We start from the raw sequence: 246,649 nt of genomic DNA, 5'->3' as shown, positions 1-246,649 counted from the left end.
AGGTAAAATCTCCCCACAAAAGCAAGAAAAAAAAGTGTCCACAATACACAAACAAATTTTTATTGAAAGTAGTGACTCCCATGGGAGCCAAGAGCCGCTTCTGCCATAATAGGAATAGGAAAAGGGAGAGCAAAAAAAAGGGCTCAGGATGTGTACCAATTTCAATAAGCCGCTTCGTCTTAATGCAAAGCAAGCGACTTAAATGCATGTTTGCGCCATTATTGATGACCTTAGACAGCCCCCCTGCCAACTTCCAGGCCAACCTCAGGCTCAAAATCCCCCTTTCCACATACAAGGATCTAGTAGGCCACATAAAAAACGCAACATGTTTCGTTTGCGGCTTGCTTACGCGTTTCTTAGGGCTCAAGACAAGGGCTGAGGGTGCACAAGGGTGTGAAACTAGCGCGTCGAATTGGCGAAGGGTGCAGGCCACGTGGCCAACAACAACCACAACGAGAACAACTACAACGCACCACATGAAGAGATACACAAAAGAGGGCAAAGAAAATAATAAACATAAAAAGCAAATCCTTAAGGTGCAGTGGGCTATTTTTTCTGTTCAGCACCCGCAAGAAAGTGCCAAGCAGGGGGGGATTGGAAGTGTGGGTGTCGTAGTTGATGACTTCATGTCCCCAAGGTGTGCAGCAAGTAGCGAGCAGCTGGAAGAAGCAGAAGCAGGCGGAAGGCGAAAGGCAGAAGGCAGTGCAACGGCCTTACTTACAATTTTACCCACTAACAGACATCGTCTGCATTTTTATGGCTTGCAGTGTGCGCCGGCTTTATGGCCTTTTAAAAAATATTAAATTTAAATTTTATTTATGCCAAGTGTAAGCAACCCTCTCGATATTACGACGATGTTTTACAGCTTGATTTTATGCAATAGTAATAGTCATAGAATGTTACTGCATTTGATTTGGTTTTGCCCATTCAAGTATTTTTATTGAATTCCAATTATGGTTGCCTTAAAGTGATGTTTGGATATAGTAAACTAATTACGGCAATGGATTTTAACAATAATTTTTACTATATGTTATTAAAATAAACACTAATCAGTTAAAAAGTTGTTAATGCATCATTGACATAAAATGATAAATTAGTAGGATAACAGAAACGTAGATGTTTGCTTCTGGCTTTGAAAAATTAATTTTTAAACAGCTTTTTTCACCTATTTTAATCACTCTATGTGCATTTTTAGTTTTCGAAATACAAACTGTATAAATAAATAAACACGCCTCACAAAAAGTGTCTAATTTGAACGATCATTATTATTGGATGTTCAGAAAGAAATGTTCAGTTACCAACATTTTCCCTTTTGACTTTTCTAGGATCATTTATATTAGGTCTTATCGTAGTTAGAATGATGATAATTAAGTCATTAGATCAATCAGCCAAGACAAACATTTTATATGCATATGTGTAATTCTCTATAGACAATTGTCGCGTATTATTATTTACAATAGAAAAATATATAATATGAAGTAATTTTAAATATAAATACAGAATATTCATATAGCTCTGGATTAACACTATATTTAGAGCCAAAATTGATTTTATTAACTTTTTCTGTTTTATGATAAAATAGAAAATGCATATCTTAAATCAGAAAAAAATATCATCAAATTAAATCTTTGCTCAAATTAAGAACTATTTAATAACCCATCTGTCGCACTTGAAATGGTCGATAAACAACGAATATCGAATTTAACCATTTATTCATAACTATCCTATTAAAGCATTTAATGTTCGTTCATCAAGAATATGTAATGAATCCTTAAAAATCAAATGATAGCACTACTTATCCATGCTTAATAAAAGGTATTTTCTAGCCTGATTTTTAGATATATGGCGGAGTCAAAAATAAATGTTCTTTATCGAAAATAAAATGAATCTCAATCATTACCAAGAACTAACTCGATTAATTGGCATCAACAAAATATGCTGTCAGAAATAAACAAATAAAAAAAAAAAATTGAAAACTTTAAACATTTTCTATGTAATAAATGAAATACATTTTGCGCCTTTCGGATAGGCAACGTTTATTTTGTTGCCAAGAGCAGCGAATATCCGAACCAGTTAGAATAGTCTGAAGAAACATGCTCATGTGTGTGTGTGTGTGCGTGTGTGTGTGTGAGTCTCTAATGTAACATATGCTTGAGTGGTTATCTATTTGAAATTCTTTACGCACTTTGCCAATTTGCACTGAGAGAGCATCCCCCCCTCACCCCCTCTCCCTTCCCCCTCTCAGTGGTCTTCACTCTTTTGGCTTTGGTGATTCCCCCTTGAGGCATTTGGTTTGTGCGGCTTCTGTTGTTGTTGCTGTTATTGTTTTTCTAACCAAACCAAAATCTCTGAGCGCATTTGTTGCTGAAGGCTGCTGGCGTTCCATGTTGTTTGTTCTTTTTTGCGTTTGCCTTGTTTTCGTTTGCTTACAATAAAATCAAAGATTGCGTCTGGGATTTTGTTTTCGCAAACCTTAAAAGAAAACCAAGTCAAATAAGCGCTGCCAGCATTGGCCAGTCGCAGTCGCAGTCACAGCCGCAGCCGCAGTCAAAAGTAGCGGTCTCCAAGACCCAGTTTCAGTCTCAAACCCAGTGGGAGATCAAATGGGGTGGATGGGAGAATGGGAGGCTTAAGGCCGTGCTCCAAATAATAACTTATTGATTTCGATTGCACGGCAAAGCGTAACTTTAAATTAAAGCAGCATCAAATATGTATGAGCTGTACTGCGACTTTGTCGCCGCATTTTTACTGCTGGCATTTTTTCCAATTAGCCACAAGATTCGCCAAATCCCAATTCCGGCCAAAAGAGCTTCGTAAAGCAGCACACACAAATAATTACATTGCCATCCACAGAGAAAAGGAGAGAGAGAAGAGGAAGGGGAAGAGGAAAAACACACACGACAAACCGCAATAACAATGCAAGAAGCCAAAAGAGTAACAGCCAAAAAAGAAATATATAGAACTTCCATTTAAGGATTAGTCTGTGGCCAAGTTTTGTTGTAACTGAAAAGAGCTTTAAATGTTTCAAGTTTTCTCTCAACTTCAAGTCCTCAATATCGTGCCAATCAATCCATTTACAGAGCCTTGGCTATAAGTAAATTAAAGTCTAGTTTTCTTATTAGCTTCTTTGGCTTAGAAGATGGTTACAAGACCTTCGTTGGCTGCTTTGAAATTTGCCAAGCAAATCCGTCTGTAATTGAGCTCGAGAGTCACAGCTGTTTCAAGGATTTAACAATGCGACAATGATGAGCCACTGAGCCACATCGAGCGATTTGCAGGACACGCTGCAGGACACTGCTGGCTGGTTGTTTAGGACGCCAATTTGAATTAATAAGTTTATTATTTTCTAGCTGCTCGTCGGATTTGTTGCGGATTTGTATTTTATGTTATTTAATTTGCCAAACACAATACGCGGCCTAAGGCTAAGGCGGCCTATTGAGCTGCTTTTATACCCGGTAGTCCCGAAGGTATTATGCTTATTATTCGACTTATTTGTGGCAACAGAATATGTGTTTGTGTAGAAAGCAACTTTATGCAGAAAAATCATATACGTACTATGTTTATATACTTGAACCAACAGACTTTAGATTCTGTTCCCATTTTTCATTCATTTGGCTTATGTAAAAGTTCGATTATAATAATAATTTAATAGTTAATCATAACAAAATTACAGATGATTAAAATAATGACAATTATGGTAGAAATAATATATGAAGAAATAAAAAATAAAATAAAGAACAAAAAGAACTACAAAATTTGTCAATTTAATTTTATTAATTTAAACAAAAAAATTATATAAGCAGCATATTGATTTGATTTTGGTTTGATTTACAAAATAAATGTTAATTTTTTGTATCATAACTGAATATTTTTTTGATAAGCGCCATAGTTTAAAAAGCATTAGCAGGATGAATATAAAGAAATAACCATCATGCAAATTCTCTTAATATATTGTTAAACTTCTTTAGTTCCTGTATAGATAATAAAAAGTAGTTACACATTTTATAATCAATACCTGGTCTTAATATAAAATTTTTAACAATTTTTGAACGCAAATTGCGCTTTTCTTTTGAACCCAATTTTTATTTTAACAAAAGTGAAAAAAAAAAACCAAAAAGAATGGTGTTGCTATTTTTTCTATAGCTTACTATAATAATTGGAATTATTTTTATTGTATATTGAAAAATAGGAAAATACAATGTCTTAAAAGATTTGTTGTTCATATTAAATGGTTGACTTTGTTTTATTTTATTTGAGAATATTATATATTTTGTGGTACTGATAGGATAGCATAATAAAGTAACAGAGAAAATCTGTATTTAGTTAGCTTTGTTCCACATGTTACAGAGTTGGTATGGGAAATAAGAGAATAAAAACAAAATTATATAAACACGGTCAAAGGTAAGTATGAGAAGTTTAATCCTTTAAAATTCTTCAAGATATGGACACAAGAAAAAATGCCATCACAATGATCAACTCCATTGATTAATTAAGAAATATGAAGTCATAATAGCACCCAATTTTTGTGGTTGCATTATTTTTCATTCATTTTAAACCACAAATTCACTACCATCTTAATCATTGATGATTTTGCTTAGTTTCTTATTCACATTCATTTATGTGTACTCTAAAAATGAATAACGGGTATTTCACAGTCGAAAATACTTGACTGTAGTTTTGCGACTCGTTTTCCTTGGGTCGAAGGACTCGCAGGACTTGCAGGACTCGCAGGAGGTCTCAGCTGTTGGTCTGCGCACTGTGGCTCAAAGTCTCATTTAGTTTTCCCTCGGCTTTGCCATCCATTTGCCATTTCCCAACAATGAAATCTGCTCCCAAAAGTTTTTTTTTTGTTTTTCGTTTTTTATTTTTATTTCAGTTTATTTTTGCATTTAGTGTACTTAGGATTTCTGTTACAATGTTGTTTTTGTTTGTTTTTGTTATTTTTAGCTGCAATTTCGCTTAAGCTACATATTTGTTTTTCTTTTCGTGTGTTTTTTTGTTCTTTTCTTAGCTTTTGTTTGCCTTCGTTACTTAAACTTCTTTTATTTTGTTTTTTTGTCATTTTCAATGCGCTTTAATTTCTTTTTCTTTAACATGATTGTGCTCAACGTTTTGTTTTTCAATTTGTTTTCTCGTTTTTAATTATATTTGGAAAATAATTAATTAATATAAATTGCCATAAATTGAATTCGTTGCAGGTGAAAATGTGTTTTTGTTGTTGTTGTCTTGACAATTTCTCTTGTTTATAATTGAAGTATGTGTATCGTGATTATTAATTAAATGTACGTAATGTAATTATAATTTTAATTGCATTTAACTCTACGATGCAAAATCAGCATTTATGATTGGAATAAACTATGAAACAATTTTTTAATGTTTCAACTATATCGATTGCACAATCAAATTATTCTAAATGCATTTTGATTACATTCAATTGGAAAAGAATTAAAGATTAAGTTTCGGCCTGCCGAACTTTAACTAATTATTCAAATTGAGTTTAATTAAATATATATATTTTGAATATTTGCGAGAATATTTTATTTATTTGATTTTTGTTTTTTCTTTTCTTTTTTTTTGTTGCAGTGGCGAAACCTCGTTAAAGCTTATTGATAAGAAACACAAGATAAGATCGCAAGATGATTGAAATGAATCGCGGAAAAGGCACAGGAAAAGGTTTTTCACATCAATACAAACACAAACAGAAAAAGGATACTATAGCAAACCAAAGTTCAAGTTAATAATGTCATTTGATATGCGTCTAATTGACTTTGTTGTTTGATTCAAAGTTGAAGCTGTCTGATTTTTGAATTCTTAGCGTATCTCAGATATTTCGCTATTTCGATTATCTGGTTCACTTCTCTCTATTAGCTTAGGCAGTTCTAGAAGCATTTTTGTTGTTGCATCAATTGAAATCTAAATATGTCAATTATTGTCAAAATTATACGCAGGTTTTCTAGATCCGTTCCTTACCTCAAATGTGACCCATCAAAATTAAATTTTGAGTTGGAATTGATAGAGTTTTGTTGACAAAGGGGGCTTGCATAGAGCTACGCTTATGAGTATATTTATCGATACCTGTATATATGTATATATAGACTTCTTTATATACATTTAAAGCAAAAATTATCAGATAGAGAGAGCATTCAGGTGGAGGAGCGATAGGTACACACATATGTCAATGATTAAATTTTAGATTCTATTTCATAGAATATGCGTCGAGTACTTCTAATTTTTCTTACGTTTATTTCATATACCATTCAATATATTATTTTTGATATCAACTGTAGTCCGTAGTGAATTGTATTTACATTTATTTTATTGAATAATGCTGAGGGCAAACCTTAAGCTATTGACTCGATATTGAACCTAAAGCTAAGCTAACACTAAGCATCTCTCCTGTGTTTGACCCAAAAAAGTTCTTAAACTATAGACATACGACATACGATATTATAAAGTGCATTGTGCCCAAATCGAAGACGTAATTAGTTCAATTTTGATTCAATTCTCATCTTATTTATATAAGAATCTTTTAGCTAAGTGCAGCTTTTAGTGCCATAATATTTATTCGATTTGATTTAGTGTTTTTCTTCGTGTTCTCAAAGCTTTTTCATATTTTTCTATACCTCTTCGATTAGGGCATTTCAACGGCAACGAGCCGCAGTTTATACATAAATCATTAAATTTTAAATGCATTATATTGAAATGCATAAAATTCGCATCGTGCTTGCCATATATGTATGTATGTATGTATGTAATATAATATTCGATATAAATTTTAAATGTGTGCTAAAATCGCGTGTAGATTCTGCCTGCTGTCTTTCTTTACTTTAGCCTTTGTCTTTAATCTGTTCTAATTCAGCTGTAGCTTTGTTTTTTTCTGTTTTTTCTGTTTTTTGGATTGTTTGCAATTCCAATTTTAACTTCAATACATCAGCGTTTGGGTGCTGGGCTTAAAACCCAAGTTCTTGCGTTGTAAAAACAAATGGATCTCCCGGAAATTGGGTCGACTTGACTCGTTGCGTTGCCAGCATTCGCACATCAGATCGTAAATCTCCCGTGGACAGTTGACTGGCATTGGCAATAGTTCCTGCCACACAAGAGAAGAAATATTAGAAATATTTGGGTTGATTTGTTTAGTTGACTTTCAACTTACATGCATTTTGTCATCCTGATAGATATGCCCGATATTTTCAATAACATTCGCGTCCGACATGTGCTCATAGGGCTGCTCTCGAGCGAATGTTAAAATCTCCCAAAGGGCAACGGCAAAGGACCAAACATCTGATTTTGTGCTGAATTTCGCCTGCAATTAAATGTTTTATTAATGTATATGGAAATATCTTGCAAAATCAACAAACTAGAAATAGCAAAAAAAAGAAATATTCGAGGAGAATATGAATGAACATATTTTGTGCCTTTGGCTTTGTTGTATTTAGCTTGGCTTTTGGTTTAAGAATTTGTGCGGTTGTTGAGCCACAAAAGCCATTCATGTGCACATGGATCCTTTAAGGCAACTTTTGCGCTTTTTAATATGCCATATATATACATATACATACATATATCCGAAACAGCATTTAGCATATCTCAACTCTTGCCCTTTGCCCTTTCTACTCGGCTGCTGCTGTTGCTGCCGTTCATTTGGCCCCGAGGCAATGGCAAAACTCTAAAAGCAGCTTGTACTCGGCACTGTCTAAAACACACACAAACAACCTCGGTAACAACCTCAGCAACAACTGTAGCAACAACAACAACAACAACAGCAACAACAACAACACAACTAACAACTGGAATCGGAGCAACAACTGGCACCATATCTAGTGCGATATGCGTGGGCTTATCCATGACTTTTATCCTTGCTATTTCGAGGCAAAACTTCATGCATGTCCTTTTGACTGCGTGCCTGTTTTCTGCTCTCCTCTCCTCTCAGTCTCCCTCTCTCTCTCTGTCTGCACCCAAACCCCTTTTTCATGTAGTTAATTAATTTATTTAGTGCGGTTTTTCGCTCGGGGATTTACAAAATATTCTTCTCCTTCTCCTTCTCTTTCTCCTTCTCCGTCTCGTTCTCTCGGTCTATGTTTCTATTTTTTTTTTTGTTTCGTTCGCTTGCATAGTATATTTTTATTTTTTACTTTTAATTTGTCTGTATTTTGTTGTTGTTGCTTTGTTTCATTCTTTCTGTCGGGGTTCGTTTGTTTGCTCGGTAATAAAAATCGCGCTCTATGCCATTTTCAGCGTAAATTGAAGTGCTCGCTTCGCATTTTTGATGAGAGTTGCTTGGGCTCGGTTAGGTTAGGAGCGGGAGTTAATGGACTTCAACTAACCGTAAGTTAATTGGATGACTACATGCTAGAGGCACAGCATGCAACTTCTAATCTATTTTATAATTTCTGAATCTGAAATGTGTTTCTTTTTATGCGTTTATATATTGTTTATGCTTTTGTTAAAGCTTTACAGATTTTTTAGAAAGTTTTCAATTGGGAATTAACTTTAATCTTAATTTAACATTTTTAATTTATTGAAATATTTAAAGAAACTAATATAAACAAGTAAGAAAGCTACAGTCGAGTATGCTCGACTGTGAGATACCCGCTACCCATTTTAAATAAAAACAGTATTATTCTCAAAATATACCGAAAATGATACAAAAATTCCTGAAGATATACCAAATGGTATATTTGGTATAGCGGTATAATACCACACTCAAAATATACCAGATGCTGTACAATATACTAGATTGTCCGCCAAAGCAACTAAGACCCCTAGTAAGTAGGCATTTTTGCCCATCCTTTTATAATATCCCTCTACCTTATGGGTAGTGGGTATAAAAAAACAAGCAAGGGATACCTTTGAGAGTTCGACTTTAAGATACACGCTATCCATATTTAATGAAGTCAAACCTTTGCGGTATTATTCTTAAAATATACGAAAGCCATATACCAATAAAAATTTAAACTATACCGAAGGCAATATTTGGTATATCAATATATTATTATATTATTCGTATATATAGTATATATAGTACAAAATATACCAGATTGTCAACCAATGCAATAAAAACCAAAACCCCCTTTAATAAATTTTACAATTTTTATCTGATCTGGTATTAGCTTTAAAATGAATCTTACTATTCGATTTTCATTGGATTTTTGTACTAACTTATTTTTAAACTAAACATTATATTACTTTTTTGAATCGTTGTGCATTTCAAAATGTTTTCATTAAAGTTGTTAGTTTGTGGCAAATATTTTTACGTGGCAGTTTTTTAGAATCAAGAATTAGTTAGAATTAAGAATTTGAGAGCTAAGCATCACTCATACGACTAGTTGTGCACTTCATAATAATTCAATTTCTGCTAGCTCTCTAAGAACTAAAATGACATCATATTTTACATTAACAAACTCTCTTTATTTTGCAAATTCTTGCATTTATTTTTCTGTTTCTTGCTCATTTACATTCAAATGTTAATAATTATGCATTTGAAGCTTGCAATTCGTTTTAAAACAGCGAATCGCAATCATCTCGAGTAAAGTATGAATATCTCCTTTTTTTATTCAAATTATTAGAACTCTTTGCTTATTCGAGCTATCCTAATGGACTTATCTTAGCGCAACGCATCGCATAGCATCGTGCAATGACTTGAAGACCGGAAAAGGTAACTGACATAAATCGCCAGCTTAAAGAGGCAGCAGAAAAAGCAAATTAAAAATAATTAACACAATTACAACTCATTTTGCTGTCAAGCTGCCCCAAGCATTGACTAAACACCTCCCCCGCTCTCCGCTCTCTGCTTTCTGGCTTTCTTCGAAGGCAACACAAGAAGTATTGTGTGTTGCAAGCGCGCGAAGAAGCGAGGGACAAAGCATAGAGGGGAAGGCGGAGGTGGCAAACAGACAGAGGGAAAAAGTGAACACTGTTCATTAATTTATAATTATAAACTTGTGCTTGAGCGCACAATTCATGCAGCAGGTAAAAGACTGCAGCAATTATGAGTGTACGACTGGCAAATACTCTGTAAAGGGAAGAGGAAGTTAAAGGATTGCTTCTGAATTTTCTTGGTATTATGTTAGTATCTAATAAACTTTAGATGCAGTGTATATGATCAATATATATGTAAAGGAATAGTGAATTGAAAACTTATGTAGTTTAAGTTGTTTCCTTACTAATTTTAAAACAACTCTCTTTGACTGGCAAATACTCAAATATGTGAAGAGGAAGTGAATTGATTGTCTTTAGAAATATTTTTGTTAATTTTTATTTATGTAACTTATTCAAATTTAGTTTCATGAAGCTAAGAATGCAACAGACAAAACTGTATGACTGATAAATTCCCTGTGATGAGAAGAAAGAGTGAGTTGAGAGCCTTTGCAATTTCATTTGTTTTCTTTCATCAGTTTAACTTATTTAACTTTATACGGAAAGCCTTTGAAATATAACGTGAGATGGGATCCATTTCTTTTCTTTTACTTACTTAACCTATTTAACTTATTACAACGTTGCAAACTTACCAGCAGCACGCTCTCCCAGGCCATCCAACGAATGGGCATCGGCTGGGTTTGTCGGCCCGTGGTTCCCTCCAACTGGCAATAGTCCGACATGTAGGCCGAACGGTTTATCACAGTGCCAATTGAACAGACCTTGACGCTCAGCTCGGGTCCAATGATGCAACTTCTGCAATGATAAAATGTGGGAGAGAGAAAGAAGTTTGAGATTAAGCTGAGACTTTAGAGAGTGAGAGAGAGGAATACAGAGCGAGAGTTTGGCATCAAAAATCTGTGGCAGCATTGAAAATTCAATTAAAAATACCAGAAATTAAATAAACAAACACATCCGCAGGCCAAAAAGGCAGCCCAGACAGCGACAAGGGAAGCGAGTCAGCTGCCTCAGCTCAGCTCAGTTCAACTGCAGCTTCTGCTTTGGCATCAGTCAGGATATGCTCCTTGCTGACACGAGTTGATTGCTTCGTCGTCCCAATCCCCTTTACATATACCTCATTCCCGTTCCCGTTCCCATTCCCAGTTCCATTACCATTCTCTCTCCCCTTCCCCTTCCCAATCCCATTCCCATTCTCATTCTCATTCTCTCACTCTCAAGCTTGTCGTCGCATGCATTTCAAATGAGCGTCGCTGTCAAACAAACCCCCTCGACATTTTGCCCCATTGCCAGTTGTGCTACACTTCAAGGGGTTGCATGCTTCATGTGTTGCTTGCCTGCTTCTCATGTGGTTGTTGTTCTCGTTGCTGTTGCTTTTGTTGCTCTTGTCATTCAAGAAGGTATTTGCAACTTGATCAAGAGGTTTGCCACAGTTAAGCCTAATGGCTGTGGCAAATACATAATTTATTTGCTTCGATTTGATCCTTAATTAAGGTGTTCCACAGTTCTACAATTATAATTAGGGTTGTATTTTTAGGGGACGTGAACAATCATTAATGCATTGTATAATAATAATAATATAATGCTATGCTTTCTTCAATAACATCTAAAATTACTTTTACATTTTTACATTTTAACATTAATTTATTATTTGGTCTACAGCTATTATATTTCATTTTGTTTCTTCTACCATATATCTGAATCTAATTTCGCAATTGTATTTTTTATGGCGTAAACACTAATTTCTGGTAAGATATAATTTATTATATTCTCTGCAGTTATAACAATTCTTTTTTTTTTATTAATATCTGAAAACTCCTTTGAAATTGTATTTTAGTTACTCTTATTAGTTTATTAATTTCTCTAGTAATTATAATTTATTACCTTCTTCATTAAATACTTAACTTCCCACCTTACTCTAAATAATCTATTATAAGCTCCTCCCAATGTTTTTATTTTTTCATTAAACTGTTTAAGTAAAAAAGGTTCAAATTAACCTGTTAACTTGTTATAAAATAAAATGTGTATACAATTTTCTGAAAATAAATAAAAACTCTCTAAAAAATATATTTTTAATTACCGCAAACACTTAAAAATTTTTGATAAAGAAAAAGTTTTTATTTTATTATATTTACATATCATAATTATTTTACTTCTGAGTCGATTACCTTAGAAGCTAGCACTCCCTTCTTTTAATTTTTATATTATTTTGTATAATTATTAAAAATGTATAATATATAATAATAATAATAATAATAATATTTTACTTTTCTTCGGAGCTCTAAATTGGACTTTCAAATTGTATTTCAGGTTGTCACAAACACACTTTAATGACTGACGTAGCCGCTGCGTTAAAAAGGGTATCCGTTATTCATTATTTTGTTAATAGTTATTGTATTTTTGTTGCTGCAGGGCTTTGCCGGTGCAAAACAGATTTAACATTACGTTTGAAAGCTGGCAAGTGGTCAGTCAGTCCACTGACTACTGAGTACTGAGCAGCGAGTGCGACCCCGAGGGCAGCACCAGCAAACAGCAAGCTTTATATTTTTGTATTATTGTTTCAGTCGTAACCCCAACTCTGGACAAAAAGAAACCGGAAGCAGCGAGATGACTCTGAGGCGGTACAACAAAAACGAAGGATGCGTCAGATGAGGAGAGGAGGGAGAGATCAACAAACGTTGAAGCATGACTGAGAATGACAATATAAGCGGAATGGCAAGCCAGAAATGGGATTGGGATTGGGATTGGAAATGGGGGCGACAGCCTCGGGTGCTGCATACTGCATACTGAGGTGAAGATGCTGGCGGGGTAGGGAGTGGAAGGTGGTGTAGTAAATGAAACCATGAAATGGTAAACACAATCAACATTTGATATTGGGCAAAGCGGAGTGTGCCAAAGTTAAGTAAATACGACGACAGTCTGCAGTTTATGACTGATGACAGCCAACTCCAAACTCGTACCTGCTGCAAGAATTGAGAACTCAAAAAATGGTTGACGAATGCGGAAGGAAAGAAAAAAAGTGGGAAAAGAAATCTAGAAATGATTTTTAATGAACGATGTGGGAGAGCAAAAAAATGTTAAGAAAATATGCGAGTAATAAATTCATAATCAAAGTGGTTAAAATGATAAATTGTGCAAATCTTGAAGCTAGTTTCACTCGTGACTATCGAACATCTGGCACATCTTCAGCAAATTCATTAACGGAAATGCAATCATGTATGCAAAGGGCCCAGGCAAGCGAACCATGTGCTAAATCCCTGGCAAATACGACTAACCAAATGACTGACTGACGAAGGGCCAGCGGGCAATATAATATGAACTCTGTCCCCCACTCTCTGTACATGGAATATTGCCAGCAAATATCCAAAGTTGGAACGGGCATTGCTACGGGTATTACACATAAGCAGACAGGTCTGACGTGCATAATTTCCTGTTGTTCGCCAGCCTCTTAATATCATTGAAAAAGGATATGAAGTGCTGTCATATTACAAATAAAATTTCTGCCTCAAGAGCTCCCATCTCTACTCCTCCTTCTCCACCCACTCGACTTTCGATTGCTCGACATGTAATGCGTTTAGTCCCGCAAATCTCAACCCGAAGAGCCACCCTCTACTTTTTGGCGGACAGTTTCTGATTTCGTGCGTTATAGATTTCGATTTTGAAGACGCACAACAATTGAATTTGAGTTGAGTGAAAGGTTTAATTTTCGGCTGACATGCGATTGTATATGTATGATGACATGGCATTCGGGGGAGGGGTGGGGGGCAAGCTCAGCACACAAATACGAGTATAGTAGACACATGACGCAGTTGCAACATGGATCGAGTGTCGCTTGTTGAGTGAGTAGTTAAGTAGGCTTGTCTAGGCAGTTTACGAATGGGCTAGGATTACCATTTCTATGCTCTTGACATCCATTGACAGCGACACTGACACGTGTCGAGCTTTTCGTCGAGGGTTCAAACAGTGTAATATACTTTGTATATATGCTCTTTGGCCTCATCTTTATTTCCTCCTCTTACTCTCTCTCTTAGCAATCATATCTGTTGGCTGTCTTCAAATTGGCCAATTGATACTCGTATCGCTATTACATTAGCCACCGACTTTAAACCAGATTGTGCTAACTAGATTGTGGCAACTCGATCGATTCAAATACTTCCATTAGCTTCAAAAAGAGGAAAAAGAAAAACCGCACTATTAACCCAATTAATTTGGCAAACACACAAAAACAAACTCACACAAAATTCGACCATAAATTCGGTTAAGAAAAATATTCCGTAAAATAAAACTCTGCCATGTGCTGGAACTGTGCGAGTGTGTTTGTGAGTGTGTGTGTGTGTGTGTGTGTGTGTGTGTGTGTGTGTGTGTGTGTGGACTGGGCCAGAACCAACGTCAATTAAAATGCGCTATAAAAATTTGTAAGCTGACCAACAAATTAAAGCAGCCAAATGGCGGACGCTCCGCCCAAAACAAAAATAACAACATACTAAAAAAAAAAGACAGAAAAATATGTTTGGCAACAGTAACCCAAAAAATACTCTACCAACTGCAGGACAGCTTGAAATGTTTCTTCGAAACATAAATTTGACTTTAACATCTATAAAAAGTTTTAAGGTTAAATTTAGATTTTACAATTAACATTATATACTATATATTTTATTAGGGAAATTTATAGAACACAAAATACTTCAACTCAGATTATATGTTTGTCCAGAAATTAAAGAAATCGCAATTGATTAGTTGAATCTTTAAGAAAGTAATTTAATTTTGTATTATAAAGTAATTTTAATATTTAAGTGAAACATAGTGCTATGGTTGGTAATAAAATTCAATGCGTAAGTACAAAACATAAAAAAACATTTCTTATATGTAGATTTGTAAAACGACAAAAATTTGATGTCCAACACTTGCTTTAAAAAGGCAAAGCTTCTAAAAAATATTCAGTATTTTATTAGCATTTCAGTATTACTTTAGTATTTTAATTTAGCAATAAATACCATTACAAAACATTATTTTCGCGATTTTACTGAATGCGTTTAATTTTTCAAAATATTTATTTAGCTTATTGATTTATCTTTAATTTTTTTTTTAATTTTTAAGGTATGTTTATTTTATAATAAATAATTCTTATTTTTTTTAGTATTTTTGATACGTTTAAACCTCTAAATACTAATTTTAAATGCTTTTTTATATTTCAGTATAAAGAATATTTATTTAGCCTTTTGCTTTATATTTCATTTCATAATTTTCTGTTTATTTTATAACAAATATATATATGGTATATTTTTATTAGTATTTTTATACGTATAAACCTCTAAATACTAATTTTAAATGCTTATTTATATGTCATTATAAAGAATATTTATTTAGCCTTTTGATTTATATTTCATTTCATTATTTTAATTTTAAGGTATGTTTATTTTATAATAAATATATATATATATTTTTAGTATTTTTTATATGTACGTATAAACCTCTAAATACTAATTTGAAATGCTTATTTATATTTCATTATAAAGTGTGTTTGTTTTATGTTTTCGTGTACTTCAACACATTTTATATTACCCAATTTAGTTAGTATATTTAGTATTTTGATAATAAAAGAGCAGACAATGGAGGATGGAGTCGTCGTTAGTTTTGGCCTTTGTTCTGCGCAACTTTCACTAACAAGTTGTGTGCCAGAAACATCAGCAACAGCGCCAACAACAACAACAGCAACAACTACAATAAATGCAACAATAACAACAACTAACGTTGTTCCAGTTTTTGATGCTGTTTTTTTTTAGCTGGCAATTACAAGGATATTAGGTTAACACAAATGCACAACAAAATGTCCTTGGATTTGCGACAAAAACAGAGATAACCAGAGAGAGATACAAAACAGAGAAAATAACAACAGCGAGCGACAGAGCGAGTTAGAGAGACAGAGAGAGAGAGAGAGAGAGCGAAAAAAAGTGGAATAAGAAAAATGAGTACAAAACGCAATAACAATAAATTGCATGCGACTTGCGGCGCACTTTTAAAATGTGTCAGAAAAACATATAGTTATGGGTTTTTAGTTGCCCAGAGTCTGAGCTCAGTTCACACCCAACACACTCCACACAGTAGACAGCCAAGAACTAAGAGCCAACATTTAACACCCAACAACACCAACAACCAACACATTCCTAATGCCATCGCGTATCCACACGACGCGACGGCGGGCAAAATAAATAAAATGCCAGCCAACAACAGCAGAGGAAGCAGCAGCAGCAGCAGCGGCAAGGACAAATAAACGACTTTGGGATTTGCTTTGGCGTGGGACGCGCGGACGAGGAAAGCGTCTTGGCACTTGGTTATAAATTAGAAGCATGTGCCCAGTGGCCAGCCAACTGGGCCTCAAATGTCCAAAAGAACGAAAGTATTGTATATGGCGGCTTTGGCTTAAAGCGAGTTAATTAAAGTCCTTCGCGCCGCTCTTTATCCCTTCGCCACCAGGCCACCAGGCCAAATAAAAATGATGGCCATTAAAAACACGCCATGGACATTAAGTGCATCAACTCGAGTGCTGGAACTGGACTCAACTCAACTCGACTCAATTCAACTGAACTGGTCAGTTGTCTTTTGTCTGTCAGTCGAATGTCTGTCGCAGTTCAATAAACTAAGAAAACAAACAATTAAACTCAAGTCTGATGAGCCATACGAGGTCAAAGGGTGTCTTAAAATCATCCCCCAATCACATCAAATCGCCCCAAGGCGAATGAAAGAGCTGCCTCAAATCGATTCTATATATTCAGTCATGGCAACGGGCCACTTAAAGAGGTCATATGATATGTCAAAGAGTATTTCTAATCAAATGATATTTTCGTATTCGACGTGAGACAAAAAAAATAACACAAGCTCATATTACTTAGGTGAGATTTCAATTCAGCTTCCAAGTTTTCCTTTAACTTTTCTTTAATATCAGTTATGCGAGCAGAGAAAACACCTAGAAGAAAATTCTTAAACTTGAAAAAGACATTTATCCATAACATTTAAAACAAATAACGATAAATTGAATTCAATTGAAAAATAATTAAATAATTGATCACTAAATTTAACATTTTGAATTTAAAAAGCTTTAATTGTTTTAAAAATTTGGTAAGTCTTTCAATAAAATATATTCTTGCAAGTGATGAACAATAAAATTCATTTAATAATTGACAAACATAAATGAACCATTGATTGTCTATTGTCATTTAGACATAGGAATGAAAAAGGTTTCGTTTTTATATTTGAATATCAATGTGACCAATATACATTTTAAAATCATTGTTTAAAGAGATTAAATTCTTAGAACATAAACATTAGATCATCAAATTATTTAAATAGAGCTTTAAAATATTTTGTTAACTAAGTTCTCGATTGTTTCAACATAATCAAAAAACTTCCATTACATGTCTACATTTACTTTTATTATTAAGTACACAGTTCATTTGAATACATTCATTACAAGAGAATGAATAAGAAAGAACCTAAAACTCAAACCGAATTATTGAAATGATCCCTTGACACATTTTCTTAATGCGTTGTTCGACATTATAAACATTGAAAACAGAAAGGTTAATTTTTTATAAAGTTGTCTATGTTAATAGCATTGTTGAATGAATTAGAAAATCGTGAAACACAATTCGAACAAGTTATTGAAATGATCCTTTGACACAGTTTATCAATTTGCTGCCCGACAATTTTGTTGTAAGTGTGTGAAACAAAGCCACAAAAGCAACTACAATCAGTTTGCAAAACAAAAGGACAGCATCCTATATACTACATACATATATAGTATATGTAGTTCTAGTCGTGACCCAACAATCCTCGATATCAATGCCAATACACGAAGCGACAAACGGCAAGCGGCAAACGCTGGACATTACTGGACCATTACTGGTCACTCTCATTGTGTCCCGTTCCGTATATTGTCAAAGGACATCATCAACATAATAGACATGCTATAGCCACAAAAACGGATGTTGAATTGCGCACAAAAAAAAGAAGGAAAATAAGCGTCGAAGGCGAATCGAAACGAAACCAAACCAAAACGGAGCTATGAGAAGGAAATACATGGTTGCGGCGAAACGAGCTTATAAGCTTATGAAGGACCGGGACAGGATTTGATATTTGGTACTGGGACACACACAGGACGCAGGACACACTGGGTCTGACTTGGCTTTCCACTCAATTGAAACGCTTGAATGAATGAACCCATGAATGAAGGACTTCTGCGAAATAACTACAACTACAACGTACAGCTCATGAGCTGAACTGAACTCAACTGGACTGAGCTTTTTTTTTTATCACTCAGACAACATCAGCATCGGTCGAGGGTCCTGGTCCTTATGCTGTGTAAGTGTGTGTGTGTGCCAACAACTATTATCATTTGCCCTGAATTCGCACACACACACAGACACAACAAGTGTAGTTATTGGTGGACCGAGACCCAAAGACACACATACAGGAATAAGTACAGTGGAGGAACCTTTTGCTATACGAGTATTGACTGACCACCACACACTCACACTCACACTCGCAGTGAAAAAGATGAGCTAGGAAGCCAATGGAGCAACCAGCTACAAGCACATAATAGGCCATTTGGACAGCACTTGAGGGTCAAGCCATAATGTATGCTAATGATAACGATGGAGAGACCTCGGCCTCAGCCTCAGTCTCGTTTCTATGTAGCCCCAAAGCATCGATGTCAAAGGTTATGACAAGGCGGCCTCATTTCGCATTTATGATTTTTGCCATTCATGATTGATTTTCTGCACTCATAATTCAGATTTAAGTTTTTCTTTTATGGCTCGAGGTCAACTCTGAAAACACACACGTGCCACTCGGCTGACAAACTGCGGTTACTTCGTCATTTCAGTTTGGATGCAGCAAATCGAATTTGCATGCACTCTAAAGCGATTACTGCGACATGCAATTGGCCTTAAACTGTGACTCGTTATATCGTGCTAAAGTTATATGAATCTTTTAGAAAAATCGTTGTTTGTGTCATGAATATTTGAAGTAAAGTTATGTCATTACTAAACTTAATGTCAAGTAATAGGAAGATTATTAATATTTATTTAGTGCAGTAAAATTTGATTTATTACAAATGTGATTTACATAATTTAGAAACTTTAGATTGTAGAAGTGTAATATTTCATTTATATTCTTTCATTATATTTAGTATTACAAATTCGATTAGTTTGCCCTATTTCACAAGCGTCGATCACACTATTATCGATGTCATTTTTATTACTTTATTATCAATTTCTCAATTTCTGCCTTTCGATACTTACTTATGTTAAGTGTTGCGTAGTACTTAATAGTTACTTCCCTTAAGTGTTGAGCATTGTGTTGTGATAGTTTCATAGCTTAAGTGTTGTAAAATGTATAAGGATTAACGAATACTAAAAGCAGCTACTCTACAAAATTTTCTTTTACATTTTTTTTTTTAACAATTTCTAGCATTTATTTTTAGAATTAGAATTCATTCGACAATTTTGTAATTTGTAACACTTCCTCACTATTGAATTTGTAGAATTTCCAACGATTTGTTTCCTTTAATCTTCTATAAGCGGATCAGCAGCTCAGGTAGCTGTGGTATTGAAGCCAATTGAAATGGAGGGCTATTTGGCATCATTTACACGGAAATTGGCTGGCTTTTAACCTATTTGCATGCAGTTGACATATGGCCATTAATTAAAACATCAACACCATGCCCCCAAACACATTGCAACAGCAACATCAGCGGCAACATCAGCAACAGCAGCGACAAGTCAAGTACAAACAGCAGCAAAACATCGCCTGGAGACTTGCGCAACAATTTCACATGTCAACGCATGCAAAAATTTGTAGGGTAAAAAGGTGGACAGGAGGAGGTGGCGAGGGGAAGGAGAAAAAGTGACTGCTGCCGTGTGAAATGTGATCAGGTGGAAGCAAATGGTTGCCATTGCCAATAAAGGTCAACTGGGGCGGTTTGAGTCTGTCAAGGGGAAGCAGGAGGAGGCGGGAGATGTGAATGCATTTAACCCTTGACAGCGCGACGCGTGCAAATAAAATGAAATGAAGTTCGAGCTGAAGCTGGAGCTGGCGATGTCGTTGGCTGCTGTTGATGCTCGGAACTCGGGAGCTGCTTGTGACGTTGTCATGGCAGACTCTGGAGGATGGTGACTGGTGACTACGACTGCGAGAGTCAGGCAGGAAATAATGTGCAGCCAGGCGGAAGTAGTTGCTATATTCCAACGAATTGATTGACTTTAAATGCAACTAGAGGGCCGCTGAAAGCTGCTACTACGATGCTGCTGCTGTTGCAGCTGCCCCATAAATGCAATGGCACAAGTTGTCAGCAAAATTCAAAAGATTTTATTTGACTTTGGGATTGAGCATGGATGAAATTGCCAATTACTATTAAAAGTTCGTTAGAAATCGAATACATTTTGCACAACTTTGTTTGATTTTATCTGCTTAATTTTAACTTTGCGTAAAGTTCGTCTCCTGACTTGATTTTATTTCTTGTTTCTCTATTAGCATGTTGGTGAAATTAGCTTTGATCCGTATATACATTTCTACTTTACTTTAACTTTAAATTGTTGCACGCTGCTTAAAGGCCACGCCCTGTTTTTTTGTTAGTGGCACGCCTCTTTGTTGCTTCATTAGTGCGGCGCAGCGAGTCGTTTTGAATGATGTGTCCGTGGTTCTTAACTGAAACTCTGCAGCCAACTTGCTTTAATTTGCATTTATGCAAATCGCCTGCATTTGAGGGCTTTCACTTTAACTACTTTCACTGCAGTGTTTCGAGTTGAGTTCGGGTTAGAATGAGGTTGAGGTAAGGTCTGGTCTGGTCTGCTGCGTTTAAGTTGGAATGGATTTACCTTCAAGGGGGCATAAAACTGACTAACTGCCGTAACTCTAGTTCCAGTTCTGAGCAGAGTTGCACTTGGCAACATTTTATGCTTAATTTATGCGCATTTTTCTAGTATTTTTTATTTGCATTTCTGCGCTTTTTTTTCTTTTACTTCTTTTTTTTTTTTTGACTGGAAATTTATTGCATTTTGTTTGCTCGCTTCAATCCGTGCGAGGGCATAACAATTTTCATTTTCAAATTTAGTGACTTTCACTTTTGCCCACCTTCCAGAAAAACAATAGCAAGTTTCGCATGTTCTTCAGCAATTTTTTCTTCTTGTTGTAGTTGTAGTTGTAGTTGTTGTTGCCATTGTGGCAAACTGATTTTTAATTAAAATTTCGCCAGGTCTGAGTTTTTGTTGCTGTGGTCTGAGGACGACGCCGTTTTAATGTTGATTTTATGCAAATGACAATTGATTGAAAATGGCTCTCTGTGTGTGTGTGTGTGAGTTAGTGTCTGTGTGTTTGTGTTGATTGAAGGCATATTAAAATAAATGAAGGCAGGCAACATAATGGCTATAATATGCCATAAACAATTACCATTTAATAAATTATTGCATGTAAATATGCAGACATCGATTGGAATGGTTTAAATACATGTTGTACTCGTACATTCATACGACGTATTATTATTATTATTATTATTATGGCATATATACAAAGCCGAATGAATATATATATGTATTTTTCATATTTATAGTTTTGCATTTATAAACAATTATCTCGCTTACAAAAAGCAAACACAAACGCACGCAGTGCGCGACAAAAATTTAAGATAATAAATTTAAGCAGAGGCATTTTGGATATTTTTAAAGAGGGGATTCACATCAAGAAATACTTTTTTCATAGTTTGTACAGACAAATTCAGTGGCCAGTATAGTTATGTATTTATAAATATTTACAAAATATAATAAAAAGTGATTTGTATAGAAGGAGTAACTATAAAAAATATAAAATCAACAATTTTTTAGTGCTTATAATATATTTCTACCTCTGATTTCTGCTTATTCGTTAATTGGGATTCTTCCATTATATTAAACAATAAAATCATATAATATATAATAATAAAATTTCTAGTTCGTTATAAGTGTTCAATGATTTTAAAATGAAATGTGTAATTTTATAGTTTAAATATTTAGTAGTAATGTGTTTTTAAAATCGTGTTTTCATTTATAAATATTTGTTTGGCATCACAAAAAAAATAAAATGTTATTTTTTCTTCAGTAAGAAGGAGCAGATAAAATAAAATACAAAAACCAAAAAATTGTTATTGTATTTTATTAATAATATACAAATTTTTCTCTTATTATAATTCTAATTCTTTAATTTTAACCAATATGGAAATCACATAAACAGCTTTTGACTATTATATTTTTTTTAAATACTTTAAAAAAGTGAGTAATTTTTATGTTAAAGCAGACAAATTTAAGATTTTCAAGAGATTTTGTTTTTTTTTTTTAAATATTATTTAAATATTTTTTAAAAGAGTGAAATTTAATTTTAATAAATATAAATTACAATTACTTATGCATTTTATTAAAATGCATATAAAAGACTTTATAATAAAATAAATATTATTCTATGATTGTTAAATTCAACAATTTAGGTAAAAATTGTAATCAATTCAAGTCGAAATAATTGTAACTCATTACAACTATTGTTGCAATGATTTATTTTGTAGTCCCTGTCAGAATACGCCTCTGCATGTAAACGTCATTAATCTTTGTCATTGTTTGATTAAATCAATTAAATTTACCAATACAATCGCACTCACCTACACTTACCTTTACAGACACAGAGATATATAGACATATATATGTACATATGTACTTATAATTATGCTTGGCCATAATTGCGTTGGTCATTTAAACACAAATCCCATGAAATTCTGCCCCTTTCCACTAGATGTCAGGCAACATTTGGCTCTCAACGCTTTTTGTCAATTGCAAATCGATTCAATTGAAATTTCAAGCTGCTGCCATTGTTGTTATTGCTGCTGTTGTTGTTGTTGTGGTGTCGCCTAGCAGCCTTTGAATTGAATTTCCCTGTCATTGATTTGCAATTATTACTAAGAGCCAGTCTAAACCAAACCAAAGCGAACCGAACCGAACCCAACTGTTTAGCTAATCTGTACAAATCTAACGCACAGCTGACCATGAGCCATAGTTTGTGGCAGTGACTACGGTAGCTATGGAACTGCCTCCTCCATCACTCTCTTCCCCTGCATGGACTCAGCTAAGGTTGGGGAGAAGGTTTAACTTGTCGCGCGACATGAAACGATTAAGGCAGAAATGCTTTTAGCCATGCCATTGGCTTCTGGCTTTAGCCGCTGCTCCTGCTCTGAGGTGTTTGCCGGGTTGGTCATTATGCAGGGGTTGCGGGGCTACGTTGGCTACGTGGGGGGGTTTCACCATCGTCAGCCCCGTTCTGCATTTATACACGCACACACACATACACATATTATATCGTGTGATTGATCACAATTTTCGAAAGTAATTAGAGGAGCATGTGGCCAGCGAGCGCTGCAGCGTGAGGCACACGACAGCACCCAAAATACACATACACTTACATACATAGGGAAAAGCATTAGACGTAATTACTCTGTAAATAATTCGATGCGTTCAATAACCAAAAGTGCCAGCCACAAGCTGGCCAATGCCGAAAAGGCTTTAATAGCCAATGAAGCCGTTGACTTTTATGCACTAAAGACAACACGAAAGAAGGGAGTTGTAGGATTTTTTTTAATGCAAATTCGAGTAAGTCATCAATTTGTAATTTAAATTGACATTGTCAAATCTAATTGCAAGATAACCTTTTTGGTAATATATGAGGCAAGCTGTAAGGCAGCTTTAGACTTATGTATACTTCTGAGTATAGAAATTGTATTTCAATATTTAAGCTTAATTACTACTTCACCAAAATATCTTTACATTTTTATACCAATTGGGTAGAAAAAATTTATGGCGGTCAGAAAAAATTTGAGAGTTTTTTTAAGGAAATTTTTTTTAATGAGACAAATGCCTACTATAAAGGCCTTGGCTAGTTTGGCCGACAATCTGGTATATTTTGTACTCTATGGTATATTTAAAATGTATTAATAGGTAGGTAGGTAGGGTAGGACCGGCTTGCCCCTGTTAGGGACGACAATCTAATCATATATCTATGTATATAAAAAAAAAGCGAGTGGAATATTTTTGCATTTTTGCGGTATATTATTTTGGTATATTTTAAGAATAATACCGCACTGTTTTACTATTACACTATTAATTGTAATAAAATTATTGATGCCACCATTTTGTTCTTCAATGTCAATTACTTCTCAAACTGTCTTCAATATTTCTATCCTTCAAAATTCCATGATAGTATAATAGCATTTAAGTCTTTTATTTGGTGTTTATCCAATACAAATTTAATACTAAATCATACAAAATGAAATTTTGATGAAATTATTGCAGCTGCCAATTAATTTTGTCTTCACTGCACTTTTCAAAACGAAAGCTCATTTTCTATTTTACAAAATGATCTTCACAATGCTCATAAATTCAAGCAAATATTAATTTCAGAACTATGTCCAATTCATATTTGAAATAATTTCTCGCTTGCATTAATTGCAATTGAATTATCTATACTACTATTTTGAGGCTTAGAGGTAAGCAGCTCTACTTATGAATTGTCGAGAAATAGTGTCATAACAACAAACACAACGACAATCAATTGCAAGTGTGAGTGATTAATTTAATTGCTGGCTCGATTTCAATATAGCTTTATAATTTCGTATATTGTTGCCATAAATCAAGTTACGTTTTAGTCTGTGGCATCCACACAATTATATGTAAGTATTCATTATGAGCTAGACACAAACATGAGCACACTCGCATACACATTAAAATGCTGCATTAAATTTAATTAACCTTGCAAATGTGCTCGGATCTGTGTGCAACCCTCTTGACACGTTGCCATCGTCGACGTCTGTCAAGTAATCAGTTTTCTTTACGTATAGTAGACGGTAATTTCGATGGTTAATGCCTCTGAGGCAACCCCTCTGAGGCAATCGCAATGTCTGCCATTACAAACCACACACACACACACACACAGCCATAGAGAGAAGTCACAGCTGAGAGCTGGAGAAGATTGCTCTCTGGCATCGTAGCAACGTTGTCGGCTTGGCCTTTGGGTGCGAATAATGACAGCAAACATATGCATGGGCGGCGGCAAAACAATAAGCAGTCCAAACTTAACGACAACTAAATCCAATTATAAGCACACAGAGCGCAACAGGAGCACCCAACACACACACACACACACACCATAACACAACATAACATAGTTGGGCCACTGCAGTAGTCCAAAAACTCGATTCTCCATCCCCATAACCCAAAAAGCACACCATGGAACACGTGTGCGCAACGAATTTTCCACACAGAGATCAAGTCTTGTGCTTATGCTTCTGTCTGGTGGTTGCTACAGGGGTGCGGGTGGGGAATGTCGAAGGGGGAAGGGGACGCAGAGAGACTTCGCTTTGCCTTTGAATGCGGTTTTGAGCTGCGTTGCATTGCATCCCGCTGCGTGTGTTGCATAAAGGTTTACTTTTCATTTATGCGTCCAGACAAAAGGAACAACCCTTACAAGTGCACTGCACAAAAGAAGAGCGTGTCCGTCTCGCTGTATTTGAATGCGACTGTGTGTGTGTGTGTGTGTGTGTGTCCTCCCATTCTCCCCCGCGACGAAAAATTGTAATTAAACTTAATCCGCTCAATTTGAAACGCACGCCAAGCCGAAAGTGACGCTCTCAATATGCTGCTTTTGCTCTGCTTCGCATGCTGTACACATACCCTGTAATTCTATAGAGTAGAGCATGCTCAACTATCAAAAACCTAATAGCCTCCGTTTTCTAAAAGTCATGAAATTTAAAGGTATCGTGATAGTTCCTCTTTATGTCGATTTCACTTATTGGCCACATTTCACTTAGTAACAAAACTCATTTAGCGGCACACTTTCTTGCTTAACGGTCACACAAAAAAACTAGAACTAAAAGCAATTAATATAGAAAACACCTAAGTTGTAGTTTGCTTTAGTTAATGAATTTTCGTTTAACAGCCAACACTTTAACTGTAGTTCAGGCCGTTAAGCAAATTAAAAGTAATATGAGCATAACAAAATTTTTAGCAGCGTTCACTTAGTGGCATACTTTCTCGCTTAGTAATAAAGTAAGAAGTAAAAAAGTATGGAAAATACTTTCTCTGTTACTTGCTGATGGTTTACTATATGATTTTCCATTTAACAGTCAATATTTTTCATTGTCGGTTCTGGCAGTTATGCGAGAAAAAATAACAAGATAAATAAGAAAGATCACTTAGGGGTATCACTTTCTTGCCTAACGTCCGAACACAATTAAATTCTTATTGGAATACTCAATACCGATGACAAAAGTTATTGATATACTTAATGCCGTTGCATTTAACAGCCACTTATTTTAGTTTCAAGTACAGACAGCTAAAGGGGATAAATACTCATTTCAACTATTATACTTTACAGGGTATTTGAGCTTCGAGCGCATTGACGTTTGGTGATTTTGCTTAATTTTAATTAAAAGTGTCAGAAAAAGGATTCGGAATTTGGGAATCCCTGCACTCTCCCAGAATGCGTTCATGTGTTAAAAAATGTGCATAAATTATTGAATTAGTGCGTTTGCAACAAATTTTTTGTTCGCCATCTCTCTCCCAGTCTCTCTCTCTCACTCTCGCGCTGACACTTTTGCGCTTTCTGTCAATCTCCCTTTCTCTGTCTCGCTCTGCATTTCATTGGCTTTCTTTTGCGAGCCAATTTTTATGGTGTGCGTTATTAATATAAAATTTTAAAGCATAAATTAAGGCGCCAGTGCCACACTTGCTTGTAATTTATGCATGACGTTGACTTTGGTTTGGTTCAGTTTGGTTTGGCTTTCATTTATTTATTTATAACACTCGATGACGACTGCCAAAGGGCTGCGGCAATTAGTTCCAAGCTCCTTGGGGATGTTTTAATTATCGTATTGTATATTGTTTTTTTTTTTTTGTTCATTCCGTTTTTTTTCTGTTATTCCATTATTGTGTTTGCTGCCTGCTTCGCTGTGCACTGCTCAGCGATTTATGCGTCCGATTTAATAATGCAAATTAATTCAAGCGAGTCGTTGGTGTTTTTTTTTTCTCTTCGTTTTTTTCTCTGTTTTTCTATGGGGTTATCATTTTGGGCGGCATATTTTGCGTCTTTTGTTATTGTTGGGTTAGGTTTATGGCAGCAATTTGATTTATATTTCTGAGGTGGGCGATGGGTCGGACTGCCGAATTGATTTATGTAAGCGATGGCAGAGGCAGCAGGCAGTAGGCACAACACGCTGCCTGTGGCATAATGACAATCATTAAAGGGCTCTCACAAGGGGCGGACCATCAAATTACGCAAATGTCTATAAATTGAGCTTTAAATAATAAACGAGTATTTGGGAATAGTAAAATTGACAGCTTATGCTAGTTAGCAGCTGCTGATTTTAAAGCAATATAAATTTATATTAAATATTAAATATAAAAAAGAGAGGAAATGTATTATTTCCTATCTTTCAATGTTTGCACTGCGTAAAGTTCGCATTTTATTATTCTCTCTTTTTCTTTGCATCTTTTGCTAATGCGTTTAGTTTAGCGTAAAGCTAATTTCAATATTAACTTGCAGTTAAACTTGCAAATTTACAGGCACTTAGTTGCTTTGCTTATCTCTCAACATTTTTATTGGTCTTTATAAATATTGCAAATGTGTTACGAATCGCCACAACAAGCAAACAAACAATCCGAGAGTGAGTCGGACAAACAGTGTAAATGTTTCTTGGTCCTGCAGTGCTCAGTGCTCAGTGCTCAGTCCTCAGTTTTCAATTGCCTGGTCGTGCACTTTACACGTTCCGCAAGAACAACAAGAACAAAAACAACAACAACAATAATAAACTGTGTGCGGCATTGTCGTAAGTCTGTGTTGCAAGTTCCCTCCGGCCAGACATTCCTATGGATCTGGCTTTGCCTTGGCACAAGTGTTTTGTAGTTTTGCAGTGATTTCATTAAAATTTTACTGTCATAGTAAAAGTTTTATTATGAGCCTGGGACTCGTTGTTGTTGTTGTTCGAGTTGTTTTACCTAGTTGTTGTTGTTGCTGTTGCTGTTTGCAAACGTGAGCCAGAAAAACAATTCCCGACACATGCCAAAAATAATACAAACACAGAACTGAAAGAGGCTCGGACTGAAACTGCGACGACGACTGCAAAAGCGACTGGAACAGAGACACTGTCAAAAGTCAGCCAAGCTTGCTCAGTTTGTTGTTGTTGCTGTCCAGACTACACGCATTACGCCTAGGCATGCATATGCAACAAGCTGCAGCAAAAGCAGCTGTGTGGCAGAAGAGGAGCAAGAAAAAAAAAGTGCGATGCACTGGGGCTCGTCTTTGTTTTTTTTTTATTTCTTTTGCTTTCAGTCCAACACCTCGCTCTTTCTCTCGCACTCTATCTCTCTCCTTCACGGAGTTTATGTTGCCTGCTTTTAGGCTAATGTGCTCATTTTATGCAAGCGTCTTTCCTCTTCCCTCCACAAAGTGCGAGAGGAGACGAAGCGAGCGCAGTAAAGTATGCAATGAGATTTTTATGCGCCACTCGCAACTTTTCATTGTTTGTTGCTGTTGTTATCGTTGGTGTTGTTGCTGTTGTTGCTTTTGTGGCGCGCTGGCAAATGCAACAGCTTGTGTTTATAATTGAAATAATTGCAGAAAGCAGACATAATTATATAGTTATTCCTCATGGTTGTTGTTCTTCTCGTTGTCGTCGTTGCCCACATTCTCTTTTAATTTATTTTTTTGTTGGGTTTTTTCTTTTTTTTCGCTCATCGTCATCATTGTCGTGCTTGGATGCGACTATGCATCAGCCTTTGGGGCTGTAAGTTTATATTGTGACGTTCTCATGTGCTATAATTCTCTCGACTTGAGTCTCGGGCATATTAGCTATGAACAAACCAGAACTAGAGCGTAACAGATTACTTTAATTTAGTGGAATAGAATTGTTAAACTTATTGGAAAGGTTTCTTTCGCGTTCATTTTTGTTGTGATATTAAAGTAAAGCAAGAATTTAATTATAAACATTTATAAATATAAAAGTTATCGCCTGGTAAATACATTTTTATTCATTCTATTTTAGTATTATAGTATTTATTTAGTATTTTAGTGTTTATTTATAAATATTATTTTTTTCCTTTTTCTTAAATAAAGATTCTGCCTTGTCTTTCTAAATAAATACTAACATAATTGCAAAAGAAATTAGAATTTTTTTTAAATTGTTGATTTAAACTTTCTTTTTTATGCGATGATTCAAATGCATTTTAACAAAATGAGGTACTTAAAAAATACTGTTGAATAAAAGATTCAATTTCAAGAAATTCCAATTTATATTTACACGCTCTTCAAGCTCTTTAGGGCATCTTAAGGCTGCACAACGCTTTCATCAATCGCAAGTACGTACGTCGACAGCGCACTTTGAGGTTTTGCCTTTTTAATTGCACAACATGTATTAGATCAAAAGCTCGGCTCATTTCCAAGCAATTACTTTAAGGCCTCGTCATGTTGTCGACTTAATCGCTAAGCCGCCTTTGGGTAGGCATTAGCCGCAACAATTTCGGGGCAGTTTGTGCCTAATAATCAACCCTTTTGCAGCTAAGCAAATATGCTTGCTGGCTGCGTTGCGTTGCCTAAATGCAAGCTCCACAGCTCCATAGTCCAGGTAGCCGTGGAGAAGAGTCTTTTGGCCAAAGACAAGTTGCCGGCAGACAACGAGGAGATAAACTTCAAAAAGCGCCTTGTAAAGCGGCTTAAAACTTCTTCAGGCGAAACGGTGCTTGGCACAAAGCGGAGGAGAAGGAGGAGGCACTTGCCCAAACGAAACTCTATGACAACATTGACAAAGGCAAACGGCAACGGGAAAGCGGAGGGGGAGGAAGAAAACTAGGGAGAAGTACTATAAGCAGAAATTAAGCATTACCATGGAGGCGCCTTCAATGTGAGATGATTGATTGAGCTTTTAGTTAAATTGCGCAAGCGGCCAGCCAAAGCGCATAGAAGTACAAGCATCTTAGTGAAAAGTTTCCCCACCAGTTCACTAGGATAGGGTAGAGGGGATAAGGGGGGTGCTTCTAAACTGTAAAGTCGTTGGCAAAGCAACTGCTTCGGGCTTATGTCTGGAATGTGCCGAAAATTATTTGCACATCAGCTGCTTTGGGACTTCATTTTCCATACCATTTGGCAGATAACTTGCAACATACAACACACTACTACTTGCCACTTGCCACTCGCGACTCATCGCCATCGTCTGGGCAGTCGTATTATATATTCAGTTATTAGCAAGATAATCCAGATTAGCTGTGCATAGTCATGATTGTTGTGTCAATTTTACACAGATCACAGTGATTAGTTGCGCTGCAAAACTAATTCGTAATTAGCGGGGTTCGTAAGCTGGAAATCTGCGGCTTTATTTTATAAAAGTGTAACCAATTACAAATGTATAAATAATGAATAATTTCAATAAAATATTTCCAGGTACCTCTCTGCAATAATCATTGCCGCATACTCCTTTTTAAGTTGGAAAACATTTTCATAAAAAATGAATACAAATTAATGAAGGAATCAGAAATGTAGAATCCAACATCCTACTTGTGTGAGACGCACTCCTTAAGACTTCTATTCGATCCAACTGTGTATTGAATGAAAGACAATGCGGTTATCAAAACAGTTAATAGATAGTCGAATGCAAACTCTCGATCACAGTTGATTTGGAATATGATGATATTCTGAAGTGGATCCACTTTCTGGTGCACAATCAACGAAGTACAGTACTACAATTTAAACATTTGTTTTAGTCATCATCTCATCACAATTTGAGACTCTAACTCACCTCATTGTGCAGCCCTTTAAGTTTATAATCATGATGATTGGCTTTTCGAAAATAAATAATATTCACGATGACAATTTGTTGCTGGAGTGTCAATTCTTCGTTGCGTAAACGATCTGTGCATAGGCCAAGAATTAACACATTCAAAAGTGGCACAAGCATAGGACCCAGACAACCATCAGCAATAATATATATTTTATCTTCGATATCATTGTCAGCATAGACTATGCATTCCAACAACAGTTCCATGTTGAAGATGCAAGTGAATATTCCCAGATAAATTGCAGATGGCAACCAAGCGATTTCCTTATTAACACTTTTGTGTAGCTTACAAATCCTCAAATGGAGTTTAAAGAGCCACAGGAGACGTTGATGGTAAAATCGTGATATAAAATGTTCATGCTCATGATGTTCAATGAACGATTGTAGAAAGAAGCCAAAATTGCGATACCAGTTGATCAAGATTAATTGATAAATAAAATAACCAAATTCACAATACTCAAGCAGCACCCAATACAGAAAGTTGGGCCACAAAAAGTAGGGTTTATACCACAATGATTCAAGTAGAACATAAGTCATGTATACTTTGCATAGGTAAACTCCCAATAGGCTTATTTCACAGTGATATATCAAACCAAACTTTTTCTGTATAGTCCGTGTAATGTAGATAATTTCGTTGAGTAATCGCTTTAAAATTCCTCGATCATCTTGACAATGCAGAAACATTAAAATGCGGCGAAGTACATTGAAGGCAATGGCTTCCATTGCCAAGCTGATTATAAAGTCCTGTCCGTCCGAGTTCTGTACAATAAATACATGTATCCAGATCACAAAGAAGAAGACGATATAATCGAAGATGTGTCGCAGGAATAAGCAACATTTGGCAGTCACAATTAGCTTCGAGATTATTTTATGATATTCGGTTTGTTCCACGCGATGAGTTTGCGGATTGTAGCGCAGTTTAGAAAAATGGCAGCACTTGGAAATCCCATAGATTATCAAGAAACTTAATTGAAAAATCCAACGATAAACTGCCTGACTAGGTCCACTGCGGAGCAAACTTATATCCGCTGTGTTCCACATGACGAATATCGAGTGACTAAGTACTAAGAATATTCTTATAGTCGAGTTGCGAGTGTGGTTATTAATAATTGTGAGTGTATATTAATTGGAAACAACTAAGGTAATTGCCACAAAATGTGACAAAATTATAGTGAATTTCATGGACACGCATTTAAAACAATTTTGTTAATGTAAATTTATCGGAAAACTATTTATCTTTACAGAAAAACCTCCACTAATATGTTGAAGAACTGTTAAAGATTAAATCTTTGTATCGTAGTAAGAATAATATAGTTTATCAATCAAAATATTGCAAAATTCCATTTTACTTTTGAAGAGAAAAAACTTATTGAATTGCCAAAACATATGAAATTAAATTTAATTGAACCCTTCTGTTAAATGAATAACAGGCGAATCAATTCACATTTATGATTGCAATTTGCTGTTGCCGAGTGAACTTTTCGCTAGAAGCAAAACTTTGCTTCAAGTCAGAAATAATAGACATACTTAAAGCGGGCCAAACATTTATCTTGTGGTAGACCACAGTGCCACCAAAACTCGCATCACGTCAAGAATTCGAATTGCTAGCTAATGTTTGCTTTGAGTTTCATGTGTAGCAGCTGTCAGAAGTAATGGAAAGTTTTGTTTGCTCAACGCACGCATGGTGTTTTGAGGTTAACGATATTGGTTCATCAACTTATTTGAATATGTTGTAGACAAATCTATTAGTGCAATGCACCAAGAAAAAACAAAAGAACAACAACAAAATCCAGACATTGGCATTTAATTCCCCGCGCAACAACTTCATCAACTGCCACATAATCCAGAAAAATTTTCAGCACTTAAATTTGGACATGACCCGAAAGTTTTTCTCATTTTTTTTTTGTTTTGGTTGCCATTCCCGTTGCCGTTGCCTACTTCGGGGCTGCTAATCCCTAAACTGTCGCAAAACTTTGGGTAGCTACTGTGAAAGAGGAGCAGAGAATGAGAAAAAAGGCCAACAAAAGTTTTGCAACAGATAAAAGTAGAAAGTTTGTGTAGAAAACAAGAGAACAAAAAAGGAAAGCCAGGCGAAAATTACAAACATTTTCAATTATCAAGCCAAACAAGGACGTTGACGTATTGTCTGGGGCTCTCATTATACCATTACCATCATATACTTACAGCCTGATTATTGTTTATTAAGTTAAAATGCCGCCTGCCACCTTGATAAATGATTCCAGCGCCAACGCTCGCCTTTTGTTTTGCTCTGCAACTGTACCATCTCGACATGTCCATCAAAAATGGCGACCGCTGCTCACCTGGTGTCACTTTTCCAAAGGGTTCACCTCCCCCTCTCCTCTCCTTATCCACCGTTTCCATTTAAACAATGAACTATGGTCTGCCTAAGCTGAAAGGGTCGTTCATTTCTCAAAATTTCTTTAGTTTCTTCTAACTTGTTTTTTTATTTTGTTGTTCTTGTGCAGTATTTTTTGGTATCATATTTTTCAAGTGTCACTGTCAACGTGTCTTATGAAAGGCTTTTGTTTGATTGAAAGCAATTAGAGGAGAACTGCGCAGTGAATTTTAGGCAACATTATACAAACATTCGGCATTCTCTTTGTGCTCCTACATCGCCCCTTCCACCCCACGGAAAATTCTCGAGGGACTTTAAATTAATTAATCACATTAAATGCTTTGCGGGTTGGCCGCCTCGGCAAAAACGTAGAAACCATTGGGCCCAGCTAAATTGTCAAAGTAAACTATTAAGATCAAAGATAAGAAGCAAAAATAATGATGCTAAATGTTGGCACAATTATGCCTCGCTGCCCCCCCCTTAATGGATGGATATATACATACATAAGTAGCGGGTGCTGTCTAAGTCTATTCCGCAAAGGAAACATTTCAATTAATTAAATATACTCGCATAATGTTTGGCGCATGTATGCTGATGATGTTATGATGTTTTTGCAGAGCGAGGTGTGCTTCAAAGCTTTATTTGAGATGTTTCCAGAAAATCCAAAGTCAAAAGTTTCACAAAATAACAATTTGAATTTAACTGTATAAAATATTAAGCATATATTTTAATAATTTGAATTTGACTTTTACGCATATAAAGGAAATATTTAAATAAAATGAAAAGTATTTCTTTCTTTTTTAAATACATATTGTTGTGAACTTTACAGACGAACCATTTGATTTAATTTGGCTTTTCTTCAAATCAGCCTTTCTTATGCCTAACTAAATCAGTGAACTCGTGCAGAATTTTGAGTTGTAAGCCCAAAAAAATGAAAAACAAAATGAATTCAAAACTTTCACTTCCATTGACTTGGATCTTGAGGAAATGGAAAGAGTTAAAAGATGTATTGTGCCACAAAAAGAAAGTCCATTCGAGTGTTAATAAAGTTGAACACAACGTTGTTCTTGTATTTTTCTTTATATACCTATTTTTGGTTTCTCTCAAGGATGAGTTATCAGTGCTTCCAATTCAGCCTTGATTTGATTTCGAATGAGCAAAGAACGGCAAAGGGAATAAGGAATAAGGAATAAGGGAAGAGAATGGCGCTTTTATCTGAAGCCATTGGCCATTACCTTCAGCCTTGTCTTCAATTAGCGATAATAAAATAAATGATACGAATGAGTTTTTCACATTTAACTTTTTGACAGCTTGATGCGGGTACGCTGTTCCAGCCAATTGTTAATTGACAGTAGGATTGGCCTCAGGACAACCAGGCAGGCCGACAGTCAGGACATTCAGGACAGCGAGGACAGACAATTCAGGCCAGGTCGATGGTTGGCTCTGAGTTTATGTCGCTTACTTTTTGTTTTTATTTAATGGCTTCGCTTGTTTTTAAAAACCGCAATCCCAAAACTGTCAAATTGACAGAAAAACGCATCAAGAGTAGACAACAAATACAGAAAATAAAACGTTGCTAGCCAAGTTAATTGTAAGCATGGTAAAAATTTGTTGTCCAACCAAACAAAAGGCAAGCGACACTGTCACAAAAAGTTTTTGTTTCTAATTATCTTAATAGAAAAATTATATATTTGTTAAGTGACTTTGATATTTAATTTCAAAATGGTTTATTTTAAATATACAAAATTAATATTATCGTTAATTAATTTGACAATAAAAATGCTACATTTATATAAAATATTTTTAAATAATAAGTGATTTTCTAATACAGAAAAAATTCCTTTCTTAACACAAAAGTAATTATTTTCGAAATATATTTCAACAAATGAGAACACAAATTTGAGAGGTCACGAATTTTAAATAATTTCTACTTTCAGCTTAAAACTCATTGCTTTTAAATATTTATAATTGTACGAGCAATACTTTATGCTTTTGCTCCACTGTGCATGCTCGTACTGAAAATGAAAACTAAACACAATTAAAACTAACGAACCTGGCAAAATTTACACAAAATAAATTTCGTTTTAAATGTTATGAGGCTCATATTGAGCGCCAGCGGGTGTATGTGTGTGTGTGTGAAGGGGTTAAGTACGCATGTGTGAGCGTGTGTGTGTGAGGGAAGGTCATTTGTTGAGTTGAGCTGATGCTGTTGCTGCATTTTCCTGTTGGTTCTAGTTGATTTAATTAAATGCATTTGAATGCAAATGCCTGGAAATGCGTAGAGTCGGCACTCGAAAGCATCCACATATGTGGTTTACATGTTGCAACATAAATGTTTTAATATATGTGAGTGTAAAAGTGTGTGTGTGTGTGCTACCAACTGAACACACACACACACATGCACTGCTATCATATCTCATTCCATTCAAATCCATCGTATGCTAACCAATCCCAAAGTATACAGTTAGTTGTAACTAAAACAAAAACGGAAATGTTGAGCTTATGCTGCTGACAGCGCCCTTTGGTGTTATTTTATGGCAAAATATATATTAAGCCAAAACGAGAAGCCGAGAGCGAAAGCAGGACAAAGTGATGTGCCACATTTTCATAATACACAATCTCTGCTGTGCGTAGGTCTAGTCTATATACTGCCTGATCCATACACACACACATAGAGACTCATACACACACTCGCTGCGGGCCACATTTAATCAAAAACTGCAGACATCAACGGCAAAACGCAGCTGTAGCCTCAAGCCGAGCTTTAAAGTTAAATATCTATTTATTTTTTTTGGCTTTTAGCTTGGCTGACATGTTGTTTTATCTTAGCTGACATTAAAAGCCAATTTTTATATCCTGTAGTGTTGCAAAATTATGTGTTGGGTATATAAAATGGACGAAGAATTTAATCTTCGATAATATTTATAAACTAACAAGTAAATACAAAATACTAACAAGTAAGAAAGCTGCAGTCAAGTGTACTTGACCCATTTAGAATAGAGTCACAATAGTAAGGTATTATTATAAAAATATACCAAATTAATATATCGAAAAAATATTTAATTATACCAAAACTATATAATGGTATATTAATGTATTGTTACTTTATGTTACAAAATACCATAGCGTACAAAATATATCAAAATATATAAACTAAAGAAGCTGACTAACTAAAAATTAAATAATCCTTAATATTTGATGTGTGTTATTTATCGAATAATATAAAAGAATAAAGTAAAGCTAATAGCGTCTTAAGAACTCTTAATTAATTAATTTATCAATTGTAATATTACAACACGCTTTGCTTTAATGAGCTGAATATGCCTTGCTCTATAGTTAAATTGTACTTTTGCAGAAGTAGAGAGATCATGTCATAACTTATCTTACAGCTGACACTATTATTAGTTGGAGCAGCCATAAGAATACAATCAAAATTTGATTGAATTTTGAGTAATTTATATATGCGAGTAGCTAATGAAGAGTGCTCATGGCCGAGCTCTCATCCATCTATTGTATATATCTAGTGCAGCAGAATACTTCATCATCTCATGGCCAGGCAGCCTGGCATAACTAATTGAATACATAATTTACAATTAAGTACGTAAGCTACTTTAATATTTATGTCTGTAAATGTGCAGAGACACACGCATACAGAGTCATGGCCCTCTCAGTCTCGCCTGCCCCCCGCCACGCCCCTTTTTGTGTGGGTCGTCCATTATCGACCATCACTTGTGCCAACTGCAATAAATGTCAATTATTCATGAATTTTCAATAACTTTAGCCAAGGCAAAATAGAAAAGTTTTCTGCTCGTCGTCTGAGCTTGAAAAACTTTTTAATAATATGTAAATATAGCCAGCAGCGAAACAGAGAGATTGTCAGTTCGCGAAAGCGACAGAGAGAAAGAGAGAGTCGGAGAGAGCTAGAGAGAGTGGAAGAAAAAGCGACACAATGAGAGTGAGATGGATGAACAGGCGTTAACTAAGAAGCACATAAAATGTAATGCCAAAGAATATGAAAAGAGAATTTACTTGAGCGGCAAAAAGTACATAGTGAGACAGAGCGAAGGCGGGAGGGGGGTTATAGGGGAGGGGAGGTAAACAGACGACAAGGCAAACAAGAACGTGCTCTCAAGCATAGTTATAATGGTGAATAATTAACAGTTATTAATAATGACAAAAGCAGCTGGCACCGAAAGGCAGCTCACAAATCTGTAGCATACTTTTTCGGGCGACGCTCGCTCGTAATTTTTGGGCAGCAGCAGCTAAAGCAGCAGCAGCAGCATTTGTTCGCTTTTTGATTTAAAATTCACCGCCAATAATAATAAAAATAAATCATTTCGAACAGCATAGAACAAAGGGAATGGCAACGGGAAACGAAAACGAGCACGACATCGTCCAGCAAATTACGTATACGCACTGTACAAAGTCCTGTGTTCCCCTCCGCACCGCATAAACTTTGTTTGCCGCGTGCGGTACAAACTTTTTTGACTCTTGCTTAATAATTTGTTATAATTTATGAGCGTCAAGCGCCAGTTCTCTCTCTGTTTGCTCTCGTTCTATATTTGGCTTTATTATTGGATTTTCTTAGCCAGACCCATGTCCACAGACAATTTAAACTTTATGCCAAAACGTTTTTGAATGCTTAATTAGTTCTGGCGAAACGCAACGGACGCACATGAAGTCTGTCTTTGATTGCTCACTGAGTAGAGTTCGCTTTCGCATTTTGCATTTCTTTGGCCACTTCGGGTTGTGGGCGACAAATTAGAAAACATATTTCACCTAATTGACATTATTATAGCATTTAATGCCCGGTTCCAGTGCATTAATTGTTTGCCCAAGTTTATCGAAATGTTAATGAAAACTGCAAACGATTTTCCAGCTGATAACCCACAATTGAGCAAACAGTAGTTAGAGCTGCTGAATTTGATTTCTTTGTTTGTTAATCAATGTTAATTAATAGTCATCGCACTGGTTAATTTATTTGCATTTAATATTCAAATGATTTAAAAGCCGTAATTCATTTTATGAACACCGTGTTCCTGGCATCTTCGGAATCCCATTCATCCACAGCCCAGCCCAGCCCAGCCCATCGAGTCTAATACCATTTACCAGTGTGAGCTTAGTCAGGCATAACAAAGCGCCAATGGGGCACCAGTTCCCATTCTTCAACATGCCGCAAAACGTTTCAGTCGATGCCTGAGATCCAAAACCTTTCACCTTTTTAGGAAAGGCGCTGGCAACAACTGCGCCCACATTAAACTCAATAAAATAAATGTGCAGCCATAAATAACATAAAGTGCGTCAGTTACACACACCCACCCACACACACACACATACATACAATGAGAGACAGCTTCCCCCATCTTGCATCGTTCTCGGGTACAACTTCATATCAGCGGCTGGGCCCAAAAGAACAGACTATGCAAAATCGACAAGTGCCACAATTTTTTATGCAAAATAATCCTTTGCTGGGGCCCCATTGATGAATTATAGCAAATTAATTTTACACTAAAAAGCGACAAAGCTAGGTACAATGACACGCCCACAAGTACAGCGTCGTCGCCTCAGTCTCTGCCTCAGCCTGTTATCAGAGCATTTGCATGGCTGAAGTCTGAAGTTGCCTAGGCAAACAGTTTAACCATATCAAATTCAAATTCGCATAAATTTTTTGGGCTACGGCTGGGGAAATGTACAAAAATCGATTCCCAACAGGAAGTACAAGAGCTGCTCCATTTTTTTCCTTCTACTTTTTTGGGGGCGCAGCTCAGATGAGTTGTGGGCCCGCGACAAAGAGTGAGAGGCAGAGAGGGAGAGAGAGAGAGGAAAACAAACTGAAACCAAAGTCAAATCGATTATTTTTTTTATCGCCTGCAGGGAAGAGGTTTGCTTCAACGCAACACGTTTGCTCGGGGGTTGTAAAAATAAATTTAAATGTACCAGCAAAATGTATCAAAAATTGAATATTTCGCACAGTCTCTTAGTCGTAGTCTTCTCTTTCTCTCTGTGTGTAAATGTGTGTGTGTGCGTCTGGTAAAGCTAAAATGTCAAACTGGTACGTGACTGTTGCATGTTTGAACTGTTGCTCCCATCGAGCGTAAATCTATGAAAAGTTTAGCAGGGCTAGTTCGTGATAATTTACGAAATGTGATGCGACACTGAATGATTGAAAAAATTGAATTTAAATCGAACGTCAAAAGTATAGCAATTTAAACTCAAAAAGGTTTTCAAAGGTTATCTATAAATGGTCATAAATCATGGTGAAATATTATGACATCTTTGTAAAGTATTTATCAAGCGAATTATCGAAATAAGAACTCGAAATTTTCCTCTTTATATTTGTATATTTTGTTTCTTAGATTCTTTGATATCGCTGAGTAAATCTGTTTAAGTAGAAAATATTTTAATTGAATTGGTTTTTTTTTAATGACCTGTTCTCTACTCTTTCTTCTCTTCATTTTGTAATTAAGTGTTTAATCAACTTAATAAATAGAATAAGTAAGCTTTAACATACAAATTTAATTCAATAATTGTAGTTATTATAAGTTCTCTGTTCTCTGTTTATTGTAGTTTTATTTTATAAGTTTCCTTTGCTTCATTAGCATTAACAAGATCATGGATTTATCCAACGGCTGCTGCTATTTGCGTGTCTTGCATTCAACCATTTCTTTGGTTAGTGAAATGGAGTATTGCAGAAAAGATATTGCTGTTAAAATGACAGTCAAGAAGTAGCCGAAAGCAAACTCTCTATCACAGGAAATGCCGAGTATTATTAAATTGTCAAGAGGCTCCAATTTCTGATGCACAATCAACGAAGTATGCTAAAAGAAATTACGAAATAGAATCTCTCCAGAAATATATTTTATTTACTGCAAACTCACCTCGTTGTCAAGCTGTTGTTTGAGTGAAAAGGACTTTCTCACATAGGTCACATTGATAATGACAATTTGCTGTTGCAGTGACAATTCTTCGCTGCGCATGCGATCTGTGCACAAGCCAAGAATTAATACATTCAAAAGTGGCACAAGCGCAGGACCGAGACAACCATCGGCAATGATGTAGATTTTATCCTCGATATCTCCCTGGGCATAGGCCATGCACTCGAGCAGAAGTTCCATGTTGGCTATGCTTGTGAATATGGCCAAAAAGTTGGCTGTAGGCAGCCAGCCTATCTTTTCGCTAATACACTTGTGCAGCTTTTTGACACGCAAATGCAATTTGAAGAGCTGCAATAAGCGACGATGATAATCCCGGGAAATAACATTTTGCCGGGCATGATGCTCGATGAAAGATTGGAAGAAGAAGGCAAAGTTGCGATACCAATTGAGTAGAATCAATTGGTAGCTGAAGTAAGCAAAGATGCAGTACTCCAAGAGCGACCAGTAAAAGAAGTTAACCCAAAGGAAATAATGTTTATGCCACATTGCATCTAGCAGTATAAAAACCAAATAAAGCTTCAACATGTAGAGGGCCAAAAGCCCGATTTCACCTTCATAAATCATGCCAAAATTATTATGAATGTTACTAGAGATGCTGATGATCTCGTTGACAATTTGTTTAATTATCATTCGATCCTCTCGGCAGTGCAAAAATATCAAAGCACGACGAAGAACATACACAGTTAGGCAATCGACTAATAAGTGGATTAAAAACTCTTGGCCAGCTGCTTCATCGACTTGAAATAATTCGATATAAACGTAAAATCCGTAGACCAGATAACTTGCACATTGTCGCAATAGTAAACAGCATTTGATTGCCAACACTAATTTGCCAATTATTTTATGATATTGCACCTGTTCCAGTCGCTTGTTTTGTGCATTGTAACGCAACTTGAGAAAATGACAGCAACGTGAAATTCCATAGAGCAGCCAAGCGATGGACCAGAAAAAACGACGATGAAACTTTTGATTCGAGCTACTGCGCAACAATCTGATGTCCTCTGTGTTCCACATGACTATGAAAGCCCGTTGATGTTGATGACAATGATGATAATGATGTGGTAGAGTCGAGTTTAATCGAGTTTTCGTTATTTATGTGCTGGCCATTAACCAGCGAATTAATCGAAATGACCAAAGCAATTGCTATACAATCTTCTCAATGATGAAGGAGACAAAATGTGTGGCATAAAGTTAATAATGTGGGACAAAATTATAGATAATAGCTACTTCAATAATAATATGTATTTAGCTAAATGACAACATCAGAAATACCTGAATATATTCTGTATTTTCATAGATGTAACAGAGGTGGAGGCTAGTCGATAGACTATCGATTGCTATCGGTTGGCAAAAGCAAGTGGATACGCACTAAGCTATCGGTATCAGTTGTCAAAAACAGATAGATAGTTAGATAGCAGGCAGCAGCATTATATTATTAAATCTCCCACATATTAAATAATCAATCTACAATCAATATTACATAAATTCAATTCAGTTCACCCGTTCGCCTCGAATCTTGTTACTCACTTTAAGCGGAAAATATTTCAATTTGTGCAAAAAGGAAAAATGCTTCAAATTACATAGACTGTTTGCCTCAAAATACCCGAAAAATAAAGTGAAAAGTCAAAAAGCAAGTGAACCGCATCCGCAGACAAACATTTCTCGCTAGGAGAAAGTTCAATGCTCCACAACGAGAGGCAAAACACAAACACACAGACAGACAGACCCAGAGAGCGAGAGAGAGAGAGAGAGGAGCATCAGAGCCGTGTAAAATACTTCGTAGTGCCATTCCCATTTCCCCAGTGGGAAATGTGAGTGCCGGAAAATGCAACTCTGCCGCTGTTGCAGCGTATAAAAAGCGCGCTGAGCCGTTGCCTAGACAACAACAACAATAACAGCAACAGCAACAATATGGTCACACATACAGATATAATCCCAAAAACCCACCCGAAGCACCCCGATCCAATTCGTGCTAAGCCTCCTGCCTCATTACGTGTGTGTATATATATAAAAAATACATTCGTTTTCACAAGTATGAATGCACTCATTCTATGTTATGCTATTCATATTCATATTCACATTCACATATGAAAAATGCTCCTTAAAATGCTCGCGTTTCAATGAAATGAAAAACCTTAATGAATCCGCAAGCCGAGCATACTTCATGCCACAAAAGGTTTACAACTCCAGTCTGATTGTCTGTTAGTTGACATTTTAATACCCTATAGCGAAAGGTTTTCTATGAATTGCTTACTATACAAATTACAGGGTATTTTGCAGTCTTCCAGTCTGCTTGTTGATAGCACTTCTTGTTATTTATGTATCAATTACGGGGCATTTGCTTCGCTTCGCCTCGCTTATGCTGAGGGTCTGTCAAAGTGCATGGAAAGTTTTTTGGGAAGTTGCATTTTGAAAATTTGCCACACTGACAGCTGTTTGGAGTCCCGCGAAACGACGGCGACACTGCAGAAGGGGGGGAAGAGAGTGAGAGAGTTTGAGAGTGAGAGATATTGCATTCATCACACCCTAAGCGCATTTGGGCCGGCAACATGCGCAACCCCCTTTTGGAAACAGTTTTGATACGATGCAGAGCCAAAGACTTAAGCTTTGCATGCGACGACGACGCCATCCACCCACTAAATGAATTACGCGGGTTGCGCAAAAAGGGTTTGAGGGTTAGGTAAGGGAAAAGCAATGAATTTATGGCAAGGGAGGTGAGGTGGGGACCGTGCTTAAATGCTCTTCAATGCGTCGAGTCCTACACCCATTTGTCATGGCATTTATTCAGTTTCAGATTCTCTTTCATTCTTACCGCAGTCGCCTGCATTGTAACATTTTTGCAATTATAACTCGCTTTCTCCTCCCTCCCCGCCATCCCCTTAAATTGGGGTTGTCGCAGTCGCAGTCGCAACTTCGTCAGGCTTCACTGTGTCTGTTTCTGAGAGCTTCTGCTGTAAGCGTTTCTCAAGTGCTTTGAATAGACAATGGTCTTTTAAGTAACAATGGAGCCACATTGCGACGTTGCCAAATTGTCGAAAGTAGGCTAATAACAGCGGGTAGAGTGACGAGAATGAGAATATTCAGGGACTGTACTTTCAGAAGACGCACATTAAAGATGGCAAATTACAAAAAAATACACATTTTGTAAGTTAAAGCAAGAAAATGTAAAATGTTGACTAATATAATAATTTAAATGAGTTGGAAATCAATTTAGTTGAATTTGAATAAAGAAAAATCAATTTATTAATTATTTTAGAATAGAGAAAGTAGAAAAGAAATATTTGTCCATTCAATAATAACGAGAAAAGAATTATTGTTTTTAAACAAACAATCTTTTGATTGAATTTGAATAAAGAGAACGATTAAGAATGTTACAGTCGAGTATGCTCGACTGTTTGATACCCGCTACTGATTTTGAACAAAAGTAACACGAGACGGTATTTTTCTTAAAATACACCAAATTATTGTACTGCAAGGATACTAAAATATACCAAGGTGAAATAGTGATATATAATATTTAAAATGTACCATAAAAAATAAACAATACAAATGAATAACTTATTTTAAGCATATATACTATGCAAAATGAAATTCCAATTTAATTTAATTAAAGTTTTCTTCGACAAAAATAAGTGTATTTATGTTTATGTTAGAGATCTTGCAGCTATGCCAAAGGTTTGTGTTTCTTCTTGCGTTGCTTGCGTTTTTCTTGAGTTAATTTGCTGCAAGTACATAAACATCAGAAATCTGCTGTGCAATAAAGACTAACGTGTTCAAGGCAAGCATGGGTGGAGGAAGCTTTAAGGCTAATTTCAAATCAAGTCATGACCTTCATTATCCCCAGCACAGCAGCCACGTCAAAAGACAGCCAATATTTTATATAAAATTTGTGGAAAAATAGCTGCAAGCTATTTGTAGAAAATCAACACACACACACGTAGACGCACACAGACACACGTACACACACATGCACACGTGCGCGGATACACAGACATAAACCAACGTAAACAGGAATTTGATAAAATTTAGCAGAAAATGGAGATGCGGAAAAAAGAAACGATATGGTTTATTAAATATTTTGAGCCTGTGGCAATGTGAAAAGCAAACACACATGCCAGCAGAGCAGAATAGAGTAAGTATATATCGACCACCGGGTGTCACATGGCGTATGAGTAATTGAATTTAAAGTGCTGCAACATTTGGTAGGGCAGAAATAAAAAACGAGGGAAAATTTCGAAAACGCTGCTAATGACTCTGCGGCTACTGTGTATCGAGTTGAAATCTGCCGCCACTTGAGACTGTCTAAGAGGCAAGACGAGTCAAAGGCGAGTGCTACTCGCCTTGAAATTCATCAAGCACTTCATAGATCAATGACAAAACGCTTCATTTTTTTAGCGGTCGTTATCTTCGGGCTGCAATTGCCTCAAGGGGCCAGCAATGTCAGCATCATACCCAGTCTCCGACTCCGACTCCAAATCCAAATCATCATCCAGATAATTGTACTTCGCCACTGGCACTGCATCCAAGTAGATGGTTATCTTATAGAGTATCCATGCCAATAAAGCCATAATCCAGCCACAAACTGCGCCAAAGGCAATGCAAGTCGCTGCCTTTATCAACAGTCCATAATCGGTCTGCAGATGATTATGGAATATGGTCAGCTTATAGAAATACTCCTGAAAGTCCATAGTAATTGTTGAGCAGTTTTCGTTTTGAACTTTGAAATTTGTTTTATATTATGTTCTTCGGAAATAAACACAAACTGAATTTGATATATCGAAAATTGACACTTTCATCTAGATTGTAGTGAGTTCACTTTATGTCAAACTCGTTATTACAAAAATATATTTGAAACTATAAACATTGCCAAAAAATGATGTTCAATCCTATTGAGATATTTTGCTATTACGTAGCGCAACCTATCGTTGACTTCTTGGCCTATTTATTACATGATGTGCACTACTTGGCTTTTATTGTGGCAGTCGCCATGATCGGAATACTTCTTGGCCTCGTTATGGGAGTTCTATCACTTATTTGCATTAAATTACAGGGCGAGGATCAGCCAGTTAAGAAACTTGAAGCTAAACCTCCACAAGAAGATCAATTTGTAGATTCCAAGCCAAAGCATGATTAAGAAGATTTTAACTTAAGGAATGGAAACCAATATTGTAAAGATAAGAGTTGTATTTGGCTTGAAAAATTTAGGTTTCGACAATTTAACCTTTATGTTGTTGATATGCCAAATTATAATAGTTATTTACTAAAATATACATTTGGGAGCATTATATAATACTTAGATTATGTGGTGCTTAATATCCTCAAAATATAGTCTATAAAATTGAATAAAATAAATTTGAAGAACTGATTCATAGAAAATGTTACATCGGAAATATTAATAAACATTTTCTATTTTTTTCTATTAATTAAAATTAAATTTGAAGAAATAAAAAATTATGGGATGGAACTCACATGAATACAATTTTGCATTTTTATTTATTGAAAAATAGTAGAATGGACTATTTTTTTTTAATGAAATCAATATTATAGATTTCAAGAAGCACACAAGTTGTTCTTTCTTTATTATGATACCTAACATTTTTAAAACAATATTTAAATAAATAATAATTTTTACAACAGGATTTAATGTAAACTTTTGGATATCTCAGAAGTCTGGCATACTTGCCTTACTTACTTATTTATTTCATTTTTATTCTTTATGTTTTAGTCATCATGTTGTGTCTTGGCTGTGCTGTATATTCCCTTTGGCGTTGGAATTGTAGTAGCCAAATGTACTCAAATTATTCACTAAGCACATTTTAATTTCCCCCAGGAAACGACGGCTAAGCAGGCAGTCGAATGAACGACCAAACCAAGGAAAACAGCCCACAAACACACAAAACTAAATTCAAGCAAAAATTTTCGGCGCTCTGCGCGTGTTCACCCAAAGGATGTCATTTTGCCAAAACGCAAAATATTTGCCAAAAAAATGAAAAAAAGAGAACCACGATGAAGGGAAAAGAAGGGCAAGCGAAACACGGAGGATAAAAGCCGGGTCAAAGGACAACGTCTAAGTGGCATGCAGTTGGCCCATGGCATAAAGACAATTTAAGGAGCGAGCAGAGCAGTTCATAAACAGGGCGCTCGATGAAATGAAAAACGACGGCTAAAGAAACCAAAAACCAAGCGAAATAAAATTTATTTTACTAACAAAATTGCGTGACACGAGGCGGGAATGGAGGAAGTAGACGCCTCTAAATGGCAGTCAGCCAGGCAGCCAGCCAGCCAACCAATGGCATCCACAAGTATATTAAAATGTTGCCGTCTTCTTAGTAAGACATCCGCTGAGAGAAAGTCGTAGTAGATAGTCGTAGTGAACGAGTCTTTCTTTCTTTTCCACTGCTGATGGTCTGAGTATAAAGGAAATGATTGGTTTTGGGCGACATTTTCATCGTCGTTGTTGTCTTCGCCGTCGTCTGGCCCAGCGAAGCAACAAATAGCCTGGTTCTTTCCAAATTGTTGCAAAAACAACGAATGGCTAAAGTTTTAGCGACTCCACAAACTTGCCACTGCAATGCAAAAAAGCAAGTCAACAACAACAGCAGCAGCAGCAGGAGCAGCAGCAGGAGCAGCAACAACCGGTTACAGTTACAGCTACAGTGGGGAAAATTAAGTTTCTGCGCCGTTGCGTAGGCAAAGGAAAGGACACCAAAGTTGTCGTCAGCGTTGTCGTTGCCTCTAGACGCGGTCAAATTAAAAGCGCATTGCAAACAGAGTAAGAGTGGTTTCCTTACGAGCTGAAAGACTGTGAAGTTACCCTGGAACTAATCGAACTACATATTCTAGAAGGTGTTAACAATCATTGTCTTTCAATAAATCGATATTTGATTAACGAATTATGGAAAACTTTCAGATGAGTGCATTTTTCTTTATGAATCTATCAATTCTGGAGTCTTTTCAATTTCTTCACAATTATTTATCGAAATCTCTTAAAAACTTTTTTATTTGATGCACATTTGTTTATGATTTTATCAATCGTGGCATTTCGTTAATTTCTTTATAATTATTTTGTAATTTTTGGATATTTCTAAGTAGTTTTATAATTGGTGAAATGCTCTAATATTTGGTTGCATAAATATTTATTTAAGAGTTGATCCATTCCATGAGCTTTTCAATTTATGTTCAACCATTTTTAAATTTTCCGACATTTCTAATAAACTAATATTTATTTGTTTTTTCATCTATTTACTTTTGTATTTATTTATATGGAATATTTATCATTTCTATTAAATTACCTACTAGTGATAAATGCCTTCGATATTGTTCTTAGTCACAAACAACTGATGCGTAACTCCGCACTTCTGCAGGGCATCAAAAGAAACGCAGTGCTTTTCGCAGCACTAATGCAAAGCGGCGTCGACGCATTGGCGACGACTGAAGCGTTTGCTTTTTTATTGCATACTTTCAGGCCGCAGGTGCACGGGTCGTATGCGGGTTACATTGGCTAGGCCGTGCAAGGTGCTTCTGCGACTGTTTGTGCACCTTTGCCTGGTCGACTGTTTGCTATTTGCTCTATTTGTTGACATCGTCTATAGTCGTTGTCGATGCGATGTCGTCAATGTTGCCAACTTGACGGTTTTTATTGCTTTTCCCATTCCCTTATCTTTGTGCGCTGCCATACACTGCGTATGCGTGTTTTTCCATTTTATATTTATATGTCTTTGCATTAATTTTCAAATATTTTCATCGTTGCCTTCGTCGGCGTCGTTTGTTGCCCTTTGTGTACTTGTGCTTTTGACTCGGCTATGGCAAATTTATTTATAGGTTTCGATAGGCATCTCTTTGTTGTTCCCCTTTGTCGGCTGTAATTGTTCCTATTGTTGTTGTGACGTGCAAATGCAGAGGGGTTGCTTGGAGCTCTAAAAGGCTTTTGTGGCCGTGTTTGTCTGTGAAACATCCATTAAGTTACAGTCACAGTTACTGGAACCAATTCGGTTTAATAGCAAAAGCTGTGTCTTATGTTGACACAGCTTTACTTTATGCATAAAACTTACTCTAAAGCAATCGTTTTTTTCGTTGTAATGTATAGCAAATAAATGTGTGGTTATCTAAATTACATTTGCGGTAGATTATGATATATAGTACATTATAGTCGGGGAAACTTGATACTTTAACTGCTGATCATTATCGTACTTTACTGCCATGATTAGTTTACTTTCTTTTTTTTTTGTGTTTAGAAAACATTTTTTGATTCTTATTTAAAGAAAAGATTGAAAAGATTACTGCTAATCGATGAGAATTCAAACTGATAAACATAGGAACAGATAAGTTGAAGTGAAGTCTAATTAAAGATTACTATAAATATATATACTGCAAGAATTGTGAAGACAGCTGGTTAAAATATATTCTAGGTTATTTTATGGAAAATAAAAATATATAGATTGTTTTTGCAGATAACAAAATTTCAATTAATATATCTATTTTGTTTGGTACAGCTTAATTAGAATTATAAATTTAGAATATAGATATTTTCAGGATATAGATAAAATATTTGAAATTCTGGCATTTAAGCTCAGATTTACTTAAAATAGCTTTCTCTATGATAGAATTTAGTTACTGATTATTTTACTATTAAAGTTATTTAAATTGCATTCAATTGCATAAATTTCAAAGTGATAATAGCTTGGAGTATTGCGAGACCTTTCCAATTACGTACAGTTCGATGCTTAACTACTTATCATATATTAAGAGCATTATAGTCTGTCTTTTTTGCCATGCTATCATCAATTTCTTCGCTCTTTCCCTTTTGCGTTGAATGCAAAATTGACAGTCAGTCAACAGAAACGTAGCCATTGTCGCCGCATCGCTGCCAGTGCCAACGCAATCCATCACAATCGCAAAGCCAACGCGACCAGACAGCGACTCACACACACACACACACACACACACACTCACTCGTTCACTGAATCAAACTCACACATACATAAACCCATACAGACATATAGAGTCATTCAGTCAGTCAGTCAGGCTGTCATTCAGCAATAATACCACAAACCGAAAATGCCTCAACTTCAGTGCAACCCGGCGACGATCTCCGCTATGGATAGACACAGCGAGAGAGAGAGAGAGAGATAGTGGCAGAGCGCGAGAGAGAGAGGGAGGCCCCAAAAGCCCAGAGCCCAGAGAACTCTAGAGCACAGACGAGGGATACGGAATGGCAGCCCCAGACGTCGGCTTACCCAACCACATTTGTCATTTAAGCTCAACCAAATGTAATATGAAAATCGGCATGAGTGAAAATGTCAACGTGCATTGTGGCAACCAAAAGGATTGGGCATTGGGTGGTGCATTGCCCATAGGTGTTTTGGGTAGGAGGGTGGTTGGGTTGGCTTGCAATGGTTTCTGCTGCTTCTGCTGCTGCTGCTGCTGTTGGTTTCACAGCCTCGTCGCAATGTTGTGGAATTTCCTGTCAAGCTAATTTCCTTTGGGTGCAACGTTGGTTGACTGCCTGACTCTCTCTCTCCCTGTCTCTCTCTCTCTCTCTTGGGCTGGCTGCTTGGTGAGTTGAGTTGGTTTTGCTGTTTGGTTGGCAGCTCGTTGAATCAATTCACCTGCATGCATAAAATATTTTCGTTGAAAAAATATTCAAACATTGCATATTTTATAGTTTATTGACTGCTCTCTCCCTCTCTCTCTCTTTCCGTCTCTCTCCCACTCTGACTCTGTTGTTTTATTGTGTTGCTGTTTTTGCTACTGCAACAACTTTTCAACTTGTCAACGGGGCGGACTTTGTTGTTCTTCGCTGCCCTTTCGGCAATTTACGTTGCGCAGTTGACATAAAATGAGCGTCATACATACACACATAATTACATGTATGTATATGCATATAGCTGCTCCCAGTAGTATACACGCCTCTCTCCCGCCTCTCGACCATCTTTTCTGTGTTTCACTTGCTATTTACCACCTTGACTTGTTTGCCAATTGCAGCAGCAGCAACTGAAACAGCAGCGTTTTTCAGCGTTACGTGTCGCTACATTTGGGAATTGTTTTGTGTGTTGTGCACATCCATAAAAATATGTGTTCACACACACATTCGTCTGCTTATACACACATCTCTCACATACATACATAATAGGGTCATGTGAGCGTATCGTGCGGGTGCAATTTACATGCACTGCGTTTCTGGAATGTGTTATTAAAATTTATGTGCGAAAAAGGTGTCGAAATGCGGGCCGGCAACAACATGGACACGGGGACCCGAATTCAAAATACCGAATACCAAATCCCGAGACCCCAAAACGTCAGTAGGAAAAAAACAAAAAAACACAAAAAAAAAAACACAACGGTGAACAGCAACACGGCCAATGAAATGTTTTTACCACATACATTTCATTCTTTCACTCCGCGTTTTATTCAGTTCTGCAAACAAAATGTTGAATATGTTTTCCAACGAATCGGTCATAAAAAAATATGCCGGAAATCAGTTTTGAAGGGTGACAATATTTGTAAAATATTGCTTGACTATTTATAACTGATCTTGTGTGCTGCCTATTTACCAACTTTATCAGAACTAAAAAATATATTTAAAAAAATTAAATCCAATTAAAATTGTAATATTACAACCAACAGAAATTTTGCCATAAAATCTATAGGTTTCATTATATATGAAATAAATAATTATTTGCATAAAAACTAATATGATTTAAATTAAAATTCATTCTGAATAGTACAACAATAAATAAAATAATTTCATAATTTCTATTTCTTTTTATTTAATATATTTGTACTCAAAACTTAAAAAAATGTTGTAATTTCCCTTCAAAATTATTCGAAAATAAATTACTTTTTCTGAACTATATTTAAATATTGAATCAATCGAAAAACTATCTACAACAAATGACTATTTTATTAGATACGTAACGTAATTTTAATATATAAATGTACTTGAGCAAATAATTGCCAGATGTAATTACGTTTAATATTAAGTGTACGGTAAAGCGTTATTTGGCCACGCCACGCAAAGCGAGTAGTGAATAAATACGCCTGCCGCTCAAGTCAAAGTCAAATATTGTGCATACGAAGCGTTGTACAAGGCTTCTGGTCATGCAAAGTGTGCGAAATACCAAGGCTATTCCCATAGCTGTGCCTCTGAGGGGAAATTGTTAATTTCGTGGCGTGTGCTGACTTCACTTACGTATGTTTGTTGTTGGCAGTTTTCGTCATTTAAGACTAATCATACCTTCAGCATTGTGATTTGCGATAGTCGCGTATTTCGATATTAATATACAGTATATATTTGTAGGGCCATGAGCCAAGGGCTTTCAGCTTATCTAATATTCTGCTTGTTGTTGCAGCATCTGCACGCTGAAGCGTTTTGCCCCTCGACTCATTTCGTGTTTGTTTTTTGCAGCATTTGAGAGGCACCTCGGGGGTTGCGGCTATTTGCGTGTCTGCAATTTGTTTGTTAGCTGCCCTGCTGCACTTTCGAGCCATTTTTCGAGTGGCGTAATTAAGAAAGCAAAAAGCGAAAGCTTAAGGGGCAGCAAGTAAGCCAAGGAGACGACACTTGAGCCAAGTCAAACAGAAAACTGAAAGCTCGAAAACTGAGTTTTGAATACAGTAACAAAAAAGATATGATTAGCTGACAGATTTAAAGACGCAGACTTGAAATGTGGTAAACTCTCTCCCTCTCACTCTCTTTGGTAATGCAACTTTGCTTATCAGCCAAACAGCAGCAGGCAGAAATTTGCTGTTGCTGCTGCTCTATTTTGGGCAAAAGTTAAACTTGGTTTAGCAAACTTACACATAACGTGAGAGTGTGTGTGTGTGTATGTGCGATTTACACCTGCTGCATATTGTTGACGTGCCACATCAGTTGGCTGTTTTGAAATTATAAACCTTGTTGAAACCCGAGTGGTCGTCGTCGCAGAGCTCTCAGTTGGCAGCTGAATCTATCTCTATCTCTCTCAGCAAGTTGGCTGTTAGTTTTTAGCAAAGCTGTCAGTGTCAAAGTGACTGTCAACATGCCATTCAAAATGAAAATTAATAACAATATGCAAACAGCAGCAGCAGTAGCAGTTGTCGCCACGCCCCCACATAGATGGGGGCAGCATGTGTCGTTGGTGTGTATTTATAGAAGTATACCGAGGTAGATAAAGATAGATACGAACTGCATGCAACCTGACCACATTCAGGTGCAGCTTTTTTGTGGCATTAGTTTTCGGATAGCTGGCAGTTTTAGTTTCTAATGCAAACTTGTCAAGTTCAACAATCGATGGCACGATGCCACAACTTCATTTCCACAAATCGTAATGGAAACTGTCGGTCGCTATCTCGCCACTCTGTGGTTGCAATGCTTTCATTTCGAAAAGAACTTAATTATACCCTGTGGACATTGGAAATAGCCAAACGAGGTATGCAATTAGACAAGTTGTTCGACAGAACAATATATAATTATTATTAAAATCTAAATATATTTTTCCTTTTTTCCTTATAAATAAAAAAGTAAGGAAGCTATAGCCGAGCGTGGTCGATTGTGAGATAACCGCAACCCATTTTCAATTAAAGCAAAACAATGCGGTATTATTTTAAAAATATACCATATATGTATATACATACATAGAAAATACTAAAATATAACGAAGATTTCATTTGGTATATACATATATAATATTATGTGGTGCGGAATCATTCTAAAAATATACCAAGTGAGTATACCAAAAATATTTAAATATACCGAATATACTGATATAATATTACGTGGTGCGGTGTTATTCTAAAAATATACCATATCTGTATATACCTAGAAGATTTCATTTGGTATGTATACAATATTACGTGGTGCGGTATCATTCTAAAAATATATCAAGTGAGTATACCAAAAATACTAAAATATACCAAAGACTTTATTTGGTATATTGATATAATATTACGTGATGTGGCATGATTTTTAAAAATATACCAAATGAATGATGTTGATCAAAAATACATATATTTTATAACGTAGGCGGTATTAAAATGCTGCAATTAATAATTTTAATTGTCTAAATGAACAGCTTAAAATAAATATATTTTAATTCAGTTTAATAATCTCCAGTAAAGACCGTTTTCAATTTTAAGTTCAAGCTTTCAAACTCAAGCATTCTCAGCTAATGTTTTCTTTTAGAATTAATTGCATTAGCTTGATATCTCTGGTGCTGATCCGTTTTTTAATTTTCTAAACGTTTCAGCTGCAAACCATTGAGAATTGACCTTGCTATCTAGCTTGGCGCACATTGCAGAGGTTTTGCGCCACTTGCAATCCAATTGAACCCGCCGCGACCTATGACAACATTCTACACACAATCTGCAACAAAATCGAAGTGCCAAGAAGAAATCAGCGCAAAAAAAGTAAAGAAAAGCGATGTGTTTGAACACACAAAATGTGCTTGGTTTGCACAAAACGTAGCTGCGACAACTGTTCAACTAATTTCGAATTAAACTCAACGATGCCGAGAGAACGAGGACATTTCCAGTCACAGCCTCAGTCGCCTCTCTCCTCGTCTCTGATGTCCTTCCAAAAAGGACTATCACGAACAATTTTTCAGCATTTAAACACTCAAGTGCCAAGCTAATAAACGATATTAGTGCCAAAGCTCATTTCAACAAATATTGTCAGTATAGTCTCAGCACTGTGTGTGTGTGTGAGAGAGAGAGAGAGAGAGTTGCTTCAGTTGCTTCGGTTGCCACTGTTGCTTCTGCCACAGTTACTGCTGATGTTGCTGCTTCCACGGCTGCTGCTACTGCTTGCTGCTTGCTGCTGGTGTGCAAACATTTTCCAAACAGTTACCAAATAAAAATGATTAGGAACGTGACTAAGAGTGCGAAAAATGTTATTTACTTAGCTGATGTGCGCTATGGGGCCCAGACACAACGACTATGCCAACGACAGCGATGGGTTATGCACACACACACACACACACACACACACACACACACACACACACACACACACACACACACATGTGAACACACACACGTACACAACGACACCGCACACTCAATTGCATATACCGTCAGTCGTGTGTGTGAGTGGGAGAATGACAAAAGTTTGCTGCATTGCGGCTGCCAACATGATGGAATGGGGCACAACTTTTTAGACACATAGTGAAATGACATGCCGGCGAAGTACCCTATAGACATCTACATTTAGAATGCAAATCTAGGCTACGAATATTAAATACATAATTCATTTCTTAATCAAGGTAAATAAGCAAAGTAATTATAAATGTATTTTTGAAGTTTATACCATTCAACAAAATTGCAGTTAACCGATAACTTATTATAATACAATTTTGTATTTATTTATTTATTTTATATACTTAGTTTATATATCAATAAATTGAAGTAAATTGAATTATTTATTAATAAGCAGAGTGCATGATTTCATTTTAATTTAAAGTCTACTCTAAAAATGTGCATTAGGCTCATAAAAAATTTATTAACAAATAAATTTGCGAAATAATCAAAGCTTGATTGGGTTTTTTGCTAATACATATTGTTCTGGCAATTTTGTAGTAATTAAATAATTTCTTTAAAAATTTGCTAATTAATAATAAAATGAGATTTGGTGAACTAAACTTTTAGAGTCCTCCATTAAAATGTATTTTTTATTAAAATGTTTAATTGAATATTATTCGTTTAAATATACATTTATACATTTAATTTCTAATTTTAATCATTTGTTGATCTTATTATTTTATATGAGTATTTTATGAATGAATAGTTTTAGTCTGAAGCATATTTAGTTGACAAACCTCATTTTTGCCCTTACAGGGTATATTAAGAAGTTGGTTAAGTTGCGCAGACTGCACAGCTTTTGGGTGTTGAAAAAATACTTGAAAATTACATGAAAACTACGCACAGCAATGGCAATAAATGACAACATTGCCCAAGCACGCCCCTTTTTATACGCCCTCAACACTGAACACTCAACACTCGGCGCAAAATTTCATATCTTTTTGGGGGGCTTTCATCCAAGTGATAGCGTTTGTTTGTCTGTGTGTGTGTGTGTGTGTGCGAGAAGTTCGTTTCGTTTTTTCTTTTTTTTCATCATCTTTTGCAGCACTTGGAAACTATTTTTAAACAATTTCTGGGTGCACGCAGTGGCACGCCCCTTTCCACATGACGCCCAACACTTGGCCAGAAGGGAAATGGCGCTGATAAGAGTTTTGCAAGCAGCGGGAAAAAGCGGAAAAAATGCGTCGTTATACAATATGCGCCCGTCGAGAGGGTCGCAAAAGGAAATGGATGGGTGCCACTACAAATGTACTTTGTTGTTGTCCCTCACTGTGTGTGTGTGCGTGTGTGTGTGTGTGCGTGTGCATCAGTGTGCGTGTGTATAAATTTCTGCATATTTGCACAGTGTAAACTTTCAGCCAGCAGAAAGTGGGAATTGTAAGGAGAGAGGGGGAGAGATGGGAAAATACACACAGGGCACATTGTTTTTGCTGCTGTGCTCTCTTTCTGTCTTTCGCTCAAAAGTAGGCAAAACTATTTAAAAGGCCGAAACTGAAATACATTGCACTTTTTGGCCAAGGATTCTGCTTGCAACAGCAGCTGCTCTTCATTTATTTTTTTTTTTTTTTTCATTTTCGTTTTCATATCCTGTGGTTCTCTCAACTTCCTTCACATGCATTCTCGCCCTCGGCTTGTTGGCAGGAAATGTTGATAAAAGTGCTGCCATAACGACAATACCAATGGAGTTTCATTTAAATCATTTATAGTTGCTGCGAAGTATCCTGCGACCGCAGCCAATGATACTACAAAGTAAATTGGCTAATTGATTCGAATGGTAAGATGGTACAAGTCGTAAGTATATAAAGATAACAATGTTTAAGATAGTAACGAGGGTGCTCGACTGTGAGATAAAAGCAAGACATAGCGGTATTTCTTTAATAATATACCATCACGGTATACAAAAAATATATTAAAATATACTGAATGCTATGTTTGGTATATATTTTAAAATATACTAGATTGCCGACCAAAGCAAAGAGGCCGGACAATATACCAAATTTGTATACCACAAACTGCTAAAATATTCCGGAGACTACATTTGGTATACTGATGTACTATTACGTTTAAAATACTACTATCGTTTTTCAAATATACCAGATTGTTAACCAAGGCAACGAAAACCTGACAACATTATCTTCTGTTCGGAAATGACTTATTCTGCCGTTTACATACATTTGAAGGAGGCACAAAGTTATAACAACAATATTAAAATATACCGCAGACGTTATTTGGTATACTGATATCATATTACGTGTTGCGGTATTATTCTAAAAATACCATATCTGTATATACCTAGAAGATTTCATTTGGTGTGTATACAATATTACGTGGTGCGGTATTATTCTAAAATATACCAAGTGAGTATACCAAAAATGCTAAAATATACCGAAAACTTTTTTTGGTATATTGATATAATATTACGTGATGTGGCATGATTTTTAAAAATATACCAAATGAATACACCGAAAATACTAACATATACCGAAAACTTTCTTTAGTAAATCGGAATGTTATTAATTTTAAGCAAACTTTATCTGCGTGCAACAATTGCAAGTGGTGTTAAAAGCAAGTACAGCTCTTTAGTGTCTTTTAGATCTAGGTGTTCTAACGAACAGATAAACGGACGGACATGTATATATACCCTCTCGTCTGTTGACGTTGATTAAAAATACATATATTTTATAACGTAGGCGGTATTAAAATGCTGCAATTAATATTTTTAATTGTCTAAATTAACAGCTTAAAATAAATATATTTTAATTCAGTTTAATAATCTCCAGTAAAGACCGTTTTCAATTTTAAGTTCAAGCTTTCAAACTCAAGCATTCTCAGCTAATGTTTTCTTTTAGAATTAATTGCATTAGCTTGATATCTCTGGTGCTGATCCGTTTTTAATTTTCTAAACGTTTCAGCTGCAAACCATTGAGAATTGACCTTGCTATCTAGCTTGGCGCACATTGCAGAGGTTTTGCGCCACTTGCAATCCAATTGAACCCGCCGCGACCTATGACAACATTCTACACACAATCTGCAACAAAATCGAAGTGCCAAGAAGAAATCAGCGCAAAAAAAGTAAAGAAAAGCGATGTGTTTGAACACACAAAATGTGCTTGGTTTGCACAAAACGTAGCTGCGACAACTGTTCAACTAATTTCGAATTAAACTCAACGATGCCGAGAGAACGAGGACATTTCCAGTCACAGCCTCAGTCGCCTCTCTCCTCGTCTCTGATGTCCTTCCAAAAAGGACTATCACGAACAATTTTTCAGCATTTAAACACTCAAGTGCCAAGCTAATAAACGATATTAGTGCCAAAGCTCATTTCAACAAATATTGTCAGTATAGTCTCAGCACTGTGTGTGTGTAAGAGAGAGAGAGAGAGAGAGAGTTGCTTCGGTTGCCACTGTTGCTTCTGCCACAGTTACTGCTGATGTTGCTGCTTCCACGGCTGCTGCTACTGCTTGCTGCTTGCTGCTGGTGTGCAAACATTTTCCAAACAGTTACCAAATAAAAATGATTAGGAACGTGACTAAGAGTGCGAAAAATGTTATTTACTTAGCTGATGTGCGCTATGGGGCCCAGACACAACGACTATGCCAACGACAGCGATGGGTTATGCACACACACACACACACACACACACACACACACACACACACACACACACACACACATGTGAACACACACACGTACACAACGACACCGCACACTCAATTGCATATACCGTCAGTCGTGTGTGTGAGTGGGAGAATGACAAAAGTTTGCTGCATTGCGGCTGCCAACATGATGGAATGGGGCACAACTTTTTAGACACATAGTGAAATGACATGCCGGCGAAGTACCCTATAGACATCTACATTTAGAATGCAAATCTAGGCTACGAATATTAAATACATAATTCATTTCTTAATCAAGGTAAATAAGCAAAGTAATTATAAATGTATTTTTGAAGTTTATACCATTCAACAAAATTGCAGTTAACCGATAACTTATTATAATACAATTTTGTATTTATTTATTTATTTTATATACTTAGTTTATATATCAATAAATTGAAGTAAATTGAATTATTTATTAATAAGCAGAGTGCATGATTTCATTTTAATTTAAAGTCTACTCTAAAAATGTGCATTAGGCTCATAAAAAATTTATTAACAAATAAATTTGCGAAATAATCAAAGCTTGATTGGGTTTTTTTGCTAATACATATTGTTCTGGCAATTTTTGTAGTAATTAAATAATTTCTTTAAAAATTTGCTAATTAATAATAAAATGAGATTTGGTGAACTAAACTTTTTAGAGTCCTCCATTAAAATGTATTTTTTTATTAAAATGTTTAATTCAATATTATTCGTTTAAATATACATTTATAAATTTAATTTCTAATTTTAATCATTTGTTGATCTTAATTTTTTATATGAGTATTTTATGAATGAATAGTTTTTAGTCTGAAGCATATTTAGTTGACAAACCTCATTTTTGCCCTTACAGGGTATATTAAGAAGTTGGTTAAGTTGCGCAGACTGCACAGCTTTTGGGTGTTGAAAAAATACTTGAAAATTACATGAAAACTACGCACAGCAATGGCAATAAATGACAACATTGCCCAAGCACGCCCCTTTTTATACGCCCTCAACACTGAACACTCAACACTCGGCGCAAAATTTCATATCTTTTTGGGGGGCTTTCATCCAAGTGATAGCGTTTGTTTGTCTGTGTGTGTGTGTGTGTGTGCGAGAAGTTCGTTTCGTTTTTTTCTTTTTTTTTCATCATCTTTTGCAGCACTTGGAAACTATTTTTAAACAATTTCTGGGTGCACGCAGTGGCACGCCCCTTTCCACATGACGCCCAACACTTGGCCAGAAGGGAAATGGCGCTGATAAGAGTTTTGCAAGCAGCGGGAAAAAGCGGAAAAAATGCGTCGTTATACAATATGCGCCCGTCGAGAGGGTCGCAAAAGGAAATGGATGGGTGCCACTACAAATGTACTTTGTTGTTGTCCCTCACTGTGTGTGTGTGCGTGTGTGTGTGTGTGCGTGTGTATAAATTTCTGCATATTTGCACAGTGTAAACTTTCAGCCAGCAGAAAGTGGGAATTGTAAGGAGAGAGGGGGAGAGATGGGAAAATACACACAGGGCACATTGTTTTTGCTGCTGTGCTCTCTCTTTCTGTCTTTCGCTCAAAAGTAGGCAAAACTATTTAAAAGGCCGAAACTGAAATACATTGCACTTTTTGGCCAAGGATTCTGCTTGCAACAGCAGCTGCTCTTCATTTATTTTCATTTTTTTTTTTTTCGTTTTCGTTTTCATATCCTGTGGTTCTCTCAACTTCCTTCACATGCATTCTCGCCCTCGGCTTGTTGGCAGGAAATGTTGATAAAAGTGCTGCCATAACGACAATACCAATGGAGTTTCATTTAAATCATTTATAGTTGCTGCGAAGTATCCTGCGACCGCAGCCAATGATACTACAAAGTAAATTGGCTAATTGATTCGAATGGTAAGATGGTACAAGTCGTAAGTATATAAAGATAACAATGTTTAAGATAGTAACGATGCTGCTCGACTGTGAGATAAAAGCAAGACAGAGCGGTATTTATCTATTAATATACCAACACAGTATACAAAAAATATATTAAAATATACTGAATGCTATGTTTGGTATATATTTAAAAATATACTAGATTGCCGACCAAAGCAAAGAGGCCGGACAATATACCAAATTTGTATACCACAAACTGCTAAAATATTCCGGAGACTACATTTGGTATACTGATGTACTATTATGTTTAAAATACTACTACTATCGTTTTTCAAATATACCAGATTGTTAACCAAGGCAACGAAAACCTGACAACATTATCTTCTGGGTTCGGAAATGACTTATTCTGCCGTTTACATACATTTGCTGGAGACACAAAGTTATAAAACTTAAATTCATTCTTATTTAAATATATTTCCATTTAAAAAATATACAAATTTTATTGCACAAAGTTGTAGTTGAGCAAATTTTCTATCTGCCCAAGCACATTTTGCACTTACTTAATCACACTCTGTTGATACTTGTGTATGCAACACCTCGGAATGATTGATAAATCTGACTGTAGCCTTTAGACTGTTGGTCTTATAGAAAAGTGGTATTGTGGTCGAGAAGAAGCACTTAAATTATAAAATAAAAACCCGACATGAATCCTAATCCCGAGCAACATTGTGTGCAAAAAAAACAAGTCTGCAATCAATGATACGTAGACAGAACTCAGAAGGCTACTCTCTGCTGGCCAGACGACCAAACGAACCGCAGAAGCCGACAGGATTTTAGCATTTTGCCGACATCAACTAAATTTGAGGCTTAGCAAGAGTTTTTGGTTTTGAAGTACAAAAAAAAAACAACAACATTTTACAATATTTACAACAGCAATAAACTCATTTCCTATGTGCGGAGTCAAATACAAAAGCAAAGGCAAAAGCAAATGGCAATGGCAAATCCAAAGACAATTCCGACTTCCTGTTGACAAAACACATGTGAACTACAACTACAACTACAATAATAATAATAACAACAGCAGCAACAACAACAACAATAACTGTGTACACTTATATTTACTGAATTTCCTCTTTTGTGGCACTGGCTGAGAATTTTCTCAACGTCAGCTGTTTGCCATTGGAATCCGACCAGAAGTAAAATCCCAACCAACAGCACATTAGTTAAGTATAAAATTTTAATAGTGGTCGTGGGCATGGCTCTCCAGTTTCAGAGCCCCAACATTTGCCCAACAATTTGTATGCCTCCCAGTGTGCTGTGACAACTTGCAATAGCCACAGGCAGAGCGAAGGACGAAGGACGATGGACGAGGAGAGAAGGAGAAAGAGAAAGAGGTCGTCAGCAAATTTGTGCAAATTTGGCTTGTGGCCAGAACTACTTTACAGTTGTGCGGGCGACGGCTAAAACTGTTGTGAAATTTTAACTAATATCAGCTACAGCTACAGTGGAGTGATGGAGCGATGTTTGTGCAAAAGAATTTGCCAACTTTTGACTAGGAATTCTGTATGCCAAAAAACAATGCAACTTCGAATTGATGGCGGTATCGAGAGATTTAAAGTTTAACATTGCTCATCGATTAGATATATAATACATTTTAGAATTTGCTTACTTCATGATCAATATAAATACTTCTCAATAATATAAACTTATATTTTATAAGCATTAGTTTGTGTTAATTTCCCTGCTAGTTACTCTTATTAGCTAATCGCCTGTAGTAGTTGTAGTTACACTGTTGTTTCTTCCGTCTTTCGACTCTCTTGTCTCATTGTGCAAATATCACTCAGCTGTATTTTTTTCCATCACTTTGCCATTCAGTGCGGCTTTTTTGGCCAATATTTGCCAATGTTTTGTCAGTTTCTTGGCTCGTTGTCTGCTCGCTAGGTAAAATGCTAAATCAAACAATGCCAAGAATATATTCCATTCCATTCCATGCATGTCTCTCTATCTCTCTGGGTCTGTGTGTGTGTGTGTGCTGTGTGTATTTGTCCTCTGGTCCTTTGTTTGCCGGGCAAATGTAGCAGAAATCTTATTTAAGTGAATTCAGGCTGAAATCTTAGTTAATTTTTATGGCAAATATGTTAAGCTACCCGAAAAGAAGAGAGCAACATTTTCAGCTGCTTGTAAGTGCTTTTGCTTGATGCCTTTAGTGACAGCGCTCTAAGCCTTCGCTTCTCTTTCTGTCTCTGGCTTTGACACAATAATTGATGCTATAAATAACTCAAATCGTTAGCCAACGAGTGAGTTAGTGTGTCGACTATTAGTAAGAGAAATTCTATTTGAGTGTGGCTCGAATCAATTGCCTTGCAATTGTCTATTGCTTACAGTAAAAAAACAACGAATGAAAACACTAGTAGTATTTTGCGCTTATATTGTTGGTGCTGTAAAACTATAATGGAAACATCATAAATATGCCAATGTCTTGGGACCACGCCATGCATACGCAATATTTGTAGTTACATTGCGCATACGCCGCTTTGTCATGCCCAAAAAAATTTATAGCCAGCAATTCGAGCGAACTTCTGCGGAACACATGGCCACAACGAGGAGAAATAAATAGAAGAGGAAAATATAGATAACTCAGAAGACAGGTTGGACGTCATGGCCAATTGCTGTCAAATGATATGTTGCTTACCTATCGAACGAATTCCACTTTTTTTTTTTTATTATTATTGGATTGCATTGTTATGCAATGGAAGTCATTTGTGTGGCCAAAAAAAAATTCTTATTGGATTTCAAAGGCATTCAAGAAATATGGCCACGCCATGGCATGCCATGTTACATGTTCGGAAAAGTCTATTGATTTGTTATGACGACGACGTCTGCGATGACGACAACGACAACGGTAACGACGGAGCAAAGGGGCTGGCTGCTATAACAACAATGTCTATCATTCACTTATAGAAGCTAAAAGCAAAAAAATTCGCCCATAAACGACAGCAGAGTCGTCAAGTGTTGCCATGGCCATTGTCGTTGTCGCTGTCGCTGTCGTTCTCCTTGTTGACATTTTCATTAGCAAATTAATTTTAATTGATTACATTTTATGCGCAAATGTGCAGACAGCAGCGTTCCCAATATATTGAATTACAATTTTATTTATAACTTGGTCTCGCTTTCATTCTTTCTTACAGTTTGCCGCGTTGCCGCCAATTTGGCTGGGCAATAATGTGATATTATTAGTTGATTCCATTTTGGTGGGACACAACAAATTTCATTAAAGTAACCTGAGAATTGGGTAATGCACAAAATGTTGCAAAAAGCAATTTGCGCTCAGTTGACACCGAGGTAGTAGGCGATGGTGCCACAGGTGTTCGCATTGGCATCAAATATCAATGATTTCATTTACTTCATCCCAGAACGTGTTTATTTTTATACAATTCTCTCACGAATTTCTTCGCTGCGTCTCTCTGCAGCAAATTAAAGTACAAGTGATTTTCGAAACATCTTTTCTTGTCTCGATTGCCACTCAGCGACAAGTTGAAAAACCTTTTGAACACGCACCAAGAAAACCCAAAAGTACAAAACCCAGGAAAAAAAATGAAAAACAAAAATACTTCCCAGCATGTTAAGTTAAACTTCAATTTGCTGCAATGATGCGACAAAAATTCAAAAGAAAGACAGCACGAAGGGGGACGACAGGCGATGCTGGGTATTCTTATCTTTAGCACTTACCTTGTTGCCAGATCCCGATGTACGAAATTCATTTGCTCCAAATGCTTCATGCCCGATGCAATTTGTGTGGCAATGTACACTAAGCAGCCATAGCTACGAGTACAAGCAAGTCGGAGGAGTAGGAGGAGGAGAAGGCGGGCACGAAACGGATGCCAGCGGAGGATGCCAACGTCAAATGAGAATTTCAAAAGTTTTCGCGTGTGGCAAGGACGACAACGAGAATGAGAACGACGATGACGACGACGACGACGTCGACGATAGCAACAGTGGCAATGGCAACAAAGTTAACGAAGTTTTTACATCCGTTTGCGCATGTTGTTGGTGGTTGGTTCGGTGGTTGTTTCGTTCGTTTTGGGTGGATCGGCGTAATCATTGAACACGAGACCGGAAGTGTAGCGTCGGCAAATGGCGTCGGTACAGGAAGCACGATAAAAACGCACGCAAAAACGCAGCACAGGGCAAAAAGAAAAGAAAAGAGACACATCACATTAGATTGCTGTTCATTAAAGGGAACCAGAAAAAAACAAACAAGTCATCCACTTACCTTAGACTCTTGTTGGCCATCAGACCCGTGGTTTCAGCCACATGCTCCTGTAGAAATTGATTCAAATCCCCAAGACAATTTGAATAGTCCTGCACCATGCAAATGGGCTCATCCCGCAGACAGGCGCCCACCAAACGTGCCACATTCGGATCATTGAGACGCGCCAGCTGCTTGGCCTTGCTGCGAAATTCCTTTCGAAGATGATCACTGGCGCCGGGTCGCAACGTAGCCACAGCAACTAAAGTGGCACTAAAAGTATAGCATTGAGAAATATGGATTAAATGGAATACAACTTAATGCAAATTTAAGTATTATTTGCTTTGTTTGGGAGTGCTTATCTGCAGTAAAAATGTTTTTATATTCATATTCGAATCTTATAAGAATTACGCCAAATTACACATACTTATTTATTTATGTAAACATTTAAGTAAATTATAAAAATTGTATTACGTTTTCTGTCATTTTGATTGAAATTAAAATTTTATAATGATTTTGTTTATTTTGTTCACTTTACATATATTTTATTTAATTAAATTTTTATTGTATAAGTATTGAATGAAAGCTCTAATGGATATTGATGGAATGCAAATGTATATTCAAGTTTACAAGGTAAAATAGTTTCCAATTAATTTTACTTCATGTTTAAACATGTATTAAGATAGGAGTTGTAAAAAAATGTACATTTAATTAATATAAAATTTTGTTTTAGGTGTATTTAAACGAAAAGAAATTTCTTAAATTTAATTTGATAAAAAATTGAATACTTTTGTATTTTAGCAGATCAGTTATTGTCAAAAAGTTAATTCAGATGAGTTTGCAAAGATTTGAAAACGTTTAGATCAGTTTAAAATCATATCTTTTATCTTAAGGTATCAACTGGTATTCCTCTAATATACAAAATCTTTAAATCAAACAACTCCCACACCTATTTCCATGTTGCTATTGTGTTTTAGGTAGATGTAAAAGTGAACAATGTCAAAGATGAACTCAATACTTCACTTAAGCATTGACGGTTGATAAATGTGTTGTGAGTTGCTCTTGTTGCATGCTCACAAGTTGACCACAGATAACTGTACGTTGCCTAGCCACTTCTCCCGCTGTGCTGCCACTCGCAGCTGACCACACTAGCATTTCCAATCTATATCAATTGAATATATGCATATAGTATATGCATACGGCATATATGTATGTGGGATGCCCATGACAATTGCTCTCTAGCGCAAAAATCAATTAGAGCAGCTCAACAATGTGCTGGTCTCCTCTGGCGATGTCAATATATGAGTATATGTGAGAGTAGTCGCCCTTTTGCAATTTTGATACGTAACGTAACAATTCGATTTACCTGCTTGCTTTAATAGTTTTGCGGTTAGAAAGCCACAAAACGTATTACGTATACGTAATATTGCACTGCAGTGCTGCAGAAAAAGCAGCAGCAGTAGCAGCAGGCAGCCGACAAGGATGAACCCCCTAGGCAGCTGTATGCAAAATAATTAACATACACACTCACACACGCACACACTGTCCCACACACGCACACACACTCACACACATTCAGCAGATACATGAAATGCTCTAAGGGCTGCCGCTTCTGTGCTAAAACTTCAAGTGGCCAACACCAAACGAGGTCGACTGCCTCTTGTCTGCGTACGTGTGTGTGTGATTGTGTGTGTGTGTGTGTGTGTGAGGGGCGTGGCAGTCTGATAAAATATTAATAGACAGCTGGATAGACAGTTATCAGACAACAGATGGACTTTATTGTCCCAGACTACAGATGAAATTTATAATAGACACATGCAAGTTGAAAATCAAACAGCACACACTGAGTTACGCATACGCCATGTTGTCTTGCTGGGAAAAATGAGAACATTTTGCCGCAGCATACAAAATGTATCCACTGATGCCACTGACCACGCCCACAATTGCCCTTTACTCATATGGCACAAGTACTTGTATAATGTGCAATAAAAAGCTTCAATTAAATGGCAAAAATGAAATCAAAGGTAACTGCTCCACCTCTTGCTCCATGCTCCATGCGAGCACAATGCCAATTTTTTCAGTTCTCTCTCTCTCTCTCGCTCTTTCGCTGAGCTTGTCTCGTCTGTGTCTGCGACTGATTCCTGATGCCTTGGTTCCCTTTGGTTCTGGTTCTGGTTGCGGTACTGTTTCTGACTGTTGACGTTGCTGCTGATGCTGCTGCTGATGCTGATGCTTTGGCTGCCTTTTTGGTTAAAGTTTTCATAATGGAATTTCTGATAAGCTTTTTTTGTGGCCAGCATGTGCTTCTGTTGCCATTGTTGTTGCTGCTGCTGCTGATGTTGTTGTTGTTGTTACCGCAGACGTGGCATTATATGCCACAAGCCTGATACCTACAGCCTGCTACCTGCTACCTGCAACCTGCAACCAGGAAATCTGCAATCTACAACATGCAGCAGCAACATCTCACAGTCTCACTCGCTCATCGGGCTTCGCTTTGCTTTATGCCTTTTCATCTAACCATTTGATATCCTTCTTCAATCTTCCTCTCACTCCTTGTCTGCTTGTGTGTGTGTGCATTAAAGTATTGCGGTTTTTCTCATTGTCAACTATTGTTATACGAATTTTTGATTTTTCTTTTCATCTGCAAAATGTAAGCAACTAGCCCTTTCTTTATTTTTTTGTAAGCGGCAGTTTGTTGATATGTCAAAGCGAACATTTCATTTGATGACAACGTTTGAATGAATTGCTCAAGTAACAATTGATTTATGTCCACAAAATGTAACCTGTCTGAAAAAGTGAATCAATTTCGGGTTTGATAAGGCCAAGTTTTTGGCGAACTTGGTTTACAATATTAGCGCAACTCGTTGAAGTTAATCGGCTGTTGCTCCATCGAGCTAGAATAGCTCATTCAAACAATTAAGACAAGTACTACACTGTGAAGAGCTCTCGAATGCGGCTGCAGCTGTTTCAGCCAGGGAATAGTAGACCGCAGCTCGCAGTCCGTGTAGTCTGCAAGCCGAAATGCAGCTCATTTTTGTGTGTGTTTTGCCACGAATTTGAGTTTCATTTTCGCAACAGGCCTTGCAGCGCACAGACACAGATACAGATACACAGATACAGCTAGAAATAGGGCTGGGGGATACTTACTTCAGCACATTTGTTTCGCACAAATGCAGTTCACCAAATACGCCGGTGCCCAACTTCTCGACAATGACGAGGGACTGGCGCGGAAACTCCTGCACTTGGCAATTGGCCTGCTCCTCGTTGATGTCGGCGAAATTAGCGCTCATATCCAAATTGTAATGATGCGGTTTGCCGCCCGTTGGCGTGGGCGTGGTCGCTGCCGTGTTCGAGGAGCTCAAACTCAACGAGCCGCTGCTCTGTGAGCCCGCCGGCCCCATCACTGGCTTGCTGCAAATTGGTGTTGCTGCGTAATATTTCTCTGGTGGCGGTGGCACTGGCGGTGGCAGTGGCAGTGGTGCAACTGCTGCTGCAGCTGCCGATGCCGCAACAACTGGAACTGGAACTGCACCAACTCCACCCACTCCACCACCAACTCCAACTCCGACGATGGATGCATTAAGCGAACTGCGGGCGGTGCCAGAGCCAGAGGCATTCGGTAGCAGCTGCTGCATGTGAGGCACCGCATAGTCCTGGCAAACAATGTCCGGCACATCTGTGAGCGAGAAGCGATAGAGAAACAGAAACAGAATCAGAAACAGAAACAAAGTGAGGGAATGTGGATGAGGCGGGAGGGGGTTTCCAGTTCAGAGAGTGTTAATTTTTGACCATAAAACTGAGCTGCCAAAACAATAAACTTTTAAGCGCCATTTTACGTGCCAGCCAAAAGTTTTTGCGCCGGCAAACGAATTATACAAAAAGATGCCACAAAATTTTACGGATATACAAGTGAAATTTACACTCGACTACACAAGTCGTAAAGTTGTTAGTAAGAAACTGTTAGCAATTAAAACAATGAAACATCTTTCTTTCGCTCCCCCTTCAGGGCATTGCGTAATAATCTTGCTTAACACTAAATACAAAAATATAAAATAGGAAAAGGATTTTTATGGCTCGACTTTATAGTATTTTAAGCACAATTCTGCTATATATATGTATTTGAGTTTCTGGTTTTATCTTCCTATACAAATATTTTAAAGAATAAAAAAATATGTTTTATAGTATTTAAACACACTAAAACTATTTTTATTTTTTGTTCACTATTGTTATTCTATTTCTTTTTAAAATACCTTTAAATTTAAGATAAAATATTTAGAACATTATTTTAATAGCTCTGTTTTGTTGCTATAACAATTTTCCAGCTGCTTTGAAATATTTTCGTAGTCTTACTTCTTTTTTTTTAACCTTTTGCATGTGGGAAATGTAAAGTGCATATTTTGCATAAAGTGTGACCAGGTCTGTTTCATGTAATACCATCTCACTTGTGCGAACTGGACTTTGTTCTTTTGTCTCTCGCTTTCATTTGTCTTGTCCAGGACTTTTGTTGCCTTCAACTTCAAACTTTTCCCATTTAGTCAACTCTCATTGCAGTAGAGAGGAGGAGACTAAATGTTGGGAAAACAGAACCCCGGGCAAGACAAAATGGCGTGTGGCAAAAAACTAAATGAAATTAATTGCAACTTGGCGATGCTGTTGTCTCGTTCCCACTTGGGCTTGCAGACGGACAAGTTTTAATTTTATTGTTGTTGTAATAACATTATTTAGTTTGTGTGAGTGTGCGAGTGTGTGTGTGTGTGTGTATGTGTGTGGGGCTCATTGTCTGTCTATTCTCCTTGTGGGCCTCTGTCTTGACTGTCATTTTTGCATTCGTAGTGCCAAAAAGTAGTGAAAACATAAAATAACAGACAGTGCAAAAGAGACAGACATATGCAGCGACAGACAGACAGATCGAGGGAGAGAGAGAGAGAGAGAGATACAGACAACGAGAGACAGACAATTCAACGTTAATGACAAAACTTTTCGACGACTCTGTGAAATTCGTATGCAAGTTGTCTGTATATGCATTTGCATGTGTGCGTGTATGTGTGTGTGTAAGTATAGTGTATAGTATGTACACTATGTAAGTATAAATATGTATTTGAGCAATCAGTGTCTCAGTTTTGAAGTTGCCCTGAAGTTTTGTGGCCTTACGTTTTCAACTTGAGATTGCAGAAATGTTGAATGCGCTACTCCAATTAAAGCATTCACGAATTGTGCGGCCAAATGTGACATTGGATTTTAAGAGAAATATAATCTATGCCGCTTAACAAAATTTTAGTAAAATCGAATAAAATAAATGTAACTACATATATTTATTTATGTAAATATGTTTGTAAGTTCCCTGTAAGAAAACATAGTTTATGAAATTTTACTGTGCTGGGCTGTGTTTTTTAACATTCAGACTCCAACCAACTTAAATCATACGGAGAATATAAAAGAATTTAGCTAGAGGAATAACATCTGTATACAATATAGTTAAATAGATTATATTAGTTTCTCTTTAATTTAAATTGAAATAAAAAAAAATATGTATTTATTCGGGGAGAAGTTAAAGATTTCCATTTACACAAAAATAATCATGGATTAGGTGCATACTTAAATATAATGTCGATACAATATAAAGCTACCCTTTTCTACCCTTTTTAGAAATTTTGTAAAAAATAAAGTAAATAAGCGAACTGAAATGTATAATTTGTTCTTTTTTTTCTGAATAATTCTGAGTAGCTCAAGGTACTTTTTGATTTGCTTGGCGATAGTTAAAACTAATCATGTATTTTAAATTTTTGCATAATAAAAAATGCTCATCAAAAAACCAACAAAATATTATATTGATTGTAATAATTAAAATTGTTATTATGGAGCTGGTTCTCTTTAGTATAATTCTATAATAATTTTCATATGTTCACTTTCCCATAACTCCTTTACAGCTTTGTGTTCTTTAAGTATACCCATTTCTTGCTAGTTTAGCTACCCTTGAGTTCACTTTCATTGCACTATATAGTTGCGGCGATTACTCAGAACTATGGGTGCTATTGGACTGTCTCATGCATAGCTGGGAAAATTGCGACCTGCTTTTAAACGAGTTTCGTTCTTCGTCTTCGGCTTATTGCCATGTTTATTTGCATGCAATGTTATTAAGTGAGAAGTTTTTCGCAGGCATTGCAGTCAGTCAAGGAGGTAGGAGGATGGAGGGAGATTCGCTTCAGCATTGGCAGTGCAAATTGGCAGTTGACTTCAAAAATGGGATTTAATTTGAGTGTGGAGTGTGTGTTGTGACTGGAGAGTGGAGATTGGAGAGTGGCAGTCAGGTTTTGTGTGGCGTGGCAGAAGTTTTGCAGCCAGACCAAACGAAGTTTCAAGCACTCAATTTGAAGCGTGCGGTACGCGCGAGACTGTGACGAGTGACTGCGAATGAAACTGGTACTGGAGGAGTTCCATGGCCAAAGTTATAATTTATTTGAGCTAAATTAAATTATTATAGCAACGGACGGACAGACAAAGAGAGGAACAGCGGGTGGATTGGACTGGCGAAGAATCAAAATGTTGAGGGAGGGGAAAACGATGACAAATATTTGCTGCCCAGTTATAAAATGCACCCAAAGGCAACATCAGAAAACTTTTTGCCAAATGACTCGAGCGCATGAAAGGCGTGCCATAAACGCTCATGATGACAATCACAATGACGACAATAATGATGATGATAATGATGATGAAGACGAAGACGAGGATGATGACGACGATGACGATGGGCTAGGAATGTGTGCAAACAATGTGCTTGTCCTGCATGTTGTCGATTTTATGCGCTTCACTTTGCTTGGTCTCAGTCTTCTACACACTAAACACAGAGAAAGAGACAGAGACAACGACAGAGACAGAGTCAGACACAACGACAGAGACAGAGATGAAGCGAAAGAATGAGATAAAGGCAAGCAAAAAATGTGTAGCATGCCTTTAGGCGGCAAGCAGAAGACATTAGAATTCATTACAAATTACGTAGCTAAGCTCGTAACCCTTAACCAAGAGTCCAAGGGTCCATGTTCCATGCTCTGTGCTACATGCTACATGCTCCATGCTCCATGTTCCATGTGGCAATTAAACACTGCACATGTTACTCGAGCAATACATGAAACGAAAACCCTTGCGAGGAGAGTCCAACATTTAGTTACTCTGCTTGTCTGCAGCTAGAAGATAAGTTGGTTAATCTGCAACATTGTGTGGCTGTTAAGCAGCTTAAATTCGATTTTCAACTAATGTATAAGTTTGCTTTTCGATAATTGCTCTAGTTAAGCAGTAAACTAGCTTGATAGAAGCACAATTCACTGGACTTATTTGAATAGTTTATCTATATTACGTATACGTTGCGTATGCGTTATGTGTTGAACTAATAAATGGACTATAGAAACTGATACTTCGCATCTGCCGTTGCATAACGCATCACGTTGTTGGCATACTCGCTCAGCTCTGTCGGTCTTTGCTGACTAAGCAATTCAAAATTATGTCCTGCGGCGCGAACAACGCGCGCAGTTTCTTTTTTGGCCCCTCCGCTTTTTTTTTTTTTTTTTTGGCTTGCTGCTGCACCGCTGGCAAAGCGTCCATCAGACTGCGCTGCACTGGACTCGACTCGACTGGACTTTCATGTTGTGCGCTAAATTAAGCATTGCGTCGTACTCGCATTTCTCCTTTTTGTTTTTTTGTGTGCTGTAGAAACATTTGCATGTCCTGTCACAGCCAGGACGCAAAACATCAAACTCATCAGGAACGACACCAGCAGCTGCAGCAGCAGCGGGAACTGGAGCTGGAGACGTGGTTGAAGCAGCAGGAGCTGATGCTTGAATCATGCTGTGAGCACTGTTTATGGCCCCCAGCAACAACAACTACAACTACAATAACAGATTCTCCTCACTTTACTCCTTCTCTCTCTCTCTTCTGCGTGAACTCACCTGTGTAGTCCGGAGTTACATGCTGACGCTGCAGGTCATTCATGGAACAGGCACTGGCTGCGCTCGTGTACATGTTAACGTTGAAGGGCTCGTGGTAGAGACTGTTCTTGTCAATGGACGACTCATTGTCATCCATTGTTGTGACCACCTGAGGGCGAAAAGGTGACAAAAATGTGTTAACAAAAAATTGACGCCTAGTTTTTTGCCAGCATTGCCATTGCAACTGCAACTACAGCAACGGAGAACACAACACTACAGTTTTTAATCATGATTTCTGCATATGGAGCCGGGCACTGCGGAAAAGCCTTTGTGCGTTAGTGGTAGCTAGTTTTTCTCTCCATTTTTTTTTTTTGTGGGGTGAACTGACATGTATTTTGGGTGGCGACCATTGATCGGTGAGTGACCCACAGTTTATGTAGTTTTCATGTCAACCGGTTAGTGGCCCCAAAAAAAAAAAACAAAAAATGTGTAGCACTTGGTACCTTCAAGATTCCATTGGCAGGGCCATTGCCATTGAGTCGCTTATCAATGCCGCCGAGGGTGTCCGGATTGAAGTTGTGCTGAAATGCATCCAGCACATGGCCACGTCCGCGTGCGCGCTTATTGCGTGCTATTATCACGAGGATAATGGCAACCAGAAGCATGATAATCGTTGCCAGCGTTGTGATTATGGCGCCAACGAAATTTACTTCCTCTTCCGGATGGTCAATGGGTTTTGGAGAGATAACTGCAAAGTGAAAACAGAGAAAGAGAATAGATAAAGAGAGTGAGAGATAGAGCTACGAACTGACAGCAACTAAACAACTGATGCTGATGCTGTGGAAAAGAAGGAAAGCTAAGTAATTAATGAAAAACTTTTGCACTTTTTCAGCATTTTCTTCTGGTATAAGCTGGGCGCTTATTGTTTTGCCGGCAACACTCTATTGTGTTGTTAACTCATTGTTAATGATAGCAATGAAGTAATTAAAAAAAAACCCACTCACAGACTACAAATTAGTAAGATCCTGATTGAAGACTTATTGTTGTTGTGTTTAAATTAAAAACTAAAAATAACTCTGCATTCCAAATGCGGTAAATATTTAAGGCCATGGCGCCCACTCTCGATGCTAATTAAGCTGGGAGTTTTTGCTGTTGTGGGTGGGCAATTCATCAATCCATTCATCGACTCACCTTGCTTGGTCTGCTGACTTCGCTCCACGCCTCCGTTGCCAACAGTTCGGCCCACTTCATCGCGCTGCAACGGATATTCCGATGTGTTTGGCACGGAAACCCCATTCGAGGGCGGCACATTGAGCAGCTCCTCATCTGTGAAATTGCCTACGACGGGAACTGCAAAAGGAGCGAGAGACCGAGAAACTAGGTTAGCACTGGAAAAAAGAAGGCAGTAAAAAGTGTAGTAAAGTGCAGCATAGCTAGGCAACAACAAGAAGACTGAGGGGGGATTGGATGACAGCTGCCCGTCTTGATAAACCAGCCAAGCTAATGGCTCTCACATAGAGCAATTAGCAGAGAACGAGAGAGAATCGCGATTATTATGATAAATGAGCTGTTGCTGTTGCCGTTGCCGCTGCTGCTTCAGTTAATGTCAACGCTGATGGAGGAGGAACGCCCAGTTGAGTGCCAATTAGTGTTGCATACTTTTAGGTGTCGCCTCGCCCACAAAACAACAACTACAACAACAAGAACATGAGCTCAACTAGTATGGGCGCGTTGAAGCGTGTGCGTTGTTGACCTTTCACAGCCAGACAATAAACAGAAGCGCTGCAAATGCCATCATCCATCGCAGACAGTCGTCGATAACAAAACTGCCGATCCCCTCGCTTTTCGCATTTTGCTTTTTTTGCTTTTGGTTTTCCTTGTTTACCCAGCGGACTGGACGGGTAACTTTGTTTTGTTAGCTCATAGAGAATGGTTTGGTCCTGGTTATCCTGGTTGGCAGCACAAATTTCCAAATGCATTTCCGCCTCGAGCGTTTGTTGAACTTCTCGTTTGCTCGCTCGCTTGATATTTAAAAACAAAAACAGGGAAAAAACTGACGAGAACATTTTGCAGAAAATTTCGAAAAACAGCTGAAAAACCGTTGAGGGAAATGCAAATTTTTACAGCTCTTGGCATTGATTTTGAACTTGTTGTGCTGCTCCTGTTGTTGTTGCTGTTCTTGTTGTTGTTGTTGTTATTGTTGTTGTTACCGCCGCGTGTCGTCTATTTTCTTTGGCGTCAACTTTTTTGTTGGCACACAAAAGTTTTTTGTTTACTTTCGTGTGTTTGAATTTGCCATGCAAATAGCAACGGCAACAACGACAACAACATTTTCGCCATTCTGTCGTTTGGTTTGCCTCGCTTCTGGGTGTTGCTTGTGGCATAGAAGTTGGTCCGCCGCATCCAAAAGTAGCACTGTGAATTGGGACTGCGACGGCGACGGCAACAGCGACGGCGACTGCGACTTCACTCCCCCGTAAAAAGTCGCGTCATATGCTCCCCTGGAACACAACTAAACCAAATCTAAATGGAGAGTAGGAAAACGGAACCTCGAATATGCTAATTTGTTACGCTGGCTGAGAGAGAGACAAAATGTTAATGGCACCACTTGATGTCTAGCATATGGAGTGGGGGTTTGGCATTTGGAGAGTCGCTCTGAGATTGGCAATTGACACATGGATCGATGTGACAGCTGTATCTAAAGGATTTCCTAAGAAATTCGCATTGAGCATGGGATAATGTGTATTCAGGGAGTTGAAAAATGTATTAAAGTTGTTTCTATCTAAATTAGTTTGACATATCAATATTAATGTGGTTATTGCCTGGGAAAAAAATCAAAAGAAATTTGTTTGGGATTAAAATAAGAAAGAAAGCTACAGTAGACTGTGAGATAACTGTTACCCATTTTCATTAAAGGCAAAACAATGCTGTATTATTCATAAAATATACAAAAGTAATATACTAAAAAATACTGAAATATATAATTCGCTATATATATATATATATTTAAAATATACCAATATCCACCGAATACCATATTTGTATACCGATATACTATCACTTTCAAAATATACCATAGAGTTAAAATATACCAGATTGTCAGCCAAAGCAACTGAGACCTGGATGTAGCGGTCGTTGATTTCTATGACAATTGTTTCCTAATAATAATGATGTAAAAAAGTCAGCTTGGCGAAAGTAAGGTAAAGTATTTCACTTTACACCAAAGCTATTTAAAATAATAAAAGGGCAGAAAATACTTTAATTCCGGTGCTTAAATAAATATTTGTAAGTAGCTTAAAGTAATTCGATTTGCTTTGGTGATTTCAATGGCATGACTTCAACTGTAAGTGAGTTATGTTTAATTTCCAGCTGAGTAAATCGATTTTAACTTACGATGATTGTACAAGAATATGAATGTGTTTACTGCCAGCTTTATCTTAATCAGTTGCAATGCACGTGACCTCCATTAAGTTCTCATTGTTTGTCTGAAGTTTGCTTTCTTTTTTTCTGTGTTTGCTTCTCTGTGAAATCATTGATTGCATTATGCACTCGGCACTTTAATGCTTTCAATATCAATGCACTTTGGCTGGCACTTGAACTGAACTGAACCATTAAGCAAATTACGATGCGAATTCCGAATTCGGAATTTCAAAATGCGAAATGCGAAATGACGCACATTGTTGCAATTTGCAATCTGCCTTAACTAAGAGTGGTGAGAGGTGAAGGGGGAGGGGTGAAAAGGAGAGGAGAGGTGAGTAAGTAGTGTAGGAGGAGCTCAAGGCCAGAAGCACACTTCAATGGTGCAACAAATCAACTGCATCATATGCTCTGCATATGATGATGCAATTTCATGTAGCATCAACTGCGCATTACCATTCAGCATTCAACATCCAGCACCCAACATCCAACATCCAGCAATCCCACTCTCTGTTTATCCCTCATCCCTAGACACACACACACACACACACACACATAAACATTCCATATAAAAGCACTCTCAGATCTCGAATGGGAATACAAAACGATTTTCAATTAGAAAGGATTAAGCGAGGGAAATTGCTGAAGGATTTAAAGCGCAGCAAAGTTATTGAAATGAATTTGAATACTTGGCTGGCTCACTGACGGACTAGTTGAATAGAATGCATCGAAATCCAAATGGGGGGATAGAAACATGCAAAAATATATTGCAATGTTATTGATTTATAAAGCAAAGCACTTGCCAAGCTTAAATACGCTTCGGGCAAAAAGAAGAAATGCAGGAATAAAAAAGAGAAGCAAATCTGTAAGCAAAAAGAACTAAGACACATCCAATGGCAAATGGCAACAAAAGAGAATCGCAAATGAGGCAAGTCGATGATTGAATTCCCTTTTTCACAAAACTGCAACAAGAATAAATCCCAAACTAGCTGATTGAACTTTTCTTTTATTTTCTTAAAAAAAAAGGTTGCAGTGTTCGATCTTTTTGACAATAAGATTCTTAGCTGGCATTTATAATTTATATAATGGCGATTTCGTTGCAGTTTTTTAAGGACTCGAGTCGCAGGGTTAAATCCCATCGAATGTGTAGGGCATTCCGTGTTGCAAGTACTATAAAGTGACGCTTTATTATGCAACGTGTAAAACGAGGAAGCTGGAGACAGGAAAGCACGATGTTGCCGATGTTACCCATTGCCATTCCCCAGATATCTATCTCTGGCTCTCACTCTCGTTTCTCCCGCTCGCTCTCTCGAAGGGTAACCCTGAGGTTCTTCTTGGTTCTCGACTGGTTGCGCTCTGTGCTCATTGAGTTGCAAATTTCAAATGCACAAAAGTAATGCAACTCATTTAATTTTCACAATATCCTTGTGCTTTGCTGTTGCTGCTGCTACTACTGGTTGTAGTGAAGCATATGCCATGGCTGCTGTTTCCTTTCCCTAACATACTACAACTACGTACCCCACTTTTTCTGCGAGTGTGTGAGTGTGTGTGCTTCCGTTTCCCATACTTGTTACAATGCCTCCTCTCAGTGCCTTTCCCCGCTGTCTCGCTTTGTATCACTCTATGCACAATTGCACACAGCACAGAATATAGAGAAACAAAGCAGCTCCCCAGTTGCTTCCCCGAGCTGCTTTGCTTGCGATGTGAGTTAAGTAAAAATTGGTTCATAGTCTGACTCTCACTTGGTAATATATTTTGCACCATCGACACACACACACGCACACACATACATCCAAGAACACACACACATGCAGCAGCATCGAGCCCAGTTGAGAGTCGACGAGACGAGTTCAGTTGAGTCGAGCCGTTTGCCAAGGGTTTTAATGAAATGCGCAACGAATTTTTAGTGTCAGTGGAATTTTCAATTGCTCAAAGCTGTTGTTTTTGCATTTGTATTTGTATTTGCTCTTGTTGTTGCTGCTGCTGTTGCTGTTGCTGCTGCTGTTGCTGCTGTTGTGGCAGTTGCAGTTGCAGTTTATGTTTGCTGAGCCGCTGCCGTTAGGCGCACTGAGCTTTAGAGTTTTGCAGTTTTGTAGTTTGCTTGGCTAAATTATGTTTACTGTTTGGGTTATTCGTTTTACTTCAAACGACTCGTATGAGTATTTAACAGACTGCAGAAAATTCTCTTCTACCCAGTTCGAGTTGCAGTAAAATGAAAATTAAACAGTTGAACACAGGTAAATAAAGGTTTCACCTCTCTTCTTCTCTTCTATGTTTTTACTGCTGAAAACATAAAAGGTTAGACCTCAAAATAGTTGAGAGCAGAAAAGTGCCACAAATGCACAGATGTTTAAAATATTATTTGCCAAGCAGTATTTTCTTTCGATTTTGTGTTAGATGTTAGATGAAATTGGTTGCAAGCAAGAAATGTGTTTGCAGTAAGCAAAATACAAGAAGACATCAAATATTTAACTAATTTAAGTTTGCTCGAACTTTGCTTTTTTGCACAGCAAACAAATACCTTATGCTAACATCTAAATTTATTCAAAATAAATACTGTTGAAAAATAAATGTATGCAATGCTTTGAATAATTAATATTTCAAGCTGAATAAGAATTTTGAATCTATGTCTTCCTATATTTTTTCTAGCGAAAAAGAAAAATAAATTATTATTGAATTAAGAATTGGAATCTTTATTATTATAACTTTGCTTTAAAAATAATGATTTAATTTAATCAAAAAAATGTAATTAATTGATTATTGAATGTTAAGTTGAAATCTACTCTCTCTTCATTTAATAATGCAAATTTATTTGGTCTAAATAATTATGATGTTAAATGAGAATCTTTTCTCTTTCTATTCTTAAGATATCATTACAAATTAACTAATTTTTCAATCAATCTTATTGAGTGTTAAGTTAGAATCTTCTCTTCATCTCTTCTTGAATCTGTAAAAATTGGAATTTCAATATTTCCTTTTTTTGTATATTGTAATTAACGCTTTATTCTAAGTAATTAACCATGTACTATATATGTACATATGTGTAATATAATATGTATAACTTATTTTATAGATTTAGATTTATACTAACATTCTAACTACTATTTGTATGTATTCTTATAACAACTCAAAATAATACTAACAAACTTCTTCAAAACTATATACATATGTTATTTTTAAACTTAAAATACAATACTACCACTAATACAACACATGGCTACTTAACTCCAAAATGTATTTGTTCGCTCCTCAGTTACTAATAATATAGCACTCAAAATAGCTGCTTGCTGATTGTGTAACCTGTGCGCTTTATCGCTGCATTAAATGCGGTAACAACTCAGCACAAGCGGGCATAAAAAATTAATTTAAACTAAAAAACAACAGGGGCACATCAACTGTGAGAATTTCCCTTACAGCGCCACACACTGTCTCTCTCATATAGTTGACAACGAATGTATTCACATTTATTGCAAGTGGGGCAGCAGGTGGCCGCCGTCAAGAAGGAAGAAACCGAGCGAGCAGCAAGCAGCGAGTTAACCCTTTTCCTTTTCCTCTTCATTTTATTTTTTATTTTGTATCTTTGTGTTTTACTCTTTTTTGCTCTCTTGCAACTTTTACCTTTTGCGTGTTCGTGCTACATTTTTTAATAAAATAATTTTTGCAGTGTGTGAGTGTGAGTGTTTGGCCCAGCGGGCGTTGCAGTGTCAGTTGGAAATGTAGTTGGAGGCTGCAGCTGGGAGTGAGACTTTTTGAGTCGGAATCGGAGTTTGTGTCTCTGTGCTCTGTGCTGCTTCGCTCTCTGTCTCGCTTACCTGATATAAATGTAATCTCGCTGAGCATCATCCAGCGTGCGGCGAAATATAAATGCAACTGCAGATAACGCCCCAGGCGATGATGTAATTTGATTGTCACGTCGCGTGCATGATCCAGCACCTGGTCTGGCATATAGGAGAACTGCACTGGCTCCCCGTTGAACTGTCGTCCGCCAATGCTGAAGAAAACTTTGGCGTGCACAAACACCTGAAAGAGAGAAGCACAAGCACAAGCAAAAGCAGAGAAGAAGATGAGTAACAGTTACTGGACAATCCCCAAGCCCCAAGCCCCATCGCAAGAGCAAGAGTGTGTGACTGCGAACATGTTTATGTATCTGTGAGTGGCATAATAATTAAAGTAATCACATTTATTTTGTTTTTTACGCGCGAATTGTATTCTCATATTTGTTACCGACTGCTGACAGTATTTCTTTTTTTGGTCAAGCGAGACGCGCCACGGAAGTCTCGAAATAATAAAAAAAGGGAATACGAGTAACGTACGCGAAAGAAAATAATGTAAATAAAATAAACATTTACTTTTGGTCACCCATTGGCTACACTTTGTATTTTATTTTTTTTTTTTTTCGGGGCCAGCCGGATGTGTAAGTGTTGTCTTTTTCATTTCCCCTTCGCCAATTGCTGAGCTGAGCATGGCTAATGAGTTGTTGTTGACTTGTTGACTTGTCGTCGCCTTTGGCCATTTGTTTTGGAGGTGTTGTGTGGACTTTGTATGTTATGTGGCTAAATGCATTGAATACCAATAGAAAATAGAAAATAGATAAACCTACTATGCTTGTTCTTTGCTAATAAAATAAACAATCGGACTTGCCTTAATATCTTTTTAACACGTGTTGCGAATAAAGACTTAGTATTCCGCTTTGTAAAGCTGCCTTTTAATTGTGAATCAATTTATTTAATCAAATATATTTTTGAGTAAGTTTAATCAACTTTAAAATAAATTGGCTTTAATTGTATTTAGGAATTTATATACATATATTTTTATGTGATTTTATATGATTAAGCTAATTTGAAATATCAACCAATTTTAAATATATTTTAGTTAATATAAATAAATGTTGTGGGTTCCATTCTATTTTAAAGAAGTACGAAAGCTACAGTCGAGAGCGCTTGGCTGTGAGATACCCCCTACCCTTTTTCCATATAACTATATTCTGATAATAATCCGAAAAAATACTAATACTCGTATGTCTTGAAAAATATAGACTTAGTATATCCATAGAGTACATAAAATACCTGATTTTTGGCCAAAGCAAAAGTGCGTCCGGCTTCAAAACTACGCTTGCAATTTGATTTTTTTTTAAAATCTATCTTTTTAGTCTCGGAGATCATGGTGTTCATATGAACGGACAAACAGACAGACATGACTAAAATACATTATCTGTTAATACAAATTGTTAAGGAAATCTAATGCAAATCCAATTTGCTTCTATTAACTTCTATTAAGAGTAACTTGCTTCAATCGAAATCGCTTATTTATTTTGATAATTGTGTTTGTGTTTGCGCTTTAATTGAAGTCGAATTTCTGTTTAATTATGATTTTACATAATTTGCCCGAAAGTTCTTAGCAATTAGTCTCTGGCTGAGAGTTGGAATAATGCGCGTTCGCCGAAAACTATACGCCAAGTATACAAGTTGGTCCTAATCCCACCTGTCAAACTGTGTCTTCAACAAACTTTCTCAGTCCAGCGGCAGCAGCAGCAGCAGCTGCATGCAACGGCGGAAGTCAGCCACTTATGGAGACAAACAATCTGAAGAGACTAAGCTCCCCACACTAATTAATAGGACCACACGTAGACAGACAGACACGGCGACGACCTCAGACCCCCACGACAATGTCTTAATCGGGGTTATAAATCTGGGCACGCATTTTAAAGAGTACACAAGGGGCAGCCCCAGAGGGGGTGGGGGGTAGGGGAGGGAAACTCATTAGAAATGCTAAAGACAAAGTCAAACAAGCAGACGCTAACCGACAACACAAGAGCTCAAGGGGCTTATCGAACATCTGACATGTAATGACTTGGGACTTGGACTTGGTGTTGGACTTCGTTTGGTGTTGGTGTTGATGTTGGTGGCGGAGCTGGAGCATCAACTGGGCAGACAGGTGCGGTAAAAGGTGCAGCAACCACACGCGTGTCATAATTAAAACGCAATTAGCATAATTTTAGGCTTATCAATGCATCACAAATGGCATTTTGAGTATTTATGGCACGACTCCAGTAAACTGTCCAGTGCGTTTCCCAGAGCAGTGCCCAGTGCCCCATTCCCCACTCTCGCTCGTTCCTCTTTCCGAAAAAAAGTCCACACTAAGTAATTTTATGACTTATGGGGCATTCGGAATGGCGCTGGCCAAAGCCAAATGGTAATGAAAAATCATAAAAATGAGAATTATAGCGAGTGCAAGACGACGACAAACAACGTAGCCAACCACGACGACGACGATGTCGACGACATCGTTGATGCTGTGTAAATTATGGCAACCCATAAACCGAGTGGTCACCAGGTACCACATCGTAGTAGATATCCACCCAACCCAAGCACAAGCCGAAGGCAAAGAGTCGAGTTCAGTTCACGTCGAAATGGCGGCAACAAATCAAAGCCCAAGAAAATTTGTGGTAATTGAAATTTTATGTGCCGTTTGAAGCTGCTGCCAATTGGGTCTGCTTACTTTGTGGTTAATTACGTCAGCGGAATTGCGGTGAAATGCTTAAGACGATCAGAAAAACTGCGCTATCTAGAGTGGCATCACTAACTGAATCGGAGAAGCTGCATATAAAACTGAGCGAGCAGCCAAAATTTATACAAAAAGCCACATCATAAATTGGTGAGTAAACTGGGGAAATGGAAAATCATCATGAAAACTACTCAGCCATCTAGGAAGCGATAAGAAAGAAGTAAACATAATTGTTGAGTCGATACAGGCGGCAGGTAAAGAAAGAGTTTGAACTGAGTAAAGTAACAAAAAGTAAAATAAAATGTATTTGAGAATATGTGGTATAACATAATTAAAAGCGACTTTATGAAAACAAGTAAGAAAGCTATAATCGAGTTTGGTCGTCCTCTATGCATTTTCAAAACTATACCAGTATATTAAAAAACATTAAAAATATTTGTAAATATACCAGACATCTCAAAAATATACTGAATATATTAGAAATATACCTATTATATTTAAACATAACATTTTCGTAAGATGTAATAATAAGATAATATATATTTTAAATTTACTAAAAATATACCTTAGGCTCTAGCTTCAATATAGCGCGTGCTGATCGAATTTTCACGTCTTGCAGAATGTAAGTAGACGTCGCATCAAACAGACATACAGACAGACAGAATGTAATATATATTTTTTGAAGACCAAAGTTATAGTACCCTTCCAACCTAATTGTAGCGGGTATAAATACTTAAAAACTTAATTCAAACAAATTAAAATCGAAATGACATTTTTCGTTATATTAATAATATTTATTTAGTTCAAAATATATTTGACATCACGGATTAGCTAAGTACAATATTATATAATGACCTAGATATTTATTACATATTTAGCTTCAATCCATTATGTTCACATAATACTTTTGTCGGCAATGTCGCTTAGATACATTCAATAAACGCAAAAACATGTCGAACTTATCACCAATTAAAAGCTACATATTAAATGCATAATTATGGCATTCTAATGGCTACAAATGCAGCCTGTTATCTGGCCTAAACGAAATCGAGATTAATTTGACACAAATTTGACAAGCAGGAACAGGAACATGTACAAATATGGTGAAGTGTAGTGAAGTTATCAAGAGATAAGATCAAACAGGGCGCATATAAAAAATTATTAAACTGTCGAACGATACTCGAGGCTGTCAGCGAATGAAATTTACAAGAGATTTATGACACAACCACAGAACAAGAAATGCAATCGAATTTTTCAATTGAACATGCATTTTGTGCATTCAAGCTTTAATTAAAGATAGTGCTGCTGCTGTACCTTTCAAATACGAGAAAACAATTTTAGAGTTGTTATCAGTCAACAGGCTCATAGCTATCTCAATCAACTAGTTAACACATTGCCGCAACAAATTTGGGTCAATGGACTTGAAAATAGTCTCTGCTCAGTTCAGTTGTGTTCTGTGTAGTTCTGTTCTTTTCCGTTTTATGACCAGATTATGAAAGGGAATAGGGAGTGCGTTCCCTTCTCGGGGTAAACAAAAAAAAAAAAAAGGAACACAGTGCCCAATCATTATATGATTGTTGTACTGCGCTGCGTTGCACATTGTTTACTTTCGATAAAGAGCTCGACGAGAAAGGAAATTGACTATATAATGGCATGCCATATATACTCACTCAGATCGCTCGCTCGACTTTAAGTACATACATTTTCAAGTGCCACCTGAGTCAGTTTCGTATCAATTGTGGTTTGTTTAGGTTCGATTTCGTATTTGGTTTGTTTATAAAATTCGTTCGTTGTCGTTGTTTTTTTTTTTTGGTTCGTTCATTCGTTCTCGTTTGAATTTATTTTATTACTGCTGCACTGTGGTTGTTGTGGTTGTCGGAACTGTTTAGCATTTATTTGCTCAGTTTGCCGCCGCCAGTTTGTCTGGCTTGTAGCTTGTCTGCGCAGCCGACGAACGGGGGAATGTTGCAGGGGTATGACTATGGGTATGCGGTATGGGGCATGAGGCATGAGGCATGGGAATGGGATTGGGTATGGGTATGGGAATGAGAATGGGAAACGTACCTCATGCAGGCTGTTGATTTTTACGATTTCCAAACAAAAAGGCGCAAACGCACATTGTTTATACTTCATTTTGCTCTGTTGTTATATTTTATTTTTAATGTAGCATTTTATCTGTCCACAAACCAACAGACAGACTGGCAGGCAGACAGACAGACAGACAGTATCGAGACGTATCCACCGCATTTCGAATATTGGCAATAAAAATGTGATGAAATGCAGTTGCACTCGTAGCTTGCAGTTGACAGCTATTCGGTTTATGTTATGAATTTATTGACTCACCTGAACATCTTTCGAGAACATGTTATTCGTGTGAATTATGACAGCGCTGAAGTTTCGCACAGTCTCAAACTCAAATGTTATTTCCACAGGTCTTCCAAGTAGAGTATCATTGCGCCAGCCAATCCATTCGTAGCCTGATGAAAAGATATTAGCGTAGTTGGATAAAGAATATTTTATTTTATTTCATTTAAAGAAAATATGATGAGAAATATTGGAATCAATAAATAAATATTGCTATATGTATTAATAACAATTTAAGTAATCTTTGCGTTCTTAGTTTATAATAACCTATTTTTATTTTGATGGGATAATTAGGAAAAATACGTTTCAAGAATTATATTACGAGCTTTATGGCTAACGACATTATTTAAATTTATATTAATTATGAAATATGTCTAAAACATGATTATATTTGTGTATTTGTTGCTTTTCTCAATTATTATTTTAACAAAATTAAATACAAAACTTCATTATTAACTTTCCCCGCTTTTAATATATTTTAACCAAATTCAGTATTCTCTGATCAACATTTTCAACTAATTAAACTTGATTTAATTTACACTAAAATCTTAAACGAAATATAAGGTTGCCACTGCTTTAAAGATCTCTTTTTTTCATTTGGCGGAAGCTCGTTAACTAGATTCCACTCACTGTGTACAAAACTAGACTGCATGTTGATTTACTCAAAGCACAAGTACTGACTGTAATCTCCATAAGATATGCTATCCAACTAGTCTTAGTCGAGGCTAAGCTCAATTTTATGTGACATTTATGTGCGGCAACAACTTGTAAAGCAGCACAAAACAACTGCAATGCAATGCTCTTTGGACTGAAATACTTTATGTGGCTAATAACGGCTTTTGATCTCGACCGTTTGTTGTTCGCATTCTGTTTTTTACCTTTACCAAAGCCATTGATGTCCATGCGAAAGTTATCCTTGCCACGCTGTCTGTCCACCAGTTGTCCAAGACCGTTGACAAAGCGATCGGCTTGTTCTTGGCCATCGTAGGTCTTATCGGACAGATCGATTTCCATGCCACGCTGAACACCTTTTGGAATGCTGTAGGCGACAATGCCCTCTGCAAAGAATGAGAGAAGTCAGTTAAACGAGTTAGTGAAAGGCAAAATGTGGCATATGTGTATCAACAGCACAATTTAATATGCTACTTAGGCGATTTGTGGCATCATATTTTATAGTTTTCTTACCACTCGCTACTCTTAATTATAATCCTAGTTTATGGTCGCTGACTCATATTCGAATTGCCTCGGAGAAGTGCGCGATAAATTCAACTAAAAGCTGCAAATTAAAGTCAAACCTCTAATAATAAAACAATGACAGAGACTAACGAACTTTTTGCTTGAGGACATAAATCCAAAAGAAAGTCATCAAGCGAAGACGGAAGTGCATGTTAACACAATAAATTTGTTACTCTTTTAAAGGGTTTCGACTTTTCACTTTGGTATATTTTTGAAAATTGAGGAAATTATTAATAATGCTTGGGATGTAGATAAGCTAATGCAGCAACATGAACTTATTTAACTTTTAAGAAATATTTGCCAGAGTATCACGTCTTCCATTAGTTTACAAATTGTTCAACTTTCCAGTTTGGCTGCAGCTAAAAGATACTTTAGCTGTTTGCCAGCCGCAGGCAACGAACAAGTGCGACCATCACGCTGGGTGTGGAGTGGGGGGAGAGGGAGAGAATGTTGGCTATAATTCACGACTATGCTTGGACCACTTACCTTCCCAGGCACAGCCAACGATCTCGGCGCGCAGGCAGACGGTGCGATCGTATTGGCTGTAGGGATAGATGCGCACCTTGGACGCAAAGATGCTGGGCTGCAAAACGTTCTCCACCTCGCTGTAGGTGTTTATATTGCCGGGAAGTATCTGCAACGAAGCAACGAATACGAAAATAAAACGTTATTAATGCACCAGCTGTGTGTGGGTGGGGGAATTTGAGTGTTCGTTGTTGTATTTTGTTTTGTATTTTGGCCGAAAAAACAAAAGCGTTCAAATTGATTTTCTTTGGCTTGCACACAATAAATCGATGGAACGGCAAAAGGGGTTCGGTTCGGTACGGTTCGGTATATTGCATCTTTACTCTGCTTCGACAGCGCTAGGGACAGCGAGAGAGAGAGAGAGAAAGACACCTACGCAATTCTCGTTTCTCGCCATAATTCGCACGTAAATTGTTCAGCCTAAAGATGTAGATACATTTTGTATCTGTTTGTGGCCCGCGGTTAAATGCGATGCTTATCGCTGTCCCAGCCCCAGCCCCAGAGTCCGTGATTAATGTGTGAAGTAAGAGAGAGGTTTGGCATTGCGGCATTCTCGAATTCTCGAATTCTAGCATTCTCACCTCTTTGCCCTGTATGCTCTTCCAGCGCAGCCATTTCTCAAAGCCCGGCCTCCAATATTCCAGCACATAGGCCTCGGTATACTCCTGGCCCTGACCTTTGCCAAAGCGTCCCTGGGTGCGTATGGCGCTGACCAAATGCACCTGCAGCAGATCAATTTGCAGATACTCCTTCAGGCCCCGTGAGACCATGTGTTTCGGGCACCAAGCACCTCCGTTGTTGTCCACTTTGAGTCTGCAAATGAAGAACACATATTCAAAATGTTAATAACATATCAATTTTATTGATTAACTACATTTAAAATTTCTATTTATTGAAGTAGATTTAAGATAAATCTCGAGTCAAGCTATTTAACACTCTTATCATTCGTGAAAATTTGGTTATGAATAGATAAAAGTGCAGATGCTATGAAAGAAACCTTTTTATAAGGTAAAGCGAAGAAGCTGCAATCGGTTATTCGATACCTTGCAAGGCCTTGGTTGACAACCTGGTATAATTTGTATTCTATGGTATATTTGCAAAGTAAAAGTATATCGATTACAACCAAGCAATTATAGCCTATGTTTTATTTTAGTATTTTTTCGGAAAGTTAATTTGGCGTATTTCAAAATAACACCGTTGTTATTGAAAACTCATTCATTCAGCACATTTATATATTTTCCCTTTCATTGATAACTATTCTTTTGGATTATTTACATATATATATTTCATATATTTATTTCATAAATCATGAACTTTTTTTGTGTATATCTATAACTATCTTTTCTGTTGTATAATGAAGAAATATATAATTTAATTTAATTGGTAGCAAGGAAAAATATATGTAAATATATAAATAACATAATTATACTATTTCTATAAAGTCAATATTACGTTGCATATAGTTTTCTTTGTTTTTTCTATAAAAAAATTAACAAATTTAGCATTTTTTTTACTTGTTTTCTTTTATTGTTCATTTAAAATATATTAATTTTGCATGCCATGATACATATTTTATTAAGCTCATGTACATTTATATTTATCTTCAAATATTTGCATTTATTGCACTGCTTTATTTTATTTTTTCGCTTTACACTTGTTAAGTTTAATGACTAAATATTTATTGTAATTGATACAAGTGTCGCTTTGGTTTCTAGCAAACTTGACATTTATTTTTTTTGCAACGTTTATTATTAACAATATTGATCAATAATTAATCTGTATTGCATTGATTGACTCAATGCATGACTGCGCCCACTTGACTTGTAACGGCCCAATGCGTGTTTATTGTCAATTTGCCTTTCTTTTTTTTCTCCGGCCTTTTTTTTTTGGTAAATTGCTATTGATTTGATTTCCCTTTTTGCGATTGGCCACACATGCAATATGGTTAAGTTTTTTCCCCACTTATTCGCGTTGGCGTTAATTACTTAATGAAATTAATTTTTTACGTTTTACGTTTTATTCTGCTGTCGAATGTGTCTGTAATTGAGCTGCACTGCAGTCGAGTGCAATGGCTGCTTGTAATTAAATGTCGTTAACTGTGCGTCGACATCAATGAGAAGTATCAACAACAAACACACTGATTGCCAACTGTTTTCGCCCACACAAGGTGCAAATTATATGCAACACGAGTAATATAAAAACGACAATTATTAAATTAATATTATATAGAGCAGAAGGCAGCTACTATTTCATTAGTATTTCATTAGTTGCCGCAACTAAAAACTTGATTAATATGAACGCACAGATTTCACTAAAATATTATAATTACTTAACGTTTAACGTCATAATAAATCAAAATTAAATTTTTAATAAACACACATTTGAGTTGTCAAACTATTTGCGTTTGTTCAATTATTATTGACTAATTTGCATGTTCACTTTACTGCATAAGCAAATCAAACAGTGTGCGATTATTTATTTAATACAACTTTTTCATATGCGTGTCATGTCGTCAATTAAATAATTTTTCAATCTTTATTTTTTTTCTAGAGCCTAATTTATGAACTATTTGGCAAAACGTCGGAGGCATTTTGGCAGTTTTCACTTTCAGTTTCCTTCAACAAAAATAAAAAAGAAAACAAGCGAAAAATAACAAAGTTCGCCACATGCTGCGTTGTGCTGAATAAAACTTTTGGCTATGGGAAAATAGAAAACCAACTCAATTCAACTTAACTCAACTCAACTCGACTCAACTCGAAAACTCAAACGCCAACTTTTTCGCCAAAACTCAAAAAATGCAACTGCAATGCGACAATTTCTTTATGCTCAAGTGTGTGTGTGTGTGTTTGTGTGTGTGCGTGTAGCATACGTTATATGTTCATATTCATATTTTATCTAGTTTATAGTTGGTTTGTATTAGAATTGCAGAAGCCAGAAGCAGAGCAGGGAAAGTGGTTGTAAAGAGAGGGGAGCCAAGGGACCAAAGAGCAGTAAATCATGCAAGTTATTGACTCATGCAAAGTCATTTAAACAATTTGCACTGTTTGCCATGGACTACAGAATAAAGTCATAAATAGATAGAGACAGAGATAGTCATATACTCTTTCTCTCTTTATATATTCTGCCACCAGTTGGGGGAATTTGCCATAGCAAAACGTATTTACTTATGCAACATGTTGTTTGCATGCGCATTTTATTGTTGCCCCACTTTTGTGCTGTTGCAAATCTCTATTAAAAAAGTTTGCTGAAAGAAATTGTTTCGAATGCATCATTCTATTGTGTTTGCTCAGAGTGAAATGCAATAATCCACTTTAAGAATTATTGGCAAATAATTACTTTGTGTTTACTTTCAAGCTTATTATAAGTTCCATGACGATTCTTTACACATATTTGCTAATTTCATTATTCTATTATTTATGATAAACTATTCGTTATATAAAAGTAATCTCTTTGAAAAATTCTAAGATAATACTTTAATATTGTTTCCAGTATTTATTCGATTTATTTGAACCTTTTTTAGCTAGTGCCAATACAATAGTTATGTATATCTTTTAAAAAAATACGATTTTACCGGAAGATCAAAAATTCAATTAAAATGTGTATGAACTGTCAATCACTCAGACAATTGATGAATCTATCAGCTAAAGAAATTAATTGATGCGTTGAATAACTTTTATTCATCGAGGTCATTCTACTTTTTTACTCCACTCAATTGAATTTTATTTTCTTTTTTAACTTATTTATTGAATTCTGCATTTACTTTTATTTAATTGTGTTCAATTTCATTTTAACATTTCGATGTAACTTATTTATTTTACTGAATCATCATGTAACTTTTATTCGTAGAGGTTATTCCACATTTTTACTTATCTTAATTAAAGTAAATATTATTGTCATGAAAGAGTTGTGTGGACTAAATTTGAATTATTTTATTTAATTTATTAAATGTTTTCTATCTTATTTACTTTTATTTAATTTGTGTTTTACTTCATTATAACTTTTTTTAACCTTATTTATTTTAAAATTTCTTATTTGATTATACATTTTATGTAATGGATATGTGTTGAATTAATTATTACATTTCATTTTAAAATAGTTGTGTTTTATGTTGAATCTTTTTAATTTCTAGCGTATTTCATTCAATTAAATTTCCTTTATTTCGTTTGTGCTTGAGCACGCCCATTTATAAATCATTATTTTCCTCTTCTACAGTATTCTCTAACCATATATTATCTACATACGTTTAAATGCTGCTGTTTTGCCGTTGTGCCATTTTCTATTCTGCTCATCAGCAGTTTTTCATAATCACAACGCTCCCGACGGCAGTCTCAGCTAATCGACAATCTAATAAAAAACTTCAGCTGCTAATTAACTGCTGCAACAGTAGCAGCTTTGTTGTTGTTGTTGCTGTTGCTGTTGTTGTAACTCTGTAGCTGTAACATCAACAGCAACAGAAACATCAACATCAACACTGGCCGCAACAGCAGTTGCCTCGTTCTGTTGAAATTGCTACAAATTTTCCACATGGCAGATGCCACACAAACATATATGAACACTTTACGCTGATGCAGAGGGAAGGTGTGGATGGAGGGGAAGGGAGGCTGGAGAGGCAGCTTTAGGGTATTTCTACTGAAGTCAACTCGCACATATCCCGTCCTGACCTACATTATGCTCTGGCTTTGGTTCCTGGTCTGCTGCTTCATCTCTGAAGCATATACATTTTTTTCTGTGTGTGTCTGTGTGTGTGTAACTATCTGTGCCATATTTTTTTGCTGCCACTGTGCGCCATTTTTTCCGCTATTTACGTTAATCGCGGTTTACAACACGTCGAGACAGCAGGCCGAGGACCAAAAGGGAGCACAACTCATATGCAAAATAGGCAGAGGAAAGCCAGAGGCAACAGCTCGACTGCCTGCCTCGCCTTTTCTCCGTTTTCCCCTCTCCTTTCCTCAACCACTCATTCCCTCATGAGCCTTGAGGCTGCTTTTTTTTGCCAGGCTCTCGTTGTTGGTTTGCCTATTTGCAAGTGTATGGCGACTTTTCTACATTAATATCAATTCTGTTGTCATAAATCCAATGAGATGTGACCCGCTCTGCGACTTTGGGGACATGACATTTTTACTCTTTCTCTTATTTTCCGTTACCTGTCAACTGGATGCCATAACATTGTTATTCCACTTGCCAATTTATCGATTTTTATTTAAATTTTATATCTCGCATAATTGGTGTTTAACTTTTGTTAAAGTCTATTCAAATTTGTACTTCATAGCAAATGAAAAGAGCATCTCCCATTCGCTATGAATCATGTTTTCTTTTTTGCCTTCTCTCCATCATTTCGTGTCGCTCCGGTTACAGCCGTTTATAACCGCTAACATATGGGTCACCTGGGATGGCATTTTAGCATCATTTGCATGACAAGACTGCAAATGTTTTCTCAATGCGCATTCAAATTGGGCAAATAATGGGCGATGACATAAGGCAAAGAGGGGACTTTTAACGGGCGAAGTGAAGCAGTATTCGGTCATGCCGAATGCCTAAAAGCCTGCTCCACTTCTCTCGACTGTATAATGCCGGTCGTAAAGTGTGCTTCCTTGCTTCGGATGAGTCACCTATATATATTCGTTTTGGAATTGGAAGCATCATCAGCTTTACATTGCAATGCATCTTCAAGTCCGTTCATTAGCTTCGTTTTAAGCATTGCCACGATGAGAGGATGCTCTTGGTACCTTTGCCTATTCTCATTTAATACTAACGAGCCAGAGATACTCGGATACTTATATTGCTGCTTATAAAACACCCGAAACTTTTGCCCATGTTTTCACCAATTTATTGTGGCAGTGTAACCAAGTCTCCTCGCCATAAAAGTGCGCAATGCAAACGACTGCGAAATGTGCCAAGCGAAAATTTTATGTTGCCAAAAAGAAAAACAACTTCAAGTGATTGCGACTGCGAAATACCCAGCAAAAAAAGTAATTAGGAAGTATATATTGTCTCTATTTTAGCTTCAAATACTTTCATGTATTATCGTAAATTTAAAATATATTTTAAAATAAGTTTTCGTCATAAAAATAATAAAAATATACTAACAATAAGTATTTAAGTATTATATTTTCAATTATAAATAGTAACTGTTCTTAAGTAAATATTTAAAAAGAGTTGTGTAGCATGTTATTATTTAGACATTACTTTAAGCAAATGATTATTTAAAATACATTTAATATTCAAAACACTTCAACAAAGAAACAGGGTATGCAAATATTCTCACTTTTGCTTTGGTTCTTAAGTCTTTGCTGCTGAGGTTTCGTTTTATAGCAAATTGTTGCATTCTTCGTGGTGCTTTTGACACGCCGTCTGTGTGTGTGTGTGTGTGTTTGTGTGTGCTTCCTGTGTTGCATACTTTGGGGCGTTATGGTCAGTTGCAAGTAGCAGAAGAAGAGGCAGGAAATGGCACCTAGCACCACTTTTATTTAGGCAAAGCTACTAAAATATGCCATAAAAGCCTGCAGCTATCGCATAACTGCAGCGCACCAACACAACTTAGTGGACATAATGTTGCATTTGCAACACACACACACACACACACACATACACTCACATGCATATACAGGGAGAGATACAGTTAGTTGGCAGGCAAAGTCTAACTAGGTCTTGGGTTACTTTATGCGGCCAAGCTCTGCCTGGAACGGCTGTAAACGTGGCTGAAATTAGAGCCAACCAGCAGATACAAACACACACACACACACATACATACACACTAACACTCACACAAATACAAGTGCGAGTACATTTATGGGGTACTGGGTCCCGGACTGTGGCAAAGTTCTGCTCGTTTTTAATATAAATTCATGTCGCTTTCACTTGTGTGTTGTGGCCTTACACACATTTATTTAGATAATTATGAAAATATATGCATGAATATGTGGCAGCGTTATGTGGCACGTAGCAAGGGCTGCGATAGATACACAAACATATACGTTTATGCGAGTGGGAAAAGTGGGTGGCAGGATCAATGGCCAGTGCAAAAGAGCAGCTGCTGCTGTTGCTGTTGCTGTTGCTAGTGTAGTATTAAAATGTTAGCACATGTTGATAATATTGGAAAACTCGAGCCAACTTTTTCAATGCTGATAAATTAGAATATGTTATAAAGTATGATATAACTTTGTAAACATTACTCGAAACGGAGAACGAGTATTTAAGCTGTGGGAATCAGTTTTAAATTTAACATTTGAAATGCTTTACAGTAAAAGCGTGTATGAATTTAAAATTTACAAATTTCCATTTCTGTTTAAATTACAAGTAACTAATTAATGTGAATGGTATGTTTTTATACGTATGTAAATGAAGTAACAAATAATGTATCGAAATTTCATTATAATTTCTAGTTAAGTACTTGAATTAACTTAAACTTTCAAATATTGCAAGAAAAAACTTTAAATTTAACTAGGATTTATAAATTAAAATTGAAGTAATTCAGTTTTTATTAAAATATCAAGTAACAAACTAAAATAAATGGAACTAAATGTTATCTTATTTTTTTCCCTTTCGAATAAAAATCTTAAATCAAGTTTTATTTATTAATTTTTCTTTGTATGTTTAAATGTGGTTTAATGTGTGTTTTATTGAGTTGAATTTACGTACCCTTTTTGCACAAATATGTGATATGAGTAGGTGTAACAATAAGAGACAATTTAGATTTGATCTAATGAATTAAACGAAATACTTTGACGATTTATGAATTTAAACTCAAGTGCTCATTTAAATAATAAGTAACCAATGAAATAATTGTGATTAATATGTTATGTTTTCATACCCTTTAAAATGCAAAGGAAAACTAAAATCCTAATTTAAATTTTACAGAAAATCTTATTATATATAATGTGCGTTGAATTTGTAAACTAAAATTTTGCTGTCCAGTTTAAGAAATATTCAAGCATATTTCCAGTTGTCTTTAGCACCCGAATCCCACTTCATTATCGCACTATCATGCATATTTAAATGGCTCTTATTGTGTATTATGTATTGTGTGCTGTGCTTTGGTGTATAGCCTGCTAATTTGGCCATTTACTTCATTTGAATGCAGTGAATATTTGGGTCCATTATTTATTTAAATGCTCTTATACAATGCGTATCTAAATTTCAAGTCTTTTGCCTTATTTATTGTGCGTTTTGCTCTATGCAGAATCTAATTTGCATATGCTTTTTTGGCAAAATGGACTAGAAACCCCGTTTGTAGCTTAGGTGCCCAATTGGTTTGTTGTGCTAAGCACAATGCAAACTTCCCCAGAGTAAGTCGACCCTTTTTTTCTTCCAACTCTCTGCAAGAGATAGAAGACTTTGGCCCTAGGCTGATATGTGTATATACTATATACATATACATAACATATATCTATTCCGTTTCACTTTAGCATTTTTTTTTTGTGATTTTGATTTTGCTCTGAATTTACGTATCCTTTTTGCTGTGCATTGGGGCACAAATATGTGATATGAGAAGGTGTAGGAGTCTTTATCAAGTTTCGTTTGCAGCTTGTTTGCTAGATGTTTTCTTATTTTTAATGAGGTTGTCTAGATTTCTATTTGGGGCTAGCCCCCTTTAAGGATAGCTTGTAATGGGCGGGGTGGGGGGTAGAAAGGATTCCAAAAATATGCTACAGTTTATAGCGTAAAAAGTTAAGCTGATTTGCAGTGAATGAAGTTCGTTTGGTTGGCCAACTTAACTTCTGCCCTGTGCTGAACGGGGTTCGTTCGTTCGTTCGTTGGGTCCGAGACAAAACTTAAGCAGCTTACACGTTTGAGTATACTCATACTCATACTCATACTCGTGTATTCTCGCATTCGCATTCACAGTTGAGACGCACATATGTTTGAGTGGCCCTAACATGCTGGGGGGGCTTCTGCTTCTGCTTTTGCCTAATAAGTAGCACACAGCTTGACAGAAGAAGAAGAAGAAGGGTTTGACAATCCCATTGCTTTGCTTATGGCACGTGTGGCAAGTGGAAGAAAAACACAGGTGACGGTAAAATATTTGCGTTTTCAATTTCACATATCTGTGTGCAAGTTTGTCTTCTCTCTCTCTCGCTTTTCTTTCTCTTTTAGTTACCCTTTCCCAACACATATTTATTTTTCATTTAATTTCCAATTTTTCTTTCGTCGTTTTTAATGGCACTTGATGCAATTAAAATGCCAAGGCAACGGCTCAACTCCATCTCTCTCAAGCAATCTCCTCCTCCCTGCTTCTCCCTTCCCTTTCATCAGCCAGCGGCTTGTAAGCTACTAAAAATTATTTTTTACGATTGTCATAAAGACGTCGCCGCCAACGTTTTGTAAAGAGCACCTCTTACCTCTTCCTTTTTCCCTTTCATCCGTACCAAAACAATGGCTGAAGCTTTTGTTTCTATCGCTCAACACACACACATATACACACACCCACATATATACACAGCAGCCGGAGCAGCGCCATCTAGCGTCTGAAGGCATCAGTTCGTTGAGTTTTTAATTAAATTGTTGTTTTTTTGCTTTTTTTGCACGCTCGCTCTTTACCAAAATATTATGCTTAGCTTGAAGAGTTTGAGTTTGAGTTTGAATTTCAGAGTTTGAGCCAAGCCAAGTTAAGAATGCACAATGAATCCTTTAACGAATTCATTTTTAGCCCCAAAACGAGCGTCAGCTGCCTTTAATTGCCTGTTGCCACGTACCTACAGAGCCATTACAATGAATGGCACCCAAATAGATTGACATTGAATTGTTTTCCAAGTTGCCCCGCAAGCAATTTAAGTCTTAAAGAACCGCCATGCGAATTTAAAGTGATGGCGGAAAAATATTCAAGTCAACGAAGCATTTTCTCTTAAATTCGTTACGTCTTTAATAATATACAATAATTTTTATAAACTTTAGTTTATATTGACGACAAAAATCCTAAAATGAAAATATGGATAAAAGTATTGAAACTAAAAAAAATCTTGTATTATTAAAAAAATAAAATCAAATGAAAAGTAAGTCTATATGCCATAAGCTAAAATTTGAGTAAGCAAATTAAATAAAAATAAAATAAAATCAAATGTGATCTTTTGAAAGAAGAAGCAAATTTATCAAAATAAAAAAAACTATGGAATAAAATCAAAATGAAAAAATATAATAAATTACAAAATTTCCGATTCAAATTTAATTCAAATTAATCCTAATAATTTGCAACAAATAAATTAAAAATTTAGTTTTCTACAGACAAAGCAAAGCTTTATTTAAATTTAACAGATCCAACTTTATTTATATGATTTGTGAATACAGTAGAATATACTAAATCTGTAGTATAGTATTTTAATGGTTGCTCTTATCGATTCAATTATTACATAAAAGACTAAATTACTTTTCCTTTATATAATAATTTAAATGGTGTGTCTGTTTATTCCACAATATTAAAAGTGAATTGAACCTTCACTTACATATATTCGTGACTTAATCGATTCAACTTGCGCTGTAAAATTCATTTAAGTTTCAATCATTTTCATTTCTGCGGACTTCATTTCCCTGACAGACTTTCTCCTTTTGCGCAAATGGCAGTTGTCTGTCAGTCAGAATGAAATTTTCTTCCATCAGTTGTACTGTCAAGAATATCCAAATATGACAAAACCATTAAAACAAAAAGTCAGGCGCGACCTACTGAAGGCGTGTGACCTCAAAGAAGGCTCGAAGGAGGAAAAGGAGGGGAACTGCAAAGCCACAGCAGAGTGAAATCCGAATAGAACGGAACTGCGGAGGACACGTAGCAACAAAAGATGACTTTGTCACAGTTATTGCGCCTCGACAATAAAGACTTAAGAAAGCTGCAACAACAAACATGACGTGGCAAGGCAAAGGAAAAGCCAAAGCCGACTTGCAACTAGCTGAGCCGAGTGAGAGAGAGTGAAAGAAAAACAGCTGCCAAAAAGAAAAGTAAATGGAAAATGGAGAAATGGAAAAATGGAGAAATGGAAAATGACATGTTGGGGACAAGTTTCGCTTTAGTTTGCGATTGCGATTGCGTTTTCGTTTGCCCAACAGGCCGCAAGAATATAAAAGCATACAATCCAAAATGCCGGCAACACTTTAGAAGAAGCCAACCAAACAACAACCAAGAAGACAGAAGAAGCCAACGAGACAGTCACAGACATTGCATGAAAAACTGAGAATGGGAAACTGAGAAGGGGAGGGAGTGAAAATGAAAACTGCAAAAGAGTTTTTGCATTTTGTGTGCCATTGTGTCAAGTGGAAATTGTGCGAAGGCGACGCTGGCGAAAACCTAGAAAAATCGCAAACACGTCGCGCGATGCGATGCGATGACAACGGCAAAAGATGACAATAAATATGGTGGCTCTGCCTTCCTAGAAGGAACAAGCGAAAAAGAGAGAGAGAGCCAATGCAAGGAAAACAACAACAACAAGAATAACAACAGGAAAGTCAACGGCTTTAAGCTCAATAGAAAATATGGAAAAGCAAAATGGCGACAGCTGACTCAGAAGAAGAAGAAGAACGAGAGCGAGAGACGAGTTGAGGTAATGGCCATTAGCGTTTTATGGCACAGCCCAAGAAATCGATAAAAAGACGCACATGGCTTTTGTTGTTATCCTTGCAATACCCTCTACAAGTTGTAAATAATTAAAGGTAGTAAAACTTGCTGTTGGTGGTGTAAAAATACACGAAGAAATGCCTTTAAAATATTTATAAATATATTTATATTCTTTTCATTTCATTTGTATACAATTTCCACTCCACTGAAACAAGCAATGAATATAAAAGTTAGGCACCACTTTTTTTTTTAATACAGGGTATTTCACAGTCGCGACACCCCGCTTTAAGCACCCTGACTTGCTGTTCTTTATTGTGTTCGCCTCGCATGCAATTTGCGTTGTGCAAGGGTTAACGCCAGTTTCAGCCTCAGTTTCAGTCTCGCTCTCTCTGGCAGAGCTTTAGCCTCAGCTTGCGTTTTTGTTTTTACTGTAATCATAAAAGCATAACACAAAAGCCATTATGTGCCATGAGCCCAACCCAAGGCAAGGACTAGAAGATAAAACTAAGGCAGCCTTTAATATGTGTTCTACACGGACAGTTAACGAACAACGAGAATCGTATTCTACAGGCACAAATATGAAAGAGAAAGTAACCCATTGCATATGCATTTTGAAGGACCTACTTACTGAACCTTACAATGCAAATTTTGCAGATTAAAGTTAGCTTATCATTAGTTTGTAGAGGAAATATTAAGAAACTAGTTTCTGACATGTCTTTCAAGATTGTATTACACCCCATTCACTTAATGTTATCTAGTACCATATTTGTAGTTCAGCTAGTTACTTTGAAAAGTCTTTTCCTTTATTAAGAAAATCTTTTGAAAATAGCCATGAGCTCTTGTACATTCAGAAATTCTATTTTATTATATATATAACTGCTTTGTCGTCTCTGCTATTAGAAACACATGCAGTTTATAGTAGGATGCTTTCTAGAAATTGATAACTAATATATATATATTAATAAATATAAATATATATTAATATATATCATTTTAACTTAAAGTATGTTTTATGTTCTATTTACTATAGAAACAATTCCCACTAAATAAGAATCTTTTTATATGTTAAGACTGCATTCTTTGCTTTTTAGCTATTGTGATGATCTACCTTTGATAACCCATTAATATATAATAATAACTTTGTTTCACTTAATATAAGGCTGTGCCATACTTATATCTAAGGTAGTTGCAACTTCTCTCCCTCAATCTGAAACTCTTTCTTTTATATTCCGAAATTCTTCTCTATTATTTTATCTATAGTGTTGCTTTCTGAACTTTGTCGCTTCTGCTTTTAGAAATACCAACACGCAGTGAGCTGACTATATTTAGATGTTGTTTAGAGATTGACTTAACCTTGATAACCCATGCATCATCAGTTTCAGTCATAACACTATCTGCACTTCACAGTCCCACTTCAGCAAGTGCCTTGAGCAACTGTTGCCTATTCGCACGTATTTTCTAATCTTGCATTCTCCACACAACAACGCCTATTTAATCTACAGAGTACCGCTACAGCTGCCCAAATATTAACCGCCTCTTGTGGCATTTTTCTCGACCCGAAGCCCAACCCTAACGTCACTCTTGATTCAACAAAAATAGACAAGAAGCTGTAACTGTTTTGTTGTTTTTTTTTTCATTCGTTTTTCCTTCGCTTGCCCCAAAGTAGCAGTTGCAGTTGTCGCAGTGAAAACGTTTTGAGCAAATAGCCCAACTCTACAGCTATGCGTAGGCAAATAGCCAGCGATACAAGATACGAGATACCAGATCCAAGATCCGACTAGACCCAGCCCTCGCCAGTCGATTGAGTTGTACAGAGCTCAGGGGTCGGACTCGGTCGCATTGTTGTCGTCTACACATGCGCAGTCTTCATAGCCTTAGTCTTCTTGTTGGCCACTTGTCAACTTGTCTTCTGTTTGTTTGCCTTTCAATTACCGCAGCAAACATTTCCACGGTATTTGCTCTGGCTATCTACATTTACCATAACTAGCATTGCCAAAGGTTTAACTGCTGTCGCTTCAGCCGCTTCTGCTTTTGCTGCCGCTTCTCGTTACGCATGCGCGCCACACAATTTGCTGCCTGAAAGCGTCTCAATTGTCTGTTGACCTGTGGACGGGGTATAGATCAGGGACTGAGGAGGGGGAGTGGGGCAGACCTGACCGTTTAGCAGCTGATTCGCAATGCCATTTATTGGGATATTATAAAATATATCTTGGCAATTTTAAGAGAAAAGGAAATAAAATTATGAAATCCAGTGATTGTGGAATTGTCTAAGATTAAAAGACAATTTACGTAATAACATTAAATTGTAGTTAAGGGATCAGTACAATAATAATAGTAGCATATATATATATATTTGCTAGTCTGTCTAATTTCGTTGTTTTAGTAGCTAATTTCAGTGTTTGGCCTTAAAGAGTCATGGAACTTGGCATATACGTAAACAGCTACCAATTCGATATATGGGATGTTTTTCATATATATAATAATGCAAATTTATATTTTAGTTGGGTTCCTGTTTAGACATCAGCATTATCAAATTTTCTTTAAACATATTATCATTTAATGTGGAAGCTCTGTTGTTTCATGAAGAACATTCACTTTGCGAATACATTCTATGAACATCTATACAACAAATATGATTAACAATTTATATACCCGCTACCCATAAGGCTTTTAAAACTTAGTGCTTGTTGGAAATATATGTAAAAGGCAAAAGGAGATCCCTATAAAGTATATATATATTCTTGATCAGCTTCAACAGACTAGGCGATATATCCATGTGCGTTTGTTCGTCTATCTGTCTGTCTGTCTGTCTGACCGTATGAGCACCTAGATCTCAAAAACTATAAGAGATAGAGATATACATAACTTTTGTCCACTTTTCTATTTTCCACGCAGATACAATACTATCAAAACAATTGGGTTGCAATCGAATAAAAATTATAGAAATTATTCAACAAATACTTTTGTATGGTAAAAAACGCCTACTGTTATCGAGTCTTAGCTGCTTTGCTTGACATTCTGGTATCTTTAATATTCTTTAGTATAGTTTGAATATGGCACTATTGTAATATAAAATAATATAGTCTTTAGTATATTCTAGTATTACTGATTTGGTATATTTTAAGAGTGATACCGCATTGTTTTGTTCATAGTCAAAATGGGTAGCGGGTATCTTAAAGTCGAGCACACTAATTCTCTGGTTAAGTCACTTTTCTTCTTTACAGATGAATTCATTTGTATTTGTAATGCAATTCTGATGAATTTCTTGACTTAGCAATATTTCTAAAATATAAAATAAATTTTTCTTTTTGAACATTACGATTACTAAGTTCATCTTACACATATCCTTCTCATCTTCTATATCAATGATTATTATATCTTGTATATCTAAATTTTTTAACGTGAATTGGATTTCTTTTTAAAAATTATTATAACCAAATGCTTCTTATCTTCTTTACCAGTGATTTTTAGCTGTAATATAAATTCACTTTTTTTGCATTTCCAGGTAAGAGAGCTTTCATCTAATGCAGCACTCAGTTGACGTTGTAATTTTCTTGGAATTTTCCTGTACACACCCATACTTTGAGTCTACACAAGAGCTTGTCTACTCATCTCTATATTTGTACTCGAGTTTGTAAGAGCATAAGAATGTAAGCATCGGTATGCGAAGAAGCTGGCAGCTTGACAAAATTTTATAAGAAATAACCCAAGGTGTGCGTTTTTAATAAATGAAATTAATAAAACATGTTTTATGTGGAGACAGCATAGTTGCTGCATCGAGTTCCAAGTTCCAGGCTCCAAGTTTCCTTCAATTAAGTGGGAAGAAAATTGTTTTAAAATGGTAAAAGATGGCTATAAATTTTGTAAGAACCCAAATCAATGCCAAGGCAACATGAAATGAATGAAATAATGTGTGGCAATGAAGAAATTCAATAAAATGTTATAAATAATTCAATAAGCAAGCAAATTTATGTATTTGCCGGGTCATATTGGGGTAATCAATGTAAGAAAAATGCCAAACCGTTATCAAAGTTCGAATTGGTCGAGGCGTAGAGAGTAACATTAAATCATAAAAATTGACTCATTTGTAACATAAAAAGCACATTAACACATTACGCAGCGTGTGAACGTGAAGAGGAGTGCGAAGAGGGGGCGAAGTTTGATACTGCTGACAGCTGAAGCGAAACGAAACAGAACGAAATGAAACGAAACGAAAGCCAAGTCGAAAACGCTGGCAACGAAATCGAAATCCAATGCGCACAAGTGCCGCACAGAACTAGCAATAAGAGCAAAGCACAAGCAAAAAAGATACAGATACGCACACACACACACACACACACACACACACATAAGCGCACCCACACACACACACAGAGTGTGAGATACGGATACATGGTTCTACGCAGAGAGCAATCAATTCAAGCGTGGCAATGCGGAGATGGAGTAAAGCAAAACCAAATCAAACATTAATGCAATAAAATGGAAAACGCGTTAACAACAATTGCTTCAGTGGCCAAAAGCTGGCAGCTGGCTGAACATTTCCAGCCGTAATCAGCACGTGACGTGCCCTGCGCCTAAAAGTAGACTATGCTAAAAGCGAAAATCAATGCCACAGACAGACACTGCGACTCCACACGGGCAGACTGGCAACGATTAAGTGAGCGACAGCCACAGACAAACCAAGGAAAGCAGAAAAAAACACACACAGCTGAGTAACAATGGGAGAGAGCTGGGAGCTCAATTGGGAGTCTCCATTGGTTTAGGGCACAGGTTGATTGTGCTTGTTGTTGTAGCATAATGTGGCGTGGCAACGAGCCTGACTTTAACACAAGCCAAATGCACCGTCTAATGTGGCAATTAAGGGATGAAGTGGGGCACCCACCCACCCACTCTCTACCACTCCCTCCGCCCTCTACAAATGCGAATGTACTACGTAATGTGAGCTCTAAGCTCTTTCCAATTTGTGGAGCAGCCAGAGGCAGAGAGAGAGAGAGAGAGAGAGATAACCAGGCAAACAGCACTCAGATTCAGTTTCAGGTAGCCAACAATGGATATGATTCTGTGGCATTTTGACTAAATGTTTGCTTGGCTTAACAAATATAAAATGATGCATGCATTCACCATTCTGCAATGCTGCTAATTAACAATAAACCAGAAGCCGCAAGCCAATGGTTAACATTTGCAACAGAATACAATGACTGAAGTATGTTGTTTCAGTAACAATAGAACAGAGGAATTTGCAGAAAATAAGCCTAAATCGAACAATTTTCAAAAGTTGCATTAGATTGGAAATTCCTGACATAATTCGAAATTCGGCTTTCCTTTCAAAGTGAGTTGAGTGTATAATTAATTTATCGACATTGTGCAGCTATAGGAAAACAATGTTCGAAGGCCAAGCAAATCTCTGATATAGAATAAGAAACGAGGTCAGCAGCTAACCTTTAACTTTATCTTTTCGCACACATTTTGCAAGTTCGGTAATAGTCGACAATCGGCCAATAATTTGGCAGTTTATCAACTCGATATTGCGGCCAAAGAAAAAGCTGTCAGTCAGCGTCGCTCATACGCAGCGTTGCCCGAATCTGAGACTGTAACTGTTGCAGACATTATCTTGAGCCGACATTGACATTTGGTCGCATTCACAATCACATTCACATTCACATTGACTTTGACACTAGCCCATGGCATTAGGGGTTTCGACCCTGTCCCCAAACCTTCAATCAAGCAATCCCTCTCTCGATTTTGTTCCCCTCCCGACTTTGGCACTAACCACAAATCGAAGTTCTATTGATTGCAAAACGTTGTAAGTTTTCTGCAGAAAACAGAAAAGTTGTTCCTTGTGGTTTTTGGCTTTGGCTTTGGGTTTTTGTGCGTTGGCGCATATGAGTTGCAGCTTTCAGTTCTCATTGTCTCGAGCAACGCAGGACAATTTGCAATTGAAAATGCGTTGATTTTGATTCTATGCTGTCAATATAATGCGAAAAACAATGGGGATTCCATTTGGTGTTCCCCAAGCCAGCGAGCTATGGCATTCACAGTCGGTTCTGAGCTTGGGCCTGCCTTTGTTTCCAGTACATAAACCAAATGGGTCAATTGATTTCTGCTTATTGCATGCTAAGCTGCCATAAGATTTTACGTAGTTCACTTTTTTTTTTGGTGTGTTTCACAACCTTAGGGTGCCCCCCTTTTGGCTGTGTATTGGAAAAATGTTTGCAATTGTTTCCCCATTCACATTCTTACTCGCTGCTTCTGTTTCTGTTTCTCTCTTATGTTATGTGTATTTCCATCAGCTGCAGACGTGAAAAGTTTTTTCGGCCACTTTTTTTTTTGCTTTTGTTTCTTGGTTCGCTAATTTCTTTGGCATTTTTACTTTACGCTAGAATGAAGAAGTTTGCTTAATGGACTTATAAGTCATTTAACTTTATTAATCAGTGCCGCTTGAACGATGCCTAGCTAGTTTTTGGGTTCAAGGAACGACAATCTGCAATTGATTCGAGTTAAACTTTTGCCGAAGTCCGTTTACTTTTGATACTTTAGATTAGCATTTGATTCACTTTTTCAGGCACTTTAGAAAGCCACAAGTTCCATTTAAGTTCAATTGCCGACACAGTTTCATAACATGCGAAACATCCATAAGAAATTTGCTGTGTAGTATATTGAAACGTCCCTCGTCCATTTCTTAAATTGCTTCAATTATCAAGGCAACTGCCACAACAGGCGAAACATCAAAAGCAGTGAAATAAATTTATGTGCAGCCTACATTTAGGCAACCCGAACGTGAGTCAACCGTTCACAGCACCAGAGGGAGAGGGAGTCAGATAAATAGAAAGAGAGAGGGAGAGAGAGTGTAGGACTCAATCCCACGGCAGACTGTCGAAAATAACTCAACTGTCAAAAATTTATGCCAAACACATACGAGGCTGAAGCTCTCCAGAGCGTGAAACAGCGAGAAAATGTGCAAGTGAAATAGAAAGAAAAATAAAGAGAGCGAGAGAGAGAGAGAGGAAGCGAGGGAGTCAGAGTGAGTTTCATATTTTCATTAGAGGACATCCATCAAAATTCACGCATGAATATGGACTTTTCATGTTTCCGACACCAGGCGGCGTTCACATTGTCATTTCACAGCCAAGAAAAACGGCAAAAATAAATAAAAACCAAAGAACAACTCACACATCGAAAACCTTTTTGGGGTCTCCTACGGCTCGGCACAAATCAAGTGAATTTCTTCATTGGCTTTGACTTTGCCACGGCATGTGGCAAAGTGAAAAAAAAAATACAAGAACCAAAGTTTATTAGGTGGAAGCACCTGAAAATCATCGCGAAGGAGACGAGGTTGGTGAGTATGAAGAAGAAAACAACTAGAGCTCAAACTAAAATAGGCAAAGAGTTTCTGGTCACGTAAGGCTCATAAAGAATGCTTCAATGGCATCATTTGCAGTGTGGCAGCCTTTTGTTTTACTTGCTTATTTGCTGTTATTTTTTTTTTTTTTTTTTTTGTTTGGTGGCCAAAAACTAGGCTACGCTAATAAGTTGGCTTTCCATCCTTGGCAAGTGGCCCGAATGCAGACCGTAAATCGCAAATCGTGCAAAGTTGACTTTAAAAAGAGCCAAACACAAGAGCACAAGAACAAGAAACAACACACATAAAGAAATTGTTGCTTTAACCCCTTCAATAAGGCAACGACGCTTCCCATTTATCATTCGTTGAACGCGCCTCTCTCTGCGCTTCTCAAGATTCGCGTACCCTTGTTGCTCGCTTGTCCTGTCGCCTTGGCAACCTTTTCATTTGTAATAAAATTCATATGACTTTGGCGCATGTTTAACGTAAAACTGCCCGCATTCCTCCGCATGTGTCCCCCGTTCTCCAGACTTTTTGGGCATCATTAGGCCTGGGCACGCACATTCTGAAGTCAACTGAGTTCCGTCCCTTCGCCCACTTTATAGAGAGTGGGACCTGGAGCGGGATGCCACATGCAAAACGCCATGTGTGACATTTTTACTACCAAACATTTGTTAGCGCACCGTAGACTTTGCCTGCTGCCCCCCTTTCTTATTTGTTGTATTTTGTTGGTAGGGAACCTTGTAGTCAACACGTACCAAGGCACCATCAGCGTCATCCTCATCCACATCCACATCCACATTTGGGGTCTTGTTGTTGGCATCGTCGGCTGTCGACTGTCGGCTGTCGCTGGTCGTTTTTCTGTTGAGTTTGCATAATTTTATTGCTTTTCTTTTATTTTTATGCGCTTTGCTTTAGCTACGGATTCGCCGCCTCCCCAGCGACATTGACATTATAATCAATATTTTTGTTACTTCACTCATATACTTGTTTTGTATAGCGATTGCTTACGATTTTGTTGCCCGTCTGTGTGTAACTCATTAAATTAGTGGGGTTGACCTTCCCAAATAATTATATAGAGTGGGAGCGAGAGAACGTGCATCTCTGCATGCTTGACTTCAAATTATGGTAATTAAAGAATATATTAAAAATGACAGAGATAAGTCCATCATTCATATTTGATATATGTGATTGTTGTGCCTTCAATTACAACTATTATCACTTCCTTTTCTCCAGACATTATTTCTTAGGCTAAAAAGTAAAGTTTTTGCATTTTATAGTTTGTTTTGTATCCGACGAACTTTGACAAGTTATTTTCGCTTGACATTTGTGGGCTTGTTTTAGGGTTTGTTTTTTGTTTTGTAACGTCCATTTAGAATTGTTTGCGCAAATGATTTTAGTGCGTCGTAAAAATGTTTATTCTTATGTGAGGGGTTTATTACAGAACTTATATGCCGTGATCTCAGAGCTTTTGTTGGGTTGGGGATCAAAATGGGCATTTCGAAATAATTACCAGAGAATTTCCTTTTTTATTTCATTTGATGACCGCGAATTTGTCATTTCTGTGTGTGCGAGTCCACAAGATAAATCAGCAAATGTTTTTGGGCAAACTTCACAACAGCACAAATAAATGTCAGCAAAATATAAAGCGGTCATAAGTTGTATCATTATTCTACATAATTTACATACGACTGCGTATGTGTGTGAGTGTGAGTATTGTGCGTGTCTTTATGTGTGTGTGAATTTTAATTTATGTGATTTGAGTGTTTGCCTTGTTTCTGGCATAAATGACATAAAGGCATTTAAACACGCCATAAAATAATTCATAATCATTTTCATGTACACAGGAAACACAGCATTTTCCTTCTATCCTCTCCCCTCTCTAACCATGTCTCATCCTAGTCTGTCCCCTCCTGCTCATGCTTTTTCTCCTGCTCATCAATGTAACCATTTTTATGTGGCAGATTTTAATGCATGTTTGTTGTTTATCATTTCGAGTTTACACACATAACATGTGCTTTGGCTTTTGCTTATTTAAATCATGTATAACCCAAGGGTAAGTACTGCGAACAAAGCCACAAAGTTGCCTGATGTAATTGCAATTTTGTCGTTTGCTGACTAGATTATTATAAATAATAATTGCATTTAACAAAATGTTCTTTGCAGCTTCACTCACAGGTCAAAGTGATTTAAGTAATTGAAGATTATTCAATTTCATATTTATGTGGAGATTAAAGTTCGCAGCATTTTTGATTGCTTTGAATTATTTATGACATATTTTGATAGTACTCAATTGATTTTCACACTTTACGAACTAAAATTAATTATATCTCACCTGGCATGCTGAGGTCCCACATTACCCATATCGTGAGCTGAACTCGCCGTTATCTGAAAATCCGCAATGGCACCGGATTCCATGCCCAACGCCTGTTTGCAGGTGCCTGGAAAATACAAATGATATTATTTGGATGCGATTGAGCAATGATACTGTACAATCATTAATTATAGCTGGCTATTCCTATACTACATCTCTTTTGAACTCTCTCTCTATCTCTCCTCGCTCTCTAATTATATATGTTAATTAATTACATGATGCATTTTTGCCTGCAGCCGCGTTGCATAACGAGCGGAGAGCTAAAATTTCCAGGCCAACACGCCCACAGAATCTGGCAACTGACACTTGAAAAATGGCACCTAATTAAAATGAAATATGTGGAAATATTATACAAAATAACATAAGCATATGGTAAGTATAATTTCATAGCGGATGGGAGCGATGGAGAGCTTAATTCAGGAATCAAATTAAAACAAATCAAAAATGCTATGCAAGAGAATTTCTCACCTGTCAAGCGAGGGCATAAATTAATTAAGCGCAAAACAAAGCAAATCAAATTACAAACAGAGGGAAAGAAGATACAATCAGAGGCAGTCACAGACACTGACAGACTCAATTTTCCCTCGAATCTGTGACTGGGACAGGAGAATGCATGAAAAGCGCAATTATCATTTGGGCTCCACTTGTCGAATGGACGAACGAACGAATGGAGCAGCTGACGCTTCAAATGAAATTCCACTCAAGCGGCCGGCGGCCCCCAAGAGACCGCGAAAGGGTCATGAATAGGTCGTTGAGACGCCGTCATCAGCATCATCAACATCAGCATCCATTCTCTTAATGTTTCTCTCTCGCCCTCTCTTTCTTTCTCTTGGTCTCTCTCTGTTGCTCAACAGATGCTGCTGCCGTTGTTCTCGGCAGCTCCAACCAGGCAACACACAAATATCAACAATATTATCATTCAGTGAATAATTAGATGCAATCAGTCAACGCTTAAGCACCATAAGTCAAAGCCAGCTGAGCCAAGGCAGGAAACTACTCTACTAGACAAAGGTCAGGCTCTGCCTTTGACTCTGACTCTATTCTTTAAGCATCCATTCGTGCTTAACTCTAACCAGAGAGTGTTTTTCTCTCTCTCTCTCTCTCTCTCTCTCATCCCTATCTCAGCATCTGCAGTCATAGATACTTTTACATCTTGTCGCAGTTTCAGTTAACTTGCAACACTGTAAGCACAACTCTTAACTTTTCGTTGGTCTCAGTTTTTCTTTTTATTTTTTTACTTACTTCATGCACGTCTTGATGAATGGGCAATCAGTAAAGTTGATGGGAGAACACAGTTGGAATATTTTAACTTGAGCCACTTGCAACACTTTTAAATACATTTAAACTAAGAGCTTGCAGCTCTTTCATTTGCAATAAATTTATTTAGTTTTTTTATTTGAATGCTTACTGTTTGAAGTAAGCTCAAATATTTTCAGCTTATATATCACAACAAAACTAACAAAATAAATGTAATTTATATAATTCTATTCAATCTCCATCACAGATACTACAAAATCTGGTAACTGTTAAAAACGAATTAAAATAATTCAATTGCTTGCTTAAAAATGGAGAAAAACTTCGAGCTTGCAGATTTTTTCCTGCCTTTTCTTTTTATAGCTATAATTTTGAAGCTAGTACAGACAATATTAATTAAAGGTTTTATGGGCAAAATGGATTATAGTTGCTTTGGCTAACAATTTGGTATATTTTGCACTCTTTAAGAGTGTAACATTGTTTCAATATACCAAATATTACCTTTGGTATATTTAATTTGCTTTGCTTTCTTAAAAAATGTAGCTGTAGCTTTCTCACTTGTTTTTACTCTATTTTATAATTTACGAAGTATTCACGTAACATATAGTAACCGTTAATTACTAACTCTAGCAGATACTATATACTGCGAACACTTTTAAATACATTTATAAATAACTGTTGATAACTATTCAAACTTCTTGTACTTCCCCGGTTTCTGTCTTCACTCGCTACACTTTCCTGACCATCTCAGTGCACTCTCAAAACTCATTTAGCCAAAACGCAATTGCTTAATTATCTACAGACAGCAGAACTTTGCCCAGTGCTCGTAAATTGTTGTAATCATTCAAGACAAGACTTCCTCCCCGCTTCGCCTTGGAACCGCCTACCCGAAGAGTTGGTAATATTTACATTACTCTCTGACATATTGCTGCTCATAAATAATTTTTAATTATTGGAAATAAAGAAGAAAACAAAACTATGTGAAGAAAACTGTTGACTGTTGCTTAGTTTGCTCTCTGATCGATGATTGCCACGATGTTTTTCTAGCTTTTTCCCCAATATACTCTGTGGGTAATCAATTATGACACGAAGAGCTTAACCTCCGCTATCCTCAGATAAATGAAAAACTGATGATTATTTTGCAAGAGACACAGAGAGAGAGAGAGAGAGAGAGAGATGTTGAAACTATGCCAAATCAATTGGCAATTGGTTGGGAAATGGAGAAACGCTTTTATTTACAGCCATAAACAAAGAAAACGAAACGAGATGAGATGAGTTGAGTTGAGTTGCGTTGAGGACGCGGCATGTGGCAAAAAACTACGCGTATTTTGCGCAACTCTGATGGCAAAATGCAAAAACTACAAAGTGAAAAGTAAACAACGCGAGGCGCAAACAACAAACGCTGTTGTCGGTGTTGTTGTCGGTTGTTGGTAAAGTTTTGCACAAAATAAATTGCACAAAATTTAATTAACTGCACTTGAGTGCGTGGCTGGCTATGTCCGCTGCAGTGTTTTCCAACTCATGTGTTGGTTGTTGCTTTTGCTGTTGCGATAATCATAATTCAAAGTTCTTTGGGCAACAACAACAACAACAACAACAAACAAACACCGCGCAACTTTATGAAATTGAAAATTGCACAAATTTTACAGTTCAATAGGAGGTAAAGTGCTTCTGCATGCGATACAAAAGCGAGGGCTTTAGGGGGGTTAAGACTGGCTGCCTTTGTAATGTGCAAAATGTAAGCAAACATTTCAGATACACTTGAGATTGCACACGGGAAAGACAACGTTGTTGTGGAGAGATTTAGTCGAGAACTTAATTAGTATAGATCATTGAGCAATGTGTTGCCATGTTGCCAACTGCGGTATAATGAACTAATGAATTGCATACAAACCCACAGATAGACAGACAAGTAAATCATCAGCCAAATTATTGAATTGCTTTATCGATTTGAGTAGATGCTGCAATTATGCATTTTGTGTTATTATGTGATAATTTTGTGTACGTTATATGAACACGATTATTGCATTTTACTATTTGCAGCTTATAATGTTGAATGGCAAAATATTTGCTTTGTACGTAAACTTCATATTTTTGGTAAAAGTAAATATAAAATTACTAAGCGGAAATATTAATATTGAATCTAAAAAATATTGGTATTAGTTTAATTCAAATGAAAATAATTTTACATTTCAAAAATGTTTGTTAATGACAACAAGTTGTATTTAAATGGAAACATAATAATATTGATATGATAAAGCAGAAGTAAATAAAATATTGTCAAGGAATAGTTTTCATATACGTTCAAAATATCTGTTTGTTCTTAAAAGCAATTTGTTATCATTAAAAATTTGCATTACAAATATTTCCAAGTTTAAAAAATGTGTTCATTTGTAATAAAAGTGTGTCAAATAAATTTAATCGCAAATATTAATACATTTTTAAAATATTTTTTTAGAAACATTTAAAAGAGTGTGTATTTTAAGAAGTAAGTGAAATTAAAGAGAATGTTAAAACAAATATTACACATAAGCTACATACTATAATATTAAATGCAAAGGAAAACAAGTGAGTTTGTTGTAAACTTTGTATAAAATTAATAACGAATGTTGGCAGTGCATTTTGTAGTCGGCTTTGCTCGCTCAACAGAGCTTATGTTGCATTGTTTGAGTTGTGGAGCGGCTCAAAGAACGCGCCGAAAAGTTTTGAAGCAGGCAAAAGCCGCGTGGAAACCGCGCACAAACCGCGCGCGAAACGCGTTCAATGAGGCGTATCTGCTGCCAGCACTCATAAACAACGAAAGCAACAAGGCGTGCTTTATGAGCGCAAACCCCAACACCACCAACAACAACAACAGCAACAGCAATAACAAGAAAAACAACACCCAGAGTTGTAGAACTTTTGGCCATGCTTCGTTAGGGTTGAAAGTGAGCGAGAGATTTGTGTTAAACAATTTACGCACACGTTTTAATTGGGTTTCAGAAAGCAAAAGTATTCAACGGATACTGCAACGTATCGGACGGATGTTGCATCCATAAACAAAAGACTGCAATGCGCTGATTAATTGTTGGTTGTAAGTAGTCAGCCAAACAAATACAGAACGCACAACATCGAAAAGCGAAGCGAACACAAAAACGAGCTGTGGAAATGGAAATGAACGTGACAAACATCTAACACGCAACATTAAACATAGCAACGAGCAAAACATTAGATACAAATGTATCTGCGATATGTGCGAGTGTGTTCGTAATGCAAGCCAAGATATGGCTATAAATTAACATAATTTATAAGCAAAGTATCTTAAATGCATGTCACCACATTTCGAACATTCACTTTTACGCTCTATCGCAGCCAACATAAATCGCAGCCAGCCCCAAAGAGAAGACCACAACACATTCAGAGTCAAAGACGCAGACGAAGACGAAGTCGGCGAGGTAACAGGAAAGAAACTAAGGAAAATAAAACACAACTATAACCCGAAAAAAAGAAAAATAAAAACAAAAACAAAACATGTTCCATGTGTCGCGGTCTCCTTGTCTCTCTCCTAATCGTCGCCAAGTTATCAGGCCTTAATTTATCGACTGACCATGCGAAATGCTGCGACTCTTGTGCCCTGTTTTGTTGTGGGTGACTCCGTATCCCCCCTATTCCACTTATCCAACAGACCTCTGCTCCTTTTCTGGGCGCTAAGCTATTAATTGTTATTTAATTTTTTCCACACCGACATGGCTGTCAGTTGTCGATTCACTTCTTATCGCTGCTCTGCTATCGGAGTGCAGCTGCAGGTCTGCAAACTACAGCCAAGACTCTCCCTAGCCATGCTTAGCTGTCAAAATATTCATGTGTATCGCAAGATCTCTGTATAGCCAGGCAAAAATATATCGCAAAAAGCTTGTCGTGTTTATTTTAGCTAAGCAGCCACAGAAGCCACGCAACTAACTACAAGAGTTGCACTTCGGTTTGGTGGGAAATAAAATAAATCTACAGCCTAGAGCATTAAATATCACAGCTAAGAGTCTCAACTAAGTGACGAGAAGTTTCAGGTTTTTTTTATATTATAATATTATTTTTTTAGGTAAATTATAGTTATTAAATAATATTATATCTATTAAATAGTTTCAATAAGTGTTCAATAAAATTTTCTATTATTATTTGTAGTTCTTATTATTTAATTACTATTCCTTTTATAGAACGAATTACGAATTTCAGCTTTTAATGTAACTTTCCTTGCCTTTTCTCGTTTTTGTATATCAATTAAGCATTATTTGTTATGTGTTTAATATTTTTTTATGATAATTAATACATTTTTTATTCAATATTCTGTTTGAACTATAGTTTGAAATATACGCCTTTTTAATGAAGCTTTACAAATTTCTCTATTACCACTTTATTAACTTTATAAACTCTTAATTTTGTTGTGGTATTGATATCTTTATATATTTATTATACTATTTTTTATATTCTTATATATTTATTAACATTTAATTTAGGTAAATTAAGATTTTAGTTATAAATATTTATGTTTCCTCCTCTTAAAATAGGTAACTAATTAGTTTTGGAATTTATTAAAACTTTTCAGAAGTATAAACTCATTAATTGCTATTTTTATTTTAATATATAATGGCTGTCATTTAGCGCTTTATTGTTGCTACTTTTAATTTGCGAAAACATTTAAGAGTTTTATTCTTTTCGCTTTGGGACAAACTACCTATAAGATTGCATATTTTTGCCATAACTTCCGCTAAATGCCCCCACAAGTTGTTGCAAGTGCCACATTTTCGCCTGCAGTTATGCCGCTTGACTGTCGCCTCCCTGGTTGCCTCTCTCACCCTCTCCCTCTCCATCACCATCTCGCATTTTGCAGTTTAGTGTGCAGTTTAGTTTTGATTGCCACCGTCGCGCGCGTTGCACGTTGCACGTTGGTGGCTGCATTTTACACAGCGCATAAATATTACTGCATTGGCGTCTTGCAGTTAGTTGCCTCGCAGTAGTAGTAAAGTGGCTAGTGGGGCAAATTACATGGATTTCAGCATGCAGCATTCAACATTTGACTGCCTTGGCGTTTTGTTTATCGCATTTGGCCACTGTTTTAGGCCGTTATATCGCTGCCACACAGATGCCAAGATGCCAAGCGACAACGGACAACGGACAACCGACAAGCGACCAGCGACAACATCTAAAACCCAATCTATATCAGGTTTTTCTTTCTGTTTCTACTCGTATGTTGAAAGTGGGTTTATATTTGAAATTGCTGTTGTTGTTACTGTATTAAGAGATGCCGTCGTTGCGGCGTGTGTGGGATTTTCTTAGCCTGGCGATTATAAGTCACCCATCTGAGAGGCTAGAAAGTAAAAGTGCGCTTGGGTGTATTGTATATTGTGTAAATGGGCTATGAAGCTGGGGCTGGCCAAGCAATTAATTCGGAAATTGCTTTTAGAGAGTTTAGAGCACTCGAAATTGTCTGTTAGTTGGGTGCGTTTCCAAAGCGTTTTCAGTGCCACAAATTGTTGCACGAAGCGATTGAGTTCGACGGTTTACCAAATCAATTTGCATACGACAATTTGTACACTTGCTTAAATCCTATTAAATAGTCATAATTACAAATGTCTATTACATTATTTAAGAAGAAATTCGTTAAATATTTGTATTTTGACTGAAATATTTCAATATTTCTTTCCACAACTTTTTTGAACTCATCTATGAAGTGCTATATAAATTTGGTATATATTAAGAGTAATACTTTTTTTGCTTTTATTTAAAACGGGTAGCGAGCATCTGACAGTCGAGCACACTCGAGTGTAGCTTTCTTACTTTTTCGAACTCAGCTATAATTAAAATAAAAGTAATTGTATTTGGTTTAAAATAAATTTGTATTCTACTGTGCATTTACAAAATATAATTTCCTTGTGTATTCTTGTTGTTATTTGGGTATTAAATTCATTCCTCTTTACAATTTTATAAGCTCCTCATTAATTGAATTTTGTTTTCATTAAAATGCAATTTTAGTTTCCTATCTAACTACATAATCTTTTTCTAATTTGCATTTGCTTTGCAAAAAGTATTTTATGTCAATATGTTTATTGATTATCAATTAAGTAAAATGAATATTTTTAAACTGAGCATACATTTTTGAAACAAATTTGGTAATTGGCTTAAATTATATTATTTGCATTTATCAAATAAAAATTCGTTATGTCATCGAATTCTATTTAAAATATTAAATGATTTCGCTTTAACCTAATTGAATAAATTCAAAAACAAATTTGCCTAAATCAATCACTTTTAGTTTGTTATCATCGAATAGTCTATTTAGTATTTTGTATTCAGAGATAACCGTTTGTCTGACCTCGAACTCTCGAACTGTGTTAACGGCTGTTCATATTTCACAGAGGCAGTCAAAACGCCATGCATACAATAAGTTATCAATGCACCACTTTTCAACAGAGCACTCCATTTCAATGCCAATTTATACAGGCATTTAAAAAGGCAAAAAACAAGAGCGACGACAACGGCAACGGCATCTGTTTCGGGCAACGGCAACGGCAACGGCAACGCTTTAACATTATCAATTTAAATATAGATGCTATTTGTAAATGTGGAGGGGTAATTTTTTATTTGCTCGCCGCGAAGCAATTCGAAGCAACATTTCAACGCGCCTACGGTCAAAATGAAATATGTTGGACATGCAGATATTTACGCATTTAAATAAATACTCTGCTGCAGATACAGATACAGAAACAGATTCGTATTCGTATTCGTATTGGAATTCGGATTCGGAATCGTAATCGAGCAAAACCAGCCAATCGACAGACGAACGGCCAGACAGACAGACAACAAAACGACAGAGCGACAACATGATTTTCATTCAGCTTCATTCGTTTCCTGCTACTGACCTGGCCTGGTTATGCTCTTGACTGGGATATATTGGTTATGATATGAGGTTTGGCTGTATTGGAAAATGATATTAAAATACTAAACTATAAAATATAATACAATAAGGTTTATAGTTTAGTATTTTAATATACTATTATATTTTATATTATATACTATATACTATATACTATATACTATATACTATATACTATATATATATACTCTATACTATATACTATATACTATATATATATAGTCTATACTATATACTATATACTATATTATTTACTGAGTGTATCTCAATATTCGATAATCCTTTTATGCTTTTTGTCTTTGGGATTTGCAAACAAGTTGCTCGCTAACGAGCCAGAGGCCCACAACGAGATAATTTGTTATGCTCGGCAGCAAGAACAATGCGGGGTAAAGAAACAATTCCAGTCAGCCAGCCAGCCAGCCAGCTGTGATGGACGCGACCACACACGTGAGCTAAGGGAGCCATCGTCCAACAACTGGCAACCGAAGAAACCGTGGCAACTGAGGCAACTGAGGCAACCGCCAAACGGCAACTGGCAACCGCCAAGACGGAGCCAATCAGCAATGGTAATGAGCAGCGTCCAAGTTTAAGAGCAAGTCCAAGTCGATGTCCGAGTTGAAGATTGGAGGCAGACGCAATCTATCAAAAGCACCGCTGAGCTTTCGATTTGTGTGCGCTGGCCATCTCAGCACCTAGCTATGAGTAATACATATATCTGCCCCTTAATCTCCCTCCACTCACTCTCTATCTCTCTCTAGTTTAGGCCTAGTTCTTGGCTCATGTTTATTAATGACGTCGTCGTCGACGTCGTCGCATCCTGGCATTTTGCCTAAATTTCTGTAATTGGTTGTGGTTGAGTGCGTGACGGTTAGGATGTGGATATGGAAGCTTCTGCTTAGCAGTTATTAGTTACGGTTTGTGTTATTGGGATACTCTCGAGGACCAAGATATGTGTGTGTTTCGGTGTGTGTGTGTGTGTGTGTGTGTGTATAGATCGTGCCTCATTGCGCGCCCGTACCTTTGCGGTTGATTGATTTTCATGTTGATTGCCGAATGCAAATGCAAATTTGTGGACTCAGCCTCAAGTTATAGTCCACCCTCGACTATTTAGTGGCTGCAGCCCCGAACTGTTGCATCAGATGCATTGAAGCTGAACGAGCTCAGCTTTGAAATGGCTGGGGAGGGGGCAGAAGTGGGTGCTACCTTTTAGGGTCTCGAACCTGGGCTCTCTTGAGTTCTACATACACACATTTGGAAGTGCATTGAAGCATTATAAATAAGTACTCATGTGAATATCTGATATCATGTTCATGTCGTATACATTTATTTCATTTTTCGTTTTTCATTTTTTCATTTTTTTTGCTTTTTACTGATATTTTAAACCTTCCAACTAAGTAGAGCAAACAAATTCGATTCCGATTGGCTTTGTTACATATGCACAAAACATTTTCCATAATAATTCTTTGTACCTTTTTTTCCAGCAATTTTATTTATACATATACATATACATATATTTTTTGCCTTGTTGCGAGTGTGCTTACGAGTGTGTGTGTGTGTGTGTGTGTTATCGAAATAAAAATGCATAACTTTTATGTCATGGGAACTGAACATACGGTATTTTTGTTCAATGACCATGGGAGAAGGTAGGCTAACATGAAAAGGATCGCTTGGAAAAGCGGGAGAGGAGTGTGGGGGGTGGAACTGAAGTTGGCCAAAACAGTTAAATTGTTTATCAATGTGGAAGTTTCATGCGGTACATAAAAAATGCGCATATCTGAATGAATATTTAATGCACAAATGTGAAATAAATCGTTTTAGATTTCATTTGCAAAATTCGCACTCAATAGTAAAGCGTAATATTAGCCTGTACTTGATTTAATACAATTTAATATTATTAATTTAATGACAAGTGCAAAGGTAATTCAACACTTTGTAAGCATTTGCCACTCAATAGAAATGTTGGCAAAGATTACTTGCACTTTTGTTTACAATAAATTATATGAAATTTCAACCACTCTCGCTCTCTTTAATACTTTGTGCATGATTTTCAATATCGTTTTACTTGATAACTTACCAATTTCCAATGCTGTCATGCCTCCAGCTGGGCTCGCTGTGTTGCCAACAGCTGCTGTTGCTGATGTTGTTCCTCTGGTGGATTCGGTCAATAGAATCAGAGCCAATGTCAGCCAGTATAAAGTTTTATGGTTATTAACACGAATGCGGCAATAACTTTTTAAATAATTTCTTCTTGCCAAGTGCCAGCAGCTGTGATCGAGGTGATTTCCATGGCAATCAATAGACAAATATTGCTGATGTTGCCTACGCTTCGAATGGCCCGAATGCAATTGCCGTAATTTTATTGTAGGCATTTTGAGTTTTATTTCATTCACACGCATTTCGAAGGGAAATCATCCAAAAAATTCTGTTCTCACATTTTACATTTAGCGCCTGCAATGATAGAAGAATGCCAAAAAGGAGAATTGTTGATAAATTGAGCATAATTTGCAAGACATTTTTTAAATTTTCGCTACTTAATTGGCGTGGTTTAAAGCATGCCGAGAGTGTCAAAAGGGCTGTCAGGAGAGTCAGCAAAGTCAGCGCAGAGACAGACACACAAGACAGACAGTCAGTCAGTCAGTCAGCGAGGCAGGCACAGTTTGTGCTTCCTCTGTGCCCTCTAAATACATCATTGTCAGCAAATTAATGTGACGTGACCTTGCAAACTGTCGCGTTTTTTGTCACATGACAGCAAGTCATGTGGCAGTTGCCGCCAGTTGGCTGCCAGTTGATGGCAACGTTGCGCAGTTCCTCGATGCCACGATTTGCTGAGCACAGAGCCCAAGTGAAATTTATGTAAAATGTCAGACACACAGAGCGCCTAACACAATCCCCCTCCACCGCCGCCCATACCCCATACTCCTTCCTCCTTTTGCTCACTTTGCGACATGCCAAAACGTGTCAAAATACAAAAATATAAACAGCGCGAAAAACTGTACGAAAATGCCGCCCAGAGACAAGAAACGAGGCGGCTTTTTACTCAGCCGGAAATGCGACAACTACAACAAAAGCAACTAAAGGAGAGATTGCCCAAATTCAAGCTTGTCTCTGGATTTAAGCGGGTAGAATAAAGTTGGCCAAAAACTTTAAGCGATTTATAGTACAGAGTCAAAATGAAGCGTAAAAATAAACTGATTTAAGCTATGAATGTAAAATTGTTATATGGTAGTATTATTATTAACTTTGGCTCATATTATACAACAGATAATTACAAAAATAAAACAAAATAATAATAATGTTGATTGATTACCTATGTATGTATGTATATATAATATTTTGCATAAATGATTAAGTTAATAGAGATGAAAAAATTTATAAAAACTGTCTTTTATTTTGTATTTATATAAATGTTTGAGAATAGATGAAATTATACTTCACAATCTGGTATATTTTCTGCTTAATGGTACATTTACACCTTATTAGTATATTAATAAGCCAAACATAGCCATTGGTATATTTTGCCATATATATACTTTAAACCTAATAGTATGTCTATATGCCACATACATATAACCATCGGTATATTTCAGTAGTTCAATATACCAATGATTTGGTATATTTTTAATTATGAAGCCGCTATAATTTTGTTGTTGTTGAATGGTCGAGTCTTTCTTACTTGTATAAATTGCTTTAATTCTTTGATTACTAAGTTTATTGAAATGCAATGAATATAACTTTATATGAAATCTTTTAAAATATAACATAGCAACATAATGTGTAATATCTTTTGAAAGAGCGCGCATATTTTCATTTACTGTTGCCATCTGTATTTAAAGCACTTTTCAATTTCCATCACGATAGTTTCCATACTATACTCTATAATGTTCGCCATTTTGCAACGTCTATGCAGAAAGTGTCTCGCAAAAAGATCAAAAGCGAGCAAACACAAAGAAAATTTCACAGGCAGGCGGCAAATGCCGACGCGAATTCATTCGAGCAATTAATAAAATGCAAAAGAAAAGCAAAGTAACACAAAAAAAAAACAAGGAAAGGAAAAGAAAAAAACTAAAATGAAGAAAACTAAACGACAAACGTTGAGGCCGTTTTGTGGCTGATGCCAATGGGATCTCTCTGTGGAATGGTTATGGGGATGGGATCTCGCTGGTGTTCACAAGAAGATGGAGAGCGTGAGATGCAGCGACTGGGGACTGGGGAGTTTAGTGGAGTGGAGTGGAGTGGAGAGTGGAAAACTGGCGCCCACACTTCCTTTCATATGCGAAATGAAAAATTTTACGCCAACTTGACAGTGGAAGTGGCAGCAAAGTTGCAAATGTGCCTTGTTGTTGTCGCGCTCATTGTTGTAGTTGCTGTTGTCGCTGTTCGTATTGTTGTTGCTGTTGTTGTTGTTGTCGTCGGCGGCACAGTCCCAAATAAAAGGCATAAAATTTAGCAGCCGCCACTTGAACACTACGGAGAGTCGCATAGTTTTTATGGCCATGGGTCGGCCTTTTAATGCGCTCCGCTCCAAGTAAACCCCCCGCTTTCCCCCTTGCTATCAACCTTGCACAGTTGTCGCAATTGCAGTGAACAAACAGCAGCTGCTTCGTTTAGTTTGGTTTGGTTTGGTTTGGCTTAGGTTCAGCATGGGTCTCTAGTACAACTACAACTGGTACTATGCACTGCCAGTGGCACCGTTTCTTCGGTAGCTGCAGTCAAATGCAAATTTTTTATGTGACGAAAGCAACAAAAAAATTGTGGAAAAAGAAAAACAAAAAAGAAAAACAAATGCAAGCGCGTGGAAAGAGGCATCGTTTTCCAAGTGTCGCGTACTATAAACGAACAACGTGAGACTTTTGGATCAGTCTTTATAATTTTCATATATTTTCCATTATATGATTTATGGGTGTCGACTATGAATAGTTGACATTGCATAAGTAACTTTGGCTTAACTAAAATCAAAATACTTTAATAACTCAATACATTAAATATATATTATACATTCAAAATTAGCAGTTTCGGAAAATGAAATCTTGATATATTTAAATATAGAAAAAAATTATGATATTTGACGAAAATATATATTTAAAATTAAAGTAAATTTAATAAACATAATATAATTCAAATCAAACAAATTTCAGTTTGTGAACTCTGAATATATTTAAATATCTAATCAAAATACTGTGACAAAAATACTGTAGTATTTTCAGTATTTATTACAATTGGCAATTATGTGCAATTATACTATAATATTTATTTGACAATTTTCTATCATTTAATGCTAAGTTTTGTCGGGTATAAATTGAAATTTATAATATTAAATTAAATTAAATTTATTTTTTTTTTTTTACTTTTGTGCAGTTGTCCCGATTGTAAACACATACAATTAGATAATTAACAAATTAATATAAATTACTGAAGTAGTTTGTTTGCTTGAAGATGAAATTAAAATCTATTTTTATTGATATGAAAAATATTAATATTAAAGAAAATCATATACAATTTAAGCAAAACATTTATTTGAATTGCTTAATAGCAGCAATTCTCAAAAAGTATTAAGCTGCTTATCTTAAAAGCTGCAAGCATTAAGATTCCAACTTGGTGTCACTTTAATTCAATGCAACTCTCTTGGGTTCAATGTAATTTATGTTGCTCCATGATTGCTAATGATACTTCATTGTTCTCGCATTCATATTTTGAATCGGAACGGCAAGCATTTAGTAGAGACTTCAACCACAAGGGATATCGGACAACAAATGCTACCAAAAAAGCTCTGCATAAAATGCAGCTAGCCGGAGGCTAGACAGCAGAGGCGGAGATGGAGATGGAGGCGGAGATGGAGACGGAGACAGTTGGTATTGCGGAGTGTCAACAGTAGCAGGCAGCCACCACAATAACCCACAGCCTAAGGACAAGAACTGCCGCTTCAGTTGAGTTGAGTTCAGTTCAGCATTCAGCATTCAGTTTTCAGTTTCAGCTGCAGCAACAGCTCCAATCTGAGCGCCCAACTCCCTCTTTGTGAGTACGCTGATAACGTGGACCATTAACACCCGACACCCGCAAACAATAACCAAGTCGAAAATTAATTGAAGCCAGCGCCGCAGACGGTTTCTGGCAGGCGTTGGACCGCAAGTTGCCCAGTTTCCCCCTCTCTCTCTCTCACTCTCTGCCACTGTGCAACTGCGGCCCCCTTTTGCAGTCAGTCGCAGACAGACATTGCAGACGCCCTGGCATGTCATTCATTTAGTTTCCTATTCCCCCAGTTTTCACATCGCCAGTCTATGTGGCAACTCCCCTTCCCCCGCCGGTTGCAAGCTGCTAGAAGTACCGTTGCCTGCGGCCTGCTCATATTATTTTCGCACTCTCCAACAAACTGCCGACCGACGACTGCCTGCCGCCAACTGAGTCACTAAAAAGCGCCATTTTATTTGCACTCCAAGACGTGAAACTCAGCGCCAAAAATTATTACGCGCCCCAACAACAACAACAACAGCAAAAGCAAAAGCAACAACATCCACAGCGACGATGCAATCTCTTTAGAGTTGTTGTTTTGCTTTCTTTTTGCTGTTGCTGTGTGTAGCTGGCATTTAATTGCCACATGCAACACATGTTGACGACGCCAACGCCAGCGCCGGCAAAGAAAGAAAAAAAATGAGACGCAAAGGACAGCTTGGAAAATTAATAGAAAAAATTCTTTTTTTTTAACCATTTTTTAATTTGGACTTTGTGGGCGGCAATAACAACGACGACAACACAACAACAACAACACCAACGGCCATGGCAAATAATAAGAAAAGCAATGGCAATTTTTATTTCTCCTTGTTGCAATTTCCTTTGGGTATACAATTTCACAGTAATTGTGGTTAATGTTATGGATATTTTATGTGGGAACCCAAGCGGGAGACCGAAGTGGCCCAAGCGAAGAGCGAGAGAAAGAGAGAGAGAGAGAGAGAGAGGTGGCGAGGGGATTCAGTGGAAAAGTGACTAACTTGCAGACAGCAGGCAATTTAAATGGAATAACATTTTTTAGATTAAATAAAATAGCATTTTGATGACTATTAACAGCAGCATGCAAGATTTTGGAAGAGTGCTTCCATTAAAAAATATGACTATTATTCAAATTCAAATAAATAAAGATGTAAAGAATATTTCTGTCAACTAACTAAATGCATAAATTATCAATTCTGAGAATTGTTTGTGAGTGAGTTAGATGAAAAGTTCTAAGAATTCTGGTAGAACATCAATTATTTAAAATGTAAATATGAAAGATTATTAGAAAATATTTAAATTAAATAATATATTTCTTAGAAAAGCAATTTGATTAAAAATCTAAACATTAAATATATAAAATATTAGTTCTTTTATATGAAAAGTTCAATGAATTATTTAAGCAAGTTTAAATTGATTTGAATGTGAAATTTAAAGCAAATAATTTAAGAAAATATTTAATTTAATTTACAGAATTTTTAAGCTTAGAAATTATTTAAAATGTAAATATGATGGATTGTTACAAAATATTTAAAGTGAATAATTTAAGTCTTACAGAAGCAAATTGAATAAAAATGTTAACATTAAATATATAAAATGTTAGTTCTTAAATGTATTTATAGCATCTTTCTATGAAAAGTTCAATGAATTATTTAAGCAACTTAAAATTGATTTCAATGTAAAATTTAAAATAAATAATTTAAGAAAATATTTAATTTAATTTACAGAATTTTTAATTTTACAGAATTCAAAAAATATAATTAATTAATTTCAAATAAACTAAATATACTACTAATAATTCTAATACTAATTCATTAGATACTTAAACAGCACATATGTAAAATAATATTTTTTAGCTATCAATTAACAATTATTTCACATTTTGAGAATAAAATTTTTAAATAATTTTTTAAATTAAACAATCAAAAAATTACAAAATAAAAAAAATCAATTAAGTACTTTTAAATACATTAAATATACTTGTAATATTATATGTACTTATTATTTAAAATATACTTAAACAAAATGTGTGTTAAAAGTATGTGGAATTTAAAATAAATAATTTTGGAAAACAATTTAAATGTTACAAAATTAAATACATATAATTATATACTAAATACATACTTAAATTATACGAACTATATATTTAAATGTTTGCACTAAGTATATACTAAAATATATATACTTAAACATTCTAAGTGTTCAATTAAAAATACTACCCACCAATTAATTATTTATATGCAACTTTTAAAGCCGCTTAAAATGCGATAAAAGTCAACTCAACCTGTTTCAATGGCAAACACCTTGTCTACTATAAGTCGCACTCACAATGGGCAGAAGACACATTCAATTCATTTTCTCGCGCAAGGGAAAATGACATCCTGGCAAAGTTCAATGCCATCTTTTGTGAGAGCAAAAAGAGTGCAAAGAAAACAACACACAAATATATGTATATGTATGTCTATGTAAGTTTGCCATTATTCAGCTGGCAAAGCGCAGCGTCAGGGCCAAAAACTGTCCTTGGCCACTTCCTAGAATTGGGGCTGCTACTGTTCAGAGCTTTCCACTCGCCCCTTCGAGTGTGGAGGGGGGCCGGGGATTGCCTTGCATACCATTCAATGTCGGGCATAAATTTTCTGCCGTGCGCCTCTGTGCAGAGCTGAAAATGTAATAAACAATTTTTGCCTGGCATTTTTTACTGCAGCGTCTGGAAAAATGCAGGCAGTGACCACAGAACAATAGAAAAACCATTTTAGCCATTTTTAACATTTTCTTTAATATATTTTTCGTGCCATGCAACACAGCAAACGGCAACAGCAACAACTGCGACTGCGACGGCGACGGCGAGGACTACACAAAAACACTTTATCATTGAAATGTTTGAAAAAGTGACGAGGGGAGAAAAGTGCGGAAATATTTTTGTATAATGGACGCAGTTTTCTTTTCTTTTTTTTGCCACACAAAAATTAAAATAGAGTAAAACCCACAAACGAAATTTGACGACATTTTTATGCTCTATAAAAAACAGACTATGAAAGGAGTAAAATAAAAAGTAAATTATTAAGTTATTTTAACTATATAATTAACAACACTTTAGAGATTTAAACGTAATGTTAAAATGTGGTAACACGCAGTATTTTTATATTCCTTTTTGTTGAATAAAATCCTTAAAATGAATACATTTTTATTAAAAGTAAATTTTAAATTGTGCCATAATTTTTTTAATATATTAAGAAAATAAATAAAATAGAAAAGTATGTAATTTCATCACATTGATTCTAGTAAAATATGCAATTGTTTTAATAACTTAACAAATTATTAAATGTATTAAAGAATAGTTTAAATATTCTAGACTAAACTCTTTCATAATTTTAGCTTCAAAAGGAAAGAGCATTTCACGGTCAAGCGCTTGAGATAAAAAGATGACGCTGACGACGACAACGGAAAGTGCAAAATGTTGTAGCCACATATTTTAGCATTGTGTTTGCATTACTTTTTCCTTTTTTTTTCCTTTTTGTTAATTGTATACGGCGACCAGAGACTCACATAGGTCGTTTTGGAACTTGAGACACAAGAAAAAGGGCAAAATGGAAGAGGGAAATCATCATATGCGAAAATGGGAAACAATTTGACGCCTCACATTGTTGACTGTCTCCGGAGGTCTGTTTCACTCCCTCAATGCATGGCACGAGTTGACCAAGCCTTGATGCGGAGACTTCTTGGGTAAGGTTAAGGTTTAGAGAGCTTCATGGCCAGCAGCAGACGACGACGTTGGAAATTAAATGCGCAAAAATTACGCTGCAATTATGCGGCGTCAGAGACGTTTTGTGAAAAATTATGGCTCTGGGAATTTTCGCTGTGCCAGCGAAAGTTTCCCGCCAGCTTTTGCCCTCGGTCCCTGGCTTGGCTTATATTTTATGACCATGTAAATGGCAAAGCCTGTAGCTGTAGCTGTAACTGTGGCTATAGATGTGTTTTTTTCTCGTCGCCACCATGTCTTGGGTATAATAATCGCCCTGTGCGCGCCGTGAGTGTGAAGTGTTTGCCTTTTGCGTAGGTCGTGAGCCTCTGGAAACTGCACTTGATGATTAGGCATGATATATGCGACGACCATGTCCGGAAAATGTAGCCAAATGGGGGGAGCGCCTATATGCAACCAATTGCTTTCTTTACTCAACTGATTGGTCGTGTGATTATCGCACTTTGCGAGAGAATGCTCAGCGAAAAATTATAAGCTTTAAAGATAACTGGAAATACATGAGTTATTGAGATTTCTTTCGATTTCATAAATATTTTCATACTACACAAGAACAGTCAGTTACTTTTTGTGCAAGTCTATAAAGCATTATGCTTAGTTACCTATTGACCAAGTCTTTTACGACTGCGAGTTTCATTGGCATTTCCTTATGTAATATGCAGACATTTAGCTGCCCACCCCTGTGCGCATCTGCGATGATGGTCCTGTGCTTACATTTAACAACCTGGGATGTGGCATTACAATTCTGCTGTAGACATGTGTAGTTTGCTTTTTGCGAACAACAATTTCAGTACATAAAACGCAAAAACCTTTGGCCCTAACAGTCATAAATGCGAACGATTCGCAGGACGTCAAGACTGTCAGACAGCGAGACAGGCGGACAGAAACACTCACCAAAGAGCTGTCAAAATGGCTCGAGGCGGAGTCTTTTTGGTGGGCCATGGGATATATAGTATGTATGTAGATACGTACAACAGAACACAACGTATAACACGCCTCCACGCACATGGGGCAAGAAAGATGCCGCCTGAATACAACTGTGGCAGAGTGTGTGTGTATTTTTTCCTGCCTCACTCTTTGGGGCACCTTATGGAGTGGGTGGAGTCGCGACTAGTTAAGGCAGCCAAGTGCTAGGTAAAATTAAAATAAAAATGCATAAATATGAATGATGAAGACATAAAAAAATATAAAAAGCAATGCCAAATGCCAGACAGTCAGTTCTGAACCAAAGTGCAGACTGGCAACTGAGTGCTAAAAATTATTTCAATTTCAACTTGAATGAGTTCTCCGTGAAGTTATAACTTTAACAGTCGTCATAATATTTTGAAATCAAAACTGCACTATAAACTAAAATACTAAATGGAAGTTGGAGTCGGAGTTGCAAGTTCCCAGTTGCCAGTTGCCAGCTGAAACTGCAGTTGGAGTTGTTGAAGCCAGACCTAAGCAGACTGAAACCTGGGAATTTGGCGTCAGTCGCAGCTGGCGTTGACAGTGAGCATATGCGAGGGGGGAAGATTGTGTAGAGGGGGAATCGGCTGTCCTCTGCTGTCCTCGGTGTCTTTTTGCCAGACCGTTTAATAGCTTTTCGGGGCAGAGACATAAGAAGAAACACGCCTACAAAAGGCAGCCAAAGAGAACTAGTTGCTTGTTGCTAGCAGAGTTGTGTCTCCTGTTGTTATTGTTGTTGTTGTTGCCAAATGCTGTTGCTGCTGTTGTTGCTGTTGTTGGTAACGCCTACCTAATCATTTTGGCGTTGACACTTGACACTTGAAAAAAGAAATGAGACAACCACTGCGCTTTCTTTGTCTTTGTATTTGTCGTTGCCTTTGTCTTTGGTCTTGGATATTTTGGCATGAGCCTCCCTCATTCCGCATACGACATGTTGTACACAAGCTGTTTAAATTTTTTTGTATTACTTTTTTGCCACTTGCCAGATGCGTTTGTAAATGAGCATGTGGGCGTGCTTGCCATTTTAGCTTTGAAGATTGCGTCTCTTTTCACAAATGGATATCTCAAATTTTCAAACTCGCTCTGTGCCGTCAAATAAAAATGTACGAAAAAAGTTGAATTATTTTTATGTTGATATTTAGAAATTAGTTGAATTAAATATTTAGAAATTAGTCTATAGGGTCTCAGTTAACAATACAATGTATAAATTCAGTCCAATTCAAAGAAATATTTATAAGAAACATCAAATAATTTAATTAATAATAACTAGAAAAAAACATAGAAAATCAGCAATTATAATCACTTTTTTTAATGGATCAGAATTGACGAATATTAATATTTTTATATTTACAAAATTTTAAATCTATTAAACATTTTTTTTTTTTAAATATTTTCAATTTAAGTTTTAGCAAAAAATATATTAATCAAATCTACACAATAAGCTGAACAATATTAGTAACACATTCTTAACAATTTTATTAACAAATTCTTACAACAGAAGTAAGGTAAGGTAATTAAACTAAAATACATAAATTGATTAAATGTTTTTATCAATTTTATTACAACATTTATATGAATAAACTATAAATCTAGGCAATATTAATAAACTTGTTTGCACCTCGCTGATGTATTAGTCTGACATAACATATATTAAATCTAAATATACATAACTGTCATTCAGTAACATTCAATAAGTAAAATAAATAAGCTAACTGAATTATAATAACTAGCAAACGATATTTATTTGATTACCAAAGTAACATAAAAAAGAGAGCGCATTTTATATAATATAAATGCACTACATTGTATTGCTGAAGTTTTAATCTGTCATGAATTTTATAAAAACATATAAATGAATGAAATGAGTCATATCTGACGTAATAATGTAAAATAAGTAAAGAAACTAACTTAAATATTATTCCCTATTTCATAAAGAAAGTAAGACATAAGAAAGAGCATTTGCTAGCCAATATAAATTTATTCGCTTGTGCCTCGGTGATGTCTTAATCTGACATGCTTGTCAGACCTCTCAGAGCGAAAAAAGTTGACACCGTCTTTGACAGAGTCGTGTAATTGATTTGTTGTTTTTTAAATGTACAGCTCATTGGGATAAACTCTATAAATTATGCACTTGAGACTCTGAGACTCTGCTGTCTCTGGCCTCACATTGTGGGAGTTGATTCCATTCAGGCATGGCATTTTTTGGAATGTTGCATGCAAAATGCTGGCTGGCAAATGGCGCATGAAAAACCAAAATCAATAACAAAAGCGTACAGGAAGCAGCGAAAAACTTTTCAGAATTGCCAACTCAGAGTTTTTCTTTATTTTTTTTTCTTTTTTTTTTGTGGTCGCTTCATTTCACAAGGTTTTTCCGTAACCCCAGAAAAAGCCAAAAGAAAATGAAGAGGCAAAAAAGAAGAAAAAAAAGAACACAACACGCTTATTTAAGCAATAATTTCTTAACGCTCTTTTTCAGGTTTTTGTTTTTTTACGTTACAAGTTTTTTTTTTGTATTTCGTGCTTTGTTGTATTTTGATTAATGGTCCCTCTCATAAAGTGACACATTGAAAATTGGAAAGCAAATCAAGCACAAACACAAAAAAAAAAAAATTACAGCCGAAAAGTCGCAAAGCAAACGCATGAAATCAGCACAAAAATAAATAAATAATAATAATAAAAAAAGGTCAAGAAAAAAGAAAATGTGAAAAGTGAGAGGCGAGAATCTAAAGGAAATTGTTGCTAAAAGTGTAAAAAGTTGAGCCTCTGCCCAAAGGTCGTCAAAGTGAAAAATTCGATAAACGAAAATGGACAACAACAGCAACAATCAGGGAAGGAGCCAAAGATGGAGACGGAGAAAGAGAGAGAGATAGAGAGAAGTAAAGTAGACAGCAACAATGGAGCAGCGCACGAATTGAAACGGAAATCCTTATTGAACTAGAGTGAGCCTCAGGGAGAGGACGTTGGCTAGCAAGAATCTCTGCTGCTGCTGCTGCTGCGTTGGCAAACCGGAAAAGCATGCTGCCGAAAATTTGTGCTGAGTGGCAGCCTGAGAGTGCTGCACGTGTAGGCTCCAAGGGGGGAGGATGGGAGGAGCAGAGCTGCTGTCCAGCGGCGGATGCCTAATGGCAACGCGACACAAAGCACAGACGCACACACGTAAAGCACCGGAAATGGCTTAAAATGCTTCGCTCTCTCTTGCTCTCCCTCTCTCTCTATCTGTCTCTTACTTTTGGCTTGCCAATTTGATGTCACTTGAGGCACAAACGTCTCATCAGGCAGCAAATATTTTAAATCAGCGCCACAAATTGTACTCACTGGAAAATCTCTCTGCAAATCTGACCTCGATTTTTGCGTAAAGCTGTTATAATTCAGTCCTAAAGCTGTTTTCCCATCTCGAGTTTAACACATATTTCTCTGGCATTGAATGGCAGCTACATCAACTTTAATTAAGCCTACAACTGGCCAGAGCACAGTAGGGCAGAGCAGAGCACAGAGTCAGTTAGTGAACCAACCACACAAAAACACTTGTTAGCCAAGTTGCTGCTACCCAAAACAATGCGGCCCAATTGAGCTGCAGTCGGTCGAACTTTTCGTTGACCAGCTGACCAGGTTTTTCACTCATTGTCCAATCTGTCTTAACTGGCAATTTTCGTAAAAATGCTGGCACACACACAGAAGGGGAAACACACATGCAAAATAGGCCAGGTCCCCAAAAAGGGCTTTTGAGCTGGTGCCTCGTTGTGCTGATTTTTCATTTAATATCGTCCGAAAAAGGTAACTCAACAGTTATGTGTGAGTGTGTGTGTTGTGTGTGTGTGAATTGGCACCTCAACTGTGAGCGACTGGGAAACTGTGGCAGAGAAAGATAGCTGAGAGAGAAAGGCGCCCGTAGTTTTAAGCATAACGAATTGGATTGTCATGGCAATCGATAAATATTTGCACACATGGCCTGCTACAACGAGGCGCCTCTTAATGTGGGCTAAGTGCCCAGAGCGCAGAAGTGGAAAGAGGGAAAGCGGGGGAGGGAATGCACCTGCAAATCAAGCTAAGCTACAACTTGGCCACACAAGCGTATTAGGCCAGCAGCAACAGCAGCAGCAAGCAGCCTTTGGTCAATATTAAATGACAGCTTTCAAGGCGGTTCAAGCCTTCCATCCACCCTCAACTCAACTCAACTCAACTCAACTCGACGCACAACAGCAATCGCATTCACAATCCCAATGCCAATCCTCGTAGCGTTTGCCAAATAGAATTTAAATCTGTTAAATCCTCGTACATGACAGTTTTCTGTGTTGAATTTGTCTTTGCTTCAATTGTTGCTCGTGTTATTTTCTCCTCTCTCTCTTGCCATTCGTTTTTCTTTATTTATTTTTTACTTATGGCTGGCAGCAGTCTGGCTAAGAGCTCCTGCAGCAATCATCCTTGAACCAAACCAAACCAAACCCATTCCATCTGTCGTTCGGTGGGGATTTCATCTTTTAAGCTTCCTCTGGTTTCTGGTCTTGAGTCTTGAGGTGATTTTGATTGAGTGCGATTTGTACTTTGTGTTGCCTACGTGTTTTGGTTTTTTAAATAATATTTACCTCATGTGGTTGTACTTTTTGTGTATCTAGGATTTATTGTTGCCTTTTGCCATCTGATTGCCATGACTGTGTCTGTTACTGTGACTGTGACTGTGTGACTACGAGACTATCACTTTTTATTACTTCTTCGTGTGCCAACGGATATTGTTTGATATTATTTTTTTGTTGATGTTGATGTTGATGTTGCTGCTGCCGCTTGCCATTTACTTTTTAGTTAGTTTTGACAATTTTTCTCCGTTGTGCATGGCATAGATATTTATGTATTTACTCAGCCGTAGCAAAGGAAATGGATTTATTATAGAAGCTAACGTTGCAGGAAATTGATATGGAGCACTTTTGATGACAGTCACCTCAAATGTCGTAAAATGAAAATAGTCTACGTTTTAGGTAAAAATGTATCTGCCGAATATTTGAATAAAAGGTAAACCCAAATTTTGTATAAATATTAAATGATGCATAAGCGAATTCCTTTAGATTGTCAAATAAACTAACATTAATGCTTTAGTATTGCAATACAGATTTATCAGCTCAATATTTATACACCAGCTCCATAGTGTAGATGTATGTATGTTATACCCTTGTAGCTCCAGATGTCGCTTAATATAAGCTGCTTTGGTTGAAAATATGGAATATTAGTACATTGGTCTCTATGGTTAATTTTGAATGCAGTTGTATATCAATATACCATATTAAACCTTCGGTATATTTCAATATTTTTGGTATATTATTTTGGTATATTTTAATAAAAACATCGCATTGTTTTGCTTTTATTTAAATGGTTAGCGAATATCTCTTAGTCAAGTACGCTTCACTTTCTTTCTTACTTGTTACTTACATTTTAGAAAACTATTGAAAAAGTTAAGTTTCATATCAGCGTAAATAAAAGATAAAAAAAACTATTCAAAATTGTAATTTAAAGAATTTAATTTTGGTATAATATGTATTATATTATATTATTTTGATATATTATATATTTAATACTTTATATACAGTTTTTAATATTTTTACTTTAATTTTAATGTATCTAAATTAAATATTATAACTTTTTTATTATCAATGTTTAACGCTCGTAAATATAAATTTACTTATTTCTTCATTTATAATTGTTCTAATTTTGTTTGAATTGAAATTTCATTTTGAGCTTTCACATTTTAATCAGAATCAATCGCCGCACCTTTCGCGAAGCATTTCTTCAGGGAATTTCTCAAGTTCAATGTACAACCAAAGGTATCTGGGAGGCCATTGGCCTTTTGGGAGGCCTGCAAATTATCCATTTGGCCAAGCAAGCAAGTGCAGTCTCAATAGCGGACCATAAATATCTGTGCGAGTCGTAAACTAAACAAATTAACGCCCTCTAGGCCAGACAGATCTAAATGTGGACTGTTGGGGCTATCAACTTAATGCTAAATCGATCATGAAAGCGGCGCTGAGTACAACAACAATAACAATAACAACAACAACTAGAAAAATATAAACATAAAGTCGGTCAAAGAGTTCGGCTAAATGGACACGAGACAGTCCAGATCAAAATCATTTTACGATTGCAATAAACAGCGAGGAGCACTGAAATAGTTTCAACAGCAAATGCCTTTAAACTGATTTACGATACGATAACTTTGCTAACAAGCTGTAGAAATTGGCACTTAACGCAGGGCGAAATTACGGCGAAATTTTCTGCTAAGACACTTGGAAAGCAGACAGAACCCTTTGGCTAGAGAGAATTACAATTTTGGTATAAAAGACACTTGTGATGATCAGAAGGGCATCAGTCATCAGTCATCATTCACTGAAGCTACCAAGATGTTCAAGAAATCAGTTCTAAGCCTGCTGCTTATTGCCACCTGCTTTGCCTTAGCAGCTGCCACTCAAGACGCTGAAGCTCGCAAAGCTGGTAAGAATTGAGAAATATTAACAACTAAATCAATTCTTTAACTAAACTTTTCTGCAGCTCCTGTCCAAGTGCAGCCTCGTTTGCTTTGGCTTAAACGTGGTGAATCCCAGCAACAATCGCCAATTGTGATTGTGCAACAACCTCAGGATAATAACTCCAATAGACATCACTATCAGCAACCTCCTCCACCACCTTACTGGTCCGACTACTACTCTTACCCTCCACAAAGGCCTCAGCGTCCTCAAGGCATCTCTGACTATCCAACCATTGTCATCGTCAACCCGAATAATGCTCAGAACTTCACTTTCGACCTTCCGCCAACAACAACTCCTGCTTCGTCCAGAAGGCGCAGCAACATTTTCAATCGCCGCAGCTCGAATCCTATTGTTGATCTGCTGCAGGACTCCATTGATGACGACTCCGAGGTGATCAGCGCTGCCGACAATGTGGACAACGATGGTGTGATCACCATTCCCCAGCAGATTCCTCAGCCTCAGAAATATGCCGCCGAGGAGCGCAACGATGAGCTTGGCGACGATGAATTGGCTCTTTTGGAACGTCAGGCTGAACGTGGTCTCAGTCCCAAGAACCTCATCTCGTTCCTCATGCAGGACAAGCAACGTAGGCGTGTTCAGGAGGCCATCGCTGGCATCTACTTGAGGAACTACAATCTGAATCGAAAGTGAATCACACACCGACCAGAATAACAATAACAAATAACTGACTCTGTAGTTGCGTATCGAAGTCAAATAAATTCGAAATTATTCGAGGCAAAAGCCAAAAGCTAAGCCCAAGCTCTCTTCTCTATTTGTCTTCATTATGCCCGTTTTGGCAAAAGCAGCAGCAACAGCAGCAATAGCAACAGCAGAAGCACACTTTATCATAGCTCTCTAGAGAAATCTAAGCTGAGTTCTTTCCTCTCCCCTGCTTTGTCGCTCTTGCTCAGCAAATTTCTGGTTTTGTTTGCCTCTGTTTCTGTTTCAGCTATTCTAAGTATTTTCTTTTATTTCATTTTATTTGTTGCTACCACTATACTGCATTGTTACGACTTTTGGAGCAGCAGTCGCAGCACTAAAATAATCTGCAACTGCAGTTGAAATATTTATTTGCAATTCCCCAAACTAACGTGTGTTTCACTATTTTCCTTCTCTTCCCTCTACCTTCGTTCTATCGGCAGCAGCAGGTGGAACAGTCTCTGACTCTAAGCTTACAGATTCATTAAGTTATGTGCATTGAGCTCTGAGCTCCCATTGCATTTATTATTGTTTCAGGCACGAAACTTTTTCACTGAAAAGTAACTGAGTTTCGAAATTTTGTTGAGCAACAATTTGTATTTATTTTTTTTGTTCGCCAAAATATAATATAAATAAAGTGTGTGACTTGACATAAGTTCAGCGTAATTATAGCAACTTTTAAAGGTCACTCGAGTGTCTAAAAGCAATGGAGATACAGAGATACAAATAAGCATAAAAGCATATGTTGAAATATGTGATATATACTCTATGAGAGATTGTGAAATTTGGAGTAAAGTTACCTTGTATTTATTAGATTTGTACGCCAAGCAAAATCAAAAATAATATTAACGACTACTAATCAAATTTATTGAAACTTATATAGTTATAGAATATCACTTTAAATGCAAGAAAAATAATAATGAAAATATTTTAACATTGCTATTATTAAAACTTGACTTTCAATTTGCTTTATTTAATTGATATTAATTAAATATTTCTTTTATTCATAAATCACATGCCATAAACTTGCAGCTTAAAGAAGTTAGTTTTTGCTCCAGACTTGTGTATAACTTTTCTTATTCGATTGTCAGTTATGCCCAAAAAATGAACCATAAAAAAAAACTTTGCAGACTTTAAAAGCGTTAAAACCAAGGCATATTTCGCAGACGGTGGAAAAGTTTTAGCCATTGCCAGAACACGAGTATTTTGTAGCTGCAGCAGCTATCAAAGTATGCTCGGCTCACATTCCTTTAGCTTAGTAGTTGGCCATTTCGTTGTTGTAAGGATGCGACGAGTGGAAGTAGAAGTAGAAGTAGCAGTTGAAGGTGGTGGCAACAGGAAAGCGCTTACAAAAACAAGAGTGCTGAAAAAATGCCACCTCATACCTGGATGTCTAGGAGTCTCGAGCTCCTTTTTTGGGGGCAGATTCTTTTTATGTGGCCCTGTGCACACAAGGACCAGGTGAAGGCAAGAGAGAGGGAGAGTGAAGGAATAGGGGATTGGAAGAAGGATGCGGACACGGTTGTACGGTAGCTGCTGCATGCTACCGTTTGTTGCATGTCCTGCGGCGGCCGAACTTGTTTGAAATTTGACGTGTGTAGTTTGGTATCCTGGCAAAAGAAAGAGAGAGCTGGAGAAATTGAGAGCTTAGAGCTTGGCAGAAGGCAGAATGAGACAGGAGGCTCAACGCCAGGAGCTGTGTTTGGAGCTGCACTTATTTTTGCAAATTTATATGCAACAACAGCAGCATCAGCATCAGGAGCTGAAGCAGCAGCAGCAGGACGAAAAATGTTCGTTTCAATTTCGCTTTTTTGCTCGGCTCGAGCTTCGCTTAACAAATTGATGAATGTCTCGACTTGGCTGAAAATGCTCCTGCTGCTGCTGCTGATGCTTCTGATGCTTCTGATGCTGTAGGAGGCCTGTTTTTAGAGGGGGGCATTGTTGCCTGACCAAGTTTAGTAAGATGAATGTTTGCCCAGGCAAATGACAGGCAGCGAGTGCCTTCCATCTTGATTTTTGAGTGCATAATGACAGGAGGAGCCACAGCTAGAGACCTGGTCGAATGGCTGGCCATGTAATTGGTTAGCACCGGCACCGGCACCGACCAACACAGCTCCGGCTCTTAAAGTGCTGTCAGTGCCAGGCCAAAAGGAAGCAAAACACAGCAACCAAACTACCAAGAAGAAAAAAAGGTGGGGAGGCAACAAAAAAAAAAAAAAAACTAGCACCATCAAAGGCAACCGGATAAAGCGTCTGGTGGGCGATGGAGGCGTCATCCTCATCATCGTCGTGGTTTGTCTCGGTTTGCAATTTCACAAATGGATTTGTTGTAATTTCTTTTGCCACAGCACCTGATGCTCACACAGCGACAGATAGATAGACACAAAGACAGGCGGACAGAGAGACAGCGGGACATTCAGACAGTGCAAACAGAGAAATACACAAAATACAAACAATGTGTGGAAATAGGAAATAACAAAAAGGCGAACAGCGCGAAACAAACGAAACAACCGAACACCAAACGGTAGAAACTTTTACACTTTACACATTTACACATATGAAAATATTTTTTTTGCAAGTTTTTATCACTACACCAAAAGAGTTTTCCCCTCTCTCTCCATCCCCAACTAGTCTAAGCAAGGAAACCGAAGAGGAGGAGAAAAAAACATTTATGGGATTTGTGTTTGCCAGACATGTTTGCATTTTGTATATGCGATATGTTTGAAAATCCCATTTCTGCCATTTCGTTTCCTAGTTCAGCGTGAAAAGCGCTGGAATATCAACTGCTGTTTTTTTTCCATTCTGTTATCGTGGGTAGAGTCTAGGGTTGACAAACGGAACAGCGGAATGAAGGAGAAAAAGTTGAAAACATACTCTAAAATATGAAGATTGAAAGTTATCGCTTTAATGGTTTGCGTGTTTGCGTTACCAGAAAAATTATGAACTTAATTGGTTGCATTTTGTAATTATACTACCATATTTTGTAGTTTATGTAGTTTCGTAATAACTAGGAACTTTAATAGAGATGAATAAATTATATAAATTAATAAAAAAAAATCGGAATATAGTGCAAGCTTTTGGTGAAATTTTTTCTTTTTGAAAATATGTATATTATTATTTAAATAAAAATTCATATTTGGAAAATGTTTTTATTAAAGTTTATTTTTGCAATCGAGTTGTTGATAAGAATTGCAGAAAATTTTAATTAAATTACTTGATTTTGTGTAAACTTTATTATCGGATCTATATAAAAACTCAATATTATATTATTATCTTAATATTAGTACACATATTTGGAAATTATTATTAAAATACACATATCTGTCTGTCAGAAATTTCATGCGCGTTTAGTAAGAACATAATAATTTAGAAAATTTTGATTTTGTAGTCTGATGTCTCTCAAAGATTAACTTTTTATAATCTTTATTCTTATCTATCTAAAAACTCATATTTTATTTTTATAATAATATTAAATGTACATTGCATAAAATATATAATATATAAACATATTGTTAAACTCAGCATTTTTATTGTGTACATTTTTAATAAGAATTTCGGAAATCTTGGATTATAGTTTGCGATTTGTTTAAGTTCATATTATGATATATTTTTACATATTTATATTATTATGTAAACATTAAATGCAAACATTTGTAAAGTTATCTCTGAAATACATTAATCTATTTTGCTTTGATCATTAGGTTCGCTAAGTCTTTGTGCAGTCGCGTCAATATTAGATTTCCTGGTGTCTAATGAAAAATTATCACTTTGCGTGCTGTTTTTATTTGTCGAATGAAAGGGGGAAAGAGAAAAGTGTTGAATATACACTATATTTATTATTAATATGCCAAGCCAAAGTTTCCAGCCATAATGACCGCAACTGACCATCACCAGATCTTCTCCTCCGCCCGCTTTGGAATCCTCTTTGCTCGAATTCGAATGCGCCGTTGTCGTCTGTTTCGTTTTACAAATGACTTTCGTTCACGTTAGCTCCGTTCGTTGTCGTCGACGACTTTACCAACTTAAGTCATAATTTTCCATCATAATTTTCTATTTTTTCTATTTATTATGTCCAAGTTGTTGCTATGTTGCTTCCACGTCCTTGTTGTGGCTCAGCTTGATTAGTTTCTCGTTTGCTTGTCTGCGTCTCTTTCGTTCCGTTTCGTTTCGTTTCTTCGTTTCTTTCGTCTGCATGTCGCCATATTACATTGTATTTAGCTTGGTCAAGTTAATGCCACTATAAGCAAATTGAGGTTATGTTGACTCTGTTTAGTGCTTTCGCTTTATTGTTGTTAGAGCGTTTTAGCTTTGATTTCAGTTTGTTCCACTATTTACTTGATTGATGTGCCTGATAGATTGTTGATTGAGTGCTGAATGTTACAGTTTTCGCAATGAAATTGAGTTTCTTTAAGCAGTTTGCTTTGCCATTTACGATGTCGAATTGGAACGGCTATTAAATTGTATCTAAGATTTGTTTACGATACGATTACGTCGTAAATTAATGAGCGCCTATTTAAATATATGTATATTAGACATGTATAATAAAATATATATTATAAACTCGGTGATATTTAATATTCTAAACTGAATAATTTATATTTCAATTCTTGTTGAAGTATTGTGGTGTATTATATTTCTGGTTAATATTAAATGAGTACGCCAGTTCCTTCATTTCGCAATACCAACATCATAAAGAAGGAAAAAAACGGAGGGGGGCTGCTACAAAAAAAAAGGCAACAAGACGCAACCATAAGCGAATGTCCGCCCACACGAACGGCAATAAAATGATATAGAAATCACCGAGGGCGCACAATAAATTCGAAAATGAAATGAAATGTGCCGCCAACTGGCAACAACATTATGTCAAGTGTGCATGCAGGCGACACCTACAACACAAATCGGAGGGAAATACCCAGAACCAGGCGCTCAACTGCGGAAGCAATGCATTTTGGGGGTAGACACACACAAAAACATATACGTAACATACATATACATATACATTTTGGGTGGTTCCCGCGCTTTGTAGGCCTCTCAGATTACAGGCGAAAATGCAGCTAGCGAAAATAATAAATAAACCAGAAGGAAATTTATGAATTCATGGCATATCGACAGGGCAACACTCTTTCTACTAATTAAGCTATTTTACGACATCATTTAAATAAATATATATGCATTTATAAATAATATAACACCTATATAAATAATAAATACAATCTTATAATCATTTGTTGAGATTTAAAATTGTGCAGCACTAAAATTTAATTTATAAAATTGGTCGGAATTATTCTTATCATATATTGGTATATTGATTTGGTACTACATTGAAAATATACCATAGAGTACTAATAGTATTCTTACAATACTAAAAATACCGCAGTGTGTTGCACACTTGAAGAGAAACCTCATGTACCCTGTGTTAAACACATTAAACTGCTGTCGAACAATGTTTGTCGCAATTTATGCTTTGATGTGGCATAGCGCATTTTGTGTGCTATTTTTAAATGTTTGGCAGCATTCGCACAGCAGGTGGCTTGGCCTGCTCTTGGAAATGGACCTGAGGAGGCTTGTGAAAAGTACCGATCCAGAGAACGTGACCAACTAGCCATGTTGACAAAGTTGCGTCCACTTGAAAACTGTTAATAAATCAAAGAACATTTGTCATGCACACGCCTCAACGTTTGCCACAAGAATTGCCACAATCCCAAGACACAGAGAAGAAGAGAAGAAGAGAAGGGGGGAAGTAAGGTTTTCTTACAGTTCTCTGGGTCTGGGTTTCTATACCTGTTGCGCAGGCGCCGCTGAGCAGAGTTTATGAGGGTGCTGCTCTGTTGTTGTTCAAGTTAAAGCTGAAGTCTGTTCAATTGATTCGATTAACGGCTTCGAGATAACAACTGCTACAGTTTTGTTACTGACCACAGCATAAGCGAAGTCTGGTTCTCAGACCTCTCCGACTTCTCAGTACTAAAACCTCAAACGCTCCTCCGTTGTTCCCTGTTCCCTGTTCTCGGTTCTCTGTTCTCCATGTCGACTGCAGACACATAAATCATTTCTGTTTATTAATATCTTTTGGTTTTGCCAACGTCTGTGCTCTCTTTTTATTTTGGCAACTTTGTTTTGTTAGTTTTCAAAATCGATTTACAAATTTATACACAAGTTGGAGTTGGGTTCACAGCAGCCATATAGTATGTATGTTTTATATAGATGCTGGTTGTATTTTATTATACCCTTGCTCAATGTTACTCTTGCTAATATGAAAAGAGAACAACTCGGATGATGTGAGGACATGCTCGCTTAACTAGCCTTGAAAATATTATTAATCATATTTGGACGAGCAAAAAATACATAAATCAGCTGCTTCTCATAAAAATGCAAGATTCTTTCTTTTTGTGTGTGCATAAGCATTAATAATTAAAAAAAAGAATATGAAATTAAAATGTGGAATCGTTAAGCTTAAAGTAAACAGGTAAACAAAACTTTTCATAAATTATTCAATATTCATTTTCATAAATTGAGTACGCAACTGTACACTGTATACAAATGCATTAATTTTTCAAAAATGCTACATTGCGCAATGCCTCGTTTATCATTTTAATTTGCCACTTTGATACACTTTTAAATAATGTATAAAAAATGCAAAGTAAATAAACAAAACTGCGTAGCAAGAAAAAATGTTGATTGAAAAAAAAAACGAAACGAAATGGGAAAAAAATACAAATGAATAAACATAAATAATGCCCCACACGGCCTCACAAGATTTGCTTTTCTATATCCATATTCATACAAAAGAAGCAGAAAAAATTAAAAGAGAATAACAAAGAGAGAAGAGAAAAATGTTAAACGAAGCGAAACGAAGCCGACGCGTCCACTGACCACTTGAAAGAAAATCAGATAAACGAATTGAATTGAATTGAATTTAGTTTAGTTAGTCAGTAGGCAGCTGAAATTATAATACTCGTAATGCGTTACACATTGTGTAGGCAGTTCAACGTAGACCTAAAAAAAGTCGAATGCCCCTCGATCCCCTTCTGTCTGACTGTCTGAATTCAATAGGTTTATTTGATTCGTTTTTCTTCTCTTCTCTTTTTCATCACTAGTTCACTAATTAACGTGGCACAAATTAGTGGGACCCCCTGGCAGAGAGATCTACATATGCTCGGGTAAACAATGCAGTCATGTTGAAGATTTCGAAATAGATTCCTCCTGATCAGCTCCCCGCGGTGCATATGAAAATTGTTTAATAAATTAATTACCCCAGATATAATCAGAAATCAAGTGGCACAAACACACAAGTTATTTGGGAAATTTTCTACATAAAAATTCTAAATTTAGTTCCACTGAGAAGAGTTCAAAGTTGAATGTAGTTTTTGATAACTTGTCATTAGATTAAATTAGAAAATGTTTACTCGAAATTTAATAAATTAATGTAATCAAAATTATAAATATTTCCTTTTGATTTTTAGTATTAATTAAATACAATTGTATTGCTTTGGTCTTAGATATCAATTCAATTCTTCAATTTGATCTTTCAACAGCGCATTCCGTGTTCTTTGTGGCCTATTTTATTCTCATCTGTATTTCTTTTCTTGGGTCTCTTTTTTTTTGTTTTCATATCGCGCTGGAAATCTAAGCCAATGAAAATGATATGATTAAATTGTTTCTTTGATTCTGAGTGTGTGCCCTCAGCATGGAGAAGGCATTGTTGTCATCATCTTCATCTCATTGTGCGTCATCAAGAGCAAAGTTAATTTTCAGTATTATTTTTTCTTTTTTTAAAGAGTGAGAGAATAGGAGAGGGCTAGGCACCGGGCAGCACTTGTTTTAAATTAATCTTCATTAGGGTCAGCCGGAGAATAAAACAAGTGTGCTGTGGGGAGGGGCTTTCGAGGTCGTCGAGGCATATGTTGCAAGTTGCCACTTGCCACACACACACACAGAGAAGCACACAAACTGTTGGGTGACGCGAACTTTGATTGAATTTTCATTAATTTTTGCGCTGTGGTCGCAACTTTATTCGGCAAATGTGCGCCATAAATCATAGGACTATAAAACCAACAGCTACAACAATTTATAAAAAATAAAAATTAAAAAGAAAAAAGTTCAACTAGAGAATGTTGTCAACTTTTCACTTTTAATTAGTTGGCAACCTGAAAAATTTGGGTCACGCTGCACGAGCATAAATCAAAAATGCACTTCTGCAAATATTTGTGCAAAAATTTTATAGCGTTGCATGCCACCTAGAAGTATGCAACACTATGGTGCAACTGGGCGTGGCAACTCCTGCATTGCACTGCCAAGAGCAGATGTTCATGCCTGTGGCTTTTGCTTCACAACTTCATGCTATACACAGTATGTTCTGGTAGTTTAAAACAATGCGAAGCAGTTTATAAAAATTAATTTATAACACGCACACAATTTATTTCAATCAATCCTTCACAGTTCCCAAATAGATCGTTTCAATTTTTTGATTAACTTTGATAAATTTGCGGACAGTCCGAAATTGAAGATACAACTTTAAAGCACCTGATTCTCGACACGCGTTTGAGCAACACCAGCAACAGCAACAGCAACGGCGGCAGCAAAAACAACGACAACAGCAACTGTAACTAGTCTGGTTTAACATGGCCAACAGACTGCTCAAATGGTCCAGACTGTCCAGACTGGTTCTCTGTCCCCTCCTCTCTCTCTCTCTCTGTGTGTTTCTCTATGTCGAACTTATCCAGCAGACATGTAAATTATGTTGGTTTTTTGGCCAGTTTGGGAATTTGCAAGCATTCAGAGCAAACAGACAAACCCTCTAACACCGACTATCCGGCCCCCATTCTCGGGTTTCCGTTATATATAGCTCTGTTCCTCTGTCTCTTAATGCGGCTGCTTAAAGCGTTCCTCAATTTTACTACTAAAAGTGAGAAAGCGCAAGTCATGAACGAAAATAGCCGGACAACACACATTTCGTTTACTTTTCTATCTTACGAGTATATATTAAATAGCAACTCTAGACTAAATCAGCTGTTTTTAATTTAATTTGTTATCAAATTCTATGGAAACATTTTAAAAATCGCTGAAGATACTGGAACGAACTTTTGTTGCTAAGTACTGCCCACTTTTAAAAGTGCTTTATAAATAGGCGATAAGGTAAACAAGGAAATAAATACATTGTTCAACAGCAATATTGGCAACTCTTGTGTTATTATCTTGCTAAATAAAATAAAAATATATTGCAGAGCTATAATTGAAATGTATACTGCAAAGATAATAAACAAACAATCTACAGTCTACAAAACATTTCGCCATTTAAGCAAACGCTACTTCCGTAACTTTTAGTCCAGCCCCTTTTTAACTCATATACGTACATATGTATGTTAATAATCTGAAAAATTAGATTTACCTTTCATGAATGATATTGCATTGTTATGAATTAAATGACGTCACGTTTGGTGTGTCAATGCACTCGCTGCTTGATAAGCTCAAAGGGGTAAACAAATAAATGCCAAAACAAAACAAATAATAAAAAAAGCTATTTTTAAATCAAGTGTGCAAGTCATCACAACAATCACGCAATAATACAATTTCAATTGAATGATTATATGGCCAATTTAGTAGCCTATGCAAAGCTTCCGAGAATTATTTAGATTAACCCATAAAAATACTTGAATGGAAATTAAAATAAATAAACCAAATCTTGAAATGAAATTTCTCGAGCTCACCCAAGCAGCAAACATTGATTAAACTGAAAAGCTCTTTAACAACTATTTCACAATTGATAAGACGCGGAAAAAAGTCGCAAATAAAAATAACAATCGCAATTACTATACGTATGTATGTATGTATGTATATGTAAAATGATAAGCGCAAAAAACAAACGACAAGTGATAAGCAAACATATAAATAGTGGCCACCCATCGCTAGAACTGCAGTTTATTAGAAAATAAATTGCAACTCAACATGTCGACGGAACTGTGCTCAAAAAATGGAATACTCATCCGGATAATGAAAGTGGAAGACTACAAGAATGTGAAGGACTTCATGGGAGGCAATTTCTACAATGGAGAACCTCTATGCGCCTCTTCAGGCGAAGATGTGCAGAAATGCTGTGAGAAGGAAAACGATGAATATCATATCTCGATGATTGAACAAGGCACCTGTCTCTTGGCACTCAATGAGAACGATGGTGGTCGCATAGTAGGCCTTGTTCTGGCCGGAGGTCAAGTGCCCAGTGACCTGGAGAAGCATCGCAAGGAAGCAGATGAAATGGAACAAAACACATGGGGACGCATAGCTGTTTTTCTATCAATTGTCGAACGCAAAGTGAATATCTTTGAGCGCTACGGAATTTCCAAGCTGCTCTACTCCCATATCACGAATGTGGCTGCATCAATGCGTGGCCAGGGATTAGGTGGACGTCTTGCTGCCGCTCTAATTGAGGTGGGCAAATCCAAGGGCTTTCCTTTGATGGTGGCCTATTGCTCCAGTTTCTATTCGGCGCGCCAAAAGGAAGCCTTGGGCATGGAGTGTATCTATGAACAGGCCTATGCGGACTATAGGGATCAACAAGGTCAAGTGGTGTTCAAGCCAGCAGCCCCTCACACCCATCTACGTATCATGGCCATCAAACTTTGAAGATATAGATTATATTACGTGTCTTTTGTTGATAAGTTTTAAGTGTCACTTAATGTTTAAAATATTATTGTAGAATATATATATATTAAAAGATTATAATTATATTTTCAGTTTTATATTATTTTTACACTACCAAATATATTCTATGAAATATACAAAAACAATTGATAACAAAATAAATGACAGCAAATAGGGGATATTTTTTGTGAATAGCAAGCAACGTGATTAGCTGCGGATTTGTATAGGTGTTCCAACTTTGTGCAAGCATGGAAAGTAAGTATCAGACAGAAGGAGACATCATTAATATATTCTTAATTAGTTTGTGTGTGTCATGAGCACCTAGATCTCAGAGACTGTAAGAACTAGAGCTAAAGTTTTTGACAACGCTTGTTATTAAATTTTTGCCATGTCTACCTCGGCCAACGCAAATCGAAAAACGTAGCCTATTTTTTGGCACACAATAATAATTACAGTCTTTATGATTCTTTAACGTTTGGTTGCGATCAGATAAAAACTTTGAAGTTATTCAACAAAGTATTTAATAAAGCAAAAATCAGCTGCAGCTGTCGAGTCTTAATTGATTTGATAGTCAATCACAAATATTTTGTAGTATATGTTGAATGAACTAGTATATCAATTTAAAAGACATAGTACTTAGTATATTTTAATATATTAACGGTATTTTTATAGTAATATATGGATATAGCTTTTAGTATATTCAAGAACTTATTTGCCATATTTATTAGGTACGTTTTACCAATACTACCTCACTATTTTGCGTTAATAGAAAAAATATATAACGAGAATCTCACATTTAAATTAACATAAACATTAACATTTCCTGCAAAAAAAAAATATGAAATTGGATTGTTCTATGAATGATATTATTAAATTATACGATTATTATTTACGAATTTAGTTTTATATTTTGTTGAATTCCACACAAAAGATATAGAATAATAAGTGATTTGGATATATTAATAATTTAATAAAGTTATGTAAATTGTAAATAATATGTATATTATAATAATCATTTATCATTATCATAATAAAATTAAGAATATATCTTTATACACATGTAATTGTGATGTGTACCAAAAATATAATTAATAAAATAAATTTTAAATACCTTCTTAGTTACTTCTTAACTTCCCAACTTATAGAGTAGCCCACAAGAGCTTTCACTCACATAATAATCTGGCGAAATAGAACTATTCCTCAATTGATATGGAGAAAAAAAGAAGAGAAACATTGGAATTGCAATACATAAGTGATGGTAAGAAAAATAACATAAGCCTGGTAAGCCATCATATAAATAGAGGTCTTTCGACGTTAAAATTGTAGTCTACTAGAAAAGAAAAAGCAACTCAAGATGTCTACAGAACTGTGATCAAAAGATGGAATTCTCATTCGGATAATGAATGTGGAAGACTATATGAAGAGGAAGGACTTCATGGCAATTTCTACAATGGAGAACCTCTATGTGCCGCTGCAGACGAAGATGTGCAGAAATGCTGTGAGAAGGAAAACGATGAATACCACATTTCGATGATAGAACAAGGCACATCTCTCTTGGCACTTAACGAAAACGATGAAGGTCGTATAGTGTGGAGGTCTAGTGCCCAGTGATCTGGGACGTCTTGCTACCGCTCTGATCGAAGTAGGAAAATCCAAGGGCTTTCCTTTGATGGTGGCCTATTGCTCCAGTTTCTATTCGGCGCGGCAAAAGGAAGCCTTGGGTATGGAGTGTATCTACAAACAGGCCTATGCGGACTATAAGGATGAACAAGGTCAAGTGGTGTTCAAGCCAGCAGCTCCTCATACTCATTTATGGTAATTAAACTTTAGAATGTTTAATTATGTTGTGCCTGTGTTGATAAATTTTAAGTATCCAACATTTTACATTGCATTCCAAAAATATTTGTTAATTGGATGTAATAAATAATCCATTAAATGTTGTAAATTTATTGACACACTATAATTTACGACTATAAGCTATAAACTATAATGGGCTGTTCGGTTCAAATTTAAAATTTTCAGATTCGTATTGCTATGTAATGATAAGAGCTCTCCAAAAAACACCACAAGGCTACTACTACTACTACTATAATCTGTTACTATTTGGCTCTTACAAGCAGATAAGTAGTTTTATTTTTACGAGCTAAATGCGATGAATTAAACTAACACTCTAATCATTCTCTTGAAAAGCGCGAAGCGAACAACATGTTTACGAACTTCGGAAAAAAAGACGGTGTTTTCATTCGTATTATGACGATGGATGACTACGAAAAGATCGGAGAAAACATTTACAATGAAGAACCACTCAAATTGGCATTCGATAACGCTTTGAAGACTGAGGTACATCAATCTCAAAAGGATGAATCGAAAGAGTATCATCATTCGATGATAAGACAAGGCACCTGCTTGGTGGCAATCAATGAAGAGAACGGTGGAGATATAGTTGGAAGTGTTCTAGCGGGCTGTGAAACTATCAGCGATCTGCAAGAATATTATGCGCAGGTTGCTGCAATGGAAGAAGGTTACTATAAAACATGTACAATATTCGAGTTTGAAACTAAAATCAGAGGGAACTACTTCGATCGTTATGGTGTCTCGAAGGTGCTTTATTCACATATGACAAATGTCGATGTCTCCCATCGAGGAAAGGGACTCGGAACACGTTTAGCTGCTGCATTAATGGAATTGGGTCGATCCAAAGGTTTTCCTGTCATGATAGCATGCTGTACAAGCTTATATACAGCCCGACAGAAGGAGGCATTGGGAATGGAGTGCATTTACAGTCAAGCCTATGCTGACTATAAAGACGCCAATGGTCAAGTCGTGTTTAAACCACCAGCTCCTCATACGCACGTTCGTGTAATGGCCATTAAATTGTGAAAATTTTATGTTTATTCGATTCGATTTAAGTTGTAGATTTTAATACATAATTTAATTTAATTTTAAATACAAATTTTAAATTGTCAATTAGCTAAAGTTACTTAAGATTAATATAGACAAACAAAATTAATTTCAGTTATTGTATCACATCATTTTTTGTGGTCTTAAGTTTTTGGTTTTGTAAAGAGCTTTAATTTTCAAACCTGTTAAATATAAACAGAAAGGAAGTTATTTTCATATTATCAAGACTAGAAGATATGCAACATAAAAAAGAATCGATAAAATGTTAATGAGTGATAACACAAAAAAGAAAAGATAAGCAATAAATGGCAAACCAAATGTTGATCATAAATTGTCCATATTTATTTTGCAGAGGCAAACATGTCAAGAAGATCGAAGAAACCATTTACGACGAAGAACCGCTGCGGTCTGAATTAGAGGATGACACGAAGGCTGAAGTGCAGCTGACCCTAATTGAGGGATTAGGAAACTATCACAATTCATTGATAGAACAGGGCAATTGCTTGGTGGCAATCAATGAGAATAATGGTGGACGGATTGTTATAAGTGTCTTGGCAGGATGTGAAACCTACAGCAAGTTGCTGCACTAGAAAATGGTGCTTTTAAAAGAATTGCTACGTTTGAGTTTGAGACTAAAATCAAAGTGAACTACTTCCAGCTTTACGGCGTTTTCAAAGTGATTTATACGGCAATGATCAATGTAGATGCGTCCATGCGTGGTAGAGGTTTAGTGATAATAGCATGGAGTAGCAATTTCTATTCTGCTCGACAAATGGAGGGAGTTGGCATGGAGTGCATTTATCGTCAGCCCTATGCAGACTATAAGGATGCCAATGGTCAAGTCATATTCAAGCCACCAGCTCCTCATAGCGAACTACGTATTTTGGCTTTAAACTGTAAACATTTAAATTATATAGTTTTAAGAAATTTTTGTTTTTTAACTATTTGTCATTGCATTGAAATATTATTATAATGCTGCAAATTAAAGTAATACTTTCTTATTTTAGGCCTATCATCCAATGCGATTATTTTATGACGATTCATTTCTCCAATTATAACTGTCAGGCAGGTGATGAATAAAATTCGTACGTTATATGCATATTTAAAAGTTCAAATGAAAACTATGTTTGTTAACAAAATGCAGCTTAATAAATAATTTTATTAATTATTGATATCTAATTATGTTTGTCATTCAAAAGCATTGTTAAAAGTGTGTGTTTTCACGATCAAAAATGCTTATCTAAGAATGGCGTTGTTTTATAGACCCAAATGTGTATAGAATATATGTCTAAAAATAGATGAGAATTTCTTGTGCAAAATTTCACTTAATAAATCCATGAAGAAAGTATATGTTAATTATCTAGGTCCTGACCTAGATAAATAGAAAATATCTCCTATGTACTATGTATATTTACTTTCAAATCCAGCTGGTTCATTCAAGTTTTATAGTACTATATACTTATTATTAGGACCATTCTTCAGGGGCATCCATTTCAAGTACTTTCAAATAAAATGACAATTGCATATAATTATGTTTGTCATATGAGCAACTGAATAATTCTCTATCATGATTACGTCGATCTTGAAAATGAAAACAAAATTGAGATATTGTACTTCCAAATATACCGCCAAGTGTGATATTTTTAGATTAGATAATTTACAATGTAGTACTTTGTTCACAGTCATATCATTCGTCATTTGCATGCCATTCTGCCTATGAAAAAAACAATAATAAACCGTAAATCTTTATATCTTTTTCATCATTTTATTATACACCTCATAATATAATAAACTTACGCATTATGCCCAAAAGTGAAGTTCTTATAAGAGGACCCCAGATAACCGACCGTATAAATAGCGACCAACTGGCAACGGGCTTTACATTTCAGAAGTAAGCTTAAAAAACTCAACATGTCTACAAATTTTGGTTCTAAGGATGGAATCCTCATTCGGATCATGACTGTGGATGACTACAAACTGGTGAAGATCTTCATGAGAGAACATTTCTTTATTGGAAATCCGATGAACGACGCTTGCGACGAAGATGTTCAGAAATGCAATGAGAAGGAAAACGATGAATATCACATTGATATGATAAAGCAGAACACATCTTTATTGGCTGTCAAGGATGACGACGAAGAACAAATCGTTGGTTTTGTTCTAGCCGGTGCTCAAGTGCCGAGTGATTTGGAGAAGAGTCGCAAGGAGGCTGACGAATTGGAAGAAAATGCCTGGAAACGCATTGCAGTGTTTAATTCGTTAAATTTTCTCAACAAAAATAGCCGAGTAGTAAAGAAAATATACCAACATATTTGTAATGTCAAGTCATAGTACTCTAAGAAGGTAAACAACGTTATCAAAATTTCAATTATATCGAAAAAAAACTGAACTTAAGTCATTGACTTTTACAGACTAGTATGTATTAATTACTTAAAATCATGTATTTTTGCTTTTCGGTTCATAAATAAATGTGACCCCATGGGGAAATCGGAATGTCTCCGAATATGCTCAAAGGCGATAATGCTTAGTAAGAAAGAATACTACAATATAAAGCTGACTGTAAGAGACCTTTTTTTTAGTTCATGTGTTCCAAAATCAAAAAATATTGTTCTGCAAAATTCATTTTAGTTCGTAGCGGCTCTGAGATGCATGCTCGAAGGGTCATATACATGAATATTCAATTAAAATTATGATAGTGAAAAATATATATGTGCATAAATAACAATTATTCATGACGGGTATCAGCATTGATTCAGCGGCAATTCAAACAAATACATAATATATATTAACATATTAATATGAGCTTCAATGATAAATAATATCAGCGGACGTTTTCTTAGAGAACTAACTATTACGCCTTTGCTTGCAATCGCATACTAATTCTATTAATTGCATATGTGGACTTTTATTCCATAATATATATTTTATATCTTTCGTTAGCAGCCGCTTGTTCATTCATAGGGGTCTAGTTTATTTATAAATAAAATTATAAACTAAATCGCCATCTACGTATATTATGGTGTTTTATTCATATGGGTCCTACTAATAATTATTATTATTTTATTATTTATGTAGTGTACTATAATTTGTGTTTTTTTATCTTACGTTTTCAATACACTAATTGACCGTTATTATTTATGTCGAAAAGTGAACAGGTCCATAATTAAGACACCAAGTAGATAAGTGATTTGGCATTTTGTGAAACCGCAACCTATGTGTTGAACTTCTTGAAAATGTAACCTTTTCATTTTAAAAGTAAGTAGCAAGGCAACAACATGACTACAAACTTTGGCACAAAAGACGGTATCCTAATTCGAACTATGACCAAGGACGATCTAAAAATCATCGAGAATAGCATCTACGGCGATGAGCCTCTGCAGTTGGCACTAGTGGGAAACTCGAAAGTCCAAATGCAGCAAACTCTAATTGAAATTTTGGACAAGTTTCACAATTGGATGGTAGAACAGGGGACTTGTTTGGTAGCAATCAATGAAAAGGATGGTGAACGCATTGTTGGATGTATCTTAGCTGGATTCGAAACATCTGACGATCTACAAGAATATTATGCCCAAATTTCTACACTGGATGAGTGTGCTTTTAAAACCGTTGGCATATTTGAGTGTGAAACGAAAACCAAAGTAAACTACTTCCAGCTTTACAGCGTTTCCAAAGTGATTTATGCAGCAATGATCAATGTAGATGCGTCTATGTGTGGTAGAGGTTTAGTGATAATAGCATGGAGTAGCAATTTCTATTCTGCTCGACAAATGGAGGGAGTTGGCATGGAGTGCATTTATCGTCAGCCCTATGCAGACTATAAGGATGCCAATGGTCAAGTCATATTCAAGCCACCAGCTCCTCATAGCGAACTACGTATTTTGGCTTTAAACTGTAAACATTTAAATTATATAGTTTTAAGAAATTTTGTTTTTTAACTATTTGTCATTGCATTGAAATATTATTATAATGCTGCAAATTAAAGTAATACTTTCTTATTTTAGGCCTATCATCCAATGCGATTATTTTATGACGATTCATTTCTCCAATTATAACTGTCAGGCAGGTGATGAATAAAATTCGTACGTTATATGCATATTTAAAAGTTCAAATGAAAACTATGTTTGTTAACAAAATTCAGCTTATTAAATAATGTTATTAATTATCGATATATAATTATGTTTGTCATTCAAAAGCTTTGATAAAATTGTGTGCTTTCACGATCAAAAATGCTTATCTAAGAATGGCGTTGTTTTATAGACCCAAATGTGTATAGAATATATGTCTAAAAATAGATGAGAATTTCTTGTGCAAAATTTCACTTAATAAATCCAAGAAGAAAGCATAATTATCTAGGTCCTGACCTAGATAAATAGAAAATATCTCCTATGTACTATGTATATTTACTTTCAAACTCAGCTGGTTCATTCAAGTTTTTATAGTACTATATACTTATTATTAGGACCATTCTTCAGGGGCATCCATTTCAAGTACTTTCAAATAAAATGACAATTGCATATAATTATGTTTGTCATATGAGCAACTGAATAATTCTCTATCATGATTACGTCGATCTTGAAAATGAAAACAAAATTGAGATATTGTACTTCCAAATATACCGCCAAGTGTGATATTTTTAGATTAGATAATTTACAATGTAGTACTTTGTTCACAGTCATATCATTCGTCATTTGCATGACATTCTACCTATGAAAAGAAAACAATAATAAACCGTAAATCTTTATATCTTTTTCATCATTTTATTATACACCTCATAATATAATAAACTTACGCATTATGCCCAAAAGTGAAGTTCTTATAAGAGGACCCCAGATAACCGACCGTATAAATAGCGACCAACTGGCAACGGGCTTTACATTTCAGAAGTAAGCTTAAAAAACTCAACATGTCTACAAATTTTGGTTCTAAGGATGGAATCCTCATTCGGATCATGACTGTGGATGACTACAAACTGGTGAAGATCTTCATGAGAGAACATTTCTTTATTGGAAATCCGATGAACGACGCTTGCGACGAAGATGTTCAGAAATGCAATGAGAAGGAAAACGATGAATATCATATCGATATGATAAAGCAGAACACATCTTTATTGGCTGTCAAGGATGACGACGAAGAACAAATCGTTGGTTTTGTTCTAGCCGGTGCTCAAGTGCCGAGTGATTTGGAGAAGAGTCGCAAGGAGGCAGATGAATTGGAAGAAAATGCTTGGAAACGCATTGCAGTGTTTAATTCGTTGATTGAAAGAGAAGCGAATGTCTTTAAGCGCTACGGAGTATCCGAGGTTCTCTATTCCCACATAACCACTGTTCACACCTCGATGCGGGGCAAGGGACTTGGTGCACGATTAGCTAAAGCCTTGATGGAACTGGGTCGCTCCAAGGGCTTTCCTGCAATGGCAGCTTCATGCTCCAGCTACTATTCAGCTCGACAAAAGCAGGCATTAGGCATGGAGTGCATTTATAGTCACGCCTATGATGACTACAAGGATATTAACGGCAATGTGGTCTTTAAGACTCAAGCTCCTAACACTCATGTTCGTTTTCTGGCCATGAGATTGTGATATGTTTATTCTTATTAGTATTAAGATTGGGAAGTTTAATCAAATAATTTAAAATACACTACAGTACTACTAGAAAATACATTGATAATAAACATTTAAAACTCAATTTTAACTAGAATTTTTAATGATCAATTTGGTCACTTTAAAGTCGGGCTACCGGGCAATCCATTTTGAGTACCGAATCAATATACCATATAATATTAAAAATATACTGAAGAATATTTCAGGTATATTGATACAGGATTATTTTCAAAATATACCAGAGACTGTAAAATACACCAGATTTTAAGCCAAAACAACTAAGACTAAGTAAGCAGGTGCCGATATAGAAGTATTTCTTTAATACCTTCTGCAATTTGCGTCTGATCGCAGATAAATATATAAATTTAATATGCCTATTTCCGCCTGATACATACAATTCCAGGATGTATAAAGTTATAATACCCTTTTACCATATGGGCAGCGGGTATAATGGCAAAAAGAACCTACAATATTTGGTTTCAGCTACAAAAATTTGTGTCAATCAAATATCCTTTTAGAACTGTGAAGAATCATGTGGTTTAAGGTCCTGGGTTCCAGTTCTCTGCTCGTTTCAGTGAGTTTCAGTAGTGCATCTGAAGATAATAAGTGTTTAATAGAGTAATATTTAGCAAAAAAATAAGAATCATATTTGGCCGCTTCGCATTGAATTTGACGTAATTTTTTTTCCGTTGATGTGGTAGATTCTATTATTTTTAATATTGTGAGCTGTTGAGCATAAAGATAATAATGTTTACAAGTTGTCTGCATAAATGGAAAAAACCCTCCCAAAACGAATTGAATTAATTTACGCAAAGCACTCACAAGTCTGTTTTGAGTGAGTAAATGAGTGAGTGAGTGATTTCTCGTTCGATTCAGTCTCTCAAGAGTGAAAGCGAAAAAAACACAAAGTGAGTGAGATTGCGTCGGATGAGTGAATGCTTTCAAATGCTAAACTGGCTATTTTAATTGTTGTTAGCACGTCATTCATAGGAATATTATAGATTTCAATTATTATTAACAAAATTATTAAAAACAAGAAAAAAAGCTACAGTCGAATGTGGCCGACTGTGATTTACCTGCACCCATTTTGAATAAAAGCAAAATATAGCGGTATTAATTTTGAAATATACAGCAAAAATTCTAAAAATATACCAAAGGCTATTTTAGGTATATTAATGCAGTACTACATTCGAAATATACAATATTGTAGTGCCGAATATACCGGATTGTCAACCACAGCAACTAACCTTCTACAATAGTAAGTTGTCGATTTTTGGGGGCAGAAGTAGGCGTGTCAAAAAATCTGTCTGCAAACATAATAAGTGCTGCCGAAAAAAAATTATAGCTCTATCTCTTATAGTTTCTGAGATATAGGTGTTCATACGGACAGACAGACAGACTGACAGACGTACATAGCTAGATTGCCTCGGCTGTTGACGCTGATTAAGAATGTATATACTTTTTAGATTCGGAGATGCCTCCTTCTACCTATGGGTAGCGGGTATAAAAGTGTTATTATTGGAGTACAAGTATATAAATATTATATTATATAAACAAAACAAACTAATTAAAATTTCGAATTGATATATCGTGCGTTTCTGCAGAAAATCACTAAATGAATACACAGAATTCGACAAAAATAACTCGAATTATACGACTTTGCCATTTATGCACTCCTTCCACTGAAAGTCATACGTATGTTAGTAGAGCAATCTAAAAATGACGATAATGATTAGCCCAATTACTGATTGCAAAAGTTGAGCATATAAATATTGACTAGTTGAAGTTAAACGTAGCATTTCAAAAGTGACAGCCCAATACTTAATATGTGCACGAATTTCGGGTTAAAAGATGGCATTTTCATCCGCATCATGAAAGTGGAGGATTACGATAAAGTGAAGAACTTCATGGGAGACAATTTCTACAATGGGGAACCACTTTGCGCATCTTCGGGCGTGGATTGTCAGACACCCTTTGAACAATTATTCAAAGACTATCACATCTGGCTGATAAAGCAGGAAACCTGCTTGATTGCCCTCGATGCCAACGATGAAGAACGCATTGTAGGCGTTGTGCTAGCCGGACCCTCAGCTGAGAGCCATTTGGAGGAGGAATGCGTTAGAGCAGAAGAAATGGCTCAAGGACCACTGAGAGACATCTACACATTTCTCACTGACATCGAATGCAAAGCCAATCTCTTTAAGCATTATGGAATCTCGGAGTTACTCTACTCTCAAATCACCAATGTGGATGCCGCCTGGCGAGGCAAGGGATTGGGAACACGTCTAGCTGCTGCTCTGATCGAGGTGGGTCGATCGAAGGGCTATTCCGTAATGTCAGCGACCTGCACAAGTTTCTATTCAGCGCGCCAGAAGATGGCCATGGGTATGGAGTGCATCCATGCTGAAGCCTATGCGGATCACAAGGACGCCAATGGCGAAGTTATACTGAAACCTCCAGCACCTCACACACACATACGTGTGTTGGGCATCAAGATTTGAATCATAAAGCAAAAGCACTCCTGATAACATTAGAGATACCAGGCCTGCTAAAAAAAAATAGTCAGCACATTGTGATAATAAAGGCAAACCTTATCAAACAACAATGTTGTACAGTATTTATTATACACCAGACAGCTTGAAATATATTGCCATATTGATAAAAGTTCAATACTTTATCATTAACCCATTGGCATTCTCTGGCATTAGTTGACTTTATACGTTAAGCTGTGTTATAACTTTTAATAAGCAAGGATTTCTAATATAATCGCAATCTAGATAAATTATTTTCTACTTTGTAGACACTTTGTATTGAATTGTAAAAGAAATATATGTAGTTGTTTACATAATCACTGCCTGGTAAGATCACAATAAAGTTGTATCTTACAGATACTTTGTATTTAATTGCTTACTATATGACAACAATTAGTTCTATTGTCAGGTTAAACAACTTTATATAATATGTGTAAATTTGGTTCATTATCAGTTTAGTTCACAATCCAGTTGTATCTTTCAGATACATTGTATTTGATTGCAAACTATAAATAAACAATTAGTTTTATTGTGTACATCTTGTAATGGAATTCTCAAAAAAATAAACTGTTATCGCAGTTATCGCATATTCATTGTGTAATCTCGGCCAGTGAACCGACATGCTCTGCAAGTTTTCAATTTGATTAGATCCCAATAAACTTTGGCGACTGAATTTAGTTTACTTTAGAAGCTTGTACCATGACGAACATTACTATACGCGAACTGAAGCCCGAAGACCTCGATGAGTACTTTCGATATCTCATTCAGAACTTCCACGGTCATGAACCACTTCTGCTGACACCTGGAGATCACAATTTCGAACCGGATACGCCGGAGAGACGTGCGTCTCGTCTAGCGGTAATAAAACAAGGTCTCTCCTTAGTTGCTGTGGATTCCAACGATGGAGGTCGCATAGTAGCCTCAGCTTACTCTGAAGCCAAGGTTCCAAATGACTTGGAGAAAACTTGGAGAGAAGTCAATGAGAAGAAGCCTAAGGCGTTCATCGATCACGTGTACTTCTTTCTTGCCGGCATTGAGAAACGTTCGAAATTATTTGAACGTTTCGAAGTATCGAATGTTCTCTACCTCAACATTCTTAGTGTGGGAAAAACTGTACGCCAACAAGGATTGGGACGTCGTCTTGTGACTGCTGTAATCGAACTGGCACGCTCTAAAGGATTTCCCCTGATTGCAGTCTCCTGCACGAGTTTGTATTCGACTCGCATCATGTCAGCTCTGGGCATGAGCATTATTCACTCTGAGAACTATTCGGATTACAAGGACGAGGATGGCAACGTTGTAATAAAACCACCAGAACCACACACATCCGTCAATATCATGGCAATGAAATTGTAGGGTATTCTTAAGCTGCTGCATTCGGTAAAGTTGTGAAATAAACGTGAGATAATTTCCATTAGCTTATCTACAGACTTTCCTTATCAAAGCTTGCAAACCGGAAAAGAAAACATATGGGGCAATATGACAAACTCAAGAGTAGCAAACAAAAAAGCTTGTGTTAAAAGTTCACACTTAAAAAAAAGTTTTAGGGAATCCGACAAATTGAATTTTGACTTTCGGAATTTAATTTACGAAATACTTTGCATTACTAACTACACAGAGTTGATGAGAATTGAAATTAGAAGTCGAGATTTTTGATTTAACAAAATTATTTTGCTTATTGAAAGATAACATTCTCAGAGAGTTAGCGCATATTCAAAGTGTAATCTTGATCGGTTAATCGCTATTCTCCCAAGTTCTCGTTTTTGATAAGACTCAAATAAAATTAGGCGAGAGCTTTCAGTTCACATTTGAAACTTGTACAATGACAAACATTACTATACGCGAATTGAAGGCAGAAGACCTCGATGAGTACTTTCGATTTCTTACTGAAAACTTCTACTGCGATGAACCACTTCAGCTGACACCCGGAGATCACAACTTCGAACCGGATACGCCGGAGAGACGTGCATCTCGTCTAGCCGTAATAAAACAAGGTCTCTCCTTAGTTGCTGTGGATTCCAACGATGGAGGTCGCATTGTAGCCTCAGCTTACTCTGAAGCCAAGGTTCCAGATGACTTGGAGAAAACTTGGAGAGAAGTCAATGAGAAGAAGCCTACTGAGTTCATTGAACATGTGGACTTATTTCTTGCTGGCTTTGACAAACGTTCGAAATTATTTGAACGTTTCGAAGTATCGAAGGTTTTCTGCCTCAACATTTTGGGGGTGGGAAAAACTGTACGTCAACAAGGATTGGGACGTCGTCTTGTGTCTGCTGTAATCGAACTGGCTCGCTCTAAAGGATTTCCCCTGATCGCAGTCTCCTGCACGAGTTTGTATTCGACTCGCATTATGTCAGCTCTGGGCATGAGCTGTATTCATTCGGAGAAGTGTTCAGACTACAAGGACGAAGATGGCAACGTGGTTTTAAAGCCACCAGAACCACATACATCCATCAATCTCATGGCAATGAAATTGTAGGGTTTTTTTGAGCTGCTGTATTCGGTAAAGTTGTGAAATAAACGTGAGATAATTTCAAATAGCTTATCTACATACTTTCCTTATCAAAGCTTACAAACCAGAAAACAAGTGGGGCAATATGACAAACTCAAGAGTAGCAAATAAAAAGCTTGTGTTTTTTAGGGAATCCCTCAATTTGAATTTAGATTTTCGGAATACAGAGTTGATGACAATTGACATAAGAAGTCGAGGCATTTGCTTTAACTATTATACTTTAAAGAAAAAAAAAGATTTATTTCTCAGGCGACAAATAGCTACCGCAAAATTTATAGTGTAATCTCGATCAGTAAACCAATATTCTGCCAAGTTATTTGTTGATAAGAGTCGAAAAAATTAGGCGATCAACTTCAGTTGACATTAGAAGCTTGTGCCATGACGAACATAACTATACGCGAGTTGAAACCAGAAGATCTCGATGAGTATTGTAGATTTCTCTATGTAAACTTCTACGGTCATGAGCCAGTTTTGCAGACACCCGGAGATCATAAATTCGATCCTGATACAGCAGAGAGACGTGCGTCTCGTCTAGCCGTCATAAAACAGGCCCTGTCTTTGGTTGCTGTGGATTCCAACGATGGAGGTCGCATTGTGGCCTCAGCCTATGCCTCATCTAAAGTTCCAGATGACTTGGAGAAAAGTTGGAGCGAGGTCAATGAGAAGAAGCTTACGGAATTTATCGACCACGTGTACTTATTTCTTCGCGGGGTTGAGAAACGTTCGAACATATTTCAACATTTCGAAGTATCCAAAGCTCTCTACCTAAATATCCTTAGTGTAGATGCAACAGTGCGGAATCAAGGATTGGGACGTCGTCTAGTAGCTGCCTTAATAGAGCTAGGTCGGTCCAAGGGATTTCCAATAATTGCGACCTCCTGTACTAGCTGGTATTCAACTCGAGTCGTGGAAGCTCTGGGCATGAGCTGTGTTTACTCAGAGAACTATTCAGACTACAGAGATAAGGATGGAAACGTGGTAATAAAGCCACCAGAACCACATACATCCGTCAATATCATGGCGATGAAATTGTAGTGTATTCCAAGTCTGCCTTATTTGTTAAAGATGTGAAATAAAGGATATTAATATATTCTCTGATCTTATCTAAAGTCTTTCATTATCAGAGCTTTTAATTCAGAATAGGAGAACATATTCAACAGTATGAGAATGCCAAGGGCAACAAAAATAAAAGCTCGCACATTTGAAAAGGTTTTGGTAAATTTGACCTCTTTAAATTTGCTTATCAAAACTGGTTTTCAGAAGAAATAACATTTTGGACATTTTGTCCCACATAATAAGTTACCGAAATCTTAACGCTCCTCTCTACTAAATGTTCTTACGATATGATTTGGAATTCATTCAAGAAACAATAGATTCACCTTTAACTTTACAAAAATATTTGAATAATTATAAGTTTCACTCACAAAAAGAAAGTAGTTTTTTCAACAGAGAATCAATGGGTCTAAAAATATATCTTTGATATACCTGGCGATGTAATCACAAAAAATTTCCGAGTATTTAAATGAATAGTCGTGACTGTTGTTAAAAGAGTTTTCGCTTTATTATATAATAAGTAATTGTTTATACTCTTATATTGAAGTGCAAACGTCAAGTAGTTATCGCATATTCTGAGTGTATTCGCGGCCAGTGAACTGATGTTCACTTCGAGTTCTCAACTTGATAAGATCGCATAGGTCTAGGCGACCGGTTTCAGTTGACTATTGAAGCTTGTGCCATGACGTCGATTACTATACGCGAGTTGAGAGCGGATGACATCGATGAGTACTGCCGGTTTCTGACTACAAACTTCTACGGCCATGAGCCGGTCTTGCAAACACCCGGAGACCACAAGATCGTCACAGATACGCCGGAGAAACGCGAGACACGTTTAGCTATCATCCGACAAGGTCTCTCGTTGGTTGCTGTGGATTCGGGCAATGAAGGTCGGATTGTAGGCTGCGCCTTTGCGGAAGAAATGGTTCCCAATGACTTGGAGATCAATTGGAACAAAGTCAATGAAAAGAAGCCAACGACCTTTCTGGATCACGTGCATCTATTACTTAGCGGCGTGGAGATGCGATCGAAGTTCTTCGAACGCTTCGAAGTATCGAAGGCCCTCTTCCTCAATATTCTGACAGTGGATGCAACAATGTGCAATCAAGGAATAGGACGTCGTCTGGTTGCCGCTTTAATAGAACTGGGTCGCTCCAAGGGATTCCCCCTGATTGCAGTCTCCTGCACCAGTTTGTATTCAACGCGAGTCATGTCAGCTATGGGAATGAGTTGTGTTCACTCTGAGAACTATTCGGGATTTTAAAGATGAGGATGGCAATGTAGTGCTAAAGCCACCTGCACCTCATACTTCTGTCAATCTCATGGCAATGAAATTGTAGGGTATTCTAAGTTCGTTGTAGTCGGTAATGTTGCTAAATAAACGTGGGAGATATTATAGATTCCCCTAGCTTATCTACAGGGTTTCATTATCTGAGCTTCCAAACCGGAATAGGGAAACATATGGGGCAGTATGACAAGCTCAAGGGCAACAAACAAAAAAGCTCGCTCCGAAAGCTCCTTCTGATAAGCGCTTTAAAGGTGCTTAGGTACTTGGGAAATGTTTTCATTCTGTTTCGATTGTCGGCCACGTCATGTCAGCGATAATACGTGAATTGAAACTCGAAGATTTCGAGGAGCTGAAAACTTTCCTACGTGATCGTTACCTCATCGATGAACCGCTATGGCAACCCCATCCAGACGGTCAACTTCAGAATATGGCGGATCCCAAGAAGGAGGAATATCGCCGCAACCTCATAAGTCAAGGAACCTCATTGGTGGCCCTCGAAGACGGTCACATTGTGGGCGTGGCATTGGCTGGCGCTTTGTATCCCAGCGATGTGGAAGAACATGGCGTCGAAAGTGAACAAATGTCAACAGACACCATATTGAGTAAGGTCGTGCGCTTTCTAGCCGAAGTTGAGAGGCAGGCAAAAGTCTTTGAGCATTACGATGTTCCCAATGCGATTTATCTGAATATTCTCGGCGTGGACTCGTCGGTGCGTCGTCAGGGATTAGGACGTCGCCTTGTTGCCGCCGTTATGGAAGTGGGACGCTCTAAGGGATTCCCCCTACTGGTTACCACATGCACTAGCCTTTATTCTGCCCGTGTTATGACTGCCCTGGGCATGGAGTGTTTGTACTCTAAAGCCTATGCCGACTACAAGGATGAAGCTGGCAATGTGGTGCTCCAGCCACAGGCACCGCATACAGAGGCCTGTGTTATGGCAATCAGACTATAACTGTAAGATCTACTTGTATTCAATATTCGAGTGACTGTTTTTGATTTGTTTTGTTTTAATTACGCTTCCCAAATTTAATAATAACTTAAAGACGTCTGTAGTAACAGTCAAATTTGCAATTATATTAGTAAATTAAGCAATGTAGAAATTGTCACAAGAGACAAACTGTATTAATCAATAAGTTTGTAATTGAATTAGTTGTAAACAATAAAAAAAATAACTCACAATAGCACCGTCTCTAAAAATGAGAAATTATGAGCTATCGATAGAATTTATATCGATAGTAAGCGACTTAGTGGTGAGATTTATATCAGAATAACGATATGAACTTATCGATAGTAGGAAGAGAATATCAAAAATATACTAATATATAATTAAATTAGTTATAAACAATAAACAAAATAACTCACAATAGCACCGTCTCTAAAAATGAGAAATTATGAGCTATCGATAGAATTTATATCGATAGTAAGCGACTTAGTGGTGAGATTTATATCAGAATAACGATATGAACTTATCGATAGTAGGAAGAGAATATCAAAAATATACTATACCCTATTATATAATATATAATATCTTATTATTTGTATTATTAGAGTATGAATTATTCATTCTAGACTTTTTTATATTTTTATATTTACATATATTATAAGATACTTTTATATATGAATATGAATATGAAAAAGTTTAAATTTTTCGTACGAATTACTATTTGGATTCGGTTCTAAATCTATCGGAAATATTTTTGCTTTGGATTGTATTTATAAAAATATATTTAACCTTTGAATAATATGTATAATGTGTGTAATATTTACATAATTTATGTAAATTTTGTAGTTTTCTATTTAGAAAATGTTAGCGTATACTAAATATGCGCTAATCCAACTAAAATTCAGATCTGTGACTTGATAGTTTTTCCCACTCTCACATCTCCCCCTCTCAACGTTATCAGCAATAGTAACTTTATGCATATGAATATATGGTACGTATACATATGTGTTCCCATTGAAAACGCCTCGCTGCTTGCATGCAAAATGCAGGTCATTAGTGCAACGATCCCGCCTAGCTGCTTTTTCCTTTCCCTCTCTATCTCTTGATACAACCCTTTCATGTCAGACGCACGCACTCATTAACCCTTTGACAATAACAAAGTGGTGCACTTGCACCACCCTCTAGAACCCCTTCTCCTCCACCACCTTCTCCTCCTCCTACCACTCGAAGCCTGCATTCAACCTTGACCAACCCGCTGTCAACTTTGTTGTCTGTTTGCCTTATGGAAATATTTATGGATTTTGTTTACATCATCTCGGGGCGACAAACAATTCTTTTGCCCCCTTTTGTTGTCCGACTTTAAAGTGAGTCAGTTTTGATTATTTTCAATTTCATTTTTTATTGATTTACTTTTATTCATTTAAGCGTACGTTTATGGCGATTTAATTGGATTAAAAAGCTATAAAAGCGGCTTCAGAAATCATTTGGCATTGGGACTTTTGTTTTGGGTTAATTATTTTAAATTATTGACGTTTAATTTGTTGCGTCATTTGTTAAGGCTTACGTGTGGAGTGGCCTTTAAAGAGATCTACCATAAAGCCAGCCAGTCCAGTGGCCAAACGACCCGGCGACGACGACGTTATAAAAAATTAAACTTTATTGAAATCGATTCGCGCAGCACAAAAGTTGTTGCCATTTTCATTGAGTTTAATTCTCGATTTTTATTCTCGTGTTGATGACAACACACAGACCAGAAGCAGCAGCAACAGCAACAACAGTAGCAGCAGATAGCAAGAACAAGAAGGCCTGTGGCCGTGGCAGTTATCTGAGTGGCAGGAGGGAGGGCCACAATACGTGACCCGCTTAACAAATTGACGCGTGTCCGACCCAGAACCCAATACCAATACCAATACCAATCCTAGATACAATGGGACAAGCAAACAACCCCCTCAACCTTACCACCCATCGATCGTCATTCGGTTGGGCTCCCAGTTTTAAACTGCTCTTTATAGTTATTGCAGTTTTATCTGTAGCCCATTTCAAAAGTCACTTTTGCTCTTTTAATTAAAACCAAATGCACTTCATTTCATTTCATTTCACTGCCCTTCGCTACACGTGAGTTTGGGGCGTGTCTCGTTGACCTTGCCGCGCTTTCCTATTCCCCATTTGTTTTTTCTCTTTACTTTCTCACGCTACCCCATCGTGCTCCTCTGTCCCCAATCCTCTTCTATTGCTTTTGCTTTTGCTCTTCAATATTCATAAGCATTTTTTTGGGTTTCATCCATCGAAATTTTCACGCCCATTTGACTTGGTCAACAGTTTCAACATAAGAGTATTTGTTAAAGTTTTCAAGCTGTAAATTAGCATGATCTGAAGGTTGAACTAAGGGAACTCTATTCGAGGTATTCGCTGAATAGAGCTCATTTGCTGGAAAGGTATTTGGATTAGCTACACAAATCGTGGCTTCTCTTTTTTATTGTCATCCCAACTGAATAAACTGCTAATCAATTTATTGTAATTTGGCATCAAGCGATAAGAGATTCGTCAAGCTTCATAATCGAATATTAAGCTATCGCGAGATCGAAACAAAAAAATATGATATGAGAAAATATTGCTTTTTGTTTAATGCAAATTAAAAAAAGATTTAGCCTGAGAAAATATTGGTATTTGTATTATACATATAAATTAAATATCATTTAGTTATACCTATGCTACTTAAATATATTTATTAATACAACAGAAAAAATATTATAGACGATAATGATATTTTTATGTTATCAATTAAATACTATTTACATAGACGAAGAGTGCCAATTAAATATTAAAACATATACGATTAATATAACAATTTTTTTATATGCATGAGAAGATAGTAATCTTTGAAATATTGAACTTCCTTTATTACTAAAACTAGTTAAATACCATTTCAATATGACATTGCAATGGATATTCAAAGCAATCTACATATAGTACATAATAATTCAAAAAGCTGGTAAATAAAAATATAAGAAAATGTGCCTAAATTAAATCAATTTCGATCAAGTTTTTCCGACGTACTATTAGTCGACAGTTACTTCAAGTCGCTTTCAAGATCTATATGAATTACACATTAGTTGGCACTGCTTGCAAGCAGTTCAGCTGTCGCCCACCCACCATGCAGTGCACTGCTTACCCTGCTATTTGTTATTATTGCAGACAGATTACCCACAATCTTCTCGCATGATGTTGTTGTTATTGCTATTAATTCTCCACTTTCGTTGCGTGCGGAGTGTGGAGAGTGGGCAGTCGTGGTAGTCAAAGACGAAGTCTACACCCACAAGTTTTATTTTCACATAATTAAATTGACATTATACATCGCTTAACTTATCTAATTCAGTTTAATGGCCATAAACGTGCGTTGTGGGTTTTAAATTGAATTTAGATAAAGTTTTCGATGCTACTTAAAAGGGCAGCAAACACAAACTTGCAAGTGAATTAAAAGCTCGTTACAAGTTGTTACAGTTATTTTTATTGCTATCTTCCATTTCAAGGTTTAAGGCTTACCTGGCAAAAAAGGTTCTTTCAAAAATACTGCCAGAATATATTCGCAAAATTTGTTGCAATTAATTTTTAATAAATTTTCGTTGCGGCAACGGCGGCAGCAGCGCCCCACACACACGCCTGCTGCATGGGGCACTCACACACACGCACACACAGATGCAGCAGCACGCACACGTACACGAGACTGTTGCGCGAATGTAACACACTAATTGGCAGCCCCACTCACACACGCATAGAAACCCGTACACGGACACGAACCTACACCCACACACACTCACGCTCGCGAACACGTAAAATTGAAGACGAAGACGTCGACGTCGGCGACGACGACGACGAAGCTGACGCTGGACGATGAAAACGCCGCCAATTTCAATTGCGCGACACGTTACTCCAGCAAAAGTTTCGCAACGACTACCGTAAGCCGACAACTGGCGCTGCCCCAACGAGCAGCGCAATGTCATCCACAACCACACATACACTTGCACATACATGTGAACCGAGTGGACGTAGAACATTTTGCCATTTCCTTGCGACGTTTCCTGCTGCCAAGCTCTGCCAAGAGCGAGCGACAGAGCAAGAGAGCGAGATGGACACATTGCCGAGGAGCTGAGCGAAAAACCATGTAATATTATGTGCACGCATGTATGTCTCTGTGTAGGTGCCGAACAGTGAGGGAGTAACAGGCATGTGCACCTGTATGTGGATTGCGACAGCGCGCAACTCAACGAAGCCTGCAGAGAGATAGAGAGAGAGAGAGAGCGAGCTGCTAAAGAGCCAAAGAGAGCGTCGTAGTTAGTGCATGTGGAATGCATGCTCATGCTCATGTTGTGGATGCCAAGTGAGACAGGGAGCAATGCAGGTGCCAGAGCACAGGTAAACTTTATCATTTGTTTATATTTTATTTTTGCATATTTATGCATTTTAAATGACATTAAAGTTTATATTTAAATTTTATAAAAAATTAGAAAACTTATTACATTTTGCATTAATTAATTTCATAGTTTCTGTAGCATATTTTATACGTTTTTCCACCTGTCACATTAAATATTTAATATTATTGATTACATTTGGCGCCCCCACATAAAAAACAAACAACTTTACGTTACATTGTATTAACTTCAAATTGAGCGCAGCAGCCCGAAGAGAGCGTGTTGTGCGCTCTTTATGCTCGCTGCTCTTTGTGCACGCACTCCAGTTTCGTTCCAATGCCAAAACGTTGCGTATAAGACGGAACGCTTTGGCAAACGGTACACATGCTGTGTACGAAGAGAGTGAACTAGCAAAGAGAGCCGTTATCGTTTGTTACCGTTTTAGGCAGCTGCCTGTTGATAAGCAGTTAACTGTTAATGTTAGCTCCAAGTGTGTGAAGAATAAGAGGGGAACGAAGGGTGCAAGTGAAATATATGTATGTGGAGTTGCAACATAATAATTATAATTTGTTAAAAATGTTAAAAACATTTAATTAATTTGATTAATTGTTGCAATTAACTTAATTGATTTGTGCTGTCACAGCAATTTATTTAAAACTACATTATTCGTAATTGTTTGTGAAAAATATATTCAGTATATTAATGTAAGTTATTGCACCTGCTGCAGCAATTAGGGGCAACTGCTTCTTTTCTGCTTCCCCCCTAGAAAAATTCCGACAAAAGATAACATCGGGTAATCCCCGACGTCGTCGACGTTGTCGTTGTTGCCAAACCTTCAATCAAAGCTGTCAAAAGTTGCAGCGCCAAAGCGCTTAGCAACTTTGAAATTCCAAGACAAACACAAAATATTTGAAATTGTTTTTCCAAAAGTAAAAGAAAAACAATAACAAAAGTGCATATCAATATGTTGACTTAATAAAAAAGCGAATGAAATATTATCAATGAAAATGTTGAGAGTACGAATAATAAATAAGAGCAAAGAGAGAGAGAACGAGAGAGAAAGAGAGAGAGAGAGAACTTGGAAATTACCCAAGTTACTCCTTAAGTATTTATCTCTGTTCCACTTAAACTTTTACAATCTTTGATTTGATAACTTTGAATTCGTGATTCGTAATCATATATCATTTGCCAATAGATTAGTCTGTAAAGTTTTATCAATACAAACTTAAAAGTAATCAACATTTGTAAGTATATTTAATATTATGTCAATTGTTTATTAGACAAATATTGTCTATTAATTTAGGTAAATATTTAAAGTTGTAATATTGGCAAATTTGGAAATATAAAAAAGTTTAAAAAGTAAATTTCCTTTTTATGTCTAATTATTTTTGGTTTTAATTTATGTAATTATATTTATTTTTTATTTTTAATTCGTGTTAAGAATAATAATTATTGTCACCGTGTTATTTTAAAATATATTTATAATACAAATTATTTCTTTTTACCAAAAGCATTCAAAAATGATTGTTTAAATATATTTTAATGCTTTCGCCTAATACTCAAACAAAAATATCATATCAAATTACTTTAACATAAAATTTTATATATTTATTTGTAGTAATAAAAAAAAACAATTTGTTTAAAATTTAGATATTCTTTATGAAGGATTGCTATTTATTATTATTTATTTTTGATATGAGACTTTAAAGAAGCTTTGTTTGAAAACAGTTTTTCTTTAAATTTTGCAATTTCACATTTGATTTTCTCAGGTTTCCATGCAGACTTTAAGCAATTAAGTAGCAAAAAGTCTGCAAACTCTTTAAGATATGTGTTCTTTATTCTGAAATGAAATATTTGTTTTAGTATTTGCAGTGTGACCTTTCTTACCAAAGTTTCCGTTTAGTAGCTGAAAACTTTTACAAACTTGTTTTGAATTTAAATTTATTTTTTTTTACCCAAAGTTGTTAATTTTCTATCCATCGCCACACTTTGTCTATAGACTGTCTGATAAGCTAAAAATAGAAACAGCGCGATGAACTAGGGATAAACCATGCAAAACGGAGAAGAAAGAGAAGCAAAGATAATGGTGTGACCTTGCTAAAAAAAAATCCATGGCTGACCCTTGGCTCAAGGATTGGACAATGTCTGGTTTTCGTTTTTGTTTCGAATGCGGATTCGGATTCGGTTTTGGTTTCGGTTTGTTGTGTGTCCCAAAACAATTAGTGCAAATGATTTGTAAAAATAGCAAAATCCCAACACCTACGGCGAGGTTGAAACAAGTCGACACGAGACGAGACGAAACGCGAAAAAAAAAATGCCTGAGACTGGGTTTAAAAGCCGTGACTCGACAAAAATGTGGCACAGACAGCGCTTCGGCCGTGCCACATCAAAGTGCCACATGTGACCGAGAAAAGAATTCTTAAGAGCTCAGATCTGATCAAGTGTGTGTGTGTGTGTGTGTGTGTGTGTAGGTGTGGAAGGCCGTCTTTAAGTCAAGACATCAAAGTGTTTTCTGACATTTTTGAAGAAATGCGTCCGGCAAAAGTGTTGGAAAATCAATAAAAGAAATAACACAAAAAAAAAAAAAGAAAAATAAAGAACTCAAAATGAAATGAAAAGAAAAGTAAAGAAAATAGGAAAATGCGGCGCTGCCAACTGACGTGGCAAACTATTTTACACCTGAGCTGTCACCTTGTCAGAGAGCGGCCTACAAAAGAAAACAAACAACAGACACAACAACAACAAAAAAATGAGGCAAAAAAAAAGTATGAAATAACAAATAGAAAAGCGCTTAAAGTCATGAAGGCAAGAACAAAGCCAAATGAAGATATTGCAGAACGGGGAAGGAGTTCAGAGTTATAGGATAGGTTCTTTAATAACCTGACAACCCTGACAGCCATAATAAGGCAAGCTGTCATAAGCTGTTTTCCACAGCCAGACAATTGACTGACTCAATGTGCAACTCTCTCTCTCTCTCTCTCTCCTCGCTCTCTTCACACTCTTTCGCTCTGCACTCTTTAAACTTTTCACCACATTGCACCTGAGACACCTTCAGTACTTTCAGTTTGTTTAGCCTATGGAAGAGGCGAGTGAGTAGGGGGTGAAGTGGGGAGTGAGTAGGGTGTGAAGTGGGGAGTGAGTAGGGGGTGAAGTGGGAAGTGAGTAGGGGGTGAAGTGGGTGCGGTCTATTGCTGAACTTATCGTCAAACTATGCAAAAATTGCCGTCAATATTTCAATCAAAACTGACGCAGTATGTGGAGGGACTCTCTTTTTTTATTTTTTTGGGCGGAAGTTAAACGGCAACTGCTATTCATACTGAAGACAAGTAGGTGAGCCTTGCGAGGGTCAATCGAGGAGTTACGCCAAACTTTTACATAATTGTTCTTTCGTTCCCAGACATTTTCGATATTTTGATTGCAAATGGGCCTAAAAAGGGTCAATGATGAGGCAATTTTCAAGGATGAAAACTATTTAAAATGCTTGACTATGCACTTTTCCACAATGTGTGTGAGATAGAAGATGTTTAAACAACGCCAGCTGCTTCATCAAAATTCAAAATTGTGTTATGTGATGTCTTATCTAGAAGTACTCAATAATGATTATGATTTTTACAAGTACGAAATTTTGAAAATTTAATATTTTCTTTCCGTTTTGCCTGACACTGAAGAAAAAGTTGAGCTATGTTTTAGAATAGAACTTTTAATATAAAGAGTTACAATGTGAAAATGTTATGTTGGTTTTTTTAATAAATAGTATATGGATTTTGTAGTATCTGATAAGAACTTTAAATTAATTGTATAAATTCTATTACATTTTCTATTTTAAAATAAAATAATTTATCTATAATGTTTTGCCGGCTTATACTAACTTAATAATTTCGTTAATATATACCCCAATAAATGATTCATTGATGTATTGAATTTTAATAATAATGGAATAATTAATTTTCTTTTTATTTATTTTTATTATTATTATATTTTGATTTATTATTATTTTACTGAAATTGTTTCTTTATTTTATGTTTACAAAGCTTAATAAATGAATATATTGGGTTTCATTTTAATGTACGATTTTTCAAAACTATAATTTTGTAATGCAAATCTCAATTAAATTATTTCATTTTCGATGCTTTGTAATACATATTATATTTGATTCTTATTCTCAACTGTACATCAGTCTTTCATTTTTTTTTTTTCTGACTTTCGCGTCTTTCTTTAATAATGTTTTTGTTTTGTTTTTGCAATTTCACTTGGTTCCAATTGAATTTAAATTTTAAAACTCCATCTAAATATTTATTTGGTATCTGTGCAACTCCATGGGCCAACCTCGTGCCCAAACTGTGTTCCCTTAAAGCCAAACAGCCGCAACATGCCACTCGCACCCAAAAAAAAGGAAGGGAAAAAAGAAAACAGAAAACAGAAGGAGGCAAAGTGAAGGAAATTCAGGAGGAGGAAGAAAAACTCTTGCCAAGTTGTCAGCTGCCAGGTAGGCGCCAGACGCAGAGCACGAGTAACCACTCCATTTCGCAGTACTCCCTTCCCCACTCCCTCCTCTGCAAACCATTCATTCCTCCCTCGATGTCAAGCGACTTGCCAATGCTGTGTCGGGCCAAAAGGTGCGAGGGAAACGAAAATTCAAAGGCTGCCAATTGCCAATTGAAGCCGTAAAGTATGCTAAGCAATTTGATTCGCAACGTGAGCTGTGTGTGTGTTAGAGTGTATACATGTGTGTGTGTGTGTGCGATATTTATTGTTGTTTTTTGCCAAATTGTGATGCGAGGCTTTTGAGTCGATGAGCCAGAGAGCCAGAGACCCAGAGAGGTGACTGCTGCAGGGGTCTGCCAACTGTCTGCCCCGAAAGTAGCGCCTGGCACCTGTCACCCATCTGCCCTTGCCCCTTGCCCATCGCATGTCCTTCCCCTAAACAGGACTCCTGTCTCTCAGTCTCATTCTCAGTCTCAGTGCCTTAACCTGTGCCTGCACCTGCTGCATATCGAGTGCCTTTCATAAGTCGCACAGCTCTGATTTGAATTTTTTGGTATTAGGCTGGCAACGAGGCAGTTATCAACTATCCCCTGAATACCCTGGAAATTAGGAAGATACCAAACAACAACAAATTAAACACAATGTGTTTTACTTGCTTCGTTGAAAATTCGAAGAGTTTAAGCTAAGTTTTTATTCGTTTAACAAAATCTATTTAATCAAATTTAAAACAAAGCTCAATAATTTAATTCGTTAAGACAATTTAAAATACTTCACTAGAAAAGTCTGTTTTATACATTTAAACGAAATTGTAACTAACAACAGAATAATAAATAAAAAATTAAATAAGACATAACAGCGTATTTATTGTACTCTGAAAATGAGCTTATTTAGGAACAGTCGGAGATTGTAGGAATTTAAAGAAACTATTTTACATTTTTATTAAAATAAGCAGACATATTAAATCTAAAAAATAACCCTGCTGCTTAAAAGAAACTAGTCAATAATTATTTACGTTATTAAAGTGTTTTATAATCATTTTAAGTGCATTGATTTTATTATAAAAATACCTTGTTAAAATATTATTATTTCATAATAATTTGTGGAATAAGTTCGTAAATTATATTACTGAAACACGTTAATACTCGTATAAAAGTATTTTATTAAATTTTAATTTACAAGTAATTTATTTTCATTGACAACTTCGTCAAAATTATTCAGTTACATATAATAAATTAAAGTGTTTCAAATGAAGCTTTCCATTTAATATTATTTTAATTTTACAAATACATCATTATAATATCATAATTTTATATTAATTGCCGAATAAGTGGTTTAATTATTTTCTTACTGAATTAAAAAAATCATATTTTCACATTTAAAAATGATTTATTTAATTTGAAAACTTCTTCAAAACTAAATTTTAATAGAAACTTTCCATTTGATATTAATAAAATAAATTAAAAAAGTATTATTGAAATATGTTTAGGGCAATTTCCCTTTTAACATTGAATATTGGAAAATTAGTAAATTTAATTTTCTGATTTTAAGAAATCTCGAAGTTTGCTTTGCAATTAACATATGATTTCATTTTACAATTTTTTTAAAGCCTCATTAGCAATCAACATTTATTTTCTTATTTAAGTTTGATATATTTGCCTATATTTATTTCTTTCTTCTCTTCATTTATTTCATTATTTATATCCCATCTAGTATTTCATTTTCTTCAACGTGCAGTTGTTCTATCGCCATTTTTCCGAAGAAGCTTTTTCGTTTTCCGCAGTTAGAGGATATCTCGAGAGTCAAGTACTTTTTGTGTTTCTTGTGTGTTTTGTTTCTTGTTGTTGTATTGCCATTTCCGGCATACGTCCAGGCGTAAAGCTAATCAAAATGTCCAACACACATACTTCACACACTCGCACACCCACGCACACACACACACACACACACGCACACACTCGAGAGTTGAATGCGTTTCAAGTGTAAAACTTTGCTTCGGCGAGTGGCTCTCGAATGGTCATCGGGCAGCACATGAAGAGAACGATTGACTCCGACTGTATGTGTGAGAGTGTATATGTGTGACTATGTGTGCAACAGTGTGTGTGCGAATCAAAGACACTTCATTTTTCGGGGGGTTGCCTATTGGCCGTTGGTCAAGCGGAAGTGCCGGCTGACAGCTTCTTTTTTGCGCCGTCCGTTATTATTAATATTTGATGACGCGTTATTAGCCCCATTAGTAGAAACCCTCGGGCAACGCTGCCTCCACTCGCCCCCTCCTGCTCCTACCCCTTCATCGACGCCTCGACTGCTACTCGCTCCATTATGACACGTAGCTTTATGCAGCTTCCGGCAGCTTCCGTTTCCGCTGGCGAAAAATATTTGATAAATTGCAAAACCAATGAAGGGGTTGTAAGGGGCGCACTGCAGACTGTTAGAGGAGGGAAGGAAAAGGGAGAGGGAGAGGGAGGTTGGTAGTTGGAAAGCTGCTTCCGCTGTCGAGCTGCTCGCTGCACATGCAGATAATGGAAAATGTGTTTGCATTTTTTTCGGCTAGAGTAAACAATATGTTAATAGCAAAAGCCACTTCCATCAAAAGGTGTCTTCGGGAGGTGTCGGAGAGAGCGAGGAGGGGAGGGAAACGGGTGTTTTTGGGAAGATTACCGCCAAGATTTATGATAGAGTTTTCGTCTATGCCCGGCTTAATGGCAGTTTTATGATTGCCTTTCCATAGCTTGATTGATAGATGAGACACCGCCCGCTCCCGACCTCTCCGACCAAGCTGGGGAGTTGCATGCCACAGTGCCACCTTGCAGCAAGGTGCAAGCAAGTTACGAGCAATTGGTCTCAGCTGTTGTCAAATTTGTCACAAGGCACTCGGAAACTTTGGAGCGCAACTTACACATGTAATAGAATCTGCACAGCACAGCAGACGGAACTGTTCAATCTGTTTGTTTTTCTCTCCCCCTCACCCCCTTCCCAACCGACAGACTGTCAGCTAAGTGCAACTGTAAACCAATCCATCAAGGCAAGGGGCATGCAGCAACAAACAACTACTCGAATTACCAACAATAACAACATCTAGTTAAACACACACACACAGAGAGAGACTTTCTTGCCACACATGCAACACGCATCATCTTCATCTCCAACCCAATTCCGATTTCAATCCCAACCCTGTCACATCCTTTTCACCCTCCCCCGCCCCGCCTCTTTTGCAGCTGCCACACCCCTTTGGACTTTGGCCTGATGTGGCGTGTCGTCTTTAGGGCGTCTCGTCTCGTCTGCTGTCCTGAGATCCGCTGCAGATGTTTGCATTTATTTTGTAATTACTGTCACGCAATGCGACCATCAAATCAAATAAAACAAATTCCCGTCGACTCCGAACTGAAGCTGAAGCTGAAACTGAAAGTGAATGTGAATGTGAAGCGAACCTCAAGTTTCCACACAACGGTTTCAAGTTTTTCCCCCCAAAATAAGAAAACTCAAGATGGAAACTTTGCCACCCCTCGTCTTTAATTAATGAACATCAGATGTACTTGGATCTACTACTGCAGAATTTGTAAACTTCAGTGAATGAATTTGAATGAATAAACAATGATTAAACATCTCACTGACCCAGTTTCCAACTAGGCGTGAGAATTGCTAAATTTGGGGAAAAAGAGTTTTTCAAAATCATTATCAATATTTCTTATAGAAGCTATGCTTATTTTACAGCTGGAGTAATAAGCAGCCAACAAAACACAAAGTTTGCTCCAAATTTTCTTTAAAATATTTTAAATATACATTTATTTTATACTTTAAAGTCTCTTTAAGAAAAGTTACGCAGTTAAATTTCTAGAATACTTAAATATTTAAAATAGCAGTTGTAAAAATTAAGATCGAACTTTATTAATTGTTAAAGAAAAGGTTAGTTGTTTAATCTAGATATAAAAATATTGAAGCATTTAAAACAAAAGTCATCTAAATACAAACAATTTCTCTTATATTTATATCTTGGAATTCAAAACAATTTTTTTTAATTAAATATTTGTTTCCAATTGGCATACTGAGCCAATATTATTTAAAAATTTTCATTACAAAATTAGGAACCAAAAATTAAGAAAGTTAAAAACCTAATATAGAATTATACGAAGTTAATATTTTGAAAATATACTAAAATATACTGAATTCTTTATTTGGTATAAAATTAGTTTATATTGAAAATAAACAAATAAGAAAAATTTGAACAAAATAAATGGTAATAAGTAGATATTAAAAATTAAGATAATACTCATTGTTAAATTTAAAATAAATATTGAATTACACACATTTTTAAATAATAAAAAGCAAATTAAAATTAAATATTATTCAAGCTAACAATTAATATTAAATATTTATTAAATTAAAACAAATATTAAACGACACATTATAAATATGGAATAAATAAATATTTAATATGAGGTAAGCTTTCCCTAATACAACTTAAACAACTAAAAAATTTAAAATTAACTAGATAATAAATAAATCTTTTAGTATGTAGTAATTTGATAGGAAATAAGTATTCGTTGCGATTTAATAAAAAAAATAAAAACAATGGAAAAATTTATAGTTGATCAAGAGGACAACAAAATGATTTACTATAATTCCAAACAGCTGCCTAAACTCAACGTCTCGTGTATGTGGGTAAATATTTGAGAAGTTCTTGACAAATAATAAACTTAAATACTATTTAAAGTTGATGTACGCAACGCACGCGTTTAAGCTCTGCGAATGTAAACAAATCCAATTTTGTTTCGAGCTAAATCAACAAATTTTGAAAATACTTTGAGCTCTCTTTCTATCTCCCTAGGTTTCTCTAATAAGCAACCCATCAACGAGACGCGGAAATCCTCTACCCAAAAAAAGGAAAATAAAAAAAAATGAAAGAAGAGTAAAGAGTGAAACAAAAGTCTGACATTTAAAACTAAACACGTCTGCCAATATTAATATATATTCTTTTTTATATATACGTATAGACGAGACAAGCGAAGAGCTTCCATTAATGTCAAACTGCGGCAGTGGCAAGAACTCAACCCATTCTCTAAGCTCACAGAGTCGCAAACTCTGTGGCAGTGGCAGTTTTTCAAAACTTTTGCCCACACTTTGAGGAAAGTTCAATACGTTCGTTCGATGTTTTTTAGCGAACAATTTCAAATGCAACACAACGCGGCAAGGATATTTTTCACTTTACGCCATGCCAGTTGCCAGTTGCCAGTTTGCCACGGCGTGGCATGCCTCCTCCTCCCCCTTCCTCCTCCTCCTGCAGCCGACAGCAGCAGCGCACACAAAAATTATATATGGAATTCACGGCCAGGGCCATTCGACAGTCGCGTCGACTGCCACTTGTTGTTTGGGTTTTGGACCAGCTGCCTCCTCCTCCTCCTTTCTCCTCCTCCCTTTCCCTTTTGAGTGTTGCCAATGTTAATCGAAGTTGTGTGCACGAAAAGAAGGAAGCGCGAGCAAAAAAAAAATGGGAAAGGAAAGCAAAGAACTGAAAGAGGAACTCGTCGCGTTATCTCACGTATATGGGCAGACATAAAAACAAATTACATGTCAAGGGAGGCGAGGAGGAGAAGGAGAAGTAGAAGGAGACGGAGCAGGTCATAGAGTGCTGCTTAAGCGGCTTTATGTACAAAAATTGTAAATGGCATTTGTCTCTGGTGTGTGTATGTGGCAAGTGCATAAGCATGTGAGTGTGTGTGTGACTATCTGTGAGTGTGTGTGTGTCTGCATGCAGCTATTTCCGGTGTTATGGCGGCCAACGGAAGCGGCCGCCGTTTGTTTTCCTACATCATTTTCATTTTTTTCTCCTTCCTTTCTGTCCTTTCCTTTCTTTTCGCTCGCTTTTTATTGCGCACTTTTCAATGTGCAAAACTGCTGCAAAAGTTTAGCAATATTGAAAAGTTTAGCATGTATTTGCTGTTGTTCGTGCCTGGATCACAGTCATAACAATAAACTCACTCCATAAATAAGTTATTAGTCAATGTCTTTCAAGTTTGTGTCCATGTTATGGCCCTGATGGCGCCACAATTGCTCCTTATTGATGTGCGCCGCAGTTGATCAAAAGTGCGCCGCCAATCCACATCGTTACAAGTCCATCAGCAGCTGAAAGTTCATAAAACTCCAATAGTAAAAGAATTCGGCAATCTATTTTCTTATTGCTGACATCTATTTGCATTATTTTTTATATTTATCTCTGAATAATTATATATACACGGTTTTAGCTGATTAACTTATTTGTATATTGATTTTAGCACTTAACGAAATACAAATTTAGGAAGCTAACACGGTAAAGTATAAAATGCAAATGGCTAGTGAAATAATTTGTACAGCTAAGAAAGCTTGTTGGAATTAAATATGGAATAATTAGGATGAAACATATGTTCAGAGAATTAAGCAAGCACGTGTGTTTGTCCAATTGTTAAAAATGCTTTCAACAAAAATGTTTTCGATTTGGCATTTATGTTTAAAGCAATCTTGTTAAATAGCAACTGATTAAACACATTTATAATCAATAAATCTTTCATTAGTTATCAATAGAAAATATGAGTTGGATGATTACAATATTACATTATTTAAACTGTAGTTATATAAGAATAACTAACGAATACATTACAATATATTTTCCTTTAACAATCTAGTTTTTCAACAACAAAAATCACAAATTATTTTTTGTAGAATATTACATTTTTTTTATTTTTTTTTATAATATTAGCTAGCTTAGCATCTGATTAAACAACAGCAGAGAGTAAACATTGTCGAATGTGTTCCATTGTTGTGCTAAAACTATGACGATAAAGAAGAACATGACAGATGGTCGGCTTTGCTATAAAAGTACTGATGGTTTAATAAATCTAATCATTCTGGAATTGATTTTAATCGAAGCAAGATGAAAACTACTTTCGTTATTCTGTGCTCTGCCTTCTTGGCAATTCTTCTTGCCAATCTGCCAATGAGCGAAGCCATCGACTGTTCTCTGTCTGTGAATGCATATTCACCTGACTGTATTACAGCACCATCTAGTTTTGATTCCACCACTGAAACCACAATCGAAATCACCACTGAAGGCACCAAGTATCCCGGACATCCACGAAGACATCACGGCAGAAGATTTGGTAAATTCAGAAAAGCGGTTTTCAACTTCTATTTCTAAAAAGGATTAAGGGATAAATTAACTTTGTTAAAATTTCTCATATAAAACAAATTAAAAATTTTTAAACTTGACGATTTTTTATTTTCTTGAATATCATTCCCTGCTTTCTATTAAAATAGATCATAAAGAAACTACAGAAAACGTTAAGTAAACTTGATTGGAAGACACTTCGTTGTCAAGGTCTCCGAAATCTGAACTCAAATTTATAGTTAATTTAGTTATTACTTATTTTTAGTTTTATTATTAAGTTTTCATTTTAGTGTATTCTAAACATTTTTCAAATAGATATATGAAAGTGTCATATACATATTTATAAATGTAATTTTCAAATTATTAAAGAAGAAAGCTTAAACCCTTTTTAAACCTTGTGTATTCAATTGTACATTTCTAATTTCCGTTTTCCTCGGATTAAGACAAATGTTAAAAGTCGTAAATGCTTTTTAATTAAGTCAAAAATATTTCTAATCTATACTGAATAAAGCAGACTAATTTAGAAAACAGAGTATATCGTAGACGAGCATTGTTCTCTTGCTTATACACAATTGCATTATTAATATGTATTTAAAATAAAATAAATAATTGCATCTATTCAAAGGTAATTAAAATTTCCTAATTACTTTTATAGCTAAGAAACATCTGTTTAAACAAGCAAATATGCAACAACCTTTCAAATTTGCGTGCAGTCCGTTAGCTCAATTTGCTATAAAAATGCTCTCGATTTGATAAAGATCATAATTCTCGTATTATATTCAATCGAAGTAAGATGAGAGCCACCGTCATCATTTTTGTTTTTGCTTTTTTTGGCAATTCTTTTTGTCAATCTGCCAATGAGCAATGCAGAAAAGTGTGATGAAAATGGACTTCCCGCGGGATGTACTAACTGTGCCGACCCAGCGAATGCTAATGAACCTGACTGTCTCCAACTGGTCAACTACTGAAGACAACCTGGGCATTAAGACAAACGAGGCACACAAAATGGACGCAGAAGATTTGATCGATTAACAAAAAAAGAAAGAGTATTTTTGCAAATTCTTGACAACAAATATGACAGCTATAAACACCTAAATCACTTGTAAAAATTGTATTAATAAATACTTGAGCAAATAAAAATGTACAGTTTTAATTATTATTCGAAATACATGTATTAATGTGAAAACTCTCTTAGCTTGACACTCCTCTCCGAACAATTAAAAAAAAAAAGAGCTGTGTATATATTTTAATTAAAATTTGTTGAAACATTATGCATATGTACATATATGCAAAAATTAACTTACAATTTGATTTCATATTAAAAATGAAATAATGAAATTGTTAATGTTTATATTTAATGACGCACGTTCGTGCTTTTTTTACTTTTTTGAATTAAAGTTCATTTTGTATAAATTTGTATGAAGAGAACATCAAACTAATGAATTATTTTTATACCCGCTACCCATAGGGTAGAAGGGTATTATAACTGTGTTTCGGCAGGAAATGTATATAACAGGTAGAAGGAAGCATCTCCGACTGTATAAAGTATATATATTCTTAACTACTCGTATAGTAATTGAGATTCCTGGTTTGCGATTAGATAAGAATTGTCGAAGTTATTAAAGATATACTTTTGTATGTTTTGAAGTTACTTTAACTGACAATCTGATATATTGTACCGTCTGTGGTATATTTTGAATGTGGTACTATATCTATATACAAAATATACAGTATTTTTTAGTATTGTTGCAGTCTTTTCTTTTGGAATATTTTCCAATGAATGCCACATTTTGTTGCTTTTACTCAAAATGTGAAGCGGGTATCTCACAGTCGAGCACACTCGAATGTAGCTTTCTTATTTGTTAATACTAAAATGGCACCTGATTAAATATCTTTTGTTTTCTATTGACTGTAAATAAATGAGACTCAAATTCATGATTTGCTATAAAAATGCTGTTGATAGAAAAACGCTAATTATTGTGGTCGCATAATTAAGCGAAATAAGATGAAAACTAGTTTCGTAATTTTGTGCGTTGCCTTCTTCTTGGCAATTCTTTTTGTCAATCTGCCAGTGAGTGAAGCAGTCGCTTGCTATGGTCCAAATGATCAGGATTGTACTGATTGTTCCAACACGTTGAATCTGTCATCGCCTGACTGTACTACAACTGTTAGCTATGAAACGGCTACAACCACTGAGAGAACTAAGTATCCTGGACATCGAGGCAGACGTGGCGGCAAATTCCGGCAAGCCATCTTCAATTTCTACTTTTAAATACAACGTTGGCAAACAAACATCAATTAAAATCTAAAGCGTGTCGTTGAATAAATTGTTAACAAAAATATTTGAATTTATACCGCAATGTTTATATAACAGAAAATATATGAATTTTTTTTAAATTCATTTAAAAAACACAACATTTCCATGAATTTGATTCTTAAATTCAAAAATTCATTAATTTACGTATTATTTTAACATTGAATTTCAACTTTCAATACCAATAACACCTTTGATGAGACAGCATCAAGCTTTTCCTGTCAACTAGCTCTCAGCAACTCAATTTTGAACAAGCTAAGCTGCAAAATATTTCAATTAAATGAATGTGGCTTATATAATATAATATAATATTATTCTGATGTTTTTGTTTTCTTTAAGACATAATAGAAATATAAAGTAAATAAAGTCGTGTGCAAATTTATATTTTAATGGGGTAAAGCGCTTAACTTTAAATTTGATGAAAAGTAACACAAACCAGATAGATAAATATTTATTGATCAGTTAAAATCACTTGTGTAAATAATTAAGAGTTTCTCTACATTAAGTTATTTGTATTTATTTATTAAAATAATAAGTGATATTAGAAAAAAGGAAAAATTATTAGATTGGGACAATTTTTTTTTTATATTTAATTAAATTGATATTTGTGATTTTTAAACCACTAAATCTATGTATTATTATTTTAAAAAACAATACTGAAAAGTATATCTTTCCGTAAATGAGTAATAAAATTAAAATTAAACATTAATATATTATATAATTGCAAACTTTGCTTAGAAAGCTATGGTTGAATGTGCTAAAATTTTCTTTAAATATACCACATTAATATACTAAAAAATGGAAATATACTGAGACCTTTATTTGGTATATTAAGATAAGGTTCAAGATATCTTAAATATACCAGATTGTGAAACGATTGTCAATCGATTTAGGACCCGACTGCAGTTTTTTTTTGGACGTGGGCGTGCAAAAATAATAAGATCTGTTGAATTTTCAAATTGAATTTTACATTTATTATAAATAAAATAAAAGCACATTCGAAATTCGAGTCCAATGTAAATAATATAATAAATAAGTTTATTTAAAATCTTATTCACAACCCGTTAGATGTTGTTTTCATCCAAATAACCCAAAATGAAATATTGACAACTGATCAAATAATTAATCTAATATTTGACCTCTTCTATAATCGCTGACGAACATCAAAATTTGTCAGCTGTGTTGATTTAGACATTTTGATGTGCTATAAAAGTGCGATAATCTTTGAGGAATTGCATCAGTGATCAATTGATAATACTTGAGTCAAGATGAGAACGAATCTCTTTGCTCTGAGCTATGCTCTGCTGGCAATCCTCATTGCCAATCTGCCTGCTGGAGAGGCTGTATCCTGTGCAGATGATCCGACCCTTGTTGGTTGTACTGACTGCACACTGAGTGTAAATGCTGCCAATGTTGATTGCGTAGCTGCAGCTGATCCATCATCCGATCCCTCATCCGATCCCTCATCCGATCCATCATCCGATCCTGCTGCCGCAGATGATGAAGATGCTGTAACTTCAACTTCAACTGCCGCTTCCGCCGATGATAGTGACGATGCTACAACTGAGACAACAACTGCGAAGGACTGCGACTGTCGTCACCATAGACACAGAGGTGGCAGACGTGGACGTGGACGCCGTGAGGGTCGTCGAGGCCGTGGAGGACGCCGTGGGCGAAGAGGTCCTGGTGGTTGGGGTCGCGGTTGGGGCGGGTGGGGCGGACGGCGCGATGACCGCTGGGGTGGTTGGTAAAAATATACTTATTGAGTGCCAACACTCAAGAAAATAAACTTACTAATGACAGCAATTATATAACTGGAATATTTGTGTTCTTTTATTTTAAGTACTTATTCCTAAAAAAACTCTAAGGTTTCAAATATAGGGAATGTTCTTTAAAGGCTTAGTTATAAAAATACTAAAATATTTAAAAATTTAGAATTTTATCGAATATTGAAAAAATGGTGCATTTCTATACGTATCTCGCTAAAAATATGTGCGGTAAAAGAAATCGCACAAAAAGTTTTTTTTTAGCAATTGTACATTATATACGTCAAAATCTTTGTCATCGATCAGTTAATTAGTTTAAGGAGAAATGGTCAAATTTGTCTGTACTTTATTATTCTTCTCTTTAAACATATGTACTTGAAAATGTAAAGGGTGCATCACACATTCTAATGAAGTATTCAATTAATTTAAAGAAATTTGAATGTATAATTAATTTAAACATTAATACATATATATCGTAAAGACTGAAAAAATGTCTACATTAATAAGTTGTTACATATCAACTATTATTTATAAGGTAAATATAAAAAAATTGATCTATTTTAAATTTTAATTTAGGTAATTATTTAGTGCATTTCAAAGGATACTAAACTAAAACTAAAGTGTTTTATGCAAAACGTTTTAAGTTTATAATCAAATCATAAGAAACACACAATTTCACTTAAATATTACAATGTTAGCTTGTCATAATACACAGAAAAGAGACATTTAAAACTTTCAACATACTCGTAACTAAAAAGACACAAATTGATTGCGGCTTTATTTCATTTCATATAATTGCGGAAATCCATAAAAATCATTACTTAATCGATTATTTTGTTCTTTTTGTTAAGCCAGTCCTTTTTTTTTTAATGACCATATTAGTGTATTCAAAAAGAGCTTTAAATACATGTTAAACATCACATTCGTGAAACAAAATTGCATTCAACAGTTATCAACTTTGGTTGGCGCTTAAAACCCTAGCAAAGCTCACTCAAAAATGCAAAGTGCCTCACTTGCAGTTATTCCAGCAAATATCTATAAAATGGCCCAATCAGTCATCGAACATCAGTCAACAGGCAGTCAAAATATGCAATCACAGTTCAAAGTCACAAAAAACGAACAAAAAATAAAATCGACAAGAATATCGAGATAATTACGCGAATGTGTGTTTGTATGTGTGTGTGTGTGTGTGTGTTTGAGGTGCTGGCAAATGGTACATAAATTTCACGTCTCTGAGCACAACGAAAATAAAAATGAAAACAAAAATGAAGTGAAATTTTAATAAGCTAAATAAAGCGGCATGAGAGAAAAGACGCCGCCAGGTGAAAGCGGCTAAGAAAACAGCACGCAAAAAAGAGAGCAGCTAACAAAGAAGGAGGGGGGAAAGGAACATCACATCGCATAATGCAAAGCCCCAGACAAATATGTGAGCACCACTTCTCCTCCCTTCTCCCCACAGGTTGATGTGGTGAAGAGAAGGCGGCGCGGAGAGGCGAGACAGCGCCTGGATGTATGCTATGCTTTTCTTTATGCATATTTAAAAAGCCACCCACCCAATAAGTATGCTACAAATAATAAGCGTAGTGAAGCGGCGCGCATTATAAACCAGACTCTGGGCAGGGTAACGTTATGCCTCAGACCATTTTAGCCCAAAGTCTACATGGAATTATGCGAAGCTTCTGCTTCTGCTGCTGCTTCTGCTTCTCGGGATGCCTCGATGCTGTTGTTGTTTTTGTTAATGGAGCAAAGCTCTGGCAGCAATGTTGCTGTTGTTGGTATTATCCTGTGACTGTGATTGTCTGTGCTGTTTGTAGTTAAAATGAGCACAACAACAGCAACAAAAACAACAACGACAATGGAAGCAACAACCACCGAGAGGAAGACACGACACGAAGCGCCATTAAATGCGCAGCAGAAGCTAAACAAAAATCAGAAGCTACACAAAGAGAATATGCTAAACGTTTGACGAGACTCGAAAAATAAAATAAATGAAAAGACAGCTTAACAACAAATAAGAATATACATACATATATATATTTCAGGAACAAAGAATCACGACGCGTTATAAAACGTATGAAAATATGCAAGAACAAATTCTAATGAATTTTCTTTGCAGGTGTTTTTTGAATAAAAGGAGTTCTGCTTTTAGGTAGAATGCATATAAATTTATTTTAGTTTAAATACAACAAGGTAATTATAATTTTTAAGAGGAATCAAAATTGTATTTTTACGTTCAGCCAAACACAAAAATGAATCTGTTTAAGCTTTTCCATCTTAATTTTGGCCATAGAAATTAAATGAATATTTTTAGGAATCATTTTTCTTTGCTTTTAATTTCAAAGCAATAACATTCGCTTTACTTTTTGTGAGCAATTTGTGTCATTTTTAAATGGAAATTTCTTCTTTGACCTTCTAGGTACATGTCTTTTCCTGCCAAAATAATCTCAGATCAACAATTAACGTAATTTAACCAATATCTGAGCAGCACAACGACGCATTAAAATCGAAATAAATGTGATTCGAAATACGCCTATCCAACCGTACAATCTACAAATTAAATATCCCCAGTTTGATGTTCTTTCTTTCACAAACATTCCTTACAGATTTAGCCACAAAGTGTTGTCTAATGATGTGTTGCGCCCTCATTTTTTTGTGCTGCTTTTTGCTGTGCACACCCCATAAAAGGTGTCAGAAATCGTAAAAAAACGTAGGCATAAAAAGCAAACGCCAAATTAAAGCTGTGTGGTTTAGTACAAGTGATGTTACAAAAAAAAAGAAGAAAAGACGAGGCGAATGAAAAGAATTACAAGAAACAGTCAAACGTGAGCATAAAAAACTGAAATACGAAATGTTGAGCACTTTTCAGCCGCATGCTTTAGATGCAGCCTCTCATGAAACAAGATAGAGCACAACAGCTCGGGTTGGGTTATTGAACTGTGCCTGTGCCTGGATAGATCTCAATGGATGGGACACTAAAAAGTTCCACCTTATCGAAATGACAAACAAATTTTAATCAACATACACAACACGGCACAGCTGTAATGCATTCTTGCCTGCCTTCTGCCTTCAGCCTCCTGCCTGCTGATGACATCCTTTACGCTCTGTGGCAGGATACGATCCAAAACATCACGTCGATTTTAAGCACATTGATTAGAACTGCCAGAAGGGGGGACTCACAATTGAGGACGAGCTGAGAGCTGAGGACTGAGGCGTACTCGTCCACCGGATAATAATAGCTGCTGCTCATGATGCCACAAAGTGCTGAGGCGAGCCTGAGTCTGAGTCTGAGCCTGTTTGATGTTGATTATGACAAAGTTGCTGCTGCCTGATAAGCCTCAAAAACTCTCAAGCGATGAGCGTGCAAATTTGTGTATGAAAAAAACAAAAAACAACAAAATTATAAAATCAACTTCATTCAGTATGCAAGACATCCAATGCTCTTTCTAATTAAATCGAAGGTAGAATAGTAGATTGGTTTTCAAACACCTTTTGCATAACTCGTCAATAATGTTTAATAAATGATATTTTAATAATAATATAAGAGTATAAAAATATTTTTAATAATAAAATTACATAAATTTTAGAAGTAAATTATTAATTTACTTTAATGAAACTAAATTCTTTATAAAATGAAAATTAAATAATAAAGAAATAATTGAATATTTGACACTCTCGAAAAAACTCCACACATTCGTCAGCTGTTACAAATGCGAGCCGACAGTAATAGTATCTGGAATCAAAGGGTATGCCGAATGCTATTTGGAAGGCGGAGTTGGGAAAACAAAACAGGATGCGTGCTGTTGTTGTTGCTGCCTCGATGCCACAGTTCTGGCTGCCGCCTGCTGCCGTCGACGCCTCTTGCCTCCTGCCTCTTGCCTGACGCACGTGTCGCCCTAAAAAGGCGATCTAATCAAATGGAAGTAAAATGTGTAAAAGGTGGAAAATTTACGCTGAGAAAAAATAAAGAACAGCAGCCGGAAAAATAGACCAAACATTTTCAAAAAAAAAACCACTCACTGTGGAAAATGGAAAATCATAACTCGTCGAATTTTTTTTGGTTTTCGTTTTTTTTTCTAAAGATTTGAACACACTAAAGTTCGTCGTGTCGCATGACTAGACATTTTATATGTACAGCGACTTTAAAACTTAAAGTTTTGCACTTTATGACGGGAAATTGGGTAAAAGGCCGAGACTCTGGGAAGGCCCAACTCAAATGGGTATCATATGCTAATTTCCATATGGTCAACCCTTTTTCGAAGCGACAACCCAACACGAGAAATTTTAATAATTTTCACTGTGAAGTGAAGTTTTTGCCAACCAACAGAGTGCGTTGCCTTTTTGGGGGCTAATTGTATGCTAAACGTTTGAGGGGCGGATTTTACGAAAAGAGCGACGAGAACGCGCCTCCCATTTTTGGAGAACGGGGAAGGCAATCCAAAGTTTTTGTGGCAGCTTAGAGTTGGGTCCAACACCGACAGCACCGGCAAAACATACAGCTCACAGAGGACACATGAGACATTGAGTTTACAGCGACTGCCAGCTGAACTATCAACATGATAGCCGGGTAATGACTTTAATTGTTCGGGACACTGCTGATATTCGAGATAGAAAAGCTAATATGCTAGACGTATCGCATGATGGAGCATCGCTTAAGCTATTGCTCTGCTTCTTCGAGGGGTTAATTTCAATGAATGTTTGCGGACAAAACAGGCAAAACAGCTTAAAACCAGCAAAACAGTTTACGATACGCAGCGAGCAGCGAGAGCGTTGGCAAAATGTGTGTGTTAGTTTTTAGAAATTATGTTATGGGCACTGCCATAGAATCTGCTTAGGTATTCATAACTTTTAGGTTTTATCACCAAGTGCTTCTTCATATTTTTTTTTATTAATTTTATCTTTAGTATTATTTTATTTATATAATCTGTTTTGCTATTGCTAAAACTAACTTCACAGAAGGAAAGCACGATCATTAGCATTAATGGTTCCCAACTTATTAATGTAGAATTATTATATTATTTAGTAGAATTAATTCTAAACTCTTAATAAAATATTACAAAAATTTAAGATAACAACCCAACAAAGAATATTCTTCAGTTTGATTAGTATCTATAAAATGTGGAATAAAAAGATAATGTTGCATACGTTTTAAAATTAACAACTTAAGTGATGGGTTCAATTTTTATTTATTTATGGATTGTTAAGCTAAAATTGTCGGTTTAAGCAATACCTTGAATCCATTAACTAATTATTGCAATTGGAAAAAAATTGTAGAAGTTATTTAAGAAATACTTTTGTATTGGCAAAAACGTCTAATTACTACAGGTCTTAGTTCGTTTGGCTCGCAATTTGGTATATTTTGTACGCTATGGTATATTTTGCATGAAGTACTCCCACAATATATCATATAGACTTTGGTATATTCTTGTATTTTTTTGTGGTATTAATTAGTTTTTTTTTTTTAATTTACAACGCACTGTTTTGCTTTCATTAAAAATGGGAAGCGGGCATTTTACAGTCGAGCACACTCGATTATATTCTTTACTGGAATATATAATTATCAGATATAATTCTGCGCTTTTGATTTAGTTTTAAGATAAAGCAATAGATTGTCGTAGTATTTTTGACTAAGCCTGTTAATATAATTAGTAGCGATTGTGATTTCGGCAACTCGGAAAGTTGTTTGAAGTTGATTCTAGAAGCAAGAAGTGCAGGTATTTTGAGCCATATTTTAACACTATTAATCTAAAAGCAGTAGTTAGTTTAGAAATTAATTTGTGTTCTATTTGTTAACTTTTGTAACATAAATTGCTGAATTCTCTAACATAATATTTGTTGTAGTTGCCAAATTGAGATCCTTGTAATGATTCGCATACACAAATGTTGCTACATTTTTCTAAGCTACAATTTGCTAAGCTACAATGAGCAAACTTTATCCCATAGCCCAGTTCAGACGTTTGCATCCCCTTCACCATACTCTCCTCTCTTTTTTTGTGCGCCTTACTTAAAAACTAACTCAAGTGGCCGCGTGTCGCCTCAGCTCAACTGCAGTCGCTGTTGCAGGAGCCAGAGACAGAGGCTGAGGCAGCAGCCAAAGAGCAGCAGCCAGGTCGAGGCCATTATTTTCACGGTTCAACGATGCACTAATGCAAGGACAACGTTTCCACTTTCTCTCACACTCTCAGTCTCCCCCCTCTTTCTGTCTTGCTCTTTCTCTCCGCTGCTCTGTGTCGTCTTTTCTGCTGGCTGTTTGGCATCCACGTGCTGTGCCATAATTAGGCGGACTGTGGCAAATCCAATAATTACCGAGCGTTAAAAAAGTTTCAAGTGCGTCGAGCACAGAGCGAAGAACCGCAGAACACATGTCGCTATGAAGTAGTTGATGCGGAGGAGATGAGGTGCGGGGGGGCGTGACAGGATATGAAACATGAAAAACAAATTGAAGAGCCAACATCCGGTTGACTGGGCTAGGGCTCAGTTGTGATGCTGTTGCAGCTTCTGCTGCTGATGACGTCGCCTGCGTCGTCGTTGTCAATGCAACAATGACGACAATCAAATGACGTTTGCATCAATGAGCAATTGGTGAAGCACAGGCAGAGGGTGCAGAGACAGGATAACGATGGCATCGAGCACAACAAAAAAAAAATGCAAAGAGAAGGAGGAGAGAGAGAGTGAGAGGCAGCGGGAAAATGATAGCGTGGATTAAACGATTTTTAATGAAAAGCCTTCAGACGGCCGCATGAATGAATGACAGCGGCTGACACACGCACTCACACACACACACACACACACAGTGAAAGGGCGAGGACAAACTCACACAGGGAGCAGAGTGATAGAGAGTGAGTGTGCTATACACACACAGACACACATATGGCTGGAGGACAATGGGTAAAGACGGAGCCTCAGCTGCAATTGCCAGCAAATGCAGGACAAAAAATTGCATGATTGAAAATTGCACTTGAGGCCGATCGAGCGAGAAGCAGACACACACACACACACTTGGTAGAAGTGGAAAATGGGGAAATGGAAAAGGGGTTCACATAGCAAACAGTTTCCGCTTCTCTCTATCTCTCTCTCTCTCTCTATTTCTCTCCTTCGCTGTCTCTGTTGATGAGCTGTAGCCAAAAGAAAACAGCGGCGCAATTGTTATGAAAAGCGCTTTTCTTAACTGTCCAAAAAATGCTGGAAATGATGGAAGACGTTCACCCCGCCCCCTTTCTCTGACTCTCTTTGGACTGACCCTTTGGTCGCTTTGTGATGTTTTTGTCAAGGGTTTCGCTGATTGGGTTCCAATCCTTGTCAATTTCTGCAGGCCTTCAAAGCAAACCTTTTGTTGTCAAGGTGCGGGTCGGACAAAAGTAAAGTGGAACTTGGTCAGCAGCACGCTTTGAAGTGGCCAACCCCGCAAAAATGTTTTGTGGCCAACTTAATGAAGTGGACATATCTTGACGAACAATTGCCAAGCACTTCAAGAACTGCACAAAAGCCAAAAAGAGTTGAGCTGGAAACTAAAGTCAAGATAAGAGCGAGAGAGATCAGAGCAAGAAACAAGAAACAAGAGACCAAGTAATGTTCGTTATCTGGCGATCTCCAGAGTCGTATTTTAACAGCACATGTTGTTTGCTGAAACACACACAAAACAAAGACTCAAGTCCATTACCATTAGCAAGTGACCAAACCCGCTGTGCATGTCCCGAAATAAATAACCTAAACTGCCGACAGCACATTACAGGAGGAGCGAACTGGAGCTCAAGAGGTTGTCTCATTATGCAGCGTTGACAAAAACGAAGGAAACGAACAAAGAGAGTGCGGGGGAGAGTGAGAAAAGACAGGCGCCAGGACCTTTCTCTGAGGGGTTGGCGTCTTGAAAACTATTAAGAAAACAAATTTTTCTTTTTCAGAAAATTGCGCACGCCGCACGGCGTTTAACACTAATCATTGTCATTATTATCGCTGGCTGTCTACTTTCTACTTTCCACTCTGGCAGCAGGACTAAATGCTGCATTAAAAATTCATGATCTCAAGTGGATATTTGTTAGTTTGGGGTGCCATATTTCACATTCGACTGCAGACAGTAGCGTCGCCTTCAAGTGGTCGCCTTCTTTCTTTGTTTTCCTAGAACTTTGCTGAACATATGCAACTGTTCCCAAAAACCCAAAACCCTTTGCTTTAATTGATCAGAGAATCAATAAAATGCCAATTAACATTAATTTTCACACGCAGTCCCTCTGACTGCGTTCAGCTGCGACTCATTGTTCAATTTGTCAACTAATGTGAATCGCAGTAAAACAATTAAAAACTCTCTCTCTCTCTCTCTCTCTCTCTCTCTGTGTGTATTGTGGTTCTCCACTGGGACTTTGGTCGGGGGCCATGAAATATGAAACGTTGGCTCTTTGTTTTGTCAGCTACCAGAAAACCCAAAAAGAAACACAATTAAAATTTAATGCAGCTATTTGAATTCGAGCTGCTTTTTCACGTCCACATCCACATCCACATTTAACTTCAAGTCCAAGTCGAGTTTCAACTCCAGTTCAGCTCGTGTCCAAGTCAAAAGTGTATCAATAAGTAACTAGACAATGCCATGAGGCGTATTCTAGTAAAATATTCAAGCGTTTGTCTTGGGGGGTTTTTTCCTAGGAAAATTGTCTCCTTGCATGCAATGCTCTCCTTCCCTTTCCCACTCCCCCTCTCTCTCGCACTCACTCTCTGTCTCTCTCTGCGTTTATCGCTCTCCATGCGCAATTAAAGACATTACACAAGCATATGGAGTTGGAAATGGAGACGGAGAGCTGGAGCAGACACTGGAATGTTATGTTTTAGTTTTCCCTGAAGGGAATAACTACAGAACAACTACAGAATGATGCATGATTACCTAATGGAGCAGCTGTGTTGGACCGAAGGAATAAAGAACATTCAGAGAGCTGCGACATTCTGAGAGCTGGCGGGGAGCATCGATAGACTAATTGATTTATTTTGACTTGGTCACTCAAAACAAGAACATATTTAACATGTCAAAACGATATCCTCCATGGTAACATTAGTCGACAAGCATCTGTGATAAGTAAAGAGAGGTTGAAGAGAACAAATGATGGAAAACAGGGCAACCAGATTAGAACGATTCGAACTGCAAATAAATTATAGAAGTTAAAAGCAGAAAAACAAGAATGTATGTTGTTATTATATAAAGAATATTTCTAGAGTTTTTAAAAAAAAAAATGTTCCTATAACTCTGGTTTAAGTTTTTCTAACATAACTTATTTATTGTAAGTCCATAGATCCTTTAAATTTTGTTTGATTTTAAAAGCCAAATTAGTAAAAAGATAAGATAACATAAGATAGATGTATAAAAACACAGTTTTTAAATATAACAATTAAAAAAGGTAATATCAGATACTCATTTTCAGTAAAAGCAAAGCAGTGTGGAAATATTTTGATATATTTTTAGTAGACAAAATACTGAAATATATTAAACGCTATATTTGGTATATACTATACTATCACATTTAAAATATACCATCGAGCATTTTGACGGATTTGATAAGAATGTTATGAGATATTAGTGCTTTATTATTTTGATTTAAATTTCTATACGAAATTTATAATTTTAATTTTACTTATAGTCACTTCAAACTTACACTTTTTTAACAAAAAATATTTAAAAACTACATTTCCTCCATAATTGCCATTAAATAAAATAAATAAAAACTGTATGTAATTTACAATTCATCGCTAAATAATATAAGTTTTGATTTTCTGAAATAATAAATTCTGAAACGTAATAAAAACGAAACGTTTTTTAAATGCTTGAACTTCATTTGCCTTCGTTTTCAAATAAATATTTATTGCGCAATCAATGAACTCATCACCAAGTTGAATTTCAGTCTTAAATCTATTTTATTGCCAATCTATAGTACAATATTTGAAATGTTATTGCGTTCAGTGCTATTGATTTCAAATGAACTTTGTCGCATGCACTTAAGTTTATAATTAATATTTTGAGATGATTGGACAGGTCTTTGCCCTCGGAAATGAAATGCAGTCCGGTCATTGGGAATTATTGAACCCTTGTCTGCCAAAAGCTGTGGCCTATTTCCATTCAGCATTCAGCATTCAGATTATTTTAGCTTTACCTGTGCACATGCATCCAGCCAACCACACAGCTGTCAATCATTTTCTCCCATCCAATCCACATGTACACACTTGACACTTATCCCCTCCTGCCTGCTTCCTCCTCCCTTGTTGCCAGCAAAGTGACAAGCAAAAGTCAAGAAAATTAAAAGTGCATTGCAATATAAGATATACTCGTACTTCGAGTACACACGACAAGGAAATGCCAGAGCATAAATGTCATTCGAAATGGGAGCCATGGGGCAAACACCTGCCTAATGTCAGGTGAGGTAACTGACTCAAAAGACTGCCAGCGAGATGGAATGACATAAAATTAAAATTGAAAATCGAAAAGCGAAAAGCGAAAAAAGAAGGAAAATGGAAAAAACTACGCAGAGTTACTTTCTGTGGTACTTACTTAAGTAAGTGTTTCCGGTGTCAGTTTTGTAGTCTCAGAAAGTGCAGATAAGGCATGCCCCAGGGCGTGTGGCAAACATTTTCTGCCATCCAGCTTGTGGCCAAAGCCCAAAGGCAAACAAATTGCCAAGTGTGGTAAAAAAAAGAAGCCAAACCACCAACAATATAAAATAAAAATAATGCGTAAACCATGATAATAAGTGTGGCTCGATTTTCCACTTAATTTATGGCAAACACGAGGGGGCTAGAAAAAGGACTGTTAAAGGCATTGAACGTGAATTTATAATAGACTTTTAATAACCCATCGAATGTGTGTGCGGAGGAGGCGGATGCGGAGGCGGACGTAAACTGGGCAATTCTCTCTGTTCTGTTCTGGCTAAACAGAAAGTGTAATGAACCGCAGCCGCACATCGTGCAGACATTTTCCAAAAGAAAAGCCATTGAAAGGCGTTGCCAGTGGGCAAACAATGGCGGCAACAACAGCAACAAAAAAATGCTACCAAAGCCAAAGCTAAAGCCAAAGCCAAAGCTGGCAGAGAGGACACACAGAAGCGAGGAGAGACGAGACGATGGCAGACAAACAACAATAAAGATAGAAATCAACGCAGACGTGTGCATAAAATATTAATTATCAGCAGTTTACGGGCAGGCAGCAAAGGCAGCAGTGGCAGCTCGACATATTGGCAATGACTCTGAAAAGTCAGGCCAGAGAATAAAGCCAACGAACAGCAACAACAACTGACAACTGGCAACTGGCTTCGGGTTTGGCAGACGCGACACGCAATGTAGAATGGCGAATCACTTGGCAATGGCATTGGCATTGGCATTGCCTGCAACTGCTCGACTTTTTGCGAAAGGAAGAGTCGAGAGTTGACTGACTGCACGCAGGGGACAAGTTTTGGGACTTAAAATTAGTAAGCTTACCAGTTAGCAGCAGCAGCAGCAGCCAGGCTGCTGGCGCCATTGATAACTGATTCAATAAAAGAGGATTTCCCCATTCTCAGACTCTGACTCTAGCTTCTTCTCTTGCCACCAAATGAGGCTAGACAGGATTGCATTAAATGCAGATGGTTGCACTGCGCGAAAAGGGTTCAGTAAGCAGCAGTCAGCTGCATTCAAGTAAATGAACAACAACATTAGGGTATCAATTGGCACAGGATCAAGGTTGAGATAATTGCAAATTCTTTTAGCAGATAAAATCCTGCGAAAGTGAAATACCGTGAAAATCGGTGAAAAGCATTTTGACTCAAAATGTATGAAATTAATTTACAGATATATACGATAACTATACCTTCATTTTATTAACTTTCATTTTAGAACATTTGAATTACGTTTTTTAATAAAATAAAATTATATTAAGCAAGTGAGCTGAAGGCCTTGTTGCTAGTGCTCGCCGCGATACTTAGCCTTAATATTATTTTGTATTATTGTTAATTTTTGTAAAATAAAAATAATTAAATAAAATAAATATTAAGCAAGTAAGAAAACTGTAGTCGATTATGTTTTACTATGAGATATGTTCTAACTTTTTTTTGACAAACGCGAAGTTGAGCTCTAATATTTTTTCAACATACCAAAAGAAACTGAAATATACCTAAATCTATATTTGGTATACAGATATAATTAATACATGAAAAATATACCATAGAGTATTAAATATACCAGATTGTCAACCAAAGCAACTAAGGTAGCGGATTTTTAAATAGCTTCCACAATCTTATAAAATTATATTAATTTTTAAAACTCCTGTGGATACTTTTTAAATAATTAAATATGAGTTGCCTTTTGTAAATTCACCTTCATGTGTAGCAAATACCTAATACCGTATAGTTAATTATTTATATTATTCTAAAATATTCTTAAAAACATGTTTTTTTCTGACAAACATTGTATAAATGTTCAAAAAGATGAAGGTAAATTAAATTAGTCTTAATACTGCAAACTGTGTTGAAATTGAAATAAAAACTGAACAGACAATTAAACTTAAATAAGATTTAACATAAACAAATAAAAAGTAAGAATTTTTATTTTTTTTATTCAATCACGTTTTACATACATAGAGTTTTAACCAAATAATCTGGGTTTTGATCTAAGGCCGTTTAAGAAGTTGATTTTCTTCTGTAGAATCATGCCAATGATTGTTCTAGGTCTATGTCTTCGTATGGGGCGAGCCGTGGTGGTTGTTGACGTGGATGAAGTTGGTGCCTCTGTCGTTGTCGAAGTTGTAGTTGAAGTTGTTGACGTTGTTGTTGTTGTTGTAGTTGTGGTAGTGCATTCAGCATTTGCGGCATTATCGGGATTCGTGCAATCCACGCAGTCAGCGTTGTTGGGGTCCTCGGCACAAGTCACAGCTTCAGTATTTGGCAATTGGACAATTAGCAATGACAACAAAGCGCAGCTCAATAAAATCGTTTTCGAATTCATCTTTACTTTAATAGTTTGCTATGTTGAACTGATGAGCAACTGTCAAATAAGTGCCCCTTTTATAATGTCGCCAAAATTCCCAAGAGCGGAAGAGTTTACACAGTTGTTGCTTTTTTTTTTCTACCAAATATTAAAAGCTGACGAATAAGAAAAATACGACAAATAATACGTCTATTGACAGTAGCTAAATTTCATAAATATTTAAGCAGTTGTTTGTGGATAACTAGCGCAAACTTCTCAATAATATGTTTGATCTGATTCAATAAATAAAATGGGAAAATTATAAACATGGTTTTAAGATGGGAATTTAATGTTTCAATTCGAATTTTTGTTGTATTATGTGGGTGACGAAGTGACTAAGAATATATTTTGTCAATATTTTGCCAACTTAATATTGTCTTCCTTATAATAAAAATATCCAATTGCAATTAAAAGTCAAGACATTTATTCATTAGGAAATATAAAATTCTTCAATTGGTTGTAATTACTTTTAAATAAATGTAACATAAGTAGAAAATATGGATTTTCTTCATTCATGATAGACAGGTAGATTGAAAATATCACTTTGCTAGATATATTGAAAAACTATGAAAGCTCTTTATAATTGTTGTGAAGAAATTCGGTTTAATAAAACAAATTTAATTTGAAACGACATTATTTCTATGTTCAGAGATTCCGCCTCATAAACTTTACATATATCAATATTAAAGCAAGTCCTCATTGCACTTGAAAATGGAAAATGCATAGTTTAAGTTCTCTACTAGTACAATCGGCTTTCCCCGTTTATAGAGCAACTACTTAGGACATGTTCGTCAGCTCATAACAAGCTGATTAATTAATTTTTCTACACTTTGCTGCAGGCGTTACTAAGCAGCAGAAACCAGAGACCAGCACGACACGCCGCAGTGCTGTTCATTCCAATTCAAGCCCAGCCCAGATACTCGTATCCAACAGATACAAATCATGCGTGAACATTAATTCGATTTGCACAGATGTGTGCCAATCGACAAACCATCAAACTACGTGCAGGACAATGAATCCAAAGAGTGGAGCGGAGAGGAGAGCGGAGAGAGGAGATCAGCTTTAATTTCGCATATTGTTGACAACAAGACAGAGCGACCAGAAGATGTTCAATGGACAAATACTCAGATGAACTGTGTAACGTATGAGTTTCCCCTGCAGCTAGAGAGAATTGTCCACTTGGGTCTCTCTCTCTCTCTCTCTCAGTGTCACTAATTGTGCACAATATGAAAGATACCTGCGACTTCTGTCTGTCTGGCAGTCTGTGTTGTGTGTGTGTGTGTATGTGTGTGGGTTACCCGTCGAGCTGCTGTTGACTGGTGGTTGCTGTCCCTGTTGTCTGATGGTTTTGCTGGTTCTGCTGGTCCTTGCCACACCCCCCACTTTTGCAGCCCTCGCTCTCACCCTCACCCTCGCCCATATACCGAGAGATGCGGCTTTGGTCTGCGATTGACCATTAGCTGTTGAGTTTTTTGCCTTTTGATCTACTCCATATGTCTGCCTGTGTGTGTATGTGTGTGAGTGTGTGAGTGTGTGTGTGTGCTGTGTGTAATGCAATTAATGTGATTTTTGGTTGCAAATTAAACGTATTTATCAGCGTTTATCAATTAATTTTCATTTTCATTTACGGTCGACCGATTCTCTGAGGCTTGACAAATTATCAAACAATGATTAAACATGGCACTTTTAATGTGTTCACATCCAGTTTAATTAAATACAAGCAAGACCACCGTACGTGTGCGTATGTGTGTGTGTGTGTGTTTGTGCGTGAGTGTGTGTGTAGTCCTTGTAAACGGAAGCCGTCTCCAGGTCAAACATTGATCCATTTCGCATCTGACAAGCTCGCAAAAATCCTGAAACTAAACAATAAATTTCATTTTATGCCAATCTCTTCTCTCTTCTCAGCTTTCTCTGTCTCTCGCTCTCTCACTCTATCAGACGTGGTATTTATTTTTCATTTTCTGTGGTCAATACTATACCCTGTAAAGAATGTTGTAGAAAGGGAAACACTTTGTATGAAATATTCTTATACAATAATAAAATTAGAATTAAAATAAGAAAAATGCTTCAAATAATTAAAATTATTATGATTTCTGATACTTAAGATTAATTGGAAAACAAGAAAAAATTGTTTTGAAATAAATATTTTATAGATTAGCAGTGCAACATAGTAAGACCAATAAAATGTTGATGCTTTCTATATCTAACATTCAACTAAAAATAATTTGTTTTAACTCTGATGTATTTCTATCACATTATCGTTATAATGCTATAGGAAGGTATCTTATATATCTATCAATGTTACTTACGTACATGTCTAAAATTTTTGCGGGCCAGTATAATAAAGCCAATAAAAATGATTATGTTAAAAGTTGAAGAATAATAATAATAGGAAAAGTAGTTTAATCAAAGTTTATATTTTAATACTCTAAAATTATATTATATTATTATATTTACATCATTTCTGTCTGCAGTATTTTCAGTGCCATCAATGCAAGCCATTTAAATGCGTTAACTTCTCCAACAGATTGATTACCAACTATCAATACTAATGTTGACAACTATCAATAGTTTCGACCATCCCCCCACAGGTCATTCGGTAGTTGAGCATACATCCAAAAATTTTTGGCAAAATGAAACTTGTTGTTGGTAATTTATTTGATTTGGACATGGTTGTGGCAACGCCTCTCAGTTGTAACCACCCATCGATCATCCCTCGGAGCTATGCTAATAATGTTTTGTAATTTATTTTCAACATGTTGACAGTCGACGCGCATTTCGAGTCGTAAATTTGTTGAATTTGCCATTATTATTGCTGGCAGTTGTCAATATCGTTGTTGTTGTTGCTGTTGTTGTTGTTATAACTGTCTATTGGTGTTATTGTTGTTGTAGCTGCCGTTACACATAATTGATTAAAGGAAATTATATAAAAGGTGCAAACTGCCGCAATTTGATGATGCATTTTGATGGCATTCAGAGGTTTTTCGGATTTCCCATTTTTTGCAGCCAAGCGCATCATGATACAAAAACGGGATGTTCCACATATTCATGGATATTCATGGATGGAAAACAATTGTTGAAATTACTAGGTGTATATGCACATAAATTAGAGGTAATCGAGCCACCATAGCATTCACTTAATAATTTAGGATGTGCAATGAAAGCAAGCAAAGTTTAATAAACAAGTAATCAAAGCAATGGTCGAGTGTGATCGACTGTGAGATACCCGCTATCCATTTTCAATAAAAGTAACACACTGCTATATTTTATAAATATACAGAAATACTATTCTGAACAAATAATAAAATATACCGAAGGCGATATTTGGTATAAACATATTTTAAAAATATACCGAAATAATATTCTGACAAAATACTAAAATACACCGAAGGCGATATTTGGTATATCCATATTTTATAAATATACCGAAATAATATTCTGACAAAATACTAAAATATACCGAAGGCAATACTTGGTATATCCATATTTTATAAATATACTGAAATAATATTCTGATAAAACACTAAAATATACGAAAGGCGAAACTTGGTATATATAGTGTACAGAATACACCAGAATGCCAGCCAAAACAACTAAGAAAATATACCACACAGTACAGAATATACTAGATTGTCAACGCAATTAAGATTCGACAATACCAAACTTTTTTTTTGCCATATACAATTATTTCTCGCAAACAAATATATCATAAAGACCGCTGTTATTTTTAAGTATTCCAAAAATCGTGACAACATTTTGCTTACTATTCAGTTTATAAAATTTGTGATGGCGCAAGTGAGCTTGGCAAAATTTGAATACATACAAGCTAGGACTGTTTGTAGCAATAGCAAGATTTGTTAAAAAAAAATAATAACTTTATTTCTTGTGGTCTCTGAAATCTAGGTGTTCATACGGACAGACAGACGGACATGACTACATCGTCTAGTCTGCTGACTCTGATAAAAAAAATATGCTTTATAGGGTGGAAAATGATTCCTGCTGCATATTATATGAATTTCTTGGAGACAAAAATATATAATGCCCTTGTTTAGCGGCTTCAATTATAATTGTTTTTGATGACAACTTTAGTATTTAATATTCTTTGAGGAGGTAGGTTAAAGAATTCATTATATTTTTCTTTAAAAGTGATTGTTTACATATTTAAGCTGTTTACCTAAGCGTTATTTGTTTTAATTTGTCATTGAGGTTTAAAGCTCTCACACTGCTTTTTAATTTGTTTAATATGAAAAAAGAAAACAATGTGATTAAAAAAATATCAGATTGAATGCCAAAGTAAATGTAAGAATGCAACGAATTTAAAGTATTTACTATTGGCCACTTGCAGCAGAGACAACAATCACCTCTCGCCGCGCCCTCCGAATCGCAGCCACAACGTGCAACATGCCTTCAGGCAGCCACATGCCACACAGAAGGCAAAACCAAACAGAAGAAAAATTAAATTAAGTTTATTGACATATTGCTAATTAGACAGAACATGACAGCGTATCAAGATTTATTGCGCCCGATAAGCAACAGCCCCAAAATACACACACACACTGAAACAGAGAGAGAGAGAGAAAGACTCTTGGACACAGACCACAGACCTCAAATGCTGAATGCTGAATGCTCAGAGACCCCTCCAACCTCATCCGAGTTAAGGCGGATCAATGAACGCATTCATTTTAATTGGAGACATGGAAAATATGCCAAACACAAAGAAAATGAGAGAGAAAAATATGTATAGTACTATATAAGAAAATGCGCTGCTCTCTAGGAAAGACGATGCTCTAATTAAATGCACTTGAGAATGCTTCGACAACAGCAGCAACATTTCGAGTGGCGATGTGTGTGTCTGTTTGTATCTGTGTGTGTGTGTGTGTGTGTGTTATGGTTCACTGGAATTTATGTGCTGCCCCTCGACTGTCTCGTAAATCTCACAAAAATCCAAAAATCGTCGTCTGCGAAAAAAAAGAACTATGAAAAAAGCGCATAAAAATTGTTCAGTTGTTGTCGAACATTTTTTTGAAACTGAGTTTCCTATTCCATCTTTTTTTTTTTTGGTTTTATTGTTGTTTGCTTGGGCAATATTTACCTTTTAATAATGCTTGGTGTCTAGTCGTCACCCCGCAAATACTAGATATCCTACTAGATATCCGAGTACCCTCTAGGTAGAGCCCAGGGAGCGAAGTTGTGAGGGGAATTTGTTGCATTGCTGCCACGCGATAGCAACAAATTCGTTTGTTTTTGTTTTTTGTGTGTTGCTCCTCTTTCGATGTGCAGCACACACAAATTGCTGGCGTGTGTCATAAATTTCGAGAACATAGAACACCCAGGGAAATAAAAAAAAATGAAACAAAAAACTAAAAATGTATAGCAAAATAACTGAATATAACTGCAGCTTCAAATGAAAGAAACTTACAGATTTTGACAGGTCGTATGCTTAATGCTCTCTCTAGTAAAATACGCAAATTGATGGCCACCAAATTTTGAAAGTACACTCAAGTCGAACTCCTTTTCTGCCAGTTCTTTAAAATTACGTTAGTATTAATTCTAATTATAGTTTAAAAAATTTACAGTCTTCAAATGTGGTTTAAATTATGGTTTTCTTTTTAGTTATCATTAATAATTTTCGTTATAAATATTTTGTTCTATAATCTATCATCGATGTGTCTTTCTTTATTTTCCATATTAATCTGCTTAAGTAAAAAATGTTAGTTTTACCAACACTCTTTGATAAGTATTATTAATAAGAATCATAAATAAGGACAATTTCTATTTAAGGATAAATAAAGTAACTTAATCATTGATATTGAAAGAATGTCAAGTCATTTATAATACTAATCCACTTTTTATGCATATATATTACTTTTTACTTTTTGTATTTAAAAAATGTGTATATATTCGATCTAAAATTTTAAAAACAGAAAAAAATATTTTTGTAAGTTATAAATAATCAAAATAAAACATAAAATAAAATCCTTTTTAGTTTAATTAATTTTCCAACGTTATAAATATATATAACAATTGTATATTAAAATTCTGTAAACTTTTACAAAATTTTGTGTAAGGAGCAGATTTATGAAAAATAATAAAAAACAACCACAAATGTTATTTTATTACAATATTTGTTTTAAGATTTAATATAATTTACAAAAAAGTTTACCTTTATTTCAATATCAATTGCTTTGAATAGAAACTTCTCTCTAGACAAGTTGATTTTTAAGGCCTATGTTCGATTAATTTATATTTCTATGCATTCATATCATTTCAGAAAAAGTTCCCGCAGTTATTTACGACAAGTTGATTATGTTTTACAACAGCAGCAGCGGGATTGCACGGTAAGCTTCTCTATTAGCCACAATAGACAATCACGAGACATGCACTCCATTGGCTAATCCAAGTTGATAACATGCTTAAAGTGCCACAAAGTGGGCATAGGGCAAACCTCGACTCTACGCGACTCGACACAAAAGCGCACACATTGTCATACAACTGCTATAATCGTAAAAACTCGACATCCATGGCCATTGTTTTGACATACTCGTCGTACAGAGGTTTGCGTATGTGTTTGTGTTTGTGTATTTATTGTATCCACTACTTTTTGTTTTTGTATTTTGGTTTTTTTAGTTTTTGTCGTGGAATCGGAGAGTATTACGGGTATTCTGCTTCCACATTTCATTTACCTGCAATTCGTTAGTGTTTGCTTTGTTAACTGTTAAAATGACATAAAAAGCTGTAAAATTGTCAGTCGTAAACTAAAATATGCATTACCAGTGACATCTACATGGGCATTGGCATTACTTAATGCACTTTCCGTGTTGTCATCTACATACCATATAAATGTATATACAATATTGTATGACTTCCCTCCTTCCCTCCTCCTTCTTCTGCGTCTGTCGGTTTTAACCGGTGCCACAATTAAAACAAGAAATTACATTGATTTATTTGCCTTGTCTTGCTGTAAATTTCCATAATGCCACATAAATATTTAACCAGTTGCATTAATAAATAGTTGCCTCTTTACAAAAGTAATACGTTTAGTTTGCCATATTTTCCCAAGCATAATCGGAAACTTGAATTGATTTATGAACTTAACACTTTGCCTCCTCTCGCTGCCCCCTTTTCGAAATGCATTTGAATCATAAATTATTAAAAGCAGCTCCGAAAGGGAATGGGACAAGCATCGAGTGTTGTTGTGATGATGTTGTTTATAAAGTTCTTTTTAGTGTCTTAATTTGTGTGTACTTTGAATTGATAAAGAATGTTGATTGAAGTGCTGGATCAATCGATCGCTTGATTAATTATTATTTGAAAATTCGTTCTCGACGTCATTAGCATAGATCGATTGTCGCCTTTGATTAATTCATAGCCACAACAATGGATTGCCTCCTCCTCGTCCTCCTTCTCCTTTGTGGCAATTATAAAGCCATAAGCTACATTTTGACCAGATGTGCCACAGTTTTCTAAAGGCAGAGCTTAAATGCTGAGAATTAAGACGCCAACTGCAGACGGTTGCCACAATCAAATTGCAATTAACCCTTTGTGGGTTTTCACAGCAAATGCATCGATTGACAACTTCATAGGCTTTGAGCATAGACCAACCATAAAGGGAAGGGAGGACAGGGGGGGACAGGGTGCATAGAGGGTTGTGTAGAGCACTCGAAATTGTGACGCAAAGAATCGACAAGTTACACACACACTAAACTTGACAGCAAAATTGGCATATGCGTTGAAAAATTTCCGGCTCGCAGGATATACGACAGGACACAGGCAACTAATAAAGGGGCAGGTCTGTTAGTGTGTGTGTGTGTGTATGTGTGTGTGGCATGTGTGTGTATGTGTGTATAATGTGCGTGTGTGCGTTTTGTAATCCTGCCAAAGTTGACACATTTTGCAACGTCAAACGGAAATTGGCTGCAGTCGCAGTCGGCGTTTGGTTTCTTTATAGGATTTGCATGGTTTACATTTTGCCCCGGCACATTTGCCACAGCCATGAGCAACAGCAGCAGCCAAAAGGTGCGTCCCATCGAGTCCGGCTTTACCTCCCTCCCTCCCTGAGTGCCGGCTGCCTTCTGCCTGGCAGCCAATGTCCTAATTGGCTTGACTGCAGAATGGGTGCTAATTGAAAATGATTTGCATTTAGCTGTTCAAATCGGCTTCGCATCGCTTTCCCATTCACATTCAAATCCATATGTCAAAGTGTGTCTTAACAGATTTGCTCTTTAAGCCGCATTTCTAAGTACATCAGCTTAAAATCGATCGCCGAGATCTTCAAAAGATTACAGCAGTCAGTGGAACAATGCTTCGACTGCGCAGCTGACTGACAAGATGATGTCACAAGTTGACAGCCATTGAATGGCTGATCACTGACGGCAAAAACACAAAACATATGAAAAGGCGGCTTAACAGAACTGAAAAGAACAAGTTCATCGAAAAAGAAGATGTCAGGCAGATGAAAAGAAAAATGTCTTAATTATTTTTGGTGAATATAGAATGGCAAATGTCTAAATTCTATTTAGCGAATATGAAAAGGAAAATGTCTAACTTACATTTGCAATTCATTTTCTTCTATCGCCATTTTAATTATTTTTTATGTATTACATTTTACTTAATGTGGTATTGTCATTTTATTTATTTATTATACTCTGAACTAAGAATTACATTTTAGAGTACAAAAAGTATAAGAAGAACACATAAATGTTTATTTTTTTTTTAAATGTGATCTGACATTTGGTTATTCATTTCTTGATTAAGGATAAGTGATTATAGAAAAGCAATAATTCATTTTAAATATATTTTTTAATGCCCAGTAAACTACATTTTATTTGAAACTTCGACTTTTTTAGATTTTTTTAGATTGTAGATTGTAAAAGAAGAAAATCAGTCCGCTAAATGAATTTTGATATACTATTTATTCATTGCATAAAGGTTGACTTATATAAATAGATTTCTTTTATTATTTAAAAACAAATGAATATGGAATACCAAAATTGTATAACTTGAACATAAATTCATCAATACTTTTACATTTTTTTTTATAAATACATAAATAAACATTCATTTATTTTTAATACTATTCTAGCAATAGACTTTATAATGAAGTAAACATATTTCGAATGTATTTAATCGATATACCAAATATGGCCTGCAGTATATTTTCAGAATTGCTGAATATATTTTTGGTATATTTTACGAATAATACTGCATTATTTTTCTTTTACTCAAATTTAGTTGTAATTCTGAAAGACCTGGAATGTAAAATGATTGATAATACACATATCACTGAAATCATTAATTCATAAATTCATTATTAAGATATCTTCTTTAATATAATAATCATAAAGTATTTTTTATTTGCTTAACAGATACAAATATTTATACAAGTTTATTATTAATAGTTTTGCTAACGAAATGGTAATTAATGTATTTTGCTTAGAGATTTAGCTAAAAAATGATGGCAATGTATTTGCTATTATAAATATGATTAGAATCTGAGCCCTTTTTGACTTACCTAGCAAAGTCGCCATAGAAGCAAGGGATTTGTGAGACTTTCGGTTGTTGCATCATTAGCATTTGCTGCCACACGCTGCTCTCGAGGTGGCAGCAAGTCAATGCCAGCTGTGCTCTGATTGCCACCACCACTTTTGCTACAGATTTTAGTTGGTGTGGGGGGTGGGTGGTGGTTGGATGAGTTGAGGTGGCGCACCAGCTACTGCGATGCGGTATTGAACCCAACCCTCGGATCGCAACCATGGTAATCATTTATCAAACAACAAGCGTAAAATTCAATATTTTTTTTTCGTGCTTTTTAAGACGTCGCCACTGAGTTGATGTGAAAAATTAATTAAATTATGAAATTTTATACCCTAAAGCAAATATTTAATTTAATAACATTATTATGCAGCTCGGGTGGTAAGTGGGCGTCACATGTTGCGAAGGGGCGTGGACGCACGCACCAGCACGCGGCCAAACTTGACAGCGAGCTGGTGGAAGAAGGCCCACGAAATATGCAACTCCAAAAAAAAAAAAATGTATGTATACGCGTATTTATAAACTCGCGCACGAAATCCCTCAGGTTGCAGCCCAGGATAATAAAGCAAGCGCGTGTCCTGCCGAACAGGGAAGTAGGAAAAATATTTATTCCTTGGCCGCCTGCCCGGCTAATTGCCAAAAATCATTTTTCAAGCGTGCAGCTCAACTTCAATTTTCATTTATACTTTGCTTCTCATATTTTTTTTTACTCTCATTCATTCAAATATTTTACAGGCAGTTTCAGTAGCCAGGGAAACGTCGAACGAACCAAAGAACGGCGACCGTGTTCCGGGTACCGTAAATTCGCTTAATCAAAAAATAAACAAACTTAATAAGAAGCGTGCGTGGCTCCAGCTCCAGTTGTTGCTCCTGCCTCTGCTCCTGCCTCGATGTGGTCGCTTTGATGCAGTACTGTCACGCCCCATACTCCGCCCACAGTCCCCTTTTCGTAAATGCAGCAACCTCTTCGGCCTGCTGATGAGGGCGGCAGCAGGAGCAGGAGGAGGATGAGGATGAGGAGGTGGAGTTGGGCCCCTGTGGCCTCTGTTGCATGCGAAATGCCAAAAAATTCAACAACAATGGAAACAACAGAGCAGCAACTCGTTTGCCCTTTTTGGCCCCAACTGTACCACCCTCTCACACACCCCCTCACTCCTCCCCCGCTTCACCTACTGAAATAACTGCACAGGTCTATAAGAATGTAGAATGCAGAACAATATGGGGAAACTCGGCTTTAACGATCGCTAGGGGTAAACTTGGCGTAAGTTGCAACTGAAGTAAATTCGTACAATTTTACAAGCATTGTCCAGAGTTGCGCTTACTCCTTGCAAATGATGGGCGCATTAAATTTATTATTTATTATGATGAAACAACTCTTTGACCATAGGCTTACATAGGGACTTAAACAACTCTTTGAGCTTAGGCCTTTGTAGGAACAATTTCATAAGATTTCTAAGAAAATTAATCCGAAAAAGCTTAAGTGGCATATGCTTTATTTATGTTTCAATTGTATTCCAAGGTTTTTAATAAAATCTTCGGTATTAATTTTATTTTGAGCTTATTAATTTCAACTGCAAACAGATGAAAAAACTAGAGTGCTGATTGACAATTTGAAATAAGCGAAATTACAAAAGAATATACAAAATAAAACTTTAAATAATAATATAAAAGGCACCTCATTTTATTATAGGTTAAGCTGATTTTAATAAACTAACTTTTCCTCCTCATTTCCTTTATTTAAATTCTTTAATTTTCTATATACATTAATTTCTTTCAGTTAATTTTCATCAAATAATAGATGAGAAATAACACCTATGGAAATAATATAATATACAGTATTAATATTAATACATATATGTATAATTTAAAGCAACCTACCTATCTATATAAAGAAATCTACCATGTTTGATACTTAGAAACAAATAGAATTTGAACTAAGAAACAAAATTGATGGGAATATAAAAATGATTAAGTGTAAACCAAAGTATTTAATCCCATTTTTCGGAATTCCTTCCATTCTGAAACTTTTCATATAGTCTTTAGAATAAACTTTCTTGTTCTCTGCATTCTCCTCAAGTTTCTTAGCTTCCCCTTCCAATCGCACTTTGCAATATATTAAAGAGTCGGACGGTCCCTCGACTTTATGCCAATAACTGAGAACTATAAATCAAAACTTGAGAGCCGCCTGGGTATCCGTATGTCCATATACCCATTCAAAAACCAATACTTTACTAATTGCTAGGCTTAATAGGCATTAAAAGCAATGCCCAGCAGCGGGCCCATGTTCAGGGTCCGAACAATGCCCAGCTGGGCAACTCTAGGGGGAAGAAAGGAGGATGACTCAAAAGGGTGGGAGGAGGTATTGCACACGCACAGGATAATAAGCGCACGCCAGGATGCTTTTGTACAGAGCAGAGCAGAGCAGGGCTCGTGCAAATAAAATTAGAAATTTTACGTTTTGAAAAGCGGCGCTGAATGGGAAACTGGCCCTCACTCTGCGCTTTAAATATAAATGCAAAGCGGATAGTGCCAAGTGGGATAGAGAGCAACGATGAGGGAGGAAGGCTGAAGCTCCTGACGCTGCTGCTGCTGCTGATGGTGGTAGTATAGTACACTATATAGTTATATATAGTGTTGTGTTGGTGGTGCTAGAGGATGAAATGTGAGCCACGGCAAATTGCATAGAATATGTAAAAGTTGCAACTGAACTGCAGCTGATGCTTGTCCCGTATTGTGCCTAGTCCCAGATCCAGTTCCAACCTCCCCACTCCGACCACCCAGTTCCTCAGTGATGCCCAAACAATTCCACAAAATTAGCTAAAAGTTCTTCTCGTCATGGGCCTCGGAAAAAAGCGGAAGCCATTTTTAGGCTCAAGCCGCGAGCGAGCGTTGAATGAGCGCACAAATTGTATAACAGATGAGAATGATGAAAAGGCGGAATTGTGAAATAGGTACAAAAAGTGAAAGAAATGAAAATAAGAACTAGACAACTAGATGTTAAAGAAGAAGCACAAGCAAGAAAGATTTAAAGAAGCAGAATTGCAAATGCAAAGCTCTCATTTCTATGCCAATTTTAATTGAGTGCAAAATGAGAAACGCAATTGAAGTTAATAACCAGCAAAGTGGACTTAAAGGCAATGAGAGGGAGCTAAGAGGGAGAGAAGTGTTGAAGTGAAGGAGCTGCTAAGAAATGAACAGTTTAGAACAATTGTCAGCAATTAAAAAGGTGTGCGACTAAAACTGCGGAAAAGTTTCAAAGGGCGTGAAAATGATCAATATTTATAGCGTTTAAAAAAAATAATTGCAAACTGAGTTAAGAGTATTTTGAAATATTATTAAATAAATATAATTGATAGTTTCTAGCTCAAAACGAAAAATATTTTAAAAATATAAAAATTAAATTAAGTTGGTTTTTTGAATATTTAAAACAAATTATAATGTTCTAAAATTATTTCTTTTGAATTATTCTCATATTTTAAATTTTATTTTTCTCTAACCCAGCCTACGAAATATTTATAAAATACTTCAAAATTATATTTGTATACGGATATTTAATTGATTTTATAATAATTGGTAATTTCTCAATACTAAATAATAACATGAATGCAATTTTTAAAATATTTGTATTTTTAATATATGCAAAATATGTATTTTTAATATATGTACCAAAAATACAAAATATACCAAGCAGATCTGCAAAACTTTATACAATTTTTATTTATATTTCATTTTTTATTATTTTTATTATTATTACTATATAAGATTCAGAAGTAAAAATAATGTATATATAATTATTTTTAAATTGATATGATTTTCTTAGATTTTAAACTATATTTAATTTATTTAAATAAAGTGTAGGATTTTTGTTCACTGCAAATACAAATGAATTTCCATGTTAAGAGAAAAGAAATTGAAAACTATTTCCTCGCAGTCAATTGAAAATCAAGTGCAGAACGTGAAAGGAGCCTGAAAATCTGTTAAAATACCGCGGGTCACGCGATTTAAAAATGTCGCTACGCGCGAAATTGAAATTGAAATGCAAATCTCAAATGGGAGCACTTCTTATTTCGTTTCTCATTCTCATTCCCCTCTTCTGTTGTTTTTTTTTCAGTCGTTTTCGTTATCATTCAAAGGGAAAGAGAATGAGCAGCTGGTTGGATGCGAACCTAGTCAATATGCCAGTCACGTCTGGCGATTTGTAATCGAAACGAATCTTATGGTCATGACAGAAGTTTTGAAGTTTGCATAGCTGGGAATCGCCTCAAAAATAAGTGAGTTGCAGTTGACAGGCAGATGCAACAGTGTTGAAAGATTTAAAATGTGGCCCCTGAAGGTCTGCGATTCTAAATGCCAGTCGAGTGGAAATTAAATAAAAGTGAATAACAAAATTGCGCATTATTTACAGTAAATTCCGAAAGTAAAGCGAAAATGTCTTTAATTTCGAATAATTACAATTTTATGCAAACTAAATGGCAAGTAATTTTTTGGCAATTGTTTCGCCTATATTATTCCAAGCTAATCGATGCGAAAATAGGATTTGCCATCTAATTTCAATGCTATGCAAAGTTTATGCAATGATTTCTAATTATGACTTTTTGCTACAATTGTTACATTCATTTGGAAAGTTCAAGTTTTCAATTAGCTGACGTGCCTTGGCCTTCCCCCTTATTCCACTCTTCGCACTTTTCCCAGTTTTATCTTGAGCAATGCGCATTGAATTCTCGTTTCGATAACAATTAAAAGTTTCGCATTTGAGAAATTAATTTAAAACAATTACATAGCAGAGAGCTGCAAGCGAAAGAGATAGTCAGCGAACGAGTCAGAGAGAGAGAGAGAGAGAGAGAGAGAGAGAGAGAGAGAGATAGAGAGGCAAGGTGAATGGGGAAACAGTTTGGCTTCTGTATTTGCTGTCATTGATGCGACTTGGTGCTGCTGCAACTTGGCAACATGGCAAAAATTGGCAAGCTGTAAAAGTTGCAACTTCCACAGCAGAGACGGCAGTAGAGATGGTTTTTGGTCAGGAGGACTCAGCTATGCATCCATTTCCCTTTTGTGTGTCAAGTTTCATGGCGTTGACCCAATTTGCTGGCTGACTTTTCATTTTCACTCGCTGCAATAACTCTCGCTCTGCTATTGGGGACGACCATAAAGCGATAGTGATGCCGCCTGCCATCGATGGTTGCAAGTTTCCAGCCAGCAGCACAGTTGCAAACACGACTATGAATTTGTCGTCGTCCCCCTTATGGGATGCTGATGTGGCACGTTTATGAGCGCTGAAAAAAACACTGAAAAATCAGCGTTTTCTCTCGTTTCAAAATCAAATCAATTATCGCCAAAATCAATTACGCCACTGACAGAGACAGCAAATGTGTGTGTGCTAAGGAGAGAGAAAGAGAGAGTGAAGTATGGACGGAAATAGCTTTGGGGGAAGTGCAGCAATCTGACAGCTTTTCTTCGAGGCTTTGCTGCCAATTTCATTCTACACTTTTTCCCGTCCAAAGGCGGCACTGAGAGAGAGAGAGGGAGAGTGGGAGAGGGGGAGAGAGAGCAGGTGGACAATCCCGATAGCTGCAACCCAACGGCGCCAGGAACACGAGAAATGCATCCATCACGTGACTTGTTATGCCTGACATTTGATTTTTGCATGTGGCGTGTGTGGCATGAGGCATGAGGCATGAGGCATGCGGCACAAGATGGAGTCACATTGCGAGCATTAGCAAGTCAGAAAGGAGCTGCCTGGCGGGAGGTGCATGACTTTAGCCGCAAATCACCCGAAACGAGCGTGTCCAAAATGTCCTGAAGTGGTTGCCAGTTGTTGTTGTTGTTGTTGCTGTTGCATGATTTTACAGCAACAGCAGCAACAAACGAACAAACTGCTGCAACGTTGTTATTGAGCATCAAAGAAAGCAGCAACTTGTCCAACTGCTGCTACGAGTTGCTGTTACTCATATGACCGTCTCCTTATGTGAGTGTGCGAGTGTGTGAGTGTGTGAGTATGTGTGCCTGGGTGTTGACTGCAAGTCTCTGGGCCTTAAAACGTGGGTGGCATGCTACCAACACCAACACCAACACCAACACCAACGCCAACAACAACAACTTCAACAGCAGCAACAGCAGTTGCTTGTTGCCTTTGGAAACTTGCAACTGTTTTTGCGGCATTTGATTCTCGTTTTGTGCTCCAATTTTGGCCCAACATGCAAAAGTTTCCCTTCGACCATGAGTAATTCATGTGCCAGCAGAATCAAAACTTCCATTATTAATCCATGTGAGGTGAATCGAACAACTCTTTAAGTGCTTTCACCGAGTCTTCAATTGAAGAAGCTGAAAGAACATTTATTCCACCAAAAATACAAAACATTTGCTATGCAGGTAAGATTTTCGATTATTCTATCGATAAGTACTAAACAAATATTTTAATCTTACTCCAAATTTAAAATAAAGATGTCGTAATAGAAGGTAGTTATTGGAGCTAGCTTGTGATATGGAAAAATAGACTAGTTGTGAAATTATAAAGTTTCATTTTGTAGCGACAATCAAAATCAAATGGGACACAAAGCAAAACTCTGGAAGAACAAAACTTAACAAGAATTCAAGTGTGACCAGCTCGCAGTTTGCAATTATTGCTTTGTGTTGCTTAAGCTTTGTAGCTTATCTTTAGTAATTATAAAGTAATTATAGATAATAAATCTTTAACTCTTAATTGTAATTTTACTAAGTTCTTCTGGGCACGTGAAAATAAAATATATACCACCTAATTGTCAATTACTTTCAGAATATTTGTATGCCAATTTATTTATATTTTTTTGTCAATTTATTATTCATCAAATTAAATTTACTATTACAAATTTTAGGAATAAATTTAAAATTTATCACTGTAGTTTGAAAATTATACCCTGACAATTTTATATTTTGATCTTTGTAATTGAATACAAAATTTTCTAGGCAGGCTCTTTCTATGTCATATTAATTATTCTACCCTAAGTTGTCGTTCCTTTTTCCCGTTCAGCTGCACTTGTTGAGTGCGAGAAGCCTTCATAAAAATATCAAAATATTTATACAAAGAGTTCTTTACAATTTCAACTGCATAAAATGATCGCGAAGGTCTGGAACTTCATCAGTATGCAATGCTTGGGAGATTGTTGACCAAACCCTATCATATATCAACAGCTGCCACAAATCTAAGCAGATGCAGTCGTAAAAAAACTCCCAAGCACAAACAAAAGATCAATGGAACTGCCTTTTGTTGTTATTTTTATTTGTTGCTGCTGCTGATGCTGCGCCTTAATTAAAAACCAAAACAAAATTTGTTAGGGCTACGCCATAAAAGTGAGGATCTCTTGAAATGTAGCTACTTGGAAACATGAAACAGTTTTATGGCCCAATGCATTCTGGATATGTCCGATTTCTGGTCTTTCTGGCCATTCAACGAAAATTTATTGGCTCATTAGGCATATTATAGTTGTGGCCATGTTAACAACTTGGCATTTTAATGGCAACTTTACCAACTTCTCAACTAACCCCAAATCCCCCAAAAAGGAGAGACTCTCCAGTCTCTCTCTCTCTCTCTTTCTCTCTCTCAGTCCACTTGACGGCAACAAACTATGCAGAGATTTAGCCAAATTGCACTTTCACTTAACCCAAATTTTGCAAGAGCATCGAGTTCTTAAACAATGCAAACCGAAAAACAGAACAGAACGAAAGAAAAAATAAAATAAAGAAGAAATATAAGTACAAAACTGAAAACTTTCAACTTGCACAAGTTAACAAACAAATGAAGTAAATTTTGCATTTTCGCGTCTTCTTGCTGACCTTTTCTGTGGCATCTAAGAGGGTCTTACTTCTAGTTCCTCAAGTTGCAAAAAAAAAACTTAAAACAGGGCGACAAAGTTGTAAGTAAAGAGTATTAGTTAATACTGAAAATACCTTTTAAAGGTATAGCAGAAAATGTTGTCGATTTCAAACTAATTGAGAATATAAGATTAAATATTTGGTATACAAAAAGTCTTTCAAACAATTACAATTTATTTTAGAATTTTCTTTTATTATTAAATTATTTAATTGTAGAGCATTTACAATTCGTCCTCGTTTGCTGTCACATTTCGATAGCCTTTTATTTTGAGTTTTGTTCTTTGCGTTTGGTTGTTCATTAAAAGTTGCTCCTGCACCGTTTTCAATTAAGCCATTGCGCCTGAGGCAATGCAATGCATTGATTTCATTTCGGCTGGCCTAATTGCAAATTAGCTCACTGGCAAGTGCACTCCTGACCACGGCCACGCCTCCCCCCACCACCGCCCCCTGAGCACTGTGCAACAGAGCCAACCCCCTAAGCGATGCGTTGAGTATTTTGACAGGCAGCGGAAATCACTTGCCAAGCAATTAGAAACTGTCAAGAAAAAAAAACACCGAACAAAATAAAAACGTTGGAACAAGAAAAGAAACTTAACCCCAGCAATGGGGCGAACAAAGAAACAACAACAAATTTCTGTGTCAATTTGGTTGACGTCAATGTCAATCGGATTTGGGATTTCGGGTAAATCGAGAGTGCAGCGAGGGGTTGAGAAAATAAGGTGGACAGTGTGTTGGGCTGCTCATTTGAATGTTGAATGTAACAAGAGTTTTGGTTACACAAATTGTTGCAGGGGCAAGTGAGGGAGAGAGAGAGAACGGTGCAATGTGGAGGAGTGCAGTGCACCCATGTCAGTTGACAGCTTAGCGCATAATTAAATAAGAGTTCAAGCAACAGCAAAAATAACAACAACAACACACTCACACCTTTAATTCTTGTTGTTGTCGTTGTTTGTCATTTTGACATTTGCCGCTTTTGAATGAAATTTGAAAATTTTTAAATGCCATATTAAGGCGACTTGGCAAATGCAACTGAAATGTGCTTTAAAACGATTTTGCTCTCTTGTTTTCGCTGTCAGATCAAAAGTATCGACTTACCAATGAGTTGAGAGTAAAATTCAATGCCAGATGGCATTCAAGCAAGCATGTTTGTTATGGAATTATGGGGAACTAATTGATAATTGAAGCAAAGTATTCAGCCGGGAAGGCAAGACAGTTTGACGACGCAGCTAGCTTAGTATTAACTTAGGTAGTAGATATGTTACATTAATCGATACAATTATTTATTTAGTTGAGAATACACCTTTTATCTGAGAAAATTCAATGCCATTTGATATTTAAATAAGATGAAAGAGTTACTGACGAGCTACTTGATAATTAAAGCATGATATTCATCTAGGAAGACATGTACTTTGGCGACGCATATAATTCAGTGATATCCTAGATGAGGATGAATAAAAAGCAATATAATCAATAAATATATAAACGTTTTTTTAACGCCACACATTAAGGAAACATGACAAACTCAACTGAAATGTGATGCAAAACGATTTTCTTGACAATGTGAAATTAAAAGTTTTGACTTAACAATGAGTTGTGAACAATTTGCAATGAAATAAATATGCTTCATTGCTTTGTTAGTGTTGATTCTGTTACAAATATTATTGAGACTTTGACGACACAGCTAACAAATTTTATCCAATGCACAATCCACTTCTGGCCAAAATTAACGCACCTCTTAAGTTTTTGCTTCGGGATACGAAAAGACCGAAATAAAGTAAGAAGAATAATAGCACAAAGAATAAAGCACAAATTGTGATATTTTTAACACTATTTGCAACTTTCAGTTTCAATTCACGGTAAAGCAACACACATGCTTTAATTTGAGCTGGGCTGCAAGTATATAATCTATTGAATTTTTTAAAAAGAATTTCGTATCTTGGAAAATTTACTGCGATGTGCGAAATAAATAAGTCGAAAGAGCTAGCGATGAAGTAATTGATATTTAAAGCAAAGTCTTTAGCTTCGAAAACTAGACAATTTGGCAACACATTCTTGATAGAAGATAAACTGTAATCAACGTAATCAACCTTTAAATAATTACTAATGCATCCCACATCAAGGCGATCGTAGCTGACATCTGACAAGTGAAATTCCGACGGCATTTTGTAGGCTACTTGACCTGCTGCCTGATGGCCGTCACAATGTCATAATCTGCGACAGATGCCACGCACCAACAAAAAAAGAAAAAAAAAGAAAAGAAAATGCGGCAAAGAATAATAGAAAAAACGAGAGCAATAAATATAAAAAAGCAGCGAAAATTACTTGGCCACAAATAACAAATGAAAACGGAAGCTGACAATCGACGGCAAACGCAATTCAACAAAATAAAATAAAAGCAAAAAGTCGAGACCCTACACACAACAACAACAACAACAACAACAAAAAAGGACAATGCCAGGAAAAATGACAGACAGACAGATAGACAGACAGACTGACAATGCACGGCTGACTCTGATGTTGCCACTGTTGATGGCGCCCCGGGGCAACAGCTCGAAACGTTTCGTCTTGTCTCGCACAGAACTGAAAGTCAATTACATAATTACTTCAATGCAATTTCCCAAGAAAAACTCCGTCAAGGCTACCTGAAGCCACTCGTCCTTTGTCTTAGACTCTCACACATGTTTCCTTCATCTCTTCCCAATTTCTTCCTATTCTTTTTCTTTTTTTTTTGTGGACCATGTGTGTGGGCCCCTAACTGGCTGAGCTGCCGTGACGGTAGTTGAGTTAGTCAGTGGCCGCACCTTAACCGCAATTCTCTCTGTCAGTTAATGATGCCTAATGCGACCTTTTTCGAGGTTTGGGAAAATTTATGCGGCCCGAAAGCATCAAAAATTTGTCTTTCGACTAAATGATGACCCAGGTTCGGTTCTGTAATATATTTTTTTTTTCTTTTCGTTGTGAATGGGTATTTTATAGTTTGAACGGCGCCTTTGTAGATTGCACCAATGTAGCTAGAGATGAGACCACAGGTGTTGTCTGGCTTTAAAAAGCGCATTTTGTTTTTTAATATTCTCCCACAGGGCATATGTATTATGCCATTTGGTTTGCTTCACTTGTGAAATGTTTGAACTTATTACAAACATTTGAGATTAAGATAAAATCTAAATGCTCATAACATACATATTCTTCTTTATAATTGAAATGCAGATTTTTTTACATTTTATGTGCAGAATAAAAAGAATATTAAATATTTATATTAAATTTAATTATAGTTCAGACAAGGCTGCTTTAGTTTTATTTAAAATGTACAGATTAAGTTGCGTGATATAAAGATATAAAATATATATTTTTTGTTATAATAAGTATTTTCTCTCTTTCGACACCTTCTTTGCAGAAAAGTGTAAATATTTGTATACAATATCTGACTATAATAATTAGTTGTTAGTTTTCACTAATGTGAAAATTAATTGTTAAATATATAAAACAAATTGCGGATTAAAATATGTAATCATATAATATAATTTCAATTTATTTCATTTAATTATAAAATGTATTTTTATTCATTCACTACAAGCAAGACGGATTAGCGGAAACTTCGGTAAAAAATCTTTTGTATTAAGTATTAAATTTAAATTATTATTAATTTGTGCATATTTGAATGTAAATCCATAATTTTCGATAATATTTTATTACAGTAAAGAGTGCAACTAGACTTCGACTTAAAACACATTCAGTTAGAACTTTTTCGTAGTCTGCATCCGGTTTTATTACCCATTTTTGTTTGGCCACAAAACTTTCAACTTTTAGCGCCACAAGTTGTCACCATTTGGTTTTTGGAAAAGTCATAAAATCATTTAAATAAACAAACCGTTGCACAGTCCAGATGCCCCTTGGGTAATGGGGACGGGGACGGAGAGGGAGAGGGAGAGCAAGAGGGCAAAGGGGCCTCGTGATAGAGGTTAAGCACCAGGATTTCGCGACCCTTTTTGCATCTCTCGCATTTTTGTATTTATTTACCGCTTTTGTATTACAGACATTGCATCCAGTCCAGTCCAACGTTCAGTTCAGTGCAGTTGCTGGGCAACCGACCACGCCCACATTGTCTGTTGCAGCTGCAACTACGTGCAGCAACATATAAAATTTGCATTAAAATTACTTTGATTACAAATTGGTTGTTGCGTTCAACCGACAATTCGAAAACGCAGGCGACAAAAAAAAAGTCGCATCGAGTAAATCCTGCCCGGTTTTTTGTATGTTTACTCTTTTTTGTTGGTTAAATGTTTTTGTTGTCGCCGCTGCAGATTTTCGATGGACAGCATATTAAATAACGGAAGCTATTTATGCGTAAAGTATTGTATTTTTAAGGATTATTGATTTTATTTGCTTGACACTTTTTTTGCCCAACAGATTTGTGCAAGTTTTTTTTTTCCTGTGTTAATTTCAGCCGAATAGAAAAACCACTTTCGGCTTTCAGCAAAAATGTTGACAAGAGCATTTTAAGTATGTTCAACTAAAGCTTAGCATTGAAGAAGTGATCAAAAACATTCTGGACAACAGCACATCCTGCCACCGGATGCAATTTCTGCTCAATACTTGTTGGGAAAAAATTAAATATTATTTTAAGTCAATGGAAAATATAAGTTCAGGTTGTATTTAATAATTGAAGATCAGCTTATTATATATATTGAGGATTGCCATCTATAAAAAGTGATGTAAAATTATAGGTAAAAACTGGTTGTAATATCAAGGTGAAGAGAATTTACAATAAAAAAAATTTAGGGAATCAGTGACGTCTTGTTTCAATTGATATTTTTCACATTTTTTCAAAAATGAAACGAATAAAATAGAAATACATTTTGGAACAGTTTTCTTTTGCCAAAATAACTTATTTTTCCAGAAAATGCGCTTGCTTAGAAATTATAGAGCTGAAGCAACTTGGCCAATCATTTTTAAAATACTTTCATATTCAAAGGGATAAAGTAGCTGTTTGTTTCAATGCTTTGGTGCATCAACACTGGATTGCAGTTCTATGTTTCCTGTTTGAAATTTAAGCAAATGTTGTTATTTGAATTCGAGGAGCCGCAATCAATAAAATGAATTTGGTCCACATCGAGTAAACCAACTGCATGCAATTCGCAATGCATAATTCATTTGCCAACAAATTGATTGGAATGTTTATGCCCTTTTCACAGCTTTTCAATTTACGCAACAACAAATTTGAATTACCTAGAAACTCCCCACCAACATAGTTCCCAAATCCTTGCATCAAAACACAAAACAAATGAAACCCCAAAATGCTGAAACCAATGGAAACTATGCAAAAATATCCAAAGAGCGAGATAGTGGGAGATAGGGTGGCAACTCTGGCATCGTCTGGTTGCCATAATTCACCGCAGAACACATGCAAGTAATTTAAAATTGTACAATTCGAACCCAGCCACGCCCACAGCAATAGCAGCAACAACAACGAAATGATCTTGGGACGATTACAAATAGGAAACGAAGAGTAATTTTTGACAGACAAACCGCAGCAAACGATTTTCCCACGCAACCTTGATGAATATTATCGAAATTGAATTTAAACGAAGTGCGCGAAAAAGTTCCGTAACGGAAAATTGGGAACTGGAACTTGGGAAAAACTGGGAACTGGACACGCAATGCAGTTTTCCCATCGTTAAAACGTTGAGCCCGAGATGTAATTGCAATTGCACGAGACACGTGCTGGGTGCAAATTGCTCGACAAGGAGTGAAGAGGGAGACATGAGGCGGACGAGAGAGTGAGACAAGAAGTGACAGTGTGAGAGAGAGAGAGAGTGAGAACAATCTTTTACTGATTTAGACATATCAGTTGCCACCGCCACTTGAGGTTGAGGTTATATGTAGGGTAGGTTACGCACATTATAAACCCAGACCGGGCCGGGAATCGGACGAGAAATGGGTGTGGGATAGGGTAAGGGTAAAGACAAGAAGAAGGGGAAGGGGAATGGACTGTGGCACGGGGATCGTCGTATCCCCTGCGGCTTTATGAATTATGCTTCGACTACTGCGTAAAATGTTTTCATTTGACAATGCCCATGACGCAGCAAGTTTCTATAGTATTTTTTTATTTTTATTTCAAACAGGCATTCCTGATTCTGCCTTTTTTTTGTGCAATCGCCATTGTTGTCAAGCACTTGAAAAGGTATTCAATGGAAATGAGGAACTCAGGATCTCTGCTCTCCTGTTGTTCCACATTTAATTAAACAAACTGCTAACGGCGACACATTAATGGGAACATTCTTATTGTATAAACTGGTTTTTCAGGGGTTAAAAACTAGACTCGTTTGGGATTCATATGCATGAGATGATCCTAAAGAGGAGAATAATGCAATTAAGTAAATTAAAGCAAAGATAAATATTTGGAGAGCATTTGTATGAAAATGTATTCAACGACGATCAATATCAGAAACAGAAAATGAATCTTCTCATGGGTAAAAAAAAATTCACATCAATGATTTGACTTATACATTTAATAAATTAAAAAAAATAGTATTGTTCTATTGCTTAAACAGGGTATTTAATATTCAATGCAATTTTCGGAAAAACCGAAAATTTTCATCAGATGAAATTGTTTGCGGGCTTACAGAGCTGGCAAATTTAATGTTTATTCTTTTTTTGCACCTTTTCTCCAACGTTGTTTGCCATTTGCTGCTGGCAATGAAAAATTTTCAACTAAGTGTAAAGCGCATTTTCATTTATAAATATTTAATATAGTTTTTTATTCATACAAAACTCAATACATTCGTTTAAAAACTTGAATAAAAATGGAAAATTAATAGCGTTGAGCATAACATATTAATTGCAAAATATTTTGCATAAATCAAAATGCAAATGCAAAACGAAGGATGCACTATTGAAGCCCGAAACAAAGACTTTAGATGCTGCAAGACTTTCGCTCAGTTTATTGGTGTTCTCTCTAGCACTCTAGTACAATTGCTATTTCCATACTAAAAAGATACAAAACAATTGAGCAGATTTCTGAGATACTTTTCAACGAACGAATAAAAACCAAAGCAAAAGTATCTAAAACCAATGTTTCAACGGGCGTGTGGAAAGAGGAAAGGGAAGTATTTCGCATGCCTTTTCCGTTTGCTATTTCAATTGAAATTTGCTTATTGCTAAATGTTATTTTGTTTCCATTGCTCCGTGCTCAGTGCTGAGTACTCACTGCGTTCTCGTTGGGTAGTTTGAAGAATTTTCAACGTTCGTTTTTTGTATTTTTTTTTCAATCATGCCCGAGTGTGTATGTGTGTGTGTGTGGGAAATATATAAACCTAGACTACAAAATTGCGACGTGCAAAAGTATTTTGAGAATTTCTGTAATAAAGTTGCCAAGTATTCCACCAGCGATTCATACACAGAGATCGAGCCAGAGAGAGAACCAACTTTGTTTTTCACTTGTTGGCCAGAAAATATTCAAGAGCTTTGAGTAATTGGTTTATTTGAGTCCATATGAACAGTCGAGGTACTTAACTCTAAGTGAATGAGGTTTCTACTCTAACAATAACAATTTAGGTATCAATTTCATTAGTGACTCATCATAGACATAAATGTACCCATTATTAATATTATAAAGAAATTATGAAATATAAAATTAATCGACACATCAAAAATATAAATCAAAGTTAATACTTTTAATACAAATTATCATGTTGTCAGTTGATAAGCAATGACTAGACCTAATGTTTTTTTTTATTTTATCAGTACTTTTCGGTTTTCCTTTTAGCTTTCTAACTATCGCAGTCAACACAAATTTGCTAATGTAGATAAAAACTATTATAATCGTCACAAACAATGCGAAAACATCTAAATTGTTGGCGGCTATGAAATTCATTCTCAGCAACGGACTCTGAAGGTGAGCAGCACCATGATGACGCATAACATACTCAGACCAGTAAAGAACACTTTCTCGAGCAGACATAGGTCTATCCCTATATAAAGTGGAGAAGGTCTTTACTTTATGTGTATACTGTGGATTCTCCAGCAGTTCAGTCAGACTCTCTTTAAAAGACTGTTCTTCGAGAGTCAGCAGACTCAAACTGAGACCGAATCCATCTTTCACCATTTTTAAAGCATTGCTAGGCTGATCACCAAATATGGGAAGCGCCAACATTGGTTTTCCATGATACTGCGCCTCTGTAATGCCTCCTTTTCACGCATGTGTGATGAAGAGTGTAATGTTAGGATGGGACAAAATATCATCTTGAGGCAGCCACTTCGAGTATAGAATATTATCCGATTTACCAGGAGTATTATCGAGGTCTTCCCATTTCCAAATGACTCGTTGTTTCAGCTGCGACAATACATTAAATATTTTGATGTTTGTGTCGGATTTTAAATGTGAGCTTTTCACATTGGATCCCAACGATAAGAGAATAGCACCATTGTCAGCTTTTTTGAGAAACTCCGCAATCTGTTTGGGGAACGGATTCGGTTTGTCTTTAATCTGAATGCCACCCACTTCAATAACTGCTGGAACATTTGGTCTAATGGGTCCTTCGCTGAGTGCATAAGAAGTGAAGAAAGTGAGCGATACATTCTTGACTAACTCTTTAAAGGCTGGCATTGTGGAAACGTCGCTATATATGTCTCTGTAACGAATATCAAATAAAAAATAATTAAAAAATAAACGGACTAAATAGTATTTCAACTTACTTGTATGTGTTCGTATTATTGTTCTCCAGAATTCCAAAAAATACTTTAATTACAATATTTGTAGGGAAGTTTTGAATTCTTTGCACAAACGTCATAGTTTGACCTCTTTCGACTGCCATATTCATTGCCGGCACAAAGGAAGCTGCTGAGGGATTGCCAACAACGCTATTAAACATTTCATTAGGCGGCGTAGTGGCGGCTATAACAACGGGAGCTTTTAATTTGTGTGCAATTCCCAATTGATAAGTGTTGAAGAAGTATCCCAATATAACTAGATCAAACTTGTTGTTCTTGTTCTCATAGAGATCCTTGACACGCTGATCTTTCAATATATCCCGCATTTTCGCCATCATGAATTTCAAACGACCCATTAAACCGAACATGGCGCCAAACATATTACTATTGTCTTGGCTGGCAAATTGAGCCATTGTTGCACTCATTTGTTTGTGATCCTCCTCGCTCAAGGGAATCTGCACTACAGTGATATTCTTATGATTCACGGCGGGTTTCAGAGCCGTAATTACGGTTACATTATGACCATTCTCAGCCAAAACTTTTGCCATCGACATGTGTATAATCAAATGTGAGGGATTTAGACTCGTAAATACTCCGAGTATATTTCCACCTTGACAGCCGCTGATAAATAATACACTCAGTAGAGCGAGTAGAACGGTTCGGTGACTGCCGCGATCCATGTTGATATTTCAAAACATTTGCAAAGACAACTGCAATTTCGGCAGTTCACTTACCTTTTATAAACTTTGATAAAACTTATCGCGTACCTGACTGATAAGACTAAATAACGCAAGTTCCAAAATCAGCGGTGAAATTGTTTAACGGATAACAAATTATACATTGACCAGGGTTATGATTTCTAATCTATTTGTATAGCTGTTGTGCTTATTTTATAAAATGATAAGTGCATTAAAGAAATCATATTTTTAAGTATATAAAATGTTATAAGTATTCAAATAAAAATCTATTGTAGAGATTAAGACTTTCACATGAATTTAATTTATAATACTCATCAAAAATTAACTAAATAGAGTCGAACAAACATTTTCAACAAACAACTTTCATTTTCCATTGGTTATCAATTGTATATTTTAAACTCCTTGGTTTCTGCTGAATGTACCAATTGGTTTATTTAAGTACAGGCAACAAATTATGTTATCTAATCATTTTATCAATTGCACATATTTATTGATAGACGTCTCGCTTAGGTATATGCTCAAACCTAATGCTTTTTTATTTTATCAGTATTTTTCGGTTTACCCCTGAGCTTTCTTATTATCGCAGTCAGCACAAATTTGATAATGTAGATAAAAACAATTAAAATAGTCACAAGCAATGCGAAAACATCCAAGTTGTTGGCCGCTATGAAATTCATTTTCAACAACGGACTCTGCAGATGAGCAGCACCATGATGTCGCATCACATACTCGCACCAGTAAAGAACACTCTCTCGAGCAGACATAGGTCTGTCCCTATATAAAGCGGAGAAAGTCTTTACTTTGTGTGTATACTGTGGATTCTCCAGCAGTTCAGTCAGACTCTCTTTGAAGGGCTCTTCCTCAAGCGTCAGCAGACTCAAACTGAGACCAAATCCATCTTTCACCATTCTCAAAGCATTGCTTGGTTGATCAGCACATATAGGAAGCGCCAACATTGGTTTTCCATGATACTGCGCCTCTGTTATGCCTCCTTTTCCCGCATGTGTGATAAAGAGTGTAATATTAGGATGGGCCAAAATATCATCTTGAGGCAGCCACTTCGAGTATAGAATATTATCCGATTTGCCGGGAGTATTATCGAGGTCTTCCCATTTCCAAATGATACGTTGTTTCAGCTTCGAAACACATTGAATATTTTGTTATTTGCGTCAGATTTTAAATGTGAGCTTTTCACATTGGATCCCAAGGATAGCAGAATAGCACCATTGTCAGCATTGCTTAGGAACTCGGAAAGTTGTTTGGGTAACGGATTCGGTTTGTCCTTTATCTGAATTCCACCTACTTCGATAACTGCTGGAACATTTGGTCTAATGGGTCCTTCACTGAGTGCATGTGAGGTGAAAAAAGCGAGCGACACATTTTTACCCAAGTCTTCAAAGGCGGGCATATTTGGATTGTCGCCATAGATCTCTCTGCAAATAATATAAAATAGTTAATAAGCTTACTAGACTTAAAAGAATTTCGGCTTACTTGTAGGAGTTGGCGTTATAGTTCTCAACAATTGCAATAAATACTTCCATGGCAATATTTGTGAAGAAACTTTGAATTCGTTGCACAAACGTCATCACCTCACCCCTTTCGACTGCCATATTCATTACAGGAACAAATGAAGCTGCTGAGGGATTCCCCACAATACTTTTAAATAATTCATTGGGCGGCATAGAGGCTGCTATCACAATGGGAGCTCTTAATTTGTGTGCAATTCCCAATTGATAAGTATTGAGGAAGTAGCCCAACAATACTAAATCGAACTTGTTGTCCTTGTTTTCATAAAGATCCTTCACTCGCTGATGTTTCATTATATCCCGCATTTTGTCCATCATAAATTGCATACGACCCATTGAACGAAACATGGAAATAACCATATTACCGTTGTTTTGGCTGGCAAGTTGTGACATTGTTGCATTCATTCTTTTGTGCTCCTCATCGGTCAAAGGAATCTGCACTACAGTGATATCTTTGTGATTGACAGAAGGTTTTAGAGCTGTTACCACAGTCACATTATGACCATTTTCAGCCAACACTTTTGCCATCGACATGTGTATAATCAAATGTGAGGGACTTATACTTGTAAATACTCCAAGTATATTTCCACCTTGACAGCCGCCGATAAGCAAAATACTCAGAAGAGCGAGTAGAACGGTTTGGGGACTGCCGCGATCCATGTTGATGTCCCAAAATAATTGCAAACACAACTGCAATTTCGGCTGTCCACCATGTTTTTATAAGCTTTGATAAAGCTTATCGCGTACTTGACTGATAAGATAAATAAACGCAAGTTCCAAAATAAGTGGTGAAATTGTTTAACGGATAACAAATTATACATTGACCTGGGTTATGATTTCTAATATATTTATATAATTCTGGTGCTTATTTAGCAAATTGTGTAATATTTTATATAAAGAATAATTATATTGTTTATAATCTACATACAAAATATTTTAGAACTGGCATATATCGTAGCTTATTTTCTTTTAGTTGACAATCCGGTATTTTACAAACTACTGGGAGTCTATTAAAAGTACTGCTCTTCTTTTATATTTGAATTGACGAGTTTCTGAATTTTATTTCATATACTTATTTAATAATTGAGGTGATTATGCTTAAAAAAGTGTTTCACTAAAAAAATCAAAGTATAATTCTGATATGAGCCATACTCTTGAGTTGTTCCTATTAATATAATAAAGAAATTATGATAAACAAAATGAATCCGACACCCTTCAAAATTGCTAATTTTTTAAAAAATTGCAAATTATTACATTTCGTCATGTTATCAGCAGCACGTATTTATTAATAAGCTTCTATTTTTAAACCTTAATGTTTTTTGATTTTATCAATGCTTTCGGGCTTTCCCTTGAGCTTTCTGATAATTGCAGTGATAGTTAACTTGCTTATATAGATAAAAACAATTACTACTGTTACAAGTAAGGCAACCACATCCAAGTTATGGGACGCAATGAAGTTCATTTTCTTCAAAGGACTCTGCAGATGGGGGGCTCCATGATGACGCATCACATACTCAGACCAGTAAAGAACAGTCTGTCTAGCAGACATGGGTCTGTCTCTATATAAAACAGAGAAGGTCTTCACTTTTTCACTATACTGTGGATTCTCCAAAAGCTCAGTCAGACTATCTTGGAAGGGTTGTTCTTCGAGAGTCAGCAGACTCAAACTGAGACCGAATCCATCTTTCACCATTTTCAAAGCATTGCTATGTTGGTCACCAAATATGGGAAGCGCCAACATTGGTTTTCCATGATACTGCGCCTCTGTAATGCCTCCTTTTCCCGCATGTGTGATGAAGAGTGTAATGTTAGGATGAGCCAAAATATCATCTTGAGGCAGCCACTTGGAGTATAGAATATTATCCGATTTGCCGGGAGTATTATCGAGGTCTTCCCATTTCCAAATGACTCGTTGTTTCAGCTTCGACAGTACATTGAATATTTTAATGTTTGTTTCCGGTTTAAGGTGTGAGCTCTTTACATTGGATCCCAAGGAGAGGAGAATAGCACCATTGTCAGCTCTACTGAGGAACTCGGCAAGTTGTTTGGGTAATGGATTGGGTTTGTCTTTTATCTGAATGCCACCTACTTCGATAACTGATGGAACATTGGGTCTGATGGGTCCTTCACTAAGAGCATGAGAGCTGAAGAAAACAAGTGATACATTCTTGCCAATCTCCTCAAAGGGGGGCATAGTCGGATCGTCGCCATAAACCAGTCTGAAAAGAATATTAAATATTTAATTCACACATAAAAATAAATCGATCTTAGAACTTACTTGTATGAGTTAACATTATAGATCTCCAGAATTGCAAAAAGTACTTCCAAGGCAGCATTTGCAAATAAATTTTGAATTCGTTGCACAAACGTCATCGCTTGACCTCTCTCTACAGCCATACCTATTGAGGGCAGATAGGAAATCGATGAGGGATTCCCTACCATGCCATCAAATAATTGATTTGGTGGCATTGAGGCCGCTACTATAGCGGGAGCTTTGAATTTATGCGCAATTCCCAATTGATAAGTATTAAGGAAGTAGCCCAACACAACTAGATCGAACTTGTTGTCCTTGTTCTCATATAGATCCTTCACACGCTGATCTTTCATAATATCCCGCATCTTGTCCATCATAAATTTCATTTGATCCATTGATCGGAACATGGTAGCAATCATATTGCTATTGTCCTGGCTGGCAAATTGCGTAATAGTGGCACTCATCTGCTTATTATCCTCCTCGCTCAAAGGAACTTGGATAACAGTAATATCCTTGTGAGTCACTACAGGTTTCAGAGCCGTTATTACGGTCACATTATGCCCATTTTCAGCCAGAACCTTTATCATCGACATTTGTACGATTAAATGCGAGGGACTTGTACTCGTAAACACTCCGAGAATATTTCCACCTTGACTGCCACTGATAAGCAAAACACTCACTAGCGCGAGTATTACGGTCTGACGACTGCTGCGATCCATGTTGATGTCACGAAATATTTGTAAAGACTACTGCAATTTTAGCAATTTGCCTCTTTTATATAGTCAGTGAGAGCAGGTTATCGCGCACTTGACTGATAACATAATTCAATGCAAACTTCAAAATAAATGGTGAAATCGTTAAACGGGCATGTTATATTAGTGACCGGGGTTAAGAAGTCCCGAGAGCACACAATAACAACAGCAAATATGAATTCTTATAACTTTGGTGCCATCTGATAAAAATTTTAAATGTTGTCTAAGAAATACTTTTATGAGGCAAAATAAAATGCTACAGTCTCGAATAGTTTGGTTGATAATCTGGTATATTTTGAATTGAATAGTATATTTTCAAAATACAGCTTTCGATATATTTTGGTATTGTTCGGTATTTTATTCGGTATATACCAGATTTTTTTTTTGAGTAGCGGGAATATCACAATCAAGCGTACTTGACTGTATAATTTTAATTTATTTAGTTTCATTTTTTTCCTGCCCGCTACCCATTTTGAGGAAGAGCAAATCGGATATGTATCTTTCACATAGCTTAGCAAATCAATATACAGAAAAAATACTTAAATATACCTGCAATATTTGCTATACTGGTATATTAATATAATATTAATAATAATATACCATAAGGTACAAAATATACCAGCCTAAACAATTAAGACGAGTAGAAAGGCGTTTTTTTTTTGCCATAAAAAGGTTATAAAATTATTTCTAGTATAACTTATCTTAATTTTTCTGAAACCTAATTTTGAAATTTTGTATGTTTTTGTTGTTTTCTTTTCTTTTCTGCTTTTCAATGTTGTTCATAGTAATGTTAGTAGAACGAATTTGTAAAACTAGGTTAGGTAGTAAAATACTAAAAATATACCAAATGGTATGTTTGGTATATCGATACAGGACATTATTCAAAATATACCACAGACGGCACAATGTACCAGATTGTCGGCCAAAGCAACTAAAAGCCCTAGTAAGTAGGCGTTTTTGCGAACACAAAAGTATTTCTTTAATAACTTCCACAATTTTTATCTGATCGCAACCAAATTTTCAGAAATCATAACTACTATAGTAACTATAGTATATACCAAAATTCTACTCACAACTCTAGCTTTAAAATTGCGCTTGTTATTCGATTTTTTTGATTTGCGGGGGCGGAAGTGGGCGTGGCAAGAATTTGAAACAAACTTGATCTCCGTGCAAACATAACAAATGCTGTCGAAAAAAAATTATAACTCTATCTCTTATAGTCTCTGAGATCTAGGTGTTCATACGGACGGACGGACAGACGGACAGACACACAGACGGACATGGCTAGATCGTCTCGGCTGTTGACGCTGATCAAGAATATATATACTTCATAGGGTCGGAGATGCCTCCTTCTACCTGTTACATACGTTTCCTGCCGGCACAAAGTTATAATACCCTTCTACCCTATGGGTAGCGGGTATAAAAAAACTGCAAATTTAAAAAGTTTTGTATACCATTGTTGTATGATATACAGTATATACCACAACCATTTTTGGGGTAGTCGTCGTTCAATAAAAAGTCTTGTATACTAGAGATTAAATTTGGTTTGATTTTCTATTATGGTTTCATATGAGTACATAATAAGAAATAGTAATTCAAACAAAAGCGCTTTGGCGATATCAATATACTCGTATGTAAGTGCAATCTAATCAGTGCCTTATAAGAGAATAATGTAATGTCAAAGAAATTATGAAATCGAAATATAAAATGCAGACATAAAATTCTATATTAAAAGTGTAATTTTTAATTATTTGTTAGTTCGTCTTGTAATAAATTTCACGTAACATACTTAACGTAATTTATAGGCTCTTAAATCTAATGCTTTTTTAGTTTATCATTATTTTTCGGGTTTCCCTTCAACTTTCTGATTATCACAGTCAACACGAACCTGCTAATGTAGATAAAAACAATTAAAATAGTCACAAGCAAGGCGAATACATCCAAGTTGTTAGACGCAATAAAGTTCATTTGCATCAAAGGGCTCTGCAGATGAGGTGCTCCATGATGACGCATCACATACTCAGACCAGTAAAGAACACTTTCTCGAGCAGACATAGATCTGTCCCTATATAAAGCGGAGAAAGTCTTCACTTTATGTGTATACTGTGGATTCTCCAGCAGTTCAGTCAGACTCTTTTTGAAGGGCTCTTCCTCAAGAGTCAGCAGACTCAAACTGAGACCAAATCCATCTTTCACCATTCTCAAAGCATTGCTAGGTTGATCACCAAATATGGGAAGCGCTAACATTGGCTTTCCATGATACTGCGCCTCTGTTATGCCTCCTTTTCCCGCATGTGTGATAAAGAGTGTAATGTTGGGATGGGCCAAAATATCATCCTGAGGCAGCCATTTCGAGTATAGAATATTATCCGATTTGCCGGGAGTATTATCGAGGTCTTCCCATTTCCAAATGATACGTTGCTTGAGCTTCGACAACACATTGAATATTTTAATGTTTGTGCCAGATTTTAAATGTGAGCTTTTCACATTGGATCCCAAGGATAGCAGAATAGCACCATTGTCAGCATTGCTTAGGAACTCGGCAAGTTGTTTGGGTAACGGATTCGGTTTGTCCTTTATCTGAATTCCACCTACTTCGATAACTGCTGGAACATTTGGTCTAATGGGTCCTTCACTGAGTGCATGAGAACTGAAGAAGGCCAGCGACACATTCTTGCAAATCTCTTCAAAGGGAGGCATAGTCGGATCGTCGCCATATACCTCTCTGCATGGAAGAATTAAATCGTTAGTTTGTTCACTGATTAAAAAGTATCTAAAACTTACTTATATGTGTTGGCATTATAGTTCTCCAGAATTGCAAAAAATACTTTCATTGCAGTATTTGTAAGAAAGTTTTGAACTCGTTGCACAAACGTCATCACCTCACCTCTTTCGACTGCCATATTCATTGCCGGCACAAAGGAAGCAACTGATGGATTGCCAACAACGGTGTTAAATATTTCATTGGGCGGCATTGAGGCTGCTACAACAACTGGAGCTTTTAATTTGTGTGCTATTCCCAATTGATAGGTATTGAGGAAGTATCCCAACATAACTAGATCAAACTTATTGTCCTTGTTCTCGTAGAGATCTTTCACACGCTGATCTTTCATTACATCCCGCATCTTGTCCATCATAAATTTCATTTGTCCCATTGAACGAAACATGGTAATAACCATATTGCTGTTGTCTTGGCTGGCAAATTGGCCAATTGTTGCACTCAAGTGTTTGTGATCCTCCTCGCTCATAGGAACCTGCACTACAGTGATATCCTTGTGATTCACGACTGGTTTGAGAGACGTTATTACGGTTACATTATGACCATTCTCAGCCAAAACTTTTGCCATCGACATGTGTATAATCAAATGTGAGGGACTTAGACTCGTGAATACTCCGAGTATATTTCCACCTTGACTGCCGCTGATAAGCAAAACACTCAGTAGAGCGAGCAGGACGGTTCGAATACTGCTGCGATCCATGTTGATGTCTCGAAATATTTGCAAAGACTACTACAAATTGGTTAGTCTGCTTTCTTTATATAGCCGTTGATAAGACTTATCGCGTACTTGACTGATAACATGAGTTTACGCAAGTTTCGAAACAGGTGGTGAAATTTGTTAAATGGACAACAAGTTATGTAGTGTCCAGGGTTATGATTTTGTTCCATTATCTCTTTGTAAAGCTTTGCAGTTGGCGTGTAAAGTAATTGCTTCCTAAAAAATAAATTAAGAAAAAAATATAAAAATATAAATTTTACATTTTTTTTATTGTATTTATTGTATTTTTATTTTATTGTATATTTTATTTATTGTACTAGATTCAATTGAGAACATAGTTGTTTGGCATTGTCCCTTGAACTTATTTTTGTTGTTTGAGTAGCTTATAAAGTGTGCGATCGAATTGTATATTCTATTATTATCACACCGCTATCAGCCCCCTATAACTGATAGCGAATTCGCAAAGCAATTGATAACCCGTTTGCTGTGTTATCTGCAATTATCCGGTTTGTTTTGCTCACTCTTTCGCTTTCATCAGTCTGAGAGAGGCAAGAGTAGTAGCTATGATAAAAATCTCAATTAATCTGTAGTAATCGTCGTCTCTAGCTGATAAGTATAGGAATACCTACTGATAAGTTGACCATTAACTTACTCACAATAAGAAAGTACGACGAAGACTGTTTGGCTACGAATGCTGACTGGCGGCTTTTATATCCTTAGAATGCCACTGACGTTTAAATAATCTACATCATGATATAAGTTTCAGCGCTAATCTGTTTGCAAGTCTTTTAATATTTTATATATGTAAGTAAGGAAAATGGTGCTAAATTTGACCTCAAATATTTCGTTGAAAACCGTAATATGAAAGTTAAGCAACCTATGTACATAACAAATTAAATTGCGTCAGCTTTTGGTTATCGGTCAAATTTAAAAATGTTATCTCGACATGTGGATTTAATAAAACTCTTAGTCATGATAGTCATGATGAACAATATACTTCGACTGAAAATTAAATATTTTAATCAGGTGGGTATAAATTACAAATTAAATATTAATATTGGAAGATTTATTTAATTATTTAAGAAATAATTTTGTAATGTAAAAAGCGACCGCTGCGGTCGAGTCTTTTTTGCTTTGGCTGACGATCTGGTATTTCTTGTTCTCTACGGAATTTGTTTTGAATGCATCGATATACCAAACTTTGCTTTGGTATATTTTAGTATCTTTTCGGTGTATTAAGTTGTTATATTTTTAGAATATGGTTCAATCAGAGAAGCAAAAGTATACGTTTGTATCAGCAAATATATACCTTACATTTCCAAGCGAATTATGCATTTTCATTAATAAAAATGTTATTTTTACATGAAATTTATTAATAATTACAAATTTTACTGTATGTTATCAGTTTTACGTAATAATTTAAAACTAATGTCTTTTTATTTTGTCAGTATTTTTCGGTTTTCCCTTTAACTTTCTGTATATCGCAGTCAACACGAACTTGCTAATGTAGATAAAAACAATTAAAACAGTTACAAGCAAGGCAAACACATCCAAGTTGTTAGACGCAATAAAGTTCATTTGCATCAAAGGGCTCTGCAGATGAGGTGCTCCATGATGACGCATCACATACTCAGACCAGTAAAGAACACTTTCTCGAGCAGACATAGGTCTGTCCCTATATAAAGCGGAGAAAGTCTTCACTTTATGTGTATACTGTGGATTCTCCAGCAGTTCAGTCAGACTCTTTTTGAAGGGCTCTTCCTCAAGAGTCAGCAGACTCAAACTGATACCAAATCCATCTTTCACCATTCTCAAAGCATTGCTAGGTTGATCACCAAATATGGGAAGCGCTAACATTGGCTTTCCATGATACTGCGCCTCTGTTATGCCTCCTTTTCCCGCATGTGTGATAAAAAGTGTAATGTTGGGATGGGCCAAAATATCATCCTGAGGCAGCCATTTCGAGTATAGAATATTATCCGATTTGCCGGGAGTATTATCGAGGTCTTCCCATTTCCAAATGATACGTTGTTTCAGCTTCGACAGTACATTGAATATTTTGTTGTTTGTGTCAGATTTTAAGTGTGAGCTCTTTACATTGGATCCCAAGGAGAGGAGAATAGCACCATTGTCAGCTTGACTAAGGAACTCGGCAAGTTGTTTGGGTAAAGGATTGGGTTTGTCCTTTATCTGAATTCCACCTACTTCGATAACTGCTGGAACATTAGGTCTGATGGGTCCTTCGCTGATTGCATGCGAACTAAAGAAAGTAAGCGACACATTCTTGCCTAACTCTTCAAAGGCGGGCATATTAGGATCATCGCCAAAAACTTCTCTGTAATGAAAATAGAAGAATTAATAAATTTTTTTTAGATTAAATACGATTTGAACTTACTTGTATGTGTTTGCATTATAGTTTTCTAGAAATCCAAAAAATACTTCAGTAGCAACATTTGTAAGGAAGTTTTGAACTCGTTGCACAAATGTCATAATTTGGCCTTTTTCGACTGCCATATTCATTGCAGGCACAAAGGAAGAAGCTGAAGGATTACCAATAACATTGTTAAAGATTTCGATGGGCGGCATTGAGGCCGCTATCACAACGGGAGCTTTGAATTTATGCGCAATGCCCAGTTGATAAGAGTTGAGGAAGTAGCCCAACATAACCAGATCGAACTTGTTATCTTTATTTTCGTAAAGATCCGTCACACGCTGATCTTTCAGTACATCCCGCATTTTGTCCATCATAAATTTCATTTGTCCCATTGAGCGGTACATGGTCACTAATAGGTTGCTATTATCCTGGCTGGCAAATTGGGCAAATATTGCACTTGTTTGTTTGTGATCCTCTTCGCTCATGGGAACCTGCACAACGGTGATGTTCTTATAAGTGACAGGAGGTTTCAGAGCCGTTATTACGGTCACATTATGACCATTTTCGGCCAAAACATTTGCCATCGCCAATTGTACAATTAAATGCGAGGGACTTAGACTAGGAAATACTCCGAGTATATTGCCACTTTGAGTTCCACTGATAAGCAAAACACTCAGTAGAGCGAGAAGCACCGTTCTATTACTGCTGTGATCCATATTGATATAACGAACTATTTGCAAAGACTACTGCGAACTAGGTAGTCGACTTACTTTATATAGCCATTGGTAAGTCTTATCTCGTACATGATTGATAACATGACAAAACATAGGTTATTGTTTTATACTATAGTGTTATTGTAACTGGTTTAGTGCAAGCTAATTGATAGCTTAACATATTATACATGATAAAGAACAAGAAGATTACGTAAATAAGCAAATAACATGAAAAATACCAATATGATAGAAATCACTTTTAAGTAACATATTGTAGGCATGGATTCTTTTGGGAAGTTTCTACTGGATGCGATTTCTTTAATATTTTTTCTTAGACAGCCCGCAAAGCTATACAGTCAGTTCTTTATATACCGTCGGTAACTTAAGCTGATTTAAGATCCTATTCAAAATTTTGAATATATTAGGGTTCATTTAAAATCTTACGACTTGTTTCTTAGTCAACTCTTAAGTAATTTAAGGTGGTATATCCATTTATAGCAAAGTATCGAATTGTATATTGTGATCTAAGCATATAGATCTTAACTAATTAGTCCAATAAATATCTTCTGATGCTCATATATGTATAAGCAATCAAATTGTATAAAATGCTATACCACACACAATTACCCGATATTTGAAAAGCAACTTTTACTCGTTTGCTTTGTTATCAACAATTATCCGTTTTATTTTGATTACTATTTTTCCGATAAAGTATCAATCAGTAAAAGACGACAACAGTAGCTAGGCGATCCCGTATAAATGAAGTCGCTGCCACTAAGTTGATAAATAAGGAAATACCTACTTATAAAAGTAGTTCACTATCATGCTGACGACAAGAATATGTATTGAAGGCTGCCTGGTTACGAATGCTGACTGGCGCCTTTTAAATAGATTAGTTGAAGCTTTAGAAAGTAGCTAATGACGATTAAATAATGTATTTTACGGAATAGATTTCAGTCTTAATCTTATTACTAAAACTTTATATAAGTAACAATTTTTGCACAATCTCGACTTCAGACATTTCATAGACATCGTTGATTAGCAAAGCAAATCAATGAATACGTCATCAATAAAAATGCGATTGGTAATGATTGTCGGTCAATTTTAAAATGTTATCGCGATATGCGGTTTTAAAAAAGTTCACAGTCACGATGAAATTGGAATGAACAAATAGAATTCGAGTGAAATATTATCAATTATTCTTGGCTAAACAATACTTAATTATGAAGATATTTAACTACACATTTGTATATATAGCGTGTGAAATAGTGATTACTGATCAGTTTACGAAAATTTTTCAAGCCGTTCAAATGTCTTCGTACGGGGTAATCTTAGCGCTCCTTGGAGCAATACTTATCTCTGGTGCACAGGGAGCCAATATACTAGGCTTATTTAGTTGCCCGGGCCCTTCACATTTGATTATCGAAATGTCAATGGCAAAAGTCCTAGCCGAGAATGGACACAACGTGACAGTAGTGACAACCATTCCACCAGTTGTCACTCATAAGAACATTAAGGTTATTATAGTGCCCATGACGAAAGAGCAACAAGAAGGATTGAATAAAATGTTGGCCAGCGTTATGCAGACGGATAATAGCGATACAGGCACAGCTTTTCTGCGTATGCGTAGTCAATTAAAGATCATGTTTGATAAGAATCGTGAAGTCATGGAGGATCAACGCGTTAAGGATCTCTACGAGAACAAAGATAACAAGTTCGACTTGGTTATGATTGGATACTTCTTGAATAACTTCCAATTGGCTATTGCTCAAAAACTGAAAGTTCCCGTTGTGATTGCATCATCTACATTTCAATGGGGAGTGTTCGACAGCATGATTGCAAATCCAGCTGATGTCGCTTATGTTCCGGCAATGGGCGTCAATTTCAATAAAGGCCCAATAGATTTAAAACAACGTTTTACCAACTTTATTTCAAAGTGTTTTGAGAAAGTTTTTGTGTACCTCATTGAAAAGGATAATGCCGAGGCTTACTAGTAAGTATTATCTTATAATATACGATGTCTACAAGTATTAATTCTTTTCATTACTACAGTGAGCTCTATGGAAACGATCCTAATATGCCAACTTATGATGAATTGAATAGGAATGTATCATTAGTTCTCTTCAATTCACATGGCATCAGCGAAGGTCCCATTAGACCCAATGTGCCAGGAGTAATCGAAGTTGGAGGCATCCAGGTTAAGGATACACCAGATCCCTTGCCCCAAGCGATGTCTGAATTCCTAAACAATGCAACTGACGGTGCTATCCTGCTCAGCTTGGGATCCAATATTCAAGGAAAATATCTGAATCCAGAAACTGTTCAGAAGATGTTCAACGTTTTGTCAAAATTAAAACAGCGAGTTATTTGGAAGTGGGAAGATGGTGACAACACTCCTGGAAAATCTGCAAACATTCTTTACTCCAAGTGGCTACCTCAGGATGATATTCTGGCCCATCCAAAGATCGTTCTCTTCATAAACCATGCTGGCCGTGGCGGTATTACGGAGTCACAGTATCACGGAAAACCAATGCTCTCACTTCCAGTCTTTGGAGATCAACCTGGAAACGCAGATAAGATGGTATCTGATGGCTTTGGCCTCAGCATGTCGCTTTTGGCTTTGGAGGAGAAGCCTTTCCGCGATAATGTTATAGAACTTCTCGAAAATCCGAAGTACACTCAGAAGGTTAAGGCCTTCTCTGATTTATTCAGAGATCGACCATTGACTGCTCGTCAGACTGTACTCTACTGGACTGAGTACGTGCTTCGCCATCATGGAGCTCCTCATCTGCAATCTCCCCTCTTGCGGCTGAACTTTGTGGAAGCACATAATATTGATGTCTACGCTGTGATTATAGTTGGTCTTGTAGTTATCCTATTTATAAATAAGATAGTCTTACAATTACTCTATAGAAAAATAACTGGTCAGTCAAAGAAGAACAAAAATGCTAAAAAGACAAATTAAAATGAAATGATATAGCATACCTTCAAACAAGCTACAAAAAGATTTTCAATTTAACAATACATATATTTAAATACGCACAAGAATATAATTTAATTTATTGGGTTTTTCTTTTTATAGTTGAACTTTCTTTTTTCTAAGACATTTGTTTATTGATAATACAAATAACTTTTAATATCACAAAATGTGATTGCATATGAAACAATTGCAGAACTTAAAATATTTTTAGACACACAATAATAAATTAGGTCTTTATGAATCCTTAGAATTTGCTTCCGATCAGATATAAATTTATTTATTTTCATTTAATTTTATTTATTTAATTCAATTCTTTTAAATTGGTTTGGTAACCTGTTAGTAGTAGTATATATAAAAATATACGAAATATATCTTTCGGTCGACCACACTCGACTTTGGCTTTCTTACTTGATTTTTTTTTTTTAATAATATTATAATTTTAAGCTTTGAATCTTTAGCTCTAAAGAATTAATTATCAACTAGAAATAAGCTTAAATAAGAGAGTAGGTTTAAAGTAGTTAACACAAATTGTACATATATATATTTTTATACCCGCTACCCATAAGGTAGAAGGGTATTATAACTTTGTGCCGGTAGGAAAGGTATGTAACAGGTAGAAGGAGGGATCGCCGACCCTATAAAGTATATATATTGTTCATCAGCGTCAACAGCCGAGACGATCTAGCCATGTCCGTCTGTCCGTCTGTGTGTCTGTCCGTCTGTCCGTATGAATACCTAGATCTCAGAGACTATAGGAGATAGAGCTATAATTTCTTTTCGACAGCATGTGTTATGTTTGCACGCAGATCAAGTTTGTTTCAAATTTTTGTAACGCCCCCTTCCGCCCACGCAAATCAAAATAATCGAATAACAATCGTAATTTTAAGGCTAGAGCGAATTTTGGTGTATACAATAATAACAATAGTACTTATAATTCCTGAAAGTTTGGTTGCGATCAGATAAAAATTGTGGAAGTTATTAAAGAAATACTTTTGTATGGGCGAAAACGCCCACTTACTAGGGCTCTTAGTTGCTTTGGCCGACAATCTGGTACATTGAATGGTGTGCTGTATCGGTATACCAAACATACCATTTGGTATATTTTTTAGTATTTTTGGTATATTTTGAAAATAATACCACAATATTTTGCCTTTATTAAAACTGGGTAGCGGGTATCTCACAGTCGAGCACACTCGACTGTAACTTTCTTACTTGTTTTATTTATTTTGATACGCCGTGTTTTCTTAATATCAACATTATCTAATGTAAATATATGTAATCACTTCAATTATTTAGGATTCATAGATACTTTTAGTTATATTAAAAAACTGATATCTTTTAGTATTAATTATTGTGTTCTTTATCGCTTTAATTATTATTAAAATAAACTTTGACTTTTAGCTATATATTGAGATACAGAAAGTTTGTTAAATCAATTTATATGGTTTTATTAAATTTTCTTTTTATTTATTTGTATTGAAAGATATCAAAATTAAATAGAAATGCTCTTCTATAAAAGATTCGGAATATAATTATGCTATCCTTAGTAAATCATGTTGTAAAAGAATGAGCCAAAGAATACATAACACAACATAACACATAATCGAAATCGAAAGAACAAATGAAACAGTACTTTCACTGATAAAAAAGAATGAACGACCTTCACTCAACACTATTAGTTACCCATACAAAGGCATGAAATCGACCTCAAACATTTCACAGAGCATATTGATTAGATTATTAGGCAAAGAGTACGTCACCAATAAAATTTCAACGCTTCACGGTTGCTCGGCAAATTTAAAATATTATCTCGGTATAAGGGACTTCTAAAGTGCAGAGTCATCATGAAAATGAAATAAAATAATGTAAGTCAAGTGAGAATTTTAATCTATAATTGGCTTAATAAAATAGTCAATTGATAACGCTACACATTTGTATATATAGTGTGTGAAATAGAGACCACAGTCAGTTTACGAAAATTTTTCAAACCGTTCAAATGTCTTCGTACGCGGTATTCTTGACGCTCCTTGGAGCAATACTTCTCTCTGGAGCTCAGGGCGCTAATATACTAGGCATATTTAGTTGTCCTAGCCCCTCACATTTGATTATCGAAATGTCAATGGCAAAAGTCTTAGCCGAGAATGGCCACAATGTGACAGTGGTTACAACTCTCAAACCTGTTGTGACCCATAAAAACATTAAGGTTATTGAAGTACCACTAACAGATGAGGAGCAGAATGCATGGAATAAGATTATGGGTTCCATGATACAGACGGATAATACCGATACAGGCACAGCTCTACTACGTATGCGCAGCCAATTGAAGAGTATGTTTGATAAGAATCGTGACGTCATGGAAGATCCTCAAGTCACAGACCTCTACGAGAACAAGGATAATAAATTCGATTTGGTTATGATTGGATACTTCATGAATAACTTCCAGATGGGTATTGCTCAAAAACTCAAGGTACCCATTGTGATAGCAACATCCATGTTTCAATGGGGAGTGTTCGATAGCATGCTTGGAAATCCAGCTGATGTCGCTTATGTTCCGGCTGTGAACGTGCACGTTAACGAACATGGCTTAATGGATTTTAAACAACGCTTTTCCAACTTTATAACGTCGTGCTTCGAAAAGCTCTTTGTATACCTCATCGAAAAAGATAATGCCGAAGCTTACTAGTAAGTACTATTACAAGCAAATTAATTACCATACAGATCAATTCATTTACAATTTTTTATATATTTTTTCTACAGTTACCTCTATGGAAATGATTCTAATATGCCACCTTATGAAGAGCTAAATAGAAATGTTTCGCTAGTTCTCTTCAATTCATATGCAATCAGCGAAGGTCCCATTAGACCCAATGTGCCAGGAGTAATCGAAGTTGGAGGCATTCAGATTAAAGATACACCGGATCCCTTGCCCCAAGAAATGTCTGAATTTCTAAATAATGCAACTGACGGTGCTATCCTACTCAGCTTGGGATCAAACATTCAAGGAAAATTGCTGAATCCAGAAACTGTTCAGAAGATGTTCAGGGTTTTGTCAAAGCTAAAACAGCGAGTTATTTGGAAGTGGGAAGATGTTAACAACACTCCTGGAAAATCTGCAAACATTCTTTACTCCAAGTGGCTACCTCAAGATGATATTCTGGCTCATCCCAAGATTGTGCTCTTCATAAACCATGCTGGCCGTGGCGGTATTACGGAGTCACAGTATCACGGAAAACCAATGCTCTCACTTCCAGTCTTTGGAGATCAACCTGGAAACGCAGATAAGATGGTATCTGATGGCTTTGGCCTCAGCATGTCGCTTTTGGCTTTGGAGGAGAAGCCTTTCCGGGATAATGTTATTGAACTTCTCGAAAATCCAAAGTACACTCAGAAGGTAAAGGCCTTCTCTGAATTATTCAGAGATCGACCATTGACTGCTCGTCAGACTGTGCTCTACTGGACTGAGTACGTGCTTCGACATCATGGAGCTCCTCATCTGCAATCTCCCCTGCTGCGGCTGAACTTTGTGGAAGCACATAATATTGATATCTACGCTGTGATTATAGTTGCTCTTGTGGTTATCCTATTTATAAATAAGATAGTTTTACAATTACTCTATAGAAGATTAACCAGAAAGTCAAAGAAGAACACAAATGCTAAGAAGACAAATTAAAATGAATGAATCTAGCACGAATTGAAATTATCTATGAAAACAATAAATTACAATAAATTAATATAAATTCATGAATAATATTAAACATTTTGACGTCCATCTTCATGAAGTTGCGATTACAGTGAAATATCTGCTACTCAAAATAAGTCTATGGTATAAAAAAAAAATTTTTTTTCATATAGTATAAGAATATAACTATTGTTAAGCGAATTTCAAAATTAACCTTCCTGTTACCTAAGCACACTGTAAAATTAACATTCCAATCGAATTCTCAGACTTACATAATATGTTATTGTATTTGTAGAGATTATTTGTATAGAGTATAGAGCAGAAAATTGAATTATAAATATTAGTTTATATTTTCTATTATATACTTATATATTTCTTATTTGAAAATAAATATTTCAATTAAGGTGTATATAACAATAAGACTTTTTAAACCCATTCCCCATTCGGGAAAATGGTATTATAAATTTGATCCTTCAGGAAATGTATGTAACTCGCAGGAAAGGCAACACCCAGTATATGTAACATATGTATTCTTTATCATCAACAGCCGAGACGATATTGCAATGTATTTATGTCTGTCTTTTTTCGGAAGATCTTATTATTGTTGCACGCGCATCAAGTTTCTTTTGAGATTTTATTTGGAAGAAAAACGTTGGTCTTCGTTGCTTTGGTTGACAACCCTATGCATATGTTTTTTACTCTGTGTTATATTTAATGTAATGTATGTATTTTGATATACCAAATATAGACATCGGTATATTTCAGGATTTTTGGTATATTAGCTTGGTATATTTCAGAAATAATACCTCAATGTTTTGCTTTTATTAAAAATGCCTAGAGGGTATCTTACTTGTTATTGCTGTTGTTTAATTTCTACTTACCTACTCGTTTACTTTCTGTTGATATGAGCTGGAATAGGCGCCACTGGGCTATTTGCAGCATTGACTCAAATTTCACTCAATTGTTGGAATGCTAATTAGATAATAATATAAACAAAAGCTAATCAAATTACTAACATGAAATTATACCTCAATTGATACCCGAAATAGTGCGGCAGCAAGTTGCTGACCGATTTCATATGCTTATCTACAAAATAGAATTATGTTTAATAACAAATCACGATGACTTAACAGTTTTGTCAAACTATCTTCTATAGTAATTATTTAAATTCTCTGCGATATTTAAAAATCTTAGTTTATGATTATTGTGTCTATTGATTTTACGGTTATTATATTATAATAATTATTAAATTGAATATCAATTAGTATTTTATCATATGATATTAGATTTTAAGAACAGAAACTCACGATGACTCTTAGCTATGTGACTTTGCAATTTCGATGAACATTAAGATTTGTCTTTATTAAATTTGCTGCTGTCTGTTTTAGATTTTGTGATATGTTATATTAATAAAATCGTAACTTTCTCTCCAAGAAATTTGCTTATCTAGTATGTTTGATTCCCTCGTTTATTATTCGCTTAGTAATTATATGTAATGAATAAATAGATGTAGGTATTATACGATTATTTTTATCAGTTCTTATCAAATTGGGCTTAACTAAGCTGATACCGCATTTATAGCGATAGTCCCATTAGAACTAATTTCAGTCTTCGTCGTGCTTTCAAACCTTTATGATGTCGCCTAAATTTCAGTTCTTAGCGATCATCGCCGCCGTGTTAATTAATTGTACTCAGGGTGCAAATATTCTGGCTGTATTTAGTTGCCCCAGTCCATCACATCTGATAGTGGAAATTTCTATGGCTAAGGTGCTGGCTGAGAATGGGCACAACGTGACAGTGGTTACATCTATGAAGCCTCATGTAACGCATAAGAATATGCATATTATTCAAGTGGATTTAACCGAAGAGGAGAATCAATCAATGAAGGACACAATGGCCAAACTGACGGCAAGAGATAACTCTGATACATTGTCAGCCTTATTTCGAATACGGCAACAATTTGAATTCATGTTTAACAAGAACAGAGATGTCATGAAGGATCAACGTGTAAAGGATCTCTACGAGAACAAGGACAACAAGTTTGACTTGGTGATGATTGGATATTTCCTGAATAACTTTCAGATAGGCATAGCACAAAAACTAAAGGTGCCCGTTGTGTTGGCATCTTCAATGTTTCAATGGGAAATATTTTACAGTACGTTAGGCAATCCAAGAGAGATTGCGTATGTACCAAATATTGGAGTATTTGGTAAAATTGGCAGCACTTTGACATTTTCACAGCGCGTTTTCGGCTTGATTTCATTTGCGATACAACGAGTATTCACCTATTTCCTGGAAAAAGATAATGCTGCGCTTTACTAGTAAGTTTTTAGAAATTTTGTAGGTGACCGACGTACACTTGCGTTGAAATAATAGTGTTTGTTGTCCTCAAGCGCTTTAATTTTAATTGAATTACATTTCATGCTATTGCAATATCAACTGACTGCTGACTGATGAATATTTACAGTTAAATGAGATTTACATTACTATCTAAGTATTATGTTAATTCCATTATTATGTAATTTACATTAATACATATACTTATATTATTATGATAATTATTATGTTAAATTTATGTTAAATTTATTTACCATGCATGATCAGCCTTATCCTGCTACAATATGATTTTTGGCATTATTTAATTGATTTTAATTTCCACAGTGAACTTTATGGAGATGATCCAAATATGCCACCATATGAGGAAATCAACAAGAATGTATCACTCGTTTTATTCAACACTCACGGCCTTAGCGAAGGTCCAATTAGGCCAAATATGCCGGGAGTTATTGAAGTTGGAGGTATTCAAGTTAAGGAACAACCTGATCCATTGCCCAAGGACATCGCCGAATTCCTGGATAATGCGACAGATGGCGCTATTCTTCTGAGCTTGGGATCCAATATTCAAGGCCAATTTTTAAAGCCCGAAACGGTGCAGAAGATGTTCAATGTTTTATCAAAACTCAAACAACGGATCATTTGGAAATGGGAGGATCTTAGCAAAACTCCTGGCAAATCTGCGAATATTATGTACTCCAAGTGGCTACCTCAGGATGATATTCTGGCTCATCCCAAGATTATGCTCTTCATAAACCATGCTGGACGTGGCGGCATTACAGAATCACAGTATCACGGCAAACCAATGTTATCTCTACCGGTCTTTGGAGATCAGCCCGCAAATGCTGATAAAGTTGTATTTGATGAATTCGGTCTCAGCATGAGCTTGTTAACACTGGAGGAGAAGCCTTTCCGCGATAACATTTTAGAAATCTTAGAGAACCCAAAGTATACACAAAATGTTAAAGCCTTTTCCCAACTGTTTCGAGATCGTCCGATGTCTGCAAGGCAGACAGTGCTTTACTGGGTCGAGTATGTACTACGCTATCATGGAGCACCTCATCTACAGAGCCCTCTTCTACATATGAGCTTCATAACAGCGAACAACTTGGACATTTTCGCCATATTATTCGTTGTTTTGATAATTATTGTATTTGTCAATGTGCTTATTTTACGTTTGGTTTACAGAAAGCTAACAGGGAAATCAAAAAAGGATCAAATTACTAACCCCAACAAATTAAAAACCAATTAAATATAGCAAATTAAAGTACAACAGTGAATAAATACACTAAATTAATAAGTAGCAAATTTTACAAAAATAGTTTGATGGCAAGAGAATCAATAGAAATATCCTCACTTTTAACAATCGCTCAGAATAATTTTGTTTTCTTAATACCTGTAATTGAACAGAATGAATTAAGTCAAGAGTTTATGTTATGTTATAAAATGTAAAAAATATAATTATGTTTCAGTTCACCAAAATGTATTTAATTTTTCATGATTGTGTTGTTAATTTTATTAATTTGCATTTTTTGTTTAGATCGATAGTGCGATCTATTTATTTAAGATTTTTAGCCCAACTAAAAAAATTGACTACGTTATTGACTGAATAAGAGAGAAAAGATTGTCAATTCTACACAAGATAAATAGAGTAGTTAGAAAGGAATATTGAAATTCTTTCTTTTCGTTTTACTGTACAGTAGTGTGTAGTAGTTTCTCGTTTTGGTTGTTCATAAATACGGTGGAATCCTTACTGTATCAAAGTGCGGACCAGTGTATGTATAAAGATCTTGTTGCTATTCTTTTATTTACTCGTAATGTTCTATTAGCAACATTGGGCTATGAAGAACCATTTGTTTGTGTTGGCGAGAAAAGAGATTTATCAAAAAGAGTCGCTGGCAGTGGCGATTTTTATTTCATTTGCGTGTTCCATTAATTCATTCGATTATCGCTCGCTGCCCTTATCCCATCTTGCCGCTAGGCGGAACTAATGGTCATTCGCTGCGTGTCCAGCACATCCATCGATTGTTGTTTACCACATTGCATTGGCCAAGCGGCCAAGGGGTCATCATGGGGCAAGGGCGGCACATTTTCGTACACATTTAATCGTCTGCCAGCCCATTGCAAATTCTTAATTAACACACACACACACATACACAGACAAGCACGCACTCACACAAGCAGACACATGCAAATAAATATTTATCGGCTTTCGTTAGCGCGTAACTCACTTGGGCAGGTCTCGGGTGTCGGACTCTGGTTCTCGGCCCTGAACACGGGAGGATGCTCCGTTCTTCGATCCAGCCTGTGCTGCACAAGCCCGCATTAAACATTTCCGCTTCCGTTTTTGTCCTTTTCATTTTGCTCAGCTCGTTTACACATTTATTCCCTTTGTGCTCTACAAAATCGAGCACATGGAGCCATGAATTTAATTCAAATGAATCTTAATTTCATATTTAAGTGAATATCAAAAGAAAGATCGAAATAGCAGCTCTCGAAAGTTGTAATAAATCTTATAAAACTGATTAGTTTAGTAATTTTAAAATGTTTAACTTACTTTGAAATTATAGCATTTCAATACTTTTAACCATTCTAGAACTTTTTTATTATTGCAATTTGTTGTGAGTACCGCAATTGCTCAACTCTTTGTAGGGGATTCAAGAGCTCTTGTCGTCGTGTCCTTCTTATTACGGGGATACTCATATCACGGCATTCGGCGCTTCCCTTTTTCCTGCCGTTGTTGGCGTCATTGTTAATGTGGCTGTTGATGTTGGTTGTCGGTTGTTGGTTGTTGGTTGTTGGCTGGTTACTTGGGTAACTGTTGCAATGTTAAGCGATTTAATGAAATATTTCATTGCATACTGCACGTCTCACTGGTCGGACTGTAGACACCGAGGAGCCTCCCCTTCCTTGTCCTTGCTCCTATTCGGAACGAAGCGTTGCCCAGAGTGAAGAGCCGATTGTAATGAGCTTTACACTAGACAACACTTCAAGCAACGCTCCACCCAAAGTAAATGTCAAATATTTGATTAGCCCCATTAAAGCAGCCCCTCAAGTAACAACGCTGACCCACATGCCCCAAATGCATGCCCAATAAGGGTTGTTTTCTGGAAGTAAAACTTCATTATAATTTCGCTCATTAACTCGTTCGTGTGTTTTCTACATTTTTACTCATTTTCCTCGACGAGGTTGAAGGCTGTGGGCTAAGAGAAAAAAACACTTTTCATAATTAAGCGTTGTAATTTTTGTTTGTTTCGGGTTACTTTATTTTTTTTTTTTTTGGTTAGAGGGCGCCTGTTCCTTACTTCTCAATTACAATATTTTTACCATTTTTGTATACCCTAGAAAAAAACGACACTTTCTACTTAATTTTTAAATATTTTTAATATTCTTTTTAATGTACTATATTCAATCATGCAAATTAAAATATTTTTTTTTTTCCTAGGGTATCTCATGGTCTATGTTCATTTGCATTTTCGTTTACTCGTCCAGTTTGCCTTTGGTTTTGACAGGCTGAGGAAAAAGTTTTGCTTGATGGACACATGATTGCTTTGGAGTGTGCGAAGGCGAGTTTGTCTATTCATATTTCAATATTTCATTAACTCGAACTCATTCATATTTACTGACGTGTGGACGGGGGCGTGACAGTGGGCGTGCGCTGCCATTAGGGGCACCAAAAATTGCTTGTGTAGCCCTCGGAAAGGACTCGATTACCATGATGGTGTAAATTCATTCACACAACATCAATTGGCATTGTTTGTTCCAAGCAATTCAATGATGAAAATTGCTGGGCAAATTTTACCAGCTTTAAGCTGACTTGAGGAATTTTCAATTAGTGCATGAAAAATGTCAAAGTCTAGTTCTAGGTTCTGGGAATTTTCATAATTATGCAGATGACTTGTCAAACTGTTTAATCCACATTTATATTGCAGTAAATTTAATTGAATTCGTCAAATCGTCCCTCCACTCCTCGACTGCCAGCAAATACGGAATCTCTCTCATGTCAAGCAGCCATAGAACTTTCGCATTGCTCGCAAATACTGTCATTAAAACGGCTAAAAACTACACACAAGCCCCAGACCAAAATGTCTATAATTTCTGTACATGGCAGCGACAACAACAACCAACAACAACTGTTCTTCCTCTCTCTCTCGCTCTCTCCCTCTGTGTGTTTTCCCTAACTCTCTGAGCATTAGTTATTACTGCGAACTATAATTTAAAATAAATGCCAAAGTAGCCGAAGCTCTAAACCGCAGTCCAGAGTTCTGCCAAAGAGTGGCAAGAGTTGTGCCACAAACCTGAGAGTAGGGCAAATGGGGAGCTATTAGGCCCCATCCACCATCCACTATCCATTCTCCACCATCCAAGTGGAACTGTTGCTCTTGCTCTCGTTGCTGTTGCTGTTGCTGCTGCTGCTGCTGCTGCTTTTGGCTTTATAATAAATTTATAAATGAAAATATGAAAAATGGTCGCTGCGTGTTTTTGCCAAACTAAGCAAAATTTGAGCAGCTTAAGTAAACGCCAGGAAAAAATCCCTCTTTGCAGCTGTGGAGTGAACTTTGTGCACTGAGCAACCGGCTTCGTTGCGGTCATCAGTGTGCTGATCATGTAGGATTTGTGGTCTTTAACAGTCAACTTTTTCAGAAGGAGCAAAACTAAAAATATGTATCAAAAGGAGAAGAACTAATTTTACTCTTTACTTGCAGAGCTAGACCGCTATTTGTTTGCTGTTCTAATATTAGAGAACATCATTTTCATACTGCTTTTATTTCATTTAATCATTAATCAAGCTATTATCATATTTACCTTTTATCTTTGTATGAATTCACTCGTAATTTACAATATTTACTTGCATTGGTTGTTTTCGATATAGAAAATATTTTCTTGAAAACAACATTTCAATTTTGCTGTCTTCAAATCGCATCCAAACTATTTCGCAAAGTTTTATTCTTAATGACATTTCAAATTCAATGTCCAAAGCAGAAGACAAGACTCATCTAGTTCCGAACAACCGACAGCAAACCACAAAATATAAAATACAAAATACATTCCATACATTGTTAGTGCAGAGTATATATATTATATTTATTTATGTAATTTCGGGAAAAAGGAAATAAACAAATGACAAGGACTACTGACACATTTTCAACTTTTTTGACTTGTGAAGAAGAAGCTAAAAAGCTGAATAAACTCTCACTCTGGGGCTATTCGCAGGACATGTGCATGTGTCAGGGAGAAACGAGAAAAGCGCAAATGGCCGGCAGCGTCACAAACAAAAAACATCTATGATTGAACGAGCTGGGAAAGTGCTTGACTCAAGGATACCCTATAAGGAAATAAAATCTAAGAAAAAACATTATTTAATTTTACATTTTTAGGTGTATTACGAGTATTATGTATATTAAAACACATATTAAATAAATATAGAAAAGGGCAAACCATCTCCTCCATACAATACATATTGAAGGGTATTTTGTTAACAAACATTCACTATGAAATATATGCTCGATGGTCCCTGGACAAGTGCCATTTTGATTAGTTTTTCATGCGTTATGCGTTTGGCTTTGCAAACTTGAATCTCTTGAAACCAGCAAAAAGAAAATTAAATCAAATGTAACTTTAGGCGTTGTTGTCCTCTTGTCCTCTTGTCCTGCTCGTTGCTGTTGTCCTTGGCCAATTCCTGTGCTTGCCGTTGCATGCATTGCTGTTCTCTGTTTTCCTCTCTCTCTGTGCTGGAAATTAAAGTTGCAACTTCCGGCAATGGCAGATATAAAGTACAAAAGTGCAAAAACTTTCGCTATTTTCTTGGCCAACTTTCAAATGCATTTGCACAATATCTTGGCAAGAAGTCGCTGGCATATATATAGTCAATGTCCATAACTCAAGAGTGGCCCAACACCTGATGCCCTGCACTGGGGAGAGCAGAGAAAAACAACAGCTGCTTCACCATTGTCGCTGGCTGAGTGTGAAAAAGAAACATTTGCATATCCTGTGACCCACTTGCAATCATTTTTCATGAACGTGCAAGCAGGTAAAATAGCTGGCAGCATCCAACGCAACAGCAGCGACATCTAGCGTGCAACATGCCAACTAAAGCTGGGGCA

At 36.2% G+C, this 246,649-nt stretch overlaps 23 protein-coding genes, 1 long non-coding RNA gene and 1 pseudogene across 27 annotated transcripts; 17 read left to right on the top strand and 8 right to left on the bottom strand.

The window, feature by feature from the left end:
- Positions 1 to 4,839: 4,839 nt before the first annotated feature.
- Positions 4,840 to 164,535, bottom strand: LOC133835612 (discoidin domain-containing receptor 2). 3 transcript variants are annotated; one of them, XM_062265628.1, is made up of 17 exons: positions 164,116 to 164,534; positions 117,290 to 117,663; positions 107,016 to 107,121; positions 86,384 to 86,615; positions 85,764 to 85,911; positions 84,920 to 85,099; positions 84,021 to 84,154; positions 78,986 to 79,193; positions 72,948 to 73,106; positions 72,260 to 72,504; positions 71,778 to 71,925; positions 66,985 to 67,513; positions 63,862 to 64,110; positions 63,318 to 63,410; positions 10,506 to 10,668; positions 7,154 to 7,303; positions 4,840 to 7,087 (listed from the first exon to the last, which is right to left on the bottom strand). In XM_062265628.1, the coding sequence occupies exons 2-17, from the start codon at positions 117,609 to 117,611 to the stop codon at positions 6,923 to 6,925; spliced, it is 3,231 nt and encodes a 1,076-aa protein (XP_062121612.1). In that variant the 5' UTR covers positions 117,612 to 117,663; positions 164,116 to 164,534; the 3' UTR covers positions 4,840 to 6,922. The 3 variants fall into 3 exon arrangements, with proteins under 3 accessions (XP_062121612.1, XP_062121623.1, XP_062121630.1); XM_062265639.1 differs by having other exon boundaries at positions 84,926 to 85,099; XM_062265646.1 differs by lacking the exons at positions 4,840 to 7,087; positions 7,154 to 7,303; positions 10,506 to 10,668; ... (1 more) ...; positions 63,862 to 64,110; positions 66,985 to 67,513 and adding an exon at positions 70,477 to 70,672 and having other exon boundaries at positions 164,116 to 164,535.
- Positions 26,909 to 28,103, bottom strand: LOC133835691 (uncharacterized). Its single transcript, XR_009893628.1, has 2 exons — positions 27,930 to 28,103; positions 26,909 to 27,864 (listed from the first exon to the last, which is right to left on the bottom strand). It is a non-coding gene; the product is annotated as an uncharacterized LOC133835691 (long non-coding RNA).
- LOC133835640 (uncharacterized protein CG1339) lies at positions 30,477 to 31,905 on the bottom strand. The gene is made up of 2 exons (XM_062265669.1): positions 30,722 to 31,905; positions 30,477 to 30,662 (listed from the first exon to the last, which is right to left on the bottom strand). The coding sequence occupies exons 1-2, from the start codon at positions 31,799 to 31,801 to the stop codon at positions 30,477 to 30,479; spliced, it is 1,266 nt and encodes a 421-aa protein (XP_062121653.1). The 5' UTR covers positions 31,802 to 31,905.
- Positions 43,649 to 44,868, bottom strand: LOC133835669 (uncharacterized). 2 transcript variants are annotated; one of them, XR_009893627.1, is made up of 2 exons: positions 44,392 to 44,868; positions 43,649 to 43,773 (listed from the first exon to the last, which is right to left on the bottom strand). XR_009893627.1 is itself a non-coding variant. In XM_062265704.1 (2 exons), the coding sequence occupies exons 1-2, from the start codon at positions 44,737 to 44,739 to the stop codon at positions 43,716 to 43,718; spliced, it is 294 nt and encodes a 97-aa protein (XP_062121688.1). In that variant the 5' UTR covers positions 44,740 to 44,868; the 3' UTR covers positions 43,649 to 43,715. The 2 variants fall into 2 exon arrangements, 1 of the variants encoding a protein (XP_062121688.1); XM_062265704.1 differs by having other exon boundaries at positions 44,504 to 44,868.
- On the top strand, positions 44,925 to 45,324 carry LOC133835682 (uncharacterized). Its single transcript, XM_062265716.1, has one exon. The coding sequence runs from the start codon at positions 44,925 to 44,927 to the stop codon at positions 45,183 to 45,185; it is 261 nt and encodes an 86-aa protein (XP_062121700.1). The 3' UTR covers positions 45,186 to 45,324.
- LOC133850147 (uncharacterized) lies at positions 132,241 to 133,152 on the top strand. Its single transcript, XM_062286142.1, has 2 exons — positions 132,241 to 132,376; positions 132,434 to 133,152. The coding sequence occupies exons 1-2, from the start codon at positions 132,286 to 132,288 to the stop codon at positions 133,060 to 133,062; spliced, it is 720 nt and encodes a 239-aa protein (XP_062142126.1). The 5' UTR covers positions 132,241 to 132,285; the 3' UTR covers positions 133,063 to 133,152.
- LOC133850506 (arylalkylamine N-acetyltransferase-like 2) lies at positions 143,020 to 143,827 on the top strand. The gene has a single exon (XM_062286631.1). The coding sequence runs from the start codon at positions 143,053 to 143,055 to the stop codon at positions 143,725 to 143,727; it is 675 nt and encodes a 224-aa protein (XP_062142615.1). The 5' UTR covers positions 143,020 to 143,052; the 3' UTR covers positions 143,728 to 143,827.
- LOC133847849 (uncharacterized) lies at positions 145,100 to 145,612 on the top strand (annotated as a pseudogene).
- On the top strand, positions 145,873 to 146,734 carry LOC133850217 (arylalkylamine N-acetyltransferase-like 2). Its single transcript, XM_062286255.1, has one exon. The coding sequence runs from the start codon at positions 145,951 to 145,953 to the stop codon at positions 146,623 to 146,625; it is 675 nt and encodes a 224-aa protein (XP_062142239.1). The 5' UTR covers positions 145,873 to 145,950; the 3' UTR covers positions 146,626 to 146,734.
- LOC133847841 (arylalkylamine N-acetyltransferase-like 2) lies at positions 148,517 to 148,977 on the top strand. Its single transcript, XM_062283101.1, has one exon. It carries the CDS (start codon positions 148,558 to 148,560, stop codon positions 148,975 to 148,977), a length of 420 nt encoding a protein of 139 aa, XP_062139085.1. The 5' UTR covers positions 148,517 to 148,557.
- Positions 151,511 to 152,330, top strand: LOC133845294 (arylalkylamine N-acetyltransferase-like 2). Its single transcript, XM_062279726.1, has one exon. It carries the CDS (start codon positions 151,550 to 151,552, stop codon positions 152,222 to 152,224), a length of 675 nt encoding a protein of 224 aa, XP_062135710.1. The 5' UTR covers positions 151,511 to 151,549; the 3' UTR covers positions 152,225 to 152,330.
- Positions 154,032 to 154,988, top strand: LOC133847438 (arylalkylamine N-acetyltransferase-like 2). The gene has a single exon (XM_062282480.1). The coding sequence runs from the start codon at positions 154,072 to 154,074 to the stop codon at positions 154,744 to 154,746; it is 675 nt and encodes a 224-aa protein (XP_062138464.1). The 5' UTR covers positions 154,032 to 154,071; the 3' UTR covers positions 154,747 to 154,988.
- LOC133835650 (arylalkylamine N-acetyltransferase-like 2) lies at positions 155,280 to 156,266 on the top strand. The gene has a single exon (XM_062265680.1). The coding sequence runs from the start codon at positions 155,476 to 155,478 to the stop codon at positions 156,130 to 156,132; it is 657 nt and encodes a 218-aa protein (XP_062121664.1). The 5' UTR covers positions 155,280 to 155,475; the 3' UTR covers positions 156,133 to 156,266.
- Positions 156,519 to 157,317, top strand: LOC133835660 (arylalkylamine N-acetyltransferase-like 2). The gene has a single exon (XM_062265691.1). The coding sequence runs from the start codon at positions 156,599 to 156,601 to the stop codon at positions 157,253 to 157,255; it is 657 nt and encodes a 218-aa protein (XP_062121675.1). The 5' UTR covers positions 156,519 to 156,598; the 3' UTR covers positions 157,256 to 157,317.
- LOC133850745 (arylalkylamine N-acetyltransferase-like 2) lies at positions 157,498 to 158,371 on the top strand. Its single transcript, XM_062286924.1, has one exon. It carries the CDS (start codon positions 157,667 to 157,669, stop codon positions 158,321 to 158,323), a length of 657 nt encoding a protein of 218 aa, XP_062142908.1. The 5' UTR covers positions 157,498 to 157,666; the 3' UTR covers positions 158,324 to 158,371.
- LOC133850480 (arylalkylamine N-acetyltransferase-like 2) lies at positions 158,835 to 159,765 on the top strand. Its single transcript, XM_062286599.1, has one exon. It carries the CDS (start codon positions 159,024 to 159,026, stop codon positions 159,603 to 159,605), a length of 582 nt encoding a protein of 193 aa, XP_062142583.1. The 5' UTR covers positions 158,835 to 159,023; the 3' UTR covers positions 159,606 to 159,765.
- On the top strand, positions 159,898 to 160,930 carry LOC133850479 (arylalkylamine N-acetyltransferase-like 2). Its single transcript, XM_062286598.1, has one exon. The coding sequence runs from the start codon at positions 159,934 to 159,936 to the stop codon at positions 160,579 to 160,581; it is 648 nt and encodes a 215-aa protein (XP_062142582.1). The 5' UTR covers positions 159,898 to 159,933; the 3' UTR covers positions 160,582 to 160,930.
- Positions 164,536 to 180,186: 15,651 nt separating the features above from the next.
- LOC133847835 (ATP-dependent RNA helicase p62-like) lies at positions 180,187 to 180,669 on the top strand. The gene has a single exon (XM_062283088.1). It carries the CDS (start codon positions 180,187 to 180,189, stop codon positions 180,667 to 180,669), a length of 483 nt encoding a protein of 160 aa, XP_062139072.1.
- A 37,467-nt stretch (positions 180,670 to 218,136) lies between these two features.
- On the bottom strand, positions 218,137 to 220,433 carry LOC133850595 (UDP-glucosyltransferase 2-like). Its single transcript, XM_062286721.1, is given in 2 exon segments — positions 218,137 to 219,659; positions 219,724 to 220,433. Coding segments are annotated over 2 exon segments (1,680 nt in total). The 5' UTR covers positions 220,419 to 220,433; the 3' UTR covers positions 218,137 to 218,674.
- Positions 220,434 to 220,906: 473 nt separating this feature from the next.
- On the bottom strand, positions 220,907 to 224,983 carry LOC133847828 (uncharacterized). The gene is given in 5 exon segments (XM_062283075.1): positions 220,907 to 221,580; positions 221,583 to 221,869; positions 221,928 to 222,679; positions 223,275 to 224,181; positions 224,241 to 224,983. Coding segments are annotated over 5 exon segments (3,261 nt in total). The 5' UTR covers positions 224,936 to 224,983; the 3' UTR covers positions 220,907 to 220,960.
- Positions 224,984 to 226,517: 1,534 nt separating this feature from the next.
- Positions 226,518 to 228,485, bottom strand: LOC133835631 (UDP-glucosyltransferase 2-like). The gene is made up of 2 exons (XM_062265658.1): positions 227,753 to 228,485; positions 226,518 to 227,693 (listed from the first exon to the last, which is right to left on the bottom strand). Exons 1-2 carry the CDS (start codon positions 228,445 to 228,447, stop codon positions 226,784 to 226,786), a joined length of 1,605 nt encoding a protein of 534 aa, XP_062121642.1. The 5' UTR covers positions 228,448 to 228,485; the 3' UTR covers positions 226,518 to 226,783.
- A 1,380-nt stretch (positions 228,486 to 229,865) lies between these two features.
- Positions 229,866 to 231,572, bottom strand: LOC133850463 (UDP-glucosyltransferase 2-like). Its single transcript, XM_062286567.1, has 2 exons — positions 230,861 to 231,572; positions 229,866 to 230,800 (listed from the first exon to the last, which is right to left on the bottom strand). Exons 1-2 carry the CDS (start codon positions 231,553 to 231,555, stop codon positions 229,891 to 229,893), a joined length of 1,605 nt encoding a protein of 534 aa, XP_062142551.1. The 5' UTR covers positions 231,556 to 231,572; the 3' UTR covers positions 229,866 to 229,890.
- Positions 231,573 to 232,832: 1,260 nt separating this feature from the next.
- On the top strand, positions 232,833 to 234,574 carry LOC133850712 (UDP-glucosyltransferase 2-like). Its single transcript, XM_062286876.1, has 2 exons — positions 232,833 to 233,545; positions 233,605 to 234,574. The coding sequence occupies exons 1-2, from the start codon at positions 232,863 to 232,865 to the stop codon at positions 234,515 to 234,517; spliced, it is 1,596 nt and encodes a 531-aa protein (XP_062142860.1). The 5' UTR covers positions 232,833 to 232,862; the 3' UTR covers positions 234,518 to 234,574.
- A 1,922-nt stretch (positions 234,575 to 236,496) lies between these two features.
- Positions 236,497 to 238,230, top strand: LOC133850838 (UDP-glucosyltransferase 2-like). Its single transcript, XM_062287066.1, has 2 exons — positions 236,497 to 237,214; positions 237,290 to 238,230. Exons 1-2 carry the CDS (start codon positions 236,529 to 236,531, stop codon positions 238,200 to 238,202), a joined length of 1,599 nt encoding a protein of 532 aa, XP_062143050.1. The 5' UTR covers positions 236,497 to 236,528; the 3' UTR covers positions 238,203 to 238,230.
- Positions 238,231 to 239,733: 1,503 nt separating this feature from the next.
- On the top strand, positions 239,734 to 241,803 carry LOC133847138 (UDP-glucosyltransferase 2-like). Its single transcript, XM_062281949.1, has 2 exons — positions 239,734 to 240,532; positions 240,873 to 241,803. Exons 1-2 carry the CDS (start codon positions 239,844 to 239,846, stop codon positions 241,795 to 241,797), a joined length of 1,614 nt encoding a protein of 537 aa, XP_062137933.1. The 5' UTR covers positions 239,734 to 239,843; the 3' UTR covers positions 241,798 to 241,803.
- Positions 241,804 to 246,649: the final 4,846 nt, after the last annotated feature.

The sequence above is a fragment of the Drosophila sulfurigaster genome, chromosome 2L (genome assembly GCF_023558435.1).
Source record: "Drosophila sulfurigaster albostrigata strain 15112-1811.04 chromosome 2L, ASM2355843v2, whole genome shotgun sequence".
NCBI classification, from domain to species: Eukaryota; Metazoa; Arthropoda; class Insecta; order Diptera; family Drosophilidae; genus Drosophila; species Drosophila sulfurigaster.
This window is presented reverse-complemented; position numbering and strand designations above follow the sequence as displayed.

Coding starts and splice junctions, on each gene's coding strand:
- LOC133835640 (XM_062265669.1), bottom strand. CDS start 31,801: ATGTGGAACACAGCGGATATAAGTTTGCTCCGCAGTGGACCTAGTCAG. Junction 30,663..30,721: donor TTAAAGGGCTGCACAATGAG/GTGAGTTAGAGT, acceptor TTTAAATTGTAG/TACTGTACTTCGTTGATTGT.
- LOC133835669 (XM_062265704.1), bottom strand. CDS start 44,739: ATGGACTTTCAGGAGTATTTCTATAAGCTGACCATATTCCATAATCAT. Junction 43,774..44,503: donor GAGTCGGAGTCGGAGACTGG/GTATGATGCTGA, acceptor ATGTACTTGCAG/CAAATTAACTCAAGAAAAAC.
- LOC133835682 (XM_062265716.1), top strand. CDS start 44,925: ATGATGTTCAATCCTATTGAGATATTTTGCTATTACGTAGCGCAACCT.
- LOC133835612 (XM_062265628.1), bottom strand. CDS start 117,611: ATGCGTGTGAATGAAATAAAACTCAAAATGCCTACAATAAAATTACGG. Junction 84,155..84,919: donor CATCAATGGCTTTGGTAAAG/GTAAAAAACAGA, acceptor TCTTTTCATCAG/GCTACGAATGGATTGGCTGG. Junction 71,926..72,259: donor CTGCCAATGGAATCTTGAAG/GTACCAAGTGCT, acceptor TTTCGCCCTCAG/GTGGTCACAACAATGGATGA.
- LOC133850147 (XM_062286142.1), top strand. CDS start 132,286: ATGTTCAAGAAATCAGTTCTAAGCCTGCTGCTTATTGCCACCTGCTTT. Junction 132,377..132,433: donor CGCTGAAGCTCGCAAAGCTG/GTAAGAATTGAG, acceptor ACTTTTCTGCAG/CTCCTGTCCAAGTGCAGCCT.
- LOC133850506 (XM_062286631.1), top strand. CDS start 143,053: ATGTCGACGGAACTGTGCTCAAAAAATGGAATACTCATCCGGATAATG.
- LOC133850217 (XM_062286255.1), top strand. CDS start 145,951: ATGTTTACGAACTTCGGAAAAAAAGACGGTGTTTTCATTCGTATTATG.
- LOC133847841 (XM_062283101.1), top strand. CDS start 148,558: ATGTCTACAAATTTTGGTTCTAAGGATGGAATCCTCATTCGGATCATG.
- LOC133845294 (XM_062279726.1), top strand. CDS start 151,550: ATGTCTACAAATTTTGGTTCTAAGGATGGAATCCTCATTCGGATCATG.
- LOC133847438 (XM_062282480.1), top strand. CDS start 154,072: ATGTGCACGAATTTCGGGTTAAAAGATGGCATTTTCATCCGCATCATG.
- LOC133835650 (XM_062265680.1), top strand. CDS start 155,476: ATGACGAACATTACTATACGCGAACTGAAGCCCGAAGACCTCGATGAG.
- LOC133835660 (XM_062265691.1), top strand. CDS start 156,599: ATGACAAACATTACTATACGCGAATTGAAGGCAGAAGACCTCGATGAG.
- LOC133850745 (XM_062286924.1), top strand. CDS start 157,667: ATGACGAACATAACTATACGCGAGTTGAAACCAGAAGATCTCGATGAG.
- LOC133850480 (XM_062286599.1), top strand. CDS start 159,024: ATGACGTCGATTACTATACGCGAGTTGAGAGCGGATGACATCGATGAG.
- LOC133850479 (XM_062286598.1), top strand. CDS start 159,934: ATGTCAGCGATAATACGTGAATTGAAACTCGAAGATTTCGAGGAGCTG.
- LOC133847835 (XM_062283088.1), top strand. CDS start 180,187: ATGAGAACGAATCTCTTTGCTCTGAGCTATGCTCTGCTGGCAATCCTC.
- LOC133835631 (XM_062265658.1), bottom strand. CDS start 228,447: ATGGATCGCAGCAGTATTCGAACCGTCCTGCTCGCTCTACTGAGTGTT. Junction 227,694..227,752: donor TATAATGCCAACACATATAA/GTAAGTTTTAGA, acceptor TCTTCCATGCAG/AGAGGTATATGGCGACGATC.
- LOC133850463 (XM_062286567.1), bottom strand. CDS start 231,555: ATGGATCACAGCAGTAATAGAACGGTGCTTCTCGCTCTACTGAGTGTT. Junction 230,801..230,860: donor TATAATGCAAACACATACAA/GTAAGTTCAAAT, acceptor TTTTCATTACAG/AGAAGTTTTTGGCGATGATC.
- LOC133850712 (XM_062286876.1), top strand. CDS start 232,863: ATGTCTTCGTACGGGGTAATCTTAGCGCTCCTTGGAGCAATACTTATC. Junction 233,546..233,604: donor GATAATGCCGAGGCTTACTA/GTAAGTATTATC, acceptor TCATTACTACAG/TGAGCTCTATGGAAACGATC.
- LOC133850838 (XM_062287066.1), top strand. CDS start 236,529: ATGTCTTCGTACGCGGTATTCTTGACGCTCCTTGGAGCAATACTTCTC. Junction 237,215..237,289: donor GATAATGCCGAAGCTTACTA/GTAAGTACTATT, acceptor TTTTTTCTACAG/TTACCTCTATGGAAATGATT.
- LOC133847138 (XM_062281949.1), top strand. CDS start 239,844: ATGATGTCGCCTAAATTTCAGTTCTTAGCGATCATCGCCGCCGTGTTA. Junction 240,533..240,872: donor GATAATGCTGCGCTTTACTA/GTAAGTTTTTAG, acceptor TAATTTCCACAG/TGAACTTTATGGAGATGATC.